This window comes from Cibotium barometz, chromosome 66 (assembly GCF_041138505.1).
Source record: "Cibotium barometz isolate CiBa-2024 chromosome 66, ASM4113850v1, whole genome shotgun sequence".
Taxonomy (NCBI): Eukaryota; Viridiplantae; Streptophyta; class Polypodiopsida; order Cyatheales; family Cibotiaceae; genus Cibotium; species Cibotium barometz.
Window position 1 is genome coordinate 3,772,700 of NC_141111.1, and position 288,358 is coordinate 4,061,057.

A 288,358-nucleotide genomic window follows, 5' to 3' on the forward strand; every position below is an offset into this window, starting at 1 on the left:
GCAAGGGCAATGCTTAATGAAAAGAGCATGCCAGATTACTATTGGGCAGAAGCATGTGCTACTGCAGTTTATATATTGAACAAAACACCTACAGCAGCCATTCATGGAAGCACGCCAGAGATGCGGCTCACAGGTTACAGGCCAGACATTGGACATCTTAAAGTTTTTGGATGCATAGCTTATGTGCATGTGCCTGATGAAAGAAGAAGGAAGTTGGATCCTAAGGCAGAGAAATGTATATTTGTTGGATATGCACGGGATCGAAAGGCCTACAAGTGTTATAATCCACAAACTAGACAAGTGGTCATCTCACGTGATGTGGTGTTTGATGAGCTTGCTAGTTGGTATAAAGCAAAAGATGAAGGTGTTATTGAGTCATTGGAAGCAGATGTGCCTGTGAACTTGCCATCACAAGCAAGTTCTAGTTCTACTACTATGTCTGGGCCAGCAGAAGCTGAGAGTAGCAGTGTACGTCCATGGTCAGGATGTTTGAGGCATGAGAGTGTAAGCACTGGGAGTAGTGCTATGGACAAAGGCAAAAAGAAAGTCGAAGGAATTGGAATCACAGGATATGAGTCCTCTAGTTCCGAGAGTTTGGATGAGGAGCTTGGCATACCTGTATTACGCACACCTGGTGCTAGTCAGGACAGATATGTGCCACCACATGCTAGAGTCACAGGTGTATAGAGTGACCCGCATGCATTGCGGAGATCCCAGAGGGTCAGATATCCTGTTGACAGGTTGACATACAGAGATTTTGCTATGCACTATGCATACATGACATCTATGGTGAAGCATGTGGAACCTACATGCTATATAGAGGCTGTTGGAGAGCATGTATGGGAGAAAGCAATGGACATAGAGATGGACGCATTGGTCCATAATGATACATGGGATTTGGTTGCCCTACCAAAGGACAAGAATGTTATTGGATGTAAATGGGTCTACAAAGTGAAGTGCAAATCTGATGGTTCTATTGAAAGACATAAAGCAAGATTGGTAGCAAAGGGTTATGCACAGACCCAATGATTGGATTATGATGAGACGTTTAGCCCAGTGGCTAAGATGGGCACAGTGAGAGCAGTCATTGCTATGGCTGCAGCTAATGGCTAGGAAATGCATCAGATGGATGTTAAGAATGCATTTCTGAATGGAGATCTACAAGAGGAAGTATACATGGCACAGCCAGAAGGGTATGTACACCCTAGATATCCCACTCACGTATGCAGGTTGAAAAAGGCATTGTATGGTCTAAAGCAAGCACCTCGTGCTTGGAGTGATAAGATGAGCAGATATCTTATCTCACTTGGTTTTCAGACTTCTACAGCAGATTCTTCACTGTATGTGAAGAAGACACAGCATGGGATTGTTTTACTAGTCATCTATGTGGATGACTTGATTATTACAGGTGATCATAGTGCAGATGTGATACATGTCAAGAAAGCTTTGAGTGGGCAATTTGACATGAAAGATCTTGGTGAGTTGAGATACTTCCTTGGAATTGAAGTGGTGAAAGATCATGTAGGTACTTGGTTAGTACAGCGCCAATATGCATTGGATATGTTGGCAAAGTATGGCATGACAGGGTGTAAACCTATGAGTACACCATTGGAGCAAAATGTGAAGTTGCGGGCTGATTATGGCGAGGAATTGGATGATCCTTCCATGTACAGGAAGATGGTTGGTAGTCTCATATATATGACTATCACACGCCCGGATTTGAGTTATGCAGTGGGGCTGGTTAGCCAGTTTATATGCAGAGCCCCAGGAAACCACATTTGGATGCAGTGAGACGCATCATGAGATATGTGAAAACCACAGCACATTATGGTTTATTCTATGAGAGTGGTAAAAGCTTGGACATACATGGCTACACAGATGCTGATTGGGCAGGTAGCGCATATGACAGGAGGTCTACTAGTGGATATGCTTTTACACTTGGAAGTGCAGTGGTGAGTTGGAGTAGCAAAAAGCAACCTACAGTTGCTTTATCCAGTACAGAGGCTGAGTACAGAGGTGCAGCCATTGCTACTTGTGAGGCTATATGGTTAAAGAGTCTCTTGGCAGATTTATGTGAGCCTCTTGATGGCAAAGTTGTCATACATTGTGACAACATGAGCAGTATGCAGTTGGCAAAGAATCCAGTATTTCATGCAAGGACCAAACACATAGAGGTCCATTATCACTTTGTCAGAGAAAAGGTGCTGGATGGTACAGTTGATCTTCACTATGTGAAGACTGATGAGCAGGTGGCTGATATCTTTACAAAGCCACTTAGCAGGGAGAAGTTTGAGTACTTCCGGACTATGTTGGGAGTACATGGGATGAGCTTGAGGGGGAGTGTTGAGAGTGTTGATATCCCAAGCTCATCTACATCTTCATCGGCAGTACATCATGAGCTTGAGAGGGGCTGTTGAGATTCAAGCTCGATGTCAGTGTGAGCCAGCTATGCTATGTGCTGGCAGATTAGGTAGGAACATGTGTGAGACATAAATGACCGCGTGTCCAGCTGGTCATAGTGTGTGGACATTAGCTAGGGTTAGTAGAGTGTGGACACAACTCATTGTGTATGGTGTGGATTATGGATTAGTGCATTATGCTTTGTGTGAGAGTGGACATGGCTTCCCTCTATGGTTAGGGTTTGGAATATACATTAGGGTTTGCTCCTGTGTGTGTGTCTCCTCCTCCTCTACCGTTCTTTCAACAAGGAAGAACTTCCAGGCATGGAAGTACAGGATAAAAAGATTCTTGAAAGGAAAAGGATTTTGGAATCTCATTACAGGTGCTGAGCCAGAGCCAGAGCTACCCCGACAACCTACACAGCAGGTTATTGCTCATAAGCAATGGTCAGAAAGAGCATTCAAAGTGTTGCATATTTGTCTATATGTATTTCTGATGCTATGCTCATACACATGTAGGATGCTGAGAATCCCAAAGATGCATGGGATACTTTGGTAAAGATGTTTGATACAGACACAAGTGCTCGCAAGTCTCAGTTGACAGCAAATACATAGTGTGAAGTGGAATAAAAGGAGCATCCATGATTATGTGCAAGAAATAAAGAAGTTTGCAGATGCATTGGCAACAATAAATGCCCCCATGCCTGATGATGATTTGGTGGATATTACCTTGCGTGGTCTTGGCAAGGAATATAAATCTTTTGATACATCTATCTCAGTGAGGAGTACAGGTCTACCAGACTTTGATGAGTTGGTTTCACTCTTACTTGTTGAGGAAATCAAACTCAGTGATGCATTTCTGGATGCATCTACTAGCCATGATGATAATGGCAAAAATCAGGCTTTCTATTCGCAGAGAGGTTTTAGAGGTAGGGGGAGATTCGCATCACGTGGCCGTGGTGGTAATGGTCGTGGATGGCAGGACAGGTCACCACAACAGAATTTTCAGCCCACATATGGTGCTAGAGGTGGTCGTGGTTATGCATCTCAGAGAGGCAGAGGTAACCCCTATGGTAGAGGACGTTGGCAAGGCCAACAAAATTCTATGCAAGATGTGGAATGCCATTACTGTGGCAAATTTGGTCATATGGCAAGAGATTGTTTCCGCAAACAGATTGATTTGAGAGGGGATAGAGCACAACGTGGTGGTCAGTATGGTGGAAATTATGCACAACATGGTGGAAACTATGCATCAAGCAGTAGTGATGGCACTGCAAATCACTTGTTTGCCATGAAACATGTTGTTGGATCTATGGTGACAAATGCTGAGAATGATGATACTTGGTATATGGACTCTGGAGCATCAAACCATATGACTTGTCATGGTGAATGGTTTGAGCATATGAAGCCTATGGATGTGAAAGGCTATGTGGAAACAGGAGATGATACTCAGCATGCCATTACACATGTTGGTAGTGTACCATTGGTTATGCACAATGGTCAAACAAAGTCTATGTCAGATGTATTGTATGTGCCTTCTATCACAAAGAGCTTGGCCTCAGTTGGTCAAATGGTGGAACAGGGATTACAGGTTCGTTTCAAACGAGCATGGTTGCTTCGTTGAGGACTTCAAACATGGATGTAGAGTCATTGCTAAAGGCAAGAAAGAAGGCAGGTTGTTTAAGCTGGATGCTAGGATTCCTGAGTTAAAATCAGCCATGTTCTCTAAAAGTAGAAATGTGGTACAGGACATTGATATGTGGCATAAGAGGATTAGACATGTCAATATACAAAGATTGAAGAACATGCAGGCAAGAGGCATTGTCAGTGGATTGCCTAGATTCAAATATGATGGGAATATGCATGTTTGTGAAGCGTGTCAGTTTGGAAAGCAGGCAAGGTTGCGGTTTCCTAGAGAAGGAAACATGAGTAGCAGGCCACTTGAGATAGTACATAGTGATGTATGGGGTCCTTGCACAAAACCCATCTATCAAAGGCAGTTTATACTATGTGACATTCATAGATAATTTCAGCAGGATGACATGGATATACTTTCTCAGAGAGAAGAGTGAAGTATTGGAAAAGTTCATGGATTTAAAGCTTTTGCAGAAAAGCAACATGGTTGTTGGATTAAATGTTTGAGGACAGATGGAGGTGGTGAATACACCTCAAAGGCTTTTGAGCATTTCTTGAGGAAGCATGGAATAAGAAGACAATTGACTTGCAAGTATACACCTCAGCAAAATGGTGTGGCTAAGAGAAAGAATAGAGTCATATGTGAAGTGGCTAGGGTGATGCTCAATGAAAAGAGCATGCCAGATTATTATTGGGCAGAAGCATGTGCTACTGCAGTGTATATACTGAACAAAACACCTACAGTAGCCATTCATGGAAGTACGCCAGAGATGCGGCTTACAGGTTATAGGCCAGACATTGAACACCTCAAAGTTTTTGGATGCATAGCTTATGTACATGTGCCTGATGAAAGAAGAAGGAAGTTGGATCCTAAGGCAGAGAAATGTGTATTTGTTGGATATGCATAGGATCGAAAGGTATACAAATGTTACAACCCACAAACTAGACAAGTGGTCATCTCACGAGATGTGGTGTTTGATGAGCTTGCTAGTTGGTACAAAACAAAAGATGAGGGTGTCATTGAGTCACTTGAGGTTGATGTGCCTGTGAACTTGCCACAAGCAAGTTCTAGTTCTACTACTATGTCTGGGGGCCAATAGTAGAGGCTGAGAGTAGCAGTGTACGTCCATGGTCAGGACGTTTGAGGCATGAGAGTGTGAGCACTGGGAGTAGTGCTATGGACAAAGGAAAGAAGAAGGTCGAAGGAATGGGAATCATAGGTTATGAGTCATCGAGTTCAGAGATTTTGGATGAGGAGCTTGGCATACCTGTTTTACGCACACCTGGTGCTAGGCAGGATAGATATGTGCCACCACATGCTAGAGTGACAGGTGTTCGGAGTGACCCGCATGCATTGCGGAGATCCCAGAGAGTCAGATATCCAGTTTGACAGATTGACATATCGAGATTTGAGATGGACGCATTGGTCCATAATGATACATGGGATTTGGTTGCACTACCAAAGGATAAAAATGTTATTGGATGTAAATGGGTTTACAAAGTGAAGTGCAAATCTGATGGTTCTATTGAGAGACATAAAGCAAGATTGGTAGCTAAGGGTTATGCACAAACCCAAGGTTTGGACTATGATGAAACGTTTAGTCCAGTGGCAAAGATGGGGACAGTAAGAGCAGTCATTGCTATGGCTGCAGCTAATGGTTGGGAAATGCATCAAATGGATGTCAAAAATGCATTTCTAAATGGTGATCTTCAAGAGGAAGTGTATATGGCACAGCCAGAAGGTTATGTACACCCACGATATCCCACTCATGTATGCAAATTGAAAAGGCATTATATGGTTTGAAGCAAGCACCTCGTGCTTGGAGTGATAAGATGAGCAGATATCTGATCTCTCTTGGATTTCAGATATCTACAGCAGATTCTTCACTCTATGTGAAGAAGACAGAGCATGGAATTGTTTTACTCGTCATCTATGTGGATGACTTGATTATCACAGGTGATCATGGTGCAGATGTAATGCATGTCAAGAAAGCATTGAGTGGGCAATTTGACATGAAAGATCTTGGTGAGTTGAGATACTTCCTTGGAATTGAAGTGGTCAAAGATCATGCAGGTACATGGTTAGTACAGCACCAATATGCATTGGATATATTGGCAAAATATGGCATGACAGGGTGTAAGCCTATGAGTACACCTTTGGAGCAAAATGTGAAGTTGCGGGCTGATTATGGTGATGAATTGGATGATCCATCTATGTATAGGAAGATGGTTGGTAGTTTCATTTACATGACTATCACATGCCCGGATTTGAGTTATGCTGTGGGGCTAGTCAGCCAGTTTATGCAGAGCCCCAGAAAACCTCATTTAGATGTAGTGAGACGCATTATGAGATATGTAAAGACCACTGCACATTATGGTCTACTTTATGAGAGTGGTAAAAGCTTGGACATACATGGCTACACAGATGCTGATTAGGCAGGTAGATCATATGACAGGATGTCTACTAGTGGATATGCTTTTACACTTGGAAGTGCCATGGTGAGTTGGAGTAGCAAGAAGCAACCTACAATTGCTTTATCTAGTACAGAGGCTGAATATAGAGGTGCGGCCATTGCTAATTGTGAGGCAGTATGGATAAAGAATCTCTTGGCAGATTTGGGTGAGCCTATTGATAGCAAAGTTGTCATTCATTGTGACAAACATGAGCAGTATACAGCTGGCCAAGAATCCAGTGTTTCATGCGAGGACCAAACACATAGAGGTCCATTATCACTTTGTCAGAGAAAAGGTGCTTGATGGTACAGTTGATCTACAGTATATGAAGACTGATGAGCAGGTGGCAGACATCTTTACAAAGCCACTTAGCAGGGAGAAGTTTGAGTACTTCCGTACTATGATGGGAGTACATGGGATGAGCTTGAGGGGGAGTGTTGAGAGTCTTGATATCCCAACCTCATCTACATCTTCATCGGCAGTACATCATGAGCTTGAGAGGGGCTGTTGAGATTCAAGCTCGATGTCAGTGTGAGCCAGCTATGCTATGTGCTGGCATGTTAGGTAGGAACATGTGTGAGACATAAATGACCACGTGTCCAGCTGGTCATAGTGTGTGGACATTAGCTAGGATTAGATGTGTGTGGACACAACTCATAGTGTTGTGTGTATTATGGATTATGGCTTTATGCATTGTGTGAGAAGGGAGATGGCTTCCCTCTTTGGTTAGGGTTTGCAATATACATTAGGGTTTGCTCCTGTGTGTGTGTCTCCTTCCCCTCTACCGTTCTTTCAACATGGGGGATGGGTGTGGGGATCAGTGTAGGTTTTTGGACTTTTCGGTTAGAAGCTTTGGAACTTTAGGGATATGCCTTTGGACTATCTGGGCATGTACATGTAAATGCTCCCAGCTAAACCAGCTCTACCCTTTGTAGGGAGCACTCTACCCACTCTACCCTTTGTAGGGAGCACTCTACCCACTTACTGTGTAAGGAGTAAAAGGAGGGTTTACTACTTATATTGGCTCCCCATAATATAAGCATAAAAATGTTCCTTAAAACAGTCTTTGAAAACAACAATATTAATCAAACAGTTCTTATAGCAAAATGTTCAGAAAAGAAACAGTGAAACTAGCTTTACAGTCCATAGACATATCCAAACCAAACCCAAAACCAGTAATGATCTAGAATTTAGTCTTCTAGCCTAAACCAGCTGGGCATACCTCATGGACCATACATACTCCATCATCGACTAGTCTCGACAAGGGCCAAGCCAGCCTGTCACCCGTACCAAACCCTCCCGCTCCTCATAGGAGACGTCTACTTATGAGGTAGGCTGATTCACCACACTAGCTTGGGCCCACAAAACTAGGCAGCATCCATAATCACATGTCCACCCTCGTTGGGGAGGAAATCCAATTCCCAGTGGCATAGGAGGGGATTACCTTGGGATCTTGGTTGTGCCTTCGCCTACCGAATATGCAAGCAAGAGCAGAGTTAGCCAAGTAGGGGAGACGATGTACTAGAACACTAAGAATTGAGAATAGCAATCCATCCCATCCTACATCTAGACATAACTAGATTAGTCTATCAAGAAAGCCTAGCAATCAAACAATACGACACACAATTACCTAAATCATGCTTGGATACCACGTGTAAGGTCCTCGCCCTAGCTAGGTCAAGAAAAACCCTTTGATAGGTAGATAAGTCCCCTTATTTTTGATTAATGACACCTTAATCTCTTGACAATATGAGGATACGAGCAAACAAAGGGACCTAACTCTATCTCACGGGAAACATAGTCATTCTAATAGGAATCTATTCCTCCGATCGAACGGCACTCAATGTGCGTGATCCAGGATAGAACAAATCTGCACTTGGTTTATATAGAAGCTAACCCCTTTTCCTCTTGTCCTCACAAGGCATGGTCGCTAGCATGGCCCCCTAAAACGAAACTTGTTTGGGTCCTATTCGGATTGTAACAAATAAATATGTTGGAAAGTTACCCGACTCGTTGGGTCCACCCACTTACCTTGATATTCTGCTGGAGTATGGATGACGGAGAATTGCTGGTTAGGCCCTTTATTTTTAATTGCAGCATAGATCTACCCTTTTTCCTCTTCTACTACATCTGAAATGGTGACTGCTCTGGCTGCTGCAGTCTGAGGTTGAACTCTTTCTCTTTGGTTGCCCCAGTTCTGGGAAGGAGTTCTGAGATTACGCTGGATAGAGGCAGATGGCTGAGCTAGAGTTCTTCTAGGGTTTCCCTGGCTTGGGCGAGACGGACCCTGATTAGATTGGAATGAAGGGGTTGGTTTCTGAATTCGGGGTCCTTGACTTCCCTGTCCTCTTGACATGGCAGGAGTCGGGCAATCTTTTAACTGGTGACCAAAACCCTGGCATCCAAAGCATCAGTTTTCAGTTCTGAGCTGATCCTTCTGATTTTTTGAAAGAGGTGGGGTTCCTGAGAAAGTACTCTGGGGGAAGGGTCTTCCTTCACTTCTGAATCTTCCTGCATCCTGATTCAGATTCGGGCCTTGCTGTCTCTTTGGGGGTGGAAAGTTTGAAGTACTTCCCTGGGCTTGGAATCTTTTAAAGTTAGAGGGTGCAGGTTTTGGTGGGACCTTTATTACAAAGGCTTTGGCAAAATCTTTTGCCATTCTTATTGCTTCGGCCATGGACACCGGCTTGGCATTTTTGACCAGTGTGTCCAAGGGTTCGTTCATTCCTCGAATGAACCTGGCCATGAGTTGCTCTTCATCAAGAGGCGATGAATATTTGAGTAGAAAAGCAAAGTATTCCTCGATGGTTCTGCTCTCCTGCTTTAGTTCTAAGAATTCATTCATTTTGGTTTCTAAAAATCCAGGAGGACAAAATCTCTTTCTTAGATAGGTTTTTAGATCATTCCAGGACTGAGTATTTATGTCCAGATGGTTGGTGTCACAGTGGTTCCTCCATGCTACCCTGGCTGTTTCCACTATTTTCAGCCGGGCAAGAGCCATTTTGCTTCGCATATTGTAACCTGTGACGTCAAAATACTCTTCCATGGCTTCCACCCATTTCTCCACAGCCTCGCCCAGGTTCTCCCCTTCTCCTTTGAAGGGTCCTGCCTGTGTCCTATGAAGAGCCTTGCGAACATCAAGGTCAAGCTCGTCATCTTCAGAGACAAGGTCTGTCTGACGAGACCACGGTTTCCTCGTCTCATGATTCTGTCAAAATTTCATATATTATTAAATTTTTATTTTGATATTATCCACGAGATCCTAGGACTTAAGAGTTTCAAAAAACAATTTCTTAAACAAGACAATGATCTCATCGGAGGTCTATGATATATGTCCGATAACGGATTTTTTTCTTTATCAGATCGTCTATAAGTAATCACTTATACAACAGGGAATTTTTCTTCAGAAAACATTCTTATATAAAAGTTGCAAATTATACATAGAGCAGCTTGGCTCCAAAATTCAAAATCTCTTCGGGAGATGCATAAGAGGACCGTACTGGGCCATAGTCATATCCTGTTACATAAGTTCTCTAACTCCGAAGGGAGCTATTATTTTCTCCTTAGGGATAAATCGACTAAGGAATCTATAAATTCGGCATGAAAGTATGAAATTCTGAGGTGTTGAATGATATAGAATGACACCACGTGTCATTTTTAGCTTTAACAAAATCTTAGCCAATGAGAGGTTCTCCCACAGCATTGCACGGTAGTCGCAAGGGGCATGGACATATTGCCCTGCAAACCACTTATGTAGTCTCGCCACTAGGTTAGGAAAATATAACTCCTCAAAATGGCGTGTGAGTCTTGCTCAGCTTGTTCGAGTAGAAGTGAAAGAGATGAGATGCTCGATGAGATGCTCGAAGGTGAACGCAGTCATATCTTGAGACTGGGTGAGATCGGGAATACCAGATAAATAGGGGACTTCCATCTATAAAGATAATTTCTTTGATTAAAAATTCTTCCTTAAATAAGCCTACGGAATGAAATACATTAAGAAAAAATGCTTTTTTTGAGTTCTTATTTATCAATTTCAGATAAGAATTTATTTATCCTTATTAGCTTTCAATTTGGCTCTGATACCAACTCTGAGATCCCTCTGTCCCCTCCGCGCATCGGACTCTCGGTACCTGAAACAGCAGAAGCAGCCCCCTCATGCGCGGGGCAAGGTTTCTCACTCGAGGCCTCACCCTCGAATGTCCGGGCACGAGACTAGGTTGGTGGTCACTCCAAAAACCAAAACCGGGAAAAATTCCCATGCCCGGAAAGCGAGGACGCTTTCACCTTTATGATTTTTTTAAAAACGAATTTTTATAGCGTGATCAATTCTAAGCTATCCTTCAACCAGGTGGCATCTACCACGGAATCTATGAACAGAAGTGGGAAAGGATTTGTCTCTGTTGCAACATTGAGCTTCCAGTAATCCAAATAGACACGGAGCTTTCCATTCTCTTTCAGCACAATCACTATTGGCAACAACCATGTCACCTTTCCACCACCGGATATATGAATCCTAGTTTCAAGAGTTTATCAATTTCCTCAATTTGTTTTGCATAATTTGGATTCATTCGGTACCGCTGTTGCTTGCTTAATGGGAACAACATCCTCCTTAAGATGATGTTGATAAAATTGAGGATCAATGCCCTTCATATCTTTGTAGCTCCAAGGAAATACATCCACATATGATTTTAATAAGTTCTAGAGTTTTTCTTTCAATTCTATATCCAGCTTAGCGCTGATGCAAACTATCTTGGGGTGCTCCACGTCGCCCAGATTCATGTCTTCTAGCTCATCTGCTATGACCCGAAGGCTGTGCTTCATTGCTCTCTCATGACCTGGATGAGGGCTTGAACTTCCTTCGGTACACCCACATGACCTAAGGGGGTGAGAGGTCGGCTTGGCCCTCGTTGATTTAGTTCATAAGAATGACTATGTTTTCCATGAGATAGAGTTAGGTCCCTTCGTTTGCTCATATCCTCATATTGTCAAGAGATTAAGGTGTCATTAATCGAAAATAAGAGGACTTATCTACCTATCAAAAGGTTTCCCTTGACCTAGCTAGGGCGAGGACCTTACACGTGGTATCCAAGCATGGTTTAGGTAATTGTGTGTCGTATTGTTTGATTGCTAGGCTTTCTTGATAGACTAATCTAGTTATGTCTAGATGTAGGATGGGATGGATTACTATTCTCAATTCTTAGTGTTCTAGTACATGTTGTTGCTCCCTAAACTTTGAGTTGTGTGATGCCATGATCCACGTCATAGAAAAGATAAATTTTAATCGGAGATCGACGTGAATGAATATTCCTCGAGAAATCCATGTTTTTGAAATTGTAAATGTATATTCGTCGAAAGAAATTTTAGAAAAAGAGAAACTGAGATAGTACCTTTCGAGAAGATAATTTTAGAAAGAACCTTTCAGACCTAAACTGTGACTCAGACTATTGACCAAGACCTAATTCCTTCGTCAGTTTCAATCAATGACGATGTGCCCAGTTCAGGGAAAATGTATTCAATCACCCACCGAATCTGAAACTAAGTTAAGACTTGTGACTTTGATCTAAGGATCAAGTTAACAGAATTTGAAGAATTCTGTTTGGAATTGAAAATTGGATCTAGAAGTATTGAGATAGGGATTTACGATATACTCATGGTATTCAAACAAAAATAAAAAACTATAAACTTGCATAGAAACCCTGCCTTCTTAAAAGACTGTCTTACACCAGAATGCTGGAGGGAGCATTTGGCATATATATTTATCTAAGGGAAGTTCAGTTTTGCAACAACTGGCGGGGAGTGTTCAAGGGACAGCTCACGTGGCAAAACCTGCCGAGGTCTTGACCAGCCTCGGTATGGTTAAAATGGTGCACTTCCGGTATGATGGACGAGGGCCGACGAAGCGATCCCTGAGTGAAGTGCCAGGACACCTAATGAGGATCCTGGAGGGTTCTGACTAGGTGATGCACGGGCCTGCGGTGCCGAGGACATCCATGCGTATGTCGAGGAAGATATTATATAATGGACCTATGTTTTTATAATCTATCACTGGATCTCGTTGTTGACTTGCTGGTCTCAACAGAGAGTCCAGAGTGATACTGTTTTGTTGAGAAACAAGGACTCAATGAAAATTTTGAAGTATGACATGTATAAACCGTAAATTGTTTATCAAGGGTTGTTTTTATTAAAGTTTTAATAAAGAGGAGTGTGTGCGTATCTGTTTTCTAAAGCTAAAGTTAAGAAAGGCAATTCAATTATGGGTGGGTGAGTACTTGTTTGGTTCCACCGATTCCAGTGGTAGGGTGGTGGCTAACCCATGGGCCGGATGGGGTTAGGCTGGAATCAGTGGAGTTTTAATAATCAAACTTTAAAATCTTAGGATTACGCTAAGATTCGAGTAATTAGACAATTCCCTCTGATAAATTTTTCAATAAGTGGATCAACGGCTGTGCCTGACCTGGATCAGGAAAAAAGCGTTGAATTTACTAAAATGATCAAATTATATCAGTGATAGTTTCCTTCTATCTAGTTTATTCGACCTTGAGATGTATTCTTTCTTGGATGGTTTCACTGTATACAATCAAGTCCTGATGGCCCCAGATGATCATGAAAAGACAGCTTTTGTCACAAAATGGGGAGCATTTGCTTCCAATGTGATGACATTTAAGTATATTGGGAAGATCTAAGGGCTGGTTCCTAGGTTCCCTATGCAATAGAGTGAAAAGGGGTGGGGGAAGAGGTGAACATGGCACCATCATCCATGGCTCCAACTTGGGTGTTCCTTGTGTAGGGATTAATTCCTTAGTTTTTTAGTACGTGGATAGCTTTTGTGTAAAGCACAATTTTGGAAAGAGGTCTAGATGTAGCAAAAACAAGACTTAACAAAATGGGTAGAGGCTACACCACAAGCTACACTAGAAGAAAGACTACAATGCAAGTAGTGGTGGGTACCAAGGTTAGTGCAAGCTATTTCTAAGCTTAGAGTAGTCTTTGTGTGCACTAAACATGCCCAAAAATGTGTGGGTGGGGTATGTTAGGAGTGGGGTGTTGAGAGTCTTGATATCCCAAGCTCATCTACATCTTCATCGGTAGTACATCATGAGCTTGAGAGGAGCTGTTGAGATTCAAGCTCGATGTCAGTGTGTGAGCCAGCTATGCTATGTGCTGGCATGTTAGGTAGGAACATGTGTGAGACATAAATGATCGCGTGTCCAGCTGGTCATAGTGTGTGGACATTAGCTAGGGTTAGATGTGTGTGGACACAACTCATAGTGTTGTGTGTATTATGGATTATGGCTTTATGCATTGTGTGAGAAAGGAGATGGCTTCTCTCTTTGGTTAGGGTTTGCAATATACATTAGGGCTTACTCGTGTGTGTGTGTCTCCTTCCCCTCTACCGTTCTTTCAACATGGTATCAGAGCCTTGTGCTGTTTATTAGGGTTTATGAGTGAGTGAGTGAAGAGGGAGAAGAAGCTGTGAAGGTTGCCATTGAAGCTGTGAAGCTTAGAGCACACCAATTCTTATCAGATCTGAGAGCTTGGCCTACGGGGTAAGGTCTTCTAAGCATCCTTGAGCGGATTGCAGGTGATTCAGGCAAAAGCAAAGCAAGTTAGAGCAACTAAAAGCAAAGCAAATTTCTAGTTTTTGGAAGCTTTCCATTAAAGCTTGGAAGCACTGATGTATGGTGGAAATACATGTAAATCTGGCAAAGCAAACATGTATTTGACAAGGAGGAATGTATTGGCAACTTCTATGCAAGCCCTACTGTGATTTTGGAGCAATTTACATGCATTTGAATGAGTGAAAAACTCTGGTTTTTTTGAGCTCTCACAAAACAGAGAAAAAGGAGTCAAAATTTGATGCATTTGGAGCGTGTTTTTGGCTAAAATCAAACCATTGACTGGTTGCACACATACCCAAGTGTGTTGGGCACTTATATCCATCTTCAATTATCACTTAAATCACTCCCAAATTCCTCAAATGCAGGCGGCGCAGCTCCTACAGTGAAACAGGGTAGATTTTTGACTTTTTTGCTACGAGGAGATTGATTTCCACTTGGTTGCTTGATATATTTCACAATTGCTTTATCAATTGGTTGCTACACACATTGGAGAAGAGGGCTACATGGTTGGTTTAATCAATTATGCTTAATTGAGCTGGGAATGAGCTGATTAAACAGGCTGTCCACTGGTTGCAGAGAAACAGAGTGATTAATCTTTGGTCTTAAACAATTGGACAAATTCCTCTTACATGGAGTTGATGGACACTATTGCTAAGCTAATGAATGCCTGGTTGCTCGATTTGGACAAATATTGAAGAAATTAGAGCCATTTTACTACTGGTTTTTTTTATTTTTCTGGTATTTCCCAAAACAGAGAAAGGGGTTTTCAAAAATTGATATGTACACATGTCAGATGGTGTTGATATTCAACATTGAGGTTGTTTGGGTGTCAATGCAAGTTGCGCATACTTGATTGCACCACTACATTGTGATTTGGAGCCTTGGAAAGTGCATCAAAGCAGGGTATCTCAGACTGCATGAGCCAGTTCATTTTGGATGCATACAGGTTGATTTTCTACATCAAATTTGAAGATTGTTGGCTACTTTGGAGTATCTGGAACACTCATTAGAGTGTGGTGGAGCTGAGGAAGGCTCGTTTATAGATTTGGAAGTGTGCGGAAGGAGTACGCATTGAGAAAATATGTCGGATAACCCAGTAGATTGTTGGTGAAAAGCTAGATAGGAAGAACTTCCAGGCATGGAAGTACAGGATAAAAAGTTTCTTGAAAGGAAAAGGATTTTGGAATCTAATTACAGGTGCTGAGCCAGAGCCTGAGCTAACCCGACAACCTACACAGCAGGTTATTGCTCACAAGCAATGGTCAGAAAGAGCATTCAAAGTGTTGCATATTTGTCTATATGTATTTCTGATGCTATGCTCATATACATGCAGGTCTTGGTCAATAGTCTGAGTCAGAGTTTAGGTCTGAAAGGTTCTTTCTAAAATTATCTTCTCAAAAGGTACTATCTCAGTTTCTCTTTTTCTAAAATTTCTTTCGACGAATATACGTTTACAAATTCAAAAACATGGATTTCTCGAGGAATATTCATTTACATCGATCTCCGATTAAAATTTATCTTTTATGCATACCTCTATACATTAAAATCAATTATGATAAAAGTAACACTTTTGATATAAAAATTTATCATTATGCATACTCCTATGCATGAAAATAAAAATGATAAGAGTAACAGTTTTGATATAAAAATTTATCATTATGCATACTCCTATGCGTGAAAATAAAAATGATAAGAGTAACACTTTTGATATAAAAATTTATCATTATGCATACTCCTATGCATGAAAATAAAAATGATAAGAGCAATATTTTTGATATAAAAATTTATCATTATGCATACTCCTATGCATGAAAATAAGAATGATAAGAGTAACACTTTTGATATAAAAATTTATCATTATGCATACTCCTATGCATGGAAATAAAAATGATAAGAGTAACACTTTTGATATAAAAATTTATCATTATGCATACTCCTATGCATGAAAATAAAAATGATAAGAGTAACACTTTTGATATATAATTTTATCATTATGCATACTCCTATGCATGAAAATAAAAATGATAAAAGTAACACTTTTCATATAAAAATTTATCTTTATGCTTACTCCTATGCATAAAAATAAAAATGATAAAAGTAACACTTTTGATATAAAAATTTATCTTTATGCATACTCCTATGCATGAAAATAAAAAATTGTAAAAGTAACACTTTTGATATAAAAATTTATCATTATGCATACTCCTATGCATGAAAATAAAAATGATAAAAGTAACACTTTTGATATAAAAATTTATCATTATGCATACTCCTATGCATGAAAATAAAAATGATAAAAGTAACACTTTTGATATAAAAATTTATCATTATGGATACTCCTATGCATGAAAATAAAAATGATAAAAGTAACACTTTTGATATAAAAATTTATCATTATGCATACTCCTATGCATGAAAAAAAATGATAAAAGTAACACTTTTGATATAAAAATTTATCTTTATGCATACTCCTATGTATGAAAAAAAAATGGTTTAAAAAAACACTTTTGATATAAAAATTTATCTTTTATGCATACTCCTATGCATAAAAATAATACTTGGAATATAGAAACCCTAAAGATTAAAGAAGAATTTTATTTCACTAATTTCAACAAATTTTGCCATAACCTCCTTTGTATGGCTGACCATTTTTCAACTTTCTAAGTCTTTAAAAAATAGCTAGAAGTATTAGATTTATCCTAAAGTAAACAATTTCTCTCTTAATTAAAACAACATTATAAAAAACTTGACAATTTATCATTAACCATTTACCAAGGATAGAGAATGGTTGGTTTTGCTAGAGAAGAGAGGGGAATGCCTTTCTGTAATGAGCCATAACATTTTTAGAGAAGACATAAAGCATAAAAATCATTTAAACCATAAAAACCATGAAATATTTGGAAAAAAAAAGAGTTACCAACTTACTAAAGACTTTAATAGCTTTACTTTGGCTCGAGGGTTTGAGGGTTCAACTCTTGATTGAACAAGAGTGGCCACCTATCTTTGGAAGAGGGAAATGTCAAAAACTAGTGAATTATTAATGAATTCACAGTTCTTGGCTTGGGTGGAATAGAGTAACAATGCATAAACATTATTGAGTTTCAACAAAGGGGAAGGCCTCTATTTATAGGAAAAAGTGAGCTCCTAACTAAACAAACTGATTCTAGAATTTTCCAATTCAGTTTGGTCAATTTTTGACCATTTTTAGGTCAGTTGAGCTAACTTTTTGCAACTAGACTTGAATTAGGAGAGAGGAGAGATGAAATATCTGAATTTATGATGATTTAAAACTCAATTAATCATGTGAAGTAGGTGCCTCATTAAATGCTCTCCCCCTTCCTTACATATGTGTCAAAATGGCATCATTATACCCAAATTATCTCATATTTTGATATTACTCATAGTTTTTTACTAATAAACCTTGTACATATTCAACTCTTCACCTTATGTGAGCATTGAAGGGACTCCATATGTGTCAAAATAGAATCGTTATACCCAAAATATCTCATATTTTTAATATTACTCATAGTTTTTTACTAATAAACCTTGTACATATTAACCTCTTCACCTTATGTGAGCATTTACTCATTTTTGGGTATTTCCTTTTACAAATTGGATTTATTTCCTCCTCACACACGGATTGATCCTATTGGCCCACAGAAACCTTAATTGGACCATAGTCCATAAATTTCTAAAAATCTAGACCCTCAGGCTAAGGTCCTTTATACCCAATTCCAATAAATTCCAGTTGCACATTGGAAGTTCTTTTTGAATTTCTATTTCAGGGAAACTTATTTTTATAAGATGAGATATTTTTCTATCCAAAAATATTAAAAATTTGAATATTCTCTCTCTAGAATATTTTCTCTCTCTAGGATAAAACAGCTAGAAACAAGATCTTTTATATTTCTAGGGAGGGATTTGATTACACGGGAAGATGCTGGACATCTTGAGAGGCTAGGGAGGAATCTTACACCATTCGGGCGGTTAGGATCACTTCCAGACTTTTCGTCATTGGAATTCTCTTCTCGTGCATCTCTAGGATTTGTCCAAGGATTATCATCAGTGGAATTCTTCTCCCATGCATCTCCAGGATTTGTATTATACTAGCTGGTGTTGTCCAGGGGGTTATCGTTAGCCAGCGTGAGGAGGTGAAGTATGTCCTATAATGAGAGCGGCGTAATGATGAGTACGGTCGATCATGCGGTCCACGGTGACCAAGAATCATACCCTTGCTCGTCCCAGGGAGTTTCTAGATCATCTAGTTCCTATTTAGTATCCGGATCAAAGAGCACATGCATGCCACTTAGTAAAGGAAAGAACTGACAAAATCATCAAACCACTTTTATTGGAGACCAAACGCAAGTAAGTTGTATTTTTCTGGCTAAATGGTTCCAAGGTCATGCTATTAAGAATGATTGTTATGGCATCCTCCTCTTTTCCTATGTGCTGGGCTAGGTCATGCTCTTAAGGAGGATTGCTATGGCATCCTTCTCTTCTAACACCCAACACATGTAAATTGTTATATATAACACTTTTTTATTTTATTTAAATGTGCTTGGACTGACTCAGACTCTTTGATGGATGGTCAACCTGAAAAACTAATATTTTAGAATTATTTCAGAGTTCTTTGTTAGCACTAAATAGTTTCTCTATTTCATCCCGTGCTCCTTTAGAGCAGCTATCTTTTAGAGTTATCTTTTGATGCAATGTGATGGATGAATCTATCACCTAGCCCTAATGCAACAATGGCTAGAGCTATCTCATCTCTTTGTTTACAGAATCTTTTATTTGTGGACATTTCTCTTTTCTACTCACTATCCCCTAAAGCCCATCTTTGATGAGAATAAACTTGAATTTTACTTGCCATGTATAGAAAACTGAGTTTTACTTGCCATGTATGGAAACTTGAGTTTTACTTGCCATCATGTGTATTTTTTGAAATCTTCACCATTAAATTTATATGCTACTATGAGTGAATTTGACATGGTTTCCTTATGGGGATGGGAAGTTCTTTATAATGGGGTTACTTAAAGTTGGTAAATACCTTGATTTGGGAGAGTGATTTGGAGTACTAGACTAAGAGAAAAATTGGTTTTGATGCCGCACAAGTGTTTAGCAACACCCCAATGATGGGGTAGATTAGAACCTTAAATGGCTCTAGAAATTGATTGTAATTATCACTAGTTATCTTATTAACTAAGGTCTTTTTTTGCTAGAGAAGAGAATGATTTGATAATTAAAGCTTCAATGGTGTTTAGCATGTGAGTTGAACCCATGAGCCAAAAAGTGGCAAGAATGATGTGAAATTCTGAAATTTCCACCCTTCAAGCTGGAATTTTACCGCCAACTAGCTGCTCCCTTTTGATGCCTTTGATTTGACCAAATAATACCCTCCTTTCATGTGTTACAACTCTTTGAGTTGATATACCAGCTCCCAAGTGTTCCTTCTTGAAGACAATGAATCCAAAAACTTTGATTCTTGATGATTTGGATCTTAGAAAAAGATTTGAAAAAATTGCTAAGCTAGTTAAGTAAAACTAAAATTTTAATAATCTAAGCAATGGTAGGTTGCATAACTACTCTCGGAATGATGGATGCTCTAATACTAACTTGAGATTTGCATCTAGAGATGATTAAGGTGTCTACAAATGAATTAAACTCATCATCTTAGCATGCTAGCAATCAAGAAAGACATTATTAGCACTAATGATAATGCTAATGATGAAGATGAAGCATAATGACAATGCAAGAGGTTTAGCTCAAAAGCTCATATGTTTTGATCCATTAGATAGAGTGTCTTTTAATAGGCTTAAGTACATCTCCATTAGCCATTAAACATGGCACATAAGCTTTCTTAAGCATACCCTAATCTTTCTAGATTTGAGTCCCATCTCCCTTGAAGTCAGGAGTAATGTTCTACAGAGCCCTCTTGTGAAGTGGAGAATTTGTTGCCCTAAAAATGAAATCTGCACCTTGCACTTCCTAGTAATTCCTCAATCATAGGAAATGATCTCTATAAGATGGGCCGCTTCCTTAGGGTCCTCACTACCAAAGTTTCCTAGTTTCAGTGGATAATTTTTAGGTACATCTTCTCCCCTTACTTAGCTAACTCCTCTCTTACTTGCGTAGTTAGCAAGCGGAGGCAGTAGCATAGCTAGGAGTCAGCCGAGGGAAATCTGTCCTATGACACTAGAAATTGGATTTCGACCCCATAAGAGTGGACATGTCATTATGGATGCTGCCTAGTTTTGCAGGCCATGCTAGTGCGGTGAATTAGCCTACCTCATGAGAAGACGTCTCCCTCTAAGGAGTGAGAGGGCTCGGTACAGTGAGGACCGGACTTAAGGGGGTGACAGGTCAGCTTGGCCCTCGTTGATTGGTCGACGATGAGAGAGTTTAGTTCGTAAGGTATGCTCAGCTGGTTTATGCTAGAAGATTGAATTCTAAATCATCGGTGGTTTTGGTTTTGTTTTTGGTTTGGATATGTCTATGGATATGGATATGGAAGCCTCGATCTGGCTGCCGACCTAATTTCAGCATCTCTTTTGTGAACATTTTGCTGTAGAAACTATTTGATGTAAATATTTGTTATTTTCAAAGGTTGTTTTAAGGATCATTGTGGAACTTCTATAAGTTAAAGAAAATATTTGTATATGTTTCATAGTGTGGTAGGACCTAATTAGATGATAAAAATGAATTGGTGATTAGGTTGAAAGTGGGTGAATGGGTGCCCTGATGGCGCCATCCTATGGGTGGGTGGACCCAACGAGTCGGGTAACTTTCCAACATATTTATTTATTACAATCCGAATAGGACCCAAACAAGTTTCATTTTAGGGGGCCATGCTAGCGACCATGCCTTGTGAGGACAAGAGAAAAAGGGGTTAGCTTCTATATAAACCAAGTGCAAATTTGTTCTATCCTGGATCACGTACATTGAGTGCCATTCGATTGGAGGAATAGATTCCTATTAGAATGACTATGTTTCTCGTGAGATAGAGTTAGGTCCCTTTGTTTGCTTGTATCCTCATATTGTCAAGAGATTAAGGTGTCATTAATCAAAAATAAGCTGACTTATCTACCTATCAAAGGGTTTCCCTTGACCTAGCTAGGGCGAGGACCTTACATGTGGTATCCGAGCATGGTTTAGAAACTATCCTGATGGCCCCAGATGATCATGAGAAAAGACAGCTTTTGTCACAAAATGGGGAGCATTTGCTTCCAATGTGATGACATTTGAGTATATTAGGAAGATCTAAGGACTGGTTTCTAGGTTCCCTATGCAATAGAGTGAAAAGGGGTGGGGAAAAGGTGAACATGGCACCATCATCCATGGCTCCAACTTGGATGTTCCTTGTGTAGGGATTAATTCCTTAGTTTTTTAGTACGTGGATAGCTTTTGTGTAAAGCACAATTTTGGAAAGAGGTCTAGATGTAGCAAAAACAAGACTTAACAAAATGGGTAGAGGCTACACCACAAGATACACTAGAAGAAAGACTACAATGCAAGTAGTGGTGGGTACCAAGGTTAGTGCAAGCTATTTCTAAGCTTAGAATAGTCTTTGTGTGCACTAAACATGCCCAAAAATGTGTGGGTGGGGTATGTTAGGAGTGGGGGATGGGTGTGGGGATCAGTGTAGATTTTTGGACTTTTCAGTTAGAAGCTTTGGGACTTTAGGGATATGCCTTTGGACTATCTGGGCATGTACATGTAAATGCTCCCAGTTAAACCAGCTCTACCCTTTGTAGGGAGCACTCTACCCACTTAGTGTGTAAGGAGTAAAAGGAGGGTTTAATACTTATATTGGCTCCCCATAATATAAGCATAAAAATGTTCCTTAAAACAGTCTTTGAAAACAACAATATTAATCAAACAATTCTTATAGAAAAATGTTCAGAAAAGAAACAGTGAAACTAGCTTTACAGTCCATAGACATATCCAAACCAAACCCAAAACCAGTAATGATCTAGAATTTAGTCTTCTAGCCTAAACCAGCTGGGCATACCTCATGGACCATACATACTCCATCATCGACCAGTCTCGACAAGGGCCAAGCTAGCCTGTCACCCCCTGTTGCTTGTACCAATCCCTCCCGCTCCTCATAGGAGACGTCTACTTATGAGGTGGGCTGATTCACCACACTAGCTTGGGCCCACAAAACTAGGCAGCATCCATAATCACATGTCCACCCTCATTGGGGAGGAAACCCAATTCCGAGTGGCATTAGAGGGGATTACCTTGGGAGCTTGCTTGTGCCTTCGCCTCTACCGACTATGCAAGCAAGAGCAGAGTTAGCCAAGTAGGGGAGACGATGATGTACTAGAACACTAAGAATTGAGAATAGCAATCCATCCCATCCTACATCTAGACATAACTAAACCATCCAAGAAAGAATACATCTCAAGGTCTGCAGGTGGCATCTACCACGGAATCTATGAATAGAAGTGGGAAAGGATTTGTCTCTCTTGCAACATTGAGCTTCCAGTAATCCAAATAGACACGGAGCGTTCCATTCTCTTTTAGCACAGTCACTATTGGCAACAACCATGTCACTTTTCCACCGGCGGATACATGAATCCTAGTTTTAAGAGTTTATCAATTTCCTCAATTTGTCTTGCATAATTTGCATTCATCCGGTACCGCTGTTGCTTGCTTAATGGGAACAACATCCTCCTTTACGATTGATATGATGTTGATAAAATTGAGGATCAATGCCCTTCATATCTTTGCAGCTCCAAGGAAATACATCCGCATATGATTTTAATAAGTTCTAGAGTTTTTCTTTCAATTCTGTATCCAACTTAGTGCTGATGCAAACTATCTTGGGATGCTCCACGTCGCCCAGATTCATGTCTTCTAGCTCATCTGCTATGACCCAAAGGCTGTGCTTCATTGCTCTCTCATGAGTTTCTTCTACCTGGATGAGGGCTTGAACTTCCTTCGGTACACCCACATGACCTAAGGGGGTGACAGGTAGGCTTGGTCCTCGTTGATTTAGTTCGTAAGGTATGCTTGGCTGGTTTACGCTAGAAGATTGAATTCTAAATCATCGGTGGTTTTGGTTTGGATATGTCTATGGACATGGATATGGAAGCCTTGATCTAGCTGTCGACCTGATTTCAGCATCTCTTTTGTGAACATTTTGCTGTATAGAAACTATTTGATGTAAATATTTGTTGTTTTCAAAGGTTGTTTTAAGGATCATTGTGGAACTTCTGTAAATTAAAGAAAATATTTGTATATGTTTCATAGTGTGGTAGGACCTAATTAGATGATAAAAATGAATTGGTGAGATTAGGTTGAAAGTGGGTGAATGGCTGCCCTGATGGTGCCATCCTATGGGTGGGTGGACCCAACGAGTCGGGTAACTTTCCAACATATTTATTTATTACAATCCGAATAGGACCCAAACAAGTTTCGCTTTAGGGGGCCATGCTAGCGACCATGCCTTGTGAGGACAAGAGGAAAAGGGGTTAGCTTCTATAACCAAGTGCAGATTTGTTCTATACTGGATCACGCACATTGAGTGCCATTCGATTGGAGGAATAGATTCCTATTAGAATGACTATGTTTCCTGTGAGATAGAGTTAGGTCTCTTTGTTTGCTCGTATCCTCATATTGTCAAGAGATTAAGGTGTCATTAATCGAAAATAAGGGGACTTATCTACCTATCAAAGGGTTTCCCTTAACCTAGCTAGGGCGAGGACCTTACACGTTGTATCCAAGCATGGTTTAGGTAATTGTGTGTCGTATTGTTTGATTGCTAGGCTTTCTTGATAGACTAATCTAGTTATGTCTAGATGTAGGATGGGATGGATTGCTATTCTCAATTCTTAGTGTTCTAGTACATGTTGTTGCTCCCTAAACTTTGAGTTCTGTGATGCCATGATCCACATCGTAGAAAAGCTAATTTAGCCCTTCAACTGGTTTACTTGTTTTGGTCCCTTGGCACTCCTCAAAATGATACCCATAGAACCATCAATGGAACTCATATACTAAAAAATCAATGGGTCTATGACAAAGTGACCGAGCTTTTGCCTCCCAATAGAGTAGTTGTTAGCCGAAGCTCAACTCATGGTTTTCCTCCCTTCCCAGAGACTTATCGAGTTTTAGAAACCTTGGTAGATCCTCCTTAATGTTTCAATTCTAATGCCTCACAATTTTACTAGAAGCTTACCATCATGTAAATATTGATTTGTATAACTCAATCCTTGTAATCAACTAGTTTTTCTTGTAAATATTAAAGCTTGGAATAAAGGATTTGGAATTCTTGCACTTAGTGTTCTTGTGATTATTGTAACACTAGGTAGCCTAAGTATTATAATTCTAAACTTAACCTCGCATTGATAAACCAAGGTCATCAACTTCTTGTTCCCAATGCATTATACATAGATACACAGGAGAAGAAGCTCTTGCTCAAACATAGATACATAGATACACAGGAGAAGAAGCTCCTGCTCAAACAAATGCAACCTCTCTCATTCAATGGGACAGGCTCAAATATTGAAAGATATGTGGAAGTTTGGATTGAGGCTATGGATGACTATTTTTCAAATGCCGAAATAGGAGTTAGAAATCAATCCATGCTTGCTAGGTTTTGTCTCACTGGAGATTGTAAACTTTGGTGGAAACAATGGTGTTAAGGCAAGGGGGGTCACCAAGGAGGTTCCTAGACTTGAAGTGACATTAAACAAGCTATGAAGGATCGCTACCTTCCCTCATCTCATGAATCCACCATTATGATGAATAAGTTCTTCAGCCTTGTAGAATTATATGGTAGTGATGTGTGTGAACACACTTAGGACTCTCAGGGTACTTTTTTCCTCACTAGGAGGTTCTTTTCCCTGTGCGTATGTGCACCCTCTTATCTACTCATTTTGGGGTGTGAACACACTTAGGACTCTCGGGGTACTTTTTTCCTCACTAGGAGGTTCTTTTCCCTGTGCGTATGTGCACCCTCTTATCTACTCATTTTGGGGTGTGCACTTATCTTTTGTATCTGGCACACATTCGTTTATTCTAATCTAATGATTTTGTGTGCTCTCAAGCTTCTCTATCTTATGTGTGTGCATTGTTGCAACCCTAACCCCGATTCCAACAATTGGTATCAGAGCTAGTAGTCTGCCTCCCTCCTCCACAACCCTATTTTTTTTGTCTCCGATTGAGATACCCTTTTAGAAAGAAGAACGTATATACTGTAGTGTGATGTATACAAAGTACACTAAATTTTTGGGATCTGCCGCGCGATTCGGATGTGTTTCAGACACGTTTTGGGCACCACAAGGTTTCTAGAGAGGCATCATTTTGGATTGGTTTTGCTCGATTATTTTGGGTGTTTGGGTTGTGCAATTGCAAAGATTTGGTGTGCAACAGCATCTATTGTTGCTTCAACAACATCGACCATCATACTTTCGCTAGTAAAACTCTATTCTCTACTCTATATGATTTTTCATATCCCGAATGGCTGCCAACAACTAGCAAGTGATTCACCTAGTTTGGTAGCCATCCGGGGTTGCATTCAATACTGGGTACTTGAAGTCTTGAAGTGTGTTGAAAGATTTTGCATTTGGTAGACAGTCATGGGCTGGCAGTAGTGATGTATTCAATATGTTGTCTACTAAGGACAAACTTGATGGGACTAACTACCTATTGTGGTCCTACATGATGAGGCATGTGCTGGTTTGCTAAAGGCCTTTGGAATGTGGTCAATGGTAGTGAAACTCGTCTTGTTTCTTAACTACCAGCGCAACTAGATGCTGCAAGTACATCTAAAGTAGAATCTGATACATATGTGGCTCTTCCACATGCACCACCAGTACCTCCCACTGCTGCTCAAACAAGATGGGATGGAAGAGATGCACAAGCACATGCATTGCTTGCACTTTCTGTGAAGCAAAGCATTATTCCTCATACTCGGTCATGTAAGACTTCAAAACATGCATGGGATACACTTGCTGCATTATACCAGGTGCACAATGAAGCACGTGGCACGTGTTGCATGCATCTACGCAAACAATTGGAGTTTGAGCACATGAATGAGGGAGACTCAATGGACAGCTTCTTGACCAAGATCAAAGATTTTAAGGAGCAGTGCGCTAGTACGGATGAGATATATCCTGATAGTACATTGGTGCCCACAGTTCTCAATGCATTGTTGGATTCTTATCAGAGTTTTCCCTCTCCCTTTAGATTCATGATGACGAGAAATCCAAATGCCCTTACATTTGATGAGCTAGTTTCCGTACTCTTGCAAGAAGAGCAGTCTAGACAAAATAGATCTATTATGCAAGTTGGTGACCAATTTTTTAATGCCAGTCAGAAAGGCAAAGGTAAAGCTTCTTTGCATGGTGGCTATGAGCCAAAATCCGAATCCTGAGGTAAGGATGCAGAGAGAGAAGGTGATAAGACTAAAAAGAAGGGCAAGTGTCACTATTGCAGGAAACTAGGGCAATACATAAATGAGTGCAAGAAAAGACTAGAGAAGGAGAAAATGAAGGAATCGCACATGGTTGTGTGGCTGATGCATCTACACCAAGTACAGCAAAGAAAGAATCTACAAGTTTTGCTCAAAATGATTAGGCATGGACTTACCTTTCTCTCGAGGCAGGAGAACGTAGTAGAGTTACGTTCACCATTTCAATTCTACAGATATATATATATATATATATATATATATATATATATAGAGAGAGAGAGAGAGAGAGAGAGAGAGAGAGAGAATTTTCTCACGATCTAACAAGCTCACGTCTCTTTCACGAGCAAATCTTTTATTCATTATCAGAATAATGATACCATAGGAAGAAACAAAAAAGAAGGACATTTTTCCCGCCTAGATACTTAACTTAAATGGAGTAGCATGGATTGTTACTGCACAAACCCAATTGCGCATCATGCGGAAATACTTATATCTCCTCTGGAATAGATGAATGATCATTTTCCTAGCAAGTGATCCGGCTGTACATTACATTTATGACCCTTCTATTCATGATGTATGCATGTCAGTGGCTGTAGAAGCAGCAACAACGCAGCAAGCTTGATGATAAGGCAGTTAAATGCATATTTGTGGTATACAGTTCAAAAAGCAAGGGATATAGACTTGACCATCATCGGGCCTCAAAGTGGATTTTGGTAAGTAAAGATGCTTTTTATCAAAAACTCAATTCATCCCATGCTTTCATGTAAAAAAGAGCAGAATGTATGCTCATAGGACATGTTTGATTCGCTCCTACCTTTATGGAGGGTAGCCATATGTAGAGCAATTGAATGCTCAACCAAGTTTTGAAATTCAGCCATTAGAGGTGCAAAATTAGCTTGCAAATTAGCTTTTTAATGAGGCAATTTTTGAGGATGTAGTGGATAAGGAGATAGCAGCCATAGAAGAATCTAGATGAGGAGGAGACTAGAGACTAATAAATTCCGTGTATGAACAAGGCCATCCGGGTGGTTGGGATCAGTTCCAGACTCTTCGTCATTGGAATTCTCTTCCCGTGCATCTCTAGGATTTGTCCAAGGATTATCGTCCGTGGAATTCTTCTCCCATGTATCTCCAGGATTTGTATTATATTGGCTAGTGTTGTCCAGGGGATTATCGTTAGCCAGCGCGAGGAGGTGAAGTATGTCCTATAATGAGAGCAGCGTAATGATAAGTACGGTCGATCATGCGGTCCACGGTGACCAAGAATCATACCCTTGCTCGTCCCAAGGTGTTTCTAGATCATCTAGTTCCTATTTAGTATCCGGATCAAAGAGCACATGCATGTCACTTAGTAAAGGGAGACCACTTCTATTGGAGACCAAACACATGTAAGTTGTATTTTTTTGGCTAAATGCTTCCAAGGTCATGCTATTAAGAATGATTGCTATGGCATCCTCCTCTTTTCCTATGTGCTGGGCTAAATACTTGCAAGGTCCTGCTCTTAAGGAGGATTGCTATGGCATCCTTCTCTTCTAATGGACACCCAACACATGTAAGTTGTTATATATTACACTTTTTTATTTTATTTAAATGTGCTTGGACTGACTCAGACTCTTTGATAGATGGTCAACCTAAAAAACTAATATTTTAGAATTATTTCAGAGTTCTTTGTTAGCACTAAATAGTTTCTCTATTTCATCCCATGCTCCTTTAGAGCAGCTATCTTTTAGAGTTATCTTTTCATGCAATGTGATGGATGAATCTATCACCTAGCCCTAATGCAACAATGGCTAGAGCTATCTCATCTCTTTGTTTACAGAATCTTTTATTTGTGGACATTTCTCTTTTCTACTTACTATCCCCTAAAGCCCATTTTTGATGAGAATAAACTTGAATTTTACTTGCCATGTATAGAAAATTGAGTTTTACTTGCCATGTATGGAAACTTGAGTTTTACTTGCCATCATGTGTATTTTTTAAAATCTTCACCATTAAATTTATCTGCTACTATGAGTGAATTTGACATGGTTTCCTTATGGGGATGGGAAGGTCTTTATAATGGGGTTACTTAAAGCCGGTAAATACCTTGATTTGGGAGAGTGATTTGGAGTACTAGACTAAGAGAAAAATTGGTTTTGATGCCACACAAGTGTTTAGCAACACCCCAATGATGGGGTAGATTAGAACCTTAAATGGCTCTAGAAATTGATTGTAATTATCACTAGTTATCTTATTAACTAAGGTCTTTTTTTGCTAGAGGAGAGAATGATTTGATAATTAAAGCTTCAATGGTGTTTAGCATGTGAATTGAACCCATGAGCCAAAAAGTGGCAAGAATGATGTGAAATTCTGAAATTTCCATCCTTCAAGCTGGAATTTTACCGCCAACTAGCTGCTCCCTTTTGATGCCTTTGATTTGACCAAATAATACCCTCCTTTCATGTGTTACAACTCTTTGAGTTGATATACCAGCTCCCAAGTGTTCCTTCTTGAAGACAATGAATCCAAAAACTTTGATTCTTGATGATTTGGATCTTAGAAAAAGATTTGAAAAAATTGCTAAGCTAGTTAAGTAAAACTAAAATTTTAATAATCTAAGCAATGGTAGGTTGCATAACTACTCTCGGAATGATGGGTGATCTAATACTAACTTGAGATTTGCATCTAGAGATGATTAAGGTGTCTACAAATGAATTAAACTTATCATCTTAGCATGATAGCAATCAAGAAAGACATTAGCACTAATGATAATGCTAATGATGAAGATGAAGCATAATGACAATGCAAGAGGTTTAGCTCAAAAGCTCATATGTTTTGATCCATTAGATAGAGTGTCTTTTAATAGGCTTAAGTACATCTCCATTAGCCATTAAACATGGCACATAAGCTTTCTTAAGCATCCCCTAATCTTTCTAGATTTGAGTCCCATCTCCCTTGAAGTTAGGAGTAATGTTCTACAGAGCCCTCTTGTGAAGTGGAGAATTTGTTGCCCTAAAAATGAAATCTGCACTTTGCACTTCCTAGTAATTCCTCAATCATAGGGAATGATCTCTATGAGATGGGCCACTAGATTGGAGTAGTTCCTTAGGAGCCTCGCTACCATATTTTCCTAGTTTCAGTGGATAATTTGTAGGTACATCTTCTCCCCTTACTTAGCTAACTCCTCTCTTGCTTGCGTAGTTAGCAGGCAGAGGCAATAGCATACCTAGGAGTCAGCCGAGGGAAATCCCCTCCTATGACACAAGAAATTGGATTTCGACCCCATAAGAGTGGACATGTCGTTATGGATGCTGCCTAGTTTTGCAGGCCAGGCTAGTGCGATGAATTAGCCTACCTCGTGAGAAGGCGTCTCCCTCTGAGGAGTGAGAGGGCTCGGTACAGTGAGGACCGGACTTAAGGGGGTGACAGGTCAGCTTGGCCCTCGTTGATTGGTCGATGATGAGGGAGTTTAGTTCGTAAGGTATGCTCAGCTGGTTTACGCTAGAAGATTGAATTCTAAATCATCGGTGGTTTTGGTTTTGTTTTTGGTTTGGATACGTCTATGGACATGGATATGGAAGCCTCGATCTGGCTGCCGACCTGATTTCAGCATCTCTTTGTGAACATTTTGCTGTAGAAACTATTTGATGTAAATATTTGTTATTTTCAAAGGTTGTTTAAGGATCATTGTGGAACTTCTGTAAGTTAAAGAAAACATTTGTATATGTTTCATAGTGTGGTAGGACCTAAATAGATGATAAAAATGAATTGGTGATTAGGTTGAAAGTGGGTGAATGGGTGCCCTGATGGCGCCATCCTATGGGTGGGTGGACCCAACGAGTCAGGTAACTTTCCAACATATTTATTTATTACAATCCGAATAGGACCCAAACAAGTTTCGTTTTAGGGGGCCATGCTAGCGACCATGCCTTGTGAGGACAAGAGGAAAAGGGGTTAGCTTCTATATAACGAAGTGCAGATTTGTTCTATCCTGGATCATGCACATTGAGTGCCGTTTGATCAGAGGAATAGATTCCTATTAGAATGACTATGTTTCCCGTGAGATAGAGTTAGGTCCCTTTGTTTGCTCATATCCTCATATTGTCAAGAGATTAAGGTGTCATTAATTGAAAATAAGGGGACTTATCTACCTATCAAAGGGTTTCCCTTGACCTAGCTAGGGCGAGGACCTTACACGTTGTATCCAAGCATGGTTTAGGTAATTGTGTGTCGTATTGTTTGATTGCTAGGCTTTCTTGATAGACTAATCTAGTTATGTCTAGATGTAGGATGGGATGGATTGCTATTCTCAATTCTTAGTGTTCTAGTACATGTTGTTGCTCCCTAAACTTTGAGTTCTGTGATGCCATGATCCACATCATAGAAAAGCTAATTTAGCCCTTCAACTGGTTTACTTGTTTTGGTCCCTTGGCACTCCTCAAAATGATACCCATAGAACCATCAATGGAACTCATATACTAAAAAATCAATGGGTCTATGACAAAGTGACCGAGGTTTTGCCTCCCAATAGAGTAGTTGTTAGCCGAAGCTCAACTCATGGTTTGCCTCCCTTCCCAGAGACTTATCGAGTTTTAGAAACCTTGGTAGATCCTCCTTAATGTTTCAATTCTAATGCCTCACAATTTTACTAGAAGCTTACCATCATGTAAATATTGATTTGTATAACTCAATCCTTGTAATCAACTAGTTTTTCTTGTAAATATTAAAGCTTGGAATAAAGATTTGGAATTCTTGCACTTAGTGTTCTTGTGATTATTGTAAGACTAGGTAGCCTAAGTATTATAATTCTAAACTTAACCTCGCATTGATAAACCAAGGTCATCAACTTCTTGTTCCCAATGCATTATACATAGATACATAGGAGAAGAAGCTCCTGCTCAAACATAGATACATAGATACACAGGAGAAGAAGCTCTTGCTCAAACAAATGCAACCTCTCTCATTCAATGGGACAGGCTCAAATATTGAAAGAAATGTGGAAGTTTGGATTGAGGCTATGGATGACTATTTTTCAAATGTCGAAATAGGAGTTAGAAATCAATCCATGCTTGCTAGGTTTTGTCTCACTGGAGATTGTAAACTTTGGTGGAAACAATGGTGTTAAGGCAAGGGGGGTCACCAAGGAGGTTCCTTGACTTGAAGTGACATTAAACAAGCTATGAAGGATTGCTACCTTCCCTCATCTCATGAATCCACCATTATGATGAATGAGTTCTTCAGCCTTGTAGAATTATATGGTAGTGATGTGTGTGAACACACTTAGGACTCTCGGGGTACTTTTTTCCTCACTAGGAGGTTCTTTTCCCCGTGCGTATGTGCACCCTCTTATCTACTCATTTTGGGGTGTGCACTTATCTTTTGTATCTGGCACACATTTGTTTATTCTAATCTAATGATTTTGTGTGCTCTCAAGCTTTTCTATCTTATGTGTGTGCATTGTTGGAACCCTAACCCCGATTCCAACAATTGGTATCAGAGCTAGTAGTCTGCCTCCCTCCTCCACAACCTTGTTTTTTTTTGTCTCCAATCGAGATACCCTCTTAGAAAGAAGAACGTATATATTGTAGTGTGATGTATATGAAGTATACTAAATTTTTGGGATCTGCCGCACGATTCGGATGTGTTTCAGACACGTTTTGGGCACCGCAAGGTTTCTAGAGAGGCATAATTTTGGATTGGTTTTGCTCGATTATTTTGGGTGTTTGGGTTGTGCAGGGGCAAAGATTTGGTGTGCAACAGCATCTATTGTTGCTTCAACAACATCGACCATCATACTTTTGCCAATAAAACTCTATTCTCTACTCTATATGATTTTTCATACCCCGGATGGCTGCTAACAACTAGCAAGTGATTCACCTAGTTTGGTAGCCATTCGGGGTTGCATTCAGTGAATACTAGGTACTTGAAGTCTTGAAGTGTGTTGAAAGATTTTGCATTTGGTAGACAGTCATGGGCTGGTAGTAGTGATGTATTCAATATGTTGTCTACTAAGGACAAACTTGATGGGACTAACTACCCATTGTGGTCCTACATGATGAGGCATGTGCTTGTTGCTAAAGGCCTTTGGAATGTGGTCAGTGGTAGTGAAACTCGTCTTGTTTCTCAACTACCAGTGCAACTAGGTGCTGCAGGTACATCTAAAGTAGAATCTGATACATATGTGGCTCTTCCACATGCACCATCAGTACCTCCCACTGCTGCTCAAACGAGATGGGATGGAAGAGATGCACAGGCACATGCATTGCTTGCACTTTCTGTGAAGCAAAGCATTATTCCTCATACTCGGTCATGTAAGACTTCAAAACCTGCATGGGATACACTTGCTGCATTATACCAGGTGCGCAATGAAGCACGTGGCACGTGTTGCATGCATCTACGCAAACAATTGGAGTTTGAGCACATGAATGAGGGAGATCTTCTTGACCAAGATCAAAGATTTTAAGGAGCAGCGCGCTAGTATGGATGAGATATATCCCAATAGTACATTGGTGCCCATAGTTCTCAATGCATTGTTGGATTCTTATGAGAGTTTTGCCTCTCCCTTTAGATTCATGATGATGGGAAATCCAAATGCCCTTACATTTGATGAGCTAGTTTCAGTACTCTTGCAAGAAGAGTAGTCTACACAAAATAGATCTATTATGCAAGTTGGTGACCAATTTTTTAATGCCAGTCAGAAAGGCAAAGGTAAAGCTTCTTCGCATGGTGGCTATGAGCCAAAATCAGAATCCTGAGGTAAAGATGCAGAGAGAGAAGGTGATAAGACTAAAAAGAAGGGCAAGTGTCACTATTGCAGGAAACTAGGGCAATACATAAATGAGTGCAAGAAAAGACTAGAGAAGGAGAAAATGAAGGAATCGCGCATGGCTGTGGGGCTGATGCATCTACACCAAGTACAGCAAAGAAAGAATCTACAAGTTTTGCTCAAAATGATAAGGCATGGACTTACCTTTCTCTCGAGGCAGGAGAACGTAGTAGAGTTATGTTCACCCCTCTGGAATAGACGAATGATCATTTTCCTACTAGCAAGTGATCCGATTGTACATTGCATTTATGACCCTTCTGCTCATGATGTATGCATGTCAGTGGTAGAATCGGATGCTTGGTACTTTGACAGTGGTAGTAGTAAGCACATTACTTCACAAAAAAATTTGTTCTCATCTCTGGAATTTGTCCCAAGTGCAGGAACCGTCACATGTGCAAATGGTTCCTCATATCCTATCAAAGGAGTTGGTAGAGTTGTGCTCAATCACTACTACAGATGGGGGCTTATTTACTCTTTCTAAAGTTTTATATATGCCAGGCATTAAGAAGAACTTACTGCTGTTAGTTTTAGCCTTAGCCTTATCAAGCTTGATGGTGAAATTTGTGGATGACAGATGTATGCTACAGGATAGGAATGATGGTTCTAGCATTGCCTCAGGTGCCTTGTTTCAAGGCCTATACAAGATGGATGTATTTAAGAAGTTACGGCATGATGCTTGCTCAGTCTCTATGACTCATACTATGAGTGATGTAGAATTATAGCATGCACGATTTGGCCATTTGAATTATGGTAGTTTGTTACGCCTTCAAAGACATGATATGGCGTCTGAGTTGCCAACTCTTGAGACCCCTGCTAGACATGTATGTGAGGGGTTATTCTTGGTAAAATGCATCGGGCATCATTTCCAAAGGATGGATCTGTGAGAGCTATTAAGAAACAAATACCCTACCAAGGCCTTACAGTCTAAAACTCCTATGAAGCTTGGCATGGCAGGAAGCCTTCTGTGGCTCATTTGCATGTTTTTGGTTATCTTGCTTATGCTCTTGTGCCTAAGCAGCAACAACGCAGTAAGCTTGATGAGATAAGGTAGTTAAATACATATTTATGGGATACAATTCAAAAAGCAAGGGATATAGACTCGACCATCCGGCCTGAAAGCGGATTTTGGTAAGTAAAGATGTTTTTATCAAAAACTCAATTCATCCCATGCTTTCATGTCAAAAAGAGCAGAATGTATGCTCATAGGACACGTTTGATTTGCTCCTACCTTTATTTGATGGAGGGTAGCCATATGTAGAGCAATTGAATGCTCAACCAAGTTTTGAAATTCAGCCATTAGAGGTGCAAAATCAGCTTGCAAATTAGCTTTTTGATGAGGCAATTTTTGAGGATGTAGTGGATGAGGAGAGAGCAGCCATAGAAGAATCTAGATGAGGAGGAGACTAGAGACTAATAAAGTTCGTGTACGAACAAGGCCATCTCTGAGATCCCTCTGCCCCCTCCATGCATTGGGGACTCCCGGTAGCTGAAACAACGGAAGCAGCCCCGTCATGCGCGGGGCAGGGTTTCTCACTCGGGGCCTCGCCCTCGTATGTCTAGGCACGAGACTAGGCTGGTGGTCACTCCAAAAACCAAAAGCGGGAAAAATTCCTATGCCCAGAAGGCGAGGACGCTTCCACCTTTATGATTTTTTTTTTAAAACAAATTTTTCTAACGTGATCAATTCTAAGCTATCCTTCAACTGAATAAACCAAATAGAAGCAAACTATCATTGATATAATTTGATCATTTTAGTAAATTCAACGCTTTTTTCCTGATCTAGGTCAGGCACAGCCGTTGATCCACTTATTGAAAAATTTATCAGGGAATTGTCTAATTACTCGAATCTTAGCGTAATCCTAAGATTTTACAGTTTGATTATTAAAACTCCACTGGTTCCAGCCTAACCCCATCCGTCCCATGGGTTAGCCACCACCCTACCACTGGAATCGGTGGAACCAGACAAGTACTCACCCACCCATAATTGAATTGCCTTTCTTAACTTTAGCTTTAGAAAACAGATACGCACACACTCCTCTTTATTAAAACTTTAATAAAAACAACCCTTGATAAAGAATTTACGGTTTATACATGTCATACTTCAAAATTTTCATTGAGTCCTTGTTTCTCAACAAAACAGTATCACTCTAGACTCTCCGTTGAGACCAGCAAGTCAACAACGAGATCCAGTGAGATAGATTATAAAAACATAGGTCCATCATATAATATCTTCCTCGACATACGCATGGATGTCCTCGGCACCGCGAGCCCGTGCATCACTTGGTCAGAACCCTCCAGGATCCTCCTTAGGTGTCCTGGCAGTTCACTCAGGGACCGCTTTGTCGGCCCTCGTCCATCGTACCGGAAGTGCACCATTTTAACCATACCGAGGCTGGTTAAGACCTCGGTAGGTTTTGCCGCGTGAGCTGTCCCTCGAACACTCCCCGCCAGTTATTGCAACCGAACTTCCCTTAGATAAATATATATGCCAAATGCTCCCTCCAGCATTCTGGCGTAAGACAGTCTTTTAAGAAGGTAGGGTTTCTATGCAAGTTTATAGTTTTTTATTTTTGTTTGAATACCATGAGTATATCGTTAATCCCTATCTCAATACTTCTAGATCCAATTTTCAATTCCAAACAGAATTCTTCAAATTCTGTTAACTTGATTCTTAGATCAAAGTCACAAGTCTTAACTTAGTTTCAGATTCGGTGTGTGATTGAATACATTTTCCCTGAACTGGGCACATCGTCATTGATTGAAACTAACGAAGGAATAAGGTCTTGGTCAATAGTCTCAGTCAGAGTTTAGGTCTGAAAGATTCTTTCTAAAATTATCTTCTCGAAAGGTACTATCTCAGTTTCTCTTTTTCTAAAATTTCTTTCGACGAATATAGGTTTACAAATTCAAAAACATGGATTTCTCGTGGAATATTCATTTACGTCGATCTCCAATTAAAATTTATCTTTTATGCATACCTCTATACATTAAAATCAATTATGATAAAAGTAACACTTTTGATATAAAAATTTATCATTATGCATACTCCTATGCATGAAAATAAAAATGATAAAAGTAACAATTCTGATATAAAAATTTATCATTATGCACTCCTATGCATGAAAATAAAAATGATAAAAGTAACACTTTTGATATAAAAATTTATCATTATGCATACTCCTATGCATGAAAATAAAAATGATAAAAGTAACACTTTTGATATAAAAATTTATCATTATGCATACTCCTATGCATGAAAATAAAAATGATAAAAGTAACACTTTTGATATAAAAATTTATCTTTATGCATACTCCTATGCATGAAAATAAAAAATGATAAAAGTAACACTTTTGATATAAAAAATTTATCTTTTATGCATACTCCTATGCATAAAAATAATACTTGGAATATAGAAACCCTAAAGATTAAAGAAGAATTTTATTTCACTAATTTCAACAAATTTCGTCATAACCTCCTTTGTATGGCTGACCATTTTTCAACTTTCTAAGTCTTAAAAAAATAGCTAGAAGTATTAGATTTATCCTAAAGTAAACAATTTCTCTCTTAATTAAAACAACATTATAAAAAACTTGATAATTTATCATTAACCATTTACCAAGGATAGAGAATGGTTGGTTTTGCTAGAGAAGAGAGGGGAATGCCTTTCTGTAATGAGCCATAACATTTTTAGAGAAGACATAAAGCATAAAAATCATTTAAACCATAAAAACCATGAAATAATTGAAAAAAAAAGAGTTACCAACTTACTAAAGACTTTAATAGCTTTCCTTTGGTTTGAGGGTTTGAGGGTTCAACTCTTGATTGAACAAGAGTGGCCACCTATCTTTGGAAGAGGGAAATATCAAAAACTAGTGAATTATTAATGAATTCACAGTTCTTGGCTTGGGTGGAATAGAGTAACAATGCATAAACATTATCGAGTTTCAACAAAGGGTAAGGCCTCTATTTATAGGAAAAAGTGAGCTCCTAACTAAACAAACTGATTCTAGAATTTTCCAATTCAGTTTGGTCAATTTTTTACCATTTTTAGGTCAGTTGAGCTAACTTTTTGCAACTAGACTTGAATTAGGAGAGAGGAGAGATGAAATATCTGAATTTATGATGATTTAAAACTCAATTAATCATGTGAAGTAGGCTCCTCATTAAATTCTCTCCCCCTTCCTTACATATGTGTCAAAATGGCATCATTATACCCAAATTATCTCATATTTTGATATTACTCATAGTTTTTTACTAATAAACCTTGTACATATTCAACTCTTCACCTTATGTGAGCATTGAAGGGACTCCCCTTCCTTACATATGTGTCAAAATAGAATCATTATACCCAAAATATCTCATATTTTTAATATTACTCATAGTTTTTTACTAATAAACCTTGTACATATTCAACTCTTCACCTTATGTGAGCATTTACTCATTTCTGGGTATTTCCTTTTACAAATTGGATTTATTTCCTCCTCACACATGGATTGATCCTATTGGCCCACAGAAACCTTAATTGGACCATAGTACATAAATTTCTGAAAATCTAGACCCTTAGGCTAAGGTCCTTTATACCTAATTCCAATAAATTCCAATTGCACATTGGAAGTTCGTTTTGAATTTCTGTTTCAGGGGAGCTTATTTTAAAAAGATGAGATATTTTTCTATCCAAAAATATTAAAAATATGAATATTCTCTCTAGAATATTTTAACTCTCTAGGCTAAAACAGTTAGAAACAAGATCTTTTATATTTCTAAGGAGGGATTTGAATACATGGGAAGATGCTGGACTTGAGAGGCTGGGGAGGAATCTTACATCCTCTCCCACTTGAAAAATGCGAGATGTCCTCATCTCGCAAACTGGGGGTAATCCTGTAAACAGATCGGCTTCATTCTCCCAGGTGGCATCTTCAAAAGGATAGAACTTCCATTTTACTAATAATTCTCTGAGAATTCTGTTCCTGAGAATCTTTTCTCGAACGTCGAGAATTTCTTCAGGTTGGAGTTCCATCTGTCCTTGGGATGAAGAGGTTAGGATTTCATCATCTAGCATATGATTTGGGTTTGGCACATATTTCTTTAGAAGGCTTACATGAAATACATTATGAACTTTGAGATGAGGAGGCAGAAGAAGCTCGTAGGCTGTCACCTACTTTCTTTGTAATCAGATATGGCCCACAATATCTGGGGGATAACTTCTTGTACTTTCCAAGAGATAAGGAAGTTCTTTTGGGCCGTACTCGAATAAAGACCATATCTACTTCTTTGAATTCTCTATCTGTCCTCTTCTTATCTACATATTGCTTCTGTCTATCCGGGGCAGCTTTAATATCTTTACGAATTGACTGCATCTGCTGCTCCATGTTGTTCAAGCATTTGTCTAGACATCTCAACCCTAATCAATGGGTTAGACCAAGTTAATGGAGTTAAGAAATCTTGTCTATACAGAGCGTTAAAAGGGCTCATCCCGATACTTCGGTGATAAGAAGCATTGTAGGCAAACTTGACTAGGTGCAGATAGCTTAGCCACTTCTTGGGTTCCCTCCCACAGCATGACCGAAGTATATCTTCAATTACTTGGTTTACTCTTTCAGTTTGACCATTGGTCTCAGGGTGATAAGCTGTGCTGAGATCCAAGAAAGTTTCCACTGCTTCAAAAAATGTAGTCCAAAACCTTGAAGTAAATTTGGGATCTCGGTCACTTACTATTCTATTGGGTAGGCCATGTAATTTGAAGATTTCTTTGAGGAACACTCTGGCCACATCCACTGCAGTGTAGGTTTTTTTTACTGGAATCAGATGGGCAACTTTGGTTAGTCTATCGACTACTACAAAGATGGAGTTATAACCTGATTGCACTGAAGGTAATCCAGTAATGAAGTCCATATTGATACATTCCCACTTCATCTGGGGGATTTCTAATGGATGTAACTTCCCACGCATTTTTACTCTCTCAGTTTGACTTTTTGGCATGTCAGACATTGACGCACATGATTCAGTACATCCTTTTTCAGACTAGGCCAAAAGAAGCTTTTCTTTACGGACATGTAGGTCTTGATGAAACCTGGATGTCCTGCAATAAGGCTGTCATGGGCTTCTTTCAGAATTTGCCTCTTGGTTCCCTCATTATTGGGGATGCATAGCCTGCGATTATAATACATAATGCCATCATCCAGGCTGTACCCTTGAACTCTGTTCAACTCCTATGGAGTTTTGCTTTCCTGCATAAGTAGGGTAGCAATAGGGCCAAAGAATCTATCCTGCATGATCTTCTCACTTGCTTGAATAATCAAAGGATTTGATATTACAGTAATTGCAAGCAAGGAGGCTTTTCTGCTGAGAGCATCCGCTACCACATTTTCTTTACCTGGGCGGTACTTGATTTCAAAATCAAATTCCTGCAAGGTCTGCATCCACCTTCTTTGGCGCATGTTGAGGTCCTTCTAAGTAAAGATCCACTTTAAGCTCTGATGATCTGTCATCAAAGTGAATCTTTTTCCCAGTAGAGGTAATGTCTCCACAACTTTAAGGCATAGACTACTGATAGCAATTCCACGTCGTGGACAGCATAATTCCTCTCATGCGTTTTGAGTTTTCGGGATTCATAGGCCACTGCATGACCTTCCTGCATGAGTGCACCTCCCAGGGCAAAACCACTTGCGTCCAGTTACTACCTCAAAGGGTAGAGAGAAATCTGCAGCTTCTCAGAACGGGACTAGTTACCAAGGCGGTCTTTAGCTTATCAAAAGAACTTTGGCACTTGGCAGACCATTGAAATGGGATATTCTTTTTGAGAAGGTTAGTCAGGGGGGAAGCTATGAGAGCATACTTTGGTATAAAAATTCTATACCAACTAGTCAATCCCAAGAATCCTCTGACTTCTTTCACTGTCTTTGGTTCGGGCCAATCTATGACAGCTTGGATTTTTGCGGAATCTGGAGAAATTCCATCTTTGGATACCAGAAAGCCCAAGTATTCAACGTGATCGGCTGAGAAAGTGCATTTGCTCTTTTTGGCAAAGAGTTGATGCTTCCTTAGAATCTCAAGAACTTTTCGGACATGAGTCTCATGGTCAGCTGCATTCCTTGAGTAAATCAGAATGTCATCAAAGAAAACTAGAACAAAATCATCCAAGTATTCTCTGAGGATGTCCTGCATTAGGCGATTGAATGTAGCTGGGGAATTAGTTAATCCAAACGGCATGACAGTAAATTTATAATGCCCATAGCGAGTATTGATGGGCTGTTTTTGGTATATTTGGATCATTGATCTTGATCTGGTAATACCCAAATTTGAGATCTATTTTTGTGAAGATCTGGGCTCCATTTAACCTATCCAAAAGCTCATCAATCCTTGGGATAGGATACTTATTCTTAATTGTCCCAGCTGATTTAGACCTCTGTAGTCCACGCAGAGTCTAAGCGTTCCATCTTTCTTTTTTTGAAAGAGAACTGGCGCACCCCAAGGTGAAACACTGGGTCTTACAAACCCTTGTTCTAATAGCTGCCTAAGCTGTTCCTTGAGTTCAATGGCTTCAAGAAGAATTGGCATTTTGTATGAGCGTAGGGCTACTGGGTTCATTTTGACAACATAAATTTGCTGCTTCTTCCTAAGTCCTTTCAGTAACCTGGAAGCTTTTACTAACTGAAGGTCTGGGGATCCGGAATCTCCAGTTGCATGGACTTTGTTCCCGTGAAGGTCATGGAAGGAAATGGTTCCATTGTGACAGTGTATGTTAGCTTGATTTTTGTGGAGCCAATCCATTCCAAGGATTCCGTCAAAAACTCCTAGAGTCTACTGGGTTTAAGTTTTGAGTCTACTGGGTTCATTTTGACAGCATAAATTTGCTGCTTCTTCCTAAGTCCTTTCAGTAACCTGGAAGCTTTTACTAACCGAAGGTCTGGGGATCGGGAATCTCCAGTTGCATGGACTTTGTTCCCGTGAAGGTCATGGAAGGAAATGGTTCCATTGTGACAGTGTATGTCAGCTTGATTTTTGTGGAGCCAATCCATTCCAAGGATTCCGTCAAAAACTCCTAGAGGTAAGACTTTGAATTGACAGTCGGTTACATTACCATCTAGATTGAACTGGATAAGATCTGTCTCATGGTGAGTGAAAAGAGTCTCCCCACTGGCCCTTGGAAGTATTTAGCCCAAAAAATACAACTTACATGCGTTTGGTCTCCAATAAAAGTGGTTTGATGATTTTGTCAGTTCTTCCCTTTACTAAGTGGCATGCATGTGCTCTTTGATCGGGATACTAAATAGGAACTAGATGATCTAGAAACTCCCTGGGACGGGCAAGGGTATGATTCTTGGTCACTGTGGACCGCATGATCGACCGTACTCATCATTACGCCGCTCTCATTATAGGACATACTTCACCTCCTCGCGCTGGCTAACAATAATCCTCTGGACAACACCAACCAGTATAATACAAATCTTGGAGATGCATGGGAGAAGAATTCCACTGACGATAATCCTTGGACAAATCCTAGAGATGCACGGGAAGAGAATTCCAATGACGAAGAGTCTGGAAGTGATCCTAACTGCCCGGATGGTCTTGTTCATACACGGAATTTATTAGTCTCTAGTCTCCTCCTCATCTAGATTCTTCTATGGCTGCTCTCTCCTCATCCACTACATCCTCAAAAATTACCTCATCAAAAAGCTAATTTGCAAGCTAATTTTGCACCTCTAATGGCTGAATTTCAAAACTTGGTTGAGCATTCAATTCCTTTACATATGGCTACCCTCCATCAAATAAAGGTAGGAGCGAATCAAACATGTCCTATGAGCATACATTCTGCTCTTTTTACATGAAAGCATGGGATGAGTTGAGTTTTTGATAAAAACATCTTTACTTACCAAAATCCGCTTTCAGGCCGGATGGTCGAGTCTATATCCCTTGCTTTTTGAACTGTATCCCACAAATATGCATTTAACTGCCTTATCATCAAGCTTACTGCGTTGTTGCTACTTAGGCACAAGAGCATAAGCAAGATAACCAAAAACATGCAAATGAGCCATAGAAGGCTTCCTACCATGCCAAGCTTCATAGGAGTTTTAGACTGTAAGGCCTTGGTAGGGTATTTGTTCAACACATAGTTTGCGCACATAGTTACCTCTAACCAAAAACTATGAGGTAAATCTTGGGCTTTCACCATACGTCGTGCCATCTACCTGTTTGTCCTCTCAGCCACACCATTTTACAGTGGTGTGTGTGGCACTGTACATTGATGCCTTATGCCTTTTTCAACCATATATGCATGAAATTCCTTGGACATATACTCCCTCCCTCGATCTGAGAACGAATGGTGCCAACTTTACATTCACATGCATTTTCAGCCATGGGATATAAAGTACCTAAAGCATATAAAAACCTCTGAATTCTACATTAATGGATATACCCAGTTATATCTGGAGAAATCATCAATAAAAGTGATGAAGTAGAGATATCCCCCAATAGATGGTGTCCTCATAGGACCACATACGTCACTATGTATAAGCTGTAGTTTCTTAACAGCTCTCACAGATCCATCCTTTGGAAATGATGCCCGATGCATTTTACCAAGAATATACCTCTCACATACATGTCTAGCAGGGGTCTCAAGAGTTGGCAACTCAGACGCCATATCATGTCTCTGAAGGCGTAACAAACTGCCGTAATTCAAATGGCCAAATCGTGCATGCTATAATTCTATATCACTCATAGTACGAGTCGTAGAGACTGAGCAAGCATCATGCCGTAACTTCTTAAATACATCCATCTTGTATAAGCCTTGAAACAAGGCACCTGAGGCAATGCTAGAATAACCATCATTCTTATCCTGTAGCGTACATCTGTCATCCACAAATTTCACCATCAAGCTTGACAAGGCTAAGGCTAAAACTGACAGCAGTAAGTTCTTCTTAATGCCTGGCACATATAAAACTTTAGAAAGAGTAAATAAGCCCCCATCTGAAGTAGTGATTGAGCACAACTCTACCAACTCCTTTGACAGGATATGAGGAACCATTTGCACATGTGACGGTTCCTGCACTTGGGACAAATTCTAGAGATGAGAACAAATTTTTTTGTGAAGTAATGTGCTTACTACTACCACTGTCAAAGTACCAAGCATCCGATTCTGCCACTGAATGTACAGTCGGATCACTTGCTAGGAAAATGATCATTCGTCTATTCCGGAGGAGGAGATATAAGTATTTCTGCACGACATGCAATTGCATTTGTGCAGTAACAACCCATGCTACTCCATTTAAGTTAAGTATCTAGGTGGGAAAAATGCCCTTCTTTTTTGTTTCTTCCTATGGTATCATTATTCTGATAATGAATAAAAGATTTGCTCGTGAGAGAGACGTGGGCTTGTTAGATCGTGAGAAAATTCTCTGTAAGAAAATGATCATTCGTCTATTTCGGAGGAGGAGATATAGGTATTTCTGTACGACATGCAATTGCATTTGTGCAGTAACAACCCATGCTACTCCATTTAAGTTAAGTATCTAGGCGGGAAAAATGCCCTTCTTTTTTGTTTCTTCCTATGGTATCATTATTCTGATAATGAATAAAAGATTTGCTCGTGAGAGAGACGTGGGCTTGTTAGATCGTGAGAAAATTCTCTTTAAGAAAGAAGAATCGATCACCCCTTATAAAAGATAAAAGTAGGGATGATTGATTGTGGGTGAGGAGGGACTCGAACCCTCAGCTATCGTCGAGATCTAAGGTAAACTTTACCACCCCATGAAGAAATGATGAGTAATGAAAAAGGTCCAGGGACTTTCCTTAAACCGGAATGAAGTCTTCTAGTTGATAAGTTTGGAAAAGAATAAATGAAATTTCAGTTCAGCACGGTTGACAAGCATATATATATATATATATATATATATCTGTAAAATTAAAATGGTGAATATAACTCTACTACATTCTCCTGCCTTGAGAGAAAGGTAAGTCCATGCCTAATCATTTTGAGCAAAACTTGTAGATTCTTTCTTTGCTATACTTGGTGTAGATGCATCAGCCACCACAGCCATGTGCGATTCCTTCATTTTCTCCTTCTCTAGTCTTTTCTTGCACTCATTTATGTATTGCCCTAGTTTCCTGCAATAGTGACACTTGTCCTTCTTTTTAGTCTTATCACTTTCTCTCTCTGCATCCTTACCTCAGGATTCTGATTTTGGCTCATAGCCACCATGCGAAGAAGCTTTACCTTTGCCTTTCTGACTGGCATTAAAAAATTGGTCACCAACTTGCATAATAGATCTATTTTGTCTAGACTGCTCTTCTTGCAAGAGTACTGAAACTAGCTCATCAAATGTAAGGGCATTTGGATTTCCCGTCATCATGAGTCTAAAGGGAGAGGCAAAACTCTGATAAGAATCCAACAATGCATTGAGAACTGTGGGCACCAATGTACTATCGGGATATATCTCATCCGTACTAGCGCGCTGCTCCTTAAAATCTTTGATCTTGGTCAAGAAGCTGTCCATTGAGTCTCCCTTATTCATGTGCTCAAACACCAACTCTTTGCGTAGATGCATGCAACACGTGCCACGTGCTTCATTGCGCACCTAGTATAATGCAGCAAGTGTATCCCATGCGTGTTTTGAAGTCTTACATGATCGAGTATGAGGAATAATGCTTTGCTTCACAGAAAGTGCAAGCAATGCATGTGCATGTGCATGTGCATCTCTTCCATCCCATCTTGTTTGAGCAGCTGTGGAGGTACTGGTGGTGCATGTGGAAGAGCCACATCTGTATCAGATTCTACTTTAGATTTACTTGCAGCACCTAGTTGCACTGGTAGTTGAGAAACAAGACGAGTTTCACTACCACTGACCACATTCCAAAGGCCTTTAGCAACCAGCACATGCCTCATCATGTAGGACCACAATGGGTAGTTAGTCCCATCAAGTTTGTCCTTAGTACACAACATATTGAATACATCACTACTGCCAGCCCATGACTATCTACCAAATGCAAAATCTTTCAACACACTTCAAGTACCCACCACTGAATGCAACCCCGGATGGCTGCCAAACTAGGTGAATCACTTGCTAGTTGTTGGCAGCCATCCGGGGTATGAAAAATCATACAGAGTAGAGAATAGAGTGTTACTGGCAAAAGTATGATGGTCGATGTTGTTGAAGCAACAATAGATGCTGTTGCACACCAAATTTTTGCCGCTGTACAACCCAAACACCTAAAATAATCGTGCAAAACCAATCCAAAATGATGCCTCTCTAGAAACCTTGCGGTGCCCAAAACGTGTCCGAAACACAGCCGAACCGCGCGGTAGATCCCAAAAATTTAGTATACTTCGTATACATCACACTACAGTATATACGTTCTTCTTTCTAAGAGGGTATCTCAATCGGAGACAAAGAAAGCAAGGTTGTGGAGGAGGGAGGCAGACTACTAGCTCTAATACCCATTGTTGGAATCGGGGTTAGGGTTACAACAATGCACACACATAAGATAGAAAAGCTTGAGAGCACACAAAATTATTAGATTAGAGTAACCCTAACCCCGATTGTTGGAATCGGGGTTAGGGTTACAACAATGCACACACATAAGATAGAAAAGCTTGAGAGCACACAAAATCATTAGATTAGAGTAAACGAATGTGTGCCAGATACAAAAGATAAGTGCACACCCCAAAATGAGTAGATAAGAGGGTGCACATACGCACAGGGAAAAGAACCTCCTAGTGAGGAAAAAAGTACCCCGAGAGTCCTAAGTGTGTTGAACACACACATCACTACCATATAATTCTACAAGGCTGAAGAACTCATTCATCATAATGGTGGATTCATGAGATGAGGGAAGGTAGCGATCCTTCATAGCTTGTTTAATGTCACTTCAAGTCTAGGAACCTCCTTCGGTGACCCCCCCTTGCCTTAACACCATTGTTTCCACCAAAGTTTACAATCTCCAGTGAGACAAAACCTAGCAAGCATGGATTGATTTCTAACTCCTGTTTCGGCATTTGAAAAATAGTCATCCATAGCCTCAATCCAAACTTCCACATCTCTTTCAATATTTGAGCCTCCCCCATTGAATGAGAGAGGTTGCATTTGTTTGAGCACGAGCTTCTTGTCCTGTGTATCTATGTATCTATGTTTGAGCAAGAGCTTCTCCTCCTGTGTATCTATGTATAATGCATTGGGAACAAGAAGTTGATGACCTTGGTTTATCAATGCGAGGTTAAGTTTAAAATCATAATACTTAGGCTACCTAGTCTTACAATAATCACAAGAACACTAAGTGCAAGAATTTCAAATCCTTTATTCCAAGCTTTAATATTTACAAGAAAAACTAGTTGATTACAAGGATTGAGTTATACAAATCAATATTTACATGATGGTAAGTAAGCTTCTAGTAAAATTGTGAGGCATTATAATTGAAACATTAAGGAGGATCTACCAAGGTTTCTAAAACTCGATAAGTCTCTAGGAAGGGAGGCAAACCACAAGTTGAGCTTCGGCTAACAACTACTCTATTGGGAGGCAAAACCTTGGTCACTTTGTCATAGAGCCATTGATTTTTTAGTATATGAGTTCCATTGATGGTTCTATGGGTATCATTTTGAGGAGTGCCAAAGGACCAAAACAAGTAGACCAGTTAAAGGGCTAAATTAGCTTTTCTATGACGTGGATCATGGCATCACAGAACTCAAAGTTTAGGGAGCAACAACATGTACTAGAACACTAAGAATTGAGAATAGTAATCCATCCCATCCTACATCTAGACATAACTAGATTAGTCTATCAAGAAAGCCTAGCAATCAAACAATACGACACACAATTACCTAAACCATGCTTGGATACCACGTGTAAGGTCCTCGCCCTAGCTAGGTCAAGGGAAACCTTTTGATAGGTAGATAAGTCCTCTTATTTTCGATTAATGACACCTTAATCTCTTGACAATATGAGGATATGAGCAAACGAAGGGACCTAACTCTATCTCATGGGAAACATAGTCATTCTTATGAACTAAATCAACGAGGGCCAAGCCGACCTCTCACCCCCTTAGGTCATGTGGGTGTACCAAAGGAAGTTCAAGCCCTCATCCAGGTAGAAGAAACTCATGAGAGAGCAATGAAGCACAGCCTTCGGGTCATAGCAAACGAGCTAGAAGACATGAATCTGGGCGACGTGGAGCACCCCAAGATAGTTTGCATCAGCGCTAAGCTGGATATAGAATTGAAAGAAAAACTCTAGAACTTATTAAAATCATATGTGGATGTATTTCCTTGGAGCTACAAAGATATGAAGGGCATTGATCCTCAATTTTATCAACGTCATCTTAAGGAGGATGTTGTTCCCATTAAGCAAGCAACAGCGGTACCGAATGAATCCAAATTATGCAAAACAAATTGAGGAAATTGATAAACTCTTGAAACTATGATTCATATATCCGGTGGTGGAAAGGTGACATGGTTGTTGCCAATAGTGATTGTGCTGAAAGAGAATGGAAAGCTCCGTGTCTATTTGGATTACTGGAAGCTCAATGTTGCAACAGAGACAAATCCTTTCCCACTTCTGTTCATAGATTCCGTGGTAGATGCCACCTGCAGACCTTGAGATGTATTCTTTCTTGGATGGTTTCGCTATATACAATCAAGTCCTAATGGCCCCAGAAAGACAGCTTTTGTCACAAAATGGGGAGCATTTGCTTCCAATGTGATGACATTTAAGTATATTGGGAAGATCTAAGGGCTGGTTCCTAGGTTCCCTATGCAATAGAGTGAAAAGGGGTGGGAGAAGAGGTGAACATGGCACCATCATCCATGGCTCCAACTTGGGTGTTCCTTGTGTAGGGATTAATTCCTTAGTTTTTTAGTACGTGGATAGCTTTTGTGTAAAGCACAATTTTGGAAAGAGGTCTAGATGTAGCAAAAACAAGACTTAACAAAATGGGTAGAGGCTACACCACAAGCTACACTAGAAGAAAGACTACAATGCAAGTAGTGGTGGGTACCAAGGTTAGTGCAAGCTATTTCTAAGCTTAGAGTAGTCTTTGTGTGCACTAAACATGCCCAAAAATGTGTGGGTGGGGTATGTTAGGAGTGGGGTGTTGAGAGTCTTGATATCCCAAGCTCATCTACATCTTCATCGACAGTACATCATGAGCTTGAGAGGGGCTGTTGAGATTCAAGCTCGATGTCAGTGTGTGAGCCAGCTATGCTATGTGCTGGCATGTTAGGTAGGAACATGTGTGAGACATAAATGACTGCGTGTCCAGCTGGTCATAGTGTGTGGACATTAGCTAGGGTTAGATGTGTGTGGACACAACTCATAGTGTTGTGTGTATTATGGATTATGGCTTTATGCATTGTGTGAGAAAGGAGATGGCTTCTCTCTTTGGTTAGGGTTTGCAATATACATTAGGGCTTACTCGTGTGTGTGTGTCTCCTTCCCCTCTACCGTTCTTTCAACATGGTATCAGAGCCTTGTGCTGTTTATTAGGGTTTATGAGTGAGTGAGTGAAGAGGGAGAAGAAGCTGTGAAGCTTGCCATTGAAGCTGTGAAGCTTAGAGCACACCAATTCTTATCAGATCTGAGAGCTTGGCCTACCGGGTAAGGTCTTCTAAACATCCTTGAGCGGATTGCAAGTGATTCAGGCAAAAGCAAAGCAAGTTAGAGCAACTAAAAGCAAAGCAAATTTCTAGTTTTTGGAAGCTTTCCATTAAAGCTTGGAAGCACTGATGTATGGTGGAAATACATGTAAATCTGGCAAAGCAAACATGTATTTGACAAGGAGGAATGTATTGGCAACTTCTATGCAAGCCCTACTGTGATTTTGGAGCAATTTACATGCATTTGAACAAGTGAAAAACTCTGGTTTTTTTGAGCTCTCACAAAACAGAGAAAAAGGAGTCAAAATTTGATGCATTTGGAGCGTGTTTTGGCTAAAATCAAACCATTGACTGGTTGCACACATACCCAAGTGTGTTGGGCACTTATATCCATCTTCAATTATCACTTAAATCACTCCCAAATTCCTCAAATGCAGGCGGCGCAGCTCCTACAGTAAAACAGGGTAGATTTTTGACTTTTTTGCTACGAGGAGATTGATTTCCACTTGGTTGCTTGATATATTTCACAATTGCTTTAGAAATTGGTTGCTACACACATTGGAGAAGAGGGCTACATGGTTGGTTTAATCAATTATGCTTAATTGAGCTGGGAATGAGCTGATTAAACAGGCTGTCCACTGGTTGCAGAGAAACAGAGTGATTTTAATCAGACAATTAATCTTTGGTCTTAAAAAATTGGACAAAATCCTCTTACATGGAGTTGATGGACACTATTGCTAAGCTAATGAATGCCTGGTTGCTCAATTTGGACAAATATTGAAGAAATTAGAGCCATTTTACTACTGGTTTTTTTGATTTTTTTGGTATTTCCCAAAACAGAGAAAGGGGTTTTCAAAAATTGATATGTACACATGTCAGATGGTGTTGATATTCAACATTGAGGTTGTTTGGATGTCAATGCAAGTTTCCCATACTTGATTTCACCACTACATTGTGATTTGGAGCCTTGGAAAGTGCATCAAGGCAGGGTATCTCGGACTGCATGAGCCAGTTCATTTTGGATGCATACAGGTTGATTTTCTACATCAAATTTGAAGATTGTTGGCTACTTTGGAGTATCTGGAACACTCATTGGAGTGTGGTGGAGCTGAGGAAGGCTCGTTTATAGATTTGGAAGTGTGCGGAAGGAGTACGCATTGAGCAAATATGTCGGATAACCCAGTAGATTGTTGGTGAAAAGCTAGATAGGAAGAACTTCCAGGCATGGAAGTACAGGATAAAAAGTTTCTTGAAAGGAAAAGGATTTTGGAATCTCATTACAGGTGGTGAGCCAGAGCCTGAGCTACCCCGACAACCTACACAGCAGGTTATTGCTCATAAGCAATGGTCAGAAAGAGCATTCAAAGTGTTGCATATTTGTCTATATGTATTTCTGATGCTATGCTCATACACATGCAGGATGCTGAGAATCCCAAAGATGCATGGGATACTTTGGTAAAGATGTTTGATACAGACACGAGTGCTCGTCGCAAGTCTCAGTTTTGACAGCAGCAGATACATAATGTGAAGCGGGATAAAAGGAGCATCCATGATTATGTGCAAGAAATAAAGAAGTTTGCAGATGTTCTCTAAAAGCAAAAATGTGGTACAGGACATTGATATGTGGCATAAGAGGATTGGACATTGATATGTGGCATAAGAGGATTGGACATGTCAATATACAAAGATTGAAGAACATGCAGGCAAGAGGCATTGTCAGTGGATTGCCTAGATTCAAATATGATGGGAATATGCATGTTTGTGAAGCCTGTCAGTTTGGAAAGCAGGCAAGGTTGCGGTTTCCTAGAGAAGGAAACATGAGTAGCAGGCCACTTGAGATAGTACATAGTGATGTATGGGGTCCTTGCACAAAACCCATCTATCAAAGGTAGTTTATACTATGTGACATTCATAGATGATTTCAGCAGGATGACATGGATATACTTTCTCAGAGAGAAGAGTGAAGTATTGGAAAAGTTCATGGATTTAAAGCTTTTGCAGAAAAGCAATATGGTTGTTGGATTAAATGTTTGAGGACAGATGGAGGTGGTGAATACACCTCAAAGGCTTTTGAGCATTTCTTGAGGAAGCATGGAATAAGAAGACAATTGACTTGCAGGTATACACCTCAGCAAAATGGTGTGGCTAAGAGAAAGAATAGAGTCATATGTGAAGTGGCTAGGGTGATGCTCAATGAAAAGAGCATGCCAGATTATTATTGGGCAGAAGCATGTGCTACTGCAGTGTATATACTGAACAAAACACCTACAGTAGCCATATATGGAAGTACGCCAGAGATGCGGCTTACAGGTTATAGGCCAGACATTGAACACCTCAAAGTTTTTGGATGCATAGCTTATGTACATGTGCCTGATGAAAGAAGAAGGAAGTTGGATCCTAAGGCAAAGAAATGTGTATTTGTTGGATATGCATAGGATCGAAAGGCATACAAATGTTACAACCCACAAACTAGACAAGTGGTCATCTCACGAGATGTGGTGTTTGATGAGCTTGCTAGTTGGTACAAAGCAAAAGATGAGGGTGTCATTGAGTCACTTGAGGTTGATGTGCCTGTGAACTTGCCACAAGCAAGTTCTAGTTCTACTACTATGTCTGGGGGCCAACAGCAGAGGCTGAGAGTAGTAGTGTACGTCCATGGTCAGGACGTTTGAGGCATGAGAGTGTGAGCACTGGGAGTAGTGCTATGGACAAAGGAAAGAAGAAGGTCAAAGGAATCAGAATCACAAGTTATGAGTCATCGAGTTCAAAGAGTTTGGATGAGGAGCTTGGCATACCTGTTTTACGCACACCTGGTGCTAGGCAGGATAGATATGTGCCACCACATGCTAGAGTGACAGGTGTTCGGAGTGACCCGCATGCATTGCGGAGATCCCAGAGAGTCAGATATCTTGTTTGATAGATTGACATATCAAGATTTTGCTATGCACTATGCATATATGACATCTATGGTGAAGCATGTGGAACCTACATGCTATACAGAAGCTATTGGAGAGCATGTATGGGAGAAAGCAATGGATGTTGAGATGGACGCATTGGTCCATAATGATACATGGGATTTGGTTGCACTACCAAAGGACAAAAATGTTATTGGATGTAAATGGGTTTACAAAGTGAAGTGCAAATCTGATGGTTCTATTGAGAGACATAAAGCAAGATTGGTAGCTAAGGGTTATGCACAAACCCAAGGTTTGGACTATGATGAAACGTTTAGTCCAGTGGCAAAGATGGGGATAGTAAGAGCAGTCATTGCTATGACTGCAGCAGCTAATGGTTGGGAAATGCATCAAATGAATGTCAAAAATGCATTTCTAAATGGTGATCTTCAAGAGGGAGTGTATATGGCATAGCCAGAAGGTTATGTACACCCACGATATCCCACTCATGTATGCAAATTGAAAAAGGCATTATATGGTTTGAAGTAAGCACCTCGTGCTTGGAGTGATAAGATGAGCAGATATCTGATCTCTCTTGGATTTCAGATATCTACAGCAGATTCTTCACTCTATGTGAAGAAGACAGAGCATGGGATTGTTTTACTCGTCATCTATGTGGATGACTTGATTATCACAGGTGATCATGGTGCAGATGTAATGCATGTCAAGAAAGCATTGAGTGGGCAATTTGACATGAAAGATCTTGGTGAGTTGAGATACTTTCTTGGAATTGAAGTGGTCAAAGATCATGCAGGTACATGGTTAGTACAGCACCAATATGCATTGGATATATTGACAAAATATGGCATGACAGGGTGTAAGCCTATGAGTACACCTTTGGAGCAAAATGTGAAGTTGCGGGCTGATTATGGTGATGAATTGGATGATCCATCTATGTACAGGAAGATGGTTGGTAGTTTCATTTACATGACTATCACATGCCTGGATTTGAGTTATGCTGTGGGGCTAGTCAGCCAGTTTATGCAGAGCCCCAGAAAACCTCATTTAGATGTAGTGAGACGCATTATGAGATATGTAAAGACCACTGCACATTATGGTCTACTTTATGAGAGTGGTAAAAGCTTGGACATACATGGCTACACAGATGCTGATTAGGCAGGTAGCTCATATGACAGGATGTCTACTAGTAGATATGCTTTTACACTTGGAAGTGCCATGGTGAGTTGGAGTATCAAGAAGCAACCTACAGTTGCTTTATCTAGTACAGAGGCTGAATATAGAGGTGCAGCCATTGCTACTTGTGAGGTAGTATGGATAAAGAATCTCTTGGCAGACTTGGGTGAGCCTATTGATGACAAAGTTGTCATTCATTGTGACAAACATGAGCAGTATACAGTTGGCCAAGAATCCAGTGTTTCATGCGAGGACCAAACACATAGAGGTCCATTATCACTTTGTCAGAGAAAAGGTGCTTGATGGTACAGTTGATCTACAATATGTGAAGACTGATGAGCAGGTGGCAGACATCTTTACAAAGCCACTTAGCAGGGAGAAGTTTGAATACTTCCGTACTATGTTGGGAGTACATGGGATGAGCTTGAGGGGGAGTGTTGAGAGTCTTGATATCCCAAGCTCATCTACATCTTCATCGGTAGTACATTATGAGCTTGAGAGGATCTGTTGAGATTCAAGCTCGATGTCAGTGTGAGCCAGCTATGCTATGTGCTGGCATGTTAGGTAGGAACATGTGTGAGACATAAATGACCAAGTGTCTAGCTGGTCATAGTGTGTGGACATTAGCTAGGGTTAGATGTGTGTGGACACAACTCATAGTGTTGTGTGTATTATGGATTATGGCTTTATGGATTGTGTGAGAAGGGAGATGGCTTCCCTCTTTGGTTAGGGTTTGCAATATACATTAGGGTTTGCTCCTGTGTGTGTGTCTCCTTCCCCTCTACCGTTCTTTCAACATGGGGGATGGGTGTGGGGATCAGTGTAGGTTTTTGGACTTTTCGGTTAGAAGCTTTGGAACTTTAGGGATATGCCTTTGGACTATCTGGGCATGTACATGTAAATGCTCCCAGCTAAACCAGCTCTACCCTTTGTAGGGAGCACTCTACCCACTTACTGTGTAAGGAGTAAAAGGAGGGTTTACTACTTATATTGGCTCCCCATAATATAAGCATAAAAATGTTCCTTAAAACAGTCTTTGAAAACAACAATATTAATCAAACAGCTCTTATAGCAAAATGTTCAGAAAAGAAACAGTGAAACTAGCTTTACAGTCCATAGACATATCCAAACCAAACCCAAAACAGTAATGATCTAGAATTTAGTCTTCTAGCCTAAACCAGATGGGCATACCTTATGGACCATACATACTCCATCATCGACTAGTCTCGACAAGGGCCAAGCCAGCCTGTCACCCCCTGCTGCTTGTACCAAAGCCTCCCGCTCCTCATAGGAGACATCTACTTATAAGGTAGGCTGATTCACCACACTAGCTTGGGCCCACAAAACTAGGCAGCATCCATAATCACATGTCTGCCCTCGTTGGGGAGGAAATCCAATTCCTAGTGGCATAGGAGGGGATTACCTTGGGAGCTTGCTTGTGCCTTCGCCTACCGACTATGCAAGCAAGAGCAGAGTTAGCCAAGTAGGGGAGACGATGTACTAGAACACTAAGAATTGAGAATAGCAATCCATCCCATCCTACATCTAGACATAACTAGATTAGTCTATCAAGAAAGCCTAGCAATCAAACAATACGACACACAATTACCTAAACCATGCTTGGATACCACGTGTAAGGTCCTCGCCCTAGCTAGGTCAAGGGAAACCCTTTGATAGGTAGATAAGTCCCCTTATTTTCGATTAATGACACCTTAATCTCTTGACAATATGAGGATACAAGCAAACAAAGGGACCTAACTCTATCTCACGGGAAACATAGTCATTCTAATAGGAATCTATTCTGTAAGATTCCTCCCCAGCCTCTCAAAATGTCCAGCATCTTCTCCTGTAATCAATCCCTCTTCAGAAATATAAAAGACTTGTTTCTAACTATTTTAACCTAGAGAGAGAAAATATTCTAGAGAGAGAATATTCAAATTTTTAATATTTTTGGATAGAAAATTATCTCATCTTATTAAAATAAGTTCCCCTGAAACAGAAATTCAAAAAGAACTTTCCAATGTGCAATTGGAATTAATTGGAAATGGGTATAAAGGACCTTACCCTAAGGGTCTAGATTTTCAGAAATTTTTGGATTATGGTCCAATTAAGGTTCCTATGGGCCAATAGCATCAATCCATGTGTAGGGAGGAGATAAATCCAATTTGTAAAAGAAGATACCCAAAAATGAGTAAATGCTCACATAAGATGAAGAGTTGAAAATGTACAAGGTTTATTAGTAAAAAAAACTATGAGCAATATTAAAAATATGAGATATTTTGGGTATCCAAAAATGAGTAAATGCTCACATAAGATGAAGAGTTGAAAATGTACAAGGTTTATTAGTAAAAAACTATGAGCAATATTAAAATGATTCCATTATGACACATATGTAAGGAAGGGGAGTTCTTTAAAGGAGGTGCATATTTCACATAAGATGAAGAGTTGAAAATGTACAAGGTTTATTAGTAAAAAACTATGAGCAATATTAAAATGATTCCATTATGACACATATGTAAGGAAGGGGAGTTCTTTAAAGGAGGTGCATATTTCACATAAGATGAAGAGTTGAAAATGTACAAGGTTTATTAGTAAAAAACTATGAGCAATATTAAAATGATTCCATTATGACACATATGTAAGGAAAGAGAGTTCTTTAAAGGAGGTGCATATTTCACATGCTTGAATGAGTTTTAAACTCATAAAAATTGAGATATTTCATCTCTCCTCTCTCCTCATTTAAGTCTAGTTCCAAAAAGTTAGCTTAACTGACCTAAAAATGGTCAAATATTGACCAAACTGATTTAAAAAATTCTAGAATCAGTTTGTTTGGTTAGGAGCTCAATTTTTCCTATAAATAGAAGCCTCCCCCTTGTTGAAAAATATATAGTGTTTATGCATCGTTACTCTACTCCACCTAAGCCAAGAACTGTGAATTCATTTAATAATTCACTAGTTTTTGGAGCTTCCCTCTTTCTTCAATCCCCATTAGTGGCTCCATCAACATACTTAACCAATTGATTGGTTGGGGGCCTCTACTGTGAACAAAGAATCAAGCAAGTTGTAAGGTAATTAGTGAATATTGATCTTTCTATAATTTCTCAATGTTTCTCTCTTCTCAACCCCTCTCAAGCTTGAGAAGTTTAATTGGTATGGTTTTTTTTAAATGCTATTGAAGTTTGAATAGTAGTGAAGAGTTACATAATGCTATTGAAGGTAATTTTCATTTATGTTTAAATTCTAATGATTTTTATGTAAATTCTCTCTCTCACTCAAGAAATGGTCATACTCATGACCCGTTCTCAATCCAAATCAAGCTTTTCATAAAGCTTTTCCTTAACCCAAGATTAAGCTATGCTTGAGGCCAAATTAATGGCTTTTTTCTATGCTTTTAGTTTATGTATATTAATGATTCAATCCATTATGGATTAATAATCCAATTAGAGATTATTTTAATTATTTCCTTAATGATAAGCATTATCCCTTAGAAAAATTGAGATTTATCAGTCATAGCAGCAGCGGAGCTATGGTAAAATTTTTATAAAAATTATGCATAAAATAATCTCATTCAAAGCATAAAAAGAGGACTTCCTACCATATTCTAGGAATTATCATCCTAGATTAATTGAAAGAATTTCATTACAATCATGGAGAAATTGAATTTTAATATCATGCATAAAGGATAAGTTTTTATATCAAAAGTGTTATTTTTACCATTTTTATTTCATGCATAGAAGTATGCATAATGGATAAATTTTTATATCAAAAGTGTTATTTTTACCATTTTTATTTCATGCATAGAAGTATGCATAATGGATAAATTTTTATATCAAAAGTGTTATTTTTACCATTTTTATTTCATGCATAGAAGTATGCATAATGGATAAATTTTTATATCAAAAGTGTTATTTTTACCATTTTTATTTCATGCATAGAAGTATGCATAATGGATAAATTTTTATATCAAAAGTGTTATTTTTATCATTTTTAATTTTCATGCATAGAAGTATGCATTAAGGAAAATTTTTATGGTTACTTTTATCATTTTTAATTTTCATGCATAGAAGTATGCATAAAGGAAAAATTTTTATATCAAAAGTGTTACTTTTATCATTTTTAATTTTCATGCATAGAAGTATGCATAAAAGAAATTTTTTTATATCAAAAGTGTTACTTTTATCATTTTTAATTTTCATGCATAGAAGTATGCATAAAAGTTGATTATTTTATTATAAAAGTGTGACTTTTATCATAATTGAATTTCATGCATAGAGGTATGCATAAAAGTTGATTATTTTATTGTAAGAGTGTTACTTTTATCATATTGGATTTCATGCATATAGGTATGCATAAAAGATATTCTTTTTATACTAAAAGTGTGATTTTCCTCATAAATGGATTTTATGCTTAACTTAGATGCATAAGAGAAATTCTTTTATTCTAGAAGTGTAATTTCCTACCAAACTGAATTTATGCATAAGAAGATGCATAAAAGATTGATTTTAATTTCGAAAGTGTTAGTCTCCTTAAATGGAATTTATGTATAAATAAATGTGTAGAGAAATCTTATATCAAATATAAGAATTCTCTTTTAAAAAAAAGATATGAAATGTGATAAGATGTGATAAGAGGTGTATGAGATGTGATAAGAATTGATAAGATACGTATGGAAAGTGATAGGATGTGATAAGAGGTGTATGAGATGTGATAAGAATTGATAAGATGCGTATGGAAAGTGATAGGATGTGATAAGAGGTGTATGAGATGTGATAAGAATTGATAAGATGCGTATGGAAAGTGATAGGATGTGATAAGAGGTGTATGAGATGTGATAAGAATTGATAAGATGCGTATGGAAAGTGATAGGATGTGATAAGAGGTGTATGAGATGTGATAAGAATTGATAAGATGCGTATGGAAAGTGATAGGATGTGATAAGAGGTATATGAGATGTAAAAAGATGTGATAAGATGTGTATGAGATGTGATAAGATTTGATAAGATGCGTATGAAAAGTGATAGGATGTGATAAGAGGTGTATGAGATGTAAAAAGATGGATAAGATGTGTATGAGATGTGATAGAATGTGTTAAGATGAGTTAGGATGTGTTAAGATGTATATGGGATGTGTTAGGATGAGAATGAATGTAATATGGTTGTATGAATGCGATGTGGATGCATACATGTAGATGTATATGTATGAATGTGAATGTTGATGTGGATGTGGATGTATGGATGTGATTGTGAATGAAGAGGTGGATGTGAATGTATGGATGTAGATACGGATGTGGATGTATGTATGTGAATGTGGATGTATGAATGAGGATGTGAAAATAGATGTATGCATGTGAAAATGGATGTATGAATATGAAGGTGGATGTGTGGATGTGGAAATGGAGGTATGGATGTATGAATGTAGATGTGGATGTATGCATGTAGATGCGTATGTATGAATGTGAAATTGGATGTATGATGTGGACGTACGAACATGGATATGTATGTAGAATAATGAATATGAAGATGTATGTGAGATAATGTAGTCTATATGAGTGAATGGATGAGAACGAGTACACACTGAATGGAATGTGGAATAAGTAATGTGGTCCGAGAGTGGATAATATGGAAAGACAAGAGTTCGTTATAGAAACTGTAAGTGTGACTGTTTGTAAATGACTGTTTTATGTCAAGAATGCTGGAGAAGCATTTTGACCGTCTTGAGGATTAAGGTCATGAAGACTGAACTGATAAAGTTGCAACTGCTGACGGAGAGTCAATGGAGGACGTCTCGCGTAGCAAGGTCGATCGAGGTCTTGACTAGCCTCGGCTCGATTTTAAATGGTGAGCTTTCGGTACGGTGGATGAGGGACCAAGGAAGCGGCCTATGAGTGAAGCGCTAGGTCACCTGCGAAGGATCCTAGAGGGTGCTGACCATACGGTGCTCGGGCTCGCCGAAGATACCCACACGTGCGTCATGGAAGATATTGGAATAAGGAGTAAGAGTTGTTTTCTGAAACCGGGCATGGATCTGGTTGATTGACCTTGCTGGTCCTCAACAGATGAGTCCATGGCTCTTTTATATGGATTTGTGGGTTGATCTTGCTGATCTTCCACGGAGATTCCATTCTATTATATGAATATATTGCCGGTTACTATGAGCTAGGAACCATGGAAAAGGCCCCTGAGAGAACAGGTGGTGAGCGTTCTGGTTGCCAATGATGCCATAAGTATACTGATGAAAGAATGACTGGAAATAAGGATTCAACCAGAGACTTTGAGGTTTGTCATCAGTGACATAATGGTTTTATTAAAGGATTGTTTTAAAGCTAGTTGATGCTAAGAAAAAGGCAATTTCATATTGGGTGTGTAAGTGGTATGACTAGTTTTATGTTTGCATGAACTTCCGGCTAGGGGGCCTTGGAACTCTTTTCCTTGGTACCCGGGACAAAACCTAACCAAATTCCAAATTGGATCCCATCACTACAGTGGTTGGGTGGTTGGCTAACCCATGGGATCGGATGGGGTTAGGCTGGACTGATGGATCCGTAAATCGAGATTTAATTTCTATTATTACGATAGATGAAGTAAATCCCGGATAGAAATTGTTCTATGGATAGGAATCAACGGCTGTGCCTCTTGATGGGGAAAAAAGCGTTGATCCCAATGATCCAAGTGCAAGTTCTTCCTTGATTTGACCAAGTACCGTTAAAGGTGCAGTCAGATCAGTTTGATCAGTAATGATCTTGACTACGTTAGAGTAAAGAGTTATCCTGGTGGAATCGCCGTGCTTTCCGGGTAAAGGAAGTTTTTCCGGTTTCGGTTTTGGACAAACCGACGGATTAGTCTCTTGTCCGGATATCCGTGGGCGAGGCCCCGAGTGTGGGACCCGTGTCCCGCGCGAGAAGTGCTACTTCCGCTGCTAGTACCCCGAATCCGTTGCTCGGTGGGACCAGGGATCTCACAGTTGGTATCAGAGCAGGTTTTGAAAGCTAATAAAGATAATTAAATTCTTATCTGAAATTGGTAATAAGAATTCAGAAACAGCATTTTCATAATGTATTTTCATTCCGTAAGCTTCTTTAATGAAGAAATTTTAATCAAAGAAATTGTTTTTATAGATGGAAGTTCCCCATTTATCTGGTATTCCCGACCTCACCCAGTCTCAAGATATGATTGCATTTGCCTTCGAGCATCTCATCTCTTCCGCTTCAACACGAACAAGCCGAGCAAGACTCACACGCCATTTCGAGGAATTATATTTTCCTAACCCAGTGGAGAGACAACAGCATAAGTGGGTTGCAGGGCTATATATCCACGCCTCTTATAACCGGCGTGCAATGCTGAGGCAGAACCTCTCATTGGCCATGATTTTGATAAAGCTGAAAATGACGCGTGGTGTCATTCTATATCTTTCAACGCCTCAAAATTTCAGACGTGCTTGCCGAGTTTATAGACTCCTTAGTCGATTTATCCCTAAGGAGAAAATAATAGCTCCCTTCGCAGTTAGAGAACTTATGTAACAGGGCATGACTATGGCCCAGTACCGTCGTCTTATACGTCTCTCGAAGAGATTTTGAATTTTGGAGCCGAGCCACTCTATGTAATTATTGCAACTTGTATATAAATATACAAATGTTTTTTTTTAACGGACGATCGGATAAAGAAAAATCTATTTATCAGACTTAAGTCATAGATCTCCAATAAGATCAACTGAGGAGCAAATTATGTCAAAAGTTTATCAAGACGCACAAAAAGGTTGTAATTGTTTGATATAATTCATACAAATTGTTAATTCAAATTGAAATTCGTAAATCAGTAATTGGGTCTTCAATTGGAAGTACCGCAATTGTATGGAACCCTGACTTGCTTGAGACCTAGACATGATGGTATTTACCTTATAGTTTTGAGTATCATGACTATCCGTATATACCGAGGGTATAACTGCAGCTCTTTATCGACAGTATATACGAGTAAATCTAAGACTTGAAATTATAAGTGTTAATGCTATCCAGATGATGATTTTGAATGTGGTTGATATGATTTTTAATTCTGTTTGGGAACTGATGAATTGATTTGGATTCTGATTGAAAAATGATGATCCTTGAAAATGGGTTGAAATGTAATAAGCTGAGCGAAACCACAATGTGGATGATTGGGACGAGTCCCTGTAATGATAAATGATGAAAATGATTCAGCAAATCACTATGAGATTAGTGGATTATGTTGTCAAATTGCTACTGTTAATACTTGAGACGGTAGATCAAGTTAAGGGATGACAAATTGAGAACTTGCTTAACTTAAATTCCGTGGAGGAATGTTCTGAAGGAAATTTTCGGTCTAATGGACCATTATCGTGTTAAAGATATGAATGATATGATTTGAATGAATTGTTATTTAATAATGAATTCTATATAAGGGATATTTATCCCCATATTCTGTTGGGTTGACCGGAATATAAGGAACCCCAGAATAAATTGGATCTTAAGCAAAAAAGTTGTCCTCTACTTGCGAGATGAGGACATCTTGCACCTTTTAAGTGGGGTAGAATGTAAGATTCCTCCCCCAACCTTAGAGGTATACAGGAGTAAGAATCTCCCTTTCTGATCTTATAATTATTCTCTCTCTAAAATAAAAGAAAGATTCTGTTTAAAAAAGGAAGAACCTTTTTCCTGAATACTTCTCAAGAGTCCCACCTGTTTTAAGGATTCAGAACAACGAGTTCAGAAGTGAGAATCGATGTTTTGGATATCAAGGTTTTGGTCTCGAGTACGGCCCAAAAGAAGTTCTTTATCTCTTGGGAAGTATAAGAAGTTATCTCCCAGATATTGTGGACCAAAGAAAGTAGGTGATTTAGCTTACGAACTTCTTTTATCTCCTCATCTCAAAGTTCTGAATACCTTCTATAGAAAAATGTGCCAAACCCAAATCATGGAAAGACGGTAAAACTTCAGTGGCAAGTTACTGTTGGCTTCTAAGTTACGCTAGCTCCTTCCTTTATATAAGTCGTAACTTTTACTTGTCGTTCACAGTAATCTTACTTCCATCGATCTTCTTTCTTTCTTAATCTCCTTCATGGCTTGGCAACAAGAATTAGTTTTATCCATGATGATTTCTCACCTTCAAGACGCAAAGGAGTCTGTGAAGAAAGATTTTATAGAGCAGTATGAGCGCTCACTTTTTCCTCACTTGGGAACTTCTGTAGCGCAGACAAAATGGCGGACCTATCAAGACATAACTAGGGTAACACCCTGGGGTCAGCAGCACTTTCGTAACAATGTCCGCTTGGCCATGATTATTGAAGCTTTGGGTTTGGGTCCCCGATACTACTGCGTCATGAGATCAAGGCATCCTGGGTTTTCTGAGCGGGTCTTCTGACTGGCGTGTTTTCTTCCTCATGAGAAGATATGCCTTTACCCCGTTTTTGGCTTGCCTCTCAGAGGTCCTTTTGTTAGATCACCTCATACCACTGAGATAGGTGCGGCAATAACCAACAGAATTATTCCCATAGATGAGTTACCTTATACTTGTGCAGCTTGTGAGTGCTGCTTTTGTGATCATATGATGGACGGGCTTATGGAAGTGTAAAGAGTTCTTCTATCTTTACTGTATAAGTTCCGAGAATGAATAAAGTTTAAATCTTGTTCTTATCTTGAATCTTGCTCTCTTGAGACTGTTTTTTAAATTGGTGGTTAATCTTAATTAAAAAAAATTTCTCTCAGTCTCATACTTGTGCATCTTGCAAAATTACCCCCAGTTTGCGAGATGAGGGCATCTCACGTTTTTCAAGTGGGAGAGAATGTAAGATTCCTCCCCAGCCTCTCAAAATGTCCAGCATCTTCCCCTGTAATCAATCCCTCTTCAGAAATATAAAAGACTTGTTTCTAACTGTTTTAACCTAGAGAGAGAAAATATTCTAGAGAGAGAATATTCAAATTTTTAATATTTTTAGATAGAAAATTATCTCATCTTATTAAAATAAGTTTCCCTGAAACAGAAATTCAAAAAGAACTTTCCAATGTGCAATTGGAATTAATTGGAAATGGGTATAAAGGACCTTACCCTAAGGGTCTAGATTTTCAGAAATTTTTGGATTATGGTCCAATTAAGGTTCCTATGGGCCAATAGCATCAATCCATGTGTAGGGAGGAGATAAATCCAATTTGTAAAAGAAGATACCCAAAAATGAGTAAATGCTCACATAAGATGAAGAGTTGAAAATGTACAAGGTTTATTAGTAAAAAAAACTATGAGCAATATTAAAAATATGAGATATTTTGGGTATCCAAAAATAAGTAAATGCTCACATAAGATGAAGAGTTGAAAATGTACAAGGTTTATTAGTAAAAAACTATGAGCAATATTAAAATGATTCCATTATGACACATATGTAAGGAAGGGGAGTTCTTTAAAGGAGGTGCATATTTCACATAAGATGAAGAGTTGAAAATGTACAAGGTTTATTAGTAAAAAACTATGAGCAATATTAAAATGATTCCATTATGACACATATGTAAGGAAGGGGAGTTGTTTAAAGGAGGTGCATATTTCACATAAGATGAAGAGTTGAAAATGTACAAGGTTTATTAGTAAAAAACTATGAGCAATATTAAAATGATTCCATTATGACACATATGTAAGGAAAGAGAGTTCTTTAAAGGAGGTGCATATTTCACATGCTTGAATGAGTTTTAAACTCATAAAAATTGAGATATTTCATCTCTCCTCTCTCCTCATTTAAGTCTAGTTCCAAAAAGTTAGCTTAACTGACCTAAAAATGGTCAAATATTGACCAAACTGATTTAGAAAATTCTAGAATCAGTTTGTTTGGTTAGGAGCTCAATTTTTCCTATAAATAGAAGCCTCCCCCTTGTTGAAAAATATATAGTGTTTATGCATCGTTACTCTACTCCACCTAAGCCAAGAACTGTGAATTCATTTAATAATTCACTAGTTTTTGGAGCTTCCCTCTTTCTTCAATCCCCATTAGTGGCTCCATCAACATACTTAACCAATTGATTGGTTGGGGGCCTCTACCGTGAACAAAGAATCAAGCAAGTTGTAAGGTAATTAGTGAGTATTGATCTTTCTATAATTTCTCAATGTTTCTCTCTTCTCAACCCCTCTCAAGCTTGAGAAGTTTAATTGGTATGGTTTTTTTTAAATCTATTGAAGTTTGAATAGTAGTGAAGAGTTACATAATGCTATTGAAGTTAATTTTCATTTATGTTTAAATTCTAATGATTTTTATGTAAATTCTCTCTCTCACTCAAGAAATGGTCATACTCATGACCCGTTCTCAATCCAAATCAAGCTTTTCATAAAGCTTTTCCTTAACCCAAGATTAAGCTATGCTTGAGGCCAAATTAATGGCTTTTTTCTATGCTTTTAGTTTATGTATATTAATGATTCAATCCATTATGGATTAATAATCCAATTAGAGATTATTTTAATTATTTCCTTAATGATAAGCATTATCCCTTAGAAAAATTGAGATTTATCAGTCATAGCAGCGGAGCTATGGTAAAATTTTTATAAAAATTATGCATAAAATAATCTCATTCAAAGCATAAAAAGAGGACTTCCTACCATATTCTAGGAATTATCATCCTAGATTAATTGAAAGAATTTCATTACAATCATGGAGAAATTGAATTTTAATATCATGCATAAAGGATAAGTTTTTATATCAAAAGTGTTATTTTTACCATTTTTATTTCATGCATAGAAGTATGCATAATGGATAAATTTTTATATCAAAAGTGTTATTTTTACCATTTTTATTTCATGCATAGAAGTATGCATAATGGATAAATTTTTATATCAAAAGTGTTATTTTTACCATTTTTATTTCATGCATAGAAGTATGCATAATGGATAAATTTTTATATCAAAAGTGTTATTTTTACCATTTTTATTTCATGCATAGAAGTATGCATAATGGATAAATTTTTATATCAAAAGTGTTATTTTTATCATTTTTAATTTTCATGCATAGAAGTATGCATAAAGGAAAATTTTTATATCAAAAGTGTTACTTTTATCATTTTTAATTTTCATGCATAGAAGTATGCATAAAGGAAAAAATTTTATATCAAAAGTGTTACTTTTATCATTTTTAATTTTCATGCATAGAAGTATGCATAAAAGAAATTTTTTTATATCAAAAGTGTTACTTTTATCATTTTTAATTTTCATGCATAGAAGTATGCATAAAAGTTGATTATTTTATTATAAAAGTGTGACTTTTATCATAATTGAATTTCATGCATAGAGGTATGCATAAAAGTTGATTATTTTATTGTAAGAGTGTTACTTTTATCATATTGGATTTCATGCATATAGGTATGCATAAAAGATATTCGTTTTATACTAAAAGTGTGATTTTCCTCATAAATGGATTTTATGCTGATTTTCCTCATAAATGGATTTTATGCTTAACTTAGATGCATAAGAGAAATTCTTTTATTCTAGAAGTGTAATTTCCTACCAAACTGAATTTATGCATAAGAAGATGCATAAAAGATTGATTTTAATTTCGAAAGTGTTAGTCTCCTTAAATGGAATTTATGTATAAATAAATATGTAGAGAAATCTTATATCAAATATAAGAATTCTCTTTTAAAAAAAAGATATGAAATGTGATAAGATGTGATAAGAGGTGTATGAGATGTGATAAGAATTGATAAGATGCGTATGGAAAGTGATAGGATGTGATAAGAGGTGTATGAGATGTGATAAGAATTGATAAGATGCGTATGGAAAGTGATAGGATGTGATAAGAGGTGTATGAGATGTGATAAGAATTGATAAGATGCGTATGGAAAGTGATAGGATGTGATAAGAGGTGTATGAGATGTGATAAGAATTGATAAGATGCGTATGGAAAGTGATAGGATGTGATAAGAGGTGTATGAGATGTAAAAAGATGTGATAAGATGTGTATGAGATGTGATAAGATTTGATAAGATGCGTATGGAAAGTGATAGGATGTGATAAGAGGTGTATGAGATGTAAAAAGATGTGATAAGATGTGTATGAGATGTGATAGAATGTGTTAAGATGAGTTAGGATGTGTTAAGATGTATATGGGATGTGTTAGGACGAGAATGAATGTAATATGGTTGTATGAATGCGATGTGGATGTATACATGTAGATGTATATGTATGAATGTGAATGTTGATGTGGATGTGGATGTATGGATGTGATTGTGAATGAAGAGGTGGATGTGAATGTATGGATGTAGATACGGATGTGGATGTATGTATGTGAATGTGGATGTATGAATGAGGATGTGAAAATAGATGTATGCATGTGAAAATGGATGTATGAATATGAAGGTGGATGTGTGGATGTGGAAATGGAGGTATGGATGTATGAATGTAGATGTGGATGTATGCATGTAGATGCGTATGTATGAATGTGAAATTGGATGTATGATGTGGACGTACGAACATGGATATGTATGTAGAATAATGAATATGAAGATGTATGTGAGATAATGTAGTCTATATGAGTGAATGGATGAGAACGAGTACACACTGAATGGAATGTGGAATAAGTAATGTGGTCCAAGAGTGGATAATATGGAAAGACAAGAGTTCGTTATAGAAACTGTAATTGTGACTGTTTGTAAATGACTGTTTTATGTCAAGAATGCTGGAGAAGCATTTTGACCGTCTTGAGGATTAAGGTCATGAAGACTGAACTGATAAAGTTGCAACTGCTGACGGAGAGTCAATGGAGGACGTCTCGCGTAGCAAGGTCGATCGAGGTCTTGACCAGCCTCGGCTCGATTTTAAATGGTGAGCTTCCGGTACGGTGGATGAGGGACCAAGGAAGCGGCCTATGAGTGAAGCGCTAGGTCACCTGCGAAGGATCCTAGAGGGTGCTGACCATACGGTGCTCGGGCTCTGGGTCGCCGAAGATACCCACACGTGCGTCGTGGAAGATATTGGAATAAGGAGTAAGAGTTGTTTTCTGAAACCGGGCATGGATCTGGTTGATTGACCTTGCTGGTCCTCAACAGATGAGTCCATGGCTCTTTTATATGGATCTGTGGGTTGATCTTGCTGATCTTCCACGGAGATTCCATTCTATTATATGAATATATTGCCGGTTACTATGAGCTAGGAACCATGGAAAAGGCCCCTGAGAGAACAGGTGGTGAGCGTTCTGGTTGCCAATGATGCCATAAGTATACTGATGAAAGAATGACTGGAAATAAGGATTCAACCAGAGACTTTGAGGTTTGTCATCAGTGACATAATGGTTTTATTAAAGGATTGTTTTAAAGCTAGTTGATGCTAAGAAAAAGGCAATTTCATATTGGGTGTGTAAGTGGTATGACTAGTTTTATGTTTGCATGAACTTCCGGCTAGGGGGCCTTGGAACTCTTTTCCTTGGTACCCGGGACAAAACCTAACCAAATTCCAAATTGGATCCCATCACTACAGTGGTTGGGCGGTTGGCTAACCCATGGGATCGGATGGGGTTAGGCTGGACTGATGGATCCGTAAATCGAGATTTAATTTCTATTATTACGATAGATGAAGTAAATCCCGGATAGAAATTGTTCTATGGATAGGAATCAACGGCTGTGCCTCTTGATGGGGAAAAAAGCGTTGATCCCAATGATCCAAGTGCAAGTTCTTCCTTGATTTGACCAAGTACCGTTAAAGGTGCAGTCAGATCAGTTTGATCAGTAATGATCTTGACTACGTTAGAGTAAAGAGTTATCCTGGTGGAATCGCCGTGCTTTCCGGGTAAGGGAAGTTTTTCCGGTTTCAGTTTTGGACAAACCGACGGATTAGTCTCTTGTCCGGATATCCGTGGGCGAGGCCCCGAGTGTGGGACCCGTGTCCCGCGCGAGAAGTGCTACTTCCGCTGCTAGTACCCTGAATCCGTTGCTCGGTGGGACCAGGGATCTCACATATTCCTCCGATCGAACGGCACTCAATGTGCGTGATCCAGGATAGAACAAATCTGCACTGGGTTTATATAGAAGCTAACCCCTTTTCCTCTTGTCCTCACAAGGCATGGTCGCTAGCATGGCCCCCTAAAACGAAACTTGTTTGGGTCCTATTCGGATTGTAATAAATAAATATGTTGGAAAGTTACCCGACTCGTTGGGTCCACCCACTTACCTTGAAATTCTGCTGGAGTATGGATGACGGAGAATTGCTGGTTAGGCCCTTTATTTTTAATTGCAGCATAGATCTACCCTTTTTCCTCTTCTACTACATCTGAAATGGTGACTGCTCTGGCTGCTCTGCAGTCTGAGGTAGAACTCTTTCTCTTTGGTTGCCCCAGTTCTGGGAAGGAGTTCTGAGATTACGCTGGATAGAGGCAGATGGCTGAGCTGGAGTTCTTCTGGGGTTTCCCTGGGTTGGGCGAGACGGCCTGATTAGACTGGAATGAAGGGGTTGGTTTCTGAATTCGGGGTCCTTGACTTCCCTGTCCTCTTGACATGGCAGGAGTCGGGCAGTCTTTTAACTGGTGACCAAAACCCTGGCATCCAAAGCATCAATTTTCAGTTCTGAGCTCATCCTTCTGATTTTTTGAAAGAGGTGGGGTTCCTGAGAAAGTATTGGTGGAAGGGTCTTCCTTCACTTTTGAATCTTCCTGCATCCTGATTCAGATTCGGGCCTTGCTGTCTCTTTGGGGGTGGAAAGTTTGAAGTACTTCCCTGGGCTTGGAATCTTTTAGAGTTAGAGGGTGCAGGTTTTGGTGGGACCTTTACTACAAAGGCTTTGGCAAAATCTTTTGTCATTCTTACTGCTTCGGCCATGGACACCGGCTTGGCATTTTTGACCAGTGTGTCCAAGGGTTCGTTCATTCCTCGAATGAACCTGGCCATGAGTTGCTCTTCATCAAGAGGCGGTGAATATTTGAGTAGAAAAGCAAAGGCCTCGTGGTATTCCTCGATGGTTCTGCTCTCCTGCTTTAGTTCTAAGAATTCATTCATTTTGGTTTCTAAAAATCCAAGAGGACAAAATCTCTTTCTTAGATAGGTTTTTAGATCATTCCAGGACTGAGTATTTATGTCCAGATGGTTGGTGTCATAGTGGTTCCTCCATGCTACCGTGGCTGTTTCCACTATTTTCAGCCGGGCAAGAGCCATTTTGCTTCGCATATTGTAACCTGTGACGTCAAAATACTCTTCCATGGCTTCCACCCATTTCTCCACAGCCTCGCCCAGGTTCTCCCCTTCTCCTTTGAAGGGTCCTGCCTGTGTCCTATGAAGAGCCTTGCGAACATCAAGGTCAAGCTCGTCATCTTCAGAGAGAGGGTCTGTCTGACGACCACGGTTTCCTCGTCTCATGATTCTGTCAAAAATTTATATATTATTAAATTTTTATTTTGATACTATCCACGAGATCCTAGGACTTAAGAGTTTCGAAAAACAATTTCTTAAACAAGACAATGATCTCATTGGAGGTCTATGATATATGTCCGATAACGGATTTTTTTCTTTATCAGATCATCTATAAGTAATCACTTATACAACAGGGAATTTTTATTCAGAAAACATTCTTATATAAAAGTTGCAAATTATACATAGAGCAGCTTGGCTCCAAAATTCAAAATCTCTTCGGGAGATGCATAAGAGGACCGTACTGGGCCATAGTCATATCATGTTACATAAGTTCTCTAACTCCGAAGGGAGCTATTATTTTCTCCTTAGGGATAAATTGACTAAGGAATCTATAAATTTGGCATGAAAGTCTGAAGTGCTGAGGTGTTGAATGATATAGAATGACACCACGTGTCATTTTTAGCTTTAACAGAACCATAGCCAATGAGAGGTTCTCCCACAGCATTGCACGGCAGTCGCAAGGGGCATGGACATATTGCCCTGCAAACCACTTATGTAGTCTCGTCACTGGGTTAGGAAAATATAACTCCTCAAAGTGGCATGTGAGTCTTGCTCGGCTTGTTCGAGTAGAAGCGGAAGAGATGAGATGCTCGAAGGCGAACGCAGTCATATCTTGAGACTGGGTGAGGTCGGGAATACCAGATAAATAGGGGACTTCCATCTATAAAAATAATTTCTTTGATTAAAAATTCTTCCTTAAATAAGCCTACGGAATGAAATACATTAAGAAAAAATGCTTTTTCTGAGTTCTTATTTATCAATTTCAGATAAGAATTTATTTATCCTTATTAGCTTTCAATTTGGCTCTGATACCAACTCTGAGATCCCTCTGTCCCCTCCGCGCACCGGCCCGGTAGATGAAACAGCAGAGGCAGCCCCCTCATGCACGGGGCAGGGTTTCTCACTCGAGGCCTCGCCCTCGAATGTCCGGGCACGAGACTAGGTTGGTGGTCACTCCAAAAACCAAAACCGGGAAAAATTCCCATGCCCGGAAAGCGAGGACGCTTTCACCTTTATGATTTTTTTTTAAACAAATTTTTCTAACGTGATCAATTCTAAGCTATCCTTCAACTGAATAAACCAAATAGAAGGAAACTATCACTGACATAATTTGATCATTTTAGTAAATTCAACGCTTTTTTCCTGATCCAGGTCAGGCACAGCCGTTGATCCACTTATTGAAAAATTTATCAGAGGGAATTGTCTAATTACTCGAATCTTAGCGTAATCCTAAGATTTTAAAGTTTGATTATTAAAACTCCACTGATTCCAGCCTAACCCCATCCGGCCCATGGGTTAGCCACCACCCTACCCCCACTGGAATCGGTGGAACCAGACAAGTAGTCACCCACCCATAATTGAATTGCCTTTCTTAACTTTAGCTTTAGAAAACAGATACGCACACACTCATCTTTATTAAAACTTTAATAAAAACAACCCTTGATTAACAATTTACGGTTTATACATGTCATACTTCAAAATTTTCATTGAGTCCTTGTTTCTCAACAAAACAGTATCACTCTGGACTCTCCGTTGAGACCAACAAGTCAACAACGAGATCCAGTGATAGATTATAAAAACATAGGTCCATTATATAATATCTTCCTCGACATTCGCATGGATGTCCTCGGCACCACGAGCCCGTGCATCACCTGGTCAGAACCCTCCAGGATCCTCCTTAGGTGTCCTGGCACTTCACTTAGGGACCGCTTCGTCGGCCCTCGTCCATCGTACCGGAAGTGCACCATTTTAACCATACCGAGGCTGGTCAAGACCTCGGCAAGTTTTGCCGCGTGACCTATCCCTCGAACACTCCCCTCCCCGCCAGCTGTTGCAAAACTGAACTTCCCTTAGATAAATATATATGCCAAATGCTCCCTCCAGCATACTAGTGTGAGACAGTCTTTTAAGAAGGCAGGGTTTCTATGCAAGTTTATAGTTTTTTATTTTTGTTTGAATACCATGAGTATATCGTAAATCCCTATCTCAATAGTTCTAGATCCAATTTTCAATTCCAAACAGAATTCTTCAAATTCTGTTAACTTGATCCTTAGATCAAAGTCACAAGTCTTAACTTAGTTTCAGATTCGGTGGGTGATTGAATACATTTTCCCTGAACTGGGCACATCGTCATTGATTGAAACTGACGAAGGAATTAGGTCTTGGTCAATAGTCTGAGTCAGAGTTTAGGTCTGAAAGGTTCTTTCTAAAATTATCTTCTCGAAAGGTACTATCTCGGTTTCTCTTTTTCTAAAATTTCTTTCGACGAATATACGTTTACAAATTCAAAAACATGGATTTCTCAAGGAATATTCATTTACGTCGATCTCCGATTAAAATTTATCTTTTCTATGACGTGGATCATGGCATCACAGAACTCAAAGTTTAGGGAGCAACAACATGTACTAGAACACTAAGAATTGAGAATAGTAATTTATCCCATCCTACATCTAGACATAACTAGATTAGTCTATCCATCCCATCCTAGATCTAGACATAACTAGATTAGTCTATCAAGAAAGCCTAGCAATCAAACAATATGACACACAATTACCTAAACCATGCTTGGATACCACGTGTAAGGTCCTCGCCCTAGCTAGGTCAAGGGAAACCTTTTGATAGGTAGATAAGTCCTCTTATTTTCGATTAATGACACCTTAATCTCTTGACAATATGAGGATATGAGCAAACAAAGGGACCTAACTCTATCTCACGGGAAACATAGTCATTCTTATGAACTAAATCAACGAGGGCCAAGCCGACCTCTCACCCCCTTAGGTCATGTGGGTGTACCGAAGGAAGTTCAAGCCCTTATCCAGGTAGAAGAAACTCATGAGAGAGCAATGAAGCACAGCCTTCGGGTCATAGCAAATGAGCTAGAAGACATGAATCTGGGCGACATGGAGCACCCCAAGATAGTTTGCATCAGCGCTAAGTTGGATATAGAATTGAAAGAAAAACTCTAGAACTTATTAAAATCATATGTGGATGTATTTCCTTGGAGCTACAAAGATATGAAGGGCATTGATCCTCAATTTTATCAACATCATCTTAAGGAGGATGTTGTTCCCATCAAGCAAGCAACAGCGGTACCAAATGAATCCAAATTATGCAAAACAAATTGAGGAAATTGATAAACTCTTGAAACTAGGATTCATATATCCGGTGGTGGAAAGGTGACATGGTTGTTGCCAATAGTGATTGTGCTGAAAGAGAATGGAAAGCTCCATGTCTATTTGGATTACTGGAAGCTCAATGTTGCAACAGAGACAAATCCTTTCCCACTTCTGTTCATAGATTCCGTGGTAGATGCCACCTGTAGACCTTGAGATGTATTCTTTCTTGGATGGTTTCGCTGTATACAATCAAGTCCAGATGATCATGAAAAGATAGCTTTTGTCACAAAATGGGGAGCATTTGCTTCCAATGTGATGACATTTAAGTATATTGGGAAGATCTAAGGGCTGGTTCCTAGGTTCCCTATGCAATAGAGTGAAAAGGGGTGGGGGAAGAGGTGAACATGGCACCATCATCCATGGCTCCAACTTGGGTGTTCCTTGTGTAGGGATTAATTCCGTAGCTTTTTAGTACGTGGATAGCTTTTGTGTAAAGCACAATTTTGGAAAGAGGTCTAGATGTAGCAAAAACAAGACTTAACAAAATGGGTAGAGGCTACACCACAAGCTACACTAGAAGAAAGACTACAATGCAAGTAGTGGTGGGTACCAAGGTTAGTGCAAGCTATTTCTAAGCTTAGAGTAGTCTTTGTGTGCACTAAACATGCCCAAAAATGTGTGGCTGGGGTATGTTAGGAGTGGGGTGTTGAGAGTCTTGATATCCCAAGCTCATCTACATCTTCATCGGCAGTACATCATGAGCTTGAGAGGGGCTGTTGAGATTCAAGCTCGATGTCAGTGTGTGAGCCAGCTATGCTATGTGCTGGCATGTTAGGTAGGAACATGTGTGAGACATAAATGACCGCGTGTCCAGCTGGTCATAGTGTGTGGACATTAGCTAGGGTTAGATGTGTGTGGACACAACTCATAGTGTTGTGTGTATTATGGATTATGGCTTTATGCATTGTGTGAGAAAGGAGATGGCTTCTCTCTTTGGTTAGGGTTTGCAATATACATCAGGGCTTACTCGTGTGTGTGTGTCTCCTTCCCCTCTACCGTTCTTTCAACATGGTATCAGAGCCTTGTGCTGTTTATTAGGGTTTATGAGTGAGTGAGTGAAGAGGGAGAAGAAGCTGTGAAGCTTGCCATTGAAGCTGTGAAGCTTAGAGCACACCAATTCTTATCAGATTTGAGAGCTTGGCCTACCGGGTAAGGTCTTCTAAACATCCTTGAGCGGATTGCAGGTGATTCAGGCAAAAGGAAAGCAAGTTAGAGCAACTAAAAGCAAAGCAAATTTCTGGTTTTTGGAAGCTTTCCATTAAAGCTTGGAAGCACTGATGTATGGTGGAAATACATGTAAATCTGGCAAAGCAAACATGTATTTGACAAGGAGGAATGTATTGGCAACTTCTATGCAAGCCCTACTGTGATTTTGGAGCAATTTACATGCATTTGAACGAGTGAAAAACTCTGGTTTTTTTGAGCTCTCACAAAATAGAGAAAAAGGAGTCAAAATTTGATGCATTTGGAGCGTGTTTTTGGCTAAAATCAAACCATTGACTGGTTGCACACATACCCAAGTGTGTTGGGCACTTATATCCATCTTCAATTATCACTTAAATCACTCCCAAATTCATCAAATGCAGGCAGCGCAGCTCCTACAGTGAAACAGGGTAGCTTTTTGACTTTTTTGCTACGAGGAGATTGATTTCCACTTGGTTAATTGATATATTTCACAATTGCTTTAGCAATTGGTTGCTACACACATTGGAGAAGAGGGCTACATGGTTGGTTTAATCAATTATGCTTAATTGAGCTGGGAATGAGTTGATTAAACAGGCTGTCCACTGGTTGCAGAGAAACAGAGTGATTTTAATCAGACAATTAATCTTTGGTCTTAAACAATTGGAAAAATTCCTCTTACATGGAGTTGATGGACACTATTGCTAAGCTAATGAATCTTTGGTTGCTCGATTTGGACAAATATTGAAGAAATTAGAGCCATTTTACTACTGGTTTTTTTGATTTTTCTGGTATTTCCCAAAACAGAGAAAGGGGTTTTCAAAAATTGATATGTACACATGTCAGATGGTGTTGATATTCAACATTGAGGTTGTGTGGGTGTCAATGCAAGTTGCCCATACTTGATTGCACCACTACATTGTGATTTGGAGCCTTGGAAAGTGCATCAAAGCAGGGTATCTCGGACTGCATGAGCCAGTTCATTTTGGATGCATACAGGTTGATTTTCTACATCAAATTTGAAGATTGTTGGCCACTTTGGAGTATCTGGAACACTCATTGGAGTGTGGTGGAGCTGAGGAAGGCTCGTTTATAGATTTGGAAGTGTGCAGAAGGAGTACGCATTGAGCAAATATGTCGGATAACCCAGTAGATTGTTGGTGAAAAGCTAGATAGGAAGAACTTCCAGGCATGGAAGTACAGGATAAAAAGTTTCTTGAAAGGAAAAGGATTTTGGAATCTCATTACAGGTGCTGAGCCAGAGCTTGGGCTACCCTGACAACCTACACAGTAGGTTATTGCTCATGAGCAATGGTCAGAAAGAGCATTCAAAGTGTTGCATATTTGTCTATATGTATTTCTGATGCTATGCTCATACACATGCAGGATGCTGAGAATCCCAAAGATGCATGGGATACTTTGGTAAAGATGTTTGATACAGACACGAGTGCTCGCAAGTCTCAGTTGACAGCAGATACATAATGTGAAGTGGAATAAAAGAAGCATCCATGATTATGTGCAAGAAATAAAGAAGTTTGCAGATGCATTCGCAACAATAAATGCCCCCATGCCTAATGATGATTTGGTGGATATTACCTTGCGTGGTCTTGGCAAGGAATATAAATCTTTTGATACGTCTATCTCAGTAAGGAGTACAGGTTTACCAGACTTTGATGAGTTGGTTTCACTCTTACTTGTTGAGGAAATCAAACTCAGTGATTCATTTCTAGATGCATCTACTAGCCATGATGATAATGGCAAAAATCAGGCTTTCTATTCGCAGAGAGGTTTTAGAGGCAGGGGGAGATTTGCATCACGTGGCCGTGGTGGTAATGATCGTGGATGGCAGGACAGGTCACCACAACAGAATTTTCACATATGGTGCTAGAGGTGGTCGTGGTTATGCATCTCAGAGAGGCAGAGGTAACCCCTGTGGTAGAGGACGTTGGCAAGGCCAACAAAATTCTATGCAAGATGTGGAATGCCATTACTGTGGCAAATTTGGTCATATGGCAAGAGATTGTTTCCGCAAACAGATTGATTTGAGAGGGGATAGAGCACAACGTGGTGGTCAGTATGGTGGAAATTATGCACAACATGGTGGAAACTATGCATCAAGCAGTAATGATGGCACTGCAAATCACTTGTTTGCCATGAAACATGTTGTTGGATCTATGGTGACAAATGCTGAGAATGATGATACTTGGTATATGGACTCTGGAGCATCAAACCATATGACTTGTCATGGTGAATGGTTTGAGCATATGAAGCCTATGGATGTGAAAGGCTATGTGGAAACAGGAGATGATACTCAGCATGCCATTACACATGTTGGTAGTGTACCATTGGTTATGCACAATGGTCAAACAAAGTCTATGGCAGATGTATTATATGTGCCTTCTATCACAAAGAGCTTGGCCTCAGCAGTTGGTCAAATGGTGGAACAGGGATTACAGGTTCATTTCAAACAAGCATGGTTGCTTCGTTGAGGACTTCAAACATGGATGTAGAGTCATTGCTAAAGGCAAGAAAGAAGGCAGGTTGTTTAAGCTGGATGCTGGGATTTGTGAGATCCCTGTTCCCACCGCGCAACGGATTCGGGGTACTAGCAGCGGAAGTAGCACTTCTTGCGCGAGGCAGGGTCCCACACTCGGGGCCTCGTCCACGGATATCCGGACAAAAGACTAATCCGTCGGTTTTTCCAAAACCAAACCCGGAAAAACTTCCCTTATCCGGAAAGCACGGGCGATTCCACCAGGATAATTTTTACTCTAACGTAGTCAAAACCCTTACTGATCAAACAGATCCGACTACATCTATAAAGATACTTGGTCAGATCAAGGAAGAAACTTGCACTTGGATCATTGGGATCAACGCTTTTTTCCCCACCAAGGAGGCACAGCCGTTGATTCCTATCCATAGAACAATTACTATTCGGGATTTACTTTATCTATCGTAATAATAGAAATTGAGTCTCGATTTACGGATCCATCAGTCCAGCCTAACCCCATCTGATCCCATGGGTTAGCCAACCGCCCAACCACTGTAGTGATGGGATCCAATTTGGAATTTGGTTAGGTTTTGTCCCGGGTACCAAGGAAAAGAGTTCCAAGGCCCCCTAGCCGGAATTTCATGCAAACATAAAACTAGCCACACCACTTACACACCCAATATGAAAATTGCCTTTTTCTTAGCATTAGCTAACTTTAAAACAATCCTTTAATGAAACCATAGTACCACTGATCACAATCTCCCAATTTATCCAGTTGATTCATAATTTCCCATCATTCCTTCATCAGAGTATCTATGGCATCATTGGCAACTAGAACGCTCACCACCTGCCCACACAGGGGCCGTTTCAATAGTTCCTAGCCCATAATACTCAACAATATAATCACTTATCAAGATGAACTCTCGTTGAAGATCAACAAGATCAACCAACAGATCCATATAAAAGAGCCATGGACTCATCCGTTGAGGACCAGCAAGGTCAGTCAACCAGATCCATGCCCGGTTCCAGAAAACAACTCTTACTCCTTGTTCCAATATCTTCCTCGACGCACACGTGGGTATCCTGGGCGACCCAGAGCCCGAGCACCGTATGGTCAGCACCCTCTAGGATCCTTCGCAGGTGACCTAGCGCTTCACTCATAGGCCGCTTCCTTGGTCCCTCATCCACTGTACCGGAAGCTCACCATTTTAATCGAACCGAGGCTGGTCAAGACCTCGGCCGACCTTGCTACGCGAGACGTCCTCCATTGACTCTCCGTCGCAGTTGCAACTTTATCAGTTAGGTCTCCACGACCTTAATCACAAGACGGTCAAAATGCTTTCCCAGCATTCTTGACATAAAACAGCCATTTACAAATAGCATTTACAAACAGTTTACAAATACAATTTCTATATTAACTCTCATTTTTCCACATTATCCCTCATACAATCCACATTACTTATTCCACATTTCATTTATATGTGTACTCATCCAATCATATCATTTTCCATCTCTTCACTTCAGATTCCTTCACATCACATATCATATATTCACATCCATATCTACATTCATCATACACATCCATATCCACATCCACATGCATACATTCATTATCACGTCCTCATTCATACATCCACATCCACATACATACATACATACATCCACATCCACATCCACATTCCCATTCACATCTATACATCCATATCTACATGCACATTTCATCCATACATCCACATCTATATCCTCATTCACATCCATACATCCACATTCATGCATCCACATCTACATGCTTATCTCCATTTTCACATCCTCATTTATACATCCACATCCCATATCCATATTCATACATATGCATCCATATCCACATCCACATGCATACATATATCCACATCCACATTCTCATTCACATATATACATCCATATCTACATGCACATTCACATCCATACATCCACATCTATATGCTCATTCACATCCATACATCCACATTCATGCATCCACATCTACATGCATACATCCATACATCCACATCCACATTTACATCCATGCATCCACATCTACATGCTTAACTCCATTTTCACATCCTCATTTATACATCCACATCCCATATCCACATTCATACATACGCATCCATATCCACATCCACATGCATACATATATCCACATCCACATTCCCATTCACATATATACATCCATATCTACATGCACATTCACATCCATACATCCACATCTATATGCTCATTCACATCCATACATCCACATTCATGCATCCACATCTACATGCATACATCCATACATACACATCCACATTTACATCCATGCATCCACATCTACATCCTCATTCACATCCATACATCCACATTCATGCATCCACATCTACATGCTTATCTCCATTTTCACATCCTCATTTATACATCCACATCCCATATCCACATTCACACATACGCATCCATATCCACATCCACATGCATACATATATCCACATCCACATTCCCATTCACATATATACATCCATATCTACATGCACATTCACATCCATACATCCACATCTATATGCTCATTCACATCCATACATCCACATTCATGCATCCACATCTACATGCATACATCCATACATACACATCCACATTTACATCCATGCATCCACATCTACATCCTCATTCACATCCATACATCCACATCTACAAGCTTATCTCCATTTTCACATCCTCATTTATACATCCACATCCCATATCCACATTCATACATACACATCCATATCCACATCCACATGCATCTTATCATATTTTATCACTTCCCATATCTTTTATGCATACCTCTATGCATGAAATTCAATTATGCTAAAAGTAACACTTTTATAATAAAATATTCAACTTTTATGCATACCTAGGTCTATGCATGAAATCCAATATGATAAAAGTAACACTTTTGATATAAAAAAATTATCCTTTATGCATACTTCTATGCATGAAAATTAAAAATGATAAAATGAACACTTTTGATATTAAAAAAATTATCCTTTATGCATGATATTAAAATTCAATTTCTCCATGATTATAATGAAATTCTTTCAATTAATCTAGGATGATAATTCCTAGAATATGGTAGGAAGTCCTCTTTTTATGCTTTGAATGAAATTATTTTATGCATAATTTTTATAAAAATTTTGCCATAGCTCCGCTGCTATGACTGATAAATCTCAATTTTTTCTAAGGGATAAAGCTTATCATTAAGGAAATAATTAAAATGATCTCTAATTGGATCATTAATCTATAATGGATTGAATCATCAATATGCATAAACTAAAAGCATAGAAAAGAGCCATTAATTTGGCCTCAAGCATAGCTTAATCTTGGATTAAGGAAAAGCTTTATGAAAAGCTTCATTTGGATTGAGAATGGGTCATGAGTATGACCATTTCTTGAGTGAGAGAGAGAAATTACATAAAAACCATTAGAATTTAAACATAAATAAAAATTAACTTCAATAGCATTTATTAAATTATGTAACTCTTCACTACTATTCACCAATTAACTTTAATAGCATTTAAAAAACCATACCAATTAAGCTTCTCAAGCTTGAGAGGGGTTGAGAAGAGAGAAACATTGAGAAATTATAGAAAAGATCAATATTCACTAATTACCTTATAAATTGCTTGATTCTTTGTTCACGGTAGAGGCCCCCAACCAATCAATTGGTTAAGTATGTTGATGGAGCCACTAATGGGGATTGAAGAAAGAGGGAAGATCCAAAAACTAGTGAATTATTAAATGAATTCACAGTTCTTGGCTTAGGTGGAGTAGAGTAACGATACATAAACACTATATATCTTTCAACAAGGGGGAGGCTTCTATTTATAGGAAAAATTGAGCTCCTAACCAAACAAACTGATTCTAGAATTTTCTAAATCAGTTTGGTCAATAATTGACCATTTTTAGGTCAGTTAAGCTAACTTTTTGGAACTAGACTTGAATGAGGAGAGAGGAGAGATGAAATATCTCAATTTTTATGAGTTTAAAACTCATTCAAGCATGTGAAATATGCACCTCCTTTAAAGAACTCCCCTTCCTTACATATGTGTCATAATGGAATCATTTTAATATTGCTCATAGTTTTTTTTTACTAATAAACCTTGTACATTTTCAACTCTTCATCTTATGTGAAATATGCACCTCCTTTAAAGAACTCCCCTTCCTTACATATGTATCATAATGGAATCATTTTAATATTGCTCATAGTTTTTTACTAATAAACCTTGTACATTTTCAACTCTTCATCTTCTGTGAGCATTTACTCATTTTTGGATACCCAAAATATCTCATATTTTTAATATTGCTCATAGTTTTTTACTAATAAACCTTGTACATTTTCAACTCTTCATCTTATGTGAGCATTTAAGGGACTCCCCTTCCTTACATATGTGTCATAATAAAATCATTATACCCAAAATATCTCATATTTTTAATATTGCACATAGTTTTTTACTGATAAACCTTGTACATTTTCAACTCTTCACCTCATGTGAGCATTTACTCATTTTTGGGTATTTTCTTTTTACAAGTTGGATTTATCTCCTCCCTACACATGGATTGATGCTATTGGTCCATAGGAACCTTAATTGGACCATAGTCTAAAGATTTCTGAAAATCTAGACCCTTAGGCTAAGGTTCTTTATACCTATTTTCAATTAATTCCAATTGCACATTGAAAAATTCTTTTTGAATTTCTGTTTCAGGGGAACTCATCTGAATTAGAAGAGATATTTTTCTATCCAAAAATATTCAAAATCTAAATATTCTCTCTCTAGAATATTTTTCTCTCTCTAGGCTAAAACAGATAGAAACAAGGTCTTTATATTTCTGAAGAGGGATTGATTACAGGGAAAGATACTAGACATCAAAAAGGGGGTGGAGGAGAAATCTTACAGGATTCCTGAGTTAAAATCAGCCATGTTCTCTAAAAGCAGAAATGTGGTACAGGACATTGATATGTGGCATAAGAGGATTGGACATGTCAATATACAAAGATTGAAGAACATGCAGGCAAGAGGCATTGTCAGTGGATTGCCTAGATTCAAATATGATGTTTGTGAAGCAGGATGTTTGTCAGTTTGGAAAGCAGGCAAGGTTGCGGTTTCCTAGAGAAGGAAACATGAGTAGCAGGCTACTTGAGATAGTACATAGTGATGTATGGGGTCCTTGCACAAAACCCATCTATCAAAGGCAGTTTATACTATGTGACATTCATAGATGATTTCAGCAAGATGACATGGATATACTTTCTTAGAGAGAAGAGTGAAGTATTGGAAAAGTTCATGGATTTAAAGCTTTTGCAGAAAAGCAATATGGTTGTTGGATTAAATGTTTGAGGACATATGGAGGTGGTGAATACACCTCAAAGGCTTTTGAGCATTTCTTAAGGAAGCATGGAATAAGAAGACAATTGACTTGCAGGTATACACCTCAGCAAAATGGTGTGGCTAAGAGAAAGAATAGAGTCATATGTGAAGTGGCTAGGGTGATGCTCAATGAAAAGAGCATGCCAGATTATTATTGGGCAAAAGCATGTGCTACTGCAGTGTATATACTGAACAAAACACCTACAGTAGCCATTCATGGAAGCACGCCAGAGATGCGGCTTATAGGTTATAGGCCAGACATTGAACACCTCAAAGTTTTTGGATGCATAGCTTATGTACATGTGCCTGATGAAAGAAGAAGGAAGTTGGATCCTAAGGCAGAGAAATGTGTATTTGTTGGATATGCATAGGATCGAAAGGCATACAAATGTTACAACCCACAAACTAGACAAGTGGTCATCTCACAAGATGTGGTGTTTGATGAGCTTGCTAGTTGGTACAAAGCAAAAGATGAGGGTGTCATTGAGTCACTTGAGGTTGATGTGCCTGTGAACTTGCCACAAGCAAGTTCTAGTTCTACTACTATGTCTCGGAGCCAACAGCAAAGGCTGAGAGTAGCAGTGTACGTCCATGGTCAGGACATTTGAGGCATGAGAGTGTGAGCACTGGCTATGGACAAAGGAAATAAGAAGGTTGAAGGAATGGGAATCACAGGTTATGAGTCATCGAGTTCAGAGAGTTTGGATGAGGAGCTTGGCATACCTGTTTTACGCACACCTGGTGCTAGGCATTATAGATATGTGCCACCACATGCTAGAGTGACAGGTGTTTGGAGTGACCCGCATGCATTGCGGAGATCCCAGAGAGTCAGATATCCAGTTTGATAGATTGACATATCGAGATTTTGCTATGCACTATGCATATATGACATCTATGGTGAAGCATGTGGAACCTACATGCTATACAGAAGCTATTGGAGAGCATGTATGGGAGAAAACAATGGATGTTGAGATAGACGCATTGGTCCATAATGATACATGGGATTTGGTTGCACTACCAAAGGACAAAAATGTTATTGGATGTAAATGGGTTTACAAAGTGAAGTGCAAATCTGATGGTTCTATTGAGAGACATAAAGCAAGATTGGTAGCTAAGGGTTATGCACAAACCCAAGGTTTGGACTATGATGAAACGTTTAGTCCAGTGGCAAAGATGGGGACAGTAAGAGCAGTCATTGCTATGGCTGCAGCTAATGGTTGGGAAATGCATCAAATGGATGTCAAAAATGCATTTCTAAATGGTGATCTTCAAGAGGAAGTGTATATGGCACAGCCAGAAGGTTATGTACACACACGATATCCCACTCATGTATGCAAATTGAAAAAGGCATTATATGGTTTGAACTAAGCACCTCCTGCTTGGCGTGATAAGATGAGCAGATATCTGATCTCTCTTGGATTTTAGATATCTACAGCAGATTCTTCACTCTATGTGAAGAAGACAGAGCATGGGATTGTTTTACTCGTCATCTATGTGGATGACTTGATTATCACAGGTGATCATGGTGCAGATGTAATGCATGTCAAGAAAGCATTGAGTGGGCAATTTGACATGAAAGATCTTAGTGAGTTGAGATACTTCCTTGGAATTGAAGTGGTCAAAGATCATGCAGGTACATGGTTAGTACAGCACCAATATGCATTGGATATATTGGCAAAATATGGCATGACAGGGTGTACGCCTATGAGTACACCTTTGGAGCAAAATGTGAAGTTGCGGGCTGATTATGGTGATGAATTGGATGATCCATCTATGTACAGGAAGATGGTTGGTAGTTTCACTTACATGACTATCACATGCCCGGATTTGAGTTATGCTGTGGGACTAGTCAGCCAGTTTATGCAGAGCCCCAGAAAACCTCATTTAGATGTAGTGAGACGCATTATGAGATATGTAAAGGCCACTGCACATTATGGTCTACTTTATGAGAGTGGTAAAAGCTTGGACATACATGGCTACACAGATGCTGATTAGGCAGGTAGCTCATATGACAGGATGTCTACTAGTGGATATGCTTTTACACTTGGAAGTCCCATGGTGAGTTGGAGTATCAAGAAGCAACCTACAGTTGCTTTATCTAGTACAGAGGCTGAATATAGAGGTGTAGCCATTGCTACTTGTGAGGCGGTATGGATAAAGAATCTCTTGGCAGATTTGGGTGAGGCTATTGATGGCAAAGTTGTCATTCATTGTGACAAACATGAGCAGTATACAGTTGGCCAAGAATCCAGTGTTTCATGCGAGGACCAAACACATAGAGGTCCATTATCACTTTGTCAGAGAAAAGGTGCTTGATGGTACAGTTGATCTACAGTATGTGAAGACTGATGAGCAGGTGGCAGACATCTTTACAAAGCCACTTAGCAGGGAGAAGTTTAAGTACTTCCGTACTATGTTGGGAGTACATGGGATGAGCTTGAGGGGGAGTGTTGAGAGTCTTGATATCCCAAGCTCATCTACATCTTCATCGGCAGTACATGGGATGAGCTTGAGGGGGAGTGTTGAGAGTCTTGATATCCCAAGCTCATCTACATCTTCATCGGCAGTACATTATGAGCTTGAGAGGGGCTGTTGAGATTCAAGCTCGATGTCAGTGTGAGCCAGCTATGCTATGTGCTGGCATGTTAGGTAGGAACATGTGTGAGACATAAATGACCACGTGTCCAGCTGGTCATAGTGTGTGGACATTAGCTAGGGTTAGATGTGTGTGGACACAACTCATAGTGTTGTGTGTATTATGGATTATGGCTTTATGGATTGTGTGAGAAGGGAGATGGCTTCCCTCTTTGGTTAGGGTTTGCAATATACATTAGGGTTTGCTCCTGTGTGTGTGTCTCCTTCCCCTCTACCGTTCTTTCAACATGGGGGATGGGTGTGGGGATCAGTGTAGGTTTTTGGACTTTTCGGTTAGAAGCTTTGGAACTTTAGGGATATGCCTTTGGACTATCTGGGCATGTACATGTAAATGCTCCCAGCTAAACCAGCTCTACCCTTTGTAGGGAGCACTCTACCCACTTATTGTGTAAGGAGTAAAAGGAGGGTTTACTACTTATATTGGCTCTCCATAATATAAGCATAAAAATGTTCCTTAAAACAGTCTTCGAAAACAACAATATTAATCAAACAGCTCTTATATCCAAAATGTTCAGAAAAGAAACAGTGAAACTAGCTTTACAGTCCATAGACATATCCAAACAAAACCCAAAACCAGTAATGATCTAGAATTTAGTCTTCTAGCCTAAACCAGCTGGGCATACCTCATGGACCATACATACTCTATCATTGACTAGTCTTGACAAGGGCCAAGCCAGCCTGTCACCCCCTGCTGCTTGTACCAAACCCTCCCGCTCCTCATAGGAGACGTCTACTTATGAGGTAGGCTGATTCACCACACTAGCTTGGGCCCACAAAACTAGGCAGCATCCATAATCACATGTCTGCCCTCGTTGGGGAGGAAATCCAATTCCTAGTGGCATAGGAGGGGATTACCTTGGGAGCTTGCTTGTGCCTTCGCCTACCGACTATGCAAGCAAGAGCAGAGTTAGCCAAGTAGGGGAGACGATGTACTAGAACACTAAGAATTGAGAATAGCAATCCATCACATCCTACATCTAGACATAACTAGATTAGTCTATCAAGAAAGCCTAGCAATCAAACAATACGACACACAATTACCTAAATCATGCTTGGATACCACGTGTAAGGTCCTCGCCCTAGCTAGGTCAAGAAAAACCCTTTGATAGGTAGATAAGTCCCCTTATTTTTTATTAATGACACCTTAATCTCTTGACAATATGAGGATACGAGCAAACAAAGGGACCTAACTCTATCTCACAGGAAACATAGTCATTCTAATAGGAATCTATTCCTCCGATCGAATGGCACTCAATGTGCGTGATCCAGGATAGAACAAATCTGCACTTGGTTTATATAAAAGCTAACCCCTTTCCCTCTTGTCCTCACAAGGCATGGTCGCTAGCATGGCCCCCTAAAACGAAACTTGTTTGGGTCCTATTCGGATTGTAATAAATAAATATGTTGGAAAGTTACCCGACTCGTTGGGTCCACCCACTTACCTTGAAATTCTGCTGGAGTATGGATGACGGAGAATTGCTGGTTAGGCCCTTTATTTTTAATTGTAGCATAGATCTACCCTTTTTTCTCTTCTGCTACATCTGAAATGGTGACTGCTCTGGCTGCTGCAGTCTGAGGTAGAACTCTTTCTCTTTGGTTGCCCGAGTTCTGGGAAGGAGTTCTGAGATTACGCTGGATAGAGGCAGATGGCTGAGCTGGAGTTCTTCTGGGGTTTCCCTGGCTTGGGCGAGACGGACCCTGATTAGACTGGAATGAAGGGGTTGGTTTCTGAATTCGGGGTCCTTGACTTCCCTGTCCTCTTGACATGGCAGGAGTCGGGCACTCTTTTAACTGTGGTGACCAAAACCCTGGCATCCAAAGCATCAGTTTTCAGTTCTGAGCTCATCCTTCTGATTTTTTGAAAGAGGTGGGGTTCCTGAGAAAGTACTCTGGGGGAAGGGTCTTCCTTCACTTCTGAATCTTCCTGTATCCTGATTCAGATTCGGGCCTTAGTGTCTCTTTGGGGGTGGAAAGTTTGAAGTACTTCCCTGGGCTTGGAATCTTTTAAAGTTAGAGGGTGCAGGTTTTGGTGGGACCTTTAGAATCTTTTAAAGTTAGAGGGTGCAGGTTTTGGTGGGACATTTACTACAAAGGCTTTGGCAAAATCTTTTGCCATTCTTACTGCTTCGGCCATGGACACCGGCTTGGCATTTTTGACCAGTGTGTCTAAGGGTTCGTTCATTCCTCGAATGAACCTGGCCATGAGTTGCTCTTCATCAAGAGGCGGTGAATATTTGAGTAGAAAAGCAAAGGCCTCGTGGTATTCCTCGATGGTTCTGCTCTCCTGCATTAGTTCTAAGAATTCATTGATTTTGGTTTCTAAAAATCCAGGAGGACAAAATCTCTTTCTTAGATAGGTTTTTAGATCATTCCAGGACTGAGTATTTATGTCCAGATGGTTGGTGTCACAGTGGTTCCTCCATGCTACCATGGCTGTTTCCACTATTTTCAGCCGGGCAAGAGCCATTTTGCTTCGCATATTGTAACCTGTGACGTCAAAATACTCTTCCATGGCCTTCACCCATTTCTCCACAGCCTCGCCTAGGTTCTCCCCTTCTCCTTTGAAGGGTCCTGCCTGTGTCCTATGAAGAGCCTTGCGAACATCAAGGTCAAGCTCCTCATCTTCAGAGACAGGGTCTATCTAACGAGACCACGATTTCCTCGTCTCATGATTCTGTCAAAAATTTTATATTATTAAATTTTTATTTTGATATTATCCACGAGATCCTAGGACTTAAGAGTTTCGAAAAATAATTTCTTAAACAAGACAATGATCTCATTGGAGGTCTATGATATATGTCCGATAACGGATTTTTTTCTTTATCAGATCGTCTATAAGTAATCACTTATACAACAAGGAATTTTTCTTCAGAAAACATTCTTATATAAAAGTTACAAATTATACATAGAGCAGCTTGGCTCCAAAATTCAAAATCTCTTCGGGAGATGCATAAGAGGACCGTACTGGGCCATAGTCATATCCTGTTACATAAGTTCTCTAACTCCGAAGGGAGCTATTATTTTCTCCTTAGGGATAAATCGACTAAGGAATCTATAAATTCGGCATGAAAGTCTGAAATTCCGAGGTGTTGAATGATATAGAATGACACCACGTGTCATTTTTAGCTTTAACAGAATCATAGCCAATGAGAGGTTCTCCCACAGCATTGCACGGCGGTCGCAAGGGGCATGGACATATTGCCCTGCAAACCACTTATGTATTCTCACCACTGGGTTAGGAAAATATAACTCCTCAAAATGGCGTGTGAGTCTTGCTCGGCTTGTTCGAGTAGAAGCGGAAGAGATGAGATGCTCGAAGGTGAACGCAGTCATATCTTGAGACTGGGTGAGGTCGAGAATACCAGATAAATAGGGGACTTCCATCTATAAAAATAATTTCTTTGATTAAAAATTCTTCCTTAAATAAGCCTACGGAATGAAATACATTAAGAAAAAATGTTTTTTCTGAGTTCTTATTTATCAATTTCAGATAAGAATTTATTTATCCTTATTAGCTTTCAATTTGGCTCTGATACCAACTCTGAGATCCCTCTGTCCCCTCTGAGAATAGTAATTCATCCCATCCTACATCTAGACATAACTAGATTAGTCTATCCATCCCATCCTAGATCTAGACATAACTAGATTAGTCTATCAAGAAAGCCTAGCAATCAAACAATACGACACACAATTACCTAAACCATGCTTGGATACCACGTGTAAGGTCCTCGCCCTAGCTAGGTCAAGGGAAACCTTTTGATAGGTAGATAAGTCCTCTTATTTTCGATTAATGACACCTTAATCTCTTGACAATATGAGGATATGAGCAAACAAAGGGACCTAACTCTATCTCACGGGAAACATAGTCATTCTTATGAACTAAATCAATGAGGGCCAAGCCGACCTCTCACCCCCTTAGGTCATGTGGGTGTACCGAAGGAAGTTCAAGCCCTTATCCAGGTAGAAGAAACTCATGAGAGAGTAATGAAGCACAGCCTTCGGGTCATAGCAGATGAGCTAGAAGACATGAATCAGGGCGACGTGGAGCACCCCAAGATAGTTTGCATCAGCGCTAAGCTGGATATGAAATTGAAAGAAAAACTCTAGAACTTATTAAAATCATATGTGGATGTATTTCCTTGGAGCTACAAAGATATGAAGGACATTGATCCTCAATTTTTTCAACATCATCTTAAGGAGGATGTTGTTCCCATTAAGCAAGCAACAGCGGTACCGAATGAATCCAAATTATGCAAAACAAATTGAGGAAATTGATAAACTCTTGAAACTAGGATTCATATATCCGGTGGTGGAAAGGTGACATGGTTGTTGCCAATAGTGATTGTGCTGAAAGAGAATGGAAAGCTCCGTGTCTATTTGGATTACTGGAAGCTCAATGTTGCAACAGAGACAAATCCTTTCCCACTTCTGTTCATAGATTCCGTGGTAGATGCCACCTGCAGACCTTGAGATGTATTCTTTCTTGGATGGTTTCGCTGTATACAATCAAGTCCTGATGGCCCCAGGCAGATGATCGTGAAAAGACAGCTTTTGTCACAAAACGGGGAGCATTTGCTTCCAATGTGATGACATTTAAGTATATTGGGAAGATCTAAGGGCTGGTTCCTAGGTTCCCTATGCAATAGAGTGAAAAGGGGTGGGGGAAGAGGTGAACATGGCACCATCATCCATGGCTCCAACTTGGGTGTTCCTTGTGTAGGGATTAATTCCTTAGTTTTTTAGTACGTGGATAGCTTTTGTGTAAAGCACAATTTTGGAAAGAGGTCTAGATGTAGCAAAAACAAGACTTAACAAAATGGGTAGAGGCTACACCACAAGCTACACTAGAAGAAAGACTACAATGCAAGTAGTGGTGGGTACCAAGGTTAGTGCAAGCTATTTCTAAGCTTAGAGTAGTCTTTGTGTGCACTAAACATGCCCAAAAATGTGTGGCTGGGGTATGTTAGGAGTGGGGTGTTGAGAGTCTTGATATCCCAAGCTCATCTACATCTTCATCGGCAGTACATCATGAGCTTGAGAGGGGCTGTTGAGATTCAAGCTCGATGTCAGTGTGTGAGCCAGCTATGCTATGTGCTGGCATGTTAGGTAGGAACATGTGTGAGACATAAATGACTGCGTGTCCAGCTGGTCATAGTGTGTGGACATTAGCTAGGGTTAGATGTGTGTGGACACAACTCATAGTGTTGTGTGCATTATGGATTATGGCTTTATGCATTGTGTGAGAAAGGAGATGGCTTCTCTCTTTGGTTAGGGTTTGCAATATACATTAGGGCTTACTCGTGTGTGTGTGTGTGTCCTTCCCCTCTACCGTTCTTTCAACATGGTATCATAGCCTTGTGCTGTTTATTAGGGTTTATGAGTGAGTGAGTGAAGAGGGAGAAGAAGCTGTGAAGCTTGCCATTGAAGCTGTGAAGCTTAGAGCACACCAATTCTTATTAGATCTGAGAGCTGGGCCTACCGGGTAAGGTCTTCTAAACATCCTTGAGCGGATTGCAGGTGATTCAAGCAAAAGCAAAGCAAGTTAGAGCAACTAAAAGCAAAGCAAATTTCTGGTTTTTGGAAGCTTTCCATTAAAGCTTGGAAGCACTGATGTATGGTGTAAATACATGTAAATCTAGCAAAGCAAACATGTATTTGACAAGGAGGAATGTATTGGCAACTTCTATGCAAGCCCTACTGTGATTTTGGAGCAATTTACATGCATTTGAATGAGTGAAAAACTCTGGTTTTTTTGAGCTCTCACAAAACAGAGAAAAAGGAGTCAAAATTTGATGCATTTGGAGCATGTTTTTGGCTAAAATCAAACCATTGACTGGTTGCACACATACCCAAGTGTGTTGGGCACTTATATCCATCTTCAATTATCACTTAAATCACTCCCAAATTCCTCAAATGTAGGCAGCATAGCTCCTACAGTGAAACAGGGTAATTTTTGACTTTTTTGCTACGAGGAGATTGATTTCCACTTGGTTGCTTGATATATTTCACAATTGCTTTAGCAATTGGTTGCTACACACATTGGAGAAGAGGGCTACATGGTTGGTTTAATCAATTATGCTTAATTGAGCTAGGAATGAGCTGATTAAACAGGCTGTCCACTGGGGTTGCAGAGAAACAGAGTGATTTTAATCAGACAATTAATCTTTGGTCTTAAACAATTGGACAAATTCCTCTTACATGGAGTTGATGGACACTATTGCTAAGATAATGAATGCCTGGTTGCTCAATTTGGACAAATATTGAAGAAATTAGAGCCATTTTACTATTGGTTTTTTTTATTTTTCTGGTATTTCCCAAAACAGAGAAAGGGGTTTTCAAAAATTGATATGTACACATGTCAGATGGTGTTGATATTCAACATTGAGGTTGTTTGGGAGTCAATGCAAGTTGCCCATACTTGATTGCACCACTACATTGTGATTTGGAGCCTTGGAAAGTGTATCAAAGCAAGGTATCTCGGACTGCATGAGCCAGTTCATTTTGGATGCATACAGGTTGATTTTCTACATCAAATTTGAAGATTGTTGGCTACTTTGGAGTATCTGGAACACTCATTGGAGTGTGGTGGAGCTGAGGAAGGCTCGTTTATAGATTTGGAAGTGTGCAGAAGGAGTACGCATTGAGCAAATATGTCGGATAACCCAGTAGATTGTTGGTGAAAAGCTAGATAGGAAGAACTTCCAGGCATGGAAGTACAGGATAAAAAGATTCTTGAAAGGAAAAGGATTTTGGAATCTCATTACAGGTGCTGAGCCAGAGCCTGAGCTACCCCGACAACCTACACAGCAGATTATTGCTCATGAGCAATGGTCAGAAAGAGCATTCAAAGTGTTGCATATTTGTCTATATGTATTTCTGATGCTATGCTCATACACATGCAGGATGCTGAGAATCCCAAAGATGCATGGGATACTTTGGTAAAGATGTTTGATACAGACACAAGTGCTCGCAAGTCTCAGTTGACAGCAGCAGATACATAATGTGAAGCGGAATAAAAGAAGCATCCATGATTATGTGCAAGAAATAAAGAAGTTTGCAGATGCATTGGCAATAATAAATGCCCCCATGCCTGATGATGATTTGGTGGATATTACCTTGCGTGGTCTTGGCAAGGAATATAAATCTTTTGATACATCTATCTCAGTGAGGAGTACAGGTTTACGAAACTTTGATGAGTTGATTTCACTCTTACTTGTTGAGGAAATCAAACTCAGTGATTCATTTTTGGATGCATCTACTAGCCATGATGATAATGGCAAAAATCTGGCTTTCTATTCGCAGAGAGGTTTTAGAGGCAGGGGGAGATTCGCATCACGTGGCCGTGGTGGTAATGGTCGTGGATGGCAGGACAGGTCACCACAACAGAATTTTCAGCCCACATATGGTGCTAGAGGTGGTCGTGGTTATGCATCTCAGAGAGGCAGAGGTAACCCCTGTGGTAGGCCAACAAAATTCTATGCAAGATGTGGAATGCCATTACTGTGGCAAATTTGGTCATATGGCAAGAGATTGTTTCCGCAAACAGATTGATTTGAGAGGGGATAGAGCACAACGTGGTGGTCAGTATGGTGGAAATTATGCACAACATGGTGGAAACTATGCATCAAGCAGTAATGATGGCACTGCAAATCACTTGTTTGCCATGAAACATGTTGTTGGATCTATGGTGACAAATGCTGAGAATGATGATACTTGGTATATGGACTCTGGAGCATCAAACCATATGACTTGTCATGGTGAATGGTTTGAGCATATGAAGCCTATGGATGTGAAAGGCTATGTGGAAACAGGAGATGATACTCAGCATGCCATTACACATGTTGGTAGTGTACCATTGGTTATGCACAATGGTCAAACAAAGTCTATGTCAGATGTATTGTATGTGCCTTCTATCACAAAGAGCTTGGCCTCAGTTGGTCAAATGGTGGAACAAGGATTACAGGTTCGTTTCAAACGAGCATGGTTGCTTCATTGAGGACTTCAAACATGGATGTAGAGTCATTGCTAAAGGCAAGAAAGAAGGCAAGTTGTTTAAGCTGGATGCTAGGATTCCTGAGTTAAAATCAGCCATGTTCTCTAAAAGCAAAAATGTGGTACAGGACATTGATATGTGGCATAAGAGGATTGGACATGTCAATATACAAAGATTGAAGAACATGCAGGCAAGAGGCATTGTCAGTGGATTGCCTAGATTCAAATATGATGGGAATATGCATGTTTGTGAAGCCTGTCAGTTTGGAAAGCAGGCAAGGTTGCGGTTTCCTAGAGAAGGAAACATGAGTAGCAGGCCACTTGAGATAGTACATAGTGATGTATGGGGTCCTTGCACAAAACCCATCTATCAAAGGTAGTTTATACTATGTGACATTCATAGATGATTTCAGCAAGATGACATGGATATACTTTCTCAGAGAGAAGAGTGAAGTATTGGAAAAGTTCATGGATTTAAAGCTTTTGCAGAAAAGCAATATGGTTGTTGGATTAAATGTTTGAGGACAGATGGAGGTGGTGAATACACCTCAAAGGCTTTTGAGCATTTCTTGAGGAAGCATGGAATAAGAAGACAATTGACTTGCAGGTATACACCTCAGCAAAATGGTGTGGCTAAGAGAAAGAATAGAGTCATATGTGAAGTGGCTAGGGTGATGCTCAATGAAAAGAGCATGCCAGATTATTATTGGGCAGAAGCGTGTGCTACTGCAGTGTATATACTGAACAAAACACCTACAGTAGCCATTCATGGAAGTACGCCAGAGATGCGGCTTACAGGTTATAGGCCAGACATTGAACACCTCAAAGTTTTTGGATGCATAGCTTATGTACATGTGCCTGATGAAAGAAGAAGGAAGTTGGATCCTAAGGCAGAGAAATGTGTATTTGTTGGATATGCATAGGATCGAAAGGCATACAAATGTTACAACCCACAAACTAGACAAGTGGTCATCTCACAAGATGTGGTGTTTGATGAGCTTGCTAGTTGGTACAAAGCAAAAGATGAGGGTGTCATTGAGTCACTTGAGGTTGATGTGCCTGTGAACTTGCCACAAGCAAGTTCTAGTTCTACTCAAGCACCTCGTGCTTGGAGTGATAAGATGAGCAGATATCTGATCTCTCTCAGATTTCAGATATCTACAGCAAATTCTTCACTCTATGTGAAGAAGACAGAGCATGGGATTGTTTTACTCGTCATCTATGTGGATGACTTGATTATCACAGGTGATCATGGTGCAGATGTAATGCATGTCAAGAAAGCATTGAGTGGGCAATTTGACATGAAAGATCTTGGTGAGTTGAGATACTTCCTTGGAATTGAAGTGGTCAAAGATCATGCAGGTACATGGTTAGTACAGCACCAATATGCATTGGATATATTGACAAAATATGGCATGACAGGGTGTAAGCCTATGAGTACACCTTTGGAGCAAAATGTGAAGTTGCGGGCTGATTATGGTGATGAATTGGATGATCCATCTATGTACAGGAAGATGGTTGGTAGTTTCATTTACATGACTATCACATGCCCGGATTTGAGTTATGTTGTGGGGCTAGTCAGCCAGTTTATGCAGAGCCCCAGAAAACCTCATTTAGATGTAGTGAGACGCATTATGAGATCTGTAAAGACCACTGCACATTATGGTCTACTTTATGAGAGTGGTAAAAGCTTGGACATACATGGCTACACAGATGCTGATTAGGCAGGTAGCTCATATGACAGGATGTCTACTAGTGGATATGCTTTTACACTTGGAAGTGCCATGGTGAGTTGGAGTATCAAGAAGCAACCTACAGTTGCTTTATCTAGTACAAAGGCTGAATATAGAGGTGCAGCCATTACTACTTGTGAGGCAGTATGGATAAAGAATCTCTTGGCAGATTTGGGTGAGCCTATTGATGGCAAAGTTGTCATTCATTGTGACAAACATGAGCAGTATACAGTTGGCCAAAAATTTAGTGTTTCATGCGAGGACCAAACACATAGAGGTCCATTATCACTTTGTCAGAGAAAAGGTGCTTGATGGTACAGTTGATCTACAGTATGTGAAGACTGATGAGTAGGTGGCAGACATCTTTACAAAGCCACTTAGCAGGGAGAAGTTTGAGTACTTCCGTACTATGTTGGGAGTACATGGGATGAGCTTGAGGGGGAGTGTTGAGAGTCTTGATATCCCAAGCTCATCTACATCTTCATCGGCAGTACATTATGAGCTTGAGAGGGGCTGTTGAGATTCAAGCTCGATGTCAGTGTGAGCCAGCTATGCTATGTGCTGGCATGTAAGGTAGGAACATGTGTGAGACATAAATGACCACGTGTCCAGCTGGTCATAGTGTGTGGACATTAGCTAGGGTTAGATGTGTGTGGATACAACTCATAGTGTTGTGTGTATTATGGATTATGGCTTTATGGATTGTGTGAGAAGGGAGATGGCTTCCCTCTTTGGTTAGGGTTTGCAATATACATTAGGGTTTGCTCCTGTGTGTGTGTCTCCTTCCCCTCTACCGTTCTTTCAACATGGGGGATGGGTGTGGGGATCAGTGTAGGTTTTTGGACTTTTCGGTTAGAAGCTTTGGAACTTTAGGGATATGCCTTTGGACTATCTGGGCATGTACATGTAAATGCTCCCAGCTAAACCAGCTCTACCCTTTGTAGGGAGCACTCTACCCACTTATTGTGTAAGGAGTAAAAGGAGGGTTTACTACTTATATTGGCTCCCCATAATATAAGCATAAAAATGTTCCTTAAAACAGTCTTTAAAAACAACAATATTAATCAAACAGCTCTTATAGCAAAATGTTCAGAAAAGAAACAGTAAAACTAGCTTTACAGTCCATAGACATATCCAAACCAAACCCAAAACCAGTAATGATCTAGAATTAAGTCTTCTAGCCTAAACCAGCTGGGCATACCTCATGGACCATACATACTCTATCATCAACTAGTCTTGACAAGGGCCAAGCCAGCCTGTCACCCCCTGCTGCTTGTACCAAACCCTCCCGCTCCTCATAGGAGACGTCTACTTATGAGGTAGGCTGATTCACCACACTAGCTTGGGCCCACAAAACTAGGCAACATCCATAATCACATGTCTGCCCTCGTTGGGGAGGAAATCCAATTCCTAGTGGCATAGGAGGGGATTACCTTGGGAGCTTGCTTGTGCCTTCGCCTACCGACCATGCAAGCAAGAGCAGAGTTAGCCAAGTAGGGGAGACGATGTACTAGAACACTAAGAATTGAGAATAGCAATCCATCACATCCTACATCTAGACATAACTAGATTAGTCTATCAAGAAAGCCTAGCAATCAAACAATACGACACACAATTACCTAAACCATGCTTGGATACCACGTGTAAGGTCCTCGCCCTAGCTAGGTCAAGGGAAACCCTTTGATAGGTAGATAAGTCCCCTTATTTTTTATTAATGACACCTTAATCTCTTGACAATATGAGGATACGAGCAAACAAAGGGACCTAACTCTATCTCACAGCAAACATAGTCATTCTAATAGGAATCTATTCCTCCGATCGAACGGCACTCAATGTGCGTGATCCAGGATAGAACAAATCTGCACTTGGTTTATATAAAAGCTAACCCCTTTTCCTCTTGTCCTCACAAGGCATGGTCGCTAGCATGGCCCCCTAAAACAAAACTTGTTTGGGTCCTATTCGGATTGTAATAAATAAATATGTTGGAAAGTTACCCGACTCGTTGGGTCCACCCACTTACCTTGATATTCTGCTGGAGTATGGATGACGGAGAATTGCTGGTTAGGCCTTTTATTTTTAATTGCAGCATAGATCTACCCTTTTTCCTCTTCTACTACATCTGAAATGGTGACTGCTCTGGCTGCTGCAGTCTGAGGTAGAACTCTTTCTCTTTGGTTGCCCCAGTTCTGGGAAGGAGTTCTGAGATTACGCTGGATAGAGGGAGATGGCTGAGCTGGAGTTCTTCTGGGGTTTCCCTGGGTTGGGCGAGACGGACCCTGATTAGACTGGAATGAAGGGGTTGGTTTCTGAATTCGGGGTCCCTGACTTCCCTGTCCTCTTGACATGGTAGGAGTCGGGCAGTCTTTTAACTGGTGACCAAAACCCTGGCATCCAAAGCATCAGTTTTCAGTTCTGAGCTCATCCTTCTGATTTTTTGAAAGAGGTGGGGTTCCTGAGAAAGTACTCTGGGGGAAGGGTCTTCCTTCACTTCTGAATCTTCTTGCATCCTGATTCAGATTCGGGCCTTGCTGTGTCTTTGGGGGTGGAAAGTTTGAAGTACTTCCCTGGGCTTGGAATCTTTTAAAGTTAGAGGGTGCAGGATTTGGTGGGACCTTTACTACAAAGGCTTTGGCAAAATCTTTTGCCATTCTTACTGCTTCGGCCATGGACACCGGCTTGGCATTTTTGACCAGTGTGTCCAAGGGTTCGTTCATTCCTCGAATGAACCTGGCCATGAGTTGCTCTTCATCAAGAGGCGGTGAATATTTGAGTAGAAAAGCAAAGGCCTCGTGGTATTCCTTGATGGTTCTGCTCTCTTGCTTTAGTTCTAAGAATTCATTCATTTTGGTTTCTAAACATCCAAGAGGACAAAATCTCTTTCTTAGATAGGTTTTTAGATCATTCCAGGACTGAGTATTTATGTCTAGATGGTTGGTGTCACAGTGGTTCCTCCATGCTACCCTGGCTGTTTCCACTATTTTTAGCTGGGCAAGAGCCATTTTGCTTCGCATATTGTAACCTGTGACGTCAAAATACTCTTCCATGGATTCCACCCATTTCTCCACAACCTCGCCCAGGTTCTCCCCTTCTCCTTTGAAGGGTCCTACCTGTGTCCTATGAAGAGCCTTGTGAACATCAAGGTCAAGCTCGTCATCTTCAAAGACAGGGTCTGTCTGACGACCACGGTTTCCTCGTCTCATGATTCTGTCAAAAATTTATATATTATTAAATTTTTATTTTGATATTATCCACGAGATCCTAGGACTTAAGAGTTTCGAAAAATAATTTCTTAAACAAGACAATGATCTCATTGGTGGAGGTCTATGATATATGTCCGATAACGGATTTTTTTCTTTATCAGATCATCTATAAGTAATCACTTATACAACAGGGAATTTTTCTTCAGAAAACATTCTTATATAAAAGTTGCAAATTATACATAGAGCAGCTTGGCTCCAAAATTCAAAATCTCTTCGGGAGATGCATAAGAGGACCGTACTGGGCCATAGTCATATCATGTTACATAAGTTCTCTAACTCCGAAGGGAGCTATTATTTTCTCCTTAGGGATAAATCGACTAAGGAATCTATAAATTCGGCATGAAAGTCTGAAATTTCGAGGTGTTGAATGATATAGAATGACACCACGTGTCATTTTTAGCTTTAACAGAATCATAGCCAATGAGAGGTTCTCCCACAGCATTGCACGGCGGTCGCAAGGGGCATGGACATATTGCCCTGCAAACCACTTATGTAGTCTCGCCACTGGGTTAGGAAAATATAACTCCTCAAAGTGGCATGTGAGTCTTGCTCGGCTTGTTCAAGTAGAAGCGGAAGAGATGAGATGCTCGAAGGCGAACGCAGTCATATCTTGAGACTGGGTGAGGTCGGGAATACCAGATAAATAGGGGACTTCCATCTATAAAAATAATTTCTTTGATTAAAAATTCTTCCTTAAATAAGCCTACGGAATGAAATACATTAAGAAAAAATGCTTTTTCTGAGTTCTTATTTATCAATTTCAGATAAGAATTTATTTATCCTTATTAGCTTTCAATTTGGCTCTGATACCAACTCTGAGATCCCTCTGTCCCCTCCGTGCACCGGACTCCCGATATCTGAAACAGCAGAAGCAGCCCCCTCATGCGCGGGGCAGGGTTTCTCACTCGAGGCCTCGCCCTCGAATGTCCGGGCACGAGACTAGGTTGGTGGTCACTCCAAAAACCAAAACCGGAAAAAATTCCCATGCCCGGAAAGCGAGGACGCTTTCACCTTTATGATTTTTTTTTAAACGAATTTTTCTAACGTGATCAACTCTAAGCTATCCTTCAACTGAATAAACCAGATAGAAGGAAACTATCACTGATATAATTTGATCATTTTAGTAAATTCAACGCTTTTTTCCTGATCCAGGTCAGGCACAGCCGTTGATCCACTTATTGAAAAATTTATCAGAGGGAATTGTCTAATTACTCGAATCTTAGCGTAATCCTAAGATTTCAAAGTTTGATTATTAAAACTCCACTGATTCCAGCCTAACCCCATCCGGCCCATGGGTTAGCCACCACCCTACCACTGGAATCGGTGGAACCAGACAAGTACTCACCCACCCATAATTGAATTGCCTTTCTTAACTTTAGCTTTAGAAAACAGATACGCACACACTCCTCTTTATTAGAACTTTAATAAAAACAACCCTTGATTAACAATTTACGGTTTATACATGTCATACTTCAAAATTTTCATTGAGTCCTTGTTTCTCAACAAAACAGTATCACTCTGGACTCTCCGTTGAGACCAGCAAGTCAACAACGAGATCCAGTGATAGATTATAAAAACATAGGTCCATTATATAATATCTTCCTCGACATTCGCATGGATGTCCTCGGCACCGCGAGCCCGTGCATCACCTGGTCAGAACCCTCCAGGATCCTCCTTAGGTGTCCTGGCACTTCACTCAGGGACCGCTTCGTCGGCCCTCGTCCATCGTACCGGAAGTGCACCATTTTAACCATACGGAGGCTGGTCAAGACCTCGGCAGGTTTTGCCACGTGAGCTGTCCCTCGAACACTCCCCTCCCCTCCAGCTGTTTTTGCAAAACTGAACTTCCCTTAGATAAATATATATGCCAAATGCTCCCTCCAGCATTCTGGTGTGAGACAGTCTTTTAAGAAGGCAGGGTTTCTATGCAAGTTTATAGTTTTTTATTTTTGTTTGAATACCATGAGTGTATCGTAAATCCCTATCTCAATACTTCTAGATCCAATTTTCAATTCCAAACAGAATTCTTCAAATTCTGTTAACTTGATCCTTAGATCAAAGTCACAAGTCTTAACTTAGTTTCAGATTCGGTGGGTGATTGAATACATTTTCCCTGAACTGGGCACATCATCATTGATTGAAACTGACGAAGGAATTAGGTCTTGGTCAATAGTCTGAGTCAGAGTTTAAGTCTGAAAGGTTCTTTCTAAAATTATCTTCTCGAAAGGTACTATCTCAATTTCTCTTTTTCTAAAATTTCTTTCGACGAATATACGTTTACAAATTCAAAAACATGGATTTCTCGAGGAATATTCATTTACGTTGATCTCCGATTAAAATTTATCTTTTCTATGACGTGGATCATGGCATCACAGAACTCAAAGTTTAGGGAGCAACAACATGTACTAGAACACTAAGAATTGAGAATAGTAATTCATCCCATCCTACATCTAGACATAACTAGATTAGTCTATCCATCCCATCCTAGATCTAGACATAACTAGATTAGTCTATCAAGAAAGCCTAGCAATCAAACAATACGACACACAATTACCTAAACCATGCTTGGATACCACGTGTAAGGTCCTCGCCCTAGCTAGGTCAAGGGGAACCTTTTGATAGGTAGATAAGTCCTCTTATTTTCGATTAATGACACCTTAATCTCTTGACAATATGAGGATATGAGCAAACAAAGGGACCTAACTCTATCTCACGGGAAACATAGTCATTCTTATGAACTAAATCAACGAGGGCCAAGCCGACCTCTCACCCCCTTAGGTCATGTGGGTGTACCGAAGGAAGTTCAAGCCCTTATCCAGGTAGAAGAAACTCATGAGAGAGCAATGAAGCACAGCCTTTGGGTCATAGCAGATGAGCTAGAAGACATGAATCTGGGCGACGTGGAGCACCCCAAGATAGTTTGCATCAGCGCTAAGCTGGATATAGAATTGAAAGAAAAACTCTAGAACTTATTAAAATCATATGTGGATGTATTTCCTTGGAGCTACAAAGATATGAAGGGCATTGATCCTCAATTTTATCAACATCATCTTAAGGAGGATGTTGTTCCCATTAAGCAAGCAACAGCGGTACCGAATGAATCCAAATTATGCAAAACAAATTGAGGAAATTGATAAACTCTTGAAACTAGGATTCATATATCCGGTGGTGGAAAGGTGACATGGTTGTTGCCAATAGTGATTGTGCTGAAAGAGAATGGAAAGCTCCGTGTCTATTTGGATTACTGGAAGCTCAATGTTGCAACAGAGACAAATCCTTTCCCACTTCTGTTCATAGATTTCGTGGTAGAGGCCACCTGCAGACCTTGAGATGTATTCTTTCTTGGATGGTTTCGTTGTATACAATCAAGTCCTGATGGCCCCAGATGATCGTGAAAAGACAGCTTTTGTCACAAAACGGGGAGCATTTGCTTCCAATGTGATGACATTTAAGTATATTGGGAAGATCTAAGGGCTGGTTCCTAGGTTCCCTATGCAATAGAGTGAAAAGGGGTGGGGGAAGAGGTGAACATGGCACCATCATCCATGGCTCCAACTTGGGTGTTCCTTGTGTAGGGATTAATTCCTTAGTTTTTTAGTACGTGGATAGCTTTTGTGTAAAGCACAATTTTGGAAAGAGGTCTAGATGTAGCAAAAACAAGACTTAACAAAATGGGTAGAGGCTACACCACAAGCTACACTAGAAGAAAGACTACAATGCAAGTAGTGGTGGGTACCAAGGTTAGTGCAAGCTATTTCTAAGCTTAGAGTAGTCTTTGTGTGCACTAAACATGCCCAAAAATGTGTGGCTGGGGTATGTTAGGAGTGGGGTGTTGAGAGTCTTGATATCCCAAGCTCATCTACATCTTCATCGCGGCAGTACATCATGAGCTTGAGAGGGGCTGTTGAGATTCAAGCTCGATGTCAGTGTGTGAGCTAGCTATGCTATGTGCTGGCATGTTAGGTAGGAACATGTGTGAGACATAAATGACCGCGTGTCCAGCTGGTCATAGTGTGTGGACATTAGCTAGGGTTAGATGTGTGTGGACACAACTCATAGTGTTGTGTGTATTATGGATTATGGCTTTATGCATTGTGTGAGAAAGGAGATGGCTTCTCTCTTTGGTTAGGGTTTGCAATATACATTAGGGCTTACTCGTGTGTGTGTGTGTGTCCTTCCCCTCTACCGTTCTTTCAACATGGTATCATAGCCTTGTGCTGTTTATTAGGGTTTATGAGTGAGTGAGTGAAGAGGGAGAAGAAGCTGTGAAGCTTGCCATTGAAGCTGTGAAGCTTAGAGCACACCAATTCTTATTAGATCTGAGAGCGTGTTTTTGGCTAAAATCAAACCATTGACTGGTTGCACACATACCCAAGTGTGTTGGGCACTTATATCCATCTTCAATTATCACTTAAATCACTCCCAAATTCCTCAAATGCAGGCAGTGCAGCTCCTACAGTGAAACAGGGTAGATTTTTGACTTTTTTGCTACGAGGAGATTGATTTCCACTTGGTTGCTTGATATATTTCATAATTGCTTTAGCAATTGGTTGCTACACACATTGGAGAAGAGGGCTACATGGTTGGTTTAATCAATTATGCTTAATTGAGCTGGGAATGAGCTGATTAAACAGGCTGTCCACTGGTTGCAGAGAAATAGAGTGATTTTAATCAGACAATTAATCTTTGGTCTTAAACAATTGGACAAATTCCTCTTACATGGAGTTGATGGACACTACAGTAGATTGTTGGTGAAAAGCTAGATAGGAAGAACTTCCAGGCATGGAAGTACAGGATAAAAAGTTTCTTGAAAGAAAAGGATTTTGGAATCTCATTACAGGTACTGAGCCAGAGCTTGAGCTACCTCGACAACCTACACAGCAGGTTATTGCTCATGAGCAATGGTCAGAAAGAGCATTCAAAGTGTTGCATATTTGTCTATATGTATTTCTGATGCTATGCTCATACACATGCAGGATGCTGAGAATCCCAAAGATGCATGGGATACTTTGGTAAAGATGTTTGATACAGACACGAGTGCTCGCAAGTCTCAGTTGACAGCAGATACATAATGTGAAGCGGAATAAAAGAAGCATCCATGATTATGTGCAAGAAATAAAGAAGTTTGCAGATGCATTGGCAATAATAAATGCCCCCATGCTTGATGATGATTTGGTGGATATTACCTTGCGTGGTCTTGGCAAGGAATATAAATCTTTTGATACATCTATCTCAGTGAGGAGTACAGGTTTACGAAACTTTGATGAGTTGATTTCACTCTTACTTGTTGAGGAAATCAAACTCAGTGATTCATTTTTGGATGCATCTACTAGCCATGATGATAATGGCAAAAATCTGGCTTTCTATTCGCAGAGAGGTTTTAGAGGCAGGGGGAGATTCGCATCACGTGGCCGTGGTGGTAATGGTCGTGGATGGCAGGACAGGTCACCACAACAGAATTTTCAGCCCACATATGGTGCTAGAGGTGGTCGTGGTTATGCATCTCAGAGAGGCAGAGGTAACCCCTGTGGTAGAGGACGTTGGCAAGGCCAACAAAATTCTATGCAAGATGTGGAATGCCATTACTGTGGCAAATTTGGTCATATGGCAAGAGATTGTTTCCGTAAACAGATTGATTTGAGAGGGGATAGAGCACAACGTGGTGGTCAGTATGGTGAAAATTATGCACAACATGGTGGAAACTATGCATCAAGCAGTAATGATGGCACTGCAAATCACTTGTTTGCCATGAAACATGTTGTTGGATCTATGGTGACAAATGCTGAGAATGATGATACTTGGTATATGGACTCTGGAGCATCAAACCATATGACTTGTCATGGTGAATGGTTTGAGCATATGAAGCCTATGGATGTGAAAGGCTACGTGGAAACAGGAGATGATACTCAGCATGCCATTACACATGTTGGTAGTGTACCATTGGTTATGCACAATGGTCAAACAAAGTCTATGTCAGATGTATTGTATGTGCCTTCTATCACAAAGAGCTTGGCCTCAGTTGGTCAAATCTTTCAATTCTATATCCAGCTTAGCGCTGATGCAAACTATCTTGGGGTGCTCCACGTCGCCCAGATTCATGTCTTCTAGCTCATCTGCTATGACCCGAAGGCTGTGCTTCATTGCTCTCTCATGAGTTTCTTCTACCTGGATAAGGGCTTGAACTTCCTTCGGTACACCCACATGACCTAAGGGGGTGAGAGGTCGGCTTGGCCCTCGTTGATTTAGTTCATAAGAATGACTATGTTTCCCGTGAGATAGAGTTAGGTCCCTTTGTTTGCTCATATCCTCATATTGTCAAGAGATTAAGGTGTCATTAATCGAAAATAAGAGGACTTATCTACCTATCAAAAGGTTTCCCTTGACCTAGCTAGGGCGAGGACCTTACATGTGGTATCCAAGCATGGTTTAGGTAATTGTGTGTCGTATTGTTTGATTGCTAGGCTTTCTTGATAGACTAATCTAGTTATGTCTAGATCTAGGATGGGATGGATAGACTAATCTAGTTATGTCTAGATATAGGATGGGATGAATTACTATTCTCAATTCTTAGTGTTCTAGTACATGTTGTTGCTCCCTAAACTTTGAGTTCTGTGATGCCATGATCCACGTCATAGAAAAGATAAATTTTAATCGGAGATCGACGTAAATGAATATTCCTCGAGAAATCCATGTTTTTGAATTTGTAAACGTATATTCGTCGAAAGAAATTTTAGAAAAAGAGAAATTGAGATAGTACCTTTCGAGAAGATAATTTTAGAAAGAACCTTTCAGATGTGAGATCCCTGTTCCCACCGAGCAACGGATTCAGGATACTGACAGCAGAAGTAACACATCAAGTGCGGGTAGGGGTCTCACACTCGGGGCCTCACCCACGGATATCCGGACAAGAGACTAATCCGTCGGTTTGTCCAAAACCGAAACCGGAAAAACTTCCTTTACCCGGAAAGCATGGGCAATTCCACCAGGATAACTCTTTACTCTAACGTAGTCAAGATCAGTACGGATCAACTGATCTGACTGCACCTTTAACGGTACTTGGTCAAATCAAGGAAGAAACTTGCACTTGGATCATTGGGATCAACGCTTTTTTTCCCCATCAAGAGGCACAGCCGTTGATTCCTATCCATAGAACAATTTCTATCCGGGATTTACTTCATCTATCGTAATAATAGAAATTAAATCTCGATTTACGGATCCATCAGTCCAGCCTAACCCCATCCGATCCCATGGGTTAGCCAACCGCCCAACCACTGTAGTGATGGGATCCAATTTGGAATTTGGTTAGGTTTTGTCCCGGGTACCAAGGAAAAGAGTTCCAAGGCCCCCTAGCCGGAAATTCATGCAAACATAAAACTAGCCACACCACTTACACACCCAATATGAAAATTGCCTTTTTCTTAGCATCAGCTAACTTTAAAACAATCCTTTAATGAAACCATAGTACCACTGATCACATTCTTCCAATTTATCCAGTTGATTCATAATTTCCCATCATTCCTTCATCAGAGTATCTATGGCATCATTGGCAACTAGAACGCTCACCACCTGTCCACACAGGGGTCTTTTCAATAGTTCCTAGCCCATAATACTCGGCAATATAATCACTTATAAAAATCAAGATGGACTCTCATTGAAGATCAGCAAGATCAACCAACAGATCCATATAAAGAGCCATGGACTCATCCATTGAAGACCAGCAAGGTCAATCAACCAGATCCATGCCCGTTTTCACAAAACAACTCTTACTCCTTGTTCCAATATCTTCCTCGACGCACGCGTGGGTATCCTAGGTGACCCAGAGCCCGAGCACCGTATGGTCAGCACCCTCTAGGATCCTTCGCAGGTGACCTAGCGCTTCACTCATAGGCCGCTTCCTTGGTCCCTCATCCACCGTACCGGAAGCTCACCATTTTAATCGAACCGAGGCTGGTCAAGACCTCGGTCGACCTTGCTACGCGAGACGTCCTCCATTGACTCTCCGTCAGCAGTTGCAACTTTATCAGTTAGGTCTCCACGACCTTAATCACAAGACAGTCAAAATGCTTCCCCAGCATTCTTGACATAAAACAGTCATTTACAAACAGCATTTACAAACAGTTTACAAATACAGTTTCTATATTAACTCTCATTTTTCCACATTGTTCCTCATTAATCCACATTACTTATTCCACATTCCATGTATATGTGTACTCATCCAATCACCTCCTTTTTCCATCTCTTCACTTCAGATTCCTTCACATCACATATCATATATTCACATCCATATCCACATCCATACATCCACATCCACATCCACATTCACATCCATACATCCACATCTACATGCTTATCTCCATTTTCACATCCTCATTTATACATCCACATCCCATATCCACATTCATACATACACATCCATATCCACATCCACATCCACATCCACATCCACATTCACATCCATGCATCCACATCTACATGCTTACCTCCATTTTCACATCCTCATTTATACATCCACATCCCATATCCACATTCATACATACACATCCATACATCCACATCCACATCCACATACATACATACATCCACATCCACATTCCACATTCACATCTATACATCCACATCTACATTCACATTCACATACATCCACATCCACATTCCCATACATCCACATCTATACATCCACATTCCACATTCACATCTACATTCACATTCACATACATCCACATCTACATTCACATTCACATACATCCACATCCCCATTCCCATTCACATCTATACATCCACATCTACATCCACATACATACATACATCCACATCTATACATCCACATTCCACATTCACATCTACATTCACATTCACATACATCCACATCTACATTCACATTCACATACATCCACATCCCCATTCTCATTCACATCTATACATCCACATCTACATCCACATACATACATACATCCACATCCACATTCCACATTCACATCTATACATCCACATTTACATCCACATTCACATACATCCACATCCACATTTCCATTCACATCTATACATCCACATCCATTCACATCTATACATCCACATCTACATCCACATTTACATCTATGCATATACATCTTCATGCATATATCCATTTTCATGTTCATACATCCACACTCCCATCTCCATATTCACACATCCACATACATACATCCATTTTCACATTCCCATTTATATAACCCCATATACCTTCACATCTAATCTTTTACATCACATCCATTCTCGCCCTATCACAACCCATATACATCTTATCCTATCACATACACTTCTTACCTCATCCCCCCATACACATCTTAATTCATCTTATCACATCCTAACTTATTTCATAAGCATCTTATCACCTCTTATCACACCTCTTATCACATCCTATCACTTTCCATACGCATCTTATCAATTCTTATCACATCTCATACACCTCTTATCACATCTTATCACATTTCATATCTTTTTTTTTTTAAAAAGAGAATTCTTTTATTTGATATAAGATTTCTCTACACATTTATTTATACATAAATTCCATTTAAGGAGACTAACACTTTCGAAATTAAAATCAATCTTTTATGCATCTTCTTATGCATGATTTCAATTTGGTAGGGAATTATACTTTTAGAATAAAAGAATTTCTCTTATGCATCTAAGCTAAGCATAAAATCCATTTATAAGAAAAATCATACTTTTAGTATAAAAAGAATATCTTTTATGCATATGCATGAAATCCAATATGATAAAAGTAACACTTTTGATATAAAAATTTTTCCTTTATGCATACTTCTATGCATGAAAATTAAAAATGATAAAAGTAACACTTTTGATATAAAAATTTTCCTTTATGCATACTTCTATGCATGAAAATTAAAAATAATAAAAGTAACACTTTTGATATAAAAATTTTTCCTTTATGCATACTTCTATGCATGAAATAAAAATGGTAAAAATAACACTTTTGATATAAAAATTTATCCATTATGCATACTTCTATGCATGAAATAAAAATGGTAAAAATAACACTTTTGATATAAAAATTTATCCATTATGCCTAGCATTAAAATTCAATTTCTCCATGATTGTAATGAAATTCTTTCAATTAATCTAGGATGATAATTCCTAGAATATGGTAGGAAGTCCTCTTTTTATGCTTTGAATGAGATTATTTTATGCATAATTTTTATAAAAATTTTGCCATAGCTCCGCTGCTATGACTGATAAATCTCAATTTTTCTAAGGGATAATGCTTATCATTAAGAAAATAATTAAAATAATCTCTAATTGGATTATCAATCCATAATGGATTGAATCATTAATATACATAAACTAAAAGCATAAGAAAAAGCCATTAATTTGGCCTCAAGCATAGCTTAATCTTGGGTTAAGGAAAAGCTTTATGAAAAGCTTGATTTGGATTGAGAATGGGTCATGAGTATGACCATTTCTTGAGTGAGAGAGAGAATTTACATAAGAATCATTAGAATTTAAACATAAATGAAAATTAACTTCAATAGCATTTATTAAATCATGTAACTCTTCACTACTATTCAAACTTCAATAGCATTTTAAAAAAAACCATACCAATTAAACTTCTCAAGCTTGAGAGGGGTTGAGAAGAGAGAAACATTGAGAAATTATAGAAAGATGAATATTCACTAATTACCTTACAACTTGCTTGATTCTTTGTTCACGGTAGAGGCCCCCAACCAATCAATTGGTTAAGTATGTTGATGGAGCCACTAATGGGGATTGAAGAAAGAGGGAAGCTCCAAAAACTAATGAATTATTAAATGAATTCATAGTTCTTGGCTTAGGTGGAGTAGAGTAACGATGCATAAACACTATATATTTTTCAACAAGGGGGAGGCTTCTATTTATAGGAAAAATTGAGCTCCTAACCAAACAAACTGATTCTAGAATTTTCTAAATCAGTTTGGTCAATATTTGACCATTTTTAGGTCAGTTAAGCTAACTTTTTGGAACTAGACTTGAATGAGGAGAGAGGAGAGATGAAATATCTCAATTTTTATGAGTTTAAAACTCATTCAAGCATGTGAAATATGCACCTCCTTTAAAGAACTCCCCTTCCTTACATATGTCATACTTTTAATATTGCTCATAATTTTTTTACTAATAAACCTTGTACATTTTCAACTCTTCATCTTATGTGAAATATGCACCTCCTTTAAAGAACTCCCCTTCCTTACATATGTCATACTTTTAATATTGCTCATAATTTTTTTACTAATAAACCTTGTACATTTTCAACTCTTCATCTTATGTGAAATATGCACCTCCTTTAAAGAACTCCTCTTCCTTACATATGTCATACTTTTAATATTGCTCATAATTTTTTACTAATAAACCTTGTACATTTTCAACTCTTCATCTTATGTGAAATATGCACCTCCTTTAAAGAATTCCCCTTCCTTACATATGTCATATTTTTAATATTGCTCATAGTTTTTTACTAATAAACCTTGTACATTTTCAACTCTTCACCTCATGTGAGCATTTACTCATTTTTGGGTATTTTCTTTTTACAAGTTGGATTTATCTCCTCCCTACACATGGATTGATGCTATTGGTCCATAGGAACCTTAATTGGACCATAGTCTAAAGATTTCTGAAAATCTAGACCCTTAGGCTAAGGTTCTTTATAGCTATTTTCAATTAATTCCAATTGCACATTGGAAAATTCTTTTTGAATTTCTGTTTCAGGGGAACTCATCTGAATTAGAAGAGATATTTTTCTATCCAAAAATATTCAAAATCTGAATATTCTCTCTCTAGAATATTTTTCTCTCTCTAGGCTAAAACAGATAGAAACAAGGTCTTTATATTTCTGAAGAGGGATTGATTACAGGGAAAGATACTAGACATCAAAAAGGGGGTGGGGGAGGAATCTTACATTCTACCCCACTTAAAAAACGCGAGATGTCCTCATCTCGCAAACTGGGATAATTTCGCAAGATGCTCGAATTATGAGACTTAGAGAAAAATTTAAATCAGGATTAACCACCAAGAAAAAGTCTCAAAGAGAGCAAGATTCAAGATAAGAACAAGATTTAAACTTTATTCATTCTCGGAACTTATACAGTAAAGATAGAGGAACTCTTTACACTTCCATAAGCCCGTCCATCATATGGTCACAAAAGCAGTCCTCACAAGCTGCACAAGTATAAGGTAACTCATCTATGGGAATGATTCTGTGGGTTATTGCTGCGCCTATCTCAGTGGTATGAGGTGTTCTAACAAAAGGACCTCTGAGAGGCAAGCCAAAAACGGGGTAAAGGCATATCTTCTCATGAGGAAGAAAACACGCCAGTAAGAAGACCCGCTCAAAAAACCCAGGATGTCTTGATCTCATGACGCAGTAGTATCGGGGACCCAGACCCAAAGCTTCAATAACCATGGCCAAGCGGACATTGTTACAGAAGTGCTGCTGACCCCAGGGTGTTACCCTAGTTATGTCTTGATAGGTCCGCCATTTTGTCTGCGCTACAGAAGTTCCCAAGTGAGGGAAAAGTGAGCGCTCATACTGTTCTATAAAATCCTTCTTCACAGACTCACTTGCGTCTTGAAGGTGAGGAATCATTATGGATAAAACTAATTCTTGTTGCCAAGCCATGAAGGAGATTAAGAAGAAAGGAGATCGATGGGAGTAAGATTACTGTGAGCGACAAGTAAAAGTTACGACTTATATAAAGGAAGGAGCTAGCGTAACTTAGAAGCCAACGGTAACTTGCCACTGAAGTTTTACCGTCTTTCCATGATTTGGGTTTGACACATTTTTCTATAGAAGGCATTAAGAATTTTGAGATGAAGAGATAAAAGAAGCTTGTAGGCTAAGTCACCTACTTTCATTGAATTCAGATATAAGGCTCACAATATCTGGGGGATAACTTCTTAAACTCCCCAATAGATAAAGAACTTCTTTTGTGCCGTACTCGAATGAAGACCAAAACCTTGGTATCCAAAACACCGATTTTCACTTCTGAACTCATTGTTCTGAATCCTTAAAACAGCGTGACTCCTGAGAAGTATTCTAGGGAAAGGGTCTTCCTTTTTTTTTAAACAAAATCTTTCTTTTATTTTAGAGAGGGAATAATTTTAAGATCAAAAAGGGAGATTCTTACTCCTGTATGCCTCGAAGGCTGGGGAGGAATCTTACATTCTACCCCACTTAAAAAAGTGCGAGATGTCCTCATCTCGCCAAGTAGAGGACAACTCTTTTTCTTAAGATCCAATTTATTCTAGGGTTCCTTATATTCTGGTCAACCCAACATAATACGGGGATAAATATCCCTTATATAGAACTCATCATTAAATAAATTTATTTCAGATCATATCATTCATATCTTTAACACGATAATGGTCCATCAGATCGAAATTTTTTCTTTCTGAACATTCCTCCACGGGAATTTCAGTCAAGCAAGTTTTCAATTTGTCATCCCTTAACTTGATATACCGAGTCAAGTGTTAACAGTAGTACTTTCACAGCACAATCCACTAATCTCATAGTGATTTGTTGAAATCATTATCATCATTTATCATTACAGGGACTCGTCCCATTCATCCTCATTGCGATTTTACTCAAGTTATTATATTTCAACTAAATTTCAAAAATCATCATTTTTCAATCAGAATCCCAATCAATTCATCAGTTCCCAAACAGAATTAAAAATCATATCAACCACATTCAAATTCATCATCTGGATAGCATTAACGCTTATAATTTCAAGTCTTAGATTTACTCGTATATACTGTCAGTAAAGAGCTACAGTTATACTCTCGGTATATACGGATAGTCACGGCCCTTGGAATTATAAGGTAAATACCATCATGTCTAGGCCTCAAGCAAGTCAAGGATTCTAAATAATTGCGGTACTTCCATCTGAAGACCCAATTACCAAATTACGAATTTCAATTTGAATATCAAATTGTATGAATTATATCACACAATTACAACCTTTTTGTGTTTCTTGATTAATTTCTGACCTATTTGTCTTCTCAATTGATCTTTATTAACCAAACGCTCTGATACCAACTGTGAGATCCCTGTTCCCACCGAGCAACGGATTCAGGATACTGACAGCAGAAGTAACACATCAAGTGCGGGTAGGGGTCTCACACTCGGGGCCTCACCCACGGATATCCGGACAAGAGACTAATCCGTCGGTTTGTCCAAAACCGAAACCGGAAAAACTTCCTTTACCCGGAAAGCATGGGCAATTCCACCAGGATAACTCTTTACTCTAACGTAGTCAAGATCATTACGGATCAACTGATCTGACTGCACCTTTAACGGTACTTGGTCAAATCAAGGAAGAAACTTGCACTTGGATCATTGGGATCAACGCTTTTTTTCCCCATCAAGAGGCACAGCCGTTGATTCCTATCCATAGAACAATTTCTATCCGGGATTTACTTCATCTATCGTAATAATAGAAATTAAATCTCGATTTACGGATCCATCAGTCCAGCCTAACCCCATCCGATCCCATGGGTTAGCCAACCGCCCAACCACTGTAGTGATGGGATCCAATTTGGAATTTGGTTAGGTTTTGTCCCGGGTACCAAGGAAAAGAGTTCCAAGGCCCCCTAGCCGGAAATTCATGCAAACATAAAACTAGCCACACCACTTACACACCCAATATGAAAATTGCCTTTTTCTTAGCATCAGCTAACTTTAAAACAATCCTTTAATGAAACCATAGTACCACTGATCACATTCTTCCAATTTATCCAGTTGATTCATAATTTCCCATCATTCCTTCATCAGAGTATCTATGGCATCATTGGCAACTAGAACGCTCACCACCTGTCCACACAGGGGTCTTTTCAATAGTTCCTAGCCCATAATACTCGGCAATATAATCACTTATAAAAATCAAGATGGACTCTCATTGAAGATCAGCAAGATCAACCAACAGATCCATATAAAGAGCCATGGACTCATCCATTGAAGACCAGCAAGGTCAATCAACCAGATCCATGCCCGTTTTCACAAAACAACTCTTACTCCTTGTTCCAATATCTTCCTCGACGCACGCGTGGGTATCCTAGGTGACCCAGAGCCCGAGCACCGTATGGTCAGCACCCTCTAGGATCCTTCGCAGGTGACCTAGCGCTTCACTCATAGGCCGCTTCCTTGGTCCCTCATCCACCGTACCGGAAGCTCACCATTTTAATCGAACCGAGGCTGGTCAAGACCTCGGTCGACCTTGCTACGCGAGACGTCCTCCATTGACTCTCCGTCAGCAGTTGCAACTTTATCAGTTAGGTCTCCACGACCTTAATCACAAGACAGTCAAAATGCTTCCCCAGCATTCTTGACATAAAACAGTCATTTACAAACAGCATTTACAAACAGTTTACAAATACAGTTTCTATATTAACTCTCATTTTTCCACATTGTTCCTCATTAATCCACATTACTTATTCCACATTCCATGTATATGTGTACTCATCCAATCACCTCCTTTTTCCATCTCTTCACTTCAGATTCCTTCACATCACATATCATATATTCACATCCATATCCACATCCATACATCCACATCCACATCCACATTCACATCCATACATCCACATCTACATGCTTATCTCCATTTTCACATCCTCATTTATACATCCACATCCCATATCCACATTCATACATACACATCCATATCCACATCCACATCCATGCATCCACATCCACATTCACATCCATGCATCCACATCTACATGCTTACCTCCATTTTCACATCCTCATTTATACATCCACATCCCATATCCACATTCATACATACACATCCATACATCCACATCCACATCCACATACATACATACATCCACATCCACATTCCACATTCACATCTATACATCCACATCTACATTCACATTCACATACATCCACATCCACATTCCCATACATCCACATCTATACATCCACATTCCACATTCACATCTACATTCACATTCACATACATCCACATCTACATTCACATTCACATACATCCACATCCCCATTCCCATTCACATCTATACATCCACATCTACATCCACATACATACATACATCCACATCTATACATCCACATTCCACATTCACATCTACATTCACATTCACATACATCCACATCTACATTCACATTCACATACATCCACATCCCCATTCTCATTCACATCTATACATCCACATCTACATCCACATACATACATACATCCACATCCACATTCCACATTCACATCTATACATCCACATTTACATCCACATTCACATACATCCACATCCACATTTCCATTCACATCTATACATCCACATCCATTCATATCTATACATCCACATCTACATCCACATTTACATCTATGCATATACATCTTCATGCATATATCCATTTTCATGTTCATACATCCACACTCCCATCTCCATATTCACACATCCACATACATACATCCATTTTCACATTCCCATTTATATAACCCCATATACCTTCACATCTAATCTTTTACATCACATCCATTCTCGCCCTATCACAACCCATATACATCTTATCCTATCACATACACTTCTTACCTCATCCCCCCATACACATCTTAATTCATCTTATCACATCCTAACTTATTTCATAAGCATCTTATCACCTCTTATCACACCTCTTATCACATCCTATCACTTTCCATACGCATCTTATCAATTCTTATCACATCTCATACACCTCTTATCACATCTTATCACATTTCATATCTTTTTTTTTTTTAAAAGAGAATTCTTTTATTTGATATAAGATTTCTCTACACATTTATTTATACATAAATTCCATTTAAGGAGACTAACACTTTCGAAATTAAAATCAATCTTTTATGCATCTTCTTATGCATGATTTCAATTTGGTAGGGAATTATACTTTTAGAATAAAAGAATTTCTCTTATGCATCTAAGCTAAGCATAAAATCCATTTATAAGAAAAATCATACTTTTAGTATAAAAAGAATATCTTTTATGCATATGCATGAAATCCAATATGATAAAAGTAACACTTTTGATATAAAAATTTTTCCTTTATGCATACTTCTATGCATGAAAATTAAAAATGATAAAAGTAACACTTTTGATATAAAAATTTTCCTTTATGCATACTTCTATGCATGAAAATTAAAAATAATAAAAGTAACACTTTTGATATAAAAATTTTTCCTTTATGCATACTTCTATGCATGAAATAAAAATGGTAAAAATAACACTTTTGATATAAAAATTTATCCATTATGCATACTTCTATGCATGAAATAAAAATGGTAAAAATAACACTTTTGATATAAAAATTTATCCATTATGCCTAGCATTAAAATTCAATTTCTCCATGATTGTAATGAAATTCTTTCAATTAATCTAGGATGATAATTCCTAGAATATGGTAGGAAGTCCTCTTTTTATGCTTTGAATGAGATTATTTTATGCATAATTTTTATAAAAATTTTGCCATAGCTCCGCTGCTATGACTGATAAATCTCAATTTTTCTAAGGGATAATGCTTATCATTAAGAAAATAATTAAAATAATCTCTAATTGGATTATCAATCCATAATGGATTGAATCATTAATATACATAAACTAAAAGCATAAGAAAAAGCCATTAATTTGGCCTCAAGCATAGCTTAATCTTGGGTTAAGGAAAAGCTTTATGAAAAGCTTGATTTGGATTGAGAATGGGTCATGAGTATGACCATTTCTTGAGTGAGAGAGAGAATTTACATAAGAATCATTAGAATTTAAACATAAATGAAAATTAACTTCAATAGCATTTATTAAATCATGTAACTCTTCACTACTATTCAAACTTCAATAGCATTTTAAAAAAAACCATACCAATTAAACTTCTCAAGCTTGAGAGGGGTTGAGAAGAGAGAAACATTGAGAAATTATAGAAAGATGAATATTCACTAATTACCTTACAACTTGCTTGATTCTTTGTTCACGGTAGAGGCCCCCAACCAATCAATTGGTTAAGTATGTTGATGGAGCCACTAATGGGGATTGAAGAAAGAGGGAAGCTCCAAAAACTAATGAATTATTAAATGAATTCATAGTTCTTGGCTTAGGTGGAGTAGAGTAACGATGCATAAACACTATATATTTTTCAACAAGGGGGAGGCTTCTATTTATAGGAAAAATTGAGCTCCTAACCAAACAAACTGATTCTAGAATTTTCTAAATCAGTTTGGTCAATATTTGACCATTTTTAGGTCAGTTAAGCTAACTTTTTGGAACTAGACTTGAATGAGGAGAGAGGAGAGATGAAATATCTCAATTTTTATGAGTTTAAAACTCATTCAAGCATGTGAAATATGCACCTCCTTTAAAGAACTCCCCTTCCTTACATATGTCATACTTTTAATATTGCTCATAATTTTTTTACTAATAAACCTTGTACATTTTCAACTCTTCATCTTATGTGAAATATGCACCTCCTTTAAAGAACTCCCCTTCCTTACATATGTCATACTTTTAATATTGCTCATAATTTTTTTACTAATAAACCTTGTACATTTTCAACTCTTCATCTTATGTGAAATATGCACCTCCTTTAAAGAACTCCTCTTCCTTACATATGTCATACTTTTAATATTGCTCATAATTTTTTACTAATAAACCTTGTACATTTTCAACTCTTCATCTTATGTGAAATATGCACCTCCTTTAAAGAATTCCCCTTCCTTACATATGTCATATTTTTAATATTGCTCATAGTTTTTTACTAATAAACCTTGTACATTTTCAACTCTTCACCTCATGTGAGCATTTACTCATTTTTGGGTATTTTCTTTTTACAAGTTGGATTTATCTCCTCCCTACACATGGATTGATGCTATTGGTCCATAGGAACCTTAATTGGACCATAGTCTAAAGATTTCTGAAAATCTAGACCCTTAGGCTAAGGTTCTTTATAGCTATTTTCAATTAATTCCAATTGCACATTGGAAAATTCTTTTTGAATTTCTGTTTCAGGGGAACTCATCTGAATTAGAAGAGATATTTTTCTATCCAAAAATATTCAAAATCTGAATATTCTCTCTCTAGAATATTTTTCTCTCTCTAGGCTAAAACAGATAGAAACAAGGTCTTTATATTTCTGAAGAGGGATTGATTACAGGGAAAGATACTAGACATCAAAAAGGGGGTGGGGGAGGAATCTTACATCAGACCTAAACTCTGACTCAGACTATTGACCAAGACCTAATTCCTTCGTCAGTTTCAATCAATGACGATGTGCCCAATTCAGGGAAAATGTATTCAATCACCCACCGAATCTGAAACTAAGTTAAGACTTATGACTTTGATCTAAGGATCAAGTTAACAGAATTTGAAGAATTCTGTTTGGAATTGAAAATTGGATCTAGAAGTATTGAGATAGGGATTTACGATATACTCATGGTATTCAAACAAAAATAAAAAACTATAAACTTGCATAGAAACCCTGCCTTCTTAAAAGACTGTCTCACACCAGAATGCTGGAGGGAGCATTTGGCATATATATTTATCTAAGGGAAGTTCAGTTTTGCAACAGCTTGGAGGGGAGGGGAGTGTTCGAGGGACAGCTCACGCGGCAAAACCTGCTGAGGTCTTGACCAGCCTCGGTATGGTTAAAATGGTGCACTTCCGGTATGATGGACGAGGGCCGACGAAGCGGTCCCTGAGTGAAGTGCCAGGACACCTAAGGAGGATCCTGGAGGGTTCTGACCAGGTGATGCACGGGCTCGCGGTGCTGAGGACATCCATGCGAATGTCGAGGAAGATATTATATAATGGACCTATGTTTTTATAATCTATCACTGGATCTCGTTGTTGACTTGCTGGTCTCAACGGAGAGTCCAGAGTGATACTGTTTTGTTGAGAAACAAGGACTCAATGAAAATTTTGAAGTATGACATGTATAAACCGTAAATTGTTAATCAAGGGTTGTTTTTATTAAAGTTTTAATAAAGAGGAGTGTGTGCGTATCTATTTTCTAAAGCTAAAGTTAAGAAAGGCAATTCAATTATGGGTGGGTGAGTACTTGTCTGGTTCCACCGATTCCAGTGGTGGTAGGGTGGTGGCTAACCCATGGGCCGGATGGGCTTAGGCTGGAATCAGTGGAGTCTTAATAATCAAACTTTAAAATCTTAGGATTACGCTAAGATTCGAGTAATTAGACAATTCCCTCTGATAAATTTTTCAATAAGTGGATCAACGGCTGTGCCTGACCTGGATCAGGAAAAAGCGTTGAATTTACTAAAATGATCAAATTATATCAGTGATAGTTTCCTTCTATCTGGTTTATTCAGTTGAAGGATAGCTTAGAATTGATCACGTTAGAAAAATTCGTTTAAAAAAAAATCATAAAGGTGAAAGCGTCCTCGCTTTCTGGGCATGGGAATTTTTCCCGGTTTTGGTTTTTGGAGTGACCACCAACCTAGTCTCGTGCGTGCCCGGACATTCGAGGGCGAGGCCTCGAGTGAGAAACCCTGCCCCGCGCATGAGGGGGCTGCTTCTGCTGTTTCAGATACCGGGAGTCCGGTGCGTGGAGGGGACAGAGGGATCTCAGAGTTGGTATCAGAGCCAAATTGAAAGCTAATAAGGATAAATAAATTCTTATCTCAAATTGATAAATAAGAACTCAGAAAAAGCATTTTTTCTTAATGTATTTCATTCCGTAGGCTTATTTAAGGAAGAATTTTTAATCAAAGAAATTATTTTTATAGATGGAAGTCCCCTATTTATCTGGTATTCCCGACCTCACCCAGTCTCAAGATATGACTGCGTTCGCCTTCGAGCATCTCATCTCTTCTGCTTCTACTCGAATAAGCCGAGCAAGACTCACACGCCACTTTGAGGAGTTATATTTTCCTAACCTAGTGGCGAGACTACATAAGTGGTTTGCAGGGCAATATGTCCATGCCCCTTGCGACCGCCGTGCAATGCTGTGGGAGAACCTCTCATTGGCTATGATTCTGTTAAAGCTAAAAATGACACGTGGTGTCATTCTATATCATTCAACACCTCGAAATTTCAGACTTTCATGCCGAATTTATAGATTCCTTAGTTGTGAGATCCCTGTTCCCACCGCGCAACGGATTCGGGGTACTAGCAGCGGAAGTAGCACTTCTTGCACGAGGTAGGGTCCCACACTCGGGGCCTCGTCCACGGATATCCGGACAAAAGACTAATCCGTCGGTTTTTCCAAAACCAGACCCGGAAAAACTTCCCTTATCCGGAAAGCACGGGCGATTCCACCAGGATAATTTTTACTCTAACGTAGTCAAAACCCTTACTGATCAAACAGATCCGACTGCATCTATAAAGATACTTGGTCAGATCAAGGAAGAAACTTGCACTTGGATCATTGGGATCAACGCTTTTTTCCCCACCAAGGAGGCACAGCCGTTGATTCCTATCCATAGAACAATTACTATCCGGGATTTACTTTATCTATCGTAATAACAGAAATTGAGTCTCGATTTACGGATCCATCAGTCCAGCCTAACCCCATCCGATCCCATGGGTTAGCCAACCGCCCAACCACTGTAGTGATGGGATCCAATTTGGAATTTGGTTAGGTTTTGTCCCGGGTACCAAGGAAAAGAGTTCCAAGGCCCCCTAGCCGGAATTTCATGCAAACATAAAACTAGCCACACCACTTACACACCCAATATGAAAATTGCCTTTTTATTAGCATCAGCTAACTTTAAAACAATCCTTTAATGAAACCATAGTACCACTGATCACAATCTCCCAATTTATCCAGTTGATTCATAATTTCCCATCATTCCTTCATCAGAGTATCTATGGCATCATTGGCAACTAGAACGCTCACCACCTGTCCACACAGGGGCCGTTTCAATAGTTCCTAGCCCATAATACTCAACAATATAATCACTTATCAAGATGGACTCTCGTTGAAGATCAGCAAGATCAACCAACAGATCCATATAAAAGAGCCATGGACTCATCTGTTGAGGACCAGCAAGGTCAGCCAACCAGATCCATGCCCGGTTCCAGAAAACAACTCTCACTCCTTGTTCCAATATCTTCCTCGACGCACGCGTGGGTATCCTGGGCGACCCAGAGCCCGAGCACCATATGGTCAGCACCCTCTAGGATCCTTCGCAGGTGACCTAGCGCTTCACTCATAGGCCGCTTCCTTGGTCCCTCATCCACCGTACCGGAAGCTCACCATTTTAATCGAACCGAGGCTGGTCAAGACCTCGGCCGACCTTGCTACGCGAGACGTCCTCCATTGACTCTCCGTCAGCAGTTGCAACTTTATCAGTTAGGTCTCCACGACCTTAATCACAAGACGGTCAAAATGCTTTCCCAGCATTCTTGACATAAAACAGCCATTTACAAACAGTTTACAAATACAATTTCTATATTAACTCTCATTTTTCCACATTATCCCTCATACAATCCACATTACTTATTCCACATTTCATTTATATGTGTACTCATCCAATCATATCATTTTCCATCTCTTCACTTCAGATTCCTTCACATCACATATCATATATTCACATCCATATCCACATCCATACATCCACATCCACATCCACATTCACATCCATACATCCACATCTACATCCTTAACTCCATTTTCACATCCTCATTTATACATCCACATCCCATATCCACATTCATACATACACATCCATATCCACATCCATATCCGCATTCATACATACACATCCATATCCACATCCACATGCATACATTCATTATCACGTCCTCATTCATACATCCACATCCACATACATACATACACACATCCACATCCACATCCACATTCCCATTCACATCTATACATCCATATCTACATGCACATTTCATCCATACATCCACATCTATATCCTCATTCACATCCATATATCCAGATTCATGCATCCACATCTACATGCTTATCTCCATTTTCACATCCTCATTTATACATCCACATCCCATATCCACATTCATACATACGCATCCATATCCACATCCACATGCATACATATATCCACATCCACATTCTCATTCACATATATACATCATATCTACATGTACATTCACATCCATACATCCACATCTATATGCTCATTCACATCCATACATCCACATTCATGCATCCACATCTACATGCATACATCCATACATCCACATCCACATTTACATACATGCATCCACATCTACATGCTTAACTCCATTTTCACATCCTCATTTATACATCCACATCCCATATCCACATTCATACATACGCATCCATATCCACATCCACATGCATACATATATCCACATCCACATTCCCATTCACATATATACATCCATATCTACATGCACATTCACATCCATACATCCACATCTATATGCTCATTCACATCCATACATCCACATTCATGCATCCACATCTACATGTATACATCCATACATACACATCCACATTTACATCCATGCATCCACATCTACATCCTCATTCACATCCATACATCCACATTCATGCATCCACATCTACATGCTTATCTCCATTTTCACATCCTCATTTATACATCCACATCCCATATCCACATTCATACATACGCATCCATATCCACATCCACATGCATACATATATCCACATCCACATTCCCATTCACATATATACATCCATATCTACATGCACATTCACATCCATACATCCACATCTATATGCTCATTCACGTCCATACATCCACATTCATGCATCCACATCTACATGCATACATCCATACATCCACATCCACACCTACATGCTTAACTCCATTTTCACATCCTCATTTATACATCCACATCCCATATCCACATTCATACATACGCATCCATATCCACATCCACATGCATACATATATCCACATCCACATTCCCATTCACATATATACATCCATATCTACATGCACATTCACATCCATACATCCATATCTATATGCTCATTCACATCCATACATCCACATTCATGCATCCACATCTACATGCATACATCCATACATACACATCCACATTTACATCCATGCATCCACATCTACATCCTCATTCACATCCATACATCCACATCTACAAGCTTATCTCCATTTTCACATCCTCATTTATACATCCACATCCCATATCCACATTCATACATACACATCCATATCCACATCCACATGCATCTTATCATATTTTATCACTTCCCATATCTTTTATGCATACCTCTATGCATGAAATTCAATTATGCTAAAAGTAACACTTTTATAATAAAATATTCAACTTTTATGGATACCTCTATGCATGAAATCCAATATGATAAAAGTAACACTTTTGATATAAAAAAATTATCCTTTATGCATACTTCTATGCATGAAAATTAAAAATGATAAAAGTAACACTTTTGATATAAAAAAATTATCCTTTATGCATACTTCTATGCATGAAAATTAAAAATGATAAAAGTAACACTTTCGATATAAAAAAATTATCCTTTATGCATACTTCTATGCATGAAAATTAAAAATGATAAAAGTAACACTTTTGATATAAAAAAATTATCCTTTATGCATACTTCTATGCATGAAAATTAAAAATGATAAAAGTAACACTTTTGATATAAAAAAATTATCCTTTATGCATGATATTAAAATTCAATTTCTCCATGATTATAATGAAATTCTTTCAATTAATCTAGGATGATAATTCCTAGAATATGGTAGGAAGTCCTCTTTTTATGCTTTGAATGAAATTATTTTATGCATAATTTTTATAAAAATTTTGCCATAGCTCCGCTGCTATGACTGATAAATCTCAAATTTTTCTAAGGGATAAAGCTTATCATTAAAGAAATAATTAAAATGATCTCTAATTGGATCATTAATCTATAATGGATTGAATCATCAATATGCATAAACTAAAAGCATAGAAAAAAACCATTAATTTGGCCTCAAGCATAGCTTAATCTTGGATTAAGGAAAAGCTTTATGAAAAGCTTCATTTGGATTGAGAATGGGTCATGAGTATGACCATTACTTGAGTGAGAGAGAGAAATTACATAAAAACCATTAGAATTTAAACATAAATAAAAATTAACTTCAATAACATTTATTAAATTATGTAACTCTTCACTACTATTCACCAATTAACTTTAATAGCATTTAAAAAAACATACCAATTAAGCTTCTCAAGCTTGAGAGGGGTTGAGAAGAGAGAAACATTGAGAAATTATAGAAAAGATCAATATTCACTAATTACCTTACAAATTGCTTGATTCTTTGTTCACGGTAGAGGCCCCCAACCAATCAATTGGTTAAGTATGTTGATGGAGCCACTAATGGGAATTGAAGAAAGAGGGAAACTCCAAAAACTAGTGAATTATTAAATGAATTCACAGTTTCTGGCTTAGGTGGAGTAGAGTAACGATGCATAAACACTATATATTTTTCAACAAGGGGGAGGCTTCTATTTATAGGAAAAATTGAGCTCCTAACCAAACAAACTGATTCTAGAATTTTCTAAATCAGTTTGGTCAATATTTGACCATTTTTAGATCAGTTAAGCTAACTTTTTGGAACTAGACTTGAATGAGGAGAGAGGAGAGATGAAATATCTCAATTTTTATGAGTTTAAAACTCATTCAAGCATGTGAAATATGCACCTCCTTTAAAGAACTCCCCTTCCTTACATATGTGTCATAATGGAATCATTTTAATATTGCTCATAGTTTTTTTTACTAATAAACCTTGTACATTTTCAACTCTTCATCTTATGTGAAATATGCACCTCCTTTAAAGAACTCCCCTTCCTTACATATGTGTCATAATGGAATCATTTTAATATTGCTCATAGTTTTTTACTAATAAACCTTGTACATTTTCAACTCTTCATCTTATGTGAAATATGCACCTCCTTTAAAGAACTCCCCTTCCTTACATATGTGTCATAATGGAATCATTTTAATATTGCTCATAGTTTTTTACTAATAAACCTTGTACATTTTTAACTCTTCACCTCATGTGAGCATTTACTCATTTTTGGGTATTTTCTTTTTTACAAGTTGGATTTATCTCCTCCCTACACATGGATTGATGCTATTGGTCCATAGGAACCTTAATTGGACCATAGTCTAAAGATTTCTGAAAATCTAGACCCTTAGGCTAAGGTTCTTTATACCTATTTTCAATTAATTCTAATTGCACATTGGAAAATTCTTTTTGAATTTCTGTTTCATGGAAACTCATCTGAACTAGAAGAGATATTTTTCTATCCAAAAATATTCAAAATCTGAATATTCTCTCTCTAGAATATTTTTCTCTCTCTAGGCTAAAACAGATAGAAACAAGGTCTTTATATTTCTGAAGAGGGATTGATTACAGGGAAAGATATTAGACATCAAAAAGGGGGTGGGGGAGGAATCTTACATTCTACCCCACTTAAAAAAATGCGAGATGTCCTCATCTCGCAAACTGGGATAATTTCGCAAGATGCACGAATATGAGATTTAGAGAAAAATTTTAATCAAGATTAACCACCAAGAAACGTCTTAAAGAGAGCAAGATTCAAAATAAGAACAAGATTTAAACTTTATTCATTCTCGGAACTTATACAGTAAAGATAGAAGAACTCTTTACACTTCCATAAGCCCGTCCATCATATGATCACAAAAGCAGTCCTCACAAGCTGCACAAGTATAAGGTAACTCATCTATGGGAATAATTTTGTTGGTTATTACTGCACCTATCTCAGTGGTATGAAGTGATCTAACAAAAGGACCTTTGAGAGGCAAGCCAAAAACGGGATAAAGGCATATCTTCTCATGAGGAAGAAAACATGCCAGTAAGAAGACCCGCTCAGAAAACCCAAGATGCCTTGATCTCATGACACAGTAATATCGGGGACCCAAACCCAAAGCTTCAATAACCATGGCCAAGCGGACATTGTTACGAAAGTGCTGCTGACCCCAGGGTGTCACCCTAGTTATGTTTTGATAGGTCCGCCATTTGGTTTGCGCTACAGAAGTTCCCAAGTGAGGGAAAAGTGAGCGCTCATACTGCTCTATAAAATCCTTCTTCACAGATTCACTTGCATCTTGAAGGTGAGGAATCATTATGGATAAAACTAGTTCTTATTGCTAAGCCATGAAGGAGATTAAGAAAGAAAGGAGATCGATGGAAGTAAGATTACTGTGAGCGACAAGTAAAAGTTACAACTTATATAAAGGAAAGAGCTAGCGTAGCTTAGAAGCCAACGGTAACTTACCACTGAAGTTTTACCGTCTTTCCATGATTTGGGTTTGACACATTTTTCTATAGAAGGCATTAAGAATTTTGAGATGAAGAGATAAAAGAAGCTTGTAGGCTAAGTCACCTACTTTCATTGAATTCAGATATAAGGCTCACAATATCTGGGGGATAACTTCATATACTCCCCAAGAGATAAAGAACTTCTTTTGGGCCGTACTCGAATGAAGACCAAAACCTTGATATCCAAAACATCGATTCTCACTTCTGAACTCATTGTTCTGAATCCTTAAAACACGTGGGACTCTTGAGAAGTATTCTAGGAAAAAGGGTCTTCCTTTGTTAAACAGAACTTTCTTTTATTTTAGAGAGAGAAATAATTATAAGATCAGAAAGGGAGATTCTTACTCCTGTATACCTCAAAGGCTGGGGAGGAATCTTACATTCTACCCCACTTAAAAAGTGCGAGATGTCCTCATCTTGCAAGGTAGAGGACAACTCTTTTTCTTAACATCCAATTTTATTTTGGGGTTCCTTATATTCTGGTCAACCCAACAGAACACTGGGATAAATATCCCTTATATAGAACTCATCATTAATATTCAGATCATATCATTCATATCTTTAACATGATAACGGTCCATTAGACCGAAAAATTTCCTTTTGAACATTCCTCCACGGGAATTTCAGTCAAGCAAGTTCTCAATTTGTCATCCCTTAACTTGATCTACTGATCAAGTGTTAACAGTAACAATTTGACAGCAAAACCCACTAATCTCATAGTGATTTGCTGAATTCATTATCATCATTCCAGTTATGAATATCATCACTGGGACTCGTCCCATTCATCCTCATTGTGGTTTTGTTCAGATTTTTATATTTCAACTAATTTCAAAAATCATCATTTTTCAATCAGAATCCAATTCAATTCATCAATTCTCAAACAGAATTAAAAATCATATCAACCACATTTGAATTCATCATCTGGATAGCATTAACGCTTATAATTTCAAGTCTTAGATTTACTCGTATATACTGTCAGTAAAGAGCTGCAGTATACTCTCGGTATATACGGGTAGTCGTGGCTCTTGGAATTATAAGGTAAATACCATCATGTCTAGGCCTCAAGCAAGTCAAGGATTCTATATAATTGCGGTACTTCTATCTGAAGACCCAATTACCAAATTACGAATTTCAGTTTGAATATCAAATTGTATGAATTATATCACACAATTACAACCTTTTTGTGTTTCTACATAAATTTTTGACATATTTGTCTTCTCAGTTGATCTTTATTAACCAATTGGCTCTGATACCAACTGTGAGATCCCTGTTCCCACCGCGCAGTGGATTCGGGGTACTAGCAGCGGAAGTAGCACTTCTTGCACGAGGTAGGGTCCCACACTCGGGGCCTCGTCCGGATATCTGGACAAAAGACTAATCCGTCGGTTTTTCCAAAACCAGACCCGGAAAAACTTCCCTTATCCGGAAAGCACGGGCGATTCCACCAGGATAATTTTTACTCTAACGTAGTCAAAACCCTTACTGATCAAACAGATCCGACTGCATCTATAAAGATACTTGGTCAGATCAAGGAAGAAACTTGCACTTGGATCATTGGGATCAACGCTTTTTTCCCCACCAAGGAGGCACAGCCGTTGATTCCTATCCATAGAACAATTACTATCCGGGATTTACTTTATCTATCGTAATAACAGAAATTGAGTCTCGATTTACGGATCCATCAGTCTAGCCTAACCCCATCCGATCCCATGGGTTAGCCAACCGCCCAACCACTGTAGTGATGGGATCCAATTTGGAATTTGGTTAGGTTTTGTCCCGGGTACCAAGGAAAAGAGTTCCAAGGCCCCCTAGCCGGAATTTCATGCAAACATAAAACTAGCCACACCACTTACACACCTAATATGAAAATTGCCTTTTTATTAGCATCAGCTAACTTTAAAACAATCCTTTAATGAAACCATAGTACCACTGATCACAATCTCCCAATTTATCCAGTTGATTCATAATTTCCCATCATTCCTTCATCAGAGTATCTATGGCATCATTGGCAAAGAGAACGCTCACCACCTGTCCACACAGGGGCCGTTTCAATAGTTCCTAGCCCATAATACTCAACAATATAATCACTTATCAAGATGGACTCTCGTTGAAGATCAGCAAGATCAACCAACAGATCCATATAAAAGAGCCATGGACTCATCTGTTGAGGACCAGCAAGGTCAGTCAACCAGATCCATGCCCGGTTCCAGAAAACAACTCTTACTCCTTGTTCCAATATCTTCCTTGACGCACGCGTGGGTATCCTGGGTGACCCAGAGCCCGAGCACCGTATGGTCAGCACCCTCTAGGATCCTTCGCAGGTGACCTAGCGCTTCACTCATAGGCCGCTTCCTTGGTCCCTCATCCACCGTACCGGAAGCTCACCATTTTAATCGAACCGAGGCTGGTCAAGACCTCGGCCGACCTTGCTACGCGAGACGTCCTCCATTGACTCTCCGTCAGCAGTTGCAACTTTATCAGTTAGGTCTCCACGACCTTAATCACAAGACGATCAAAATGCTTTCCCAGCATTCTTGACATAAAACAGCCATTTACAAACAGCATTTACAAACAGTTTACAAATACAATTTCTATATTAACTCTCATTTTTCCACATTATCCCTCATACAATCCACATTACTTATTCCACATTTCATTTATATGTGTACTCATCCAATCATATCATTTTCCATCTCTTCACTTCAGATTCCTTCACATCACATATCATATATTCACATCCATATCCACATCCATACATCCACATCCACATCCACATTCACATCCATACATCCACATCTACATGCTTAACTCCATTTTCACATCCTCATTTATACATCCACATCCCATATCCACATTCATACATACACATCCATATCCGCATTCATACATACACATCCATATCCACATCCACATGCATACATTCATTATCACGTCCTCATTCATACATCCACATCCACATACATACATACACACATCCACATCCACATCCACATTCCCATTCACATCTATACATCCATATCTACATGCACATTTCATCCATACATCCACATCTATATCCTCATTCACATCCATACATCCACATTCATGCATCCACATCTACATGCTTATCTCCATTTTCACATCCTCATTTATACATCCACATCCCATATCCACATTCATACATACGCATCCATATCCACATCCACATGCATACATATATCCACATCCACATTCTCATTCACATATATACATCCATATCTACATGCACATTCACATCCATACATCCACATCTATATGCTCATTCACATCCATACATCCACATTCATGCATCCACATCTACATGCATACATCCATACATCCACATCCACATTTACATACATGCATCCACATCTACATGCTTAACTCCATTTTCACATCCTCATTTATACATCCACATCCCATATCCACATTCATACATACGCATCCATATCCACATCCACATGCATACATATATCCACATCCACATTCCCATTCACATATATACATCCATATCTACATGCACATTCACATCCATACATCCACATCTATATGCTCATTCACATCCATACATCCACATTCATGCATCCACATCTACATGCATACATCCATACATACACATCCACATCTACATCCATGCATCCACATCTACATCCTCATTCACATCCATACATCCACATTCATGCATCCACATCTACATGCTTATCTCCATTTTCACATCCTCATTTATACATCCACATCCCATATCCACATTCATACATACGCATCCATATCCACATCCACATGCATACATATATCCACATCCACATTCCCATTCACATATATACATCCATATCTACATGCACATCCACATCCACATTCCCATTCACATATATACATCCATATCTACATGCACATTCACATCCATACATCCACATCTATATGCTCATTCACATCCATACATCCACATTCATGCATCCACATCTACATGCATACATCCATACATCCACATCCACACCTACATGCTTAACTCCATTTTCACATCCTCATTTATACATCCACATCCCATATCCACATTCATACATACGCATCCATATCCACATCCACATGCATACATATATCCACATCCACATTCCCATTCACATATATACATCCATATCTACATGCACATTCACATCCATACATCCACATCTATATGCTCATTCACATCCATACATCCACATTCATGCATCCACATCTACATGCATACATCCATACATACACATCCACATTTACATCCATGCATCCACATCTACATCCTCATTCACATCCATACATCCACATCTACAAGCTTATCTCCATTTTCACATCCTCATTTATACATCCACATCCCATATCCACATTCATACATGCACATCCATATCCATATCCACATGCATCTTATCATATTTTATCACTTCCCATATCTTTTATGCATACCTCTATGCATGAAATTCAATTATGCTAAAAGTAACACTTTTATAATAAAATATTCAACTTTTATGCATACCTCTATGCATGAAATCCAATATGATAAAAGTAACACTTTTGATATAAAAAAATTATCCTTTATGCATACTTCTATGCATGAAAATTAAAAATGATAAAAGTAACACTTTTGATATAAAAAAATTATCCTTTATGCATACTTCTATGCATGAAAATTAAAAATGATAAAAGTAACACTTTTGATATAAAAAAATTATCCTTTATGCATACTTCTATGCATGAAAATTAAAAATGATAAAAGTAACACTTTTGATATAAAAAAATTATCCTTTATGCATACTTCTATGCATGAAAATTAAAAATGATAAAAGTAACACTTTTGATATAAAAAAATTATCCTTTATGCATGATATTAAAATTCAATTTCTCCATGATTATAATGAAATTCTTTCAATTAATCTAGGATGATAATTCCTAGAATATGGTAGGAAGTCCTCTTTTTATGCTTTGAATGAAATTATTTTATGCATAATTTTTATAAAAATTTTGCCATAGCTCTGCTGCTATGACTGATAAATCTCAATTTTTTCTAAGGGATAAAGCTTATCATTAAGGAAATAATTAAAATGATCTCTAATTGGATCATTAATCTATAATGGATTGAATCATCAATATGCATAAACTAAAAGCATAGAAAAAAACCATTAATTTGGCCTCAAGCATAGCTTAATCTTGGATTAAGGAAAAGCTTTATGAAAAGCTTCATTTGGATTGAGAATGGGTCATGAGTATGACCATTACTTGAGTGAGAGAGAGAAATTACATAAAAACCATTAGAATTTAAACATAAATAAAAATTAACTTCAATAACATTTATTAAATTATGTAACTCTTCACTACTATTCACCAATTAACTTTAATAGCATTTAAAAAAACATACCAATTAAGCTTCTCAAGCTTGAGAGGGGTTGAGAAGAGAGAAACATTGAGAAATTATAGAAAAGATCAATATTCACTAATTACCTTACAAATTGCTTGATTCTTTGTTCAGGTAGAGGCCCCCAACCAATCAATTGGTTAAGTATGTTGATGGAGCCACTAATGGGAATTGAAGAAAGAGGGAAACTCCAAAAACTAGTGAATTATTAAATGAATTCACAGTTTCTGGGTTAGGTGGAGTAGAGTAACGATGCATAAACACTATATATTTTTCAACAAGGGGGAGGCTTCTATGTATAGGAAAAATTGAGCTCCTAACCAAACAAACTGATTCTAGAATTTTCTAAATCAGTTTGGTCAATATTTGACCATTTTTAGGTCAGTTAAGCTAACTTTTTGGAACTAGACTTGAATGAGGAGAGAGGAGAGATGAAATATCTCAATTTTTATGAGTTTAAAACTCATTCAAGCATGTGAAATATGCACCTCCTTTAAAGAACTCCCCTTCCTTACATATGTGTCATAATGGAATCATTTTAATATTGCTCATAGTTTTTTTTTACTAATAAACCTTGTACATTTTCAACTCTTCATCTTATGTGAAATATGCACCTCCTTTAAAGAACTCCCCTTCCTTACATATGTGTCATAATGGAATCATTTTAATATTGCTCATAGTTTTTTACTAATAAACCTTGTACATTTTCAACTCTTCACCTCATGTGAGCATTTACTCATTTTTGGGTATCTTCTTTTTTACAAGTTGGATTTATCTCCTCCCTACACATGGATTGATGCTATTGGTCCATAGGAACCTTAATTGGACCATAGTCTAAAGATTTTTGAAAATCTAGACCCTTAGGCTAAGGTTCTTTATACCTATTTTCAATTAATTCTAATTGCACATTGGAAAATTCTTTTTGAATTTCTGTTTCAGGGGAACTCATCTGAACTAGAAGAGATATTTTTCTATCCAAAAATATTCAAAATCTGAATATTCTCTCTCTAGAATATTTTTCTCTCTCTAGGCTAAAACAGATAGAAACAAGGTCTTTATATTTCTGAAGAGGGATTGATTACAGGGAAAGATATTAGACATCAAAAAGGGGGTGGGGGAGGAATCTTACATTAGTCGATTTATCCCTAAGGAGAAAATAATAGCTCCCTTTGGAGTTAGAGAACTTATGTAACATGAAATGACTATGGCCCAGTACGGTCCTCTTATGCATCTCCCGAAGAGATTTTGAATTTTGGAGCCAAGCTGCTCTATGTATAATTTGCAACTTTTATATAAGAATGTTTTCTGAAGAAAAATTCCTTGTTGTATAAGTGATTACTTATAGACGATCTGATAAAGAAAAAAATCCGTTATCGGACATATATCATAGACCTCCAATGAGATCATTGTCTTGTTTAAGAAATTGTTTTTCGAAACTCTTAAGTCCTAGGATCTCGTGGATAATATCAAAATAAAAATTTAATAATATATAAATTTTTGACAGAATCATGAGACGAGGAAATCGCGGTCTCGTCAGACAGACCCTGTCTCTGAAGATGACGAGCTTGACCTTGATGTTCGCAAGGCTCTTCATAGGACACAGGCAGGACCCTTCAAAGGAGAAGGGAAGAACCTGGGCGAGGCTGTGGAGAAATGGGTGGAAGCCATGGAAGAGTATTTTGACGTCACAGGTTACAATATGCGAAGCAAAATGGCTCTTGCCCAGCTAAAAATAGTGGAAACAGCCAGGGTAGCATGGAGGAACCACTGTGACACCAACCATCTGGACATAAATACTCAGTCCTGGAATGATCTAAAAACCTATCTAAGAAAGAGATTTTGTCCTCCTGGATTTTTAGAAACCAAAATGAATGAATTCTTAGAACTAAAGCAGGAGAGCAGAACCATCAAGGAATACCACGAGGCCTTTGCTTTTCTACTCAAATATTCACCGCCTCTTGATGAAGAGCAACTCATGGCCAGGTTCATTCGAGGAATGAACGAACCCTTGGACACACTAGTCAAAAATGCCAAGCCGGTGTCCATGGCCGAAGCAGTAATAATGGCAAAAGATTTTGCCAAAGCCTTTGTAGTAAAGGTCCCACCAAAACTTGCACCCTCTAACTTTAAAAGATTCCAAGCCCAGGGAAGTACTTCAAACTTTCCACCCCCAAAGAGACAGCAAGGCCCGAATCTGAATCAGGATGCAAGAAGATTCAGAAGTGAAGGAAGACCCTTCCCCCAGAGTACTTTCTCAGGAACCCCACCTCTTTCAAAAAATCAGAAGGATGAGCTCAGAATTGAAAACTGATGCTTTGGATGCCAGGGTTTTGGTCACCAGTTAAAAGACTGCCCGACTCCTACCATGTCAAGAGGACAGGGAAGTCAGGGACCCCGAATTCAGAAACCAACCCCTTCATTCCAGTCTAATCAGGGTCCGTCTCGCCCAACCCAGGGAAACCCCAGAAGAACTCCAGCTCAGCCATCTACCTCTATACAGCGTAATCTCAGAACTCCTTCCCAGAACTGGGGCAACCAAAGAGAAAGAGTTCTACCTCAAACTGCAGCAGCCAGAGCAGTCACCATTTCAGATGTAGTAGAAGAGGAAAAAGGGTAGATCTATGCTGCAATTAAAATAAAGGGCCTAACCAGCAATTCTCCGTCATCCATACTCCAGCAGAATATCAAGGTAAGTGGGTGGACCCAATGAGTCGGGTAACTTTCCAACATATTTATTTATTACAATCCGAATAGGACCCAAACAAGTTTCGTTTTAGGGGGCCATGCTAGCGACCATGCCTTGTGAGGACAAGAGGAAAAGGGGTTAGCTTGTATATAAACCAAGTGCAGATTTGTTCTATCCTGGATCACGCACATTGATGAGTGCCGTTCGATCGGAGGAATAGATTCCTATTAGAATGACTATGTTTGCTGTGAGATAGAGTTAGGTCCCTTTGTTTGCTCGTATCCTCATATTGTCAAGAGATTAAGGTGTCATTAATCAAAAATAAGGGGACTTATCTACCTATCAAAGGGTTTCCCTTGACCTAGCTAGGGCGAGGACCTTACACGTGGTATCCAAGCATGGTTTAGGTAATTGTGTGTCGTATTGTTTGATTGCTAGGCTTTCTTGATAGACTAATCTAGTTATGTCTAGATGTAGGATGTGATGGATTGCTATTCTCAATTCTTAGTGTTCTAGTACATCGTCTCCCCTACTTGGCTAACTCTGCTCTTGCTTGCATAGTCTGTAGGCGAAGGCACAAGCAAGCTCCCAAGGTAATCCCCTCCTATGCCACTAGGAATTGGATTTCCTCCCCAACGAGGGCAGACATGTGATTATGGATGCTGCCTAGTTTTGTGGGCCCAAGCTAGTGTGGTGAATCAGCCTACCTCATAAGTAGACGTCTCCTATGAGGAGCGGGAGGGTTTGGTACAAGCAGCAGGGGGTGACAGGCTGGCTTGGCCCTTGTCAAGACTAGTCGATGATAGAGTATGTATGGTCCATGAGGTATGCCCAGCTGGTTTAGGCTAGAAGACTAAATTCTAGATCATTACTGGTTTTGGGTTTGGTTTGGATATGTCTATGGACTGTAAAGCTAGTTTCACTGTTTCTTTTCTGAACATTTTGCTATAAGAGCTGTTTGATTAATATTGTTGTTTTCAAAGACTGTTTTAAGGAACATTTTTATGCTTATATTATGGGGAGCCAATATAAGTAGTAAACCCTCCTTTTACTCCTTACACAATAAGTGGGTAGAGTGCTCCCTACAAAGGGTAGAGCTGGTTTAGCTGGGAGCATTTACATGTACATGCCCAGATAGTCCAAAGGCATATCCCTAAAGTTCCAAAGCTTCTAACCGAAAAGTCCAAAAACCTACACTGATCCCCACACCCATCCCCCATGTTGAAAGAACGGTAGAGGGGAAGGAGACACACACACAGGAGCAAACCCTAATGTATATTGCAAACCCTAACCAAAGAGGGAAGCCATCTCCCTTCTCACACAATGCATAAAGCCATAATCCATAATACACACAACACTATGAGTTGTGTCCACACACATCTAACCCTAGCTAATGTCCACACACTATGACCAGCTGGACACGTGGTCATTTATGTCTCACACATGTTCCTACCTAACATGCCAGCACATAGCATAGCTAGCTCACACTGACATCGAGCTTGAATCTCAACAGCCCCTCTCAAGCTCATAATGTACTGCCGATGAAGATGTAGATGAGCTTGGGATATCAAGACTCTCAACACTCCCCCTCAAGCTCATCCCATGTACTCCCAACATAGTACGGAAGTACTCAAACTTCTCCCTGCTAAGTGGCTTTGTAAAGATGTCTGCCACCTACTCATCAGTCTTCACATACTGTAGATCAACTGTACCATCAAGCACCTTTTCTCTGACAAAGTGATAATGGACCTCTATGTGTTTGGTCCTCGCATGAAACACTAAATTTTTGGCCAACTGTATACTGCTCATGTTTGTCACAATGAATGACAACTTTGCCATCAATAGGCTCACCCAAATCTGCCAAGAGATTCTTTATCCATACTGCCTCACAAGTAGTAATGGCTGCACCTCTATATTCAGCCTCTGTACTAGATAAAGCAACTGTAGGTTGCTTCTTGATACTCCAACTCACCATGGCACTTCCAAGTGTAAAAGCATATCCACTAGTAGACATCCTGTCATATGAGCTACCTGCCTAATCAGCATCTGTGTAGCCATGTATGTCCAAGCTTTTACCACTCTCATAAAGTAGACCATAATGTGCAGTGGTCTTTACATATCTCATAATGCGTCTCACTACATCTAAATGAGGTTTTCTGGGGCTCTGCATAAACTGGCTGACTAGCCCCACAACATAACTCAAATCCGGGCATGTGATAGTCATGTAAATGAAACTACCAACCATCTTCCTGTACATAGATGGATCATCCAATTCATCACCATAATCAGCCCGCAACTTCACATTTTGCTCCAAACTCATAGGCTTACACCCTGTCATGCCATATTTTGTCAATATATCCAATGCATATTGGTGCTGTACTAACCATGTACCTGCATGATCTTTGACCACTTCAATTCCAAGGAAGTATCTCAACTCACCAAGATCTTTCATGTCAAATTGCCCACTCAATGCTTTCTTGACATGCATTACATCTGCACCATGATCACCTGTGATAATCAAGTCATCCACATAGATGACGAGTAAAACAATCCCATGCTCTGTCTTCTTCACATAGAGTGAAGAATTTGCTGTAGATATCTGAAATCTGAGAGAGATCAGATATCTGCTCATCTTATCACTCCAAGCACGAGGTGCTTGAGTAGAACTAGAACTTGCTTGTGGCAAGTTCACAGGCACATCAACCTCAAGTGACTCAATGACACCCTCATCTTTTGCTTTGTACCAACTAGCAAGCTCATCAAACACCACATCTTGTGAGATGACCACTTGTCTAGTTTGTGGGTTGTAACACTTGTATGCCTTTCGATCCTATGCATATCCAACAAATACACATTTCTCTGCCTTAGGATCCAACTTCCTTCTTCTTTCATCAGGCACATGTACATAAGCTATGCATCCAAAAACTTTGAGGTGTTCAATGTCTGGCCTATAACCTGTAAGCCGCATCTCTGGCGTACTTCCATGAATGGCTACTGTAGGTGTTTTGTTCAGTATATACACTGCAGTAGCACACGCTTCTGCCCAATAATAATCTGGCATGCTCTTTTCATTGAGCATCACCCTAGCCACTTCACATATGACTCTATTCTTTCTCTTAGCCACACCATTTTGCTGAGGTGTATACCTGCAAGTCAATTGTCTTCTTATTCCATGCTTCCTCAAGAAATGCTCAAAAGCCTTTGAGGTGTATTCACCACCTCCATCTGTCCTCAAACATTTAATCCAATAACCATATTGCTTTTCTGCAAAAGCTTTAAATCCATGAACTTTTCCAATACTTCACTCTTCTCTCTGAGAAAGTATATCCATGTCATCTTGCTGAAATCATCTATGAATGTCACATAGTATAAACTGCCTTTGATAGATGGGTTTTGTGCAAGGACCCCATACATCACTATGTACTATCTCAAGTGGCCTGCTACTCATGTTTCCTTCTCTAGGAAACCGCAACCTTGCCTGCTTTCCAAACTGACAGGCTTCACAAACATGCATATTCCCATCATATTTGAATCTAGGCAATCCACTGACAATGCCTCTTGCCTGCATGTTCTTCAATCTTTGTATATTGACATGTCCAATCCTCTTATGCCACATATCAATGTCCTGTACCACATTTCTGCTTTTAGAGAACATGGCTAATTTTAACTCAGGAATCCCAGCATCCAGCTTAAACAACCTGCCTTCTTTCTTGCCTTTAGCAATGACTCTACATCCATGTTTGAAGTCCTCAATGAAGCAACCATGCTCGTTTGAAACGAACCTGTAATCCCTGTTCCACCATTTGACCAACTGAGGCCAAGCTCTTTGTGATAGAAGGCACATACAATACATCTGACATAGACTTTGTTTGACCATTGTGCATAACCAATGGTACACTACCAACATGTGTAATGGCATGCTGAGTATCATCTCCGTTTCCACATAGCCTTTCACATCCATAGGCTTCATATGCTCAAACCATTCACCATGACAAGTCATATGGTTTGATGCTCCAGAGTCCATATACCAAGTATCATCATTCTCAGCATTTGTCACCATAGATCCAACAACATGTTTCATGGCAAACAAGTAATTGGCAGTGCCATCATTACTGCTTGATGCATAGTTTCCACCATGTTGTGCATAATTTCCACCATACTGACCACCACGTTGTGCTCTATCCCCTCTCAAATCAATCCTCTCTATCACCGCAAACAGATTGATTTGAGAGGGGATAGAGCACAACGTGGTGGTCAGTATGGTGGAAATTATGCACAACATGGTGGAAACTATGCATCAAGCAGTAATGATGGCACTGCAAATCACTTGTTTGCCATGAAACATGTTGTTGGATCTATGGTGACAAATGCTGAGAATGATGATACTTGGTATATGGACTCTGGAGCATCAAACCATATGACTTGTCATGGTGAATGGTTTGAGCATATGAAGCCTATGGATGTGAAAGGCTATGTGGAAACAGGAGATGATACTCAGCATGCCATTACACATGTTGGTAATGTACCATTGGTTATGCACAATGGTCAAACAAAGTCTATGTCAGATGTATTATATGTGCCTTCTATCACAAAGAGCTTGGCCTGAGTTGGTCAAATGGTGGAACAGGGATTACAGGTTCATTTCAAACAAGCATGGTTGCTTCGTTGAGGACTTCAAACATGGATGTAGAGTCATTGCTAAAGGCAAGAAAGAAGGCAGGTTGTTTAAGCTGGATGCTGGGATTCCTGAGTTAAAATCAGCCATGTTCTCTAAAAGCAGAAATGTGGTACAGGACATTGATATGTGGCATAAGAGGATTGGACATGTCAATATACAAAGATTGAAGAACATGCAGGCAAGAGGCATTGCTAAAGGCAAGAAAGAAGGCAGGTTGTTTAAGCTGGATGCTGGGATTCCTGAGTTAAAATCAGCCATGTTCTCTAAAAGCAGAAATGTGGTACAGGACATTGATATGTGGCATAAGAGGATTGGACATGTCAATATACAAAGATTGAAGAACATGCAGGCAAGAGGCATTGTCAGTGGATTGCCTAGATTCAAATATGATGGGAATATGCATGTTTGTGAAGCCTGTCAGTTTGGAAAGCAGGCAAGGTTGCGGTTTCCTAGAGAAGGATACATGAGTAGCAGGCTACTTGAGATAGTACATAGTGATGTATGGGGTCCTTGCACAAAACCCATCTATCAAAGGCAGTTTATACTATGTGACATTCATAGATGATTTCAGCAAGATGACATGGATATACTTTCTCAGAGAGAAGAGTGAAGTATTGGAAAAGTTCATGGATTTAAAGCTTTTGCAGAAAAGCAATATGGTTGTTGGATTAAATGTTTGAGGACATATGGAGGTGGTGAATACACCTCAAAGGCTTTTGAGCATTTCTTGAGGAAGCATGGAATAAGAAGACAATTGACTTGTAGGTATACACCTCAGCAAAATGGTGTGACTAAGAGAAAAAATAGAGTCATATGTGAAGTGGCTAGGGTGATGCTCAATGAAAAGAGCATGCCAGATTATTATTGGGCAGAAGCATGTGCTACTGCAGTGTATATACTGAACAAAACACCTACAGTAGCCATTCATGGAAGTACGCCAGAGGTGCGGCTTATAGGTTATAGGCCAGACATTGAACACCTCAAAGTTTTTGGATGCATAGCTTATGTACATGTGCCTGATGAAAGAAGAAGGAAGTTGGATCCTAAGGCAGAGAAATGTGTATTTGTTGGATATGCATAGGATGGAAAGGTATACAAATGTTACAACCCACAAACTAGACAAGTGGTCATCTCACAAGATGTGGTGTTTGATGAGCTTGCTAGTTGGTACAAAGCAAAAGATGAGGGTGTCATTGAGTCACCTGAGGTTGATGTGCTTGTGAACTTGCCACAAGCAAGTTCTAGTTCTACTACTATGTCTGGGGGCCAACAGCAAAGGCTGAGAGTAGCAGTGTACGTCCATGGTCAGGACGTTTGAGGCATGAGAGTGTGAGCATTGGGAGTAGTGCTATGGACAAAGGAAATAAGAAGATTGAAGGAATGGGAATCACAGGTTATGAGTCATCGAGTTCAGAGAGTTTGGATGAGGAGCTTGGCATACCTGTTTTACGCACACCTGGTGCTAGGTAGGATAGATATGTGCCACCACATGCTAGAGTGACAGGTGTTCGGAGTGACCCGCATGCATTACGGAGATCCCAGAGAGGCAGATATCCAGTTTGACAGATTGACATATCGAGATTTTGCTATGCACTATGCATATATGACATCTATGGTGAAGCATGTGGAACCTACATGCTATACAGAAGCTATTGGAGAGCATGTATGGGAGAAAACAATGGATGTTGAGATGGACACATTGGTCCATAATGATACATGGGATTTGGTTGCACTACCAAAGGACAAAAATGTTATTGGATGTAAATGGGTTTACAAAGTGATGGTTCTATTGAGAGACATAAAGCAAGATTGGTAGCTAAGGGTTATGCACAAACCCAAGGTATGGACTATGATGAAACGTTTAGTCCAGTGGCAAAGATGGGGACAGTAAGAGCAGTCATTGCTATGGCTGCAGCTAATGGTTGGGAAATGCATCAAATGGATGTCAAAAATGTATTTCTAAATGGTGATCTTCAAGAGGAAGTGTATATGGCACAGCCAGAAGGTTATGTACACCCACGATATCCCACTCATGTATGCAAATTGAAAAAGGCATTATATGGTTTGAAGCAAGCACCTCGTGCTTGGAGTGATAAGATGAGCAGATATCTGATCTCTCTCAGATTTCAGATATCTACAGCAAATTCTTCACTCTATGTGAAGAAGACAGAGCATGGGATTGTTTTACTCGTCATCTATGTGGATGACTTGATTATCACAGGTGATCATGGTGCAGATGTAATGCATGTCAAGAAAGCATTGAGTGGGCAATTTGACATGAAAGATCTTGGTGAGTTGAGATACTTCCTTGGAATTGAAGTGGTCAAAGATCATGCAGGTACATGGTTAGTACAGCACCAATATGCATTGGATATATTGACAAAATATGGCATGACAGGGTGTAAGCCTATGAGTACACCTTTGGAGCAAAATGTGAAGTTGCGGGCTGATTATGGTGATGAATTGGATGATCTATCTATGTACAGGAAGATGGTTGGTAGTTTCATTTACATGACTATCACATGCCCGGATTTGAGTTATGTTGTGGGGCTAGTCAGCCAGTTTATGCAGAGCCCCAGAAAACCTCATTTAGATGTAGTGAGACGCATTATGAGATATGTAAAGACCACTGCACATTATGGTCTACTTTATGAGAGTGGTAAAAGCTTGGACATACATGGCTACACAGATGCTGATTAGGCAGGTAGCTCATATGACAGGATGTCTACTAGTGGATATGCTTTTACACTTGGAAGTGCCATGGTGAGTTGGAGTATCAAGAAGCAGCCTACAGTTGCTTTATCTAGTACAGAGGCTGAATATAGAGGTGCAGCCATTACTACTTGTGAGGCAGTATGGATAAAGAATCTCTTGGCAGATTTGGGTGAGCCTATTGATGGCAAAGTTGTCATTCATTGTGACAAACATGAGCAGTATACAGTTGGCCAAAAATTTAGTGTTTCATGCGAGGACCAAACACATAGAGGTCCATTATCACTTTGTCAGAGAAAAGGTGCTTGATGGTACAGTTGATCTACAGTATGTGAAGACTGATGAGTAGGTGGCAGACATCTTTACAAAGCCACTTAGCAGGGAGAAGTTTGAGTACTTCCGTACTATGTTGGGAGTACATGGGATGAGCTTGAGGGGGAGTGTTGAGAGTCCTGATATCCCAAGCTCATCTACATCTTCATCGGCAGTACATTATGAGCTTGAGAGGGGCTGTTGAGATTCAAGCTCGATGTCAGTGTGAGCCAGCTATGCTATAAGCTGGCATGTTAGGTAGGAACATGTGTGAGACATAAATGACCACGTGTCCAGCTGGTCATAGTGTGTGGACATTAGCTAGGGTTAGATGTGTGTGGACACAACTCATAGTGTTGTGTGTATTATGGATTATGGCTTTATGGATTGTGTGAGAAGGGAGATGGCTTCCCTCTTTGGTTAGGGTTTGCAATATACATTAGGGTTTGCTCCTGTGTGTGTGTCTCCTTCCCCTCTACCGTTCTTTCAACATGGGGGATGGGTGTGGGGATCAGTGTAGGTTTTTGGACTTTTCGGTTAGAAGCTTTGGAACTTTAGGGATATGCCTTTGGACTATCTGGGCATGTACATGTAAATGCTCCCAGCTAAACCAGCTCTACCCTTTGTAGGGAGCACTCTACCCACTTATTGTGTAAGGAGTAAAAGGAGGGTTTACTACTTATATTGGCTCCCCATAATATAAGCATAAAAATGTTCCTTAAAACAGTCTTTGAAAACAACAATATTAATCAAACAGCTCTTATAGCAAAATGTTCAGAAAAGAAACAGTGAAACTAGCTTTACAGTCCATAGACATATCCAAACCAAACCCAAAACCAGTAATGATCTAGAATTTAGTCTTCTAGCCTAAACCAGCTGGGCATACCTCATGGACCATACATACTCTATCATCGACTAGTCTTGACAAGGTCCAAGCCAGCCTGTCACCCCCTGCTGCTTGTACCAAACCCTCCCGCTCCTCATAGGAGACGTCTACTTATGAGGTAGGCTGATTCACCACACTAGCTTGGGCCCACAAAACTAGGCAGCATCCATAATCACATGTCTGCTCTCGTTGGGGAGGAAATCCAATTCCTAGTGGCATAGGAGGGGATTACCTTGGGAGCTTGCTTGTGCCTTCGCCTACCGACTATGCAAGCAAGAGCAGAGTTAGCCAAGTAGGGGAGACGATGTACTAGAACACTAATAATTGAGAATAGCAATCCATCACATCCTACATCTAGACATAACTAGATTAGTCTATCAAGAAAGCCTAGCAATCAAACAATACGACACACAATTACCTAAACCATGCTTGGATACCATGTGTAAGGTCCTCGCCCTAGCTAGGTCAAGGGAAACCCTCAAGGGAAACCCTTTGATAGGTAGATAAGTCCCCTTATTTTTGATTAATGAAACCTTAATCTCTTGACAATATGAGCATACGAGTAAACAAAGGGACCTAACTCTATCTCACAGCAAACATAGTCATTCTAATAGGAATCTATTCCTCCGATCGAACGGCACTCAATGTGCGTGATCCAGGATAGAACAAATCTGCACTTGGTTTATATAGAAGCTAACCCCTTTTCCTCTTGTCCTCACAAGGCATGGTCGCTAGCATGGCCCCCTAAAACGAAACTTGTTTGGGTCCTATTCGGATTGTAATAAATAAATATGTTGGAAAGTTACCCGACTCGTTGGATCCACCCACTTACCTTGATATTCTGCTGGAGTATGGATGACGGAGAATTGTTGGTTAGGCCCTTTATTTTTAATTGCAACATAGATCTACCCTTTTTCCTCTTCTACTACATCTGAAATGGTGATTGCTCTGGCTGCTGCAGTTTTAGGTAGAACTCTTTCTCTTTGGTTGCCCCAGTTCTAGGAAGGAGTTCTGGATAGAGGTAGATGGCTGAGCTAGAGTTCTTCTGGGGTTTCCCTGGGTTGGGCGAGACGGACCCTGATTAGACTGGAATGAAGGGGTTGGTTTCTGAATTCGGGGTCCCTGACTTCCCTGTCCTCTTGACATGGTAGGAGTCGGGCAGTCTTTTAACTGGTGACCAAAACCCTGGCATCCAAAGCATCAGTTTTCAGTTCTGAGCTCATCCTTCTGATTTTTTGAAAGAGGTGGGGTTCCTGAGAAAGTACTCTGGGGGAAGGGTCTTCCTTCACTTCTGAATCTTCTTGCATCCTGATTCAGATTCGGGCCTTGCTGTCTCTTTGGGGGTGGAAAGTTTGAAGTACTTCCCTGGGCTTGGAATCTTTTAAAGTTAGAGGGTGCAGGTTTTGGTGGGACCTTTACTACAAAGGCTTTGGCAAAATCTTTTGCCATTCTTACTGCTTCGGCCATGGACACCGGCTTGGCATTTTTGACCAGTGTGTCCAAGGGTTCGTTCATTCCTCGAATGAACCTGGCCATGAGTTGCTCTTCATCAAGAGGCGGTGAATATTTGAGTAGAAAAGCAAAGGCCTCGTGGTATTCCTTGATGGTTCTGCTCTCCTGCTTTAGTTCTAAGAATTCATTCATTTTGGTTTCTAAAAATCCAAGAGGACAAAATCTCTTTCTTAGATAGGTTTTTAGATCATTCCAGGACTGAGTATTTATGTCTAGATGGTTGGTGTCACAGTGGTTCCTCCATGCTACCCTGGCTGTTTCCACTATTTTTAGCTGGGCAAGAGCCATTTTGCTTCGCATATTGTAACCTGTGACGTCAAAATACTCTTCCATGGCTTCCACCCATTTCTCCACAACCTCGCCCAGGTTCTCCCCTTCTCCTTTGAAGGGTCCTGCCTGTGTCCTATGAAGAGCCTTGCGAACATCAAGGTCAAGCTCGTCATCTTCAGAGACAGGGTCTGTCTGACGACCACGGTTTTCTCGTCTCATGATTCTGTCAAAAATTTATATAGTATTAAATTTTTATTTTGATATTATCCACGAGATCCTAGGACTTAAGAGTTTCGAAAAACAATTTCTTAAACAAGACAATGATCTCATTGGAGGTCTATGATATATGTCCGATAACGGATTTTTTTCTTTATCAGATCGTCTATAAGTAATCACTTATACAACAGGGAATTTTTCTTCAGAAAACATTCTTATATAAAAGTTGCAAATTATACATAGAGCAGCTTGGCTACAAAATTCAAAATCTCTTCGGGAGATGCATAAGAGGACCGTACTGGGCCATAGTCATATCATGTTACATAAGTTCTCTAACTCCGAAGGGAGCTATTATTTTCTCCTTAGGGATAAATCGACTAAGGAATCTATAAATTCGGCATGAAAGTCTGAAATTTCGAGGTGTTGAATGATATAGAATGACACCACGTGTCATTTTTAGCTTTAACAGAATCATAGCCAATGAGAGGTTCTCCCACAGCATTGCACGACGGTCGCAAGGGGCATGGACATATTGCCCTGCAAACCACTTATGTAGTCTCGCCACCCACTGGGTTAGGAAAATATAACTCCTCAAAGTGGCGTGTGAGTCTTGCTCGGCTTGTTCGAGTAGAAGCGGAAGAGATGAGATGCTCGAAGGCGAACGCAGTCATATCTTGAGACTGGGTGAGGTCAGGAATACCAGATAAATAGGGGACTTCCATCTATAAAAATAACTTCTTTTATTAAAAATTCTTCCTTAAATAAGCCTATGGAATGAAATACATTAAGAAAAAATGCTTTTTCTGAGTTCTTATTTATCAATTTCAGATAAGAATTTATTTATCCTTATTAGCTTTCAATTTGGCTCTGATACCAACTCTGAGATCCCTCTGTCCCCTCCGCGCACCGGACTCCCGGTATCTGAAACAGCAGAAGCAGCCCCCTCATGCGCGGGGCAGGGTTTCCCACTCGAGGCCTCGCCCTCGAATGTCCGGGCACGAGACTAGGTTGGTGGTCACTCCAAAAACCAAAACCGGGAAAAATTCCCATGCCCGGAAAGCGAGGATGCTTTCACCTTTATGATTTTTTTTTAAACGAATTTTTCTAACGTGATCAATTCTAAGCTATCCTTCAACTGAATAAACCAGATAGAAGGAAACTATCACTGATATAATTTGATCATTTTAGTAAATTCAACGCTTTTTTCCTGATCCAGGTCAGGCACAGCCATTGATCCACTTATTGAAAAATTTATCAGAGGGAATTATCTAATTACTCGAATCTTAGCGTAATCCTAAGATTTTAAAGTTTGATTATTTAAACTCCACTGATTCCAGCCTAACCCCATCCAGCCCATGGGTTAGCCACCACCCTACCACTGGAATCGGGTGGAACCAGATAAGTACTCACCCACCCATAATTGAATTGCCTTTCTTAACTTTAGCTTTAGAAAATAGATACGCACACACTCCTCTTTATTAAAACTTTAATAAAAACAACCCTTGATTAACAATTTACGGTTTATACATGTCATACTTCAAAATTTTCATTGAGTCCTTGTTTCTCAACAAAACAGTATCACTCTGGACTCTCCGTTGAGACCAGCAAGTCAACAACTAGATCCAGTGATAGATTATAAAAACATAGGTCCATTATATAATATCTTCCTCGACATTCGCATGGATGTCCTCGGCACCGCGAGCCCGTGCATCACCTGGTCAGAACCCTCCAGGATCCTCCTTAGGTGTCCTGGCATTTCACTCAGGGACCGCTTCGTCAGCCCTCGTCCATCGTACCGGAAGTGCACCATTTTAATCATACCGAGGCTGGTCAAGACCTCGACAGGCTTTGCCGCCTGAGTTGTCCCTCGAACACTCCCCTCCCCTCCAGCTGTTGCAAAATTGAACTTCCCTTAGATAAATATATATGCCAAATGCTCCCTCCAGCATTCTGGTGTGAGACAGTCTTTTAAGAAGGCAGGGTTTCTATGCAAGTTTATAGTTTTTTATTTTTGTTTGAATACCATGAGTATATCGTAAATCCCTATCTCAATACTTCTAGATCCAATTTTCAATTCCAAACAGAATTCTTCAAATTCTGTTAACTTGATCCTTATATCAAAGTCACAAGTCTTAACTTAGTTTCAGATTCGGTGGGTGATTGAATACATTTTTCCTGAACTGGGCACATCATCATTGATTGAAACTGATGAAGGAATTAGGTCTTGGTCAATAGTTTGAGTCAGAGTTTAGGTCTGAAAGGTTCTTTCTAAAATTATCTTCTCGAAAGGTACTATCTTAGTTTCTCTTTTTCTAAAATTTCTTTCGACGAATATACGTTTACAGATTCAAAAACATGGATTTCTCGAGGAACATGGATTTCTCGAGGAATATTTCTCTGATTAAAATTTATCTTTTCTATGACGTGGATCATGGCATCACAGAACTCAAAGTTTAGGGAGCAACAACATGTACTAGAACACTAAGAATTGAGAATAGTAATTCATCCCATCCTACATCTAGACATAACTAGATTAGTCTATCCATCCCATCCTAGATCTAGACATAACTAGATTAGTCTATCAAGAAAGCCTAGCAATCAAACAATACGACACACAATTACCTAAACCATTCTTGGATACCACGTGTAAGGTCCTCGCCCTAGCTAGGTCAAGGGAAACCTTTTGATAGGTAGATAAGTCCTCTTATTTTCTATTAATGACACCTTAATCTCTTGACAATATGAGGATATGAGCAAACAAAGGGACCTAACTCTATCTCACGGGAAACATAGTCATTCTTATGAACTAAATCAACGAGGGCCAAGCCGACCTCTCACCCCCTTAGGTCATGTGGGTGTACCGAAGGAAGTTCAAGCCCTTATCCAGGTAGAAGAAACTCATGAGAGAGCTTTGGAACTTTAGGGATATGCCTTTGGACTATCTGGGCATGTACATGTAAATGCTCCCAGCTAAACCAGCTCTACCCTTTGTAGGGAGCACTCTACCCACTTATTGTGTAAGGAGTAAAAGGAGGGTTTACTACTTATATTGGCTCCCCATAATATAAGCATAAAAATGTTCCTTAAAACAGTCTTTGAAAACAACAATATTAATCAAACAGCTCTTATAGCAAAATGTTCAGAAAAGAAATAGTGAAACTAGCTTTACAGTCCATAGACATATCCAAACAAAACCCAAAACCAGTAATGATCTAGAATTTAGTCTTCTAGCCTAAACCAGCTGGGCATACCTCATGGACCATACATACTCTATCATCGACTAGTCTTGACAAGGGCCAAGCCAGCCTGTCACCCCCTGCTGCTTGTACCAAACCCTCCCGCTCCTCATAGGAGACGTCTACTTATGAGGTAGGCTGATTCACCACACTAGCTTGGGCCCACAAAACTAGGCAGCATCCATAATCACATGTCTGCCCTCGTTGGGGAGGAAATCCAATTCCTAGTGGCATAGGAGGGGATTACCTTGGGAGCTTGCTTGTGCCTTTGCCTACCGACTATGCAAGCAAGAGCAGAGTTAGCCAAGTAGGGGAGACGATGTACTAGAACACTAAGAATTGAGAATAGCAATCCATCACATCCTACATCTAGACATAACTAGATTAGTCTATCAAGAAAGCCTAGCAATCAAACAATACGACACACAATTACCTAAACCATGCTTGGATACCACGTGTAAGGTCCTCGCCCTAGCTAGGTCAAGGGAAACCCTTTGATAGGTAGATAAGTCCCCTTATTTTTGATTAATGACACCTTAATCTCTTGACAATATGAGGATACGAGCAAACAAAGGGACCTAACTCTATCTCACAGCAAACATAGTCATTCTAATAGGAATCTATTCCTCCGATCGAACGGCACTCAATGTGCGTGATCCAGGATAGAACAAATCTGCACTTGGTTTATATAGAAGCTAACCCCTTTTCCTCTTGTCCTCACAAGGCATGGTCGCTAGCATGGCCCCCTAAAATGAAACTTGTTTGGGTCCTATTCGGATTGTAATAAATAAATATGTTGGAAAGTTACCCGACTCGTTGGGTCCACCCACTTACCTTGATATTCTGCTGGAGTATGGATGACGGAGAATTGCTGGTTAGGCCCTTTATTTTTAATTGCAGCATAGATCTACCCTTTTTCCTCTTCTACTACATCTGAAATGGTGACTGCTCTGGCTGCTGCAGTCTGAGGTAGAACTCTTTCTCTTTGGTTGCCCCAGTTCTGGGAAGGAGTTCTGAGATTACGCTGGATAGAGGTAGATGGCTGAGCTAGAGTTCTTCTGGGGTTTCCCTGGGTTGGGCGAGACGGACCCTGATTAGACTGGAATGAAGGGGTTGGTTTCTGAATTTGGGGTCCCTAACTTCCCTGTCCTCTTGACATGGTAGGAGTCGGGCAGTCTTTTAAGTGGTGGGAGGAAGGGTCTTCCTTCACTTCTGAATCTTCTTGCATCCTGATTCAGATTCGGGCCTTGCTGTCTCTTTGGGGGTGGAAAGTTTGAAGTACTTCCCTGGGCTTGGAATCTTTTAAAGTTAGAGGGTGCAGGTTTTGGTGGGACCTTTACTACAAAGGCTTTGGCAAAATCTTTTGCCATTATTACTGCTTCGGCCATGGACACCGGCTTGGCATTTTTGACCAGTGTGTCCAAGGGTTCGTTCATTCCTCGAATGAACCTGGCCATGAGTTGCTCTTCATCAAGAGGCGGTGAATATTTGAGTAGAAAAGCAAAGGCCTCGTGGTATTCCTTGATGGTTCTGCTCTCCTGCTTTAGTTCTAAGAATTCATTCATTTTGGTTTCTAAAAATCCAGGAGGACAAAATCTCTTTCTTAGATAGGTTTTTAGATCATTCCAGGACTGAGTATTTATGTCCAGATGGTTGGTGTCACAGTGGTTCCTCCATGCTACCCTGGCTGTTTCCACTATTTTTAGCTGGGCAAGAGCCATTTTGCTTCGCATATTGTAACCTGTGACGTCAAAATACTCTTCCATGGCTTCCACCCATTTCTCCACAGCCTCGCCCAGGTTCTCCCCTTCTCCTTTGAAGGGTCCTGCCTGTGTCCTATGAAGAGCCTTGCGAACATCAAGGTCAAGCTCGTCATCTTCAGAGACAGGGCTGTCTGACGAGACCACGATTTCCTCGTCTCATGATTCTGTCAAAAATTTATATATTATTAAATTTTTATTTTGATATTATCCACGAGATCCTAGGACTTAAGAGTTTCGAAAAACAATTTCTTAAACAAGACAATGATCTCATTGGAGGTCTATGATATATGTCCGATAACGGATTTTTTTCTTTATCAGATCATCTATAAGTAATCACTTATACAACAAGGAGTTTTTCTTCAGAAAACATTCTTATATAAAAGTTGCAAATTATACATAGAGCAGCTTGGCTCCAAAATTTAAAATCTCTTCGGGAGATGCATAAGAGGACCGTACTGGGCCATAGTCATATCATGTTACATAAGTTCTCTAACTCCGAAGGGAGCTATTATTTTCTCCTTAGGGATAAATCGACTAAGGAATCTATAAATTCGGCATGAAAGTCTGAAATTTCGAGGTGTTGAATGATATAGAATGACACCACGTGTCATTTTTAGCTTTAACAGAATCATAGCCAATGAGAGGTTCTCCCACAGCATTGCACGGCGGTCGCAAGGGGCATGGACATATTGCCCTGCAAACCACTTATGTAGTCTCGCCACTGGTTTAGGAAAATATAACTCCTCAAAGTGGCGTGTGAGTCTTGCTCGGCTTATTCGAGTAGAAGCGGAAGAGATGAGATGCTCGAAGGCGAAAGCAGTCATATCTTGAGACTGGGTGAGGTTGGGAATACCAGATAAATAGGGGACTTCCATCTATAAAAATAATTTCTTTGATTAAAAATTCTTCCTTAAATAAGCCTACGGAATGAAATACATTAAGAAAAAATGCTTTTTCTGAGTTCTTATTTATCAATTTCAAATAAGAATTTATTTATCCTTATTAGCTTTCAATTTGGCTCTGATACCAACTCTGAGATCCCTCTGTCCCCTCTGCGCACGGACTCCCGGTATCTGAAACAGCAGAAGCAGCCCCCTCATGCGTGGGGCAGGGTTTCTCACTTGAGGCCTCGCCCTCGAATGTCCGGGCACGAGACTAGGTTGGTGGTCACTCCAAAAACCAAAACCGGGAAAAATTCCCATGCCCGGAAAGCGAGGACGCTTTCACCTTTATGATTTTTTTTAAATGAATTTTTCTAACGTGATCAATTCTAAGCTATCCTTCAACTGAATAAACCAGATAGAAGGAAACTATCACTGATATAATTTGATCATTTTAGTAAATTCAATGCTTTTTTCCTGATCCAGGTCAGGCACAGCCGTTGATCCACTTATTGAAAAATTTATCAGAGGGAATTGTCTAATTACTCGAATCTTAGCGTAATCCTAAGATTTTAAAGTTTGATTATTAAAACTCCACTGATTCCAGCCTAACCCCATCCGGCCCATGGGTTAGCCACCACCCTACCACCACTGGAATCGGTGGAACCAGACAAGTACTCACCCACCCATAATTGAATTGCCTTTCTTAACTTTAGCTTTAGAAAACAGATACGCACACACTCCTCTTTATTAAAACTTTAATAAAAACAACGCTTGATTAACAATTTACGGTTTATACATGTCATACTTCAAAATTTTCATTGAGTCCTTGTTTCTCAACAAAACAGTATCACTCTGGACTCTCCGTTGAGACCAGCAAGTCAACAACGAGATCCAGTGATAGATTATAAAAACATAGGTCCATTATATAATATCTTCCTCGACATTCGCATGGATGTCCTCGGCACCGCGAGCCCGTGCATCACCTGGTCAGAACCCTCCAGGATCCTCCTTAGGTGTCCTGGCATTTCACTCAGGGACCGCTTCGTCGGCCCTCGTCCATCGTACCGGAAGTGCACCATTTTAACCATACTGAGGCTGGTCAAGACCTCGGCAAGTTTTGCCGCGTGAGCTGTCCCTCGAACACTCCCCTCCCCTCCAGCTGTTGCAAAACTGAACTTCCCTTAGATAAATATATATGCCAAATGCTCCCTCCAGCATTCTGGTGTGAGACAGTCTTTTAAGAAGGCAGGGATTCTATGCAAGTTTATAGTTTTTTATTTTTGTTTGAATACCATGAGTATATCGTAAATCCCTATCTCAATACTTCTAGATCCAATTTTCAATTCCAAACAGAATTCTTCAAATTCTGTTAACTTGATCCTTAGATCAAAGTCACAAGTCTTAACTTAGTTTCAGATTCGGTGGGTGATTGAATACATTTTCCCTGAACTGGGCACATCGTCATTGATTGAAACTGACGAAGGAATTAGGTCTTGGTCAATAGTCTGAGTCAGAGTTTAGGTCTGAAAGGTTCTTTCTAAAATTATCTTCTCGAAAGGTACTATCTCAGTTTCTCTTTTTCTAAAATTTCTTTCGACGAATATACGTTTACAAATGCAAAAACATGGATTTCTCGAGGAATATTCATTTACGTCGATCTCCGATTAAAATTTATCTTTTCTATGACGTGGATCATGGCATCACAGAACTCAAAGTTTAGGGAGCAACAACATGTACTAGAACACTAAGAATTGAGAATAGTAATTCATCCCATCCTACATCTAGACATAACTAGATTAGTCTATCCATCCCATCCTAGATCTAGACATAACTAGATTAGTCTATCAAGAAAGCCTAGCAATCAAACAATACGACACACAATTACCTAAACCATGCTTGGATACCACGTGTAAGGTCCTCGCCCTAGCTAGGTCAAGGGAAACCTTTTGATAGGTAGATAAGTCCTCTTATTTTCGATTAATGACACCTTAATCTCTTGACAATATGAGGATATGAGCAAATAAAGGGACCTAACTCTATCTCACGGGAAACATAGTCATTCTTATGAACTAAATCAACGAGGGCCAAGCCGACCTCTCACCCCCTTAGGTCATGTGGGTGTACCGAAGGAAGTTCAAGCCCTTATCCAGGTAGAAGAAACTCATGAGAGAGCAATGAAGCACAGCCTTCGGGTCATAGCAGATGAGCTAGAAGACATGAATCTGGGCGACGTGGAGCACCCCAAGATAGTTTGCATCAGCGCCAAGCTGGATATAGAATTGAAAGAAAAACTCTAGAACTTATTAAAATCATATGTGGATGTATTTCCTTGGAGCTACAAAGATATGAAGAGCATTGATCCTCAATTTTATCAACATCATCTTAAGGAGGATGTTGTTCCCATTAAGCAAGCAACAGCGGTACCGAATGAATCCAAATTATGCAAAACAAATTGAGGAAATTGATAAACTCTTGAAACTAGGATTCATATATCCGGTGGTGGAAAGGTGACATGGTTGTTGCCAATAGTGATTGTGCTGAAAGAGAATGGAAAGCTCCGTGTCTATTTGGATTACTGGAAGCTCAATGTTGCAACAGAGACAAATCCTTTCCCACTTCTGTTCATAGATTCCGTGGTAGATGCCACCTGCAGACCTTGAGATGTATTCTTTCTTGGATGGTTTCGCTGTATACAATCAAGTCCTGATGGCCCCAGATGATCGTGAAAAGACAGCTTTTGTCACAAAAGGGGGAGCATTTGCTTCCAATGTGATGACATTTAAGTATATTGGGAAGATCTAAGGGCTGGTTCCTAGGTTCCCTATGCAATAGAGTGAAAAGGGGTGGGGGAAGAGGTGAACATGGCACCATCATCCATGGCTCCACCAACTTGGGTGTTCCTTGTGTAGGGATTAATTCCTTAGTTTTTTAGTACGTGGATAGCTTTTGTGTAAAGCACAATTTTGGAAAGAGGTCTAGATGTAGCAAAAACAAGACTTAACAAAATGGGTAGAGGCTACACCACAAGCTACACTAGAAGAAAGACTACAATGCAAGTAGTGGTGGGTACCAAGGTTAGTGCAAGCTATTTCTAAGCTTAGAGTAGTCTTTGTGTGCACTAAACATGCCCAAAAATGTGTGGCTGGGGTATGTTAGGAGTGGGGTGTTGAGAGTCTTGATATCCCAAGCTCATCTACATCTTCATCGGCAGTACATCATGAGCTTGAGAGGGGCTATTGAGATTCAAGCTCGATGTCAGTGTGTGAGCCAGCTATGCTATGTGCTGGCATGTTAGGTAGGAACATGTGTGAGACATAAATGACCGCGTGTCCAGCTGGTCATAGTGTGTGGACATTAGCTAGGGTTAGATGTGTGTGGACACAACTCATAGTGTTGTGTGTATTATGGATTATGGCTTTATGCATTGTGTGAGAAAGGAGATGGCTTCTCTCTTTGGTTAGGGTTTGCAATATACATTAGGGCTTACTCGTGTGTGTGTGTCTCCTTCCCCTCTACCGTTCTTTCAACATGGTATCAGAGCCTTGTGCTGTTTATTAGGGTTTATGAGTGAGTGAGTGAAGAGGGAGAAGAAGCTATGAAGCTTGCCATTGAAGCTGTGAAGCTTAGAGCACACCAATTCTTATCAGATTTTTGGAGCTTGGCCTACCGGGTAAGGTCTTCTAAACATCATTGAGCGGATTGCAGGTGATTCAGGCAAAAGCAAAGCAAGTTAGAGCAACTAAAAGCAAAGCAAATTTCTGGTTTTTGGAAGCTTTCCATTAAAGCTTGGAAGCACTGATGTATGGTGGAAATACATGTAAATCTGGCAAAGCAAACATGTATTTGACAAGGAAGAATGTATTGGCAACTTCTATGCAAGCCCTACTGTGATTTTGGAGCAATTTACATGCATTTGAACGAGTGAAAAACTCTGGTTTTTTTGAGCTCTCACAAAATAGAGAAAAAGGAGTCAAAATTTGATGCATTTGGAGCGTGTTTTTGGCTAAAATCAAACCATTGACTGGTTGCACACACACCCAAGTGTGTTGGGCACTTATATCCATCTTCAATTATCACTTAAATCACTCCCAAATTCCTCAAATGCAGGCATCGCAGCTCCTACAGTGAAACAGGGTAGATTTTTGACTTTTTTGCTACGAGGAGATTGATTTCCACTTGGTTGCTTGATATATTTCACAATTGCTTTAGCAATTGGTTGCTACACACATTGGAGAAGAGGGCTACATGGTTGGTTTAATCAATTATGCTTAATTGAGCTGGGAATGAGCTGATTAAACAGGCTGTCCACTGGTTTTGCAGAGAAACAGAGTGATTTTAATCACACAATTAATCTTTGGTCTTAAACAATTGGACAAATTCCTCTTACATGGAGTTGATGGACACTATTGCTAAGCTAATGAATGCCTGGTTGCTCAATTTGGACAAATATTGAAGAAATTAGATTACTACTGGTTTTTTTGATTTTTCTGGTATTTCCCAAAACAGAGAAAGGGGTTTTCAAAAATTGATATGTACACATGTCAGATGGTGTTGATATTCAACATTGAGGTTGTTTGGGTGTCAATGCAAGTTGCCCATACTTGATTGCACCACTACATTGTGATTTGGAGCCTTGGAAAGTGCATCAAAGCAGGGTATCTCGGACTGCATGAGCCAGTTCATTTTGGATGCATACAGGTTGATTCTCTACATCAAATTTGAAGATTGTTGGCTACTTTGGAGTATCTGGAACACTCATTGGAGTGTGGTGGAGCTGAGGAAGGCTTGTTTATAGATTTGGAAGTGTGCAAAAGGAGTATGCACTGAGCAAATATGTCGGATAACCCAGTAGATTGTTGGTGAAAAGCTAGATAGGAAGAACTTCCAGGCATGGAAGTACAGGATAAAAAGTTTCTTGAAAGAAAAAGGATTTTGGAATCTCATTACAGGTACTGAGCCAGAGCTCGCAAGTCTCAGTTTTGACAGCAGATACATAATGTGAAGCGGAATAAAAGAAGCATCCATGATTATGTGCAAGAAATAAAGAAGTTTGCAGATGCATTGGCAATAATAAATGCCCCCATGCCTGATGATGATTTGGTGGATATTACCTTGCGTGGTCTTGGCAAGGAATATAAATCTTTTGATACATCTATCTCAGTGAGGAGTACAGGTTTACCAAACTTTGATGAGTTGGTTTCACTCTTACTTGTTGAGGAAATCAAACTCAGTGATTCATTTTTGGATGCATCTACTAGCCATGATGATAATGGCAAAAATCAGGCTTTCTATTCGCAGAGAGGTTTTAGAGGCAGGGGGAGATTCGCATCACGTGGCCGTGGTGGTAATGGTCGTGGATGGCAGGACAGTCACCACAACAGAATTTTCAGCCCACATATGGTGCTAGAGGTGGTCGTGGTTATGCATCTCAGAGAGGCAGAGGTAACCCCTGTGGTAGAGGACGTTGGCAAGGCCAACAAAATTCTATGCAAGATGTGGAATGCCATTACTGTGGCAAATTTGGTCATATGGCAATAGATTGTTTCCGCAAACAGATTGATTTGAGAGGGGATAGAGCACAACGTGGTGGTCAGTATGGTGAAAATTATGCACAACATGGTGGAAACTATGCATCAAGCAGTAATGATGGCACTGCAAATCACTTGTTTGCCATGAAACATGTTGTTGGATCTATGGTGACAAATGCTGAGAATGATGATACTTGGTATATGGACTCTGGAGCATCAAACCATATGACTTGTCATGGTGAATGGTTTGAGCATATGAAGCCTATGGATGTGAAAGGCTATGTGGAAACAGGAGATGATACTCAGCATGCCATTACACATGTTGGTAGTGTACCATTGGTTATGCACAATGGTCAAACAAAGTCTATGTCAGATGTATTGTATATGCCTTCTATCACAAAGAGCTTGGCCTCAGTTGGTCAAATGGTGGAACAGGGATTACAGGTTTGTTTCAAACGAGCATGGTTGCTTCATTGAGGACTTCAAACATGGATGTAGAGTCATTGCTAAAGGCAAGAAAGAAGGCAGGTTGTTTAAGCTGGATGCTGGGATTCCTGAGTTAAAATCAGCCATGTTCTCTAAAAGCAGAAATGTGGTACAGGACATTGATATGTGGCATAAGAGGATTGGACATGTCAATATACAAAGATTGAAGAACATGCAGGCAAGAGGCATTGTCAGTGGATTGCCTAGATTCAAATATGATGGGAATATGCATGTTTGTGAAGCTTGTCAGTTTGGAAAGCAGGCAAGGCTGCGGTTTCCTAGAGAAGGAAACATGAGTAGCAGGCCACTTTAGATAGTACATAGTGATGTATGGGGTCCTTGCACAAAACCCATCTATCAAAGGCAGTTTATACTATGTGACATTCATAGATGATTTCAGCAAGATGACATGGATATACTTTCTCACAGAGAAGAGTGAAGTATTGGAAAAGTTCATGGATTTAAAGCTTTTGCAGAAAAGCAATATGGTTGTTGGATTAAATGTTTGAGGACAGATGGAGGTGATGAATACACCTCAAAGGCTTTTGAGCATTTCTTGAGGGAGCATGGAATAAGAAGACAATTGACTTGCAGGTATACACCTCAGCAAAATGGTGTGGCTAAGAGAAAGAATAGAGTCATATGTGAAGTGGCTAGGGTGATGCTCAATGAAAAGAGCATGCCAGATTATTATTGGGCAGAAGCGTGTGCTACTGCAGTGTATATACTGAACAAAACACCTACAGTAGCCATTCATGGAAGTACGCCAGAGATGAGGCTTACAGGTTATAGGCCAGACATTGAACACCTCAAAGTTTTTGGATGCATAGCTTATGTACATGTGCCTGATGAAAGAAGAAGGAAGTTGGATCCTAAGGCAGAGAAATGTGTATTTGTTGGATATGCATAGGATCGAAAGGCATACAAATGTTACAACCCACAAACTAGACAAGTGGTCATCTCACAAGATGTGGTGTTTGATTAGCTTGCTAGTTGGTACAAAGCAAAAGATGAGGGTGTCATTGAGTCACCTGAGGTTGATGTGCCTGTGAACTTGCCACAAGCAAGTTCTAGTTCTACTTCAAGCACCTCGTGCTTGGAGTGATAAGATGAGCAGATATCTGATCTCTCTCAGATTTCAGATATCTACAGCGAATTCTTCACTCTATGTGAAGAAGACAGAGCATGGGATTGTTTTACTCGTCATCTATGTGGATGACTTGATTATCACAGGTGATCATGGTGCAGATGTAATGCATGTCAAGAAAGCATTGAGTGGGCAATTTGACATGAAAGATCTTGGTGAGTTGAGATACTTCCTTGGAATTTAAGTGGTCAAAGATCATGCAGGTACATGGTTAGTACAGCACCAATATGCATTGGATATATTGACAAAATATGGCATGACAGGGTGTAAGCCTATGAGTACACCTTTGGAGCAAAATGTGAAGTTGCGGGCTGATTATGGTGATGAATTGGATGATCCATCTATGATCCATCTTGACAAGGGCCAAGCCAGCCTGTCACCCCCTGCTGCTTGTACCAAACCCTCCCGCTCCTCATAGGAGACGTCTACTTATGAGGTAGGCTGATTCACCACACTAGCTTGGGCCCATAAAACTAGGCAGCATCCATAATCACATGTCTGCCCTCGTTGGGGAGGAAATCCAATTCCTAGTGGCATAGGAGGGGATTACCTTGGGAGCTTGCTTGTGCCTTCGCCTACCGACTATGCAAGCAAGAGAAGAGTTAGCCAAGTAGGGGAGACGATGTACTAGAACACTAAGAATTGAGAATAGCAATCCATCACATCCTACATCTAGACATAACTAGATTAGTCTATCAAGAAAGCCTAGCAATCAAACAATACGACACACAATTACCTAAACCATGCTTGGATACCACGTGTAAGGTCCTCGCCCTAGCTAGGTCAAGGGAAACCCTTTGATAGGTAGATAAGTCCCCTTATTTTTGATTAATGACACCTTAATCTCTTGACAATATGAGGATACGAGCAAACAAAGGGACCTAACTCTATCTCACAGCAAACATAGTCATTCTAATAGGAATCTATTCCTCCGATCGAACGGCACTCAATGTGCGTGATCCAGGATAGAACAAATCTGCACTTGGTTTATATAGAAGCTAACCCCTTTTCCTCTTGTCCTCACAAGGCATGGTCGCTAGCATGGCCCCCTAAAACGAAACTTGTTTGGGTCCTATTCGGATTGTAATAAATAAATATGTTGGAAAGTTACCCGACTCGTTGGGTCCACCCACTTACCTTGATATTCTGTTGGAGTATGGATGACGGAGAATTGCTGGTTAGGCCCTTTATTTTTAATTGCAGCATAGATCTACCCTTTTTCCTCTTCTACTACATCTGAAATGGTGACTGCTCTGGCTGCTGCAGTCTGAGGTAGAACTCTTTCTCTTTGGTTGCCCCAGTTCTGGGAAGGAGTTCTGAGATTACGCTGTATAGAGGTAGATGGCTGAGCTGGAGTTCTTCTGGGGTTTCCCTGGGTTGGGCGAGATGGACCGTGATTAGACTGGAATGAAGGGGTTGGTTTCTGAATTCGGGGTCCCTGACTTCCTTGTCCTCTTGACATGGTAGGAGTCGGGCAGTCTTTTAACTGGTGACCAAAACCCTGGCATCCACCAAAGCATCAGTTTTCAGTTCTGAGCTCATCCTTCTGATTTTTTGAAAGAGGTGGGGTTCCTGAGAAAGTACTCTGGAGGAAGGGTCTTCCTTCACTTCTGAATCTTCTTGCATCCTGATTCAGATTCGGGCCTTGCTGTCTCTTTGGGGGTGGAAAGTTTGAAGTACTTCCCTGGGCTTGGAATCTTTTAAAGTTAGAGGGTGCAGGTTTTGGTGGGACCTTTACTACAAAGGCTTTGGCAAAATCTTTTGCCATTCTTACTGCTTCGGCCATGGACACCGGCTTGGCATTTTTGACCAGTGTGTCCAAGGGTTCGTTCATTCCTCGAATGAACCTGGCCATGAGTTTCTCTTCATCAAGAGGTGGTGAATATTTGAGTAGAAAAGCAAAGGCCTCGTGGTATTCCTTGATGGTTCTGCTCTCCTGCTTTAGTTCTAAGAATTCATTCATTTTGGTTTCTAAAAATCCAGGAGGACAAAATCTCTTTCTTAGATAGGTTTTTAGATCATTCCAGGACTGAGTATTTATGTCCAGATGGTTGGTGTCACAGTGTTCCTCCATGCTACCCTGGCTGTTTCCACTATTTTTAGCTGGGCAAGAGCCATTTTGCTTCGCATATTGTAACCTGTGACGTCAAAATACTCTTCCATGGCTTCCACCCATTTCTCCACAGCCTCGCCCAGGTTCTCCCCTTCTCCTTTGAAGGGTCCTGCCTGTGTCCTATGAAGAGCCTTGCGAACATCAAGGTTAAGCTCGTCAACTTCAGAGACAAGGTCTGTCTGACGAGACCACGATTTCCTCGTCTCATGATTCTGTCAAAAATTTATATATTATTAAATTTTTATTTTGATATTATCCACGAGATCCTAGGACTTAAGAGTTTCGAAAAACAATTTCTTAAACAAGACAATGATCTCATTGGAGGTCTATGATATATGTCCGATAACCGATTTTTTTCTTTATCACATCGTCTATAAGTAATCACTTATACAACAAGGAATTTTTCTTCAGAAAACATTCTTATATAAAAGTTGCAAATTATACATAGAGCAGCTTGGCTCCAAAATTCAAAATCTCTTCGGGAGATGCATAAGAGGACCGTACTGGGCCATAGTCATATCATGTTACATAAGTTCTCTAACTCCGAAGGGAGCTATTATTTTCTCCTTAGGGATAAATCGACTAAGGAATCTATAAATTCGGCATGAAAGTCTGAAATTTCGAGGTGTTGAATGATATAGAATGACACCACCTGTCATTTTTAGCTTTAACAGAATCATAGCCAATGAGAGGTTCTCCCACAGCATTACACGGCGGTCGCAAGGGGCATGGACATATTGCCCTGCAAACCACTTATGTAGTCTCGCCACTGGGTTAGGAAAATATAACTCTTCAAAGTGGCGTGTGAGTCTTGCTCGGCTTATTCGAGTAGAAGCAGAAGAGATGAGATGCTCAAAGGCGAACGCAGTCATATCTTGAGACTGGGTGAGGTCGGGAATACCAGATAAATAGGGGACTTCCATCTATAAAAATAATTTCTTTGATTAAAAATTCTTCCTTAAATAAGCCTACGGAATGAAATACATTAAGAAAAAATGCTTTTTCTGAGTTCTTATTTATCAATTTCAGATAAGAATTTATTTATCCTTATTAGCTTTCAATTTGGCTCTGATACCAACTCTGAGATCCCTCTGTCCCCTCCGCGCACGGACTCCCGGTATCTGAAACAGCAGAAGCAGCCCCCTCATGCGCGGGGCAGGGTTTCTCACTCGAGGCCTCGCCCTCGAATGTCCGGGCACAAGACTAGGTTGGTGGTCACTCCAAAAACCAAAACCCGGAAAAATCCCCATGCCCGGAAAGCGAGGACGCTTTCACCTTTATGATTTTTTTTTTAAACGAATTTTTCTAACGTGATCAATTCTAAGCTATCCTTCAACTGAATAAACCAGATAGAAGGAAACTATCACTGATATAATTTGATCATTTTAGTAAATTCAAAACTTTTTTCCTGATCCAGGTCAGGCACAGCCGTTGATCCACTTATTGAAAAATTGAGCTGGGAATGAGTTGATTAAACAGGCTGTCCACTGGTTGCAGAGAAACAGAGTGATTTTAATCACACAATTAATCTTTGGTCTTAAACAATTGGACAAATTCCTCTTACATGGAGTTGATGGACACTATTGCTAAGCTAATGAATGTCTGGTTGCTCAATTTGGACAAATATTGAAGAAATTAGATTACTACTGGTGGTTTTTTTGATTTTTCTGGTATTTCCCAAAACAGAGAAAGGGGTTTTCAAAAATTGATATGTACACATGTCAGATGGTGTTGATATTCAACATTGAGGTTGTTTGGGTGTCAATGCAAGTTGCCCATACTTGATTGCACCACTACATTGTGATTTGGAGCCTTGGAAAGTGCATCAAAGCAGGGTATCTCGGACTGCATGAGCCAGTTCATTTTGGATGCATACAGGTTGATTTTCTACATCAAATTTGAAGATTGTTGGCTACTTTGGAGTATCTGGAACACTCATTGGAGTGTGGTGGAGCTGAGAAAGGCTCGTTTATAGATTTGGAAGTGTGCAAAAGGAGTACGCATTGAGCAAATATGTCGGATAACCCAGTAGATTGTTGGTGAAAAGCTAGATAGGAAGAACTTCCAGGCATGGAAGTACAGGATAAAAAGTTTCTTGAAAGAAAAAGGATTTTGGAATCTCATTACAGGTGCTGAGCCAGAGCTTGAGCTACCTCGACAACCTACACAGCAGGTTATTGCTCATGAGCAATGGTCAGAAAGAGCATTCAAAGTGTTGCATATTTGTCTATATGTATTTCTGATGCTATGCTCATACACATGCAGGATGCTGAGAATCCCAAAGATGCATGGGATACTTTGGTAAAGATGTTTGATACAGACACGAGTGCTCGCAAGTCTCAGTTGACAGCAGATACATAATGTGAAGCGAAATAAAAGAAGCATCCATGATTATGTGCAAGAAATAAAGAAGTTTGCAAGTTTTAATAAAGAGGAGTGTGTGCGTATCTGTTTTCTAAAGCTAAAGTTAAGAAAGGCAATTCAATTATGGGTGGGCGAGTACTTGTCTGGTTCCACCGATTCCAGTGGTAGGGTGGTGGCTAACCCATGGGCCGGATGGGGTTAGGCTGGAATCAGTGGAGTTTTAATAATCAAACTTTAAAATCTTAGGATTACGCTAAGATTCGAGTAATTAGACAATTCCCTCTGATAAATTTTTCAATAAGTGGATCAACGGCTGTGCCTGACCTAGATCAGGAAAAAAGCGTTGAATTTACTAAAATGATCAAATTATATCAGTGATAGTTTCCTTCTATCTGGTTTATTCAGTTGAAGGATAGCTTAGAATTGATCACGTTAGAAAAATTCGTTTAAAAAAAAATCATAAAGGTGAAAGCGTCCTCGCTTTCCGGGCATGGGAATTTTTCCCGGTTTTGGTTTTTGGAGTGACCACCAACCTAGTCTCGTGCCCGGACATTCGAGGGCAAGGCCTCGAGTGAGAAACCCTGCCCCGCGCATGAGGGGGCTGCTTCTGCTGTTTCAGATATCGGGAGTCCGGTGCGCGGAGGGGACAGAGGGATCTCAGAGTTGGTATCAGAGCCAAATTGAAAGCTAATAAGGATAAATAAATTCTTATCTGAAATTGATAAATAAGAACTCAGAAAAAGCATTTTTTCTTAATGTATTTCATTCCGTAGGCTTATTTAAGGAAGAATTTTTAATCAAAGGAATTATTTTTATAGATGGAAGTCCCCTATTTATCTGGTATTCCCGACCTCACCCAGTCTCAAGATATGACTGCGTTCGCCTTCGAGCATCTCATCTCTTCCGCTTCTACTCGAACAAGCCGAGCAAGACTCACACGCCACTTTGAGGAGTTATATTTTCCTAACCCAGTGGCGAGACTACATAAGTGGTTTGCAGGGCAATATGTCCATGCCCCTTGCGACCGCCGTGCAATGCTGTGGGAGAACTTCTCATTGGCTATGATTCTGTTAAAGCTAAAAATGACACGTGGTGTCATTCTATATCATTCAACACCTCGAAATTTCAGACTTTCATGCCGAATTTATAGATTCCTTAGTCAATTTATCCCTAAGGAGAAAATAATAGCTCCCTTCGGAGTTAGAGAACTTATGTAACATGATATGACTATGGCCCAGTACGGTCCTCTTATGCATCTCCCGAAGAGATTTTGAATTTTGGAGCCAAGCTGCTCTATGTATAATTTGCAACTTTTATATAAGAATGTTTTCTGAAGAAAAATTCCCTGTTGTATAAGTGATTACTTATAGACGATCTGATAAAGAAAAAAATCCGTTATCGGACATATATCATAGACCTCCAATGAGATCATTGTCTTGTTTAAGAAATTATTTTTCGAAACTCTTAAGTCCTAGGATCTCGTGGATAATATCAAAATAAAAATTTAATAATATATAAATTTTTGACAGAATCATGAGACGAGGAAACCGTGGTTGTAAGATTCCTCCCCCACCCCCTTTTTGATGTCTAGTATCTTTCCCTGTAATCAATCCCTCTTCAGAAATATAAAGACCTTGTTTCTATCTATTTTAGCCTAGAGAGAGAAAAATATTCTAGAGAGAGAATATTCAGATTTTGAATATTTTTGGATAGAAAAATATCTCTTCTAATTCTCAGATGAGTTCCCCTGAAACAGAAATTCAAAAAGAATTTTCCAATGTGCAATTGGAATTAATTGAAAATAGGTATAAAGAACCTTAGCCTAAGGGTCTAGATTTTCAGAAATCTTTAGACTATGGTCCAATTAAGGTTCCTATGGACCAATAGCATCAATCCATGTGTAGGGAGGAGATAAATCTAACTTGTAAAAAGAAAATACCCAAAAATGAGTAAATACTCACATGAGGTGAAGAGTTGAAAATGTACAAGGTTTATTAGTAAAAAACTATGAGCAATATTAAAATGATGCCATTATGACACATATGTAAGGAAGGGGAATTCTTTAAAGAAGGTGCATATTTCACATAAGATGAAGAGTTGAAAATGTACAAGGTTTATTAGTAAAAAACTATGAGAAATATTAAAATGATTCCATTATGACACATATGTAAGGAAGGGGAATTCTTTAAAGGAGGTGCATATTTCACATGAGATGGAGAGTTGAAAATGTACAAGGTTTATTAGTAAAAAAAACTATGAGCAATATTAAAATGATTCCATTATGACACATATGTAAGGAAGGGGAGTTCTTTAAAGGAGGTGCATATTTCACATGCTTGAATGAGTTTTAAACTCATAAAAATTGAGATATTTCATCTCTCCTCTCTCCTCATTCAAGTCTAGTTCCAAAAAGTTAGCTTAACTGACCTAAAAATGGTCAAATATTGACCAAACTGATTTAGAAAATTCTAGAATCAGTTTGTTTGGTTAGGAGCTCAATTTTTCCTATAAATAGAAGCCTCCCCCTTGTTGAAAAATAGTTAGTGTTTATGCATCGTTACTCTACTCCACCTAAGCCAAGAACTGTGAATTCATTTAATAATTCACTAGTTTTTGGAGCTTCCCTCTTTCTTCAATCCCCATTAGAGGCTCCATCAACATACTTAACCAATTGATTGGTTGGGGGCCTCTACCGTGAACAAAGAATCAAGCAAGTTGTAAGGTAATTAGTGAATATTGATCTTTCTATAATTTCTCAATGTTTCTCTCTTCTCAACCCCTCTCAAGCTTGAGAAGTTTAATTGGTATGGTTTTTTTTTTAATACTATTGAAGTTTGAATAGTAGTGAAGAGTTACATAAGTTAATAAATGCTATTGAAGTTAATTTTCATTTATGTTTAAATTCTAATGATTTTTATGTAAATTCTCTCTCTCACTCAAGAAATGGTCATACTCATGACCCGTTCTCAATCCAAATCAAGCTTTTCATAAAGCTTTTCCTTAATCCAAGATTAAGCTATGCTTGAGGCCAATTTAATGGCTTTTTTCTATGCTTTTAGTTTATGCATATTGATGATTCAATCCACTATAGATTAATGATCCAATTAGAGATCATTTTAATTATTTCCTTAATGATAAGCTTTATCCCTTAGAAAAAATTGAGATTTATCAGTCATAGCAGCGGAGCTATGGCAAAATTTTTATAAAAATTATGCATAAAATAATTTCATTCAAAGCATAAAAAGAGGACTTCCTACCATATTCTAGGAATTATCATCCTAGATTAATTGAAAGAATTTCATTATAATCATGGAGAAATTGAATTTTAATATCATGCATAAAGGATAATTTTTTTATATCAAAAGTGTTACTTTTATCATTTTTAATTTTCATGCATAGAAGGATGCATAAAGGAAAATTTTTTATATCAAAAGTGTTACTTTTATCATTTTTAATTTTTCATGCATAGAAGTATGCATAAAGGATAATTTTTTTATATCAAAAGTGTTACTTTTATCATATTGGATTTCATGCATAGAGGTATGCATAAAAGTTGAATATTTTATTATAAAAGTGTTACTTTTAGCATAATTGAATTTCATGCATAGAGGTATGCATAAAAGATATGGGAAGTGATAAGATATGATAAGATGCATGTGGATGTGGATGTGGATGTATGAATGTGGATGTATGGATGTGAATGTGGATGTGGATGTGGATGTATGAATGTGGATGTATGGATGTGGATGTGGATGTATGAATGTGGATGTATGGATGTGAATGTGGATGTGGATGTGGATGTATGAATGTGGATGTATGGATGTATGAATGTGGATGTATGGATGTGAATGAGGATGTAGATGTGGATGCATGGATGTAAATGTGGATGTGGATGTATGGATGTATGCATGTAGATGTGGATGCATGAATGTGGATGTATGGATGTGAATGAGGATATAGATATGGATGTATGGATGTGAATGTACATGTAGATAAAGATGTATATATGTGAATGGTAATGTGGATGTGGATGTATGTATGCATGTGGATGTGGATATGGATGTGTATGTATGAATGTGGATATGGGATGTGGATGTATAAATGAGGATGTGAAAATGGAGATAAGCATGTAGATGTGGATGCATGAATGTGGATGTATGGATGTGAATGAGGATATAGATGTGGATGTATGGATGTGAATGTGCATGTAGATATGGATGTATATATGTGAATGGGAATGTGGATGTGGATGTATGTATGCATGTGGATGTGGATATGGATGTGTATGTATGAATGTGGATATGGGATGTGGATGTATAAATGAGGATGTGAAAATGGAGATAAGCATGTAGATGTGGATGTATGGATGTGAATGAGGATGTGGATGTGGATGCATGGATGTAAATGTGGATGTGTATGTATGGATGTAGGCATGTAGATGTGGATGCATGAATGTGGATGTATGGATGTGAATGAGGATATAGATGTGGATGTATGGATGTGAATGTGCATGTAGATATGGATGTATAGATGTGAATGAGAATGTGGATGTGGATGTGGATGTATGTATGTATGTATGTGGATGTGGATGTATGAATGAGGACGTGATAATGAATGTATGCATGTGGATGTGGATATGGATGTGTATGTATGAATGCGGATATGGATGTGGATATGGATGTGTATGTATGAATGTGGATATGGGATGTGGATGTATAAATGAGGATGTGAAAATGGAGATAAGCATGTAGATGTGGATGTGGATGTGGATGTGGATGTATGGATATGGATGTGGATGTGAATATATGATATGTGATGTGAAGGAATCTGAAGTGAAGAGATGGAAAATGATATGATTGGATGAGTACACATATAAATGAAATGTGGAATAAGTAATGTGGATTGCATGAGGGATAATGTGGAAAAATGAGAGTTAATATAGAAATTGTATTTGTAAACTGTTTGTAAATGCTGTTTGTAAATGGCTGTTTTATGTCAAGAATGCTGGGAAAGCATTTTGACCGTCTTGTGATTAAGGTCGTGGAGACCTAACTGATAAGTTGCAACTGCTGACGGAGAGTCAATGGAGGACGTCTCGCGTAGCAAGGTCGGCCGAGGTCTTGACCAGCCTCGGTTCGATTAAAATGGTGAGCTTCCGGTACGGTGGATGAGGGACCAAGGAAGCGGCCTATGAGTGAAGCGCTAGGTCACCTGCGAAGGATCCTAGAGGGTGCTGACCATACGGTGCTCGGGCTCTGGGTCGCCCAGGATACCCACGCGTGCGTCGAGGAAGATATTGGAACAAGGAGTAAGAGTTGTTTTGTGAAACCGGGCATGGATCTGGTTGACTGACCTTGCTGGTCCTCAACGGATGAGTCCATGGCTCTTTTATATGGATCTGTTGGTTGATCTTGCTGATCTTCAACGAGAGTCCATCTTGATAAGTGATTATATTGCCGAGTATTATGGGCTAGGAACTATGGAAACGGCCTCTGTGTGGACAGGTGGTGAGCGTTCTAGTTGCCAATGATGCCATAGATACTCTGATGAAGGAATGATGGGAAATTATGAATCAACTGGATAATTTGGGAGATTGTGATCAGTGGTACTATGGTTTCATTAAAGGATTGTTGATGCTAAGAAAAAGGCAATTTTCATATTGGGTGTGTAAGTGGTGTGGCTAGTTTTATGTTTGCATGAAATTCCGGCTAGGGGGCCTTGGAACTCTTTTCCTTGGTACCCGGGACAAAACCTAACCAAATTCCAAATTGGATCCCATCACTACAGTGGTTGGGCGGTTGGCTAACCCATGGGATCGGATGGGGTTAGGCTGGACTGATGGATCCGTAAATCGAGACTCAAACTTTTGTTTTTACGATAGAAAAAAAAAATAAATCCCGGACAGAAACTGTTCTATGGATAGGAATCAACGGCTGTGCCTCTTGAATGGGGAAAAAAGCGTTGATCCCAATGATCTAAGTGCAAGTTTCTTCCTTGAACTGACTAAGTATCTTATAGATGTAATCGGATCCTCTCGATCAGAAATGATCTTGAATACGTTAGAGTAAAAAGTTATCCTGGTGGAATCGCCCGTGCTTTCCGGTAAAGGAAGTTTTTCCGGGTTCGGTTTTGGAACAACCGACGGATTAGTCTCTTATCCGGATATCCGTGGGCGAGGCCCCGAGTGTGGGACCCCTGTCCCGCGCGAGAAGCGCTACTTCCGCTGCCAGTACCCCGAATCCGTTGCTCGGTGGGAACAGGGATCTCACAGTTGGTATCAGAGCGAATTGGTTAATAAAGATCAACTGAGAAGACAAATATGTCAAAAATTTATGTAGAAACACAAAAAGGTTGTAATTGTGTGATATAATTCATACAATTTGATATATTCAAACTGAAATTCGTAATTTGGTACAATTGGGTCTTCAGATAGAAGTACCGCAATTATATAGAATCCCTGACTTGCTTGAGGCCTAGACATGATGGTATTTACCTTATAAATCCAAGAGCCACGACTACCCGTATATACCGAGAGTATACTGCAGCTCTTTACTGACAGTATATACGAGTAAATCTAAGACTTGAAATTATAAGCGTTAATGCTATCCAGATGATGAATTCGAATGTGGTTGATATGATTTTTAATTCTGTTTGAGAATTGATGAATTGAATTGGATTCTGATTGAAAATTCTGATTGAAAAATGATGATTTCTGAAATTAGTTGAAATATAAAAATCTAAAAAAAACCACAATGAGGATGAATGGGACGAGTCCCAGTGATGATATTCATAACTAGAATGATGATAATGAATTCAGCAAATCACTATGAGGTTAGTGGGTTGTGCTATTAGATTGCTACTGTTAATACTTGACCAGTAGATCAAGTTAAGGGATGACAAATTGAGAACTTGCTTGACTGAAATTCCCGTGGAGGAATGTTCAGAAGGAAATTTTTCGGTCTAATGGACCATTATCATGTTAAAGATATGAATGATATGATCTGAATATTAATGATAAGTTCTATATAAGGGATATTTATCCCAGTGTTCTATTGGGTTGACCAGAATATAAGGAACCCCAAAATAAAATTGGATGTTAAGAAAAAGAGTTGTCCTCTACCTTGCGAGATGAGGACATCTCGCACTTTTTAAGTGGGGTAGAATGTAAGATTCCTCCCCAGCCTTCGAGGTATACAGGAGTAAGAATCTCCCTTTCTGATCTTATAATTATTCCCTCTCTAAAATAAAAGAAAGTTCTGTTTAACAAAGGAAGACCCTTTTCCTAGAATACTTCTCAAGAGTCCCACCTGTTTTAAGGATTCAGAACAATGAGTTCAGAAGTGAGAATCGATGTTTTGGATATCAAGGTTTTGGTCTTCATTCGAGTACGGCCCAAAAGAAGTTCTTTATCTCTTGGGGAGTATATGAAGTTATCCCCCAGATATTGTGAGCCTTATATCTGAATTCAATGAAAGTAGGTGACTTAGCCTACAAGCTTCTTTTATCTCTTCATCTCAAAATTCTTAATGCCTTCTATAGAAAAATGTGTCAAACCCAAATCATGGAAAGACGGTAAAACTTCAGTGGCAAGTTACCGTTGGCTTCTAAGTTACGCTAGCTCCTTCCTTTATATAAGTCGTAACTTTTACTTGTCGCTCACAGTAATCTTACTTCCATCGATCTCCTTTCTTTCTTAATCTCCTTCATGGCTTGGCAACAAGAACTAGTTTTATCCATAATGATTCCTCACCTTCAAGACGCAAGTGAATCTGTGAAGAAGGATTTTATAGAGCAGTATGAGCGCTCACTTTTCCCTCACTTGGGAACTTCTGTAGCGCAAACCAAATGGCGGACCTATCAAAACATAACTAGGGTAACACCCTGGGGTCAGCAGCACTTTCGTAACAATGTCCGCTTGGCCATGGTTATTGAAGCTTTGGGTTTGGGTCCCCGATACTACTGTGTCATGAGATCAAGGCATCTTGGGTTTTCTGAGCGAGTCTTCTTACTGGCATGTTTTCTTCCTCATGAGAAGATATGCCTTTATCCCGTTTTTGGCTTGCCTCTCAGAGGTCCTTTTGTTAGATCACCTCATACCACTGAGATAGGTGCAGCAATAACCAACAGAATTATTCCCATAGATGAGTTACCTTATACTTGTGCAGCTTGTGAGGACTGCTTTTGTGATCATATGATGGACGGGCTTATGGAAGTGTAAAGAGTTCTTCTATCTTTACTGTATAAGTTCCGAGAATGAATAAAGTTTAAATCTTGTTCTTATTTTGAATCTTGCTCTCTTTAAGACGTTTCTTGGTGGTTAATCTTGATTAAAATTTTTCTCTAAGTCTCATATTCGTGCATCTTGCGAAATTATCCCAGTTTGCGAGATGAGGACATCTCGCATTTTTTAAGTGGGGTAGAATGTAAGATTCCTCCCCCACCCCCTTTTTGATGTCTAGTATCTTTCCCTGTAATCAATCCCTCTTCAGAAATATAAAGACCTTGTTTCTATCTATTTTAGCCTAGAGAGAGAAAAATATTCTAGAGAGAGAATATTCAGATTTTGAATATTTTTGGATAGAAAAATATCTCTTCTAATTCTCAGATGAGTTCCCCTGAAACAGAAATTCAAAAAGAATTTTCCAATGTGCAATTGGAATTAATTGAAAATAGGTATAAAGAACCTTAGCCTAAGGGTCTAGATTTTCAGAAATCTTTAGACTATGGTCCAATTAAGGTTCCTATGGACCAATAGCATCAATCCATGTGTAGGGAGGAGATAAATCTAACTTGTAAAAAGAAAATACCCAAAAATGAGTAAATACTCACATGAGGTGAAGAGTTGAAAATGTACAAGGTTTATTAGTAAAAAACTATGAGCAATATTAAAATGATGCCATTATGACACATATGTAAGGAAGGGGAATTCTTTAAAGAAGGTGCATATTTCACATAAGATGAAGAGTTGAAAATGTACAAGGTTTATTAGTAAAAAACTATGAGAAATATTAAAATGATTCCATTATGACACATATGTAAGGAAGGGGAATTCTTTAAAGGAGGTGCATATTTCACATGAGATGGAGAGTTGAAAATGTACAAGGTTTATTAGTAAAAAAAACTATGAGCAATATTAAAATGATTCCATTATGACACATATGTAAGGAAGGGGAGTTCTTTAAAGGAGGTGCATATTTCACATGCTTGAATGAGTTTTAAACTCATAAAAATTGAGATATTTCATCTCTCCTCTCTCCTCATTCAAGTCTAGTTCCAAAAAGTTAGCTTAACTGACCTAAAAATGGTCAAATATTGACCAAACTGATTTAGAAAATTCTAGAATCAGTTTGTTTGGTTAGGAGCTCAATTTTTCCTATAAATAGAAGCCTCCCCCTTGTTGAAAAATAGTTAGTGTTTATGCATCGTTACTCTACTCCACCTAAGCCAAGAACTGTGAATTCATTTAATAATTCACTAGTTTTTGGAGCTTCCCTCTTTCTTCAATCCCCATTAGAGGCTCCATCAACATACTTAACCAATTGATTGGTTGGGGGCCTCTACCGTGAACAAAGAATCAAGCAAGTTGTAAGGTAATTAGTGAATATTGATCTTTCTATAATTTCTCAATGTTTCTCTCTTCTCAACCCCTCTCAAGCTTGAGAAGTTTAATTGGTATGGTTTTTTTTTTAATACTATTGAAGTTTGAATAGTAGTGAAGAGTTACATAAGTTAATAAATGCTATTGAAGTTAATTTTCATTTATGTTTAAATTCTAATGATTTTTATGTAAATTCTCTCTCTCACTCAAGAAATGGTCATACTCATGACCCGTTCTCAATCCAAATCAAGCTTTTCATAAAGCTTTTCCTTAATCCAAGATTAAGCTATGCTTGAGGCCAATTTAATGGCTTTTTTCTATGCTTTTAGTTTATGCATATTGATGATTCAATCCACTATAGATTAATGATCCAATTAGAGATCATTTTAATTATTTCCTTAATGATAAGCTTTATCCCTTAGAAAAAATTGAGATTTATCAGTCATAGCAGCGGAGCTATGGCAAAATTTTTATAAAAATTATGCATAAAATAATTTCATTCAAAGCATAAAAAGAGGACTTCCTACCATATTCTAGGAATTATCATCCTAGATTAATTGAAAGAATTTCATTATAATCATGGAGAAATTGAATTTTAATATCATGCATAAAGGATAATTTTTTTATATCAAAAGTGTTACTTTTATCATTTTTAATTTTCATGCATAGAAGGATGCATAAAGGAAAATTTTTTATATCAAAAGTGTTACTTTTATCATTTTTAATTTTTCATGCATAGAAGTATGCATAAAGGATAATTTTTTTATATCAAAAGTGTTACTTTTATCATATTGGATTTCATGCATAGAGGTATGCATAAAAGTTGAATATTTTATTATAAAAGTGTTACTTTTAGCATAATTGAATTTCATGCATAGAGGTATGCATAAAAGATATGGGAAGTGATAAGATATGATAAGATGCATGTGGATGTGGATGTGGATGTATGAATGTGGATGTATGGATGTGAATGTGGATGTGGATGTGGATGTATGAATGTGGATGTATGGATGTGGATGTGGATGTATGAATGTGGATGTATGGATGTGAATGTGGATGTGGATGTGGATGTATGAATGTGGATGTATGGATGTATGAATGTGGATGTATGGATGTGAATGAGGATGTAGATGTGGATGCATGGATGTAAATGTGGATGTGGATGTATGGATGTATGCATGTAGATGTGGATGCATGAATGTGGATGTATGGATGTGAATGAGGATATAGATATGGATGTATGGATGTGAATGTACATGTAGATAAAGATGTATATATGTGAATGGTAATGTGGATGTGGATGTATGTATGCATGTGGATGTGGATATGGATGTGTATGTATGAATGTGGATATGGGATGTGGATGTATAAATGAGGATGTGAAAATGGAGATAAGCATGTAGATGTGGATGCATGAATGTGGATGTATGGATGTGAATGAGGATATAGATGTGGATGTATGGATGTGAATGTGCATGTAGATATGGATGTATATATGTGAATGGGAATGTGGATGTGGATGTATGTATGCATGTGGATGTGGATATGGATGTGTATGTATGAATGTGGATATGGGATGTGGATGTATAAATGAGGATGTGAAAATGGAGATAAGCATGTAGATGTGGATGTATGGATGTGAATGAGGATGTGGATGTGGATGCATGGATGTAAATGTGGATGTGTATGTATGGATGTAGGCATGTAGATGTGGATGCATGAATGTGGATGTATGGATGTGAATGAGGATATAGATGTGGATGTATGGATGTGAATGTGCATGTAGATATGGATGTATAGATGTGAATGAGAATGTGGATGTGGATGTGGATGTATGTATGTATGTATGTGGATGTGGATGTATGAATGAGGACGTGATAATGAATGTATGCATGTGGATGTGGATATGGATGTGTATGTATGAATGCGGATATGGATGTGGATATGGATGTGTATGTATGAATGTGGATATGGGATGTGGATGTATAAATGAGGATGTGAAAATGGAGATAAGCATGTAGATGTGGATGTGGATGTGGATGTGGATGTATGGATATGGATGTGGATGTGAATATATGATATGTGATGTGAAGGAATCTGAAGTGAAGAGATGGAAAATGATATGATTGGATGAGTACACATATAAATGAAATGTGGAATAAGTAATGTGGATTGCATGAGGGATAATGTGGAAAAATGAGAGTTAATATAGAAATTGTATTTGTAAACTGTTTGTAAATGCTGTTTGTAAATGGCTGTTTTATGTCAAGAATGCTGGGAAAGCATTTTGACCGTCTTGTGATTAAGGTCGTGGAGACCTAACTGATAAGTTGCAACTGCTGACGGAGAGTCAATGGAGGACGTCTCGCGTAGCAAGGTCGGCCGAGGTCTTGACCAGCCTCGGTTCGATTAAAATGGTGAGCTTCCGGTACGGTGGATGAGGGACCAAGGAAGCGGCCTATGAGTGAAGCGCTAGGTCACCTGCGAAGGATCCTAGAGGGTGCTGACCATACGGTGCTCGGGCTCTGGGTCGCCCAGGATACCCACGCGTGCGTCGAGGAAGATATTGGAACAAGGAGTAAGAGTTGTTTTGTGAAACCGGGCATGGATCTGGTTGACTGACCTTGCTGGTCCTCAACGGATGAGTCCATGGCTCTTTTATATGGATCTGTTGGTTGATCTTGCTGATCTTCAACGAGAGTCCATCTTGATAAGTGATTATATTGCCGAGTATTATGGGCTAGGAACTATGGAAACGGCCTCTGTGTGGACAGGTGGTGAGCGTTCTAGTTGCCAATGATGCCATAGATACTCTGATGAAGGAATGATGGGAAATTATGAATCAACTGGATAATTTGGGAGATTGTGATCAGTGGTACTATGGTTTCATTAAAGGATTGTTGATGCTAAGAAAAAGGCAATTTTCATATTGGGTGTGTAAGTGGTGTGGCTAGTTTTATGTTTGCATGAAATTCCGGCTAGGGGGCCTTGGAACTCTTTTCCTTGGTACCCGGGACAAAACCTAACCAAATTCCAAATTGGATCCCATCACTACAGTGGTTGGGCGGTTGGCTAACCCATGGGATCGGATGGGGTTAGGCTGGACTGATGGATCCGTAAATCGAGACTCAAACTTTTGTTTTTACGATAGAAAAAAAAAATAAATCCCGGACAGAAACTGTTCTATGGATAGGAATCAACGGCTGTGCCTCTTGAATGGGGAAAAAAGCGTTGATCCCAATGATCTAAGTGCAAGTTTCTTCCTTGAACTGACTAAGTATCTTATAGATGTAATCGGATCCTCTCGATCAGAAATGATCTTGAATACGTTAGAGTAAAAAGTTATCCTGGTGGAATCGCCCGTGCTTTCCGGTAAAGGAAGTTTTTCCGGGTTCGGTTTTGGAACAACCGACGGATTAGTCTCTTATCCGGATATCCGTGGGCGAGGCCCCGAGTGTGGGACCCCTGTCCCGCGCGAGAAGCGCTACTTCCGCTGCCAGTACCCCGAATCTGTTGCTCGGTGGGAACAGGGATCTTACAGTGGTCGTCAGACAGACCCTGTCTCTGAAGATGACGAGCTTGACCTTGATGTTCGCAAGGCTCTTCATAGGACACAGGCAGGACCCTTCAAAGGAGAAGGGGAGAACCTGGGCGAGGTTGTGGAGAAATGGGTGGAAGCCATGGAAGAGTATTTTGACGTCACAGGTTACAATATGCGAAGCAAAATGGCTCTTGCCCAGCTAAAAATAGTGGAAACAGCCAGGGTAGCATGGAGGAACCACTGTGACACCAACCATCTGGACATAAATACTCAGTCCTGGAATGATCTAAAAACCTATCTAAGAAAGAGATTTTGTCCTCCTGGATTTTTAGAAACCAAAATGAATGAATTCTTAGAACTAAAGCAGGAGAGCAGAACCATCAAGGAATACCACGAGGCCTTTGCTTTTCTACTCAAATATTCACCGCCTCTTGATGAAGAGCAACTCATGGCCAGGTTCATTCGAGGAATGAACGAACCCTTGGACACACTGGTCAAAAATGCCAAGCCGGTGTCCATGGCCGAAGCAGTAAGAATGGCAAAAGATTTTGCCAAAGCCTTTGTAGTAAAGGTCCCACCAAAACCTGCACCCTCTAACTTTAAAGGATTCCAAGCCCAGGGAAGTACTTCAAACTTTCCACCCCCAAAGAGACAGCAAGGCCCGAATCTGAATCAGGATGCAAGAAGATTCAGAAGTGAAGGAAGACCCTTCCTCCAGAGTACTTTCTCAGGAACCCCACCTCTTTCAAAAAATCAGAAGGATGAGCTCAGAACTGAAAACTGATGCTTTGGATGCTAGGGTCTTGGTCACCAGTTAAAAGACTTCCCGACTCCTACCATGTCAAGAGGACAGGGAAGTCAAGGACCCCGAATTCAGAAACCAACCCCTTCATTCCAGTCTAATCAGGGTCCGTCTCGCCCAACCCAGGGAAACCCCAGAAGAACTCTAGCTTAGCCATCTACCTCTATCCAGCGCAATCTCAGAACTCCTTCCCAGAGCTGGGGCAACCAAAGAGAAAGAGTTCTACCTCAGATTGCAGCAGCCAGAGCAGTCACCATTTCAGATGTAGTAGAAGAGGAAAGAGGGTAGATCTATGCTGCAATTAAAAATAAAGGGCCTAACCAGCAATTCTCTATCATCCATACTCCAGCAGAATATCAAGGTAAGTGGGTGGACCCAACGAGTCGGGTAACTTTCCAACATATTTATTTATTACAATCCGAATAGGACCCAAACAAGTTTCGTTTTAGGGGGCCATGCTAGAGACCATGCCTTGTGACTACAAGAGGAAAAGGGGTTAGCTTCTATATAAACCAAGTGCAAATTTGTTCTATCTTGGATCACGCACATTGAGTGCCATTCGATCGGAGGAATAGATTCCTATTAGAATGACTATGTTTGCTGTGAGATAGAGTTAGGTCCCTTTGTTTGCTCGTATCCTCATATTGTCAAGAGATTAAGGTGTCATTAATCAAAAATAAGGGGACTTATCTACCTATCAAAGGGTTTCCCTTGACCTAGCTAGGGCGAGGACCTTACACGTGGTATCCAAGCATGGTTTAGGTAATTGTGTGTCGTATTGTTTGATTGCTAGGCTTTCTTGATAGACTAATCTAGTTATGTCTAGATGTAGGATGTGATGGATTGCTATTCTCAATTCTTAGTGTTCTAGTACATCGTCTCCCCTACTTGGCTAACTCTGCTCTTGCTTGCATAGTCGGTAGGCGAAGGCACAAGCAAGCTCCCAAGGTAATCCCCTCCTATGCCACTAGGAATTGGATTTCCTCCCCAACGAGGGCAGACATGTGGTTATGGATGCTGCCTAGTTTTGTGGGCCCAAGCTAGTGTGGTGAATCAGCCTACCTCATAAGTAGACGTCTCCTATGAGGAGCGGGAGGGTTTGGTACAAGCAGCAGGGGGTGACAGGCTGGCTTGGCCCTTGTCAAGACTAGTCGATGATAGAGTATGTATGGTCCATGAGGTATGCCCAGCTGGTTTAGGCTAGAAGACTAAATTCTAGATCATTACTGGTTTTGGGTTTGGTTTGGATATGTCTATGGACTGTAAAGCTAGTTTCACTGTTTCTTTTCTGAACATTTTGCTATAAGAGCTGTTTGATTAATATTGTTGTTTTTAAAGACTGTTTTAAGGAACATTTTTATGCTTATATTATGGGGAGCCAATATAAGTAGTAAACCCTCCTTTTACTCCTTACACAATAAGTGGGTAGAGTGCTCCCTACAAAGGGTAGAGCTGGTTTAGCTGGGAGCATTTACATGTACATGCCCAGATAGTCCAAAGGCATATCCCTAAAGTTCCAAAGCTTCTAACCGAAAAGTCCAAAAACCTACACTGATCCCCACACCCATCCCCCATGTTGAAAGAACGGTAGAGGGGAAGGAGACACACACACAGGAGCAAACCCTAATGTATATTGCAAACCCTAACCAAAGAGGGAAGCCATCTCCCTTCTCACACAATCCATAAAGCCATAATCCATAATACACACAACACTATGAGTTGTGTCCACACACATCTAACCCTAGCTAATATCCACACACTATGACCAGCTGGACACGTGGTCATTTATGTCTCACACATGTTCCTACCTAGCATGCCAGCACATAGCATAGCTGGCTCACACTGACATCGAGCTTGAATCTCAACAGCCCCTCTCAAGCTCATAATGTACTGCCGATGAAGATGTAGATGAGCTTGGGATATCAAGACTCTCAACACTCCCCCTCAAGCTCATCCCATGTACTCCCAACATAGTACGGAAGTACTCAAACTTCTCCCTGCTAAGTGGCTTTGTAAAGATGTCTGCCACCTACTCATCAGTCTTCACATACTGTAGATCAACTGTACCATCAAGCACCTTTTCTCTGACAAAGTGATAATGGATGGACCTCTATGTGTTTGGTCCTCGCATGAAACACTAAATTTTTGGCCAACTGTATACTGCTCATGTTTGTCACAATGAATGACAACTTTGCCATCAATAGGCTCACCCAAATCTGCCAAGAGATTCTTTATCCATACTGCCTCACAAGTAGTAATGGCTGCACCTCTATATTCAGCCTCTGTACTAGATAAAGCAACTGTAGGTTGCTTCTTGATACTCCAACTCACCATGGCACTTCCAAGTGTAAAAGCATATCCACTAGTAGACATCCTGTCATATGAGCTACCTGCCTAATCAGCATCTGTGTAGCCATGTATGTCCAAGCTTTTACCACTCTCATAAAGTAGACCATAATGTGCAGTGGTCTTTACATATCTCATAATGCGTCTCACTACATCTAAATGAGGTTTTCTGGGGCTCTGCATAAACTAGCTGACTAGCCCCACAACATAACTCAAATCCGGGCATGTGATAGTCATGTAAATGAAACTATCAACCATCTTCCTGTACATAGATGGATCATCCAATTCATCACCATAATCAGCCCACAACTTCACATTTTGCTCCAAAGGTGTACTCATAGGCTTACACCCTGTCATGCCATATTTTGTCAATATATCCAATGCATATTGGTGCTGTACTAACCATGTACCTGCATGATCTTTGACCACTTCAATTCCAAGGAAGTATCTCAACTCACCAAGATCTTTCATGTCAAATTGCCCACTCAATGCTTTCTTGACATGCATTACATCTGCACCATGATCACCTGTGATAATCAAGTCATCCACATAGATGACGAGTAAAACAATCCCATGCTCTGTCTTCTTCACATAGAGTGAAGAATTTGCTGTAGATATCTGAAATCTGCTGAGAGAGATCAGATATCTGCTCATCTTATCACTCCAAGCACGAGGTGCTTGAGTAGAACTAGAACTTGCTTGTGGCAAGTTCACAGGCACATCAACCTCAAGTGACTCAATGACACCCTCATCTTTTGCTTTGTACCAACTAGCAAGCTCATCAAACACCACATCTTGTGAGATGACCACTTGTCTAGTTTGTGGGTTGTAACATTTGTATGCCTTTCGATCCTATGCATATCCAACAAATACACATTTCTCTGCCTTAGGATCCAACTTCCTTCTTCTTTCATCAGGCACATGTACATAAGCTATGCATCCAAAAACTTTGAGGTGTTCAATGTCTGGCCTATAACCTGTAAGCCGCATATCTGGCGTACTTCCATGAATGGCTACTGTAGGTGTTTTGTTCAGTATATACACTGCAGTAGCACACGCTTCTGCCCAATAATAATCTGGCATGCTCTTTTCATTGAGCATCACCCTAGCCACTTCACATATGACTCTATTCTTTCTCTTAGCCACACCATTTTGCTGAGGTGTATACCTGCAAGTCAATTGTCTTCTTATTCCATGCTTCCTCAAGAAATGCTCAAAAGCCTTTGAGGTGTATTCACCACCTCCATCTGTCCTCAAACATTTAATCCAACAACCATATTGCTTTTCTGCAAAAGCTTTAAATCCATGAACTTTTCCAATACTTCACTCTTCTCTCTGAGAAAGTATATCCATGTCATCTTGTTGAAATCATCTATGAATGTCACATAGTATAAACTGCCTTTGATAGATGGGTTTTGTGCAAGGACCCCATACATCACTATGTACTATCTCAAGTGGCCTGCTACTCATGTTTCCTTCTCTAGGAAACCGCAACCTTGCCTGCTTTCCAAACTGACAGGCTTCACAAACATGCATATTCCCATCATATTTGAATCTAGGCAATCCACTGACAATGCCTCTTGCCTGCATGTTCTTCAATCTTTGTATATTGACATGTCCAATCCTCTTATGCCACATATCAATGTCCTGTACCACATTTCTGTTTCAAACCTTGAGATGTATTCTTTCTTGGATGGTTTCGCTGTATACAATCAAGTCCTGATGGCCCCACAGATGATCGTGAAAAGACACCTTTTGTCACAAAACGGGGAGCATTTGCTTACAATGTGATGACATTTAAGTATATTGGGGAGATCTAAGGGCTGGTTCCTAGGTTCCCTATGCAATAGAGTGAAAAGGGGTGGGGGAAGAGGTGAACATGGCACCATCATCCATGGCTCCAACTTGGGTGTTCCTTGTGTAGGGATTAATTCCTTAGTTTTTTAGTACGTGGATAGCTTTTGTGTAAAGCACAATTTTGGAAAGAGGTCTAGATGTAGCAAAAACAAGACTTAACAAAATGGGTAGAGGCTATACCACAAGCTACACTAGAAGAAAGACTACAATGCAAGTAGTGGTGGGTACCAAGGTTAGTGCAAGCTATTTCTAAGCTTAGAGTAGTCTTTGTGTGCACTAAACATGCCCAAAAATGTGTGGCTGGGGTATGTTAGGAGTGGGGTGTTGAGAGTCTTGATATCCCAAGCTCATCTACATCTTCATTGGCAGTACATTATGAACTTGAGAGGGGCTGTTGAGATTCAAGCTCGATGTCAGTGTGTGAGCCAGCTATGCTATGTGCTGGCATGTTAGGTAGGAACATGTGTGAGACATAAATGACCGCGTGTCCAGCTGGTCATAGTGTGTGGACATTAGCTAGGGTTAGATGTGTGTGGACACAACTCATAGTGTTGTGTGTATTATGGATTATGGCTTTATGCATTGTGTGAGAAAGGAGATGGCTTCTCTCTTTGGTTAGGGTTTGCAATATACATTAGGGCTTACTCGTGTGTGTGTGTCTCCTTCCCCTCTACCGTTCTTTCAACATGGTATCAGAGCCTTGTGCTGTTTATTAGGGTTTATGAGTGAGTGAGTGAAGAGGGAGAAGAAGCTGTGAAGCTTGCCATTGAAGCTGTGAAGCTTAGAGCACACCAATTCTTATCAGATCTGAGAGCTTGGCCTACCGGGTAAGGTCTTCTAAACATCCTTGAGCGGATTGCAGATGATTTAGGCAAAAGCAAAGCAAGTTAGAGCAACTAAAAGCAAAGCAAATTTCTGGTTTTTGGAAGCTTTCCATTAAAGCTTGAAAGCACTGATGTATGGTGGAAATACATGTAAATCTGCCAAAGCAAACATGTATTTGACAAGGAGAAATGTATTGGCAACTTCTATGCAAGCTCTACTGTGATTTTGGAGCAATTTACATGCATTTGGAACGAGTGAAAAACTCTGGTTTTTTTGAGCTCTCACAAAACAGAGAAAAAGGAGTCAAAATTTGATGCATTTGGAGCGTGTTTTTGGCTAAAATCAAACCATTGACTGGTTGCACACATACCCAAGTGTGTTGGGCACTTATATCCATCTTCAATTATCACTTAAATCACTCCCAAATTCCTCAAATGTAGGTAGCGCAGCTCCTACAGTGAAGCAGGGTAGATTTTTGACTTTTTTGCTACGAGGAGATTGATTTCCACTTGGTTGCTTGATATATTTCACAATTGCTTTAGCAATTGGTTGCTACACACATTGGAGAAGAGGGCTACATGGTTGGTTTAATCAATTATGCTTAATTGAGCTGGGAATGAGCTGATTAAACAGGCTGTCCACTGGTTGCAGAGAAACAGAGTGATTTTAATCAGACAATTAATCTTTGGTCTTAAACAATTGTACAAATTCCTCTTACATGGAGTTGATGGACACTATTTCTAAGCTAATGAATGCCTAGTTGCTCAATTTGGACAAATATTGAAGAAATTAGAGCCATTTTACTACTGGTTTTTTTGATTTTTCTAGTATTTCCCAAAACAGAGAAAGGGGTTTTCAAAAATTGATATGTACACATGTCAGATGGTGTTGATATTCAACATTGAGGTTGTTTGGGTGTCAATGCAAGTTGCCCATACTTGATTGCACCACTACATTGTGATTTGGAGCCTTGGAAAGTGCATCAAAGCAGGGTATCTCGGACTGCATGAGCCAGTTCATTTTGGATGCATACAGGTTGATTTTCTACATCAAATTTGAAGATTGTTGGCTACTTTGGAGTATCTGGAACACTCATTGGAGTGTGGTGGAGCTGAGGAAGGCTCGTTTATAGATTTGGAAGTGTGCAGAAGGAGTACGCATTGAGCAAATATGTCGGATAACCCAGTAGATTGTTGGTGAAAAGCTAGATAGGAAGAACTTCCAGGCATGGAAGTACAGGATAAAAAGTTTCTTGAAAGAAAAAGGATTTTGGAATCTCATTACAGGTGCTGAGCGATAGCTTGAGCTACCTCGACAACCTACACAGCAGGTTATTGCTCATGAGAGCAATGGTCAGAAAGAGCATTCAAAGTGTTGCATATTTGTCTATATGTATTTCTGATGCTATGCTCATACACATGCAGGATGCTGAGAATCCCAAAGATGCATGGGATACTTTGGTAAAGATGTTTGATACAGACACGAGTGCTCGCAAGTCTCAGTTGACAGCAGATACATAATGTGAAGCGGAATAAAAGAAGCATCCATGATTATGTGCAAGAAATAAAGAAGTTTGCAGATGCATTGGCAACAATAAATGCCCCCATGCCTAATGATGATTTGGTGGATATTACCTTGCGTGGTCTTGGCAAGGAATATAAATCTTTTGATACATCTATCTCAGTAAGGAGTACAGGTTTACCAGACTTTGATGAGTTGGTTTCACTCTTACTTGTTGAGGAAATCAAACTCAGTGATTCATTTCTGGATGCATCTACTAGCCATGATGATAATGGCAAAAATCAGGCTTTCTATTTGCAGAGAGGTTTTAGAGGCAGGGGGAGATTCGCATCACGTGGCCGTGGTGGTAATGGTCGTGGATGGCAGGACAGGTCACCACAACAGAATTTTCAGCCCACATATGGTGCTAGAGGTGGTCGTGGTTATGCATCTCAGAGAGGCAGAGGTAACCCCTGTGGTAGAGGACGTTGGCAAGGCCAACAAAATTCTATGCAAGATGTGGAATGCCATTACAGTGGCAAATTTGGTCATATGGCAAGAGATTGTTTCCACAAACAGATTGATTTGAGAGGGGATAGAGCACAACGTGGTGGTCAGTATGGTGGAAATTATGCACAACATGGTGGAAACTATGCATCAAGCAGTAATGATGGCACTGCAAATCACTTGTTTGCCATGAAACATGTTGTTGGATCTATGGTGACAAATGCTGAGAATGATGATACTTGGTATATGGACTCTGGAGCATCAAACCATATGACTTGTCATGGTGAATGGTTTGAGCATATGAAGCCTATGGATGTGAAAGGCTATGTGGAAACAGGAGATGCCATTACACATGTTGGTAGTGTACCATTGGTTATGCACAATGGTCAAACAAAGTCTATGTCAGATGTATTGTATGTGCCTTCTATCACAAAGAGCTTGGCCTCAGTTGGTCAAATGGTGGAACAAGGATTACAGGTTCGTTTCAAACGAGCATGGTTGCTTCGTTGAGGACTTCAAACATGGATGTAGAGTCATTGCTAAAGGCAAGAAAGAAGGCAGGTTGTTTAAGCTGGATGCTGGGATTCCTGAGTTAAAATCAGCCATGTTCTCTAAAAGCAGAAATGTGGTACAGGACATTGATATGTGGCATAAGAGGATTGGACATGTCAATATACAAAGATTGAAGAACATGCAGGCAAGAGGCATTGTCAGTGGATTGCCTAGATTCAAATATGATGGGAATATGCATGTTTGTGAAGCCTGACAGTTTGGAAAGCAGGCAAGGTTGCGGTTTCATAGAGAAGGAAATATGAGTAGCAGGCCACTTGAGATAGTACATAGTGATGTATGGGGTCCTTGCACAAAACCCATCTATCAAAGGCAGTTTATACTATGTGACATTCATAGATGATTTCAGCAAGATGACATGGATATACTTTCTCAGAGAGAAGAGTGAAGTATTGAAAAAGTTCATGGATTTAAAGCTTTTGCAGAAAAGAAATATGGTTGTTGGATTAAATGTTTGAGGACATATGGAGGTGGTGAATACACCTCAAAGGCTTTTGAGCATTTCTTGTGAGGAAGCATGGAATAAGAAGACAATTAACTTGCAGGTATACACCTCAGCAAAATGGTGTGGCTAAGAGAAAGAATAGAGTCATATGTGAAGTGGCTAGGGTGATGCTCAATGAAAAGAGCATGCCAGATTATTATTGGGCAGAAGCATGTGCTACTACAGTGTATATACTGAACAAAACACCTACAGTAGCCATTCATGGAAGTACGCCAGAGATGCGGCTTACAGGTTATAGGCCAGACATTGAACACCTCAAAGTTTTTGGATGCATAGCTTATGTACATGTGCCTGATGAAAGAAGAAGGAAGTTGGATCCTAAGGTAGAGAAATGTGTATTTGTTGGATATGCATAGGATCGAAAGGCATACAAATGTTACAACCCACAAACTAGACAAGTGGTCATCTCACAAGATGTGGTGTTTTGATGAGCTTGCTAGTTGGTACAAAGCAAAAGATGAGGGTGTCATTGAGTCACTTGAGGTTGATGTGCTTGTGAACTTGCCACAAGCAAGTTCTAGTTCTACTACTATGTCTGGGGGCCAACAGCAAAGACTGAGAGTAGCAGTGTACGTCCATGGTCAGGACGTTTGAGGCATGAGAGTATGAGCACTGGGAGTAGTGCTATGGACAAAGGAAATAAGAAGGTTGAAGGAATGGGAATCACAGGTTATGAGTCATCGAGTTCAGAGAGTTTGGATGAGGAGCTTGGCATACCTTTTTTACGCACACTTGGTGCTAGGCAGGATAGATATGTGCCACCACATGCTAGAGTGACAGGTGTTCGGAGTGACCTGCATGCATTGCGGAGATCCCAGAGAGTCAGATATCCAGTTTGACAGATTGACATATCGAGATTTTGCTATGCACTATGCATATATGAAATCTATGGTGAAGCATGTGGAACCTACATGCTATACAGAAGCTATTGGAGAGTATGTATGGGAGAAAACAATGGATGTTGAGATGGACGCATTGGTCCATAATGATACATGGGATTTGGTTGCACTACCAAAGGACAAAAATGTTATTGGATGTAAATGGGTTTACAAAGTGAAGTGCAAATCTGATGGTTCTATTGAGAGACATAAAACAAGATTGGTAGCTAAGGGTTATGCACAAACCCAAGGTTTGGACTATGATGAAACGTTTAGTCCAGTGGCAAAGATGGGGACAGTAAGAGCAGTCATTGCTATGGCTGCAGCTAATGGTTGGGAAATGCATCAAATGGATGTCAAAAATGCATTTCTAAATGGTGATCTTCAAGAGGAAGTGTATATGGCACAGCCAGAAGGTTATGTACACCCACGATATCCCACTCATGTATGCAAATTGAAAAAGGCATTATATGGTTTGAAGCAAGCACCTCGTGCTTGGAGTGATAAGATGAGCAGATATCTGATCTCTCTTGGATTTCAGATATCTACAGCAGGTTCTTCACTCTATGTGAAGAAGACAGAGCATGGGATTGTTTTACTCGTCATCTATGTGGATGACTTGATTATCACAGGTGATCATGGTGCAGATGTAATGCATGTCAAGAAAGCATTGAGTGGGCAATTTGACATGAAAGATCTTGGTGAGTTGAGATACTTCCTTGGAATTGAAGTGGTCAAAGATCATGCAGGTACATGGTTAGTACAGAACCAATATGCATTGAATATATTGGCAAAATATGGCATGACAGGGTGTACGCCTATGAGTATACCTTTGGAGCAAAATGTGAAGTTGCGGGCTGATTATCGTGATGAATTGGATGATCCATCTATGTACAGGAAGATGGTTGGTAGTTTCATTTACATGACTATCACATGCCCGGATTTGAGTTATGCTGTGGGGCTAGTCAGCCAGTTTATGCAGAGCCCCAGAAAACCTCATTTAGATGTAGTCAGACGCATTATGAGATATGTAAAGGCCACTGCACATTATGGTCTACTTTATGAGAGTGGTAAAAGCTTGGACATACATGGCTACACAGATACTGATTAGGCAGGTAGCTCATATGACAGGATGTCTACTAGTAGTGGATATGCTTTTACACTTGGAAGTGCCATGGTGAGTTGGAGTATCAAGAAGCAACCTACAGTTGCTTTATCTAGTACAGAGGCTGAATATAGAGGTGCAGCCATTGCTACTTGTGAGGCAGTATGGATAAAGAATCTCTTGGTAGATTTGGGTGAGCCTATTGATCGCAAAGTTGTCATTCATTGTGACAAACATGGCAGTATACAGTTGGCCAAGAATCCAGTGTTTCATGCGAGGACCAAACACATAGAGGTCCATTATCACTTTGTCAGAGAAAAGGTGCTTGATGGTACAGTTGATCTACAGTATGTGAAGACTGATGAGCAGGTGGTAGACATCTTTACAAAGCCACTTAGCAGGGAGAAGTTTGAGTACTTCCGTACTATGTTGGGAGTACATGGGATGACCTTGAGGGGGAGTGTTGAGAGTCTTGATATCCCAAGCTCATCTACATCTTCATCGGCAGTACATGGGATGAGCTTGAGGGGGAGTGTTGAGAGTCTTGATATCCCAAGCTCATCTACATCTTCATCGGCAGTACATTATGAGCTTGAGAGGATCTGTTGAGATTCAAGCTCGATGTCAGTGTGAGCCAGCTATGCTATGTGCTGGCATGTTAGGTAGGAACATGTGTGAGACATACATGACCACGTGTCTAGCTGGTCATAGTGTGTGGACATTAGCTAGGGTTAGATGTGTGTGGATACAACTCATAGTGTTGTGTGTATTATGGATTATGGCTTTATGGATTGTGTGAGAAGGGAGATGGCTTCCCTCTTTGGTTAGGGTTTGCAATATACATTAGGGTTTGCTCCTGTGTGTGTGTCTCCTTCCCCTCTACTATTCTTTCAACATGGGGGATGGGTGTGGGGATCAGTGTAGGTTTTTGGACTTTTCGGTTAGAAGCTTTGGAACTTTAGGGATATGCCTTTGGACTATCTGGGCATGTACATGTAAATGCTCCCAGCTAAACCAGCTCTACCCTTTGTAGGGAGCACTCTACCCACTTACTGTGTAAGGAGTAAAAGGAGGGTTTACTACTTATATTGGCTCCCCATAATATAAGCATAAAAATGTTCCTTAAAACAGTCTTTGAAAACAACAATATTAATCAAACAACTCTTATAGCAAAATGTTCAGAAAAGAAACAGTGAGACTAGCTTTACAGTCCATAGACATATCCAAACCAAACCCAAAACTAGTAATGATCTAGAATTTAGTCTTCTAGCCTAAACCAGCTGGGCATACCTCATGGACCATACATACTCTATCATCGACTAGTCTTGACAAGGGCCAAGCCAGCCTGTCACCCCCTGCTGCTTGTACCAAACCCTCCCGCTCCTCATAGGAGACGTCTACTTATGAGGTAGGCTGATTCACCACACTAGCTTGGGCCCACAAAATTAGGCAGCATCCATAATCACACGTCCGCCCTCGTTGGGGAGGAAATCCAATTCCTAGTGGCATAGGAGGGGATTACCTTGGGAGCTTGCTTGTGCCTTCGCCTACCGACTATGCAAGCAAGAGCAGAGTTAGCCAAGTAGGGGAGACGATGTACTAGAACACTAAGAATTGAGAATAGCAATCCATCCCATCCTACATCTAGACATAACTAGATTAGTCTATCAAGAAAGCCTAGCAATCAAACAATACGACACACAATTACCTAAATCATGCTAGCTCAAGAAAAACCCTTTGATAGGTAGATAAGTCCCCTTATTTTTGATTAATGACACCTTAATCTCTTGACAATATGAGGATACGAGCAAACAAAGGGACCTAACTCTATCTCCTGGGAAACATAGTCATTCTAATAGGAATCTATTCCTCCGATCAAACGGCACTCAATGTGCGTGATCCAGGATAGAACAAATCTGCACTTGGTTTATATAAAAGCTAACCCCTTTTCCTCTTGTCCTCACAAGGCATGGTCGCTAGCATGGCCCCCTAAAAGGAAACTTGTTTGGGTCCTATTCGGATTGTAATATATAAATATGTTGGAAAGTTACCCGACTCGTTGGGTCCACCCACTTACCTTGAAATTCTGCTGGAGTATGGATGACAGAGAATTGCTGGTTAGGCCCAAACCTACACAGCAAGTTTTTGCTCATGAGCAATGGTCAGAAAGAGCATTCAAAGTGTTGCATATTTGTCTATATGTATTTCTGATGCTATGCTCATACACATGCAGGATGCTGAGAATCCCAAAGATGCATGGGATACTTTGGTAAAGATGTTTGATACAGACACGAGTGCTCGCAAGTCTCAGTTGACAGCAGATACATAATGTGAAGCGGAATAAAAGAAGCATCCATGATTATGTGCAAGAAATAAAGAAGTTTGCAGATGCATTGGCAATAATAAATGCCCCCATGCCTGATGATGATTTGGTGGATATTACCTTGCGTGGTCTTGGCAAGGAATATAAATCTTTTGATACATCTATCTCAGTGAGGAGTACAGGTTCACCAAACTTTGATGAGTTGGTTTCACTCTTACTTGTTGAGGAAATCAAACTCAGTGATTCATTTTTGGATGCATCTACTAGTCATGATGATAATGGCAAAAATCACGCTTTCTATTCGCAGAGAGGTTTTAGAGGCAGGGGGAGATTCGCATCACGTGGCCATGGTGGTAATGGTTGTGGATGGCAGGACAGGTCACCACAACAGAATTTTCAACCCACATATGGTGCTAGAGGTGGTCGTGGTTATGCATCTCAGAGAGGCAGAGATAACCCCTGTGGTAGAGGACGTTGGCAAGGCCAACAAAATTCTATGCAAGATGTGGAATGCCATTACTGTGGCAAATTTGGTCATATGGCAAGAGATTGTTTCCGCAAACAGATTGATTTGAGAGGGGATAGAGCACAACGTGGTGGTCAGTATGGTGGAAATTATGCACAACATGGTGGAAACTATGCATCAAGCAGTAATGATGGCACTGCAAATCACTTGTTTGCCATGAAACATGTTGTTGGATCTATGGTGACAAATGCTGAGAATGATGATACTTGGTATATGGACTCTGGAGCATCAAACCATATGACTTGTCATGGTGAATGGTTTGAGCATATGAAGCCTATGGATGTGAAAGGCTATGTGGAAACAGGAGATGATACTCAGCATGCCATTACACATGTTGGTAGTGTACCATTGGTTATGCACAATGGTCAAACAAAGTCTATGTCAGATGTATTGTATGTGCCTTCTATCACAAAGAGCTTGGCCTCAGTTGGTCAAATGGTGGAATAGGGATTACAGGTTCGTTTCAAACGAGTATGGTTGCTTCATTGAGAACTTCAAACATGGATGTAGAGTCATTGCTAAAGGCAAGAAAGAAGGCAAGTTGTTTAAGCTGGATGCTGGGATTCCTGAGTTAAAATCAGCCATGTTCTCTAAAAGCAGAAATGTGGTACAGGACATTGATATGTGGCATAAGAGGATTGGACATGTCAATATACAAAGATTGAAGAACATGCAGGCAAGAGGCATTGTCAGTGGATTGCCTAGATTCAAATATGATGGGAATATGCATGTTTGTGAAGCCTGTCAGTTTGGAAAGCAGGCAAGGTTGCGGTTTCCTAGAGAAGGAAACATGAGTAGCAGGCCACTTGAGATAGTACATAGTGATGTATGGGGTCCTTGCACAAAACCCATCTATCAAAGGCAGTTTATACTATGTGACATTCATAGATGATTTCAGCAAGATGACATGAATATACTTTCTCAGAGAGAAGAGTGAAGTATTGGAAAAGTTCATGGATTTAAAGCTTTTGCAGAAAAGCAATATGGTTGTTGGATTAAATGTTTGAGGACAGAGGGAGGTGGTGAATACACCTCAAAGGCTTTTGAGCATTTCTTGAGGAAGCATGGAATAAGAAGACAATTGACTTGCAGGTATACACCTCAGCAAAATGGTGTGGCTAAGAGAAAGAATAGAGTCATATGTGAAGTGGCTAGGGTGATGCTCAATGAAAAGAGCATGCCAGATTATTATTGGGCAGAAGCGTGTGCTACTGCAGTGTATATGCTGAACAAAACACCTACAGTAGCCATTCATGGAAGTACGCCAGAGATGCGGCTTACAGGTTATAGGCCAGACATTGAACACCTCAAAGTTTTTGGATGCATAGCTTATGTACATGTGCCTGATGAAAGAAGAAGGAAGTTGGATCCTAAGGCAGAGAAATGTGTATTTGTTGGATATGCATAGGATCGAAAGGCATACAAATGTTACAACCTACAAACTAGACAAGTGGTCATCTCACAAGATGTGGCGTTTGATGAGCTTGCTAGTTGGTACAAAGCAAAAGATGAGGGTGTCATTGAGTCACTTGAGGTTGATGTGCCTGTGAACTTGCCACAAGAAAGTTCTAGTTCTACTCCAGCACCTCGTGCTTGGAGTGATAAGATGAGCAGATATCTGATCTCTCTCAGATTTCAGATATCTACAGCAAATTCTTCACTTTATGTGAAGAAGACAGAGCATGGGATTGTTTTACTCGTCATCTATGTGGATGACTTGATTATCACAGGTGATCATGGTGCAGATATAATGCATGTCAAGAAAGCATTGAGTGGGCAATTTGACATGAAAGATCTTGGTGAGTTGAGATACTTCCTTGGAATTGAAGTGGTCAAAGATCATGCAGGTACATGGTTAGTACAGCACCAATATGCATTGGATATATTGACAAAATATGGCATGACAGGGTGTAAGCCTATGAGTACACCTTTGGAGCAAAATGTGAAGTTGCGGGCTGATTATGGTGATGAATTGGATGATCCATCTATGTACAGGAAGATGGTTGGTAGTTTCATTTACATGACTATCACATGCCCAGATTTGAGTTATGTTGTGGGGCTAGTCAGCCAGTTTATGCAGAGCCCCAGAAAACCTCATTTAGATGTAGTGAGACACATTATGAGATATGTAAAGACCACTGCACATTATGGTCTACTTTATGAGAGTGGTAAAAGCTTGGACATACATGGCTACACAGATGCTGATTAGGCAGGTAGCTCATATGACAGGATGTCTACTAGTGGATATGCTTTTACACTTGGAAGTGCCATGGTGAGTTGGAGTATCAAGAAGCAACCTACAGTTGCTTTATCTAGTACAGAGGCTGAATATAGAGGTGCAGCCATTACTACTTGTGAGGCAGTATGGATAAAGAATCTCTTGGCAGATTTGGGTGAGCCTATTGATGGCAAAGTTGTCATTCATTGTGACAAACATGAGCAGTATACAGTTGGCCAAAAATTTAGTGTTTCATGCGAGGACCAAACACATAGAGGTCCATTATCACTTTGTCAGAGAAAAGGTGCTTGATGGTACAGTTGATCTACAGTATGTGAAGACTGATGAGTAGGTGGCAGACATCTTTACAAAGCCACTTAGCAGGGAGAAGTTTGAGTACTTCCGTACTATGTTGGGAGTACATGGGATGAGCTTGAGGGGGAGTGTTGAGAGTCTTGATATCCCAAGCTCATCTACATCTTCATCGGCAGTACATTATGAGCTTGAGGGGCTGTTGAGATTCAAGCTCGATGTCAGTGTGAGCCAGCTATGCTATGTGCTGGCATGTTAGGTAGGAACATGTGTGAGACATAAATGACCACGTGTCCAGCTGGTCATAGTGTGTGGACATTAGCTAGGGTTAGATGTGTGTGGACACAACTCATAGTGTTGTGTGTATTATGGATTATGGCTTTATGCATTGTGTGAGAAGGGAGATGGCTTCCCTCTTTGGTTAGGGTTTGCAATATACATTAGGGTTTGCTCCTGTGTGTGTGTCTCCTTCCCCTCTATCGTTCTTTCAACATGGGGGATGGGTGTGGGGATCAGTGTAGGTTTTTGGACTTTTCGGTTAGAAGCTTTGGAACTTTAGGGATATGCCTTTGGACTATCTGGGCATGTACATGTAAATGCTCCCAGCTAAACCAGCTCTACCCTTTGTAGGGAGCACTCTACCCACTTATTGTGTAAGGAGTAAAAGGAGGGTTTACTACTTATATTGGCTCCCCATAATATAAGCATAAAAATGTTCCTTAAAATAGTCTTTGAAAACAACAATATTAATCAAACAGCTCTTATAGCAAAATGTTCAGAAAAGAAACAGTGAAACTAGCTTTACAGTCCGTAGACATATCCAAACCAAACCCAAAACCAGTAATGATCTAGAATTTAGTCTTCTAGCCTAAACCAGCTGGGCATACCTCATGGACCATACATACTCTATCATTGACTAGTCTTGACAAGGGCCAAGCCAGCCTGTCACCCCCTGCTGCTTGTACCAAACCCTCCCGCTCCTCATAGGAGACGTCTACTTATGAGGTAGGCTGATTCACCACACTAGCTTGGGCCCACAAAACTAGGCAGCATCCATAATCACATGTCTGCCCTCGTTGCGGAGGAAATCCAATTCCTAGTGGCATAGGAGGGGATTACCTTGGGAGCTTGCTTGTGCCTTCGCCTACCGACTATGCAAGCAAGAGCAGAGTTAGCCAAGTAGGGGAGACGATGTACTAGAACACTAAGAATTGAGAATAGCAATCCATCACATCCTACATCTAGACATAACTAGATTAGTCTATCAAGAAAGCCTAGCAATCAAACAATACGACACACAATTACCTAAACCATGCTTGGATACCACGTGTAAGGTCCTCGCCCTAGCTAGGTCAAGGGAAACCCTTTGATAGGTAGATAAGTTCCCTTATTTTTGATTAATGACACCTTAATCTCTTGACAATATGAGGATACGAGCAAACAAAGGGACCTAACTCTATCTCACAGCAAACATAGTCATTCTAATAGGAATCTATTCCTCCGATCCAGGATAGAACAAATCCGCACTTGGTTTATATAGAAGCTAACCCCTTTTCCTCTTGTCCTCACAAGGCATGGTCGCTAGCATGGCCCCCTAAAACGAAACTTGTTTGGGTCCTATTCGGATTGTAATAAATAAATATGTTGGAAAGTTACCCGACTCGTTGGGTCCACCCACTTACCTTGATATTCTGCTGGAGTATGGGATGACGGAGAATTGCTGGTTAGGCCCTTTATTTTTAATTGCAGCATAGATCTACCCTTTTTCCTCTTCTACTACATCTGAAATGGTGACTGCTCTGGCTGCTGCAGTCTGAGGTATAACTCTTTCTCTTTGGTTGCCCTAGTTCTGGGAAGGAGTTCTGAGATTACGCTGTATAGAGGTAGATGGCTGAGCTGGAGTTCTTCTGGGGTTTCCCTGGGTTGGGCGAGACGGACCCTGATTAGACTGGAATGAAGGGGTTGGTTTCTGAATTCGGGGTGCCTGACTTCCCTGTCCTCTTGACATTGTAGGAGTCGGGCAGTCTTTTAACTGGTGACCAAAACCCTGGCATCCAAAGCATCAGTTTTTAGTTCTGAGCTCATCCTTCTGATTTTTTGAAAGAGGTGGGGTTCCTGAGAAAGTACTCTGGAGGAAGGGTCTTCCTTCACTTTTGAATCTTCTTGCATCCTGATTCAGATTCGGGCCTTGCTGTCTCTTTGGGGGTGGAAAGTTTGAAGTACTTCCCTGGGCTTGGAATCTTTTAAAGTTAGAGGGTGCAGGTTTTGGTGGGACCTTTACTACAAAGGCTTTGGCAAAATCTTTTGCCATTCTTACTGCTTCGGCCATGGACACCGGCTTGGCATTTTTGACCAGTGTGTCCAAGGGTTCGTTCATTCCTCGAATGAACCTGGCCATGAGTTGCTCTTCATCAAGAGGCGGTGAATATTTGAGTAGAAAAGCAAAGGCCTCGTGGTATTCCTTGATGGTTCTCCTCTCCTGCTTTAGTTCTAAGAATTCATTCATTTTGGTTTCTAAAAATCCAGGAGGACAAAATCTCTTTCTTAGATAGGTTTTTAGATAATTCGAGGACTGAGTATTTATGTCCAGATGGTTGGTGTCACAGTGGTTCCTCCATGCTACCCTGGCTGTTTCCACTATTTTTAGCTGGGCAAGAGCCATTTTGCTTCGCATATTGTAAGCTGTGACGTCAAAATACTCTTCCATGGCTTCCACCCATTTCTCCATAGCCTCGCCCAGGTTCTCCCCTTCTCCTTTGAAGGGTCCTGCCTGTGTCCTATGAAGAGCCTTGCGAACATCAAGGTCAAGCTCGTCATCTTCAGAGACAGGGTCTGTCTGACGAGACCACGATTTCCTCGTCTCATGATTCTGCAAAAATTTATATATTATTAAATTTTTATTTTGATATTATCCACGAGATCCTAGGACTTAAGAGTTTCGAAAAACAATTTCTTAAACAAGACAATGATCTCATTGGAGGTCTATGATATATGTCCGATAACGGATTTTTTTCTTTATCAGATCGTCTATAAGTAATCACTTATACAACAAGGAATTTTTCTTCAGAAAACATTCTTATATAAAAGTTGCAAATTATACATAGAGCAGCTTGGCTCCAAAATTCAAAATCTCTTCGGGAGATGCATAAGAGGACCGTACTGGGCCATAGTCATATCATGTTACATAAGTTCTCTAACTCCGAAGGGAGCTATTATTTTCTCCTTAGGGATAAATCGACTAAGGAATCTATAAATTCGGCATGAAAGTCTGAAATTTCGAGGTGTTGAATGATATAGAATGACACCACGTGTCATTTTTAGCTTTAACAGAATCATAGCCAATGAGAGGTTCTCCCACAGCATTGCACGGCGGTCGCAAGGGGCATGGACATATTGCCCTGCAAACCACTTATGTAGTCTCGCCACTGGGTTAGGAAAATATAACTCCTCAAAGTGGCGTGTGAGTCTTGCTCGGCTTATTCGAGTAGAAGCGGAAGAGATGAGAAGCTCGAAGGCGAACGCAGTCATATCTTGAGACTGGGTGAGGTCGGGAATACCAGATAAATAGGGGACTTCCATCTATAAAAATAATTTCTTTGATTAAAAATTCTTCCTTAAATAAGCCTACGGAATGAAATACATTAAGAAAAAATGCTTTTTCTGAGTTCTTATTTATCAATTTCAGATAAGAATTTATTTATCCTTATTAGCTTTCAATTTGGCTCTGATACCAACTCTGAGATCCCTCTGTCCCCTCCGCGCACCGCGGACTCCCGGTATCTGAAATAGCAGAAGCAGCCCCCTCATGCGCGGGGCAGGGTTTCTCACTCGAGGCCTCGCCCTCGAATGTCCGGGTACGAGACTTGGTGGTCACTCCAAAAACCAAAACCGGGAAAAATTTCCATGCCCGGAAAGCGAGGACACTTTCACCTTTATGATTTTTTTTAAAACGAATTTTTCTAACGTGATCAATTCTAAGCTATCCTTCAACTGAATAAACCGGATAGAAGGAAACTATCACTGATATAATTTGATCATTTTAGTAAATTCAACGCTTTTTTCCTGATCCAGGTCAGGCACAGCCGTTGATCCACTTATTGAAAAATTTATCAGAGGGAATTGTCTAATTACTCGAATCTTAGCGTAATCCTAAGATTTTAAAGTTTGATTATTAAAACTCCACTGATTCCAGCCTAACCCCATCCGGCCCATGGGTTAGCCACCACCCTACCACCACTGGAATCGGTGGAACCAGACAAGTACTCACCCACCCATAATTGAATTGTCTTTCTTAACTTTAGCTTTAGAAAACAGATACGCACACACTCCTCTTTATTAAAACTTTAATAAAAACAACCCTTGATTAACAATTTACGGTTTATACATGTCATACTTCAAAATTTTCATTGAGTCCTTGTTTCTCAACAAAACAGTATCACTCTGGACTCTCCGTTGAGACCAGCAAGTCAACAACGAGATCCAGTGATAGATTATAAAAACATAGGTCCATTATATAATATCTTCCTCGACATTCGCATGGATGTCCTCGGCACCGCGAGCCCGTGCATCACCTGGTCAGAACCCTCCAGGATCCTCCTTAGGTGTCCTGGCACTTCACTCAGGGACCGCTTCGTCGGCCCTCGTCCATCGTACCGGAAGTGCACCATTTTAACCATACCGAGGCTGGTCAAGGCCTCGGCAGGTTTTGCCGCGTGAGGTGTCCCTCGAACACTCCCCTCCCAGCTGTTGCAAAACTGAACTTCCCTTAGATAAATATATATGCCAAATGCTCCCTCCAGCATTCTGGTGTGAGACAGTCTTTTAAGAAGGCAGGGTTTCTATGCAAGTTTATAGTTTTTTATTTTTGTTTGAATACCATGAGTATATCGTAAATCCCTATCTCAATACTTCTAGATCCAATTTTCAATTCCAAACAGAATTCTTCAAATTCTGTTAACTTGATCCTTAGATCAAAGTCACAAGTCTTAACTTAGTTTCAGATTCGGTGGGTGATTGAATACATTTTCCCTGAGCTGGGGGCACATCGTCATTGATTGAAACTGACGAAGGAATTAGGTCTTGGTCAATAGTGTGAGTCAGAGTTTAGGTCTGAAAGGTTCTTTCTAAAATTATCTTCTCGAAAGGTACTATCTCAATTTCTCTTTTTCTAAAATTTCTTTCGACGAATATACGTTTACAAATTCAAAAACATGGATTTCTCGCGGAATATTCATTTACGTCGATCTCCGATTAAAATTTATCTTTTCTATGACGTGGATCATGGCATCACAGAACTCAAAGTTTAGGGAGCAACAACATGTACTAGAACACTAAGAATTGAGAATAGTAATTCATCCCATCCTACATCTAGACATAACTAGATTAGTCTATCCATCCCATCCTAGATCTAGACATAACTAGATTAGTCTATCAAGAAAGCCTAGCAATCAAACAATACGACACACAATTACCTAAACCATGCTTGGATACCACGTGTAAGGTCCTCGCCCTAGCTAGGTCAAGGGAAACCTTTTGATAGGTAGATAAGTCCTCTTATTTTCGATTAATGACACCTTAATCTCTTGACAATATGAGGATATGAGCAAACAAAGGGACCTAACTCTATCTCACGGGAAACATAGTCATTCTTATGAACTAAATCAACGAGGGCCAAGCCGACCTCTCACCCCCTTAGGTCATGTGGGTGTACCGAAGGAAGTTCAAGCCCTTACCCAGGTAGAAGAAACTCATGAGAGAGCAGTGAAGCACAGCCTTCGGGTCATAGCAGATGAGCTAGAAGACATGAATCTGGGCGACGTGGAGCACCCCAAGATAGTTTGCATCAGCGCTAAGCTGGATATAGAATTGAAAGAAAAACTCTAGAACTTATTAAAATCATATGTGGATGTATTTCCTTGGAGCTACAAAGATATGAAGGGCATTGATCCTCAATTTTATCAACATCATCTTAAGGAGGATGTTGTTCCCATTAAGCAAGCAACAGCGGTACCGAATGAATCCAAATTATGCAAAACAAATTGAGGAAATTGATAAACTCTTGAAACTAGGATTCATATATCCGGTGGTGGAAAGGTGACATGGTTGTTGCCAATAGTGATTGTGCTGAAAGAGAATGAAAAGCTCCGTGTCTATTTGGATTACTGGAAGCTCAATGTTGCAACAGAGACAAATCCTTTCCCACTTCTGTTCATAGATTCCGTGGTAGATGCCACCTGCAGACCTTGAGATGTATTCTTTCTTGGATGGTTTCGCTGTATACAATCAAGTCCTGATGGCCCCAGAGATGATCGTGAAAAGACAGCTTTTGTCACAAAACGGGGAGCATTTGCTTCCAATGTGATGACATTTAAGTATATTGGGAAGATCTAAGGGCTGGTTCCTAGGTTCCCTATGCGATAGAGTGAAAAGGGGTGGGGGAAGAGGTGAACATGGCACCATCATCCATGGCTCCAACTTGGGTGTTCCTTGTGTAGGGATTAATTCCTTAGTTTTTTAGTACGTGGATAGCTTTTGTGTAAAGCACAATTTTGGAAAGAAGTCTAGATGTAGCAAAAACAAGACTTAACAAAATGGATAGAGGCTACACCACAAGCTACACTAGAAGAAAGACTACAATGCAAGTAGTGGTGGGTACCAAGGTTAGTGCAAGCTATTTCTAAGCTTAGAGTAGTCTTTGTGTGCACTAAACATGCCCAAAAATGTGTGGCTGGGGTATGTTAGGAGTGGGGTGTTGAGAGTCTTGATATCCCAAGCTCATCTACATCTTCATCGGCAGTACATCATGAGCTTGAGAGGGGCTGTTGAGATTCAAGCTCGATGTCAGTGTGTGAGCCAGCTATGCTATGTGCTGGCATGTTAGGTAGGAACATGTGTGAGACATAAATGACCGCGTGTCCAGCTGGTCATAGTGTGTGGACATTAGCTAGGGTTAGATGTGTGTGGACACAACTCATAGTGTTGTTTGTATTATGGATTATGGCTTTATGCATTGTGTGAGAAAGGAGATGGCTTCTCTCTTTGGTTAGGGTTTGCAATATACATTAGGGCTTACTCGTGTGTGTGTGTGTCTCCTTCCCCTCTACCGTTCTTTCAACATGGTATCAGAGCCTTGTGCTGTTTATTAGGGTTTATGAGTGAGTGAGTGAAGAGGGAGAAGAAGCTGTGAAGCTTGCCATTGAAGCTGTGAAGCTTAGAGCACACCAATTCTTATCAGATCTGAGAGCTTGGCCTACCGGGTAAGGTCTTCTAAACATCCTTGAGCGGATTGCAGGTGATTCAGGCAAAAGCAAAGCAAGTTAGAGCAACTAAAAGCAAAGCAAATTTCTGCTTTTTGGAAGCTTTCCATTAAAGCTTGGAAGCACTGATGTATGGTGGAAATACATGTAAATCTGGCAAAGCAAACATGTATTTGACAAGGAAGAATGTATTGGCAACTTCTATGCAAGCCCTACTGTGATTTTGGAGCAATTTACATGCATTTGAACGACTGAAAAACTCTGGTTTTTTTGAGCTCTCACAAAACAGAGAAAAAGGAGTCAAAATTTGATGTATTTGGAGCGTGTTTTTGGCTAAAATCAAACCATTGACTGGTTGCACACATACCCAAGTGTGTTGGGCACTTATATCCATCTTCAATTATCGCTTAAATCACTCCCAAATTCCTCAAATGCAGGCAGCGCAGCTCCTACAGTGAAACAGGGTAGATTTTTGACTTTTTTGCTACGAGGAGATTGATTTCCACTTGGTTGCTTGATATATTTCACAATTGCTTTAGCAATTGGTTGCTACACACATTGGAGAAGAGGGCTACATGGTTGGTTTAATCAATTATGCTGAATTGAGCTGGGAATGAGCTGATTAAACAGGCTGTCCACTGGTTGCAGAGAAACAGAGTGATTTTAATCACACAATTAATCTTTGGTCTTAAACAATTGGACAAATTCCTCTTACATGGAGTTGATGGACACTATTGCTAAGCTAATGAATGCCTGGTTGCTCAATTTGGACAAATATTGAAGAAATTAGATTACTACTGGTTTTTTTTATTTTTTTGGTATTTCCCAAAACAGAGAAAGGGGTTTTCAAAAATTGATATGTACACATGTCAGATGGTGTTGATATTCAACATTGAGGTTGTTTGGGTGTCAATGCAAGTTGCCCATACTTGATTGCACCACTACATTGTGATTTGGAGCCTTGGAAAGTGCATCAAAGCAGGGTATCTCGGACTGCATGAGCCAGTTCATTTTGGATGCATACAGGTTGATTTTCTACATCAAATTTGAAGATTGTTGGCTACTTTGGAGTATCTGGAACACTCATTGGAGTGTGGTGGAGCTGAGGAAGGCTCGTTTATAGATTTGGAAGTGTGCAGAAGGAGTACGCATTGAGCAAATATGTCGGATAACCCAGTAGATTGTTGGTGAAAAGCTAGATAGGAAGAACTTCCAGGCATGGAAGTACAGGATAAAAAGTTTCTTGAAAGAAAAAGGATTTTGGAATCTCATTATAGGTGCTGAGCCAGAGCTTGAGCTACCTCGACAACCTACACAGCAGGTTATTGCTCATGAGAGCAATGGTCAGAAAGAGCATTCAAAGTGTTGCATATTTGTCTATATGTATTTCTGATGCTATGCTCATACACATGCAGGATGCTGAGAATCCCAAAGATGCATGGGATACTTTGGTAAAGATGTTTGATACAGACACGAGTGCTCGCAAGTCTCAGTTGACAGCAGATACATAATGTGAAGCGGAATAAAAGAAGCATCCATGATTATGTGCAAGAAATAAAGAAGTTTGCAGATGCATTGGCAACAATAAATGCCCCCATGCCTAATGATGATTTGGTGGATATTACCTTGCATGGTCTTGGCAAGGAATATAAATCTTTTGATACATCTATCTTAGTAAGGAGTACAGGTTTACCAGACTTTGATGAGTTGGTTTCACTCTTACTTGTTGAGGAAATCAAACTCAGTGATTCATTTCTGGATGCATCTACTAGCCATGATGATAATGGCAAAAATCAGGCTTTCTATTCGCAGAGAGGTTTTAAAGGCAGGGGGAGATTCGCATCACGTGGCCGTGGTGGTAATGGTCGTGGATGGCAGGACAGGTCACCACAACAGAATTTTCAGCCCACATATGGTGCTAGAGGTGGTCGTGGTTATGCATCTCAGAGAGGCAGAGGTAACCCCCGTGGTAGAGGACGTTGGCAAGGCCAACAAAATTCTATGCAAGATGTGGAATGCCATTACAGTGGCAAATTTGGTCATATGGCAAGAGATTGTTTCCGCAAACAGATTGATTTGAGAGGGGATAGAGCACAACGTGGTGGTCAGTATGGTGGAAATTATGCACAACATGGTGGAAACTATGCATCAAGCAGTAATGATGGCACTGCAAATCACTTGTTTGCCATGAAACATGTTGTTGGATCTATGGTGACAAATGCTGAGAATGATGATACTTGGTATATGGACTCTGGAGCATCAAACCATATGACTTGTCATGGTGAATGGTTTGAGCATATGAAGCCTATGGATGTGAAAGGCTATGTGGAAACAGGAGATGATACTCAGCATGCCATTACACATGTTGGTAGTGTACCATTGGTTATGCACAATGGTCAAACAAAGTCTATGTCAGATGTATTGTATGTGCCTTCTATCACAAAGAGCTTGGCCTCAGTTGGTCAAATGGTGGAACAAGGATTACAGGTTCGTTTCAAACGAGCATGGTTGCTTCGTTGAGGACTTCAAACATGGATGTAGAGTCATTGCTAAAGGCAAGAAAGAAGGCAGGTTGTTTAAGCTGGATGCTGGGATTCCTGAGTTAAAATCAGCCATGTTCTCTAAAAGCAGAAATGTGGTACAGGACATTGATATGTGGCATAAGAGGATTGGACATGTCAATATACAAAGATTGAAGAACATGCAGGCAAGAGGCATTGTCAGTGGATTGCCTAGATTCAAATATGATGGGAATATGCATGTTTGTGAAGCCTGTCAGTTTGGAAAGCAGGCAAGGTTGCGGTTTCCTAGAGAAGGAAACATGAGTAGCAGGCCACTTGAGATAGTACATAGTGATGTATGGGGTCCTTGCACAAAACCCATCTACTATCAAAGGCAATTTATACTATGTGACATTCATAGATGATTTCAGCAAGATGACATGGATATACTTTCTCAGAGAGAAGAGTGAAGTATTAGAAAAGTTCATGGATTTAAAGCTTTTGCAGAAAAGCAATATGGTTGTTGGATTAAATGTTTGAGGACATATGGAGGTGGTGAATACACCTCAAAGGCTTTTGAGCATTTCTTGAGGAAGCATGGAATAAGAAGACAATTGACTTGCAGGTATACACCTCAACAAAATGGTGTGGCTAAGAGAAAGAATAGAGTCATATATGAAGTGGCTAGGGTGATGCTCAATGAAAAGAGCATGCCAGATTATTATTGGGCAGAAGCATGTGCTATTACAGTGTATATACTGAACAAAACACCTACAGTAGCCTTTCATGGAAGTACGCCAGAGATGCGGCTTACAGGTTATAGGCCAGACATTGAACACCTCAAAGTTTTTGGATGCATAGCTTATGTACATGTGCCTGATGAAAGAAGAAGGAAGTTGGATCCTAAGGCAGAGAAATGTGTATTTGTTGGATATGCATAGGATCGAAAGGCATACAAATGTTACAACCCACAAACTAGACAAGTGGTCATCTCACAAGATGTGGTGTTTGATGAGCTTGCTAGTTGGTACAAAGCAAAAGATGAGGGTGTCATTGAGTCACTTGAGGTTGATGTGCTTGTGAACTTGCCACAAGCAAGTTCTAGTTCTACTACTATGTCTGGGGGCCAACAGCAAAGGCTGAGAGTAGCAGTGTACGTCCATGGTCAGGACATTTGAGGCATGAGAGTGTGAGCACTGGGAGTAGTGCTATGGACAAAGGAAATAAGAAGGTTGAAGGAATGGGAATCACAGGTTATGAGTCATCGAGTTCAGAGAGTTTGGATGAGGAGCTTGGCATATTTGTTTTACGCACACCTGGTGCTAGGCAGGATAGATATGTGCCACCACATGCTAGAGTGACAGGTGTTCGGAGTGACCCGCATGCATTGCGGAGATCCCAGAGAGTCAGATATCCAGTTTGACAGATTGACATATCGAGAGTTTGCTATGCACTATGCATATATGACATCTATGGTGAAGCATGTGGAACCTACATGCTATACAGAAGCTATTGGAGAGCATGTATGGGAGAAAACAATGGATGTTGAGATGGACGCATTGGTCCATAATGATACATGGGATTTGGTTGCACTACCAAAGGACAAAAATGTTATTGGATGTAAATGGGTTTACAAAGTGAACTGCAAATCTGATGGTTCTATTGAGAGACATAAAGCAAGATTGGTAGCTACGGGTTATGCACAAACCCAAGGTTTGGACTATGATGAAACGTTTAGTCCAGTGGCAAAGATGGGGACAGTAAGAGCAGTCATTGCTATGGCTGCAGCTAATGGTTGGGAAATGCATCAAATGGATGTCAAAAATGCATTTCTAAATGGTGATCTTCAAGAGGAAGTGTATATGGCACAGCCAGAAGGTTATGTACACCCACGATATCCCACTCATGTATGCAAATTGAAAAAGGCATTATAAGGTTTGAAGCAAGCACCTCGTGCTTGGAGTGATAAGATGAGCAGATATCTGATCTCTCTTGGATTTCAGATATCTACAACAGATTCTTCACTCTATGTGAAGAAGACAGAGCATGGGATTGTTTTACTCGTCATCTATGTGGATGACTTGATTATCACAGGTGATCATGGTGCAGATGTAATGCATGTCAAGAAAGCATTGAGTGGGCAATTTGACATGAAAGATCTTGGTGAGTTGAGATACTTCCTTGGAATTGAAGTGGTCAAAGATCATGCAGGTACATGGTTAGTACAGCACCAATATGCATTGGATATATTGGCAAAATATGGCATGACAGGGTGTATGCCTATGAGTACACCTTTGGAGCAAAATGTGAAGTTGCGGGCTGATTATGGTGATGAATTGGATGATCCATCTATGTACAGGAAGATGGTTGGTAGTTTCATTTACATGACTATCACATGCCCGGATTTGAGTTATGCTGTGGGGCTAGTCAGCCAGTTTATGCAGAGCCCCAGAAAACCTCATTTAGATGTAGTGAGACGCATTATGAGATATGTAAAGGCCACTGCACATTATGGTCTACTTTATGAGAGTGGTAAAAGCTTGGACATACATGGCTACACAGATGCTGATTAGGCAGGTAGCTCATATGACAAGATGTCTACTAGTGGATATGCTTTTACACTTGGAAGTGCCATGGTGAGTTGGAGTATCAAGAAGCAACCTACAGTTGCTTTATCTAGTACAGAGGCTGAATATAGAGGTGCAGCCATTGCTACTTGTGAGGCAGTATGGATAAAGAATCTCTTGGCAGATTTGGGTGAGCCTATTGATGGCAAAGTTGTCATTCATTGTGACAAACATGAGCAGTATACAGTTGGCCAAGAATCCAGTGTTTCATGCGAGGACCAAACACATAGAGGTCCATTATCACTTTGTCAGAGAAAAGGTGCTTGATGGTACAGTTGATCTACAGTATGTGAAGACTAATGAGCAGGTGGTAGACATCTTTACAAAGCCACTTAGCAGGGAGAAGTTTGAGTACTTCCGTACTATGTTGGGAGTACATGGGAAGAGCTTGAGGGGGAGTGTTGAGAGTCTTGATATCCCAAGCTCATCTACATCTTAATCGGCAGTACATGGGATGAGCTTGAGGGGGAGTGTTGAGAGTCTTGATATCCCAAGCTCATCTACATCTTCATCGGCAGTACATTATGAGCTTGAGAGGATCTGTTGAGATTCAAGCTCGATGTCAGTGTGAGCCAGCTATGCTATGTGCTAGCATATTAGATAGGAACATGTGTGAGACATAAATGACCACGTGTCCAGCTGGTCATAGTGTGTGGACATTAGCTAGGGTTAGATGTGTGTGGACACAACTCATAGTGTTGTGTGTATTATGGATTATGGCTTTATGGATTGTGTGAGAAGGGAGATGGCTTCCCTCTTTGGTTAGGGTTTGCAATATACATTAGGGTTTGCTCCTGTGTGTGTGTCTCCTTCCCCTCTACTGTTCTTTCAACATGGGGGATGGGTGTGGGGATCAGTGTAGGTTTTTGGACTTTTCGGTTAGAAGCTTTGGAACTTTAGGGATATGCCTTTGGACTATCTGGGCATGTACATGTAAATGCTCCCAGCTAAACCAGCTCTACCCTTTGTAGGGAGCACTCTACCCACTTACTGTGTAAGGAGTAAAAGGAGGGTTTACTACTTATATTGGCTCCCCATAATATAAGTATAAACAACAATATTAATCAAACAGCTCTTATAGCAAAATGTTCAGAAAAGAAACAGTGAAACTAGCTTTACAGTCCATAGACATATCCAAACCAAACCCAAAACCAATAATGATCTAGAATTTAGTCTTCTAGCCTAAACCAGCTGGGCATACCTCATGGACCATACATACTCTATCATCGACTAGTCTTGACAAGGGCCAAGCCAGCCTGTCACCCCCTGCTGCTTGTACCAAACCCTCCCGCTCCTCATAGGAGATGTCTACTTATGAGGTAGGCTGATTCACCACACTAGCTTGGGCCCACAAAACTAGGCAGCATCCATAATCACACGTCCGCCCTCGTTGGGGAGGAAATCCAATTCCTAGTGGCATAGGAGGGGATTACCTTGGGAGCTTGCTTGTGCCTTCGCCTCTACCGACTATGCAAGCAAGAGCAGAGTTAGCCAAGTAGGGGAGACGATGTACTAGAACACTAAGAATTGAGAATAGCAATCCATCCCAGCCTACAACTAGACATAACTAGATTAGTCTATCAAGAAAGCCTAGCAATCAAACAATACGACACACAATTACCTAAATCATGCTTGGATACCACGTGTAAGGTCCTCGCCCTAGCTAGGTCAAGAAAAACCCTTTGATAGGTAGATAAGTCCCCTTATTTTTGATTAATGACACCTTAATCTCTTGACAATATGAGGATACGAGAAAACAAAGGGACCTAACTCTATCTCATGGGAAACATAGTCATTCTAATAGGAATCTATTCCTCCGATCGAACGGCACTCAATGTGCGTGATCCAGGATAGAACAAATCTGCACTTGGTTTATATAAAAGCTAACCCCTTTTCCTCTTGTCCTCACAAGGCATGGTCGCTAGCATGGCCCCCTAAAACGATTCGGATTGTAATAAATAAATATGTTGGAAAGTTACCCGACTCGATGGGTCCACCCACTTACCTTGAAATTCTGCTGGAGTATGGATGACGGAGAATTGCTGGTTAGGCCCTTTATTTTTAATTGCAGCATAGATCTACCCTTTTTCCTCTTCTACTACATCTGAAATGGTGACTGCTCTGGCTGCTATAGTCTGAGGTAGAACTCTTTCTCTTTGGTTGCCCGAGTTCTGGGAAGGAGTTCTGAGATTACGCTGGATAGAGGCAGATGGCTGAGCTGGAGTTCTGCTGGGGTTTCCCTGGCTTGGGCGAGACGGACCCTGATTAGACTGGAATGAAGGGGTTGGTTTCTGAATTCGGGGTCCTTGACTTCCCTGTCCTCTTGACATGGCAGGAGTCGGGCAGTCTTTTAACTGGTGACCAAAACCCTGGCATCCAAAGCATCAGTTTTCAGTTCTGAGCTCTGAGAAAGTACTCTGGGGGAAGGGTCTTCCTTCACTTCTGAATCTTCCTGTATCCTGATTCAGATTCGGGCCTTACTGTCTCTTTGGGGGTGGAAAGTTTGAAGTACTTCCCTGGACTTGGAATCTTTTAAAGTTAGAGGGTGCAGGTTTTGGTGGGACCTTTAGAATCTTTTAAAGTTAGAGAGTGCAGGTTTTGGTGGGACCTTTACTACAAAGGCTTTGGCAAAATCTTTTGCCATTCTTACTGCTTCGGCCATGGACACCGGCTTGGCATTTTTGACCAGTGTGCCCAAGGGTTCGTTCATTCCTCGAATGAACCTGGCCATGAGTTGCTCTTCATCAAGAGGCGGTGAATATTTGAGTAGAAAAGCAAAGGCCTCGTGGTATTCCTCGATGGTTCTGCTCTCCTGCTTTAGTTCTAAGAATTCATTCATTTTGGTTTCTAAAAATCCAGGAGGACAAAATCTCTTTCTTAGATAGGTTTTTAGATCATTCGAGGACTGAGTATTTATGTCCAGATGGTTGGTGTCACAGTGGTTCCTCCATGCTACCATGGCTGTTTCCACTATTTTCAGCCGGGCAAGAGCCATTTTGCTTCGCATATTGTAACCTGTGACGTCAAAATACTCTTCCATGGCTTCCACCCATTTCTCCACAGCCTCGCCCAGGTTCTCCCCTTCTCCTTTGAAGGGTCCTGCCTGTGTCCTATGAAGAGCCTTGCGAACATCAAGGTCAAGCTCGTCATCTTCAGAGACAGGGTCTGTCTGACGAGACCACGATTTCCTCGTCTCATGATTCTGTCAAAAATTTATATATTATTAAATTTTTATTTTGATATTATCCACAAGATCCTAGGACTTAAGAGTTTCGAAAAATAATTTCTTAAACAAGACAATGATCTCATTGGAGGTCTATGATATATGTCCGATAACGGATTTCTTTCTTTATCAGATCGTCTATAAGTAATCACTTATACAACAAGGAATTTTTCTTCAGAAAACATTCTTATATAAAAGTTGCAAATTATACATAGAGCAGCTTGGCTCCAAAATTCAAAATCTCTTTGGGAGATGCATAAGAGGACCGTACTGGGCCAAGGTCATATCATGTTACATAAGTTCTCTAACTCCGCCGAAGGGAGCTATTATTTTCTCCTTAGGGATAAATCGACTAAGGAATCTATAAATTCGGCATGAAAGTCTGAAATTTCGAGGTGTTGAATGATATAGAATGACACCACGTGTCATTTTTAGCTTTAACAGAATCATAGCCAATGAGAGGTTCTCCCACAGCATTGCACGGCGGTCGCAAGGGGCATGGACATATTGCCCTGCAAACCACTTATGTAGTCTCGCCACTGGGTTAGGAAAATATAACTCCTCAAAGTGGCGTGTGAGTCTTGCTCGGCTTATTCGAGTAGAAGCGGAAGAGATGAGATGCTCGAAGGCGAACGCAGTCATATCTTGAGACTGGGTGAGGTCGGGAATACCAAATAAATAGGGGACTTCCATCTATAAAAATAATTTCTTTGATTAAAAATTCTTCCTTAAATAAGCCTACGGAATGAAATACATTAAGAAAAAATGCTTTTTCTGAGTTCTTATTTATCAATTTCAGATAAGAATTTATTTATCCTTATTAGCTTTCAATTTGGCTCTGATACCAACTCTGAGATCCCTCTGTCCCCTCCGCGCACCGGACTCCTGGTATCTGAAACAGCAGAAGCAGCCCCCTCATGTGCGGGGCAGGGTTTCTCACTCGAGGCCTCGCCCTCGAATGTCCGGGCACGAGACTAGGTTGGTGGTCACTCCAAAAACCAAAACCGGGAAAAATTCCCATGCCCGGAAAGCGAGGACGCTTTCACCTTTATGATTTTTTTTTTAAACGAATTTTTCTAACGTGATCAATTCTAAGCTATCCTTCAACTAAATAAACCAGATAGAAGGAAACTATCACTGATATAATTTGATCATTTTAGTAAATTCAACGCTTTTTTCCTGATCCAGGTCAGGCACACAGCCGTTGATCCACTTATTGAAAAATTTATCAGAGGGAATTGTCTAATTACTCGAATCTTAGTGTAATCCTAAGATTTTAAAGTTTGATTATTAAAACTCCACTGATTCTAGCCTAACCCCATCCGGCCCATGGGTTAGCCACCACCCTACCACTGGAATCGGTGGAACCAGACAAGTACTCACCCACCCATAATTGAATTGCCTTTCTTAACTTTAGCTTTAGAAAACAGATACGCACACACTCCTCTTTATTAAAACTTTAATAAAAACAACCCTTGATTAACAATTTACGGTTTATACATGTCATACTTCAAAATTTTCATTGAGTCCTTGTTTCTCAACAAAACAGTATCACTCTGGACTCTCCGTTGAGACCAGCAAGTCAACAACCAGATCCAGTGATAGATTATAAAAACATAGGTCCATTATATAATATCTTCCTCGACATTCGCATGGATGTCCTCAGCACCGCGAGCCCGTGCATCACCTGGTCAGAACCCTCCAGGATCCTCCTTAGGTGTCCTGGCACTTCACTCAGGGACCGCTTCGTCGGCCCTCGTCCATCGTACCGGAAGTGCACCATTTTAACCATACCGAGGCTGGTCAAGACCTCGGTAGGTTTTGCCGCGTGAGCTGTCCCTCGAACACTCCCCTCCCCTCTAGCTGTTGCAAAACTGAACTTCCCTTAGATAAATATATATGCCAAATGCTCCCTCCAGCATTTTGGTGTGAGACAGTCTTTTAAGAAGGCAGGGTTTCTATGCAAGTTTATAGTTTTTTATTTTTGTTTGAATACCATGAGTATATATCGTAAATCCCTATCTCAATACTTCTAGATCCAATTTTCAATTCCAAACAGAATTCTTCAAATTCTGTTAACTTGATCCTTAGATCAAAGTCACAAGTCTTAACTTAGTTTCAGATTCGGTGGGTGATTGAATACATTTTCCCTGAACTGGGGGCACATCGTCATTGATTGAAACTGACGAAGGAATTAGGTCTTGGTCAATAGTCTGAGTCAGACTTTAGGTCTGAAAGGTTCTTTCTAAAATTATCTTCTCGAAAGGTACTATCTCAGTTTCTCTTTTTCTAAAATTTCTTTCGACGAATATACGTTCACAAATTCAAAAACATGGATTTCTCGCGGAATATTCATTTACGTCGATCTCCGATTAAAATTTATCTTTTCTATGACGTGGATCATGGCATCACAGAACTCAAAGTTTAGGGAGCAACAACATGTACTAGAACACTAAGAATTGAGAATAGTAATTCATCCCATCCTACATCTAGACATAACTAGATTAGTCTATCCATCCCATCCTAGATCTAGACATAACTAGATTAGTCTATCAAGAAAGCCTAGCAATCAAACAATACGACACACAATTACCTAAACCATGCTTGGATACCACGTGTAAGGTCCTCGCCCTAGCTAGGTCAAGGGAAACCTTTTGATAGGTAGATAAGTCCTCTTATTTTCGATTAATGACACCTTAATCTCTTGACAATATGAGGATATGAGCAAACAAAGGGACCTAACTCTATCTCACGGGAAACATAGTCATTCTTATGAACTAAATCAACGAGGGCCAAGCCGACCTCTCACCCCCTTAGTTCATGTGGGTGTACCGAAGGAAGTTCAAGCCCTTATCCAGGTAGAAGAAACTCATGAGAGAGCAATGAAGCACAGCCTTCGGGTCATAGCAGATGAGCTAGAAGACATGAATCTGGGCGACGTGGAGCACCCCAAGATAGTTTGCATCAGCGCTAAGCTGGATATAGAATTGAAAGAAAAACTCTAGAACTTATTAAAATCATATGTGGATGTATTTCCTTGGAGCTACAAAGATATGAAGGGCATTGATCCTCAATTTTATCAACATCATCTTAAGGAGGATGTTGTTCCCATTAAGCAAGCAACAGCGGTACCGAATGAATCCAAATTATGCAAAACAAATTGAGGAAATTGATAAACTCTTGAAACTAGGATTCATATATCCGGTGGTGGAAAGGTGACATGGTTGTTGCCAATAGTGATTGTGCTGAAAGAGAATGGAAAGCTCCGTGTCTATTTGGATTACTGGAAGCTCAATGTTGCAACAGAGACAAATCCTTTCCCACTTCTGTTCATAGATTCCGTGGTAGATGCCACCTGCAGACCTTGAGATGTATTCTTTCTTGGATGGTTTCGCTGTATACAATCAAGTCCTGATGGCCCCAGATGATCGTGAAAAGACAGCTTTTGTCACAAAACGGGGAGCATTTGCTTCCAATGTGATGACATTTAAGTATATTGGGAAGATCTAAGGGCTGGTTCCTAGGTTCCCTATGCCATAGAGTGAAAAGGGGTGGGGGAAGAGGTGAACATGGCACCATCATCCATGGCTCCAACTTGGGTGTTCCTTGTGTAGGGATTAATTCCTTAGTTTTTTAGTACGTGGATAGCTTTTGTGTAAAGCACAATTTTGGAAAGAGGTCTAGATGTAGCAGAAACAAGACTTAACAAAATGGGTAGAGGCTACACCACAAGCTACACTAGAAGAAAGACTACAATGCAAGTAGTGGTGGGTACCAAGGTTAGTGCAAGCTATTTCTAAGCTTAGAGTAGTCTTTGTGTGCACTAAACATGCCCAAAAATGTGTGGCTGGGGTATGTTAGGAGTGGGGTGTTGAGAGTCTTGATATCCCAAGCTCATCTACATCTTCATCGGCAGTACATCATGAGCTTGAGAGGGGCTGTTGAGATTCAAGCTCGATGTCAGTGTGTGAGCCAGCTATGCTATGTGCTGGCATGTTAGGTAGGAACATGTGTGAGACATAAATGACCGCGTGTCCAGCTGGTCATAGTGTGTGGACATTAGCTAGGGTTAGATGTGTGTGGACACAACTCATAGTGTTGTGTGTATTATGGATTATGGCTTTATGCATTGTGTGAGAAAGGAGATGGCTTCTCTCTTTGGTTAGGGTTTGCAATATACATTAGGGCTTACTCGTGTGTGTGTGTCTCCTTCCCCTCTACCGTTCTTTCAACATGGTATCAGAGCCTTGTGCTGTTTATTAGGGTTTATGAGTGAGTGAGTGAAGAGGGAGAAGAAGCTGTGAAGCTTGCCATTGAAGCTGTGAAGCTTAGAGCACACCAATTCTTATCAGATCTGAGAGCTTGGCCTACCGGGTAAGGTCTTCTAAACATCCTTGAGCGGATTGCAGGTGATTCAGGCAAAAGCAAAGCAAGTTAGAGCAACTAAAAGCAAAGCAAATTTCTGGTTTTTGGAAGCTTTCCATTAAAGCTTGGAAGCACTGATGTATGGTGGAAATACATGTAAATCTGGCAAAGCAAACATGTATTTGACAAGGAGGAATGTATTGGCAACTTCTATGCAAGCCCTACTGTGATTTTGGAGCAATTTACATGCATTTGAACGAGTGAAAAACTCTGGTTTTTTTGAGTTGTGAGAAAAAGGAGTCAAAATTTGATGCATTTGGAGCGTGTTTTTGGCTAAAATCAAACCATTGACTGGTTGCACACATACCCAAGTGTGTTGGGCACTTATATCCATGTTCAATTATCACTTAAATCACTCCCAAATTCCTCAAATGCAGGCAGCGCAGCTCCTACAGTGAAACAGGGTAGATTTTTGACTTTTTTGCTACGAGGAGATTGATTTCCACTTGGTTGCTTGATATATTTCACAATTGCTTTAGCAATTGGTTGCTACACACATTGGAGAAGAGGGCTACATGGTTTGTTTAATCAATTATGCTGAATTGAGCTGGGAATGAGCTGATTAAACAGGCTGTCCACTGGTTGCAGAGAAACAGAGTGATTTTAATCAGACAATTAATCTTTGGTCTTAAACAATTGGACAAATTCCTCTTACATGGAGTTGATGGACACTATTGCTAAGCTAATGAATGCCTGGTTGCTCAATTTGGACAAATATTGAAGAAATTAGATTACTACTGGTTTTTTTTATTTTTTTGGTATTTCCCAAAACAGAGAAAGGGGTTTTCAAAAATTGATATGTACACATGTCAGATGGTGTTGATATTCAACATTGAGGTTGTTTGGGTGTCAATGCAAGTTGCCCATACTTGATTGCACCACTACATTGTGATTTGGAGCCTTGGAAAGTGCATCAAAGCAGGGTATCTCGGACTGCATGAGCCAGTTCATTTTGGATGCATACAGGTTGATTTTCTACATCAAATTTGAAGATTGTTGGCTACTTTGGAGTATCTGGAACACTCATTGGAGTGTGGTGGAGCTGAGGAAGGCTCGTTTATAGATTTGGAAGTGTGCAGAAGGAGTACGCATTGAGCAAATATGTCGGATAACCCAGTAGATTGTTGGTGAAAAGCTAGATAGGAAGAACTTCCAGGCATGGAAGTACAGGATAAAAAGTTTCTTGAAAGAAAAAGGATTTTGGAATCTCATTACAGGTGCTGAGCCAGAGCTTGAGCTACCTCGACAACCTACACAGCAGGTTATTGCTCATGAGAGCAATGGTCAGAAAGAGCATTCAAAGTGTTGCATATTTGTCTATATGTATTTCTGATGCTATGCTCATACACATGCAGGATGCTGAGAATCCCAAAGATGCATGGGATACTTTGGTAAAGATGTTTGATACAGACACGAGTGCTCGCAAGTCTCAGTTGACAGCAGATACATAATGTGAAGCGGAATAAAAGAAGCATCCATGATTATGTGCAAGAAATAAAGAAGTTTGCAGATGCATTGGCAACAATAAATGCCCCCATGCCTAATGATGATTTGGTGGATATTACCTTGCATGGTCTTGGCAAGGAATATAAATCTTTTGATACATCTATCTTAGTAAGGAGTACAGGTTTACCAGACTTTGATGAGTTGGTTTCACTCTTACTTGTTGAGGAAATCAAACTCAGTGATTCATTTCTGGATGCATCTACTAGCCATGATGATAATGGCAAAAATCAGGCTTTCTATTCGCAGAGAGGTTTTAAAGGCAGGGGGAGATTCGCATCACGTGGCCGTGGTGGTAATGGTCGTGGATGGCAGGACAGGTCACCACAACAGAATTTTCAGCCCACATATGGTGCTAGAGGTGGTCGTGGTTATGCATCTCAAAGAGGCAGAGGTAACCCCCGTGGTAGAGGACGTTGGCAAGGCCAACAAAATTCTATGCAAGATGTGGAATGCCATTACAGTGGCAAATTTGGTCATATGGCAAGAGATTGTTTCCGCAAACAGATTGATTTGAGAGGGGATAGAGCACAACGTGGTGGTCAGTATGGTGGAAATTATGCACAACATGGTGGAAACTATGCATCAAGCAGTAATGATGGCACTGCAAATCACTTGTTTGCCATGAAACATGTTGTTGGATCTATGGTGACAAATGCTGAGAATGATGATACTTGGTATATGGACTCTGGAGCATCAAACCATATGACTTGTCATGGTGAATGGTTTGAGCATATGAAGCCTATGGATGTGAAAGGCTATGTGGAAACAGGAGATGATACTCAGCATGCCATTACACATGTTGGTAGTGTACCATTGGTTATGCACAATGGTCAAACAAAGTCTATGTCAGATGTATTGTATGTGCCTTCTATCACAAAGAGCTTGGCCTCAGTTGGTCAAATGGTGGAACAAGGATTACAGGTTCGTTTCAAATGAGCATGGTTGCTTCGTTGAGGACTTCAAACATGGATGTAGAGTCATTGCTAAAGGCAAGAAAGAAGGCAGGTTGTTTAAGCTGGATGCTGGGATTCCTGAGTTAAAATCAGCCATGTTCTCTAAAAGCAGAAATGTGGTACAGGACATTGATATGTGGCATAAGAGGATTGGACATGTCAATATACAAAGATTGAAGAACATGCAGGCAAGAGGCATTGTCAGTGGATTGCCTAGATTCAAATATGATGGGAATATGCATGTTTGTGAAGCCTGTCAATTTGGAAAGCAGGCAAGGTTGCGGTTTCCTAGAGAAGGAAACATGAGTAGCAGGCCACTTGAGATAGTACATAGTGATGTATGGGGTCCTTGCACAAAACCCATCTATCAAAGGCAATTTATACTATGTGACATTCATAGATGATTTCAGCAAGATGACATGGATATACTTTCTCAGAGAGAAGAGTGAAGTATTAGAAAAGTTCATGGATTTAAAGCTTTTGCAGAAAAGCAATATGGTTGTTGGATTAAATGTTTGAGGACATATGGAGGTGGTGAATACACCTCAAAGGCTTTTGAGCATTTCTTGTGAGGAAGCATGGAATAAGAAGACAATTGACTTGCAGGTATACACCTCAGCAAAATGGTGTGGCTAAGAGAAAGAATAGAGTCATATGTGAAGTGGCTAGGGTGATGCTCAATGAAAAGAGCATGCCAGATTATTATTGGGTAGAAGCATGTGCTACTACAGTGTATATACTGAACAAAACACCTACAGTAGCCATTCATGGAAGTACGCCAGAGATGCGGCTTATAGGTTATAGGCCAGACATTGAACACCTCAAAGTTTTTGGATGCATAGCTTATGTACATGTGCCTGATGAAAGAAGAAGGAAGTTGGATCCTAAGGCAGAGAAATGTGTATTTGTTGGATATGCATAGGATCGAAAGGCATACAAATGTTACAACCCACAAACTAGACAAGTGGTCATCTCACAAGATGTGGTGTTTGATGAGCTTGCTAGTTGGTACAAAGCAAAAGATGAGGGTGTCATTGAGTCACTTGAGGTTGATGTGCTTGTGAACTTGCCACAAGCAAGTTCTAGTTCTACTACTATGTCTGGGGGCCAACAGCAGCAAAGGCTGAGAGTAGCAGTGTACGTCCATGGTCAGGACGTTTGAGGCATGAGAGTGTGAGCACTGGGAGTAGTGCTATGGACAAAGGAAATAAGAAGGTTGAAGGAATGGGAATCACAGGTTATGAGTCATCGAGTTCAGAGAGTTTGGATGAGGAGCTTGGCATACTTGTTTTACGCACACCTGGTGCTAGGCAGGATAGATATGTGCCACCACATGCTAGAGTGACAGGTGTTCGGAGTGACCCGCATGCATTGCGGAGATCCCAGAGAGTCAGATATCCAGTTTGACAGATTGACATATCGAGATTTTGCTATGCACTATGCATATATGACATCTATGGTGAAGCATGTGGAACCTACATGCTATACAGAAGCTATTGGAGAGCATGTATGGGAGAAAACAATGGATGTTGAGATGGACGCATTGGTCCATAATGATACATGGGATTTGGTTGCACTACCAAAGGACAAAAATGTTATTTGATGTAAATGGGTTTACAAAGTGAAGTGCAAATCTGATGGTTCTATTGAGAGACATAAAGCAAGATTGGTAGCTACGGGTTATGCACAAACCCAAGGTTTGGACTATGATGAAACGTTTAGTCCAGTGGCAAAGATGGGGACAGTAAGAGCAGTCATTGCTATGGCTGCAGCTAATGGTTGGGAAATGCATCAAATGGATGTCAAAAATGCATTTCTAAATGGTGATCTTCAAGAGGAAGTGTATATGGCACAGCTAGAAGGTTATGTACACCCACGATATCCCACTCATGTATGCAAATTGTAAAAGGCATTATAAGGTTTGAAGCAAGCACCTCGTGCTTGGAGTGATAAGATGAGCAGATATCTGATCTCTCTTGGATTTCAGATATCTACAGCAGATTCTTCACTCTATGTGAAGAAGACAGAGCATGGGATTGTTTTACTCGTCATCTATGTGGATGACTTGATTATCACAGGTGATCATGGTGCAGATGTAATGCATGTCAAGAAAGCATTGAGTGGGCAATTTGACATGAAAGATCTTGGTGAGTTGAGATACTTCCTTGGAATTGAAGTGGTCAAAGATCATGCAGGTACATGGTTAGTACAGCACCAATATGCATTGGATATATTGGCAAAATATGGCATGACAGGGTGTACGCCTATGAGTACACCTTTGGAGCAAAATGTGAAGTTGCGGGCTGATTATGGTGATGAATTGGATGATCCATCTATGTACAGGAAGATGGTTGGTAGTTTCATTTACATGACTATCACATGCCCGGATTTGAGTTATGCTGTGGGGCTAGTCAGCCAGTTTATACAGAGCCCCAGAAAACCTCATTTAGATGTAGTGAGACGCATTATGAGATATGTAAAGGCCACTGCACATTATGGTCTACTTTATGAGAGTGGTAAAAGCTTGGACATACATGGCTACACAGATGCTGATTAGGCAGGTAGCTCATATGACAAGATGTCTACTAGTGGATATGCTTTTACACTTGGAAGTGCCATGGTGAGTTGGAGTATCAAGAAGCAACCTACAGTTGCTTTATCTAGTACAGAGGCTGAATATAGAGGTGCAGCCATTGCTACTTGTGAGGCAGTATGGATAAAGAATCTCTTGGCAGATTTGGGTGAGCCTATTGATGGCAAAGTTGTCATTCATTGTGACAAACATGAGCAGTATACAGTTGGCCAAGAATCCAGTGTTTCATGTGAGAACCAAACACATAGAGGTCCATTATCACTTTGTCAGAGAAAAGGTGCTTGATGGTACAGTTGATCTACAGTATGTGAAGACTGATGAGCAGGTGGCAGACATCTTTACAAAGCCACTTAGCAGGGAGAAGTTTGAGTACTTCCGTACTATGTTGGGAGTACATGGGATGAGCTTGAGGGGGAGTGTTGAGAGTCTTGATATCCCAAGCTCATCTACATCTTCATCGGCAGTACATGGGATGAGCTTGAGGGGGAGTGTTGAGAGTCTTGATATCCCAAGCTCATCTACATCTTCATCGGCAGTACATTATGAGCTTGAGAGGATCTGTTGAGATTCAAGCTCGATGTCAGTGTGAGCCAGCTATGCTATGTGCTAGCATGTTAGATAGGAACATATGTGAGACATAAATGACCACGTGTCCAGCTGGTCATAGTGTGTGGACATTAGCTAGGGTTAGATGTGTGTGGACACAACTCATAGTGTTGTGTGTATTATGGATTATGGCTTTATGGATTGTGTGAGAAGGGAGATGGCTTCCCTCTTTGGTTAGGGTTTGCAATATACATTAGGGTTTGCTCCTGTGTGTGTGTCTCCTTCCCCTCTACTGTTCTTTCAACATGGGGGATGGGTGTGGGGATCAGTGTAGGTTTTTGGACTTTTCAATTAGAAGCTTTGGAACTTTAGGGATATGCCTTTGGACTATCTGGGATGTACATGTAAATGCTCCCAGCTAAACCAGCTCTACCCTTTGTAGGGAGCACTCTACCCACTTACTGTGTAAGGAGTAAAAGGAGGGTTTACTACTTATATTGGCTCCCCATAATATAAGCATAAAAATGTTCCTTAAAACAGTTTTTGAAAACAACAATATTAATCAAACAGCTCTTATAGCAAAATGTTCAGAAAAGAAACAGTGAAACTAGCTTTACAGTCCATAGACATATCCAAACCAAACCCAAAACCAATAATGATCTAGAATTTAGTCTTCTAGCCTAAACGAGCTGGGCATACCTCATGGACCATACATACTCTATCATCGACTAGTCTTGACAAGGGCCAAGCCAGCCTGTCACCCCCTGTTGCTTGTACCAAACCCTCCCGCTCCTCATAGGAGACGTCTACTTATGAGGTAGGCTGATTCACCACACTAGCTTGGGCCCACAAAACTAGGCAGCATCCATAATCACACGTCCGCCCTCGTTGGGGAGGAAATCCAATTCCTAGTGGCATAGGAGGGGATTACCTTGGGAGCTTGCTTGTGCCTTCGCCTACCGACTATGCAAGCAAGAGCAGAGTTAGCCAAGTAGGGGAGACGATGTACTAGAACACTAAGAATTGAGAATAGCAATCCATCCCATCCTACATCTAGACATAACTAGATTAGTCTATCAAGAAAGCCTAGCAATCAAACAATACGACACACAATTACCTAAATCATGCTTGGATACCATGTGTAAGGTCCTCGCCCTAGCTAGGTCAAGAAAAACCCTTTGATAGGTAGATAAGTCCCCTTATTTTTGATTAATGACACCTTAATCTCTTGACAATATGAGGATACGAGCAAACAAAGGGACCTAACTCTATCTCATGGAAAACATAGTCATTCTAATAGGAATCTATTCCTCCGATCGAACGGCACTCAATGTGCGTGATCCAGGATAGAACAAATCTGCACTTGGTTTATATAAAAGCTAACCCCTTTTCCTCTTGTCCTCACAAGGCATGGTCGCTAGCATGGCCCCCTAAAATGAAACTTGTTTGGGTCCTATTCGGATTGTAATAAATAAATATGTTGGAAAGTTACCCGACTCGTTGGGTCCACCCACTTACATTGAAATTCTGCTGGAGTATGGATGACGGAGAATTGCTGGTTAGGCCCTTTATTTTTAATTGCAGCATAGATCTACCCTTTTTCCTCTTCTACTACATCTGAAATGGTGACTGCTCTGGCTGCTGCAGTCTGAGGTAGAACTCTTTCTCTTTGGTTGCCCGAGTTCTGGGAAGGAGTTCTGAGATTACGCTGGATAGAGGCAGATGGCTGAGCTGGAGTTCTTCTGGGGTTTCCCTGGCTTGGGCGAGACGGACCCTGATTAGACTGGAATGAAGGGGTTGGTTTCTGAATTCGGGGTCCTTGACTTCCCTGTCCTCTTGACATGGCAGGAGTCAGGCAGTCTTTTAACTGGTGACCAAAACCCTGGCATCCAAAGCATCAGTTTTCAGTTCTGAGCTCATCCTTCTGATTTTTTGAAAGAGGTGGGGTTCATGAGAAAGTACTCTGGGGGAAGGGTCTTCCTTCACTTCTAAATCTTCCTGTATCTGGATTCAGATTCGGGCCTTGCTGTCTCTTTGGGGGTGGAAAGTTTGAAGTACTTCCCTGGGCTTGGAATCTTTTAAAGTTAGAGGGTGCAGGTTTTGGTGGGACCTTTAGAATCTTTTAAAGTTAGAGGGTGTAGGTTTTGGTGGGACCTTTACTACAAAGGCTTTGGCAAAATCTTTTGCCATTCTTACTGCTTCGGCCATGGACACCGGCTTGGCATTTTTGACCAGTGTGTCCAAGGGTTCGTTCATTCCTCGAATGAACCTGGCCATGAGTTGCTCTTCATCAAGAGGCGGTGAATATTTGAGTAGAAAAGCAAAGGCCTCGTGGTATTCCTCGATGGTTCTGCTCTCCTGCTTTAGTTCTAAGAACTCATTCATTTTGGTTTCTAAAAATCCAGGAGGACAAAATCTCTTTCTTAGATAGGTTTTTAGATCATTCCAGGACTGAGTATTTATGTCCAGATGGTTGGTGTCACAGTGGTTCCTCCATGCTACCATGGCTGTTTCCACTATTTTCAGCCGGGCAAGAGCCATTTTGCTTCGCATATTGTAACCTGTGACGTCAAAATACTCTTCCATGGCTTCCACCCATTTCTCCACAGCCTCGCCCAAGTTCTCCCCTTCTCCTTTGAAGGGTCCTGCCTGTGTCCTATGAAGAGCCTTGCGAACATCAAGGTCAAGCTCGTCATCTTCAGAGACAGGGTCTGTCTGACGAGACCACGATTTCCTCGTCTCATGATTCTGTCAAAAATTTATATATTATTAAATTTTTATTTTGATATTATCCACGAGATCCTAGGACTTAAGAGTTTCGAAAAACAATTTCTTAAACAAGACAATGATCTCATTGGAGGTCTATGATATATGTCCGATAACGGATTTTTTTCTTTATCAGATCATCTATAAGTAATCACTTATACAACAAGGAATTTTTCTTCAGAAAACATTCTTATATAAAAGTTGCAAATTATACATAGAGCAACTTGGCTCCAAAATTCAAAATCTCTTCGGGAGATGCATAAGAGGACCGTACTGGGCCATAGTCATATCATGTTACATAAGTTCTCTAACTCCGAAGGGAGCTATTATTTTCTCCTTAGGGATAAATCGACTAAGGAATCTATAAATTCGGCATGAAAGTCTGAAATTTCGAGGTGTTGAATGATATAGAATGACACCACGTGTCATTTTTAGCTTTAACAGAATCATAGCCAATGAGAGGTTCTCCCACAGCATTGCACGGCGGTCGCAAGGGGCATGGACATATTGCCCTGCAAACCACTTATGTAGTCTCGCCACTGGGTTAGGAAAATATAACTCCTCAAAGTGGCGTGTGAGTCTTGCTCGGCTTATTCGAGTAGAAGCGGAAGAGATGAGAAGCTCGAAGGCGAACGCAGTCATATCTTGAGACTGGGTGAGGTCGGGAATACCAGATAAATAGGGGACTTCCATCTATAAAAATAATTTCTTTGATTAAAAATTCTTCCTTAAATAAGCCTACGGAATGAAATACATTAAGAAAAAATGCTTTTTCTGAGTTCTTATTTATCAATTTCAGATAAGAATTTATTTATCCTTATTAGCTTTCAATTTGGCTCTGATACCAACTCTGATATCCCTCTGTCCCCTCCGCGCACCGGACTCCCGGTAGCTGAAGCAGCAGAAGCAGCCCCCTCATGTGCGGGGTAGGGTTTCTCACTCGAGGCCTCGCCCTCGAATGTCCGGGCACGAGACTAGGTTGGTGGTCACTCCAAAAACCAAAACCGAGAAAAATTCTTATGCCCAGAAAGCGAGGACGCTTTCACCTTTATGATTTTTTTTTAAAACGAATTTTTCTAACGTGATCAATTCTAAGCTATCCTTCAACTGAATAAACCAGATAGAAGGAAACTATCACTGATATAATTTGATCATTTTAGTAAATTCGATGCTTTTTTCCTGATCCAGGTTAGGCACAGCCATTGATCCACTTATTGAAAAATTTATCAGAGGGAATTGTCTAATTACTCAAATCTTAGCGTAATCGTAAGATTTTAAAGTTTGATTATTAAAACTCCACTGATTCCAGCCTAACCCCATCCGGCCCACGGGTTAGCCACCACCCTACCACTGGAATCGCGGTGGAACCAGACAAGTACTCACCCACCCATAATTGAATTGCCTTTCTTAACTTTAGCTTTAGAAGACAGATACGCACACACTCCTCTTTATTAAAACTTTAATAAAAACAACCCTTGATAAACAATTTACGGTTTATACATGTCATACTTCAAAATTTTCATTGAGTCCTTATTTCTCAACAAAATAGTATCACTCTAGACTCTCCGTTGAGACCAGCAAGTCAACAACGAGATTCAGTGATAGATTATAAAAACATAGGTCCATTATATAATATCTTCCTCGACATACGCATGGATGTCCTCGGCACCGCGAGCCCGTGCATCACCTGGTCAGAACCCTCCAGGATCCTCCTTAGGTGTCCTGGCACTTCACTCAGGGACCGCTTCATCGGCCCTCGTCCATCGTACTGAAAGTGCACCATTTTAACCATACCGAGGCTGGTCAAGACCTCGCCAGGTTTTGTCGCGTGAACTGTCCCTCGAACACTCCCCGCCATCTGTTGCAAAACTGAACTTCCCTTAGATAAATATATATGCCAAATGCTCCCTCCAGCATCCTGGTGTGAGACAGTCTTTTAAGAAGGCAGGGTTTCTATGCAAGTTTATAGTTTTTTATTTTTGTTTGAATACCATGAGTATATCGTAAATCCCTATCTCAATACTTCTAGATCCAATTTTCAATTCCAAACAGAATTCTTCAAACTCTGTTAACTTGATCCTTAGATCAAAGTCACAAGTCTTAACTTAGTTTCAAATTCGGTGGGTGATTGAATGAATACATTTTCCCTGAACTGGGCACATCGTCATTGATTGAAACTGACGAAGGAATTAGGTCTTGGTCAATAGTCTGAGTCAGAGTTTAGGTCTGAAAGGTTCTTTCTAAAATTATCTTCTCGAAAGGTACTATCTCAGTTTCTCTTTTTCTAAAATTTCTTTCGACGAATATACGTTTACAAATTCAAAAACATGGATTTCTCGAGGAATATTCATTTACGTCGATCTCCGATTAAAATTTATCTTTTCTATGACGTGGATCATGGCATCACAGAACTCAAAGTTTAGGGAGCAACAACATGTACTAGAACACTAAGAATTGAGAATAGTAATTCATCCCATCCTACATCTAGACATAACTAGATTAGTCTATCCATCCCATCCTAGATCTAGACATAACTAGATTAGTCTATCAAGAAAGCCTAGCAATCAAACAATACGACACACAATTACCGAAACCATGCTTGGATACCACGTGTAAGGTCCTCGCCCTAGCTAGGTCAAGGGAAACCTTTTGATAGGTAGATAAGTCCTCTTATTTTCGATTAATGACACCTTAATCTCTTGACAATATGAGGATATGAGCAAACAAAGGGACCTAACTCTATCTCACGGGAAACATAGTCATTCTTATGAACTAAATCAACGAGGGCCAAGCCGACCTCTCACCCCCTTAGGTCATGTGGGTGTACCGAAGGAAGTTCAAGCCCTTATCCAGGTAGAAGAAACTCATGAGAGAGCAATGAAGCACAGCCTTCGGGTCATAGCAGATGAGCTAGAAGACATGAATCTGGGCGACGTGGAGCACCCCAAGATAGTTTGCATCAGCGCTAAGCTGGATATAGAATTGAAAGAAAAACTCTAGAACTTATTAAAATCATATGTGGATGTATTTCCTTGGAGCTACAAAGATATGAAGGGCATTGATCCTCAATTTTATCAACATCATCTTAAGGAGGATGTTGTTCCCATTAAGCAAGCAACAGCGGTACCGAATGAATCCAAATTATGCAAAACAAATTGAGGAAATTGATAAACTCTTGAAACTAGGATTCATATATCCGGTGGTGGAAAGGTGACATGGTTGTTGCCAATAGTGATTGTGCTGAAAGAGAATGGAAAGCTCCGTGTCTATTTGGATTACTGGAAGCTCAATGTTGCAATAGAGACAAATCCTTTCCCAATTCTGTTCATAGATTCCATGGTAGATGCCACCTGCAGACCTTGAGATGTATTCTTTCTTGGATGGTTTCGCTGTATACAATCAAGTCCTGATGGCCCCAGATGATCGTGAAAAGACAGCTTTTGTCACAAAATGGGGAGCATTTTCTTCCAATGTGATGACATTTAAGTATATTGGGAAGATCTAAGGGCTGGTTCCTAGGTTCCCTATGCAATAGAGTGAAAAGGGGTGGGGGAAGAGGTGAACATGGCACCATCATCCATGGCTCCAACTTGGGTGTTCCTTGTGTAGGGATTAATTCCTTAGTTTTTTAGTACGTGGATAGCTTTTGTGTAAAGCACAATTTTGGAAAGAGGTCTAGATGTAGCAAAAACAAGACTTAACAAAATGGGTAGAGGCTACACTAGAAGAAAGACTACAATGCAAGTAGTGGTGGTGGGTACCAAGGTTAGTGCAAGCTATTTCTAAGCTTAGAGTAGTCTTTGTGTGCACTAAACATGCCCAAAAATGTGTGGCTGGGGTATGTTAGGAGTGGGGTGTTGAGAGTCTTGATATCCCAAGCTCATCTACATCTTCATCGGCAGTACATCATGAGCTTGAGAGGGGCTGTTGAGATTCAAGCTCGATGTCAGTGTGTGAGCCAGCTATGCTATGTGCTGGCATGTTAGGTAGGAACATGTGTGAGACATAAATGACCGCGTGTCCAGCTGGTCATAGTGTGTGGACATTAGCTAGGGTTAGATGTGTGTGGACACAACTCATAGTGTTGTTTGTATTATGGATTATGGCTTTATGCATTGTGTGAGAAAGGAGATGGCTTCTCTCTTTGGTTAGGGTTTGCAATATACATTAGGGCTTACTCGTGTGTGTGTGTGTCTCCTTCCCCTCTACCGTTCTTTCAACATGGTATCAGAGCCTTGTGCTATTTATTAGGGTTTATGAGTGAGTGAGTGAAGAGGGAGAAGAAGCTGTGAAGCTTGCCATTGAAGTTGTGAAGCTTAGAGCACACCAATTCTTATCAAATCTGAGAGCTTGGCCTACCGGGTAAGGTCTTCTAAACATCCTTGAGCGGATTGCAGGTGATTCAGGCAAAAGCAAAGCAAGTTAGAGCAACTAAAAGCAAAGCAAATTTCTGGTTTTTGGAAGCTTTCCATTAAAGCTTGGAAGCACTGATGTATGGTGGAAATACATGTAAATCTGGCAAAGCAAACATGTATTTGACAAGGAGGAATGTATTGGCAACTTCTATGCAAGCCCTACTGTGATTTTGGAGCAATTTACATGCATTTGAACGAGTGAAAAACTCTGGTTTTTTTGAGCTCTCACAAAACAGAGAAAAAGGAGTCAAAATTTGATGCATTTGGAGCGTGTTTTTGGCTAAAATCAAACCATTGACTGGTTGCACACATACCCAAGTGTGTTGGGCACTTATATCCATCTTCAATTATCACTTAAATCACTCCCAAATTCCTCAAATGCAGGCAGCGCAGCTCCTACAGTGAAACAGGGTAGATTTTTGACTTTTTTGCTACGAGGAGATTGATTTCCACTTGGTTGCTTGATATATTCACAATTGCTTTAGCAATTGGTTGCTACACACATTGGAGAAGAGGGCTACATGGTTGGTTTAATCAATTATGCTTAATTGAGCTGGGAATGAGCTGATTAAACAGGCTGTACACAGAGTGATTTTAATCAGACAATTAATCTTTGGTCTTAAACAATTGGACAAATTCCTCTTACATGGAGTTGATGGACACTATTGCTAAGCTAATGAATGCCTGGTTGCTCAATTTGGACAAATATTGAAGAAATTAGATTACTACTGGTTTTTTTGATTTTTCTGGTATTTCCCAAAACAGAGAAAGGGGTTTTCAAAAATTGATATGTACACATGTCAGATGGTGTTGATATTCAACATTGAGGTTGTTTGGGTGTCAATGCAAGTTGCCCATACTTGATTGCACCACTACATTGTGATTTGGAGCCTTGGAAAGTGCATCAAAGCAGGGTATCTCGGACTGCATGAGCCAGTTCATTTTGGATGCATACAGGTTGATTTTCTACATCAAATTTGAAGATTGTTGGCTACTTTGGAGTATCTGGAACACTCATTGGAGTGTGGTGGAGCTGAGGAAGGCTCGTTTATAGATTTGGAAGTGTGCAAAAGGAGTATGCATTGAGCAAATATGTCGGATAACCCAGTAGATTGTTGGTGAAGAGCTAGATAGGAAGAACTTCCAGGCATGGAAGTACAGGATAAAAAGTTTCTTGAAAGAAAAAGGATTTTGGAATCTCATTACAGGTGCTGAGCCAGAGCTTGAGCTACCTCGACAACCTACACAGCAGGTTATTGCTCATGAGCAATGGTCAGAAAGAGCATTCAAAGTGTTGCATATTTGTCTATATGTATTTGTGATGCTATGCTCATACACATGCAGGATGCTGAGAATCCCAAAGATGCATGGGATACTTTGGTAAAGATGTTTGATACAGACACGAGTGCTCGCAAGTCTCAGTTGACAGCAGATACATAATGTGAAGCGGAATAAAAGAAGCATCCATGATTATGTGCAAGAAATAAAGAAGTTTGCAGATGCATTGGCAATAATAAATGCCCCCATGCCTGATGATGATTTGGTGGATATTACCTTGCGTGGTCTTGGCAAGGAATATAAATCTTTTGATACATCTATCTCAGTGAGGAGTACAGGTTTACCAAACTTTGATGAGTTGGTTTCACTCTTACTTGTTGAGGAAATCAAACTCAGTGATTCATTTTTGGATGCATCTACTAGCCATGATGATAATGGCAAAAATCAGGCTTTCTATTCGCAGAGAGGTTTTAGAGGCAGGGGGAGATTCGCATCACGTGGCCGTGGTGGTAATGGTCGTGGATGGCAGGACAGGTCACCACAACGGCAAAAATCAGGCTTTCTATTCGCAGAGAGGTTTTAGAGGCAGGGGGAGATTCGCATCACGTGGCCGTGGTGGTAATGGTCGTGGATGGCAGGACAGGTCACCACAACAGAATTTTCAGCCCACATATGGTGCTAGAGGTGGTCGTGGTTATGCATCTCAGAGAGGCAGAGGTAACCCCTGTGGTAGAGGACGTTGGCAAGGCCAACGAAATTCTATGCAAGATGTGGAATGCCATTACTGTGGCAAATTTGGTCATATGGCAAGAGATTGTTTCCGCAAACAGATTGATTTGAGAGGGGATAGAGCACAACGTGGTGGTCAGTATGGTGGAAATTATGCACAACATGGTGGAAACTATGCATCAAGCAGTAATGATGGCACTGCAAATCACTTGTTTGCCATGAAACATGTTGTTGGATCTATGGTGACAAATGCTGAGAATGATGATACTTGGTATATGGACTCTGGAGCATCAAACCATATGACTTGTCATGGTGAATGGTTTGAGCATATGAAGCCTATGGATGTGAAAGGCTATGTGAAAACAGGAGATGATACTCAGCATGCCATTACACATGTTGGTAGTGTACCATTGGTTATGCACAATGGTCAAACAAAGTCTATGTCAGATGTATTGTATGTGCCTTCTATCACAAAGAGCTTGGCCTCAGTTGGTCAAATGGTGGAACAGGGATTACAGGTTCGTTTCAAACGAGCATGGTTGCTTCATTGAGGACTTCAAACATGGATGTAGAGTCATTGCTAAAGGCAAGAAAGAAGGCAGGTTGTTTAAACTGGATGCTGGGATTCCTGAGTTAAAATCAGCCATGTTCTCTAAAAGCAGAAATGTAGTACAGGACATTGATATGTGGCATAAGAGGATTGGACATGTCAATATACAAAGATTGAAGAACATGCAGGCAAGAGGCATTGTCAGTGGATTGCCTAGATTCAAATATGATGGGAATATGCATGTTTGTGAAGCCTGTCAGTTTGGAAAGCAGGCAAGGTTGCGGTTTCCTAGAGAAGGAAACATGAGTAGCAGGCCACTTGAGATAGTACATAGTGATGTATGGGGTCCTTGCACAAAACCCATCTATCAAAGGCAGTTTATACTATGTGACATTCATAGATGATTTCAGCAAGATGACATGGATATACTTTCTCAGAGAGAAGAGTGAAGTATTGGAAAAGTTCATTGTAAGATTCCTCCCCCACCCCCTTTTTGATGTCTAGTATCTTTCCCTGTAATCAATCCCTCTTCAGAAATATAAAGACCTTGTTTCTATCTGTTTTAGCCTAGAGAGAGAAAAATATTCTAGAGAGAGAATATTCAGATTTTGAATATTTTTGGATAGAAAAATATCTCTTCTAATTCAGATGAGTTCCCCTAAAATAGAAATTCAAAAAAGAATTTTCCAATGTGCAATTGGAATTAATTGAAAATAGGTATAAAGAACCTTAGCCTAAGGGTCTAGATTTTCAGAAATCTTTAGACTATGGTCCAATTAAGGTTCCTATGGACCAATAGCATCAATCCATGTGTAGGGAGGAGATAAATCCAACTTGTAAAAAGAAAATACCCAAAAATGAGTAAATGCTCACATGAGGTGAAGAGTTGAAAATGTACAAGGTTTATTAGTAAAAAACTATGTGCAATATTAAAAATATGAGATAATTTGGGTATAATGATTTTATTATGACACATATGTAAGGAAGGGGAGTCCCTTAAATGCTCACATAAGATGAAGAGTTGAAAATGTACAAGGTTTATTAGTAAAAAACTATGAGCAATATTAAAAATATGAGATATTTTGGGTATCCAAAAATGAGTAAATGCTCACATAAGATGAAGAGTTGAAAATGTACAAGGTTTATTAGTAAAAAACTATGAGCAATATTAAAATGATTCCATTATGACACATATGTAAGGAAGGGGAGTTCTTTAAAGGAGGTGCATATTTCACATAAGATGAAGAGTTGAAAATGTACAAGGTTTATTAGTAAAAAAAACTATGAGCAATATTAAAATGATTCCATTATGACACATATGTAAGGAAGGGGAGTTCTTTAAAGGAGGTGCATATTTCACATGCTTGAATGAGTTTTAAACTCATAAAAATTGAGATATTTCATCTCTCCTCTCTCCTCATTCAAGTCTAGTTCCAAAAAGTTAGCTTAACTGACCTAAAAATGGTCAATTATTGACCAAACTGATTTAGAAAATTCTAGAATCAGTTTGTTTGGTTAGGAGCTCAATTTTTCCTATAAATAGAAGCCTCCCCCTTGTTGAAAAATATATAGTGTTTATGCATCGTTACTCTACTCCACTTAAGCCAAAAACTATGAATTCATTAATAATTCACTAGTTTTTGGAGCTTCCCTCTTTCTTCAATCCCCATTAGTGGCTCCATCAACATACTTAACCAATTGATTGGTTGGGGGCCTCTACCGTGAACAAAGAATCAAGCAATTTGTAAGGTAATTAGTGAATATTGATCTTTTCTATAATTTCTCAATGTTTCTCTCTTCTCAACCCCGCTCAAGCTTGAGAAGCTTAATTGGTATGGTTTTTTAAATGCTATTGAAGCTAATTGGTGATTAGTAGTGAAGAGTTACATAATTTAATAAATGCTATTAAAGTTAATTTCCATTTATGTTTAAATTCTAATGGTTTTTTCTCTCTCTCACTCAAGAAATGGTCATACTCATGACCCATTCTCAATCCAAATCAAGCTTTTCATAAAGCTTTTTCTTAACCCAAGATTAAGCTATGCTTGAGGCCAAATTAATGGCTTTTTTCTATGCTTTTAGTTTATGTATATTGATGATTCAATCCATTATGGATTAATGATCCAATTAGAGATCATTTTAATTATTTCCTTAATGATAAGCTTTATCCCTTAGAAAAATTGAGATTTATCAGTCATAGCAGCGGAGCTATGGCAAAATTTTTATAAAAATTATGCATAAAATAATTTCATTCAAAGCATAAAAAGAGGACTTCCTACCATATTCTAGGAATTATCATTCTAGATTAATTGAAAGAATTTCATTATAATCATGGAGAAATTGAATTTTAATATCATGCATAAAGGATAAGTTTTTATATCAAAAGTGTTATTTTTACCATTTTTATTTCATGCATAGAAGTATGCATAATGGTTAAATTTTTATATCAAAAGTGTTACTTTTACCATTTTTATTTTCATGCATAGAAGTATGCATAATGGATAAATTTTTATATCAAAAGTGTTATTTTTATCAATTTTTATTTTCATGCATAGAAGTATGCATAAAGGATAAATTTCTATATCAAAAGTGTTACTTTTATCATATTTGAATTTCATGCATAAAGGTATGCATAAAAGTTGATTATTTTATTATAAAAGTATGTCTTTTATTATATTTAATTTCATGCATAGAGGTATGCATAAAGGTTGATTATTTTATTATAAAAGTGTGACTTTTATCATAATTGAATTTCATGCATAGAGGTATGCATAAAAGTTGATTATTTTATTGTAAGAGTGTTACTTTTATCATATTGGATTTCATGCATAGAGGTATGCATAAAAGATATTCTTTTTATACTTAAAGTGTGATTTTCCTCATAAATGGATTTTATGCATAACTTAGATGCATAAGAGAAATTCTTTTATTCTAAAAGTGTAATTCCTACTAAATTGAATTTATGCATAAGAAGATGCATAAAAAATTGATTTTTAATTCAAAAGTGTCATTCTCATCTAAATTGAATTTATGCATAGAAAGATGCATAAAAGATTGAATTTTAATTCAAAAGTGTCATTTTCATTTAAAATAAATTTATGCATAGGAAGATGCATTAAAGATTGATTTTACTTCGGAAGTATTAATCTCCTTAAATGGAATTTATGGATAAGTAAATGTGTAAAGAAATCTTATATCAAATATAAGAATTCTCTTATATTCTATAAATAGATATGAGATGTGATAGGATGTGATAAGAGGTGTCTAAGAGGTGATAAGAGGTGATAAGATGAATTAAGATGTGATAAGATGTGTATGGGATGAGGTAAGAAGTGTATGTGATAGGATAAGATGTATATGGGTTGTGATAGGGCAAGAATGGATGTGATGTAAAAGATTAGATGTGAAGGCATATGGGGTTATATGAATGGGAATGTGGAAATGGATGTATGTATGTGGATGTGTGGATGTGGAGATGGGAGTATGGATGTATGAATGTGAAAATGGATATATGCATAAAGATGTATATGCATAGATGTGAATGTGGATGTAGATGTGGATGTATAGATGTGAATGGGAATGTGGATGTGAATGTGGATGTAGATGTGGATGTATAGATGTGAATAGGAATGTGGATATGGATGTATGGATGTGAATGTGGATGTGGATGTAGATGTGGATGTATAGATGTGAATGGGAATGTGGATGTGAATGTGGATGTAGATGTGGATGTATAGATGTGAATGGAAATGTGGATGTGGATGTATGTATGTATGTATGTGGATGTATGTATGTATGTGGATGTAGATGTGGATGTATAGATGTGAATGGAAATGTGGATGTGGATGTATGTGAATGTGGATGTAGATGTGGATGTATAGATGTGAATGGGAATGTGTGGATGTATAGATGTGAATGGGAATGTGGATGTGGATGTATGAATGAGGACGTGATAATGGATGTATGCATGTAGATGTGGATATATGGATGTGAATATGAATGTGGATGTGGATGTATGAATGAGGACGTGATAATGGATGTATGCATATAAATGTGGATATATGGATGTGAATATGAATGTGGATGTGGATGTGGATGTATGGATGTGGATATGGATGTGTATGTATGAATGTAGATATGGGATATGGATGTATAATGAGGATGTGAAAATGGAGGTATACATGTAGATATGGATGTATGGATGTGAATGCGGATGTATGGATGTGAATGTGGATGTGGATGTGGATGTGGATATGGATGTGTATGTATGAATGTGGATATGGGATGTGGATGTATAAATGAGGATGTGAAAATGGATGTATGCATGTAAATGTGGATGTATGGATGTGAATGTGAATGTGTATGTGAATTAATGTGTCGTCGATATGAGGAAATGGATGAGAATGAGTACACATTGAATGGAATGTGGAATAAGTAATGTGGACTAAGGAGGGATAATGTGGAAAGACGAGAGTTCGATTTAGAAACTGTATTTTGTGACTGTTTGTAAATGACTGTTTTATGTCAAGAATGCTGGGGAAGCATTTTGACCGTCTTGTGGATTAAGGTCATAAAGACCTAACTGTTAAAGTTGCAACTGCTGACGGAGAGTCAATGGAGGACGTCTCGCGTAGCAAGGTCGACCGAGGTCTTGACCAGCCTCGGTTCGATTTAAATGGTGAGCTTCCAGTACGGTGGATGAGGGACCAAGGAAGCGGCCTATGAGTGAAGCGCTAGGTCACCTGCGAAGGATCCTAGAGGGTGCTGACCATACGGTGCTCGGGCTCTGGGTCGCCGAAGATACCCACACGTGCGTCGTGAAAGATATTGGAACAAGGAGTAAGAGTTGTTTTGTGAAACCGGGCATGGATCTAGTTGATTGACCTTGCTGGTCTTCAATGGATGAGTCCATGGCTCTTTATATGGATCTGTTGGTTGATCTTACTGATCTTCAACGAGAGTCCATCTTGATTTTTATAAGTGATTATATTGCCAAGTATTATGGGCTAGGAACTATTGAAAAGGCCCCTGTGTAGACAGGTGGTGAGCGTTCTAGTTGCCAATGATTGTGATCAGTGGTACTATGGTTTCATTAAAGGATTGTTTTAAAGTTAGCTGAAGCTAAGAAAAAGGCAATTTCATATTGGGTGTGTAAGTGGTGTGGCTAGTTTTATGTTTGCATGAACTTCCGGCTAGGGGGCCTTGGAACTCTTTTCCTTGGTACCCGGGACAAAACCTAACCAAATTCCAATTTGGATCCCATCACTACAGTGGTTGGGCGGTTGGCTAACCCATGGGATCGGATGGGGTTAGGCTGGACTGATGGATCCGTAAATCGAGATTTAATTTCTATTATTACGATAGATGAAGTAAATCCCGGATAGAAATTGTTCTATGGATAGGAATCAACGGCTATGCCTCTTGATGGGGAAAAAAGCGTTGATCCCAATGATCCAAGTGCAAGTTTCTTCCTTGATTTGACCAAGTACCGTTAAAGGTGCAGTCAGATCAGTTGATCCGTAATGATCTTGACTACGTTAGAGTAAAGAGTTATCTTGGTGGAATCGCCCATGCTTTCCGGGTAAAGGAAGTTTTTCCGGTTTCGGTTTTGGACAAACCGACGGATTAGTCTCTTGTCCGGATATCCATGGGCGAGGCCCCGAGTGTGAGACCCCTACCCGCGCATGATGTGCTACTTCCGCTGTCAGTATCCTGAATCCGTTGCTCAGTGGGAACAGGGATCCCACAGTTGGTATCAGAGCAAATTGGTTAATAAAGATCAACTGAGAAGCCAAATATGTCAAAAATTTATGAAGAAGCACAAAAAGGTTGTAATTGTGTGATATAATTCATACAATTTGATATTCAAACTGAAATTCGTAATTGGTAATTGGGTCTTCAGATGGAAGTACCGTAATTATATAGAATCCCTGACTTGTTTGAGGCCTAGACATGATGGTATTTACCTTATAATTCCAAGGGCCGTGACTACCCGTATATACCGAGAGTATACTGCAGCTCTTTACTGACAGTATATACGAGTAAATCTAAGACTTGAAATTATAAGCGTTAATGCTATCCAGAGGATGATTTCGAATGTGGTTGATATGATTTTTAATTCTGTTTGAGAATTGATGAATTGATTTGGATTCTGATTGAAAAATGATGATCCCTGAAATTTGGTTGAAATGTAATAAGCTGAGCGAAACCTCAATGAGGATGAATGGGACGAGTCCCTATGATGATATTCATAACTGGAATGATGATAATGATTTCAGCAAATCACTATGAGATTCGTGGATTGTGCTGTCAGATTGCTACTATTAATACTTGACCGTTAGATCAAGTTAAGGGATGACAAATTGAGAACTTACTTGACTAAAATTCCCGTGGAGGAATGTTCAGAAGGAAATTTTTCGGTCTAATGGACCATTATCATGTTAAAGATATGAATAATATGATCTGAATGAATTGTTGATGAGTTCTAAGGGATATTTATCCCAGTATTCTGTTGGGTTGACCAGAATATAAGGAACCCCAGAATAAAATTGGATCTTAAGAAAAAGAGTTATCCTCTACCTTGCGAGATGAGGACATCTCGCACTTTTTTAAGTGGGGTAGAATGTAAGATTCCTCCCCAACCTTCGAGGTATACAGGAGTAAGAATCTCCCTTTCTGATCTTATAATTATTCCCTCTCTAAAATAAAAGAAAGTTTTGTTTAACAAAGGAAGACCCTTTTTCTAGAATACTTCTCAAGAGTCCCACCTGTTTTAAGGATTCAGAACAATGAGTTCAGAAGTGAGAATCGATGTTTTGGATATCAAGGTTTTGGTCTTCATTCGAGTACGGCCCAAAAGAAGTTCTTTATCTCTTGGGGAGTATATGAAGTTATCCCCCAGATATTGTGAGCCTTATATCTGAATTCAATGAAAGTAGGTGACTTAGCCTACAAGCTTCTTTTATCTCTTCATCTCAAAATTCTTAATGCCTTCTATAGAAAAATGTGTCAAACCCAAATCATGGAAAGACAGTAAAACTTCAGTGGCAAGTTATCGTTGGCTTCTAAGTTACGCTAGCTCCTTCCTTTATATAAGTCGTAACTTTTACTTATCGCTCACAGTAATCTTACTTCCATCGATCTCCCTTCTTCTTAATCTCCTTCATGGCTTGGCAACAACAGGAATTAGTTTTATCCATGATGATTTCTCACCTTCAAGACGCAAGCGAGTCTGTGAAGAAAGATTTTATAGAACAGTATGAGCGCTCACTTTTCCCTCACTTGGGAACTTCTGTAGCGCAAACCAAATGGCGGACCTATCAAAACATAACTAGGGTAACACCCTGGGGCCAGCAGCACTTTCGTAACAATGTCCGCTTGGCCATGGTTATTGAAGCTTTGGGTTTGGGTCCCCGATATTACTGTGTCATGAGATCAAGGCATCTTGGGTTTTCTGAGCGGGTCTTCTTACTGGCATGTTTTCTTCCTCATGAGAAGATATGCCTTTATCCCGTTTTTGGCTTGCCTCTCAGAGGTCCTTTTGTTAGATCACCTCATACCACTGAGATAGGTGCAGCAATAACCAACAGAATTATTCCCATAGATGAGTTACCTTATACTTGTGCAGCTTGTGAGGACTGCTTTTGTGATCATATGATGGACGGGCTTATGGAAGTGTAAAGAGTTCTTCTATCTTTACTGTATAAGTTCCGAGAATGAATAAAGTTTAAATCTTGTTCTTATTTTGAATCTTGCTCTCTTTAAGACGTTTCTTGGTGGTTAATCTTGATTAAAATTTTTCTTTAAGTCTCATATTCGTGCATCTTGCGAAATTATCCCAGTTTGCGAGATGAGGACATCTCGCATTTTTTAAGTGGGGTAGAATGTAAGATTCCTCCCCCACCCCCTTTTTTATGTCTAGTATCTTTCCCTGTAATCAATCCCTCTTCAGAAATATAAAGACCTTGTTTCTATCTGTTTTAGCCTAGAGAGAGAAAAATATTCTAGAGAGAGAATATTCAGATTTTGAATATTTTTAGATAGAAAAATATCTCTTCTAATTCAGATGAGTTCCCCTGAAACAGAAATTCAAAAAAGAATTTTCCAATGTGCAATTGGAATTAATTGAAAATAGGTATAAAGAACCTTAGCCTAAGGGTCTAGATTTTCAGAAATCTTTAGACTATGGTCCAATTAAGGTTTCTATGGACCAATAGCATCAATCCATGTGTAGGGAGGAGATAAATCCAACTTGTAAAAAGAAAATACCCAAAAATGAGTAAATGCTCACATGAGGTGAAGAGTTGAAAATGTACAAGGTTTATTAGTAAAAAACTATGTGCAATATTAAAAATATGAGATAATTTGCGTATAATGATTTTATTATGACACATATATAAGGAAGGGGAGTCCCTTAAATGCTCACATAAGATGAAGAGTTGAAAATGTACAAGGTTTATTAGTAAAAAACTATGAGCAATATTAAAAATATGAGATATTTTGGGTATCCAAAAATGAGTAAATGCTCACATAAGATGAAGAGTTGAAAATGTACAAGGTTTATTAGTAAAAAACTATGAGCAATATTAAAATGATTCCATTATGACACATATGTAAGGAAGGGGAGTTCTTTAAAGGAGGTGCATATTTCACATAAGATGAAGAGTTGAAAATGTACAAGGTTTATTAGTAAAAAAAACTATGAGCAATATTAAAATGATTCCATTATGACACATATGTAAGGAAGGGGAGTTCTTTAAAGGAGGTGCATATTTCACATGCTTGAATGAGTTTTAAACTCATAAAAATTGAGATATTTCATCTCTCCTCTCTCCTCATTCAAGTCTAGTTCCAAAAAGTTAGCTTAACTGACCTAAAAATGGTCAATTATTGACCAAACTGATTTAGAAAATTCTAGAATCAGTTTGTTTGGTTAGGAGCTCAATTTTTCCTATAAATAGAAGCCTCCCCCTTGTTGAAAAATATATAGTGTTTATGCATCGTTACTCTACTCCACTTAAGCCAAAAACTATGAATTCATTAATAATTCACTAGTTTTTGGAGCTTCCCTCTTTCTTCAATCCCCATTAGTGGCTCCATCAACATACTTAACCAATTGATTGGTTGGGGGCCTCTACCGTGAACAAAGAATCAAGCAATTTGTAAGGTAATTAGTGAATATTGATCTTTTCCATAATTTCTCAATGTTTCTCTCTTCTCAACCCCGCTCAAGCTTGAGAAGCTTAATTGGTATGGTTTTTTAAATGCTATTGAAGCTAATTGGTGATTAGTAGTGAAGAGTTACATAATTTAATAAATGCTATTAAAGTTAATTTCCATTTATGTTTAAATTCTAATGGTTTTTTCTCTCTCTCACTCAAGAAATGGTCATACTCATGACCCATTCTCAATCCAAATCAAGCTTTTCATAAAGCTTTTCCTTAACCCAAGATTAAGCTATGCTTGAGGCCAAATTAATGGCTTTTTTCTATGCTTTTAGTTTATGTATATTGATGATTCAATCCATTATGGATTAATGATCCAATTAGAGATCATTTTAATTATTTCCTTAATGATAAGCTTTATCCCTTAGAAAAATTGAGATTTATCAGTCATAGCAGCGGAGCTATGGCAAAATTTTTATAAAAATTATGCATAAAATAATTTCATTCAAAGCATAAAAAGAGGACTTCCTACCATATTCTAGGAATTATCATTCTAGATTAATTGAAAGAATTTCATTATAATCATGGAGAAATTGAATTTTAATATCATGCATAAAGGATAAGTTTTTATATCAAAAGTGTTATTTTTACCATTTTTATTTCATGCATAGAAGTATGCATAATGGTTAAATTTTTATATCAAAAGTGTTACTTTTACCATTTTTATTTTCATGCATAGAAGTATGCATAATGGATAAATTTTTATATCAAAAGTGTTATTTTTATCAATTTTTATTTTCATGCATAGAAGTATGCATAAAGGATAAATTTTTATATCAAAAGTGTTACTTTTATCATATTTGAATTTCATGCATAAAGGTATGCATAAAAGTTGATTATTTTATTATAGAAGTATGTCTTTTATTATATTTAATTTCATGCATAGAGGTATGCATAAAGGTTGATTATTTTATTATAAAAGTGTGACTTTTATCATAATTGAATTTCATGCATAGAGGTATGCATAAAAGTTGATTATTTTATTGTAAGAGTGTTACTTTTATCATATTGGATTTCATGCATAGAGGTATGCATAAAAGATATTCTTTTTATACTTAAAGTGTGATTTTCCTCATAAATGGATTTTATGCATAACTTAGATGCATAAGAGAAATTCTTTTATTCTAAAAGTGCAATTCCTACTAAATTGAATTTATGCATAAGAAGATGCATAAAAAATTGATTTTTAATTCAAAAGTGTCATTCTCATCTAAATTGAATTTATGCATAGAAAGATGCATAAAAGATTGAATTTTAATTCAAAAGTGTCATTTTCATTTAAAATGAATTTATGCATAGGAAGATGCATAAAAGATTGATTTTACTTCGGAAGTATTAATCTCCTTAAATGGAATTTATGGATAAGTAAATGTGTAAAGAAATCTTATATCAAATATAAGGATTCTCTTATATTCTATAAATAGATATGAGATGTGATAGGATGTGATAAGAGGTGTCTAAGAGGTGATAAGAGGTGATAAGATGAATTAAGATGTGATAAGATGTGTATGGGATGAGGTAAGAAGTGTATGTGATAGGATAAGATGTATATGGGTTGTGATAGGGCAAGAATGGATGTGATGTAAAAGATTAGATGTGAAGGCATATGGGGTTATATGAATGGGAATGTGGAAATGGATGTATGTATGTGGATGTGTGGATGTGGAGATGGGAGTATGGATGTATGAATGTGAAAATGGATGTATGCATAAAGATGTATATGCATAGATGTGAATGTGGATGTAGATGTGAATGGGAATGTGGATGTGAATGTGGATGTAGATGTGGATGTATAGATGTGAATAAGAATGTGGATATGGATGTATGGATGTGAATGTGGATGTGGATGTAGATGTGGATGTATAGATGTGAATGGGAATGTGGATGTGAATGTGGATGTAGATGTGGATGTATAGATGTGAATGGAAATGTAGATGTGGATGTATGTATGTATGTATGTGGATGTATGTATGTATGTGGATGTATAGATGTGAATGGGAATGTGGATGTGGATGTATGTGAATGTGGATGTAGATGTGGATGTATAGATGTGAATGGGAATGTGTGGATGTATAGATGTGAATGGGAATGTGGATGTGGATGTATGAATGAGGACGTGATAATGGATGTATGCATGTAGATGTGGATATATGGATGTGAATATGAATGTGGATGTGGATGTATGAATGAGGACGTGATAATGGATGTATGCATGTAAATGTGGATATATGGATGTGAATATGAATGTGGATGTGGATGTGGATGTATGGATGTGGATATGGATGTGTATGTATGAATGTAGATATGGGATATGGATGTATAATGAGGATGTGAAAATGGAGGTATACATGTAGATATGGATGTATGGATGTGAATGCGGATGTATGGATGTGAATGTGGATGTGGATGTGGATGTGGATATGGATGTGTATGTATGAATGTGGATATGGGATGTGGATGTATAAATGAGGATGTGAAAATGGATGTATGCATGTAAATGTGGATGTATGGATGTGAATGTGAATGTGTATGTGAATTAATGTGTCGTCGATATGAGGAAATGGATGAGAATGAGTACACATTGAATGGAATGTGGAATAAGTAATGTGGACTAAGGAGGGATAATGTGGAAAGACGAGAGTTCGATTTAGAAACTGTATTTTGTGACTGTTTGTAAATGACTGTTTTATGTCAAGAATGCTGGGGAAGCATTTTGACCGTCTTGTGGATTAAGGTCATAAAGACCTAACTGTTAAAGTTGCAACTGCTGACGGAGAGTCAATGGAGGACGTCTCGCGTAGCAAGGTCGACCGAGGTCTTGACCAGCCTCGGTTCGATTTAAATGGTGAGCTTCCGGTACGGTGGATGAGGGACCAAGGAAGCGGCCTATGAGTGAAGCGCTAGGTCACCTGCGAGCGAAGGATCCTAGAGGGTGCTGACCATACGGTGCTCGGGCTCTGGGTTGCCGAAGATACCCACACGTGCGTCGTGAAAGATATTGGAACAAGGAGTAAGAGTTGTTTTGTGAAACCGGGCATGGATCTGGTTGATTGACCTTGCTGGTCTTCAATGGATGAGTCCATGGCTCTTTATATGGATCTGTTGGTTGATCTTACTGATCTTCAACGAGAGTCCATCTTGATTTTTATAAGTGATTATATTGCCAAGTATTATGGGCTAGGAACTATTGAAAAGGCCCCTGTGTAGACAGGTGGTGAGCGTTCTAGTTGCCAATGATGCCATAGATACTCTGATGAAGGAATGATGGAAATTATGAATCAACCAGATAAATTAGAAGATTGTGATCAGTGGTACTATGGTTTCATTAAAGGATTGTTTTAAAGTTAGCTGAAGCTAAGAAAAAGGCAATTTCATATTGGGTGTGTAAGTGGTGTGGCTAGTTTTATGTTTGCATGAACTTCCGGCTAGGGGGCCTTGGAACTCTTTTCCTTGGTACCCGGGACAAAACCTAACCAAATTCCAATTTGGATCCCATCACTACAGTGGTTGGGCGGTTGGCTAACCCATGGGATCGGATGGGGTTAGGCTGGACTGATGGATCCGTAAAACGAGATTTAATTTCTATTATTACGATAGATGAAGTAAATCCCTGATAGAAATTGTTCTATGGATAGGAATCAACGGCTGTGCCTCTTGATGGGGAAAAAAGCGTTGATCCCAATGATCCAAGTGCAAGTTTCTTCCTTGATTTGACCAAGTACCGTTAAAGGTGCAGTCAGATCAGTTGATCCGTAATGATCTTGACTACGTTAGAGTAAAGAGTTATCTTGGTGGAATCGCCCATGCTTTCCGGGTAAAGGAAGTTTTTCCGGTTTCGGTTTTGGACAAACCGACGGATTAGTCTCTTGTCCGGATATCCGTGGGCGAGGCCCCGAGTGTGAGACCCCTACCCGCGCATGATGTGCTACTTCCGCTGCCAGTATCCTGAATCCGTTGCTCGGTGGGAACAGGGATCCCACATTCATGGATTTAAAGCTTTTACAGAAAAGCAATATGGTTGTTGGATTAAATGTTTGAGGACAGATGGAGGTGGTGAATACACCTCAAAGGCTTTTGAGCATTTCTTGAGGAAGCATGGAATAAAAAGACAATTAAATTGCAGGTATACACCTCAGCAAAATGGTGTGGCTAAGAGAAAGAATAGAGTCATATGTGAAGTGGCTAGGGTGATGCTCAATGAAAAGAGCATGCCAGATTATTATTGGGCAGAAGCGTGTGCTACTGCAGTGTATATACTGAACAAAACACCTACAGTAGCCATTCATGGAAGTACACCAGAGATGCGGCTTACAGGTTATAGGCCAGACATTGAACACGTCAAAGTTTTTGGATGCATAGCTTATGTACATGTGCCTGATGAAAGAAGAAGGAAGTTGGATCCTAAGGGAGAGAAATGTGTATTTGTTGGATATGCATAGGATCGAAAGGCATACAAATGTTACAACCCACAAACTAGACAAGTGGTCATCTCACAAGATGTGGTGTTTGATGAGCTTGCTAGTTGGTACAAAGCAAAAGATGAGGGTGTCATTGAGTCACTTGAGGTTGATGTGCGTGTGAACTTGCCACAAGCAAGTTCTAGTTCTACTCAAGCACCTCGTGCTTGGAGTTATCTGATCTCTCTCAGATTTCAGATATCTACAGCAAATTCTTCACTCTATGTGAAGAAGACAGAGCATGGGATTGTTTTACTCGTCATCTATGTGGATGACTTGATTATCACAGGTGATCATGGTGCAGATGTAATGCATGTCAAGAAAGCATTGAGTGGGCAATTTGACATGAAAGATCTTGGTGAGTTGAGATACTTCCTTGGAATTGAAGTGGTCAAAGATCATGCAGGTACATGGTTAGTACAGCACCAATATGCATTGGATATATTGACAAAATATGGCATGACAGGGTGTAAGCCTATGAGTACACCTTTGGAGCAAAATGTGAAGTTGCGGGCTGATTATGGTGATGAATTGGATGATCCATCTATGTACAGGAAGATGGTTGGTAGTTTCATTTACATGACTATCACATGCCCGGATTTGAGTTATGTTGTGGGGCTAGTCAGCCAGTTTATGCAGAGCCCCAGAAAACCTCATTTAGATGTAGTGAGACGCATTATGAGATATGTAAAGACCACTGCACATTATGGTCTACTTTATGAGAGTGGTAAAAGCTTGGACATACATGGCTACACAGATGCTGATTAGGCAGGTAGCTCATATGACAGGATGTCTACTAGTGGATATGCTTTTACACTTGGAAGTGCCATGGTGAGTTGGAGTATCAAGAAGTAACCTACAGTTGCTTTATCTAGTACAGAGGCTGAATATAGAGGTGCAGCCATTACTACTTGTGAGGCAGTATGGATAAAGAATCTCTTGGCAGATTTGGGTGAGCCTATTGATGGCAAAGTTGTCATTCATTGTGACAAACATGAGCAGTATACAGTTGGCCAAAAATTTAGTGTTTCATGCGAGGACCAAACACATAGAGGTCCATTATCACTTTGTCAGAGAAAAGGTGCTTGATGGTACAGTTGATCTACAGTATGTGAAGACTGATGAGTAGGTGGCAGACATCTTTACAAAGCCACTTAGCAGGGAGAAGTTTGAGTACTTCCGTACTATGTTGGGAGTACATGGGATGAGCTTGAGGGGGAGTGTTGAGAGTCTTGATATCCCAAGCTCATCTACATCTTCATCGGCAGTACATTATGAGCTTGAGGGGCTGTTGAGATTCAAGCTCGATGTCAGTGTGAGCCAGCTATGCTATGTGCTGGCATGTTAGGTAGGAACATGTGTGAGACATAAATGACCACGTGTCCAGCTGGTCATAGTGTGTGGACATTAGCTAGGGTTAGATGTGTGTGGACACAACTCATAGTGTTGTGTGTATTATGGATTATGGCTTTATGCATTGTGTGAGAAGGGAGATGGCTTCCCTCTTTGGTTAGGGTTTGCAATATACATTAGGGTTTGCTCCTGTGTGTGTGTCTCCTTCCCCTCTACCGTTCTTTCAACATGGGGGATGGGTGTGGGGATCAGTGTAGGTTTTTGGACTTTTCGGTTAGAAGCTTTGGAACTTTAGGGATATGCCTTTGGACTATCTGGGCATGTACATGTAAATGCTCCCAGCTAAACCAGCTCTACCCTTTGTAGGGAGCACTCTACCCACTTACTGTGTAAGGAGTAAAAGGAGGGTTTACTACTTATATTGGCTCCCCATAATATAAGTATAAACAACAATATTAATCAAACAGCTCTTATAGCAAAATGTTCAGAAAAGAAACAGTGAAACTAGCTTTACAGTCCATAGACATATCCAAACCAAACCCAAAACCAGTAATGATCTAGAATTTAGTCTTCTAGCCTAAACCAGCTGGGCATACCTCATGGACCATACATACTCTATCATCGACTAGTCTTGACAAGGGCCAAGCCAGCCTGTCACCCCCTGCTGCTTGTACCAAACCCTCCCGCTCCTCATAGGAGAAGTCTACTTATGAGGTAGGCTGATTCACCACACTAGCTTGGGCCCACAAAACTAGGCAGCATCCATAATCACATGTCTGCCCTGATTGGGGAGGAAATCCAATTCCTAGTGGCATAGGAGGGGATTACCTTGGGAGCTTGCTTGTGCCTTCGCCTACCGACTATGCAAGCAAGAGCAGAGTTAGCCAAGTAGGGGAGACGATGTACTAGAACACTAAGAATTGAGAATAGCAATCCATCACATCCTACATCTAGACATAACTAGATTAGTCTATCAAGAAAGCCTAGCAATAAAACAATACGACACACAATTACCTAAACCATGCTTGGATACCACGTGTAAGGTCCTCGCCCTAGCTAGGTCAAGGGAAACCCTTTGATAGGTAGATAAGTTCCCTTATTTTTGATTAATGACACCTTAATCTCTTGACAATATGAGGATACGAGCAAACAAAGGGACCTAACTCTATCTCACAGCAAACATAGTCATTCTAATAGGAATCTATTCCTCCGATCGAACGGCACTCAATGTGCGTGATCCAGGATAGAACAAATCTGCACTTGGTTTATATAGAAGCTAACCCCTTTTCCTCTTGTCCTCACAAGGCATGGTCGCTAGCATGGCCCCCTAAAACGAAACTTGTTTGGGTCCTATTCGGATTGTAATAAATAAATATGTTGGAAAGTTACCCGACTCGTTGGGTCCACCCACTTACCTTGATATTCTGCTGGAGTATGGGATGACGGAGAATTGCTGGTTAGGCCCTTTATTTTTAATTGCAGCATAGATCTACCCTTTTTCCTCTTCTACTACATCTGAAATGGTGACTACTCTGGCTGCTGCAGTCTGAGGTAGAACTCTCTCTTTGGTTGCCCCAGTTCTGGGAAGGAGTTCTGAGATTACGCTGTATAGAGGTAGATGGCTGAGCTGGAGTTCTTCTGGGGTTTCCCTGGGTTGGGCGAGACGGACCCTGATTAGACTGGAATGAAGGGGTTGGTTTCTGAATTCGGGGTCCCTGACTTCCCTGTCCTCTTGACATGGTAGGAGTCGGGCAGTCTTTTAACTGGTGACCAAAACCATGGCATCCAAAGCATCAGTTTTCAGTTCTGAGCTCATCCTTCTGATTTTTTGAAAGAGGTGGGGTTCCTGAGAAAGTACTCTGGAGGAAGGGTCTTCCTTCACTTCTGAATCTTCTTGCATCCTGATTCAGATTCGGGCCTTGCTGTCTCTTTGGGGGTGGAAAGTTTGAAGTACTTCCCTGGGCTTGGAATCTTTTAAAGTTAGAGGGTGCAGGTTTTGGTGGGACCTTTACTACAAAGGCTTTGGCCAAATCTTTTGCCATTCTTACTGCTTCGGCCATGGACACCGGCTTGGCATTTTTGACCAGTGTGTCCAAGGGTTCGTTCATTCCTCGAATGAACCTGGCCATGAAATGCTCTTCATCAAGAGGCGGTGAATATTTGAGTAGAAAAGCAAAGGCCTCGTGGTATTCCTCGATGGTTCTGCTCTCCTGCTTTAGTTCTAAGAATTCATTCATTTTGGTTTCTAAAAATCCAGGAGGACAAAATCTCTTTCTTAGATAGGTTTTTAGATCATTCCAGGACTGAGTATTTATGTCCAGATGGTTGGTGTCACAGTGGTTCCTCCATGCTACCATGGCTGTTTCCACTATTTTCAGCCGGGCAAGAGCCATTTTGCTTCGCATATTGTAACCTGTGACGTCAAAATACTCTTCCATGGCTTCCACCCATTTCTCCACAGCCTCGCCTAGGTTCTCCCCTTCTCCTTTGAAGGGTCCTGCCTGTGTCCTATGAAGAGCCTTGCGAACATCAAGGTCAAGCTCGTCATCTTCAGAGACAGGGTCTGTCTGACGAGACCACAATTTCCTCGTCTCATGATTCTGTCAAAAATTTATATATTATTAAATTTTTATTTTGATATTATCCACGAGATCCTAGGACTTAAGAGTTTCGAAAAACAATTTCTTAAACAAGACAATGATCTCATTGGAGGTCTATGATATATGTCCGATAACGGATTTCTTTCTTTATCAGATCGTCTATAAGTAATCACTTATACAACAAGGAATTTTTCTTCAGAAAACATTCTTATATAAAAGTTGCAAATTATACATAGAACAGCTTGGCTCCAAAATTCAAAATCTCTTCGGGAGATGCATAAGAGGACTGTACTGGGCCATAGTCATATCATGTTACATAAGTTCTCTAACTCCAAAGGGAGCTATTATTTTCTCCTTAGGGATAAATCGACTAAGGAATCTATAAATTCGGCATGAAAGTCTGAAATTTCGAGGTGTTGAATGATATAGAATGACACCACGTGTCATTTTTAGCTTTAACAGAATCATAGCCAATGAGAGGTTCTCCCACAGCATTGCACGGCGGTCGCAAGGGGCATGGACATATTGCCCTACAAACCACTTATGTAGTCTCGCCACTGGGTTAGGAAAATATAACTCCTCAAAGTGGCGTGTGAGTCTTGCTCGGCTTATTCGAGTAGAAGCGGAAGAGATGAGATGCTCGAAGGCGAACGCAGTCATATCTTGAGACTGGGTGAGGTCGGGAATACCAGATAAATAGGGGACTTCCATCTATAAAAATAATTTCTTTGATTAAAAATTCTTCCTTAAATAAGCCTACGGAATGAAATACATTAAGAAAAAATGCTTTTTCTGAGTTCTTATTTATCAATTTCAGATAAGAATTTATTTATCCTTATTAGCTTTCAATTTGGCTCTGATACCAACTCTGAGATCCCTCTGTCCCCTCCGCGCACCGGACTCCCGGTATCTGAAACAGCAGAAGCAGCCCCCTCATGCGCGGGGCAGGGTTTCTCACTCGAGGCCTCGCCCTCGAATGTCCGGGCACGAGACTAGGTTGGTGGTCACTCCAAAAACCAAAACCGGGAAAAATTCCCATGCCCGGAAAGCGAGGACGCTTTCACCTTTATGATTTTTTTTTTAAACGAATTTTTCTAACGTGATCAATTCTAAGCTATCCTTCAATTGAATAAACCAGATAGAAGGAAACTATCACTGATATAATTTGATCATTTTAGTAAATTCAACGCTTTTCTCCTGATCCAGGTCAGGCACAGCCGTTGATCCACTTATTGAAAAATTTATCAGAGGGAATTGTCTAATTACTCGAATCTTAGCGTAATCCTAAGATTTTAAAGTTTGATTATTAAAACTCCACTGATTCCAGCCTAACCCCATCCGGCCCATGGGTTAGCCACCACCCTACCACCACTGGAATCGGTGGAACCAGACAAGTACTCACCCACCCATAATTGAATTGCCTTTCTTAACTTTAGCTTTAGAAAATAGATACGCACACACTCCTCTTTATTAAAACTTTAATAAAAACAACCCTTGATTAACAATTTACGGTTTATACATGTCATACTTCAAAATTTTCATTGAGTCCTTGTTTCTCAACAAAACAGTATCACTCTGGACTCTCCGTTGAGACCAGCAAGTCAACAACGAGATCCAGTGATAGATTATAAAAACATAGGTCCATTATATAATATCTTCCTCGACATTCGCATGGATGTCCTCGGCACCGCGAGCCCGTGCATCACCTGGTCAGAACCCTCCGAGATCCTCCTTAGGTGTCCTGGCACTTCACTCAGGGACCGCTTCGTCGGCCCTCGTCCATCATACCGGAAGTGCACCATTTTAACCATACCGAGGCTGGTCAAGACCTCGGCAGGTTTTGCCGCGTGAGCTATCCCTCGAACACTCCCCTCCCCTCCAGCTGTTGCAAAACTGAACTTCCCTTAGATAAATATATATGCCAAATGCTCCCTCCAGCATTCTGGTGTGAGACAGTCTTTTAAGAAGGCAGGGTTTCAATGCAAGTTTATAGTTTTTTATTTTTGTTTGAATACCATGAGTATATCGTAAATCCCTATCTCAATACTTCTAGATCCAATTTTCAATTCCAAACAGAATTCTTCAAATTCTGTTAACTTGATCCTTAGATCAAAGTCACAAGTCTTAACTTAGTTTCAGATTCGGTGGGTGATTGAATACATTTTCCCTGAACTGGGCACATCGTCATTGATTGAAACTGACGAAGGAATTAGGTCTTGGTCAATAGTCTGAGTCAGACTTTAGGTCTGAAAGGTTCTTTCTAAAATTATCTTCTCGAAAGGTACTATCTCAGTTTCTCTTTTTCTAAAATTTCTTTCGACGAATATACGTTTACAAATTCAAAAACATGGATTTCTCGAGGAATATTCATTTACGTCGATCTCCGATTAAAATTTATCTTTTCTATGACGTGGATCATGGCATCACAGAACTCAAAGTTTAGGGAGCAACAACATGTACTAGAACACTAAGAATTGAGAATAGTAATTCATCCCATCCTACATCTAGACATAACTAGATTAGTCTATCCATCCCATCCTAGATCTAGACATAACTAGATTAGTCTATCAAGAAAGCCTAGCAATCAAACAATACGACACACAATTACCTAAACCATGCTTGGATACCACGTGTAAGGTCCTCGCCCTAGCTAGGTCAAGGGAAACCTTTTGATAGGTAGATAAGTCCTCTTATTTTCGATTAATGACACCTTAATCTCTTGACAATATGAGGATATGAGCAAACAAAGGGACCTAACTCTATCTCACGGGAAACATAGTCATTCTTATGAACTAAATCAATGAGGGCCAAGCCGACCTCTCACCCCCTTAGGTCATGTGGGTGTACCGAAGGAAGTTCAAGCCCTTATCCAGGTAGAAGAAACTCATGAGAGAGCAATGAAGCACAGCCTTCGGGTCATAGCAGATGAGCTAGAAGACATGAATCTGGGCGACGTGGAGCACCCCAAGATAGTTTGCATCAGCGCTAAGCTGGATATAGAATTGAAAGAAAAACTCTAGAACTTATTAAAATCATATGTGGATGTATTTCCTTGGAGCTACAAAGATATGAAGGGCATTGATCCTCAATTTTATCAACATCATCTTAAGGAGGATGTTGTTCCCATTAAGCAAGCAACAGCGGTACCGAATGAATCCAAATTATGCAAAACAAATTGAGGAAATTGATAAACTCTTGAAACTAGGATTCATATATCTGGTGGTGGAAAGGTGACATGGTTGTTGCCAATAGTGATTGTGCTGAAAGAGAATGGAAAGCTCTGTGTCTATTTGGATTACTGGAAGCTCAATGTTGCAACAGAGACAAATCCTTTCCCACTTCTGTTCATAGATTCCGTGGTAGATGCCACCTGCAGACCTTGAGATGTATTCTTTCTTGGATGGTTTCGCTGTATACAATCAAGTCCTGATGGCCCCAGATGATCGTGAAAAGATAGCTTTTGTCACAAAACGGGGAGCATTTGCTTCCAATGTGATGACATTTAAGTATATTGGGAAGATCTAAGGGCTGGTTCCTAGGTTCCCTATGCAATAGAGTGAAAAGGGGTGGGGGAAGAGGTGAACATGGCACCATCATCCATGGCTCCACCAACTTGGGTGTTCCTTGTGTAGGGATTAATTCCTTAGTTTTTTAGTACGTGGATAGCTTTTGTGTAAAGCACAATTTTGGAAAGAGGTCTAGATGTAGCAAAAACAAGACTTAACAAAATGGGTAGAGGCTACACCACAAGCTACACTAGAAGAAAGACTACAATGCAAGTAGTGGTGGGTACCAAGGTTAGTGCAAGCTATTTCTAAGCTTAGAGTAGTCTTTGTGTGCACTAAACATGCCCAAAAATGTGTGGCTGGGGTATGTTAGGAGTGGGGTGTTGAGAGTCTTGATATCCCAAGCTCATCTACATCTTCATCGGCAGTACATCATGAGCTTGAGAGGGGCTGTTGAGATTCAAGCTCGATGTCAGTGTGTGAGCCAGCTATGCTATGTGCTGGCATGTTAGGTAGGAACATGTGTGAGACATAAATGACTGCGTGTCCAGCTGGTCATAGTGTGTGGACATTAGCTAGGGTTAGATGTGTGTGGACACAACTCATAGTGTTGTTTGTATTATGGATTATGGCTTTATGCATTGTGTGAGAAAGGAGATGGCTTCTCTCTTTGGTTAGGGTTTGCAATATACATTAGGGCTTACTCGTGTGTGTGTGTGTCTCCTTCCCCTCTACCGTTCTTTCAACATGGTATCAGAGCCTTGTGCTGTTTATTAGGGTTTATGAGTGAGTGAGTGAAGAGGGAGAAGAAGCTGTGAAGCTTGCCATTGAAGCTGTGAAGCTTAGAGCACACCAATTCTTATCAGATCTGAGAGCTTGGCCTACCAGGTAAGGTCTTCTAAACATCCTTGAGCGGATTGCAGGTGATTCAGACAAAAGCAAAGCAAGTTAGAGCAACTAAAAGCAAAGCAAATTTCTGGTTTTTGGAAGCTTTCCATTAAAGCTTGGAAGCACTGATGTATGGTGGAAATACATGTAAATCTGGCAAAGCAAACATGTATTTGACAAGGAGGAATGTATTGGCAACTTCTATGCAAGCCCTACTATGATTTTGGAGCAATTTACATGCATTTGAACGAGTGAAAAACTCTGGTTTTTTTGAGCTCTCACAAAACAGAGAAAAAGGAGTCAAAATTTGATGCATTTGGAGCGTGTTTTTGGCTAAAATCAAACCATTGACTGGTTGCACACATACCCAAGTGTGTTGGGCACTTATATCCATCTTCAATTATCACTTAAATCACTCCCAAATTCCTCAAATGCAGGCAGCGCAGCTCCTACAGTGAAACAGGGTAGATTTTTGACTTTTTTGCTACGAGGAGATTGATTTCCACTTGGTTGCTTGATATATTTCACAATTGCTTTAGCAATTGGTTGCTACACACATTGGAGAAGAGGGCTACATGGTTGGTTTAATCAATTATGCTTAATTGAACTGGGAATGAGCTGATTAAACAGGCTGTCCACTGGTTTGCAGAGAAACAGAGTGATTTTAATCAGACAATTAATCTTTGGTCTTAAACAATTGGACAAATTCCTCTTACATGGAGTTGATGGACACTATTGCTAAGCTAATGAATGCCTGGTTGCTCAATTTGGACAAATATTGAAGAAATTAGATTACTACTGGTTTTTTTGATTTTTCTGGTATTTCCCAAAACAGAGAAAGGGGTTTTCAAAAATTGATATGTACACATGTCAGATGGTGTTGATATTCAACATTGAGGTTGTTTGGGTGTCAATGCAAGTTGCCCATACTTGATTGCACCACTATATTGTGATTTGGAGCCTTGGAAAGTGCATCAAAGCAGGGTATCTCGGACTGCATGAGCCAGTTCATTTTGGATGCATACAGGTTGATTTTCTACATCAAATTTGAAGATTGTTGGCTACTTTGGAGTATCTGGAACACTCATTGGAGTGTGGTGGAGCTGAGGAAGGCTCGTTTATAGATTTGGAAGTGTGCAAAAGGAGTAGGCATTGAGCAAATATGTCGGATAACCCAGTAGATTGTTGGTGAAGAGCTAGATAGGAAGAACTTCCAGGCATGGAAGTACAGGATAAAAAGTTTCTTGAAAGAAAAAGGATTTTGGAATCTCATTACAGGTGCTGAGCCAGAGCTTGAGCTACCTCGACAACCTACACAGCAGGTTATTGCTCATGAGCAATGGTCAGAAAGAGCATTCAAAGTGTTGCATATTTGTCTATATGTATTTCTGATGCTATGCTCATACACATGCAGGATGCTGAGAATCCCAAAGATGCATGGGATACTTTGGTAAAGATGTTTGATACAGACACGAGTGCTCGCAAGTCTCAGTTGACAGCAGATACATAATGTGAAGCAGAATAAAAGAAGCATCCATGATTATGTGCAAGAAATAAAGAAGTTTGCAGATGCATTGGCAATAATAAATGCCTCCATGCCTGATGATGATTTGGTGGATATTACCTTGCGTGGTCTTGGCAAGGAATATAAATCTTTTGATACATCTATCTCAGTGAGGAGTACAGGTTTACCAAACTTTGATGAGTTGGTTTCACTCTTACTTGTTGAGGAAATCAAACTCAGTGATTCATTTTTGGATGCATCTACTAGCCATGATGATAATGGCAAAAATCAGGCTTTCTATTCGCAGAGAGGTTTTACAGGCAGGGGGAGATTCGCATCACGTGGCCGTGGTGGTAATGGTCGTGGATAGCAGGACAGGTCACCACAACGGCAAAAATCAGGCTTTCTATTCGCAGAGAAGTTTTAGAGGCAGGGGGAGATTCGCATCATGTGGCCGTGGTGGTAATGGTCGTGGATGGCAGGACAGGTCACCACAACAGAATTTTCAGCCCACATATGGTGCTAGAGGTGGTCGTGGTTATGCATCTCAGAGAGGCAGAGGTAACCCCTGTGGTAGAGGACGTTGGCAAGGCCAACAAAATTCTATGCAAGATGTGGAATGCCATTACTGTGGCAAATTTGGTCATATGGCAAGAGATTGTTTCCGGAAACAGATTGATTTGAGAGGGGATAGAGCACAACGTGGTGGTCAGTATGGTGGAAATTATGCACAACATGGTGGAAACTATGCATCAAGCAGTAATGATGGCACTGCAAATCACTTGTTTGCCATGAAACATGTTGTTGGATCTATGGTGACAAATGCTGAGAATGATGATACTTGGTATATGGACTCTGGAGCATCAAACCATATGACTTGTCATGGTGAATGGTTTGAGCATATGAAGCCTATGGATGTGAAAGGCTATGTGGAAACAGGAGATGATACTCAGCATGCCATTACACATGTTGGTAGTGTACCATTGGTTATGCACAATGGTCAAACAAAGTCTATGTCAGATGTATTTTATGTGCTTTCTATCACAAAGAGCTTGGCCTCAGTTGGTCAAATGGTGGAACAGGGATTACAGGTTCGTTTCAAACGAGCATGGTTGCTTCATTGAGGACTTCAAACATGGATGTAGAGTCATTGCTAAAGGCAAGAAAGAAGGCAGGTTGTTTAAGCTGGATGCTGGGATTCCTGAGTTAAAATCAGCCATGTTCTCTAAAAGCAGAAATGTGGTACAGGACATTGATATGTGGTATAAGAGGATTGGACATGTCAATATACAAAGATTGAAGAACATGCAGGCAAGAGGCATTGTCAGTGGATTGCCTAGATTCAAATATGATTGGAATATGCATGTTTGTGAAGCCTGTCAGTTTGGAAAGCAGGCAAGGTTGCGGTTTCCTAGAGAAGGAAACATGAGTAGCAGGCCACTTGAGATAGTACATAGTGATGTATGGGGTCCTTGCACAAAACCCATCTATCAAAGGCAGTTTATACTATGTGACATTCATAGATGATTTCAGCAAGATGACATGGATATACTTTCTCAGAGAGAAGAGTGAAGTATTGGAAAAGTTCATGGATTTAAAGCTTTTACAGAAAAGCAATATGGTTGTTGGATTAAATGTTTGAGGACAGATGGAGGTGGTGAATACACCTCAAAGGCTTTTGAGCATTTCTTGAGGAAGCATGGAATAAGAAGACAATTGACTTGCAGGTATACACCTCAGCAAAATGGTGTGGCTAAGAGAAAGAATAGAGTCATATGTGAAGTGGCTAGGGTGATGCTCAATGAAACGAGCATGCCAGATTATTATTGGGCAGAAGCGTGTGCTACTGCAGTGTATATACTGAACAAAACACCTACAGTAGCCATTCATGGAAGTACGCCAGAGATGCGGCTTACAGGTTATAGGCCAGACATTGAACACGTCAAAGTTTTTGGATGCATAGCTTATGTACATGTGCCTGATGAAAGAAGAAGGAAGTTGGATCCTAAGGTAGAGAAATGTATATTTGTTGAATATGCATAGGATCGAAAGGCATACAAATGTTACAACCCACAAACTAGACAAGTGGTCATCTCACAAGATGTGGTGTTTGATGAGCTTGCTAGTTGGTACAAAGCAAAAGATGAGGGTGTCATTGAGTCACTTGAGGTTGATGTGCGTGTGAACTTGCCACAAGCAAGTTCTAGTTCTACTCAAGCACCTCGTGCTTGGAGTTATCTGATCTCTCTCAGATTTCAGATATCTACAACAATTTAAGAAGGCAGGGTTTCTATGCAAGTTTATAGTTTTTTATTTTTGTTTGAATACCATGAGTATATCGTAAATCCCTATCTCAATACTTCTAGATCCAATTTTCAATTCCAAACAGAATTCTTCAAATTCTGTTAACTTGATCCTTAGATCAAAGTCACAAGTCTTAACTTAGTTTCAGATTCGGTGGGTGATTGAATACATTTTCCCTGAACTGGGCACATCGTCATTGATTGAAACTGACGAAGGAATTAGGTCTTGGTCAATAGTCTGAGTCAGAGTTTAGGTCTGAAAGGTTCTTTCTAAAATTATCTTCTCGAAAGGTACTATCTCAGTTTCTCTTTTTCTAAAATTTCTTTCGACGAATATACGTTTACAAATTCAAAAACATGGATTTCTCGAGGAATATTCATTTACGTCGATCTCCGATTAAAATTTATCTTTTCTATGACGTGGATCATGGCATCACAGAACTCAAAGTTTAGGGAGCAACAACATGTACTAGAACACTAAGAATTGAGAATAGTAATTCATCCCATCCTACATCTAGACATAACTAGATTAGTCTATCCATCCCATCCTAGATCTAGACATAACTAGATTAGTCTATCAAGAAAGCCTAGCAATCAAACAATACGACACACAATTACCTAAACCATGCTTGGATACCACGTGTAAGGTCCTCGCCCTAGCTAGGTCAAGGGAAACCTTTTGATAGGTAGATAAGTCCTCTTATTTTCGATTAATGACACCTTAATCTCTTGACAATATGAGGATATGAGCAAACAAAGGGACCTAACTCTATCTCACGGGAAACATAGTCATTCTTATGAACTAAATCAATGAGGGCCAAGCCGACCTCTCACCCCCTTAGGTCATGTGGGTGTACCGAAGGAAGTTCAAGCCCTTATCCAGGTAGAAGAAACTCATGAGAGAGCAATGAAGCACAGCCTTCGGGTCATAGCAAATGAGCTAGAAGACATGAATCTGGGCGACGTGGAGCACCCCAAGATAGTTTGCATCAGCGCTAAGCTGGATATAGAATTGAAAGAAAAACTCTAGAACTTATTAAAATCATATGTGGATGTATTTCCTTGGAGCTACAAAGATATGAAGGGCATTGATCCTCAATTTTATCAACATCATCTTAAGGAGGATGTTGTTCCCATTAAGCAAGCAACAGCGGTACCGAATGAATCCAAATTATGCAAAACAAATTGAGGAAATTGATAAACTCTTGAAACTAGGATTCATATATCCGGTGGTGGAAAGGTGACATGGTTGTTGCCAATAGTGATTGTGCTGAAAGAGAATGGAAAGCTCTGTGTCTATTTGGATTACTAGAAGCTCAATGTTGCAACAGAGACAAATCCTTTCCCACTTCTGTTCATAGATTCCGTGGTAGATGCCACCTGCAGACCTTGAGATGTATTCTTTCTTGGATGGTTTCGCTGTATACAATCAAGTCCTGATGGCCCCAGATGATCGTGAAAAGATAGCTTTTGTCACAAAACGGGGAGCATTTGCTTCCAATGTGATGACATTTAAGTATATTGGGAAGATCTAAGGGCTGGTTCCTAGGTTCCCTATGCAATAGAGTGAAAAGGGGTGGGGGAAGAGGTGAACATGGCACCATCATCCATGGCTCCACCAACTTGGGTGTTCCTTGTGTAGGGATTAATTCCTTAGTTTTTTAGTACGTGGATAGCTTTTGTGTAAAGCACAATTTTGGAAAGAGGTCTAGATGTAGCAAAAACAAGACTTAACAAAATGGGTAGAGGCTACACCACAAGCTACACTAGAAGAAAGACTACAATGCAAGTAGTGGTGGGTACCAAGGTTAGTGCAAGCTATTTCTAAGCTTAGAGTAGTCTTTGTGTGCACTAAACATGCCCAAAAATGTGTGGCTGGGGTATGTTAGGAGTGGGGTGTTGAGAGTCTTGATATCCCAAGCTCATCTACATCTTCATCGGCAGTACATCATGAGCTTGAGAGGGGCTGTTGAGATTCAAGCTCGATGTCAGTGTGTGAGCCAGCTATGCTATGTGCTGGCATGTTAGGTAGGAACATGTGTGAGACATAAATGACCGCGTGTCCAGCTGGTCATAGTGTGTGGACATTAGCTAGGGTTAGATGTGTGTGGACACAACTCATAGTGTTGTTTGTATTATGGATTATGGCTTTATGCATTGTGTGAGAAAGGAGATGGCTTCTCTCTTTGGTTAGGGTTTGCAATATACATTAGGGCTTACTCGTGTGTGTGTGTGTCTCCTTCCCCTCTACCGTTCTTTCAACATGGTATTAGAGCCTTGTGCTGTTTATTAGGGTTTATGAGTGAGTGAGTGAAGAGGGAGAAGAAGCTGTGAAGCTTGCCATTGAAGCTGTGAAGCTTAGAGCACACCAATTCTTATCAGATATGAGAGCTTGGCCTACCGGGTAAGGTCTTCTAAACATCCTTGAGCGGATTGCAGGTGATTCAGGCAAAAGCAAAGCAAGTTAGAGCAACTAAAAGCAAAGCAAATTTCTGGTTTTTGGAAGCTTTCCATTAAAGCTTGGAAGCACTGATGTATGGTGGAAATACATGTAAATCTGGCAAAGCAAACATGTATTTGACAAGGAGGAATGTATTGGCAACTTCTATGCAAGCCCTATTATGATTTTGGAGCAATTTACATGCATTTGAACGAGTGAAAAACTCTGGTTTTTTTGAGCTCTCACAAAACAGAGAAAAAGGAGTCAAAATTTGATGCATTTGGAGCGTGTTTTTGGCTAAAATCAAACCATTGACTGGTTGCACACATACCCAAGTGTGTTGGGCACTTATATCCATCTTCAATTATCACTTAAATCACTCCCAAATTCCTCAAATGCAGGCAGCGCAGCTCCTACAGTGAAACAGGGTAGATTTTTGACTTTTTTGCTACGAGGAGATTGATTTCCACTTGGTTGCTTGATATATTTCACAATTGCTTTAGCAATTGGTTGCTACACATATTGGAGAAGAGGGCTACATGGTTGGTTTAATCAATTATGCTTAATTGAGCTGGGAATGAGCTGATTAAACAGGCTGTCCACTGGTTGCAGAGAAACAGAGTGATTTTAATCAGACAATTAATCTTTGGTCTTAAACAATTGGACAAATTCCTCTTACATGGAGTTGATGGACACTATTGCTAAGCTAATGAATGCCTGGTTGCTCAATTTGGACAAATATTGAAGAAATTAGATTACTACTGGTTTTTTTTTATTTTTCTGGTATTTCCCAAAACAGAGAAAGGGGTTTTCAAAAATTGATATGTACACATGTCAGATGGTGTTGATATTCAACGTTGAGGTTGTTTGGGTGTCAATGCAAGTTGCCCATACTTGATTGCACCACTACATTGTGATTTGGAGCCTTGGAAAGTGCATCAAAGCAGGGTATCTCGGACTGCATGAGCCAGTTCATTTTGGATGCATACAGGTTGATTTTCTACATCAAATTTGAAGATTGTTGGCTACTTTGGAGTATCTGGAACACTCATTGGAGTGTGGTGGAGCTGAGGAAGGCTCGTTTATAGATTTGGAAGTGTGCAGAAGGAGTACGCATTGAGCAAATATGTCGGATAACCCAGTAGATTGTTGGTGAAAAGCTAGATAGGAAGAACTTCCAGGCATGGAAGTACATGATAAAAAGTTTCTTGAAAGAAAAAGGATTTTGGAATCTCATTACAGGTGCTGAGCCAGAGCTTGAGCTACCTCGACAACCTACACAGTAGGTTATTGCTCATGAGAGCAATGGTCAGAAAGAGCATTCAAAGTGTTGCATATTTGTCTATATGTATTTCTGATGCTATGCTCATACACATGCAGGATGCTGAGAATCCCAAAGATGCATGGGATACTTTGGTAAAGATGTTTGATACAGACACGAGTGCTCACAAGTCTCAGTTGACAACAGATACATAATGTGAAGCGGAATAAAAGAAGCATCCATGATTATGTGCAAGAAATAAAGAAGTTTGCAGATGCATTGGCAATAATAAATGCCCCCATGCCTGATGATGATTTGGTGGATATTACCTTGCGTGGTCTTGGCAAGGAATATAAATCTTTTGATACATCTATCTCAGTGAGGAGTACAGGTTTACCAAACTTTGATGAGTTGGTTTCACTCTTACTTGTTGAGGAAATCAAACTCAGTGATTCATTTTTGGATGCATCTACTAGCCATGATGATAATGACAAAAATCAGGCTTTCTATTCGCAGAGAGGTTTTAGAGGCAGGGGGAGATTCGCATCACGTGGCCGTGGTGGTAATGGTCGTGGATGGCAGGACAGGTCACCACAACAGAATTTTCAGCCCACATATGGTGCTAGAGGTGGTCGTGGTTATGCATCTCAGAGAGGCAGAGGTAACCCCTGTGGTAGAGGACGTTGGCAAGGCCAACAAAATTCTATGCAAGATGTGGAATGCCATTACTGTGGCAAATTTGGTCATATGGCAAGAGATTGTTTCCGCAAACAGATTGATTTGAGAGGGGATAGAGCACAACGTGGTGGTCAATATGGTGGAAATTATGCACAACATGGTGGAAACTATGCATCAAGCAGTAATGATGGCACTGCAAATCACTTGTTTGCCATGAAACATGTTGTTGGATCTATGGTGACAAATGCTGAGAATGATGATACTTGGTATATGGACTCTGGAGCATCAAACCATATGACTTGTCATGGTGAATGGTTTGAGCATATGAAACCTATGGATGTGAAAGGCTATGTGGAAACAGGAGATGATACTCAGCATGCCATTACACATGTTGGTAGTGTACCATTGGTTATATGGACTCTGGAGCATCAAACCATATGACTTGTCATGGTGAATGGTTTGAGCATATGAAACCTATGGATGTGAAAGGCTATGTGGAAACAGGAGATGATACTCAGCATGCCATTACACATGTTGGTAGTGTACCATTGGTTATGCACAATGGTCAAACAAAGTCTATGTCAGATGTATTGTATGTGCCTTGTATCACAAAGAGCTTGGCCTCAGTTGGTCAAATGGTGGAACAGGGATTACAGGTTCGTTTCAAACGAGCATGGTTGCTTCATTGAGGACTTCAAACATGGATGTAGAGTCATTGCTAAAGGCAAGAAAGAAGGCAGGTTGTTTAAGCTGGATGCTGGGATTCCTGAGTTAAAATCAGCCATGTTCTCTAAAAGCAGAAATGTGGTACAAGACATTGATATGTGGCATAAGAGGATTGGACATGTCAATATACAACGATTGAAGAACATGCAGGCAAGAGGCATTGTCAGTGGATTGCCTAGATTCAAATATGATGGGAATATGCATGTTTGTGAAGCCTGTCAGTTTGGAAAGCAGGCAAGGTTGCGGTTTCCTAGAGAAGGAAACATGAGTAGCAGGCCACTTGAGATAGTACATAGTGATGTATGGGGTCCTTGCACAAAACCCATCTATCAAAGGCAGTTTATAGTATGTGACATTCATAGATGATTTCAGCAAGATGACATGGATATACTTTCTCAGAGAGAAGAGTGAAGTATTGGAAAAGTTCATGGATTTAAAGCTTTTGCAGAAAAGCAATATGGTTGTTGGATTAAATGTTTGAGGACAGATGGAGGTGGTGAATACACCTCAAAGGCTTTTGAGCATTTCTTGAGGAAGCATGGAATAAGAAGACAATTGACTTGCAGGTATACACCTCAGCAAAATGGTGTGGCTAAGAGAAAGAATAGAGTCATATGTGAAGTGGCTAGGGTGATGCTCAATGAAAAGAGCATGCCAGATTATTATTGGGCAGAAGCGTGTGCTACTGCAGTGTATATACTGAACAAAACACCTACAGTAGCCATTCATGGAAGTACGCCAGAGATGCGGCTTACAGGTTATAGGCCAGACATTGAACACCTCAAAGTTTTTGGTGGATGCATAGCTTATGTACATGTGCCTGATGAAAGAAGAAGGAAGTTGGATCCTAAGGCAGAGAAATGTGTATTTGTTGGATATGCATAGGATCGAAAGGCATACAAATGTTACAACCCACAAACTAGACAAGTGGTCATCTCACAAGATGTGGTGTTTGATGAGCTTGCTAGTTGGTACAAAGCAAAAGATAAGGGTGTCATTGAGTCACTTGAGGTTGATGTGCCTGTGAACTTGCCAAAAGCAAGTTCTAGTTCTACTCAAGCACCTCGTGCTTGGAGTGATAAGATGAGCAGATATTTGATCTCTCTCAGATTTCAGATATCTACAGCAAATTCTTCACTCTATGTGAAGAAGACAGAGCATGGGATTGTTTTACTCGTCATCTATGTGGATGACTTGATTATCACAGGTGATCATGGTGCAGATGTAATGCATGTCAAGAAAGCATTGAGTGGACAATTTGACATGAAAGATCTTGGTGAGTTGAGATACTTCCTTGGAATTGAAGTGGTCAAAGATCATGCAGGTACATGGTTAGTACAGCACCAATATGCATTGGATATATTGACAAAATATGGCATGACAGGGTGTACGCCTATGAGTACACCTTTGGAGCAAAATGTGAAGTTGCAGGCTGATTATGGTGAATTGGATCATCCATCTATGTACAGGAAGATGGTTGGTAGTTTCATTTACATGACTATCACATGCCCAGATTTGAGTTATGTTGTGGGGCTAGTCAGCCAGTTTAAGCAGAGCCCCAGAAAACCTCATTTAGATGTAGTGAGACGCATTATGAGATATGTAAAGACCACTGCACATTATGGTCTACTTTATGAGAGTGGTAAAAGCTTGGACATACATGGCTACACAGATGCTGATTAGGCAGGTAGCTCATATGACAGGATGTCTACTAGTGGATATGCTTTTACACTTGGAAGTGCCATGGTGAGTTGGAGTATCAAGAAGCAACCTACAGTTGCTTTATCTAGTACAGAGGCTGAATATAGAGGTACAGCCATTACTACTTGTGAGGCAGTATGGATAAAGAATCTCTTGGTAGATTTGGGTGAGCCTATTGATGGCAAAGTTGTCATTCATTGTGACAAACATGAGCAGTATACAGTTGGCCAAAAATTTAGTGTTTCATGCGAGGACCAAACACATAGAGGTCCATTATCACTTTGTCAGAGAAAAGGTGCTTGATGGTACAGTTGATCTACAGTATGTGAAGACTGATGAGTAGGTGGCAGACATCTTTACAAAGCCACTTAGCAAGGAGAAGTTTGAGTACTTCCGTACTATGTTGGGAGTACATGGGATGAGCTTGAGGGGGAGTGTTGAGAGTCTTGATATCCCAAGCTCATCTACATCTTCATCGGCAGTACATTATGAGCTTGAGAGGGGCTGTTGAGATTCAAGCTCGATGTCAGTGTGAGCCAGCTATGCTATGTGCTGGCATGTTAGGTAGGAACATGTGTGAGACATAAATGACCACGTGTCCAGCTGGTCATAGTGTGTGGACATTAGCTAGGGTTAGATGTGTGTGGACACAACTCATAGTGTTGTGTGTATTATGGATAATGGTTTTATGCATTGTGTGAGAAGGGAGATGGCTTCCCTCTTTGGTTAGGGTTTGCAATATACATTAGGGTTTGCTCCTGTGTGTGTGTCTCCTTCCCCTCTACCATTCTTTCAACATGGGGGATGGGTGTGGGGATCAGTGTAGGTTTTTGGACTTTTCGGTTAGAAGCTTTGGAACTTTAGGGATATGCCTTTGGACTATCTGGGCATGTACATGTAAATGCTCCCAGCTAAACCAGCTCTACCCTTTGTAGGGAGCACTCTACCCACTTATTGTGTAAGGAGTAAAAGGAGGGTTTACTACTTATATTGGCTCCCCATAATATAAGCATAAAAATGTTCCTTAAAACAGTCTTTGAAAACAACAATATTAATCAAACAGCTCTTATAGCAAAATGTTCAGAAAAGAAACAGTGAAACTAGCTTTACAGTCCATAGACATATCCAAACCAAACCCAAAAGAAACAGTGAAACTAGCTTTACAGTCCATAGACATATCCAGTAATGATCTAGAATTTAGTCTTCTAGCCTAAACCAGCTGGGCATACCTCATGGACCATACATACTCTATCATCGACTAGTCTTGACAAGGGCCAAGCCAGCCTGTCACCCCCTGCTGCTTGTACCAAACCCTCCCGCTCCTCATAGGAGACGTCTACTTATGAGGTTGGCTGATTCACCACACTAGCTTGGGCCCACAAAACTAGGCAGCATCCATAATCACATGTCTGCCCTCGTTGGGGAGGAAATCCAATTCCTAGTGGCATAGGAGGGGATTACCTTGGGAGCTTGCTTGTGCCTTCGCCTACCGACTATGCAAGCAAGAGCAGAGTTAGCCAAGTAGGGGAGACGATGTACTAGAACACTGAGAATTGAGAATAGCAATCCATCACATCCTACATCTAGACATAACTAGATTAGTCTATCAAGAAAGCCTAGCAATCAAACAATACGACACACAATTACCTAAACCATGCTTGGATACCACGTGTAAGGTCCTCGCCCTAGCTAGGTCAAGGGAAACCCTTTGATAGGTAGATAAGTCCCCTTATTTTTGATTAATGACACCTTAATCTCTTGACAATATGAGGATACGAGCAAACAAAGGGACCTAACTCTATCTCACAGCAAACATAGTCATTCTAATAGGAATCTATTCCTCCGATCGAACGGCACTCAATGTGCGTGATCCAGGATAGAACAAATCTGCACTTGGTTTATATAGAAGCTAACCCCTTTTCCTCTTGTCCTCACAAGGCATGGTCGCTAGCATGGCCCCCTAAAACGAAACTTGTTTGGGTCCTATTCGGATTGTAATAAATAAATATGTTGGAAAGTTACCCGACTCGTTGGGTCCACCCACTTACCTTGATATTCTGCTGGAGTATGGATGACGGAGAATTGCTGGTTAGGCCCTTTATTTTTAATTGCAGCATAGATCTACCCTTTTTCCTCTTCTACTACATCTGAAATGGTGACTGCTCTGGCTGCTGCAGTCTGAGGTAGAACTCTTTCTCTTTGGTTGCCCCAGTTCTGGGAAGGAGTTCTGAGATTACGCCGTATAGAGGTAGATGGCTGAGCTGGAGTTCTTCTGGGGTTTCCTTGGGTTGGGCGAGACGGACCCTGATTAGACTGGAATGAAGGGGTTGGTTTCTGAATTCGGGGTCCCTGACTTCCCTGTCCTCTTGACATGGTAGGAGTCAGGCAATCTTTTAACTGGTGACCAAATCCCTGGCATCCAAAGCATCAGTTTTCAGTTCTGAGCTCATCCTTCTGATTTTTTGAAAGAGGTGGGGTTCCTGAGAAAGTACTCTGGAGGAAGGGTCTTCCTTCACTTCTGAATCTTCTTGCATTCTGATTCAGATTCGGGCCTTGCTGTCTCTTTGGGGGTGGAAAGTTTGAAGTACTTCCCTGGGCTTGGAATCTTTTAAAGTTAGAGGGTGCAGGTTTTGGTGGGACCTTTACTACAAAGGCTTTGGCAAAATCTTTTGCCATTCTTACTGCTTCGGCCATGGACACCGGCTTGGCATTTTTGACCAGTGTGTCCAAGGGTTCGTTCATTCCTCGAATGAACCTGGCCATGAGTTGCTCTTCATCAAGAGGCGGTGAATATTTGAGTAGAAAAGCAAAGGCCTCGTGGTATTCCTCGATGGTTCTGCTCTCCTGCTTTAGTTCTAAGAATTCATTCATTTTGGTTTCTAAAAATCCAGGAGGACAAAATCTCTTTCTTAGATAGGTTTTTAGATCATTCCAGGACTGAGTATTTATGTCCAGATGGTTGGTGTCACAGTGGTTCCTCCATGCTACCATGGCTGTTTCCACTATTTTCAGCCGGGCAAGAGCCATTTTGCTTCGCATATTGTAACCTGTGACGTCAAAATACTCTTCCATGGCTTCCACCCATTTCTCCACAGCCTCGCCTAGGTTCTCCCCTTCTCCTTTGAAGGGTCTTGCCTATGTCCTATGAAGAGCCTTGCGAACATCAAGGTCAAGCTCGTTATCTTCAGAGACAGGGTCTGTCTGACGAGACCACGATTTCCTCGTCTCATGATTCTGTCAAAAATTTATATATTATTAAATTTTTATTTTGATATTATCCACGAGATCCTAGGACTTAAGAGTTTCGAAAAACAATTTCTTAAACAAGACAATGATCTCATTGGAGGTCTATGATATATGTCTGATAACGGATTTTTTTCTTTATTAGATCGTCTATAAGTAATCACTTATACAACAAGGAATTTTTCTTCAGAAAACATTCTTATATAAAAGTTGCAAATTATACATAGAGCAGCTTGGCTCCAAAATTCAAAATCTCTTCGGGAGATGCATAAGAGGACCGTACTAGGCCATAGTCATATCATGTTACATAAGTTCTCACTCCGAAGGGAGCTATTATTTTCTCCTTAGGGATAAATCGACTAAGGAATCTATAAATTCGGCATGAAAGTCTGAAATTTCAAGGTGTTGAATGATATAGAATGACACCACGTGTCATTTTTAGCTTTAACAGAATCATAGCCAATGAGAGGTTCTCCCACAACATTGCACGGCGGTCGCAAGGGGCATGGACATATTGCCCTGCAAACCACTTATGTAGTCTCGCCACTGGGTTAGGAAAATATAACTCCTCAAAGTGGCGTGTGAGTCTTGCTCGGCTTATTCGAGTAGAAGCGGAAGAGATGAGATGCTCGAAGGCGAACGCAGTCATATCTTGAGACTGGGTGAGGTCGGGAATACCAGATAAATAGGGGACTTTCATCTATGAAAATAATTTCTTTGATTAAAAATTCTTCCTTAAATAAGCCTACGGAATGAAATACATTAAGAAAAAATGCTTTTTCTGAGTTCTTATTTATCAATTTCAGATAAGAATTTATTTATCCTTATTAGCTTTCAATTTGGCTCTGATACCAACTCTGAGATCCCTCTGTCCCCTCTGCGCACCGGACTCCCAGTATCTGAAACAGCAGAAGCAGCCCCCTCATGCGCGGGGCAGGGTTTCTCACTCGAGGCCTCGCCCTCGAATGTCTGGGCACGAGACTAGGTTGGTGGTCACTCCAAAAACCAAAACCGGGAAAAATTCCCATGCCCGGAAAGCGAGGACGCTTTCACCTTTATGATTTTTTTTTTAAACGAATTTTTCTAACGTGATCAATTCTAAGCTATCCTTCAACTGAATAAACCAGATAGAAGAAAACTATCACTGATATAATTTGATCATTTTAGTAAATTCAACGCTTTTTTCCTGATCCAGGTCAGGCACAGCCGTTGATCCACTTATTGAAAAATTTATCAGAGGGAATTGTCTAATTACTCAAATCTTAGCGTAATCCTAAGATTTTAAAGTTTGATTATTAAAACTCCACTGATTCCAGCCTAACCCCATCTGGCCCATGGGTTAGCCACCACCCTACCACCACTGGAATCAATGGAACCAGACAAGTACTCACCCACCCATAATTGAATTGCCTTTCTTAACTTTAGCTTTAGAAAACAGATACGCACACACTCCTCTTTATTAAAACTTTAATAAAAACAACCCTTGATTAACAATTTACGGTTTATACATGTCATACTTCAAAATTTTCATTGAGTCCTTGTTTCTCAACAAAACAGTATCACTCTGGACTCTCCGTTGAGACCAGCAAGTCAACAACGAGATCCAGTGATAGATTATAAAAACATAGGTCCATTATATAATATCTTCCTCGACATTCGCATGGATGTCCTCGGCACCGCGAGCCCGTGCATCACCTGGTCAGAACCCTCCAAGATCCTCCTTAGGTGTCCTGGCACTTCACTCAGGTACCGCTTCGTCGGCCCTCGTCCATCGTACCGGAAGTGCACCATTTTAACCATATCGAGGCTGGTCAAGACCTCGTCAGGTTTTGCCGCGTGAGCTGTCCCTCGAACACTCCCCTCCCCTCCAGCTGTTGCAAAACTGAACTTCCCTTAGATAAATATATATGCCAAATGCTCCCTCCAGCATTCTGGTGTGAGACAGTCTTTTAAGAAGGCAGGGTTTCTATGCAAGTTTATGGTTTTTTATTTTTGTTTGAATACCATGAGTATATCGTAAATCCCTATCTCAATACTTCTAGATCCAATTTTCAATTCCAAACAGAATTCTTCAAATTCTGTTAACTTGATCCTTAGATCAAAGTCACAAGTCTTAACTTAGTTTCAGATTCGGTGGGTGATTGAATACATTTTCCCTGAACTGGGCACATCGTCATTGATTGAAACTGACGAAGGAATTAGGTCTTGGTCAATAGTCTGAGTCAGAGTTTAGGTCTGAAAGGTTCTTTCTAAAATTATCTTCTCGAAAGGTACTATCTCAATTTCTCTTTTTCTAAAATTTCTTTCGACGAATATACGTTTACAAATTCAAAAACATGGATTTCTCGAGGAATATTCATTTACGTCGATCTCCGATTAAAATTTATCTTTTCTATGACGTGGATCATGGCATCACAGAACTCAAAGTTTAGGGAGCAACAACATGTACTAGAACACTAAGAATTGAGAATAGTAATTCATCCCATCCTACATCTAGACATAACTAGATTAGTCTATCCATCCCATCCTAGATCTAGACATAACTAGATTAGTCTATCAAGAAAGCCTAGCAATCAAACAATACGACACACAATTACCTAAACCATGCTTGGATACCACGTGTAAGGTCCTCGCCCTAGCTAGGTCAAGGGAAACCTTTTGATAGGTAGATAAGTCCTCTTATTTTCGATTAATGACACCTTAATCTCTTGACAATATGAGGATATGAGCAAACAAAGGGACCTAACTCTATCTCACGGGAAACATAGTCATTCTTATGAACTAAATCAACGAGGGCCAAGCCGACCTCTCACCCCCTTAGGTCATGTGGGTGTACCGAAGGAAGTTCAAGCCCTTATCCAGGTAGAAGAAACTCATGAGAGAGCAATGAAGCACAGCCTTCGGGTCATAGCAAATGAGCTAGAAGACATGAATCTGGGCGACGTGGAGCACCCGAAGATAGTTTGCATCAGCGCTAAGCTGGATATAGAATTGAAAGAAAAACTCTAGAACTTATTAAAATCATATGTGGATGTATTTCCATGGAGCTACAAAGATACGAAGGGCATTGATCCTCAATTTTATCAACATCATCTTAAGGAGGATGTTGTTCCCATTAAGCAAGCAACAGCGGTACCGAATGAATCCAAATTATGCAAAACAAATTGAGGAAATTGATAAACTCTTGAAACTAGGATTCATATATCCGGTGGTGGAAAGGTGACATGGTTGTTGCCAATAGTGATTGTGCTGAAAGAGAATGGAAAGCTCCGTGTCTATTTGGATTACTGGAAGCTCAATGTTGCAACAGAGACAAATCCTTTCCCACTTCTGTTCATAGATTCCGTGGTAGATGCCACCTGCAGACCTTGAGATGTATTCTTTCTTGGATGGTCTCACTGTATACAATCAAGTCCTGATGGCCCCAGATGATCGTGAAAAGACAGCTTTTGTCACAAAACGGGGAGCATTTGCTTCCAATGTGATGACATTTAAGTATATTGGGAAGATCTAAGGGCTGGTTCCTAGGTTCCCTATGCAATAGAGTGAAAAGGGGTGGGGGAAGAGGTGAACATGGCACCATCATCCATGGCTCCACCAACTTGGGTGTTCCTTATGTAGGGATTAATTCCTTAGTTTTTTAGTACGTGGATAGCTTTCGTGTAAAGCACAATTTTGGAAAGAGGTCTAGATGTAGCAAAAACAAGACTTAACAAAATGGGTAGAGGCTACACCACAAGCTACACTAGAAGAAAGACTACAATGCAAGTAGTGGTGGGTACCAAGGTTAGTGCAAGCTATTTCTAAGCTTAGAGTAGTCTTTGTGTGCACTAAACATGCCCAAAAATGTGTGGCTGGGGTATGTTAGGAGTGGGGTGTTGAGAGTCTTGATATCCCAAGCTCATCTACATCTTCATCGGCAGTACATCATGAGCTTGAGAGCTTGAGAGGGGCTGTTGAGATTCAAGCTCGATGTCAGTGTGTGAGCCAGCTATGCTATGTGCTGGCATGTTAGGTAGGAACATGTGTGAGACATAAATGACCGCGTGTCCAGCTGGTCATAGTGTGTGGACATTAGCTAGGGTTAGATGTGTGTGGACACAACTCATAGTGTTGTGTGTATTATGGATTATGGCTTTATGCATTGTGTGAGAAAGGAGATGGCTTCTCTCTTTGGTTAGGGTTTGCAATATACATTAGGGCTTACTCGTGTGTGTGTGTCTCCTTCCCCTCTACCGTTCTTTCAACATGGTATTAGAGCCTTGTGCTGTTTATTAGGGTTTATGAGTGAGTGAGTGTAAGGTTCCCCCCCTTCCACAAATAGGGAAAAACACTTAAGATAGTCCACTAAGTCTTAACTTGGAGAAAATTTCATACTCATCGACACCTTGACCATACAGAGATTCAAGGATACGATTCATAGGTAAGACCTAGTTCTATCCCGCAGGGGGAGCGTGGTCTTGTAAACATCAAATCACCCATAGGGTAATCGATCATAAATTGGGCAACTACTAGTCTTGATTCCTAGAGACAACGCTTTTTTCCTCATCCATGCAAGGCACAGCCGTTGGCCTAGTCTTCTAGAATAGAATTGCTCGAGAACCTATTTATCTAACGTAGGGCTTTCACTTAATATGTTGGAAAGCTACCCGACTAATCGGGTCCACCCGTCCGTAGGATGGTGCCGTCGGGGCATTCCATCCTCCCACTTTTCACCCTACTCACGCGTCAATTTGTTTTCTAATTAATCCTACCACACTGTTTGACATAAACAAACATGTTCCTTAATTAAGGCCCTTTCACAAGGTTTATTAAAACAGCCTTTGTCTTTTTCCACAATACAATAATGCCAAAGATAAGATTTATAAAAATAAAGTTTAAACATGAATCAATTTCATACAAGCCAAAGTGGCTCTCTTATTCTTTTCCTTTATACCGCCGATGATCTAGAATTCGGCCTTCCAGCCTCCACATGCTGGGCAAAACCCTACGGGACCATACACCTCATCGTCGGCCGCTGGCGAGGACTCAAGCCGGCCTGTCGCCCTCTCAGGCTCCATCGCTCGATCCTCCCGCCCCTCAGAGGGATGTCTGCGCACTAGGGTGGGCTAATTCACCGCACTAGCCTGGGCCCTCAGAACTAGGCAGCATCATCACAATCACTTGCCTCAATCGACAAACCTCATTCTCCCAATGGTATGAGGGATACCATGGGCCAACTCCGGGCCTTACTAACGTCTCCACCGTCCGGCTATACAAGCACAAGAACGTGGCAGCGTCAAGGCAGGGAGAAGTTGTACCTGTACCTTAATTTAACCAAGATAACAATCCATTTACTCACTAAACCATAGGACTACAATCCATGTTACTTTCTTAAGAAAACAATCCTTTTCTCACACAGATTTTAGCATTTCAACTTGAGATTGCGATAAGACATTCTTTATTAAGACATATGCTGTTGTTTAAAAGAATACAAACTTTAAATGGTAAATCAATCAAATAGATCACTGTAACAATCAATAGAGAAGCCGGGGCCATACCTCAACCCCTAGGAAAATGATATGTAATTGAAAAACAAAATATGTATATACCTTGTAGAAATTTGTCGTTTATCGTTGCCTTTGCTCGTTATTAACAAGAGCTTTAGAACTTGACATATGAGAATAGAGTCTTCTAATACCTTGTCCTTTGATTGAAATCATCCAATAATCTCCAAGCTTTATCTCCTCTTACTCATACTGTGATTCTTCTCTCTTTCTAAGATCTATGGCAAAATAGCCTTCTCCTACAGGGCTACGGCATACTATTCTTTCTCTAAAAGAAAAGCTATGGAGTTTTGGTCTCTTCCTCCGAAAGACTATAGCAATCTAAGCTTCTTTTCTGAGATATTAGATAAGAATGAAGGGATATATGCATCTCAAACTCTAGGATTACCTTGAGGCTACTTGCTGTCTTCTCACAGTTTTCTCTATGTAGAGACCCTGACAGAAACAGCAAACTGTTTCGACCATAACTCTCTGATAAAAACTCAGAATATGGTCATATAACCAGTCAAAAGAACGGGAAGGCATCCGGTCTACAAGCCAACGCGGGCAGAATAGGCAAAAACGTCTGTATATAGCCGCAAACGCACTATCTTTAGAAACGCGTTGTTTTTCCACATTTTTAGTATGCATGGACTCTAAATGTGTAAAAGTACTCTAAATATGACCTCTTATCTCCTAAACTCGAAATTCTATTTTTGGGGATACTTATCTCTTAATAGAACTATTCTTATGTTCTTATTTCTTTTAGGATTTTTGAAGCTAATATTTTTATTCTAACACTTTTCTAATGTTTCTAGCCTTATTGTCTCACTCTTTCTAATTACACTCTCTTTTCTTATTGAAATCTATAGTAAAAGAGACACATACATACATGGCTTGGGAGGGACGTTACAGTGAGTGAAGAGGGAGAAGAAGCTGTGAAGCTTGCCATTGAAGCTGTGAAGCTTAGAGCACACCAATTCTTATCAGATCTGAGAGCTTGGCCTACCGGGTAAGGTCTTCTAAACATCCTTGAGCGGATTGCAGGTGATTCAGGCAAAAGCAAAGCAAGTTAGAGCAACTAAAAGCAAAGCAAATTTCTGGTTTTTGGAAGCTTTCCATTAAAGCTTGGAAGCACTGATGTATGGTGGAAATACATGTAAATCTGGCAAAGCAAACATGTATTTGACAAGGAGGAATGTATTGGCAACTTCTATGCAAGCCCTACTGTGATTTTGGAGCAATTTACATGCATTTGAACGAGTGAAAAACTCTGGTTTTTTTGAGCTCTCACAAAACAGAGAAAAAGGAGTCAAAATTTGATGCATTTGGAGCGTGTTTTTGGCTAAAATCAAACCATTTACTGGTTGCACACATACCCAAGTGTGTTGGGCACTTATATCCATCTTCAATTATCACTTAAATCACTCCCAAATTCCTCAAATGCAGGCAGCGTAGCTCCTATAGTGAAACAGGGTAGATTTTTGACTTTTTTGCTACGAGGAGATTGATTTCCACTTGGTTGCTTGATATATTTCACAATTGCTTTAGCAATTGGTTGCTATACACATTGGAGAAGAGGGCTACATGGTTGGTTTAATCAATTATGCTTAATTGAGCTGGGAATGAGCTGATTAAACAGGCTGTCCACTGGTTGCAGAGAAACAGAGTGATTTTAATCAGACAATTAATCTTTGGTCTTAAACAATTGGACAAATTCCTCTTACATGGAATTGATGGACACTATTGCTAAGCTAATGAATGCCTGGTTGCTCAATTTGGACAAATATTGAAGAAATTAGATTACTACTGGTTTTTTTTATTTTTCTGGTATTTCCCAAAACAGAGAAAGGGGTTTTCAAAAATTGATATGTACACATGTCAGATGGTGTTGATATTCAACATTGAGGTTGTTTGGGTGTCAATGCAAGTTGCCCATACTTGATTGCACCACTACATTGTGATTTGGAGCCTTGGAAAGTGCATCAAAGCAGGGTATCTCGGACTGCATGAGCCAGTTCATTTTGGATGCATACAGGTTGATTTTCTACATCAAATTTGAAGATTGTTGGCTACTTTGGAGTATCTGGAACACTCATTGGAGTGTGATGGAGCTGAGGAAGGCTCGTTTATAGATTTGGAAGTGTGCAGAAGGAGTACGCATTGAGCAAATATGTCGGATAACCCAGTAGATTGTTGGTGAAAATCTAGATAGGAAGAACTTCCAAGCATGGAAGTACAGAATAAAAAGTTTCTTGAAAGGAAAAGGATTTTGGAATCTCATTACAGGTGCTGAGCCAGAGCTTGAGCTACCTCGACAACCTACACAGCAGGTTATTGCTCATGAGAGCAATGGTCAGAAAGAGCATTCAAAGTGTTGCATATTTGTCTATATGTATTTCTGATGCTGTGCTCATACACATGCAGGATGCTGAGAATCCCAAAGATGCATGGGATACTTTGGTAAAGATGTTTGATACAGACATGAGTGCTCGCAAGTCTCAGTTGAAAGCAGCAGATACATAATGTGAAGCGGAATAAAAGAAGCATCCATGATTATGTGCAAGAAATAAAGAAGTTTGCAGATGCATTGGCAACAATAAATGCCCCCATGCCTAATGATGATTTGGTGGATATTACCTTGCGTGGTCTTGGCAAGGAATATAAATCTTTTGATACATGTATCTTAGTAAGGAGTACAGGTTTACCAGACTTTGATGAGTTGGTTTCACTCTTACTTGTTGAGGAAATCAAACTCAGTGATTCATTTTTGGATGCATCTACTAGCCATGATGATAATGGCAAAAATCAGGCTTTCTATTCACAGAGAGGTTTTAGAGGCAGGGGGAGATTCGCATCACGTGGCCGTGGTGGTAATGGTCGTGGATGGCAGGACAGGTCACCACAACAGAATTTTCAGCCCACATATGGTGCTAGAGGTGGTCGTGGTTATGCATCTCAGAGAGGCAGAGGTAACCCCTGTGGTAGAGGACGTTGGCAAGGCCAACAAAATTCTATGCAAGATGTGGAATGCCATTACAGTGGCAAATTTGGTCATATGGCAAGAGATTGTTTCCACAAACAGATTGATTTGAGAGGGGATAGAGCACAACGTGGTGGTCAGTATGGTGGAAATTATGCACAACATGGTGGAAACTATGCATCAAGCAGTAATGATGGCACTGCAAATCACTTGTTTGCCATGAAACATGTTGTTGGATCTATGGTGACAAATGCTGAGAATGATGATACTTGGTATATGGACTCTGGAGCATCAAACCATATGACTTGTCATGGTGAATGGTTTGAGCATATGAAGCCTATGGATGTGAAAGGCTATGTGGAAATAGGAGATGATACTCAGCATGCCATTACACATGTTGGTAGTGTACCATTGGTTATGCACAATGGTCAAACAAAGTCTATGTCAGATGTATTGTATGTGCCTTCTATCACAAAGAGCTTGGCCTCAGTTGGTCAAATGGTGGAACAAGGATTACAGGTTCGTTTTAAACGAGCATGGTTGCTTCGTTGAGGACTTCAAACATGGATGTAGAGTCATTGTTGCTAAAGGCAAGAAAGAAGGCAAGTTGTTTAAGCTGGATGCTGGGATTCCTGAGTTAAAATCAGCCATGTTCTCTAAAAGCAGAAATGTGGTACAAGACATTGATATGTGGCATAAGAGGATTGGACATGTCAATATACAAAGATTGAAGAACATGCAGGCAAGAGGCATTGTCAGTGGATTGCCTAGATTCAAATATGATGGGAATATGCATGTTTGTGAAGCCTGTCAGTTTGGAAAGCAGGCAAGGTTGCGGTTTCCTAGAGAAGGAAACATGAGTAGAAGGCCACTTGAGATAGTACATAGTGATGTATGGGTCCTTGCACAAAACCCATCTATCAAAGGCAGTTTATAGTATGTGACATTCATAGATGATTTCAGCAAGATGACATGGATATACTTTCTCAGAGAGAAGAGTGAAGTATTGGAAAATTTCATGGATTTAAAGCTTTTGCAGAAAAGCAATATGGTTGTTGGATTAAATGTTTGAGGACATATGGAGGTGGTGAATACACCTCAAAGGCTTTTGAGCATTTCTTGTGAGGAAGCATGGAATAAGAAGACAATTGACTTGCAAGTATACACCTCAGCAAAATGGTGTGGCTAAGAGAAAGAATAGAGTCATATGTGAAGTGGCTAGGGTGATACTCAATGAAAAGAGCATGCCAGATTATTATTGGGCAGAAGCATGTGCTACTACAGTGTATATACTGAACAAAACACCTACAGTAGCCATTCATGGAAGTACGCCAGAGATGCGGCTTACAGGTTATAGGTCAGACATTGAACACCTCAAAGTTTTTGGATGCATAGCTTATGTACATGTGCCTGATGAAAGAAGAAGGAAGTTGGATCCTAAGGCAGAGAAATGTGTATTTGTTGGATATGCATAGGATCGAAAGGCATACAAATGTTACAACCCACAAACTAGACAAGTGGTCATCTCACAAGATGTGGTGTTTGATGAGCTTGCTAGTTGGTACAAAGCAAAAGATGAGGGTGTCATTGAGTCACTTGAGGTTGATGTGCTTGTGAACTTGCCACAAGCAAGTTCTAGTTCTACTACTATGTCTGGGGGCCAACAGCAAAGGCTGAGAGTAGCAGTGTACGTCCATGGTCAGGACGTTTGAGGCATGAGAGTGTGAGCACTGGGAGTAGTGCTATGGACAAAGGAAATAAGAAGGTTGAAGGAATGGGAATCACAGGTTATGAGTCATCGAGTTCAGAGAGTTTGGATGAGGAGCTTGGCATACCTGTTTTACGCACACCTGGTGCTAGGCAGGATAGATATGTGCCACCACATGCTAGAGTGACAGGTGTTCAGAGTGACCCGCATGCATTGCGGAGATCCCAGAGAGTCAGATATCCAATTTGACAGATTGACATATCGAGATTTTGCTATGCACTATGCATATATGACATCTATGGTGAAGCATGTGGAACCTACATGCTATACAGAAGCTATTGGAGAGCATGTATGGGAGAAAACAATGGATGTTGAGATGGACGCATTGGTCCATAATGATACATGGGATTTGGTTGCACTACCAAAGGACAAAAATGTTATTGGATGTAAATGGGTTTACAAAGTGAAGTGCAAATCTGATGGTTCTATTGAGAGACATAAAGCGAGATTGGTAGCTAAGGGTTATGCACAAACCCAAGGTTTGGACTATGATGAAACGTTTAGTCCAGTGGCAAAGATGGGGACAGTAAGAGCAGTCATTGCTATGGCTGCAGGTAATGGTTGGGAAATGCATCAAATGGATGTCAAAAATGCATTTCTAAATGGTGATCTTCAAGAGGAAGTGTATATGGCACAGCCAGAAGGTTATGTACACCCACTATATCCCACTCATGTATGCAAATTGGAAAAGGCATTATATGGTTTGAAGCAAGCACCTCGTGCTTGGAGTGATAAGATGAGCAGATATCTGATCTCTCTTGGATTTCAGATATCTACAGCAGATTCTTCACTCTATGTGAAGAAGACAGAGCATGGGATTGTTTTACTCGTCATCTATGTGGATGACTTGATTATCACAAGTGATCATGGTGCAGATGTAATGCATGTCAAGAAAGCATTGAGTGGGCAATTTGACATGAAAGATCTTGGTGAGTTGAGATACTTCCTTGGAATTGAAGTGGTCAAAGATCATGCAGGTACATGGTTAGTACAGCACCAATATGCATTGGATATATTGGCAAAATATGGCATGACAGGGTGTACGCCTATGAGTACACCTTTGGAGCAAAATGTGAAGTTGCGGGCTGATTATGGTGATGAATTGGATGATCCATCTATGTACAGGAAGATGGTTGGTAGTTTCATTTACATGACTATCACATGCCCAGATTTGAGTTATGCTGTGGGGCTAGTCAGCCAGTTTATGCAGAGCCCCAGAAAACCTCATTTAGATGTAGTGAGACGCATTATGAGATATGTAAAGGCCACTGCACATTATGGTCTACTTTATGAGAGTGGTAAAAGCTTGGACATACATGGCTACACAGATGCTGATTAGGCAGGTAGCTCATATGACAGGATGTCTACTAGTGGATATGCTTTTACACTTGGAAGTGCCATGGTGAGTTGGAGTATCAAGAAGCAACCTACAGTTGCTTTATCTAGTACAGAGGCTGAATATAGAGGTGCAGCCATTGCTACTTGTGAGGCAGTATGGATAAAGAATCTCTTGGCAGATTTGGGTGAGCCTATTGATGGCAAAGTTGTCATTCATTGTGACAAACATGAGCAGTATACAGTTGGCCAAGAATCCAGTGTTTCATGCGAGGACCAAACACATAGAGGTCCATTATCACTTTGTCAGAGAAAAGGTGCTTGATGGTATAGTTGATCTACAGTATGTGAAGACTGATGAGCAGGTGGGAGACATCTTTACAAAGCCACTTAGCAGGGAGAAGTTTGAGTACTTCCGTACTATGTTGGGAGTACATGGGATGAGCTTGAGGGGGAGTGTTGAGAGTCTTGATATCCCAAGCTCATCTACATCTTCATCGGCAGTACATGGGATGAGCTTGAGGGGGAGTGTTGAGAGTCTTGATATCCCAAGCTCATCTACATCTTCATCAGCAGTACATTATGAGCTTGAGAGGATCTATTGAGATTCAAGCTCGTCGATGTCAGTGTGAGCCAGCTATGCTATGTGCTGGCATGTTAGGTAGGAACATGTGTGAGACATAAATGACCACGTGTCCAGCTGGTCATAGTGTGTGGACATTAGCTAGGGTTAGATGTGTGTGGACACAACTCATAGTGTTGTGTGTATTATGGATTATGGCTTTATGGATTGTGTGAGAAGGGAGATGGCTTCCCTCTTTGGTTAGGGTTTGCAATATACATTAGGGTTTGCTCCTGTGTGTGTGTCTCCTTCCCCTCTACTGTTCTTTCAACATGGGGGATGGGTGTGGGGATCAGTGTAGGTTTTTGGACTTTTCGGTTAGAAGCTTTGGAACTTTAGGGATATGCCTTTGGACTATCTGGGCATGTACATGTAAATGCTCCCAGCTAAACCAGCTCTACCCTTTGTAGGGAGCACTCTACCCACTTACTGTGTAAGGAGTAAAAGGAGGGTTTACTGCTTATATTGGCTCCCCATAATATAAGCATAAAAATGTTCCTTAAAACAGTCTTTGAAAACAACAATATTAATCAAATAGCTCTTATAGCAAAATGTTCAGAAAAGAAACAGTGAAACTAGCTTTACAGTCCATAGACATATCCAAACCAAACCCAAAACTAGTAATGATCTAGAATTTAGTCTTCTAGCCTAAACCAGCTGGGCATACCTCATGGACCATACATACTCTATCATCGACTAGTCTTGACAAGGGCCAAGCCAGCCTATCACCCCCTGCTGCTTGTACCAAACCCTCCCGCTCCTCATAGGAGACGTCTACTTATGAGGTTGGCTGATTCACCACACTAGCTTGGGCCCACAAAACTAGGCAGCATCCATAATCACATGTCTGCCCTCGTTGGGGAGGAAATCCAATTCCTAGTGGCATAGGAGGGGATTACCTTGGGAGCTTGCTTGTGCCTTCGCCTACCGACTATGCAAGCAAGAGCAGAGTTAGCCAAGTAGGGGAGACAATGTACTAGAACACTGAGAATTGAGAATAGCAATCCATCACATCCTACATCTAGACATAACTAGATTAGTCTATCAAGAAAGCCTAGCAATCAAACAATACGACACACAATTACCTAAACCATGCTTGGATACCACGTGTAAGGTCCTCGCCCTAGCTAGGTCAAGGGAAACCCTTTGATAGGTAGATAAGTCCCCTTATTTTTGATTAATGACACCTTAATCTCTTGACAATATGAGGATACGAGCAAACAAAGGGACCTAACTCTATCTCACAGCAAACATAGTCATTCTAATAGGAATCTATTCCTCCGATCGAACGGCACTCAATGTGCGTGATCCAGGATAGAACAAATCTGCACTTGGTTTATATAAAAGCTAACCCCTTTTCCTCTTGTCCTCACAAGGCATGGTCGCTAGCATGGCCCCCTAAAACGAAACTTATTTGGGTCCTATTCGGATTGTAATAAATAAATATGTTGGAAAGTTACCCGACTCGATGGGTCCACCCACTTACCTTGAAATTCTGCTGGAGTATGGATGACGGAGAATTGCTGGTTAGGCCCTTTATTTTTAATTGCAGCATAGATCTACCCTTTTTCCTCTTCTACTACATCTGAAATGGTGACTGCTCTGGCTGCTACAGTCTGAGGTAGAACTCTTTCTCTTTGGTTGCCCGAGTTCTGGGAAGGAGTTCTGAGATTACGCTGGATAGAGGCAGATGGCTGAGCTGGAGTTCTTCTGGGGTTTCCCTGGCTTGGGCGAGACGGACCCTGATTAGACTGGAATGAAGGGGTTGGTTTCTGAATTCGGGGTCCTTGACTTCCCTGTCCTCTTGACATGGCAGGAGTCGGGCAGTCTTTTAACTGGTGACCAAAACCCTGGCATCCAAAGCATCAGTTTTCAGTTCTGAGCTCATCCTTCTGATTTTTTGAAAGAGGTGGGGTTCCTGAGAAAGTACTCTGGAGGAAGGGTCTTCCTTCACTTTTGAATCTTCCTGTATCCTGATTCAGATTCGCTGATTCAGATTCGGGCCTTGCTGTCTCTTTGGGGGTGGAAAGTTTGAAGTACTTCCCTGGGCTTGGAATCTTTTAAAGTTAGAGGGTGCAGGTTTTGGTGGGACCTTTAGAATCTTTTAAAGTTAGAGGGTGCAGGTTTTGGTGGGACTTTTACTACAAAGGCTTTGGCAAAATCTTTTGCCATGCTTACTGCTTCGGCCATGGACACCGGCTTGGCATTTTTGACCAGTGTGTCCAAGGGTTCGTTCATTCCTCGAATGAACCTGGCCATGAGTTGCTCTTCATCAAGAGGCGGTGAATATTTGAGTAGAAAAGCAAAGGCCTCGTGGTATTCCTCGATGGTTCTGCTCTCCTGCTTTAGTTCTAAGAATTCATTCATTTTGGTTTCTAAAAATCCAGGAGGACAAAATCTCTTTCTTAGATAGGTTTTTAGATCATTCCAAGACTGAGTATTTATGTCCAGATGGTTGGTGTCACAGTGGTTCCTCCATGCTACCATGGCTGTTTTCACTATTTTCAGCCGGGCAAGAGCCATTTTGCTTCGCATATTGTAACCTGTGACATCAAAATACTCTTCCATGGCTTCCACCCATTTCTCCACAGCCTCGCCCAGGTTCTCCCCTTCTCCTTTGAAGGGTCCTGCCTGTGTCCTATGAAGAGCCTTGCGAACATCAAGGTCAAGCTCGTCATCTTCAGAGACAGGGTCTGTCTGACGAGACCACGATTTCCTCGTCTCATGATTCTGTCAAAAATTTATATATTATTAAATTTTTATTTTGATATTATCCACGAGATCCTAGGACTTAAGAGTTTCGAAAAATAATTTCTTAAACAAGACAATGATCTCATTGGAGGTCTATGATATATGTCCGATAACGGATTTTTTTCTTTATCAGATCGTCTATAAGTAATCACTTATACAACAAGGAATTTTTCTTCAGAAAACATTCTTATATAAAAGTTGCAAATTATACATAGAGCAGCTTGGCTCCAAAATTCAAAATCTCTTCGGGAGATGCATAAGAGGACCGTACTGGGCCATAGTCATATCATGTTACATAAGTTCTCTAACTCCGAAGGGAGCTATTATTTTCTCCTTAGGGATAAATCGACTAAGGAATCTATAAATTCGGCATGAAAGTCTGAAATTTCGAGGTGTTGAATGATATAGAATGACACCACGTGTCATTTTTAGCTTTAACAGAATCATAGCCAATGAGAGGTTCTCCCACAGCATTGCACGGCGGTCGCAAGGGGCATGGACATATTGCCCTGCAAACCACTTATGTAGTCTCGCCACTGGGTTAGGAAAATATAACTCCTCAAAGTGGCGTGTGAGTCTTGCTCGGCTTATTCGAGTAGAAGCGGAAGAGATGAGATGCTCGAAGGCGAATGCAGTCATATCTTGAGACTGGGTGAGGTCGGGAATACCAGATAAATAGGGGACTTCCATCTATAAAAATAATTTCTTTGATTAAAAATTCTTCCTTAAATAAGCCTACGGAATGAAATACATTAAGAAAAAATGCTTTTTCTGAGTTCTTATTTATCAATTTCAGATAAGAATTTATTTATCCTTATTAGCTTTCAATTTGGCTCTGATACCAACTCTGAGATCCCTCTGTTCCCTCTGCGCACCGGACTCCCGGTATCTGAAACAGCAGAAGCAGCCCCCTCATGCGCGGGGCAGGGTTTCTCACTCGAGGCCTCGCCCTCGAATGTCCGGGCACGAGACTAGGTTGGTGGTCACTCCAAAAACCAAAACCGGGAAAAATTCCCATGCTCGGAAAGCGAGGACGCTTTCACCTTTATGATTTTTTTTTTAAACGAATTTTTCTAACGTGATCAATTCTAAGCTATCCTTCAACTGAATAAACCAGATAGAAGGAAACTATCACTGATATAATTTGATCATTTTAGTAAATTCAACGCTTTTTTCCTGATCCAGGTCAGGCACAGCCGTTGATCCACTTATTGAAAAATTTATCAGAGGGAATTGTCTAATTACTCGAATCTTAGCGTAATCCTAAGATTTTAAAGTTTGATTATTAAAACTCCACTGATTCCAGCCTAACCCCATCCGGCCCATGGGTTAGCCACCACCCTACCACTGGAATCGGTGGAACCAGACAAGTACTCACCCACCCATAATTGAATTGCCTTTCTTAACTTTAGCTTTAGAAAACAGATACGCACACACTCCTCTTTATTAAAACTTTAATAAAAACAACCCTTGATTAATAATTTACGGATTATACATGTCATACTTCAAAATTTTCATTGAGTCCTTGTTTCTCAACAAAACAGTATCACTCTGGACTCTCCGTTGAGACCAGCAAGTCAACAACGAGATCCAGTGATAGATTATAAAAACATAGGTCCATTATATAATATCTTCCTCGACATTCGCAAGGATGTCCTCGGCACCGCGAGCCCGTGCATCACCTGGTCAGAACCCTCCAGGATCCTCCTTAGGTGTCCTGGCACTTCACTCAGGGACCGCTTCGTCCGCCCTCGTCCATCGTACCGGAAGTGCACCATTTTAACCATACCGAGGCTGGTCAAGACCTCGGCAGGTTTTGCCGCGTGAGAGCTGTCCCTCGAACACTCCCCTCCCCTCCAGCTGTTGCAAAACTGAACTTCCCTTAGATAAATATATATGCCAAATGCTCCCTCCAGCATTCTGGTGTGAGACAGTCTTTTAAGAAGGCAGGGTTTCTATGCAAGTTTATAGTTTTTTATTCTTGTTTGAATACCATGAGTGTATCGTAAATCCCTATCTCAATACTTCTAGATCCAATTTTCAATTCCAAACAGAATTCTTCAAATTCTGTTAACTTGATCCTTAGATCAAAGTCACAAGTCTTAACTTAGTTTCAGATTCGGTGGGTGATTGAATACATTTTCCCTGAACTGGGCACATCGTCATTGATTGAAACTGACGAAGGAATTAGGTCTTGGTCAATAGTCTGAGTCAGAGTTTAGGTCTGAAAGGTTCTTTCTAAAATTATCTTCTCGAAAGGTACTATCTCAATTTCTCTTTTTCTAAAATTTCTTTCGACGAATATACGTTTACAAATTCAAAAACATGGATTTCTAGAGGAATATTCATTTACGTCGATCTCCGATTAAATTTATCTTTTCTATGACGTGGATCATGGCATCACAGAACTCAAAGTTTAGGGAGCAACAACATGTACTAGAACACTAAGAATTGAGAATAGTAATTCATCCCATCCTACATCTAGACATAACTAGATTAGTCTATCCATCCCATCCTAGATCTAGACATAACTAGATTAGTCTATCAAGAAAGCCTAGCAATCAAACAATACGACACACAATTACCTAAACCATGCTTGGATACCACGTGTAAGGTCCTCGCCCTAGCTAGGTCAAGGGAAACCTTTTGATAGGTAGATAAGTCCTCTTATTTTCGATTAATGACACCTTAATCTCTTGACAATATGAGGATATGAGCAAACAAAGGGACCTAACTCTATCTCACGGGAAACATAGTCATTCTTATGAACTAAATCAACGAGGGCCAAGCCGACCTCTCACCCCCTTAGGTCATGTGGGTGTACCGAAGGAAGTTCAAGCCCTTATCCAGGTAGAAGAAACTCATGAGAGAGCAATGAAGCACAGCCTTCGGGTCATAGTAGACGAGCTAGAAGACATGAATCTGGGCGACGTGGAGCACCCGAAGATAGTTTGCATCAGCGCTAAGCTGGATATAGAATTGAAAGAAAAACTCTAGAACTTATTAAAATCATATGTGGATGTATTTCCATGGAGCTACAAAGATATGAAGGGCATTGATCCTCAATTTTATCAACATCATCTTAAGGAGGATGTTGTTCCCATTAAGCAAGCAACAGCGGTACCGAATGAATCCAAATTATGCAAAACAAATTGAGGAAATTGATAAACTCTTGAAACTAGGATTCATATATCCGGTGGTGGAAAGGTGACATGGTTGTTGCCAATAGTGATTGTGCTGAAAGAGAATGGAAAGCTCCGTGTCTATTTGGATTACTGGAAGCTCAATGTTGCAACAGAGACAAATCCTTTCCCACTTCTGTTCATAGATTCCGTGGTAGATGCCACCTGCAGACCTTGAGATGTATTCTTTCTTGGATGGTTTCGCTGTATACAATCAAGTCCTGATGGCCCCAGATGATCGTGAAAAGACAGCTTTTGTCACAAAACGGGGAGCATTTGCTTCCAATGTGATGACATTTAAGTATACTGGGAAGATCTAAGGGCTGGTTTCTAGGTTCCCTATGCAATAGAGTGAAAAGGGGTGGGGGAAGAGGTGAACATGGCACCATCATCCATGGCTCCAACTTGGGTGTTCCTTGTGTAGGGATTAATTCCTTAGTTTTTTAGTACGTGGATAGCTTTTGTGTAAAGCACAATTTTGGAAAGAGGTCTAGATGTAGCAAAAACAAGACTTAACAAAATGGGTAGAGGCTACACCACAAGCTACACTAGAAGAAAGACTACAATGCAAGTAGTGGTGGGTACCAAGGTTAGTGCAAGCTATTTCTAAGCTTAGAGTAGTCTTTGTGTGCGCTAAACATGCCCAAAAATGTGTGGCTGGGGTATGTTAGGAGTGGGGTGTTGAGAGTCTTGATATCCCAAGCTCATCTACATCTTCATCGGCAGTACATCATGAGCTTGAGAGGGGCTGTTGAGATTCAAGCTCGATGTGAGTGTGTAAGCCAGCTATGCTACGTGCTGGCATGTTAGGTAGGAACATGTGTGAGACATAAATGACCGCGTGTCCAGCTGGTCATAGTGTGTGGACATTAGCTAGGGTTAGATGTGTGTGGACACAACTCATAGTGTTGTGTGTATTATGGATTATGGCTTTATGCATTGTGTGAGAAAGGAGATGGCTTCTCTCTTTGGTTAGGGTTTGCAATATACATTAGGGCTTACTCGTGTGTGTGTGTCTCCTTCCCCTCTACCGTTCTTTCAACATGGTATCAGAGCCTTGTGCTGTTTATTAGGGTTTATGAGTGAGTGAGTGAAGAGGGAGAAGAAGCTGTGAAGCTTGCCATTGAAGCTGTGAAGCTTAGAGCACACCAATTCTTATCAGATCTGAGAGCTTGGCCTACCGGGTAAGGTCTTCTAAACATCCTTGAGCGGATTGCAGGTGATTCAGGCAAAAGCAAAGCAAGTTAGAGCAACTAAAAGCAAAGCAAATTTCTGGTTTTTGGAAGCTTTCCATTAAAGCTTGGAAGCACTGATGTATGGTGGAAATACATGTAAATCTGGCAAAGCAAACATGTATTTGACAAGGAGTAATGTATTGGCAACTTCTATGCAAGCCCTACTGTGATTTTGGAGCAATTTACATGCATTTGAACGAGTGAAAAACTCTGGTTTTTTTGAGCTCTCACAAAACAGAGAAAAAGGAGTCAAAATTTGATGCATTTGGAGCGTGTTTTTGGCTAAAATCAAACCATTGACTGGTTGCACACATACCCAAGTGTGTTGGGCACTTATATCCATCTTCAATTATCACTTAAATCACTCCCAAATTCCTCAAATGCAGGCAGCGCAGCTCCTACAGTGAAACAGGGTAGATTTTTGACTTTTTTGCTACGAGGAGATTGATTTCCACTTGGTTGCTTGATATATTTCACAATTGCTTTAGCAATTGGTTGCTACACAAATTGGAGAAGAGGGATACATGGTTGGTTTAATCAATTATGCTTAATTGAGCTGGGAATGAGCTGATTAAACAGGCTGTCCACCACTGGTTGCAGAGAAACAGAGTGATTTTAATCAGACAATTAATCTTTGGTCTTAAACAATTGGACAAATTCCTCTTACATGGAGTTGATGGACACTATTGCTAAGCTAATGAATGCCTGGTTGCTCAATTTGGACAAATATTGAAGAAATTAGATTACTACTGGTTTTATTGATTTTTCTGGTATTTCCCAAAACAGAGAAAGGGGTTTTCAAAAATTGATATGTACACATGTCAGATGGTGTTGATATTCAACATTGAGGTTGTTTGGGTGTCAATGCAAGTTGCCCATACTTGATTGCACCACTACATTGTGATTTGGAGCCTTGGAATGTGCATCAAAGCAGGGTATCTCGGACTGCATGAGCCAGTTCATTTTGAATGCATACAGGTTGATTTTCTACATCAAATTTGAAGATTGTTGGCTACTTTGGAGTATCTGGAACACTCATTGGAGTGTGGTGGAGCTGAGGAAGGCTCGTTTATAGATTTGAAAGTGTGCAGAAAGAGTACGCATTGAGCAAATATGTCGGATAACCCAGTAGATTGTTGGTGAAAAGCTAGATAGGAAGAACTTCCAGGCATGGAAGTACAGGATAAAAAGTTTCTTGAAAGGAAAAGGATTTTGGAATCTCATTACAGGTGCTGAGCTACCTCGACAACCTACACAGCAGGTTATTGCTCATGAGAGCAATGGTCAGAAAGAGCATTCAAAGTGTTGCATATTTCTCTATATGTATTTCTGATGCTATGCTCATACACATGCAGGATGTTGAGAATCCCAAAGATGCATGGGATACTTTGGTAAAGATGTTTGATACAGACACGAGTGCTCGCAAGACTCAGTTGAGAGCAGATACATAATGTGAAGCGGAATAAAAGAAGCATCCATGATTATGTGCAAGAAATAAAGAAGTTTGCAGATGCATTGGCAACAATAAATGCCCCCATGCCTAATGATGATTTGGTGGATATTACCTTGCGTGGTCTTGGCAAGGAATATAAATCTTTTGATACATCTATCTTAGTAAGGAGTACAGGTTTACCAGACTTTGATGAGTTGGTTTCACTCTTACTTGTTGAGGAAATCAAACTCAGTGATTCATTTCTGGATGCATCTACTAGCCATGATGATAATGGCAAAAATCAGGCTTTCTATTCGCAGAGAGGTTTTAGAGGCAAGGGGAGATTCGCATCACGTGGCCGTGGTGGTAATGGTCGTGGATGGCAGGACAGGTCACCACAACAGAATTTTCAGCCCACATATGGTGCTAGAGGTGGTCGTGGTTATGCATCTCAGAGAGGCAGAGATAACCCCTGTGGTAGAGGACGTTAGCAAGGCCAACAAAATTCTATGCAAGATGTGGAATGCCATTACAGTGGCAAATTTGGTCATATGGCAAGAGATTATTTCCGCAAACAGATTGATTTGAGAGAGGATAGAGCACAACGTGGTGGTCAGTATGGTGGAAATTATGCACAACATGGTGGAAACTATGCATCAAGCAGTAATGATGGCACTGCAAATCACTTGTTTGCCATGAAACATGTTGTTGGATCTATGGTGACAAATGCTGAGAATGATAATACTTGGTATATGGACTCTAGAGCATCAAACCATATGACTTGTCATGGTGAATGGTTTGAGCATATGAAGCCTATGGATGTGAAAGGCTATGTGGAAACAGGAGATGATACTCAGCATGCCATTACACATGTTGGTAGTGTACCATTGGTTATGCACAATGGTCAAACAAAGTCTATGTCAGATGTATTGTATGTGCCTTCTATCACAAAGAGCTTGGCCTCAGTTGGTCAAATGGTGGAACAAGGATTACAGGTTCGTTTCAAACGAGCATGGTTGCTTCGTTGAGGACTTCAAACATGGATGTAGAGTCATTGCTAAAGGCAAGAAAGAAGGCAGATTGTTTAAGCTGGATGCTGGGATTCCTGAGTTAAAATCAGCCATGTTCTCTAAAAGCAGAAATGTGGTACAGGACATTGATATGTGGCATAAGAGGATTGGACATGTCAATATACAAAGATTGAAGAACATGCAGGCAAGAGGCATTGTCAGTGGATTGCCTAGATTCAAATATGATGGGAATATGCATGTTTGTGAAGCCTGTCAGTTTGGAAAGCAGGCAAGGTTGCGGTTTCCTAGAGAAGGAAACATGAGTAGAAGGCCACTTGAGATAGTACATAGTGATGTATGGGGTCCTTGCACAAAACCCATCTATCAAAGGCAATTTATACTATGTGACATTCATAGATGATTTCAGCAAGATGACATGGATATACTTTCTCAGAGAGAAGAGTGAAGTATTGGAAAAGTTCATGGATTTAAAGCTTTTGCAGAAAAGCAATATGGTTGTTGGATTAAATGTTTGAGGACATATGGAGGTGGTGAATACACCTCAAAGGCTTTTGAGCATTTCTTGTGAGGAAGCATGGAATAAGAAGACAATTGACTTGCAGGTATACACCTCAGCAAAATGGTGTGGCTAAGAGAAAGAATAGAGTCATATGTGAAGTGGCTAGGGTGATGCTCAATGAAAAGAGCATGCCAGATTATTATTGGGCAGAATCATGTGCTACTACAGTGTATATACTAAACAAAACACCTACAGTAGCCATTCATGGAAGTACGCCAGAGATGCGGCTTACAGGTTATAGGCCAGACATTGAACACCTCAAAGTTTTTGGATGCATAGCTTATGTACATGTGCCTGATGAAAGAAGAAGGAAGTTGGATCCTAAGGCAGAGAAATGTGTATTTGTTGGATATGCATAGGATCGAAAGGCATACAAATGTTACAACCCACAAACTAGACAAGTGGTCATCTCACAAGATGTGGTGTTTGATGAGCTTGCTAGTTGGTACAAAGCAAAAGATGAGGGTGTCATTGAGTCACTTGAGGTTGATGTGCTTGTCTTGCCACAAGCAAGTTCTAGTTCTACTACTATGTCTGGGGGCCAACAGCAAAGGCTGAGAGTAGCAGTGTACATCCATGGTCAGGACGTTTGAGGCATGAGAGTGTGAGCACTGGGAGTAGTGCTATGGACAAAGGAAATAAGAAGGTTGAAGGAATGGGAATCACAGGTTATGAGTCATCGAGTTCAGAGAGTTTGGATGAGGAGCTTGGCATACTTGTTTTACGCACACCTGGTGCTAGGCAGGATAGATATGTGCCACCACATGCTAGAGTGACAGGTGTTCGGAGTGACCCGCATGCATTGCGGAGATCCCAGAGAGTCAGATATCCAATTTGACAGATTGACATATCGAGATTTTGCTATGCACTATGCATATATGACATCTATGGTGAAGCATGTGGAACCTACATGCTATACAGAAGCTATTGGAGAGCATGTATGGGAGAAAACAATGGATGTTGAGATGGACGCATTGGTCCATAATGATACATGGGATTTGGTTGCACTACCAAAGGACAAAAATGTTGTTGGATGTAAATGGGTTTACAAAGTGAAGTGCAAATCTGATGGTTCTATTGAGAGACATAAAGCAAGATTGGTAGCTAAGGGTTATGCACAAACCCAAGGTTTGGAATATGATGAAACGTTTAGTCCAGTGGCAAAGATGGGGACAGTAAGAGCAGTCATTGCTATGGCTGCAGCTAATGGTTGGGAAATGCATCAAATGGATGTCAAAAATGCATTTCTAAATGGTGATCTTCAAGAGGAAGTGTATATGGCACAGCCAGAAGGTTATATACACCCACGATATCCCACTCATGTATGCAAATTGAAAAAGGCATTATATGGTTTGAAGCAAGCACCTCGTGCTTGGAGTGATAAGATGAGCAGATATCTGATCTCTCTTGGATTTCAGATATCTACAGCAGATTCTTCACTCTATGTGAAGAAGACAGAGCATGGGATTGTTTTACTCGTCATCTATGTGGATGACTTGATTATCACAGGTGATCATGGTGCAGATGTAATGCATGTCAAGAAAGCATTGAGTGGGCAATTTGACATGAAAGATCTTGGTGAGTTGAGATACTTCCTTGGAATTGAAGTGGTCAAAGATCATGCAGGTACATGGTTAGTACAGCACCAATATGCATTGGATATATTGGTAAAATATGGCATGACAGGGTGTACGCCTATGAGTACACCTTTGGAGCAAAATGTGAAGTTGCGGGCTGATTATGGTGATGAATTGGATGATCCATCTATGTACAGGAAGATGGTTGGTAGTTTCATTTACATGACTATCACATGCCCGGATTTGAGTTATGCTGTGGGGCTAGTCATCCAGTTTATGCAGAGCCCCAGAAAACCTCATTTAGATGTAGTGAGACGCATTATGAGATATGTAAAGGCCACTGCACATTATGGTCTACTTTATGAGAGTGGTAAAAGCTTGGACATACATGGCTACACAGATGCTGATTAGGCAGGTAGCTCATATGACAGGATGTCTACTAGTGGATATGCTTTTACACTTGGAAGTGCCATGGTGAGTTGGAGTATCAAGAAGCAACCTACAGTTGCTTTATCTAGTACAGAGGCTGAATATAGAGGTGCAGCCATTGCTACTTGTGAGGCAGTATGGATAAAGAATCTCTTGGCAGATTTGGGTGAGCCTATTGATGGCAAAGTTGTCATTCATTGTGACAAACATGAGCAGTATACAGTTGGCCAAGAATCCAGTGTTTCATGCGAGGACCAAACACATAGAGGTCCATTATCACTTTGTCAGAGAAAAGGTGCTTAATGGTACAGTTGATCTACAGTATGTGAAGACTGATGAGCAGGTGGGAGACATCTTTACAAAGCCACTTAGCAGGGAGAAGTTTGAGTACTTCCGTACTATGTTGGGAGTACATGGGATGAGCTTGAGGGGGAGTGTTGAGAGTCTTGATATCCCAAGCTCATCTACATCTTCATCGGCAGTACATGGGATGAGCTTGAGGGGGAGTGTTGAGAGTCTTGATATCCCAAGCTCATCTACATCTTCATCGGCAGTACATTATGAGCTTGAGAGGATCTGTTGAGATTCAAGCTCGATGTCAGTGTGAGCCAGCTATGCTATGTGCTGGCATGTTAGGTAGGAACATGTGTGAGACATAAATGACCACGTGTCCAGCTGGTCATAGTGTGTGGACATTAGCTAGGGTTAGATGTGTGTGGACACAACTCATAGTGTTGTGTGTATTATGGATTATGGCTTTATGGATTGTGTGAGAAGGGAGATGGCTTCCCTCTTTGGTTAGGGTTTGCAATATACATTAGGGTTTGCTCCTGTGTGTGTGTCTCCTTCCCCTCTACTGTTCTTTCAACATGGGGGATGGGTGTGGGGATCAGTGTAGGTTTTTGGACTTTTCGGTTAGAAGCTTTGGAACTTTAGGGATATGCCTTTGGACTATCTGGGCATGTACATGTAAATGCTCCCAGCTAAACAAGCTCTACCCTTTGTAGGGAGCACTCTACCCACTTACTGTGTAAGGAGTAAAAGGAGGGTTTACTGCTTATATTGGCTCCCCATAATATAAGCATAAAAATGTTCCTTAAAACAGTCTTTGAAAACAACAATATTAATCAAACAGCTGTTATAGCAAAATGTTCAGAAAAGAAACAGTGAAACTAGCTTTACAGTCCATAGACATATCCAAACCAAACCCAAAACCAGTAATGATCTAGAATTTAGTCTTGTAGCCTAAACCAGCTGGGCATACCTCATGGACCATACATACTCTATCATCGACTAGTCTTGACAAGGGCCAAGCCAGCCTCTCACCCCCTGCTGCTTGTACCAAACCCTCCCGCTCCTCATAGGAGACGTCTACTTATGAGGTAGGCTGATTCACCACACTAGCTTGGGCCCACAAAACTAGGCAGCATCCATAATCACACGTCCGCCCTCGTTGGGGAGGAAATCCAATTCCTAGTGGCATAGGAGGGGATTACCTTGGGAGCTTGCTTGTGCCTTCGCCTACCGACTATGCAAGAAGAGCAGAGTTAGCCAAGTAGGGAAGACGATGTACTAGAACACTAAGAATTGAGAATAGCAATCCATCCCATCCTACATCTAGACATAACTAGATTAGTCTATCAAGAAAGCCTAGCAATCAAACAATACGACACACAATTACCTAAATCATGCTTGGATACCACGTGTAAGGTCCTCGCCCTAGCTAGGTCAAGAAAAACCCTTTGATAGGTAGATAATTCCCCTTATTTTTGATTAATGACACCTTAATCTCTTGACAATATGAGGATACGAGCAAACAAAGGGACCTAACTCTATCTCATGGGAAACATAGTCATTCTAATAGGAATCTATTCCTCCGATCGAACGACACTCAATGTGCGTGATCCAGGATAGAACAAATCTGCACTTGGTTTATATAAAAGCTAACCCCTTTTCCTCTTGTCCTCACAAGGCATGGTCGCTAGCATGGCCCCCTAAAACGAAACTTGTTTGGGTCCTATTCGGATTGTAATAAATAAATATGTTGGAAAGTTACCCGACACGTTGGGTCCACCCACTTACCTTGAAATTCTGCTGGAGTATGGATGACGGAGAATTGCTGGTTAGGCCCTTTATTTTTAATTGCAGCATAGATTTACCCTTTTTCCTCTTCTACTACATCTGAAATGGTGACTGCTCTGGCTGCTGTAGTCTGAGGTAGAACTCTTTCTCTTTGGTTGCCCGAGTTTTGGGAAGGAGTTCTGAGATTACGCTGTGGATAGAGGCAGATGGCTGAGCTGGAGTTCTTCTGGGGTTTCCCTGGCTTGGGCGAGACGGACCCTGATTAGACTGGAATGAAGGGGTTGGTTTCTAAATTCGGGGTCCTTGACTTCCCTGTCCTCTTGACATGGCAGGAGTCGGGCAGTCTTTTAACTGGTGACCAAAACCCTGGCATCCAAAGCATCAGTTTTCAGTTCTGAGCTCATCCTTCTGATTCTTTGAAAGAGGTGGGGTTCCTGAGAAAGTACTCTGGGGGAAGGGTCTT